Source organism: Neurospora hispaniola (assembly GCF_033458365.1).
Source record: "Neurospora hispaniola strain FGSC 10403 chromosome Unknown B0T23scaffold_2, whole genome shotgun sequence".
In the NCBI taxonomy this organism is placed as follows: domain Eukaryota; kingdom Fungi; phylum Ascomycota; class Sordariomycetes; order Sordariales; family Sordariaceae; genus Neurospora; species Neurospora hispaniola.
The window spans coordinates 3,399,986-3,640,971 of record NW_026944407.1 but is presented as its reverse complement, the minus strand read 5'-3'; the positions used below and the strand labels follow the sequence as shown (position 1 = coordinate 3,640,971).

At 50.7% G+C, this 240,986-nt stretch overlaps 63 protein-coding genes across 63 annotated transcripts; 30 read left to right on the top strand and 33 right to left on the bottom strand.

Annotated features, from left to right (window-relative positions):
• Nucleotides 1–13,744: 13,744 nt before the first annotated feature.
• Nucleotides 13,745–15,533, bottom strand: B0T23DRAFT_410962 (uncharacterized protein; the record flags this gene model as incomplete). Its single annotated transcript, XM_062839421.1, has 5 exons — nt 15,211–15,533; nt 14,770–14,854; nt 14,588–14,678; nt 13,868–14,465; nt 13,745–13,795 (listed from the first exon to the last, which is right to left on the bottom strand). Exons 1-5 carry the CDS (start codon nt 15,223–15,225, stop codon nt 13,745–13,747), a joined length of 840 nt encoding a protein of 279 aa, XP_062695886.1. The 5' UTR covers nt 15,226–15,533.
• Nucleotides 15,534–16,237: 704 nt separating this feature from the next.
• Nucleotides 16,238–18,791, top strand: B0T23DRAFT_88801 (peptidase C65 Otubain-domain-containing protein). Its single transcript, XM_062841946.1, has 4 exons — nt 16,238–17,173; nt 17,290–17,376; nt 17,439–17,502; nt 17,589–18,791. Exons 1-4 carry the CDS (start codon nt 16,421–16,423, stop codon nt 18,719–18,721), a joined length of 2,037 nt encoding a protein of 678 aa, XP_062695885.1. The 5' UTR covers nt 16,238–16,420; the 3' UTR covers nt 18,722–18,791.
• A 1,594-nt stretch (nt 18,792–20,385) lies between these two features.
• Nucleotides 20,386–21,739, bottom strand: B0T23DRAFT_438551 (uncharacterized protein; the record flags this gene model as incomplete). Its single annotated transcript, XM_062840665.1, has 1 exon — nt 20,386–21,739. The coding sequence occupies exon 1, from the start codon at nt 21,520–21,522 to the stop codon at nt 20,386–20,388; it is 1,137 nt and encodes a 378-aa protein (XP_062695884.1). The 5' UTR covers nt 21,523–21,739.
• A 1,276-nt stretch (nt 21,740–23,015) lies between these two features.
• Nucleotides 23,016–24,689, bottom strand: B0T23DRAFT_88763 (putative RNA methyltransferase). The gene is made up of 3 exons (XM_062841945.1): nt 24,534–24,689; nt 23,687–24,189; nt 23,016–23,622 (listed from the first exon to the last, which is right to left on the bottom strand). Exons 1-3 carry the CDS (start codon nt 24,561–24,563, stop codon nt 23,106–23,108), a joined length of 1,050 nt encoding a protein of 349 aa, XP_062695883.1. The 5' UTR covers nt 24,564–24,689; the 3' UTR covers nt 23,016–23,105.
• A 381-nt stretch (nt 24,690–25,070) lies between these two features.
• Nucleotides 25,071–25,815, top strand: B0T23DRAFT_311565 (thioredoxin-like protein; the record flags this gene model as incomplete). The annotated part of the gene is made up of 2 exons (XM_062834643.1): nt 25,071–25,101; nt 25,178–25,815. 2 exons carry the CDS (start codon nt 25,071–25,073, stop codon nt 25,813–25,815), a joined length of 669 nt encoding a protein of 222 aa, XP_062695882.1.
• Nucleotides 25,816–26,162: 347 nt separating this feature from the next.
• On the top strand, nt 26,163–29,253 carry B0T23DRAFT_374692 (Rsm22-domain-containing protein). Its single transcript, XM_062836860.1, has one exon. The coding sequence runs from the start codon at nt 26,239–26,241 to the stop codon at nt 28,849–28,851; it is 2,613 nt and encodes an 870-aa protein (XP_062695881.1). The 5' UTR covers nt 26,163–26,238; the 3' UTR covers nt 28,852–29,253.
• A 1,825-nt stretch (nt 29,254–31,078) lies between these two features.
• On the top strand, nt 31,079–32,598 carry B0T23DRAFT_88703 (putative rho3 protein). The gene is made up of 5 exons (XM_062841944.1): nt 31,079–31,268; nt 31,375–31,425; nt 31,491–31,540; nt 31,602–31,691; nt 31,763–32,598. Exons 1-5 carry the CDS (start codon nt 31,216–31,218, stop codon nt 32,140–32,142), a joined length of 624 nt encoding a protein of 207 aa, XP_062695880.1. The 5' UTR covers nt 31,079–31,215; the 3' UTR covers nt 32,143–32,598.
• A 1,096-nt stretch (nt 32,599–33,694) lies between these two features.
• B0T23DRAFT_374690 (tetrapyrrole methylase) lies at nt 33,695–36,178 on the top strand. The gene has a single exon (XM_062836859.1). The coding sequence runs from the start codon at nt 34,171–34,173 to the stop codon at nt 36,037–36,039; it is 1,869 nt and encodes a 622-aa protein (XP_062695879.1). The 5' UTR covers nt 33,695–34,170; the 3' UTR covers nt 36,040–36,178.
• Nucleotides 36,179–36,238: 60 nt separating this feature from the next.
• B0T23DRAFT_402720 (uncharacterized protein) lies at nt 36,239–37,336 on the bottom strand (the record flags this gene model as incomplete). Its single annotated transcript, XM_062838703.1, has 5 exons — nt 36,239–36,402; nt 36,510–36,543; nt 36,777–36,910; nt 36,944–37,012; nt 37,270–37,336. 5 exons carry the CDS (start codon nt 37,334–37,336, stop codon nt 36,239–36,241), a joined length of 468 nt encoding a protein of 155 aa, XP_062695878.1.
• Nucleotides 37,337–39,198: 1,862 nt separating this feature from the next.
• On the top strand, nt 39,199–40,255 carry B0T23DRAFT_88556 (uncharacterized protein). The gene is made up of 2 exons (XM_062841942.1): nt 39,199–39,765; nt 39,822–40,255. The coding sequence occupies exons 1-2, from the start codon at nt 39,599–39,601 to the stop codon at nt 40,093–40,095; spliced, it is 441 nt and encodes a 146-aa protein (XP_062695877.1). The 5' UTR covers nt 39,199–39,598; the 3' UTR covers nt 40,096–40,255.
• Nucleotides 40,256–40,894: 639 nt separating this feature from the next.
• B0T23DRAFT_88558 (EPT/RTPC-like protein) lies at nt 40,895–43,156 on the top strand. The gene is made up of 2 exons (XM_062841943.1): nt 40,895–41,445; nt 41,604–43,156. Exons 1-2 carry the CDS (start codon nt 41,187–41,189, stop codon nt 42,854–42,856), a joined length of 1,512 nt encoding a protein of 503 aa, XP_062695876.1. The 5' UTR covers nt 40,895–41,186; the 3' UTR covers nt 42,857–43,156.
• Nucleotides 43,157–43,724: 568 nt separating this feature from the next.
• On the bottom strand, nt 43,725–45,722 carry B0T23DRAFT_88551 (uncharacterized protein). The gene is made up of 3 exons (XM_062841941.1): nt 45,446–45,722; nt 44,486–45,359; nt 43,725–44,407 (listed from the first exon to the last, which is right to left on the bottom strand). Exons 1-3 carry the CDS (start codon nt 45,632–45,634, stop codon nt 43,938–43,940), a joined length of 1,533 nt encoding a protein of 510 aa, XP_062695875.1. The 5' UTR covers nt 45,635–45,722; the 3' UTR covers nt 43,725–43,937.
• A 751-nt stretch (nt 45,723–46,473) lies between these two features.
• On the top strand, nt 46,474–47,612 carry B0T23DRAFT_88525 (uncharacterized protein). Its single transcript, XM_062841940.1, has 2 exons — nt 46,474–46,626; nt 46,682–47,612. The coding sequence occupies exon 2, from the start codon at nt 46,707–46,709 to the stop codon at nt 47,493–47,495; it is 789 nt and encodes a 262-aa protein (XP_062695874.1). The 5' UTR covers nt 46,474–46,626; nt 46,682–46,706; the 3' UTR covers nt 47,496–47,612.
• A 176-nt stretch (nt 47,613–47,788) lies between these two features.
• Nucleotides 47,789–48,794, bottom strand: B0T23DRAFT_374681 (uncharacterized protein). The gene is made up of 2 exons (XM_062836858.1): nt 48,356–48,794; nt 47,789–48,251 (listed from the first exon to the last, which is right to left on the bottom strand). Exons 1-2 carry the CDS (start codon nt 48,515–48,517, stop codon nt 48,168–48,170), a joined length of 246 nt encoding a protein of 81 aa, XP_062695873.1. The 5' UTR covers nt 48,518–48,794; the 3' UTR covers nt 47,789–48,167.
• Nucleotides 48,795–50,311: 1,517 nt separating this feature from the next.
• On the bottom strand, nt 50,312–52,621 carry B0T23DRAFT_88499 (acetyl-CoA synthetase-like protein). Its single transcript, XM_062841939.1, has 2 exons — nt 52,350–52,621; nt 50,312–52,275 (listed from the first exon to the last, which is right to left on the bottom strand). Exons 1-2 carry the CDS (start codon nt 52,494–52,496, stop codon nt 50,386–50,388), a joined length of 2,037 nt encoding a protein of 678 aa, XP_062695872.1. The 5' UTR covers nt 52,497–52,621; the 3' UTR covers nt 50,312–50,385.
• A 1,274-nt stretch (nt 52,622–53,895) lies between these two features.
• B0T23DRAFT_88468 (nucleotide-diphospho-sugar transferase) lies at nt 53,896–55,495 on the bottom strand. Its single transcript, XM_062841938.1, has 3 exons — nt 55,347–55,495; nt 54,167–55,262; nt 53,896–54,091 (listed from the first exon to the last, which is right to left on the bottom strand). The coding sequence occupies exons 2-3, from the start codon at nt 55,236–55,238 to the stop codon at nt 54,045–54,047; spliced, it is 1,119 nt and encodes a 372-aa protein (XP_062695871.1). The 5' UTR covers nt 55,239–55,262; nt 55,347–55,495; the 3' UTR covers nt 53,896–54,044.
• A 4,286-nt stretch (nt 55,496–59,781) lies between these two features.
• Nucleotides 59,782–60,406, top strand: B0T23DRAFT_88424 (uncharacterized protein). Its single transcript, XM_062841937.1, has one exon. It carries the CDS (start codon nt 59,877–59,879, stop codon nt 60,210–60,212), a length of 336 nt encoding a protein of 111 aa, XP_062695870.1. The 5' UTR covers nt 59,782–59,876; the 3' UTR covers nt 60,213–60,406.
• A 4,252-nt stretch (nt 60,407–64,658) lies between these two features.
• Nucleotides 64,659–65,665, top strand: B0T23DRAFT_402712 (uncharacterized protein; the record flags this gene model as incomplete). The annotated part of the gene is made up of 5 exons (XM_062838702.1): nt 64,659–64,781; nt 65,174–65,194; nt 65,252–65,355; nt 65,522–65,550; nt 65,625–65,665. The coding sequence occupies 5 exons, from the start codon at nt 64,659–64,661 to the stop codon at nt 65,663–65,665; spliced, it is 318 nt and encodes a 105-aa protein (XP_062695869.1).
• A 941-nt stretch (nt 65,666–66,606) lies between these two features.
• Nucleotides 66,607–69,092, bottom strand: B0T23DRAFT_310794 (uncharacterized protein; the record flags this gene model as incomplete). The annotated part of the gene is made up of 3 exons (XM_062834608.1): nt 66,607–67,330; nt 67,393–68,695; nt 68,840–69,092. The coding sequence occupies 3 exons, from the start codon at nt 69,090–69,092 to the stop codon at nt 66,607–66,609; spliced, it is 2,280 nt and encodes a 759-aa protein (XP_062695868.1).
• A 6,033-nt stretch (nt 69,093–75,125) lies between these two features.
• B0T23DRAFT_311212 (uncharacterized protein) lies at nt 75,126–75,691 on the top strand (the record flags this gene model as incomplete). The annotated part of the gene is made up of 2 exons (XM_062834631.1): nt 75,126–75,268; nt 75,574–75,691. Coding segments are annotated over 2 exons (261 nt in total), but the record flags the coding sequence as incomplete, so codon positions are not given.
• Nucleotides 75,692–76,652: 961 nt separating this feature from the next.
• On the bottom strand, nt 76,653–79,632 carry B0T23DRAFT_393835 (DUF1620-domain-containing protein; the record flags this gene model as incomplete). Its single annotated transcript, XM_062838098.1, has 2 exons — nt 76,653–76,697; nt 76,759–79,632. 2 exons carry the CDS (start codon nt 79,630–79,632, stop codon nt 76,653–76,655), a joined length of 2,919 nt encoding a protein of 972 aa, XP_062695866.1.
• Nucleotides 79,633–80,095: 463 nt separating this feature from the next.
• Nucleotides 80,096–82,481, bottom strand: B0T23DRAFT_353749 (uncharacterized protein). The gene is made up of 2 exons (XM_062836115.1): nt 81,581–82,481; nt 80,096–81,497 (listed from the first exon to the last, which is right to left on the bottom strand). Exons 1-2 carry the CDS (start codon nt 82,105–82,107, stop codon nt 80,396–80,398), a joined length of 1,629 nt encoding a protein of 542 aa, XP_062695865.1. The 5' UTR covers nt 82,108–82,481; the 3' UTR covers nt 80,096–80,395.
• Nucleotides 82,482–83,099: 618 nt separating this feature from the next.
• Nucleotides 83,100–84,276, bottom strand: B0T23DRAFT_393833 (uncharacterized protein; the record flags this gene model as incomplete). The annotated part of the gene is made up of 2 exons (XM_062838097.1): nt 83,100–84,208; nt 84,267–84,276. The coding sequence occupies 2 exons, from the start codon at nt 84,274–84,276 to the stop codon at nt 83,100–83,102; spliced, it is 1,119 nt and encodes a 372-aa protein (XP_062695864.1).
• A 1,262-nt stretch (nt 84,277–85,538) lies between these two features.
• Nucleotides 85,539–86,362, bottom strand: B0T23DRAFT_402708 (thioredoxin-like protein; the record flags this gene model as incomplete). The annotated part of the gene is made up of 3 exons (XM_062838701.1): nt 85,539–86,177; nt 86,219–86,243; nt 86,298–86,362. The coding sequence occupies 3 exons, from the start codon at nt 86,360–86,362 to the stop codon at nt 85,539–85,541; spliced, it is 729 nt and encodes a 242-aa protein (XP_062695863.1).
• Nucleotides 86,363–87,125: 763 nt separating this feature from the next.
• B0T23DRAFT_402707 (ribosomal protein S27-domain-containing protein) lies at nt 87,126–87,670 on the top strand (the record flags this gene model as incomplete). The annotated part of the gene is made up of 2 exons (XM_062838700.1): nt 87,126–87,293; nt 87,458–87,670. 2 exons carry the CDS (start codon nt 87,126–87,128, stop codon nt 87,668–87,670), a joined length of 381 nt encoding a protein of 126 aa, XP_062695862.1.
• A 1,764-nt stretch (nt 87,671–89,434) lies between these two features.
• On the top strand, nt 89,435–90,376 carry B0T23DRAFT_426695 (ribonucleotide reductase inhibitor-domain-containing protein; the record flags this gene model as incomplete). Its single annotated transcript, XM_062840008.1, has 1 exon — nt 89,435–90,376. One exon carries the CDS (start codon nt 89,435–89,437, stop codon nt 90,374–90,376), a length of 942 nt encoding a protein of 313 aa, XP_062695861.1.
• Nucleotides 90,377–90,733: 357 nt separating this feature from the next.
• B0T23DRAFT_88064 (uncharacterized protein) lies at nt 90,734–92,847 on the bottom strand. The gene is made up of 2 exons (XM_062841935.1): nt 92,429–92,847; nt 90,734–92,303 (listed from the first exon to the last, which is right to left on the bottom strand). Exons 1-2 carry the CDS (start codon nt 92,671–92,673, stop codon nt 90,959–90,961), a joined length of 1,590 nt encoding a protein of 529 aa, XP_062695860.1. The 5' UTR covers nt 92,674–92,847; the 3' UTR covers nt 90,734–90,958.
• A 1,054-nt stretch (nt 92,848–93,901) lies between these two features.
• Nucleotides 93,902–98,665, bottom strand: B0T23DRAFT_88041 (raptor N-terminal caspase like domain-containing protein). Its single transcript, XM_062841934.1, has 3 exons — nt 97,879–98,665; nt 94,201–97,820; nt 93,902–94,129 (listed from the first exon to the last, which is right to left on the bottom strand). The coding sequence occupies exons 1-3, from the start codon at nt 98,464–98,466 to the stop codon at nt 93,916–93,918; spliced, it is 4,422 nt and encodes a 1,473-aa protein (XP_062695859.1). The 5' UTR covers nt 98,467–98,665; the 3' UTR covers nt 93,902–93,915.
• Nucleotides 98,666–103,015: 4,350 nt separating this feature from the next.
• Nucleotides 103,016–107,703, top strand: B0T23DRAFT_312446 (uncharacterized protein; the record flags this gene model as incomplete). The annotated part of the gene is made up of 4 exons (XM_062834690.1): nt 103,016–103,321; nt 103,426–103,816; nt 103,876–104,158; nt 104,214–107,703. 4 exons carry the CDS (start codon nt 103,016–103,018, stop codon nt 107,701–107,703), a joined length of 4,470 nt encoding a protein of 1,489 aa, XP_062695858.1.
• A 1,201-nt stretch (nt 107,704–108,904) lies between these two features.
• On the bottom strand, nt 108,905–110,607 carry B0T23DRAFT_87964 (uncharacterized protein). Its single transcript, XM_062841933.1, has 4 exons — nt 110,255–110,607; nt 109,810–109,966; nt 109,622–109,701; nt 108,905–109,465 (listed from the first exon to the last, which is right to left on the bottom strand). The coding sequence occupies exons 1-4, from the start codon at nt 110,326–110,328 to the stop codon at nt 108,934–108,936; spliced, it is 843 nt and encodes a 280-aa protein (XP_062695857.1). The 5' UTR covers nt 110,329–110,607; the 3' UTR covers nt 108,905–108,933.
• A 279-nt stretch (nt 110,608–110,886) lies between these two features.
• B0T23DRAFT_426690 (YIF1-domain-containing protein) lies at nt 110,887–111,980 on the bottom strand (the record flags this gene model as incomplete). The annotated part of the gene is made up of 3 exons (XM_062840007.1): nt 110,887–111,057; nt 111,121–111,648; nt 111,711–111,980. 3 exons carry the CDS (start codon nt 111,978–111,980, stop codon nt 110,887–110,889), a joined length of 969 nt encoding a protein of 322 aa, XP_062695856.1.
• A 503-nt stretch (nt 111,981–112,483) lies between these two features.
• B0T23DRAFT_451823 (signal recognition particle, alpha subunit, N-terminal-domain-containing protein) lies at nt 112,484–115,077 on the top strand. The gene is made up of 4 exons (XM_062841127.1): nt 112,484–112,961; nt 113,034–114,006; nt 114,067–114,593; nt 114,676–115,077. The coding sequence occupies exons 1-4, from the start codon at nt 112,728–112,730 to the stop codon at nt 114,919–114,921; spliced, it is 1,980 nt and encodes a 659-aa protein (XP_062695855.1). The 5' UTR covers nt 112,484–112,727; the 3' UTR covers nt 114,922–115,077.
• A 266-nt stretch (nt 115,078–115,343) lies between these two features.
• On the top strand, nt 115,344–123,753 carry B0T23DRAFT_87865 (phosphatidyl inositol 3-kinase). The gene is made up of 9 exons (XM_062841931.1): nt 115,344–116,060; nt 116,126–116,748; nt 116,805–117,079; nt 117,135–118,338; nt 118,388–118,624; nt 118,690–120,012; nt 120,062–120,533; nt 120,593–121,073; nt 121,130–123,753. Exons 1-9 carry the CDS (start codon nt 115,427–115,429, stop codon nt 123,357–123,359), a joined length of 7,479 nt encoding a protein of 2,492 aa, XP_062695854.1. The 5' UTR covers nt 115,344–115,426; the 3' UTR covers nt 123,360–123,753.
• B0T23DRAFT_87866 (uncharacterized protein) lies at nt 123,754–126,236 on the top strand. The gene is made up of 6 exons (XM_062841932.1): nt 123,754–124,163; nt 124,488–124,623; nt 124,729–124,833; nt 124,908–124,983; nt 125,063–125,146; nt 125,213–126,236. Exons 1-6 carry the CDS (start codon nt 124,148–124,150, stop codon nt 126,008–126,010), a joined length of 1,215 nt encoding a protein of 404 aa, XP_062695853.1. The 5' UTR covers nt 123,754–124,147; the 3' UTR covers nt 126,011–126,236.
• A 3,301-nt stretch (nt 126,237–129,537) lies between these two features.
• Nucleotides 129,538–130,014, bottom strand: B0T23DRAFT_402700 (uncharacterized protein; the record flags this gene model as incomplete). Its single annotated transcript, XM_062838699.1, has 3 exons — nt 129,538–129,708; nt 129,833–129,962; nt 129,995–130,014. The coding sequence occupies 3 exons, from the start codon at nt 130,012–130,014 to the stop codon at nt 129,538–129,540; spliced, it is 321 nt and encodes a 106-aa protein (XP_062695852.1).
• Nucleotides 130,015–131,537: 1,523 nt separating this feature from the next.
• On the top strand, nt 131,538–133,625 carry B0T23DRAFT_438515 (uncharacterized protein; the record flags this gene model as incomplete). Its single annotated transcript, XM_062840664.1, has 3 exons — nt 131,538–132,198; nt 132,261–133,066; nt 133,128–133,625. 3 exons carry the CDS (start codon nt 131,538–131,540, stop codon nt 133,368–133,370), a joined length of 1,710 nt encoding a protein of 569 aa, XP_062695851.1. The 3' UTR covers nt 133,371–133,625.
• Nucleotides 133,626–134,690: 1,065 nt separating this feature from the next.
• B0T23DRAFT_418524 (subunit 17 of mediator complex-domain-containing protein) lies at nt 134,691–136,952 on the bottom strand (the record flags this gene model as incomplete). The annotated part of the gene is made up of 2 exons (XM_062839683.1): nt 136,834–136,952; nt 134,691–136,673 (listed from the first exon to the last, which is right to left on the bottom strand). Exons 1-2 carry the CDS (start codon nt 136,858–136,860, stop codon nt 134,691–134,693), a joined length of 2,010 nt encoding a protein of 669 aa, XP_062695850.1. The 5' UTR covers nt 136,861–136,952.
• A 1,231-nt stretch (nt 136,953–138,183) lies between these two features.
• Nucleotides 138,184–141,091, top strand: B0T23DRAFT_87606 (phosphofructokinase-domain-containing protein). The gene is made up of 3 exons (XM_062841930.1): nt 138,184–139,171; nt 139,243–139,710; nt 139,771–141,091. The coding sequence occupies exons 1-3, from the start codon at nt 138,281–138,283 to the stop codon at nt 140,947–140,949; spliced, it is 2,538 nt and encodes an 845-aa protein (XP_062695849.1). The 5' UTR covers nt 138,184–138,280; the 3' UTR covers nt 140,950–141,091.
• Nucleotides 141,092–141,279: 188 nt separating this feature from the next.
• Nucleotides 141,280–143,835, bottom strand: B0T23DRAFT_87586 (uncharacterized protein). Its single transcript, XM_062841928.1, has 3 exons — nt 143,151–143,835; nt 142,691–143,097; nt 141,280–142,595 (listed from the first exon to the last, which is right to left on the bottom strand). Exons 1-3 carry the CDS (start codon nt 143,444–143,446, stop codon nt 141,544–141,546), a joined length of 1,755 nt encoding a protein of 584 aa, XP_062695848.1. The 5' UTR covers nt 143,447–143,835; the 3' UTR covers nt 141,280–141,543.
• Nucleotides 143,836–146,044: 2,209 nt separating this feature from the next.
• B0T23DRAFT_438507 (SNF2 family N-terminal domain-containing protein) lies at nt 146,045–149,821 on the bottom strand (the record flags this gene model as incomplete). Its single annotated transcript, XM_062840663.1, has 2 exons — nt 146,045–148,932; nt 149,013–149,821. The coding sequence occupies 2 exons, from the start codon at nt 149,819–149,821 to the stop codon at nt 146,088–146,090; spliced, it is 3,654 nt and encodes a 1,217-aa protein (XP_062695847.1). The 3' UTR covers nt 146,045–146,087.
• Nucleotides 149,822–151,957: 2,136 nt separating this feature from the next.
• B0T23DRAFT_87430 (alkaline-phosphatase-like protein) lies at nt 151,958–154,680 on the bottom strand. Its single transcript, XM_062841926.1, has 2 exons — nt 152,748–154,680; nt 151,958–152,678 (listed from the first exon to the last, which is right to left on the bottom strand). Exons 1-2 carry the CDS (start codon nt 154,582–154,584, stop codon nt 152,155–152,157), a joined length of 2,361 nt encoding a protein of 786 aa, XP_062695846.1. The 5' UTR covers nt 154,585–154,680; the 3' UTR covers nt 151,958–152,154.
• A 692-nt stretch (nt 154,681–155,372) lies between these two features.
• Nucleotides 155,373–156,800, bottom strand: B0T23DRAFT_87423 (uncharacterized protein). The gene has a single exon (XM_062841925.1). It carries the CDS (start codon nt 156,551–156,553, stop codon nt 155,438–155,440), a length of 1,116 nt encoding a protein of 371 aa, XP_062695845.1. The 5' UTR covers nt 156,554–156,800; the 3' UTR covers nt 155,373–155,437.
• Nucleotides 156,801–158,053: 1,253 nt separating this feature from the next.
• On the top strand, nt 158,054–158,936 carry B0T23DRAFT_87311 (ribosomal protein L14-domain-containing protein). Its single transcript, XM_062841923.1, has 2 exons — nt 158,054–158,358; nt 158,446–158,936. The coding sequence occupies exons 1-2, from the start codon at nt 158,245–158,247 to the stop codon at nt 158,758–158,760; spliced, it is 429 nt and encodes a 142-aa protein (XP_062695844.1). The 5' UTR covers nt 158,054–158,244; the 3' UTR covers nt 158,761–158,936.
• A 1,292-nt stretch (nt 158,937–160,228) lies between these two features.
• B0T23DRAFT_333583 (uncharacterized protein) lies at nt 160,229–162,960 on the top strand (the record flags this gene model as incomplete). The annotated part of the gene is made up of 6 exons (XM_062835767.1): nt 160,229–160,468; nt 160,617–160,675; nt 160,748–161,021; nt 162,185–162,580; nt 162,673–162,759; nt 162,825–162,960. 6 exons carry the CDS (start codon nt 160,229–160,231, stop codon nt 162,852–162,854), a joined length of 1,086 nt encoding a protein of 361 aa, XP_062695843.1. The 3' UTR covers nt 162,855–162,960.
• A 461-nt stretch (nt 162,961–163,421) lies between these two features.
• B0T23DRAFT_353694 (uncharacterized protein) lies at nt 163,422–164,410 on the bottom strand (the record flags this gene model as incomplete). Its single annotated transcript, XM_062836114.1, has 3 exons — nt 164,202–164,410; nt 163,846–163,932; nt 163,422–163,759 (listed from the first exon to the last, which is right to left on the bottom strand). The coding sequence occupies exons 1-3, from the start codon at nt 164,239–164,241 to the stop codon at nt 163,422–163,424; spliced, it is 465 nt and encodes a 154-aa protein (XP_062695842.1). The 5' UTR covers nt 164,242–164,410.
• Nucleotides 164,411–167,326: 2,916 nt separating this feature from the next.
• On the top strand, nt 167,327–167,749 carry B0T23DRAFT_374612 (uncharacterized protein). Its single transcript, XM_062836857.1, has one exon. The coding sequence runs from the start codon at nt 167,380–167,382 to the stop codon at nt 167,650–167,652; it is 273 nt and encodes a 90-aa protein (XP_062695841.1). The 5' UTR covers nt 167,327–167,379; the 3' UTR covers nt 167,653–167,749.
• On the bottom strand, nt 167,719–169,016 carry B0T23DRAFT_374611 (uncharacterized protein). Its single transcript, XM_062836856.1, has one exon. It carries the CDS (start codon nt 168,865–168,867, stop codon nt 168,130–168,132), a length of 738 nt encoding a protein of 245 aa, XP_062695840.1. The 5' UTR covers nt 168,868–169,016; the 3' UTR covers nt 167,719–168,129.
• Nucleotides 169,017–174,497: 5,481 nt separating this feature from the next.
• B0T23DRAFT_87252 (cytochrome c oxidase assembly protein cox-16, mitochondrial) lies at nt 174,498–175,262 on the bottom strand. The gene is made up of 2 exons (XM_062841922.1): nt 174,819–175,262; nt 174,498–174,735 (listed from the first exon to the last, which is right to left on the bottom strand). Exons 1-2 carry the CDS (start codon nt 175,080–175,082, stop codon nt 174,655–174,657), a joined length of 345 nt encoding a protein of 114 aa, XP_062695839.1. The 5' UTR covers nt 175,083–175,262; the 3' UTR covers nt 174,498–174,654.
• A 153-nt stretch (nt 175,263–175,415) lies between these two features.
• On the bottom strand, nt 175,416–179,154 carry B0T23DRAFT_87227 (beta-galactosidase precursor). The gene is made up of 7 exons (XM_062841921.1): nt 178,617–179,154; nt 178,465–178,561; nt 178,148–178,401; nt 177,961–178,094; nt 177,773–177,901; nt 177,040–177,721; nt 175,416–176,977 (listed from the first exon to the last, which is right to left on the bottom strand). Exons 1-7 carry the CDS (start codon nt 178,990–178,992, stop codon nt 175,644–175,646), a joined length of 3,006 nt encoding a protein of 1,001 aa, XP_062695838.1. The 5' UTR covers nt 178,993–179,154; the 3' UTR covers nt 175,416–175,643.
• Nucleotides 179,155–181,060: 1,906 nt separating this feature from the next.
• B0T23DRAFT_87065 (L-Arabinitol 4-dehydrogenase) lies at nt 181,061–182,520 on the top strand. The gene is made up of 2 exons (XM_062841919.1): nt 181,061–181,343; nt 181,436–182,520. Exons 1-2 carry the CDS (start codon nt 181,183–181,185, stop codon nt 182,364–182,366), a joined length of 1,092 nt encoding a protein of 363 aa, XP_062695837.1. The 5' UTR covers nt 181,061–181,182; the 3' UTR covers nt 182,367–182,520.
• Nucleotides 182,521–183,136: 616 nt separating this feature from the next.
• Nucleotides 183,137–183,893, top strand: B0T23DRAFT_310181 (mitochondrial ATP synthase g subunit-domain-containing protein; the record flags this gene model as incomplete). Its single annotated transcript, XM_062834570.1, has 3 exons — nt 183,137–183,401; nt 183,499–183,583; nt 183,659–183,893. 3 exons carry the CDS (start codon nt 183,137–183,139, stop codon nt 183,891–183,893), a joined length of 585 nt encoding a protein of 194 aa, XP_062695836.1.
• Nucleotides 183,894–183,935: 42 nt separating this feature from the next.
• Nucleotides 183,936–184,735, bottom strand: B0T23DRAFT_87107 (uncharacterized protein). The gene is made up of 3 exons (XM_062841920.1): nt 184,642–184,735; nt 184,339–184,588; nt 183,936–184,150 (listed from the first exon to the last, which is right to left on the bottom strand). The coding sequence occupies exons 2-3, from the start codon at nt 184,551–184,553 to the stop codon at nt 183,979–183,981; spliced, it is 387 nt and encodes a 128-aa protein (XP_062695835.1). The 5' UTR covers nt 184,554–184,588; nt 184,642–184,735; the 3' UTR covers nt 183,936–183,978.
• Nucleotides 184,736–189,072: 4,337 nt separating this feature from the next.
• B0T23DRAFT_309620 (methyltransferase LaeA) lies at nt 189,073–190,433 on the bottom strand (the record flags this gene model as incomplete). The annotated part of the gene is made up of 7 exons (XM_062834532.1): nt 189,073–189,103; nt 189,180–189,605; nt 189,661–189,804; nt 189,892–189,951; nt 190,016–190,164; nt 190,237–190,324; nt 190,411–190,433. The coding sequence occupies 7 exons, from the start codon at nt 190,431–190,433 to the stop codon at nt 189,073–189,075; spliced, it is 921 nt and encodes a 306-aa protein (XP_062695834.1).
• Nucleotides 190,434–200,904: 10,471 nt separating this feature from the next.
• Nucleotides 200,905–203,475, bottom strand: B0T23DRAFT_86891 (amino acid transporter). Its single transcript, XM_062841918.1, has 6 exons — nt 202,878–203,475; nt 202,703–202,785; nt 202,566–202,617; nt 201,968–202,492; nt 201,595–201,912; nt 200,905–201,511 (listed from the first exon to the last, which is right to left on the bottom strand). The coding sequence occupies exons 1-6, from the start codon at nt 203,107–203,109 to the stop codon at nt 200,973–200,975; spliced, it is 1,749 nt and encodes a 582-aa protein (XP_062695833.1). The 5' UTR covers nt 203,110–203,475; the 3' UTR covers nt 200,905–200,972.
• A 1,170-nt stretch (nt 203,476–204,645) lies between these two features.
• B0T23DRAFT_312039 (nicotinate phosphoribosyltransferase) lies at nt 204,646–206,141 on the bottom strand (the record flags this gene model as incomplete). Its single annotated transcript, XM_062834670.1, has 2 exons — nt 204,646–204,784; nt 204,847–206,141. 2 exons carry the CDS (start codon nt 206,139–206,141, stop codon nt 204,646–204,648), a joined length of 1,434 nt encoding a protein of 477 aa, XP_062695832.1.
• Nucleotides 206,142–206,901: 760 nt separating this feature from the next.
• On the top strand, nt 206,902–210,215 carry B0T23DRAFT_86878 (quinon protein alcohol dehydrogenase-like superfamily). Its single transcript, XM_062841917.1, has 2 exons — nt 206,902–208,287; nt 208,350–210,215. Exons 1-2 carry the CDS (start codon nt 207,270–207,272, stop codon nt 209,969–209,971), a joined length of 2,640 nt encoding a protein of 879 aa, XP_062695831.1. The 5' UTR covers nt 206,902–207,269; the 3' UTR covers nt 209,972–210,215.
• Nucleotides 210,216–212,919: 2,704 nt separating this feature from the next.
• Nucleotides 212,920–214,241, top strand: B0T23DRAFT_311949 (peptide:N-glycanase; the record flags this gene model as incomplete). The annotated part of the gene is made up of 2 exons (XM_062834663.1): nt 212,920–213,323; nt 213,407–214,241. The coding sequence occupies 2 exons, from the start codon at nt 212,920–212,922 to the stop codon at nt 214,239–214,241; spliced, it is 1,239 nt and encodes a 412-aa protein (XP_062695830.1).
• Nucleotides 214,242–215,306: 1,065 nt separating this feature from the next.
• B0T23DRAFT_86863 (uncharacterized protein) lies at nt 215,307–219,812 on the bottom strand. Its single transcript, XM_062841916.1, has 3 exons — nt 219,293–219,812; nt 216,062–219,232; nt 215,307–215,949 (listed from the first exon to the last, which is right to left on the bottom strand). Exons 1-3 carry the CDS (start codon nt 219,363–219,365, stop codon nt 215,636–215,638), a joined length of 3,558 nt encoding a protein of 1,185 aa, XP_062695829.1. The 5' UTR covers nt 219,366–219,812; the 3' UTR covers nt 215,307–215,635.
• Nucleotides 219,786–222,064, top strand: B0T23DRAFT_402677 (uncharacterized protein; the record flags this gene model as incomplete). The annotated part of the gene is made up of 4 exons (XM_062838698.1): nt 219,786–219,805; nt 220,104–220,187; nt 220,325–220,660; nt 220,738–222,064. 4 exons carry the CDS (start codon nt 219,786–219,788, stop codon nt 222,062–222,064), a joined length of 1,767 nt encoding a protein of 588 aa, XP_062695828.1.
• A 1,063-nt stretch (nt 222,065–223,127) lies between these two features.
• B0T23DRAFT_86857 (uncharacterized protein) lies at nt 223,128–224,353 on the top strand. Its single transcript, XM_062841915.1, has one exon. It carries the CDS (start codon nt 223,453–223,455, stop codon nt 224,269–224,271), a length of 819 nt encoding a protein of 272 aa, XP_062695827.1. The 5' UTR covers nt 223,128–223,452; the 3' UTR covers nt 224,272–224,353.
• A 1,882-nt stretch (nt 224,354–226,235) lies between these two features.
• On the top strand, nt 226,236–227,899 carry B0T23DRAFT_86828 (uncharacterized protein). The gene is made up of 2 exons (XM_062841912.1): nt 226,236–226,271; nt 226,386–227,899. Exon 2 carries the CDS (start codon nt 226,474–226,476, stop codon nt 227,806–227,808), a length of 1,335 nt encoding a protein of 444 aa, XP_062695826.1. The 5' UTR covers nt 226,236–226,271; nt 226,386–226,473; the 3' UTR covers nt 227,809–227,899.
• B0T23DRAFT_451800 (kinase-like domain-containing protein) lies at nt 227,887–231,017 on the bottom strand. The gene is made up of 2 exons (XM_062841126.1): nt 230,638–231,017; nt 227,887–230,580 (listed from the first exon to the last, which is right to left on the bottom strand). Exons 1-2 carry the CDS (start codon nt 230,790–230,792, stop codon nt 227,991–227,993), a joined length of 2,745 nt encoding a protein of 914 aa, XP_062695825.1. The 5' UTR covers nt 230,793–231,017; the 3' UTR covers nt 227,887–227,990.
• Nucleotides 231,018–231,198: 181 nt separating this feature from the next.
• B0T23DRAFT_333539 (Nse4 C-terminal-domain-containing protein) lies at nt 231,199–233,411 on the top strand. Its single transcript, XM_062835766.1, has 2 exons — nt 231,199–232,683; nt 232,739–233,411. Exons 1-2 carry the CDS (start codon nt 231,579–231,581, stop codon nt 232,930–232,932), a joined length of 1,299 nt encoding a protein of 432 aa, XP_062695824.1. The 5' UTR covers nt 231,199–231,578; the 3' UTR covers nt 232,933–233,411.
• Nucleotides 233,412–240,986: the final 7,575 nt, after the last annotated feature.

The following is a 240,986-nucleotide window of genomic DNA, read 5'->3' as shown; positions in this document are numbered from 1 at the left end:
TTCGTATTGAGTATAGTATTAGCGAAGGAAGTGTACGATATTGTAATTATTTTAGTAAGATTACGGTAGGATTTAATTTTATTATTAAACCTTCGGGAAATAGTAAGGGTAAAGGAAGGTTTTTATTTTCTTATATATACGAATATTCTATTCGAAATCCCCTTTTCTTTAGTATTAAAACTTATAATCCTATTCGTTATAATAGAATTAACTAAATTACCTCTAATCCCTACCCTTCCGGTAAAGGTTTTTCGAATAATATTTAATAGTATTTACCTTACTTTAATACCTTTTACGGAATTAACGCCGCTATAACCCTTAGAATTATTAAAAGGAATAGAAAATAAGTCCGCCGTCCCCGAACCGATTATTCCGCTAGAGTATAAAGAATTCCAATTAGTATTTAAAGTTTTGGCTATACCTTTACCCTAATACAACTAGTTAAAGTATTATATTAATTTGGTTAAAGGGGAGTTAGTGTTTTAAGGATTAATTTATATATTAAATATTAAAGAGTTAGAAGTATTATACGAATAATTAGTAGAAGTATTCTATAAAGAATAGATTTGTCCTTTTATTAATTTAATAGGTATTCCTATTATTTTTATTTTAAAAAAGGGTAGAAAATTAAAGTTTTATATTGATTTTAGGGCGTTAAATAAAATTATAAAGAAGAATCGGACGGTGTTACTTTTTATTTAAGAGATTTTAAATTGGTTATTGTTGGTTAAAGTTTTTATAAAATTAAATTTGAAGGATATATATTATAGAATTCGGATTCGAAAGGGAGACGAAGAGAAGACGGCGTTTCGTACGAAGTACGGGTATTATAAATTTTTAATTATATTAATAGGATTAGCGAATACGCCGGTAATATTTTAGGCGTATATTAACGATATATTAGTAGAGCTAATAAATATAATATATATTACTTATTTTAATAATATTTTAATTTATAGTAAAAATGAAAAAGATTATATTAATTACATTAAAGAAGTCTTTTAATAGTTATAAAATTGTAACCTCTATATAAACTTAAATAAGTACGAGTTTTATATAAAATAGGTATTATTCTTAAAATATATTATCTCCCCGGAAAGTATAACGATAAATTTAGAGAAGGTTATAGTAATTGCGGAATAGGAAGTTCCAGCGAACGTTTATAATATCTAAATCTTTTTAGGGTTTATAAAATTCTATTAATATTTTATAATATTATACTCTAAAATAATTATACTTCTAACGGAATTACTAAAGGGGAATAAATAGAGGCCGTTCGAATTTATAAAAAAAATAGAAGAAGTATTCGCGGAATTTAAAAAATTATTTTAAAAAATTCCTATATTATACTACTTCGACCCGGTATTACAGATTTAAATAGAAACGGACGTATTAAACTTTGTAATTAGGGTAATTTTTATATAGTTATATAGCAATAAATAGCACCCGGTAATTTTCTTTTTAAGGAAGAAATCGCTAGAGGAAATTAGGTATAGGGTTAGGGATAGAGAATTATTAGTAATTGTAGGAGTATTAAAAATATAGAGGTAATATTTATTATATATAGATAAATTATTCTTAGTAATTATAAATTATTTAAATTTATAATATTTTTAAAAGAAGGAGCGGGTTAGTATAAGGTAAAATTAGTAGATATTAGAATTAATAGTATATAATTTTAGAATTAAATATTATTTAAGAAAATTAAATTCGGTAAATAAGTTATTAAGGAAATTATAATTATAAAGAGAGGAATAGGAGGTAGGGGGCAACTATTTATTAATAAAAATTATTAAAGGGGGTAAAGAAAAAGGTCGGGCGATAAAGGAAAATTGAGTAGCGAGGGTGCTAGTAAAATAAATAATTTTAATTAGGAAGGAGGTTTGGAGGATAGCGGTAGAAGAGAGGGAATAATAATAGGATATAAACGAAATAGAAGAGGATTGGGTATTAGAGGATAAAGGGGTTAAATTGTGAGAAGAAAGGTAGAGTTTGTAGGGGGAGGGTAAATTAAATAGAGAGGAGAGGAAGTAAAAGGAAATTAAAAGCAAGAATAGAAAAGATAGGGTAGCGAAGAAGAGGGTAAAATTCGCGGGCGAGGTTATTATTAAATTAGGGAGGGAAGACGAAAGTATTATTATAGGAAATATAGGTAGGTATATAGTAGTAGTAAGGGTATAGAAGGATAAAGAATAATTACTATTATTAGGATAGTAGTTGTTGGAGGTGTAGAAGGAAGATTTATTTATTATTAAAGAAATATAGAAGAATAATAAAGGGGGGAGACGGGCGAAGAATTAAAAAATAAGGGAAGATAGAATTCTATAATATTAATACTAAATCTACGTCCTAGAACGGATATAGGCCAAATTATTCTATATTTACTATAATATAACAATAGCGGGATATTTAAGTTAAAGGAAGATATTAAAATATATTAATTAATTCTATTATTGGCTTACTATTACAATTAATATTAAATTATACGTCCGCGAATATTTAGTATATTAGAAGGCTAAACTTTATAACTACCAACTATATAGATTATTAAGATTATTATTTATCCCTATTATCCTTTAATAAGATATTTCGTACGATTTTATTACCGGAATACTAAAATTATTCAACCCTATATTTAATTGGACCTACAATATAATCTTTATTATTATTAACCATTTTACTAAATACGCTTTATATATCCCTATATAGAAGACGATCGATACCTGGCAATTTATATTCCTCTTCTAATAAAACGTTTTCTAATAATTTAATCTCCCGGATTCGATTATATTAAATAGAAGTAGCCTTTTTACAAACTAATTTTAAAAGATTTATTATAAATTCTTAGATATTTATAGACGCCTTAGTACGGCCTAGTACCCCTAAACGGACGGATAAATAGAGAGGTAAAATTAGAATTTAGAATTATACTTTCGAATCTTCTACAATATAGAATAGGTCGATTAGGCCGAAAAAATTATATTAGTATAGTAAACGTACAATAATTATTTCTATACTACTATCGGAAAATTTTCCTTAAAACTACTCTTTAAATATTATCTTTAGGGATTAATAGACTTAGAGCGAAGACAAAAGACGGTCTTTCCGATAGTAATTACTAATTAAATTAATAAATTATTTTATAGGTAATTAAAAATTGTAATAGCCTTAGAGGTTATTAATTAGGAGTATACGAAATAATATAATAAAGTTCGGAAGCTAAAGGAGTTCGATATTGGAAGTTAGGTTTTATTTAATATGAAGTATATTAAATAATATTACTTAAATATTAAGTTAGTAAATAAATTTTTAAGACCCTTCTAAATTATTAAAGTTATTAGAGAAAAGAAGATAGTATACCGATTTATACTCCTTATATATTACTAAATCTACTTAATATTCCCTATTATTCTATTAGAACCGTACTATAAGGATCCTATTATAACGGTACTACAAAGGGAAATTATAAATATTAAGAAGGATAATATTTAATATAAAATCGAAGTGATTATAAAATATCGTAGATCCGGCTATTAATATTAATTTTAAGTTAAATAGAAGGGGTATTTAGACAATAAGAATTCGTAAATTTTATAAAAGGATATAAATTACCTAAATTTTTTTAAGGAGTACGAAATTAGGGAGATGTAGTGGCGGTATATTAGTAGCGGGCCGATTATTAAATTAATAAAGGTTAATTAGGTAGTAGGAGGAGAATGGTAATTGTTTGGAAATTTAGAGTAGAGATGTAAAATATAAATATAAAATGTAAAATATAAATATAAAACATAAATATAAGACGTAAAATATAGATATAAGATATAAATGTAAAATATAAGATGTAGATATAAAATATAGATATAAGACGTAAAATATAAATATAGGATATAAACGTGAGACGTAAGATATAAATGTAAAATATAAATGTAAGACGTAAGATGTAAATATAAAATATAAATATAAGACGTAGGCGTAAGATGTAGGCGTAAAATATAAGATATAAACGTAAGACGTAAACGTAAAATATAAGACGTAGACGTAAAACATAAATGTAAAATATAAAACATAAATATAAAATATAAATATAAAATATAAATATAAGGCGTAAAGTAGGGATATAAAAATAGAAATGTAAGGTAGAGATATAAAGTAGAAATATTAGAGGGAATAAGAAATAGGAAGGGAAGGTAATTTAATTTAATATAGGATATTAATAAAGTACTAAATAGAATATAATCTATATTTTTTATTATTACCCTAAATAAAAAAATCTTTAGCGGCGTCCGCTATCGTCAATATAGGATTAGAACCTACAACCTTAAGAGGAATATTCCTACGCACTATTATATCTATTAATAATATTTATAAATACTATTTTATATTATTTATTTATAATCTTCCTTCGCGAATTTTAATAATTTATTTAATTTCCTATTTATAAATACTAGCCTCCTATTAACCGTCTAACACTAAGGACCTTAACCGCAATTAAGGGAGGGGGTAATACAAATAGGAGAATTTAATATAGAAATATTTATAGGAGAATTACTATTACTAATAATAAGACTATTAATAGGGGCTACCGGATTAATATTAATATTAGTATTACTAATATTACGGTAGCTAAATTTCAAATAGCCTTTATAATTAAAGTTCTTAGTTCGGAGTATATTAGGTAATATTATAGGGAGATTATTATTAATAAAATATATTTATATTATAATTTAAAATACCGCCGTAGACCGATATAACCGTTATAGGAGGGGGGTAGGTAGGGGGTTACTAGTATTAGTAAAGTATATAATTTCGGCCGCTATATCCTATATATTATTCTAGAGGTTATAAATACTATAGGGGACTTTGAGTATGTAGCGGCGTAGTGATAGTGAATATTGCGATCTTTCGTTGAATTTTGGAAGGGGAAGACGTTAGTAAAAAAAAAAAAAAAAAAAAAAAAAAAAAAAAAAAAAAAAAAAAAAAAAAAAATAGGGGAGATAATAAGGGGTAGATAGCGTACTTTTAATCTGGCAGGTATATATGCCAATTAGATAGAGTATTTTATATAAATTTAGGATTAGGGTATTAGTGAATGTTTAGGTTAAAGTAATATTATATTTTAAATAAGCGAAGGGGTAAATATTATTAAAAGATAGGAAAGGAGTAGCCGATTAGAAGTTAATTATAAGTATAAAGCAAAAGGAAGGAGAGGATAAAACGAAAAGGAAGAGAATAGGGAAGAAAAGTAAATATACTAATTAAGTTTATAAGAGAGATAGGGATTAGTACGTAGGTATATAATAAAGATATATACATTTATAGTAAGGGACGGTTTAAGTAAGGGGGTAGGCGAAGTAGTTACGGAATTAGAGGAGGGAATAGCGGATATAATTATAAAAGTAAAAATAGGAGGAAGAAGAAAGGAAAGGTAAAGAGGGTAGGCGGAAGGGATATTATATAAATAAGGGAGGAAGTCCTTATACGAATATAAATTAAAATAAGTAAATATAATTTAAAATAGGTGAATATAAAATAATATAGGGTAAATAGAGTATTAAATAATTATATAGGTAATAAGAAGGGATAAATAGAAGGATAGGACGAAGGTAATAATTAAAAAGGGAAGGATAGGACGAATAGATAATAATAATAGTTATAAAAAGGTAAGAGGGAAAGGCGGAAAATAAGAAGGTATATACTTCGGATTATAGTAGGGAGAGTGGGGGAAGTAATTAGGAATTATATTATTAGAAAGGAGGGAATTATACGAAGAATAAAGTAAGGGTAATAGGAAAGCGATTAAGAAGGAATAATATAAGTAAAGGAGGTTTATAGAAGAAGTAGTATATAAAGTTATAGGAGGCGGAGGATAGAAATAAAGGTCCCGAAGATAGAATTTGTAAGGGGGGGATTATATTTAAATATTATAGTAGGTTATAGTAAATATAAATAATAGAGAATAATCTACGAAAGGAGTTTTGGGTTTCGATTGTGTAGGTATTCTAAAGTAAGCGTGGATAATGGAGGGTATCCTACGAGAATATTAAACCGCGTTACGAGCGTGGATAATAGAGAGTATCCGGGGGGAGGAATTATAGGGCGTAATTATATTAGTATTTTAAGGTATTTATTAATATTTTTAAGTTTGGAGTAGTATTTTTCGTTGGGTAAAATGAGGTTTACTTTTTCGTACGTTTGTAGGATAATAGTCTTAGTAACGGTTGGGAACCCCGTTAGTATTTTAAATTTAATAACGGTTTTATATCTATATTTGGAGTTTATAAAAATAAATATTATAATATTAATATTTTAGTGGGCGGTATATTATAAGAATAAATATTATAATATTAATATTTTAGCGGGCGGTACATTATAAGAATGGATATTATAATATTAATATTCTAGTAGGCGGAATGTTAGTACTTTATATTTAATAACGGTTTTGTATTTGTATTTAGAATTTACGAGAATGGATATTACAATGCCGATGTTCTGGCGGGCGGTATATTATGAGAATAGACGTTATAATACTAATATTTTAGTAGGTAGAACATTAGACGTTTAAGCCTAATACCGGTTTTATATTTATATTTAAAGTTATAAGAATGGATATTATAATGCCAATATTCTAGTAGGTAGTATATTAGCGTTTTAAATTTAATATTAGGTTTGTACTTACGTTTAGAATCTATAAGAATAGATATTATAGCGTTAATATACCGGTAGGCGGAATGTTAATTTTTTAAATTTAATATTAGCTTTATAGTTGTATTTGGAATTTACGAAAATAGATATTATAATGCCGATATTCTAGTAGGCGGTTCGTTAGTAGCGGAGCGGCTATAATCTAGAATATAGCGTTGGCGGCTATAGTAAATAACGTCCGATAATACTACGGTATCCGGCGTTTATTATAGAGGTTTTAAGGACGGAACTTATAAGGGGGGGGTTGTATTAGGAAATTAAGAGTTCGTATATAGAGGTACTTTAGCGGTTACTATTCCCCTTCGTTAATAGAAGTATAGGATTATTTACAATAATACCTATTTTAAGTCGGACCTACAGGAAGGATAATCCGGTACTGTACCGAGGTATTAGATTAGTATGAGGCTCTATAATGTTCGTTAGCGGAGGAATAGAGTTTGTATAGGTATAAAAGAGGTTTAACAGAGTGTATTTTATTGTAGTCGGTAGTTATTAATATATCTTTGGATTGACCCCTAATTTGCCGTCCTTTATATACGGCTACGACCGTAGTTACTTCAACCTACCTTTCGCCTACGTTCCTAACAATAAAATAGTAGTATTAATATACCGGTATTTCTAACCGGGAATAGTTATTATAGTAAACGTTTATTATAGAGTATACATTCCTTATAGTAAAATTAAAATTATTAGAATATTGCTAGTAGGATTTTTAAAGTTATTATTAATTCTTTATATTCTTTGGCGGGATATTTCTATCGATTATGTAACTCCGTTCCTTAAATTAAAACGAGCGGGTAGAAGCGTTGAGTACGAGTATGTATTAGTAATAGTAAATAAATTTATAAAAATATAGTATTTTATTCTAATAGAAGGATTATTTATAGAGGAGTTGGTAGAAAAGTTCGTCGACTATATTTATACGCTCTACGGCCTTCTAGATATTATTGTATTTAATAGAGGAATTTAGTTTATATTAACCTTTTAAAAGTAATTATTATAGAGATTAGGTATTAAATTGAAGTTTTTAACCCTGTACTATAAGGAAACGAATAATTAAATTAAGAGAATTAACGCTGAAATAGAGTAATACTTATATATTTTTATTAATTAGGTATAAAATGATTGGGTCGATTGGCTACCCCTAGCCGAATTCTAAGGAAATAATTTTAAATTAATATTAATAGGCATTACTCTATTCTTTGCTAATTATAGTTTTTATCTTCGTATAGGCACGGAACCGACTATACCCTTACCCCCTAACATTATAAATACGCAACGAAAGCAGATCTTTAACGCTAACTAGTTAGTAGTATATTTTAAGGAGGTTTAGGATTTTGTTAAAATATCCTCCTTATAAGCTTAGGAGCGGTATAAAATAGTAATAAATAAAAGGCGTATAAATACACTTAAATATAAGGTTAGTAATAAAGTAATATTTAATATAAGTAATTACACTACAGGCCGGCCGTATAATAAGCTAGCACTCCGGTTTGAAGGACCCTTCTGCATTATAAAAGTTAATTCGTATATAATAGAATTAGCTTTGCCTCAGAATATAAAAGTTACTTATATTATTAATATATCCCGGGTTAAACTTTATATCGAAGGATTCCCCAGTTAAAGAGAATTGATAATAAACATTAGAGTAAATAAAAGTATAATTATTATTAGGATAAACGATTTTAAGGAAGATAGACAGTAGGAATTCGAAGAATTATTAAATTATTAAAAGATCGATAGTTTTTAAAAGTATTTAATAAAATAATTATATTACCTACTAAATTAGCAATTAGCTAAGAACTTTAATAGTTGTTAAGAATTAGTATAGGAATTTTACGATTAACACCTAGAATTCGGTCCTCTATACCCGAATTTTAGGAAGGGTTAGAAGATATAGCAAAAAATAAAGATATTTTCGGAGGACGAGATTTATAGTATTATCCCTATTATAGCAGTTCTAATAGTAAATAATAAATAAGTAAGAAGGAATATAAAATTGAATAATAAATAATATTTCTATTAATAGTATAAATAGGAGATAATTAGTATATAGGAGGAAGTATAGAATTGAATAATAGTAAAAAGAAAGGAGTTTAGTTCGATTTATTCCATATACCCTAATTAAATACTTTATAGTATACCCTTTTATAGAATAATTATTAATAGCACTGAGAAATAATACGTTTTATAGCGGTCTTACGTCTCCTATTCCCTAAATTAGCCACATACGTAGTTAATATTAAGATTTGAAGATAAGAGGAATCTAAGAATTTTTAAGGTTAGTAGTATAATAATTAAGCGTTTAAAGAAAAGATAAATTATAAGTAGGGAATTAAATACGCGAATTCTCTAAATTTATACTAATAACAGCTATAAGCGTCCTACGTAAATTACTATACTACGGGCGTCCCTATAATACCCCCGGTAGGGCTAGTAATAGTAAGAATTATTAAAGTTCTCTATATACAATAATTAGAGCGTTTTAAATTAATTTCCAGCGTGTAAATAGATTATTAGGAATAATAATAGCTCTTACAGCGGAAGGGTCGGATTTAACAATATTTTAACTAATATTCTACCTCTAAAAAGGAGCTAAAGTACCGGCGGGCATTAAGCAGCTTCCCGCTTTAGTAAAATCTTTACCGGCATTTAATTAGATATAGCTACGGGAAGGCTGGATAAGCCCCACTTTATCGATAATATATATAATATCGATTTTTCGAGTGGGAGTATTATATTGAAAGGGGGGGTAGTATTATAGGCATTACTACTATATTCCTATATATAAATAGAGGGTGCTATATTACATAGTATAGTCAGCTATGTAACTGCCTGAGTATAGTACAGCAATTACATATATACGTACGCTATAGTCCGTGTACCGGACCCACGCACGTATGCCCTATATAGTTCTTATGCGTGTATAGGATTCTCTTCCTATTCCTCGTATAATAATTAAAGTCTTACCTTAGTGCTTGCTCGCGCCCCGTAACAGTTTGATTAGCCGTTATACGAAGTTATTATAGGAGATTGGTAAACTAGTTATATTATTACAGTTACGGGGGCGCCTATAATTATTAACCTTTATTAAGGAGAAGGCTATTATTATATATATAATATTCTACTTTAGAGGAAGATTCCCCGTATTATAGTCGATAGTAATATATACTATAAATTAGTTATAGTCGATAAAGGTAAGCCCGCTATCGATTAAATTTAATAGACGTTAGTTTACGAAGTTTATTATTAACTATCTTAAGTTGCGCTTGACGATATATTGCGCCGTAGATTTTAAGCGTTACTTTTGGGAGTTGAATATTAAGTTTGTGAACGACTGGTTTGATAAATACGAAGATATCGCCGCTGTTATCCCTTTTTATAATTATTAGAATAATAATAAATGTAGCGCCTGTATCGGCTGTATATTAAATAGTTGTATAAAGGTTATTATATTGAGGAAGTTGGGGGATAAGAAGAAGGTTAGTATAAAATACCCTTTAATTAAGTAAAATCCCTTCTGATTGTATAATTTACCCTTTACTATTTACTATACTAATTATTAGGTTAGTTAGAAATATTTAATCTAGTTAATAGGGAGTTATGTACTCTAATTGCTAGAGTAAATGCTACTGGGTATTATATTCCTATCTATTTTATTTTTAAAACCGATCTAATAAAAGAGTTTATTAATAACGAGTTTTTCGGTAATGTACGTTTTATAAAGTTACTAATTAGTTTTTCGAATGTAAAGTTTACCTTCAATTAATTGAAGTACTTTAATTTATATAGCTTTAAAGTATTATTAACCTTTAAGAAGATAAAATATAATTTTATAGATTAATTCGGTTATAACTAGTATAGGTATAATATTAATAGTCGCCAACTAGAGGATTATACTATTAGTATTAGTAAAAGACAGCTCCCTAATATAGACCCTATATATCGACTGCTTATAATTAATGGGTTTAGTAGCTATTGCAATATAGTAGTTAAGTAGTATATTGAGGTATTTAATATTTAAATCCTTGCCTTACCGTTATATTCTACCTATATTATATAGCCGCTTAATGTAGGAGTCTTCTCCTTATTTAAATCCTATTACTAAAAAGCTCTTCGTAAATTCGTATAGCGAAGAGAGTATAATTTCAACCGTACAATATTCGTTAGAGAATTTAATAAGATTGTTACTAATAGTTTTATAATTTATAATATTATAAATAGATTTGAAGATATTGGTCTTTAGTTAATTAATAGACAAAGGGTATTGTTATAGATTAAAGCTAAGTAGCGCTCTTTTGAATTCAACCCTACCTATCCCTCTATAATACCGTATAAGGACCGTTTTAAAAAGGTTATTAAGGTTGTTAACTGTATTATTAACTGTTATTCTTATACGTTCAGTTCCCTAATACGAATTAATTACCCTTATATATTCTAAATTATTCGAAAGGCGATTCTTAATTATAATAAAATTTAAGAATATTACCGGTATAATTATAAGAGAGAAGCTAACTTCGACCGTCGAATAAGGAGGAGAGTATATAAGATTCTTAATAATAATTTATCTCTATTATTTTTAAAAGACGAATTCAATACTAAGATAATAGAGAAAATTCAACGAGAAATATAAAACGAAATAAAACGTTAAGAGCGAGCTATAAAAAGGATTAACAATATTATATAAAAGTAGTTTAAAGATTAATAGAAGAAGGATATAGAGGGTGGTAAATTAAAGAAGGTTATATAGATTATATAGTTTAAAAAATATAAGAAGGATAATTAATAGGAGTATATCCCCGTTTATAATAATAATATACTTAATATAGAGGAAAGTCTCCCTTATTAAATTAATAAGGAGGGTAAACCGCTAGTACACTAGCAAGCCCAATATTATATAGAGCACCCTCTACTAATTATTTTTAATAATAAGGATATTGAGATTATTATTAACCGCTAGCTAGCCGCCCAATTAGTAATATAGCCCGCCGCCCAATTAGAAACCTTCTCTTAAATTGTTAGAGATCTACGTATATAAATATAATTCGAGGAGGAGATAAATAAAACTCTCGTTAAAGATTTCTATAAGGATAATATTACTATAGCAATAAGAGAGAAAATTAATAATAAGGAAAAGGAAGATAATAACAATAGGGATAAGGAGGATAGGGAACTTCTACTTAGCGAGAGGAGGAGTAAACTAATTAATTAACTAGTTAGTTAATTAATTAAACCCCTAATTACACTAGCTCCCAAGAAGAAGTTTAAATAGCGTATACCCCCTACTATTAATATAACCTCACTACCCAGATTTAGTCCCTCTTCAATAATTACCCCTATAATTCCCTTCTTCTTACGAGAATATAGATTTGAAGATACTATATAGGGAAGTATAATAAAGCTATTAATCGAAAGCACAGTCCGACCTAGAATAAGGTATTTAAACGGGCAACAGCCGGGGCAAGCTTTATTAAAGTAGGAGGAGGAAATCTAATGTATATATAAGTAAGGAGGGAGTTTAATTAGCTATATATATAATACTATAACGCACTCAAATAAATTAAATAAATTATTAGATCTTTTATTATATATATACTCTTCCTATTTAGGTAGTTTATTGGGCTTCCTAACGATGTTGTGTTGATAAATTTCAATATATAATATGGGTGTTGAGTATGTAGATGGGTTACTTTGCTAGTAAATTTCTATGTGGAGTGTCCTATATTTAATTGCTGTCCTAAATTTTCCGCGCCCCCTCTTTAGAGGGTAAAAAGAGGGGGGAAAGGAAGCCTTGGCGCCTAGAACCCCCCAAGTAAGCTACCATATGATATACACTTTCCTGGATTGGCCTTCATCCACGACGACAGTCCCTAGCGCAGACACTCACAAGCCAGAAGAAGCACGACGTGATGCTGTCCTGCGCATGAGATCTGAGAAACATATTATCAACTTGATCCTTGTTCTTGTTCAACCCCACGTTTTCAGCTGGTCACCGCCATACATGTTGTGTTGCAAGTCAATTTGACTAGTCACTCCAGGCGGCAAACATATGGTCCGTGAGAAGATGACAACATAGCTTACGAATAAGCGACCGAGGAACCTAAAAATCTAATACCAAAAGTACGAGGGAAATACAAGGGGATAAGCGGTACATCGCTACCCGTTGATGTCTCACATTTCGTGCGTTTCGCCTTCGGCAATGGCGATTCTTCTGAACCCTTGAGGAATTCTCTGCATAGCTTTGAATCCAACGATCCCATGAGCTTGGTACCAACAACGAGCCCGAGCAGCGGATCGACCACAGCTGTTCTTCCTCATTAAACACTTTCAGCTTTTGACCACCTTAACCCTCTCCCCTGCTCGTTCACACAGCATACTGTATTCAAGCAGCCTCACCAACTTCGGTTACAATTTAGATTTATTCGTGCCACATCTCGGCCTCATTCTTTGTGTCGTCGGTCCTGGGAATAACATGGGCTGAGCTTACTTACATTTCAAGCTGACATAGCAGACACTGTCGACAGGTGGAATTCCCACCATACGAGCGTGGATTTCTCTGTAACGGCATGGGCAAAGCTACGCTACCAGAACTGGAGGCGAAAGCCAACTCCTCCCACCCATTGCATCATAGGAAGTGGCCGACCTTCTCCGTCCGGGTCAATATGATGCTCAAAAATCAAGATGACCTGGATCTCCAGACATGACCGTACTATGACCGATTTATCATCCTCTTATGCTTTTGGAATACCGGCGCTGGGTATCGAAAGGCTAACGGACTTCATTGTGCCTTTCTACGGGCTCTGGAGACTGTGCCACCTTGTGCAAAGCTACTACGCCCTGTAGGCGCATTGACCCTCTCAAGATCCCATCAACTATCACGTTGGCCGCTTTATGCGTGGTGTTGGGAGATTGGGTTTCGGCGATGTTGTGTCACTTGAGGTTCGGCTCCAAGTACCGGACCGTCTGAAACTCTCTTGTATTCATGAAATGCCTTGCCAGTCCTGTAAAATTGAGCCACCTCCTCATTCAAAGCTCTAACGAACTATTTAGTGGAAATACGTGGAAACACAAGTTTCGTGGACAAGCCGGCAGCCTGATATTCACCCAGCGGGTATTGGTCATCAAATCGGTTGATCGACTAGCAAAGGGGCAATGCACAATACACTAGGGGTACCAGGCCGATACACGTACGCTTTTCCCATCCGAAGACGCGGATGTGCGAGGCACAAACAACCCTATCAATGACCTGGCATGAAGGACTTGAAAGGTCTGGCCCTAGATGTGGTATCGTGCTACCTCTTGCAATTGTCCAGACCACAAGAGAAAAAACAACCTTAAACAAAGCAAGAATGGAGACGAAAAGACGCATCTTGACAGCACAGATCATCAAGTCGCCAGACAGATCCAATGTGAAGGGGACCGGTCGACGTGATGTGGCCCAGAACCAGGTTAAGCACACCAACACACCACCTCCAAGACTCGAGTACACTAGGCAGGCTAGGTAAGGATTCGCTACCGTGCAAAGGAGGTCGTTATACTTGCAGTAAAAGACACCAATAGTAATCACCAGGAGAGGATGATGCTCCGCATTCCCCTTTTCCAGAGCCCTTCCCGTTTTTGCAATGATAGTATCGGCAAGTAAACGTTCCGAAGGCTCCAGCCAAGCATAGTTGATTCCGGGCATTACAAGTCGATACCATTTGGAGTGTCCTAGCTGCTCTGCTGACTGAGCCCAGCCCGGCGTGCAGAGAAACAGAGACAAGCTAGAGAGGGGTGTCGATAAGAACACTTCAAGCGGCATTCAGAGACAAATGCTGTGGTCCGTGGTTACACACATCCTAGAACCCCCCAGCTTAGCCAGCCTGCCTAGCTCCCCAGATCCCACGGTGTTTCGCAGCGGCCCTCCGCATTGGCGCCTGGGATCAGGGGACAAGAACATGCGCTAGGTCGCTGTTGCTCATCAGACAAGATCAGCCCTTCCACAGGTACAGTTTACAGTTATGTAGAGGTAGTGTACTACCTCCATGTAAAACGCTTCATCATAAAGTTGACCCAGCTTCATTAGACACAACACCACCTTTCTCGTTTTTGTTTTTTTCCAATCATCACAGAACTGTAGCGACCATCCCAATGTTTGCCTGTTTTCTCTCTTCTGTTGAGCAGTTGACGGGCAATTACAGTGGCGGTTGGGAAAAGAGGCCAGAAAGACACAAGGCACACCGGCGGCCGGGCCCCGTCATGTTGCAGAAAACTACGGAGCCATGGTGCCGCCAAGACGTCGCTTCCGGGGACCAAGTGCGTTTGCTGGTCGTCTAGGGTTGGTTGACTTCCGACGCTTTGCGGGAAACTGGATGGTCCCTTTTTTTTTTTTTTTTTTTTTTTTTTTTTTTTTTTTTTTTTTTTGTTTTTTCGGTCCCCCTCACCAGTTTCGCCCTGCGTACAGCCGGGATCCATGGGTATTCCGTACGGACAACTACATAAAGTTGCGGAGCACATATTCTCCTGAACCCGAATTGTAGCCATGACCGGGCTCTCTCTCCTCCGCCACAGATGGGAGAACTACAAGAGTGGGAAGAGGAGATGTCTCGCCTGGGCAATTACGAAACCACAGATCTCGACTTGCTGCCCGCTTGGACTGATACAGCTGGCTTGGTGCTTATGGCCCGGATTGCAGGAAGCAAAAGCAACCAGCAACGACAGCGTGGAAGAGGATTGATGGCGGACGCGGACAACCAGTAGCCAGCGGCGAAACGGCCAACGGCGGATAGGGCAGCCACAGCAACAAGGAAAAGAAAGCAATAATAAACTGCACCCTATAGTCTGGGCAGTGGAATGAATACATATGTAGTCCATCCTGGATGGTATGGCACCGCACCACCTGTCCCCACCCGTGGTGATAGGTACTGTGTGGCCGTAGGGAGGTCGGCCAGCTGTTACTGTAGCGTTTGATGGGGGGTGTGTATGTTTGGTACTAATCTAACCGTTTTATAGGCATTGCTGGAACTTGCCTTCTTTTTTTTATTTCCACCAGAGCGCCGTTGCAACTTGCCCGGCCTCGTCTCGGCGAGCCCCGGATATACAATACTTACTTTTACTTCCGAGTCTCCTGTCCTCTGCCCGCTCATCGGTCCCCTTGACTTCCCTTTCTCTTCGCCTCTGCTTCTCCCTTTGCTCCGCTTCACCTCTTTTACTTACTTGGCCTGCCCTCCCACCCACTCCTCCACACAGCACTCGCATCTATCTCCGTTTGCTTGTTCGGATTTGCGGCGAGGCAGTGATTTCGATTATTGTCCGCTGCGAACTCCGACTGTCCTTCTCTGTCTTGGGTCTTTCTTGTCTTACGTTACTTGACCGACTTAACTCTCCTCTCCGTCTGTCTGGTCTGTTTTCTCCAGACCTACCTATCCACTCAAGGGTTGTCATTGTTGCTCTCCACATTGAGGTGCATTGAAGGCCAAGCATTCGAACAAGCCGCGCTGCGGTGGACTCGCTTCAAACCCCCTCGGCCCTCAGCAACTCGACATCAACAGCAACGAGGTCCACCATACATACCACCTAATAATCTTTCCTCATCTGGCAGTCCACCCGTTATACAGAACAGAACACAGGCAATTCAACGTCTTAACTCCGAACGATTATTGTCTTGTCGACATCTCCTCCCCAAGCGCAAGCGACGATACAACAGCTTCTCCGAGGTTGACGAAGATCAACAGTCGACATGTATCAGCCCGATTCTGCAGCGTACATATCTCTCTCGACGGGATATGGTAATGCACACGGACTTCCCGACTACACATTCGAACAGACATCAATAGGTGGAGGTGGTGGTAGTGGTGGTGGTCTTGGACGTGGAGGCGGCGGCAGTGGTTCAGGTGGATACACTGCCGTCGGGGGCGGCGCGGAAGCGGCCGCTACAGCAGCAGGCGCCGCCGCTGTTGGGTCAGCAATAGCTGCCCCTGGAACCACTGGGGCAATCTTCAGTCCAGGTCCAGCCGGGCCCAGGGGCAGTATCAGCGGTAACAGCGTCAGCGGCCCCGCATCCCGACCCTTGTTCACAACCCACGCGGGCAACTCGTTCCATGCCCATCACTCGTCGCCGCACTCGTTACCACCGCATCACACCAGCAGCCACGGCGGGCACAGCCAACACCATCAACACCAACAGTCGCACAGCCCGCTCTCATACGTCTCGCATTCGCTCTCTCCCAGCGTTGGCGGCAGCACAAGCCCCTCCTCGCCAGCTTCCATTTCACAACTTCCCCCACAGCAGCAGCAACATCATCATCATCATCATCATCAACAACAACAACAGCAATACCAACACTCCCGATTTGATTCTCAAGTACCGCGCTATCAAACACCGTCGTCCATCCATCAACAACGACATCACATTAAAATGGAAGCAACCGGCGACGATCATAGCGACCTGGCCGCAGCCCAAGGGTACCAGGAGTACCAGCCTGAGCTCAATGTAAGAAAATACTGCTACCTTGGTTTTCGCCTACAGCCGTCATCAACCCTATACGGCTCTCGTCCAGTTTCTCCAAGTGTGTGTCGTTACTTACATGGAATCGTACGTATGTATAGGGTCTTCCTGTTGGCGACAAATTACCAAGCACAGCCATCACGGAAGAATACGCCAAAGCCGATCCCGTCTATGTTCAGAAAACAAGGGTGAGCAAGACTATTGGAGAATCGGGGAAAAAAAGTTGCGGCATGTGTTAATTGTGTCTCAGTCCTTGCCCGCGGTATACTCCCATTACCGTCCAATGCTGGGGGATGGTAACTGCGGCTGGAGAGGTGAGTCTTAGTCGTGGTAGCTCGGGGTAGCAGCTGGGGCCGACGCCATACTGCGAGTTTGAATGCTGACGAAACGTACTCTCTAGCAATCGGATTTGGCTACTTTGAGACCCTCATCAAGCTCGGCAACAAGGCACAGGTGGATGGTGAGAGAGAGCGTCTAGAGAGCCTTAATGAGTACATCCAGCACCACGGTGGCTTTGACCCTATGGTATTCGTGGATTTTGTCGAGGAAACAGATGAGCTCCTGAAGAGAATTTCGGACAAGCTCAATGTCCCCGAGGAAGCCATGGACGAAGTTATGCACGCCTTCACTGATGCAGAAAAATCCAACGCCATCATCTACCACCTTCGCCTGCTCGCAAGTTCCTGGCTCAAAGAGAATCGCGGCAGTCACGAGGCCTTCATCACTACGGATGACAGTGTTGAAAAATTCTGTCAGCGTGTGATCGAGGTACCCAATATTGAGATCGACCAACTGGGCTTGCAGGCACTGGTCAGCATACTTCTGAAGCCCGTTGGTTTCGTCTTGAGAATCGCGTATCTGGACCGTAGCCCCGGCTCTGAGGTCAACACCTACAGCTTCCCCGAAGAGGCAATCAGCCAGCCGGCATCTCCCCTTGACCCCGTCATCTGCTTACTTTACCGGCCCGACCACTATGACATACTCTACCCCGTGGACCTAACGCCTCCGCCCGCGCCTATGAACATCCAGGTTTTCCGAGCCACCATCCCCCAGTATGAAATCACATCCGCTCCGCCATTCACAGCCGCGGGAGATTACGACCTCCTTGCAGCACTGCCAGGCTTCAGCTCCTCTCCCTCGCCACTTGGGGCACTGGGCGTTGGGCTTGGGCCATCGCTTGGCTCGCCGCTTGCGCCGTTCACCCAAGCCCCGACACCATCTTGGATGTCTGCCCCTTTCGGAACGGAATCACTCCAGCCAGTTGCCACCCCTTTACCCATCGCCGCAGCGGCTCCTCCACCGCCGCCACCTCAGCAGACACATCCGTTGAGGTTTAGCGAATACTGCCAGATGCCCGAGTATGTTGAGAACGACACGTGGCGCGAACCGACGTTCCAGACGTCGACATTTAAGAACAGTCACTTCAACGTCGCGCATTACAATAACCCCAACTTCCAACCGGAGGAATACAAACCGGAGAATGACGAGTACGATCCACCACCAAGGAGCGGGCGGAAGAGAGGGAGTGTATAGATGGCTCACTATGGTGAGGACGAGCATTACGGCTGAATCTGAGGCCGTGAAGGCATATACAAAAGGGCCTCGAAGAGGTGCTTACCCCATTCCACTTTATAACCGGAACTGGACGAAAATATTGCGCTTTCTCTGGGGTTTTAATGACGGCGGCCTGCATCGGGGGAGTTTGGGTATTCACATCGCATTTTTTTCTTCCTTTTTTTTGTTTCTTCTCTCACAAAGGTCAGAGGCAACAGGGTTATACACGGGAATTTGAGTAAGAGAAAGAGAGAGTGAGAGAGAGGCGAGACTTTCAAGAAAAAGCGACGAGCGTTCTTTTTGAGGAGCTTACCTGGCGCAATGTTACTTTTTATGACTACTGTTCCACGCTGTATGTCTAACCTCGCGATTCTTCGTTCGGTCATCGACACTTGCTTTGCCGTTCATTTAAATTTGGTGCGCAAAGAAATAAGTTGGAAGATGAGCATAAACCAGCCACCTGGTTCTCCTACAGTATGGTACGCATGGCAGCATGCCACAACCGTCATGTCTGACGATCATGTAACGCGAGTCCAGCTTCAACCAAGTACGTACCAGCTTGCCTTGCCCTTTCCCGTCTACCCTATCCACCTCGATTATCCAGTCGGTCCTTGGCAGCCTCAAGCAATAACTAACGATCTAGCTGACCGCCAATGGGTACAACCCCCCCTAATACAAAAGTCCATCTGGTATAGATGTACAAAGATTTTTCTGGAATGACATACAAGAAAGGACGACCATCAGAGGAGTGAGTGCTGCGATCAACTACCGTAAGCGCTAACGAGTCTTGTGTGTATGTATGTAACTAGTAGGCAAATCTCCAATGGGAGGAGTGACACTTCATCAAGCATGTGGTGAGCATGACAGGCAGGTTGTGTCGTGCCTGTGCCGTATTGTATGCCGTTGTGGTGTGGTGGTACTTAGATGGGATATGGGAGGACCTGGAGCTAAAGCAAGAAGGAGGGGTGGAGGGGGGGCTGTGATTACCGGGTACGTTAACCGGTCCATTTTTGTGTTTGTCAGCCAGTCGCCCAGTCCAGCTCCAAGCGTCCAGCAAGTGGGCCCTGGATGGGATTTTCATTTTCTGTTGTTATGGCGGCTCGTGAGGGCGGGGTTGAGATTATCGGGGTGGTTGTGTCAGCTAGGTATGTGTATTGTCTGCTGATGAAATGCGGTTAGGAAACAAAACGTTGATTTGGCTCCGCTGTAGCTTGGAGGAAGGTACACTATTTATTTCGAGGTCTTGGTGGAGGAAAGTTTGGAGCCTGGTGGAAGTGCTTCTACAAGCCCCAGCCAGATTCGCAAAAGAAGCAGCAGTTCACTGTCTGGAGAGACGAAAAAGAGCCCGCTCACCAATCACTCCCTAGCTGTCCTTGGATACTTTCTTTGTGTCCCGGGAGGGTAGCTAGCATCATTGGGTAACATCCTTGTCCAACATTGATTGGCACAATACCATTTATTTTGTGATAGTCACAAGCGGCTGTGAACCATGTACATATGTAGATGCAACGCTATGATTTTCTTTTCTTTTTGCCCAAATGCTTCACTCTAATTATTTGTATGCGTGAATTTGAGTTATGTACGATATTGGCCTTCATCTACGAGAAGAAAGTAGAAATTCCCCCACTTCCTACTTCCCGCCATCAGATTCCCCTCCCGCCCCCCATGTCTCCCTCCCGATCCAATTGCTCCCTAATCAGCCTCACAAACTTCCTCTCCTCCTCTCCCACCTCCTCTTGTGCGGCCTTCCCACTAACCAACTCCTCCAATAAGCTCACCACCTCATCTTCCCCCACCGTCTTCACCTTCTCAACCCCAATATTCCTCGCCAAGTTCTCCGCCCAAGCGCCCGCCACGGCAGGCGGGTTCAACATCCCCTCATACTTTTGCGTGGGCTGCGGATTACCCTTGGCCTTGTCCAACTCCCCCCTAACACTCGTCACCGTCTTCCCCTCCAAGCCACATGCCACAAACCTCGCCCACGGATTGAGTGCCTCCCTCGTGACTTCCGGGCCGGGCATGTCTACGTTGATGGCCGTACCGAGACCGGAGACGTGGCGGCGGAGATGGACGCCCAAGGCGGCGACTTTGGCTAACGGACCCTCATCTTCACCTACAGAAGACTTCTCAGTTCCAGCCAGCGCACATGCCTCCTCCCCCTTCTCCTCCTGCGTCTTCTCCCCCTCCCCGGTCTCCTCTGGCGATGGTGCCCAAGCAGCCCCACTCCTAACCCAAACCCCCGGATCGTCCGTCGTGAAGGCCTGGATACCAAACGATTTCCAAAGAGTGGAAATGGTCGTTTTCTCTAGGAGACGCGTGTAGCACCGCACTGTGTACTTGTTGTGTTGAGACGAAATCAAGTCCAAGATGGGCCAGAGGACGACCTGCCCTGGGCCGTGGTAGGTGGTTAGGCCGCCACGGGGGGAGTGAAGGATTGAGACTGGGAGCTTAACTGTTCCGTGTTCCCCATCTATTCGTTGTAATGGTGCTGACATTAATGGGGATGACCGCGAAGCTAAGGGTGAAGATGGGTAATACACGGGAGCTGATAGACGTGTTGCTTCATCACCGGTGAGTGGACTGGCTTGGCGCCGGCCTAAAGTGTAGGTGGGCAAGGGGGTGAAGGAGATAATCGTTGGCGTGTAGGGTTTCGAGCCCGGACGGTTGTCCTTGAGGTCGAGGAGGGAGCGGCGGAGGTGGTCTTGCAGGCGTGAGGCTAGGGCGTAGGGAGGGTAGAGAGACGGGGCCCGGTAGGGCAGGCGGAGATGCAGGAGATGCATGTCGGTTTGTCTTGTCTTGGCTCCGGCTGATATGGTTATGTGACGCTATGTGAAAATGCTATGGTGCATGTGATGCGATTGATGGATGATATGGGATAGTGGGTTTATGGAATCGGATGGTCAGATCTCCGTCCTCATTTTCGGATGAACCTGTACAATAGTGTACAACCAAGCCCGTGTGCGCGGTATGTACTTGGAGCAAGCATTTTACTCCTTCAAGTTGGTCAAGTACATATGTACCTAAGTACGGATCTTACGGCGGGTCAACTTCGCGAGCGATCTCCATTCCTTTCGTGGGTAAAAGTGGGGCAGTATTATTCCACTTTTACAAGAAGATGGCCTCCAAGGCCAATCAACTTATCTGTTTTCTCCTCCTGCTTATGGTCAACGTGATGCCGGTCACTGGACGGCGGTAGGTTCCGTAAAGCGGAGTATGAAAGTATGTCTCCGGACGGAAGTTGTCTTCACCTCCCCGAAACCGACCATTGCCCCGACTTCTTCCTCCGGTCTCTTTTCTTGCGCGCGGTGGATCCGTAGTTTGCTTTCTGTCGGTTTCGTTAGTGCAACGATTCTCTCTGTACGCTACTAAGTAGCTATGCCGTGCCTGCTAGCAGGGCTGCGCTACCACGATCGGCCTCCTAGGAAGGAACAAGCCAGGCACGCGCCAGTTGGGTGACACTGACGCAGGAATCCAGCAGTGCCCCCTCCTGCCTTGGGCCCCAAGGTCGACAAAACCAATGGCAACAGCGTTGATCGCGAGGGCTGTTTCTTGAAAATATACAACCGTAATAATCAGTCGAAATGGGAAGACAAAGTGCAAGAAGTGCAGTGGTCTGACTTTCCGTTGGGGCACGAAGTGAAGATTGGAAACTCCACCGTCCCGTTCCTTACACTACATTACACTCCGTACCTTGAACTCCACAGCGGGCTCGATTCGCGCTAAAGACGGGATGCAGCCTCCACTTGGCATCGTTTCTGCTTTACGTTCACGCCCTCCCTCCTCGAGGCTGACTGCACATCCACATCGCACACAGTTTCTTTACCCAACCACCTACACTACCTGCAACTTCTGATACGGCAAGTAAAGGTTCGACCACGTACGCGTCAAGTCTACAAAATCGACGGCTGACTAGCGGGAAGGGGGAGTATTGTTATGCCTCAACTGCGTCAAAGATGAAATTCTCCTGCTTCGGGTTTCTGTGTCCTGACTATATATACAACTCTTCAGTTTCACCTAACCAGACGATACGTGTGATATGTGGCCCTGGTTTGCCATCAGTATGGCCAAAGACACACTCCCTGTCTCTTATTTTTGCGGCTCGATATCTCTCGTTAGTTTTCGGTTCTTCATGCATCTTACGGCACGAGTGGCTTGCTCGCGTCCCCTTGCTAAAACTTCGGTAGCTTTCAAGAAGTGTTGATGACCGGTCGCATTACCCATCCCTCTAGCTACCGGCACGCTCTCATCGTGTATGTCGACGATACTGGATCAATATCTGGAAAATATGATCTTTCCTATCAGCTGCAATGGGTATGTCGTTATGAACGCTAAAATCTTGAAAACAAAAGCCTTAGTAGTCCGATCAGCTGTTATCCCACAATCTCCTGAGGCCGGTGAGGGCTATCAACATAGCCTCATCAGTCCTGATACCTCTGCTACCCTGGTTGGGCAAGACGTTAACCCAGTGTTCGAACAGCTCCTTCGTACGGGGACCATGAATGCCAATCTTGCTTAACTCGGGGTCATTCATGGCAGCGTATTCGAGGCCGCGCGGACCGCCGAATGCGACGAGAAGATGGGTAAAGTTGGCCTCCTTGTGCTCGGGAAAAGCTCTGTGCAGGGACTGTCCACGCTCTGATGTACCGATGCTCAAATCGTAACCTTCCTCGTAAGGACTCTGGGTGAACACATCGGAGAGTGTCGCGGCCTTGCGAACCGTGTAACCCCAGAAGTAACCGCCTTCGGTCCTGGGAACCGCGGGATGGACAGGTTCTGGTGATCCGTACTCGCCCACGGGCATCTTCAACGTAACTCGTGTCTTGGGAGGGAGCTCCTCGTCAATGGTGACTGTGTCTTCGAGGCCAATATCGACAACGGTTCTGCAATGGGGTTAGCCAACTGTCGTGTCTGCACCAGGGACACCTCAAACTAGGAGAAGCTTACCCCTTGCCACCCTTGGGTTGAGCCTCCAGTGTCAAGCCTTCGCGATACGGCATCCATTCGCCCTTGTACGGATGATGTGGCATGTCGAGGTTCGGAAGCAAACCCTGGGACCTGAGATTCGGGTGCATGGGAAACAGGAGCTTGCGCATAAAGGGCGGTGTTTCGAGGTAGTTAAGGAGATGCTCGAGGAAGTGCGCGGGGTCCACATCGCCGGTATAGCCTTCGTGATCGGTGCTTGCAGGTCGAGACTCGACCGGGCTGTCGTCGTATATGACAATCTCGTCGACAGAGAAAACCGCGCAGGCTCTCGCAATACGGCCTGCCCATGTTGTCCTTTGCTCACGAGTCACGCAATCGGTGATGACACTAGTAGGTACCGCGACTGAGATGGTCCAATCTCTCGCGGCGGTAGGCTTGAAACGTGCTGGCTTGGCAGATGCTGCGCTAAGGGAAGATGGTTGGCGTCCAGAATTAGGAGTCTCGTCGGCCTCAATGCGCCGCCTCTATGACAAAAGTTAGTTATCATGTAGGTTGGTCGTCGGTCAGGTCACTGGGGGAGAACAGATATAGTAGAAATATGGAAGAAAACAGGTGGAAGATATGAACAGGAATGAGATGCGCATGGGGGGGAAGCCATGGACGATAAAGTAAGCACAAGGCTGAATGGGGGTATGACTTTGTCTTAAGATCACCCAGAATTACAGGCCAATGTCACCAGTGCCAATGCCACTTCCTTGAATTCCATCACCACCGGGCGCTGGGGCATGATATCATTCATGACCGAGATCACAAAGTAACCGATCCTTTGCGCCGAAGCTCTTCGTCAACACAAATTCACAAAGCTTACCTTGTACGAGTGATCTTGCGGGGGTCCCATCTTGAAGTACGTGTCTGAGTGTTCACAGAACAATTGATTGGGGAAACGGGTGGATGGCTGTTCGGCGGATCTCACGTTGCAAGTAAGTACGGACGACAACACACAAGAGTTTTTGGAAGCTGATTCTTGCGGATCGGCGGCAGAATTCCAAAAGTAAAATGGAAATCTTGACCGCCTTCTTATCTGCATCGGTACCATGCTGAGCGGGATTCTAGAACATTGATCATAACCCTAACCCGTGGATTACTGTGAATAACAACCGGGGCATCCAGGTCTGGCTCTCAGTCTCATTGGCCTCCCCTTAGCAACCCCCTTGTGTAACAGCGCTTACTACACTACATCGTCGTCATCCCGGCTCCCGGATACAGACAAAGGCCAGATCACGAGAAGACATTCTATTATCGCTACCGCACCAAACATCATCGCGCGATTGCTTCTATTACTGGAAACCTTCAACTCCCCAGATCTTGAAATGAGCGCAACTGTCAAAGTCGGATCCTCAACGCAATGGCGTCAGATCTTAAGCTCGTCAGCCATCGTAGTCGCGGACTGTAGGTCGCTTCACTCCACCGTACAACAAGTGCCAAATGACAATGTCGCTGACCTTTTTCTAGTCTATGCCGACTGGTGTGGCCCTTGCAAGATGATCGCTCCAGTGTTTGAGTCGCTGTCGGCCAGATACTCCAAACCCAACAAGATCACATTCTGCAAGATTGACGTCGACAGCCAGCAGGAAGTGGCCCAGCAGTATGGCGTGCGCGCCATGCCGACCTTCCTCATTTTGCACAACGGCTCTGTGATCGAAACAATTCAGGGAGCCAACCCACCAGCTCTTACCGCCGCTGTTGATAAGGCTGTCAAGTTGGCCGGCGGTGCCGCGGGTGGTGGTGCTGTGTTCAAGACCGCCGGACACCGACTCGGCGGCAGTGGAGTAGCCGGGTCCCGCCCCGGGACATCAGTGGCCCGTCCTTTCAAGTGGGATTTCAACAGCTTGATCAAGACTATCGTAGCTTTCATTGGACTTTATGTCACCTCTCTCTTTTCGGTAAGAGATCATTACCGCCCCTCTCGAATCTGGACAAGATTTAATAACAAGGCCCTCATTCAGCTTGACCCATACAAGGCGGCAGAGAGCTCCCCGTTCAACAAGAAGAATCGTCCACCGCAAGCACAGTCATATACGGGGAGTGCTGCTAGTAAAAAGCCTGCGCCGCGTGCTACGTTCAAGACGTTGTCGGACCTGGGCAACTAAACCGAGCGGTAGTTTGAATGTGTCGTTAAGCGTACGGTAGCATACTGGAGTTCACGGCGTCGAGGGCGTTTCGGACGGGCGGCACTTGTTTTTTTGGTGTTCTCGCTCACGCATATTTTCGGGCTTCTTTTGCCCCTTTGAAAAATCATACTTCTCATTAATTACGAGAAACGTGGTACTATTCGTTGCCTTTTCTCATGTTCCCACGTAATTGCCACCGTGATAACCCCTCTTCGTGTAGTGTAAATAGGGGGCCGGTGATAGGCCACTGTCACGTGTGAACGTGTGGTCCGTGTATCCACTAAAACTTAGGATAGACAGAGGACCCTTCTCTGCGACGAAGATAATTGCAATTTTTTGTTCTTGTCCTGAAACCTTTGAATATCCACTACCAAACATATCCTTTAGTCCCGGCGATTCAAGATGCTATCGGCGGGCAGATTTAAAAACCGATGCCCTGGCTGTAGGCAGCAAGTCTTGAGCTTTTACGATGCTCTTCTGCAGCAGCGCACCAGCGTAGCTGCCCGGCCACTTTTACGCCCATCCCCCACCAGTCCCGCAGCGCGTCGCGGTTTGGTTCGACATCTATCTTCCACCAGATCAGTTTTCCAAGAAGCGACACAAAACACTGCCGGCGCTACTTCGACAGAACCCGAGTTAAGCCGCGAAGATGCCGATTACGATGCCGAAACGTTCGTACGCCAAGCACGTCAGACTTTCAAGCACACGCTTCCCTATGGCTACTTTACAGAAGAAGAATACAAGATCTATGAGCGACTATACGGCGCACCACTTCGCGAGACAGTACCAGAGGATGTCGGAATACCTCAACTTGGTGGTGTCAATGCTGGGGGGCGAAATGGGCCTCAGCGTACTTTGTTTGTGGAAACCGAGTCTGGACACTTCGAAGAGGTCGAATACACCATCGAGCAGCCTCCTGTGGAAGAAAGCGATGTAGAAGCCGTCGCAGAATTACGCCCCCTTACCGAGGCTCAGATCGATTACCTGAACGTAACGGCCAACAACAAGCGCGAGTTTGCTGCGCTGATGAGACTGCAAAGGGATTTTGAGGCGGCCAGTCTTCGCCCGCTTGAGGAGATTGTGGAGGAAGAGGAGGTTCAACAAAAGGAAGAGGTGGGGCACTATGAAGAGGAAGAGCGTATCGAAGAGGATGAAGAAGAGCGGTTCTTGCCTGAGCAATCTATCAACGACAGAGTTCATTCACATACCGCCATCGGCATCTTTAGGACCAAGCCGAGCACGCTGCTTCTTCCCAAGGCAACCTTTACCGAGCCTATCAAAGATCTTCTTAGTCGCACCAACCCGAGCCATGTCCGCGAACATGCTGAGAAAGTCTTTGGGGGTCCGGGACTTCCACATTCTCCGGCCACGCCGGCAACGAAGAAGAACCTGGGACAAAAGCCTGTGGCAATGCAAGCAGGCCATCATAGGATGAGCGCGATCGAGGCAGACACCTATATCACCACCGTACTCCCTGGTCTGTATGCCACTACCACCAGCATTCTGGTTGAGGTCCGCAAGCGCCTTGGTTCTGATTGGCTTCAGGGACTTCTAACCAACGGTACGGGCCCGCGAGTTCTCGACGTCGGCGCTGGTGGAGCGGGCCTTGCTGCGTGGCAGGAGGTTCTTCAAGCGGAGTGGGAGCTTCTTCGCGAGCAAGGCAAGGTTCTAGGTCGCGAACCCGTTGGGAAGAAGACTGTCGTCGTGGGTTCCGAAAGCCTGCGTCAACGTGTGTCCCGGTTTCTTCACAACACGACATTCCTTCCCCGACTACCCGATTATTTGCATTCGGCCGAGGGAGCTGAGCGCATGCTCGAGTCTGGAGGAGGACCCGGGCAGAAAAAGGTTTTCGATGTCATCATCGCTTCTCATCAATTAATGCCACTCGACAAGTCCTATAAACGCAAGGATTTCATCGACAACCTCTGGACCATGCTTAATCCCGAGGGTGGTGTTCTCATTGTTCTGGAAAAGGGTCATCCCCGGGGCTTCGAGGCTGTGGCTGATGTCCGCGACCGGATGCTTAGCGAGTTCATCATCCCGCCCGTTTCTGCGGAGACAGGCGAGGATATGACAGCGGTTCCTGAATCGGGACGCATCCGCGAACCCGGCCACATCATCGCCCCTTGCACGAACCATACCAAGTGCCCCATGTACCTGACCCCCGGAGAGAGCGCAGGCCGCAAGGATTTCTGCCATTTCAGTCAACGATTCATCCGCCCTTCTTTCCTTCAGAGAGTTCTTGGTGCCTCGCATCGTAACCACGAGGACATCGAGTTTAGCTACATCGCCATTCGCAGAGGCGCCCACCCAGATGGGGTAAGATCCTCGTCCACTGGATCTAACTTGACCGATTCTACATCATCGTTCTTCCAAGGTCCAGAAGCTGTGGACCGTGCCTTCAAGGGCTACGAAGATGTTGAAGCCGGCACTCCCCACGCTCTTTCTCTTCCGCGCAACGTCATGCCACCTCTCAAGAGCAAGGGGCACGTCACGCTCGACCTCTGCACCCCAGCTGGCACCATTGAGCGCTGGGTGGTTCCCAAGTCCTTTTCCAAGCAGGCGTACCATGACGCCCGCAAAGCCAAGTGGGGTGACCTGTGGGCCTTGGGAGCGAAGACTCGCACCCGCCGTGAAATCCGTCTAGGCAAGGCCGGCAAGAATGCCGAGAACCTCGCTACGGGTCTCAAGAACGCGGGCGACGGCGGCGTTCGCTCCCGTGAACTTGCTGGCCTCGGCAGCAAGAAGAAGCCTAGAGTGGTCGAGGTTACGGTCGATCCCAACACGAACAGAATCCTGGCTGCCAGTGAGAAGTATCCTAACGGCAGAGCGCCGGTCGAGAGGCGGACGAAGAACGGCAAGAAGGTTAAGATGAACGACCTCATGGACGAGCTTCAGGATGATCCTCGTCATGGGAAGTATGTCGATCCTGATGATATTGAGGATGAGGAGTTCAGGCGGGCGCCACTCCCGGAAGGATTTTTGGAGAAGGGATTGTTCGGTGACAAGAAGTAAAAAGGAAGTGAGCAAAGCCGCAGTGTGTAAGATATATGGACGCGAGATATGGAAAATAGGTGTCCTTACGATACCCTCTGGAATACAAAGGTGAATGTTCTCTGCAATAGGTCAGTGGATTTTCTTGGATTAGTTTTGCTCAACTCGAAGAAGCTACGACTTCAATCTTTGTCGCCGTGGCTTCTACGTAATGGTAAGGGGTACGCGAATCTCTCAGCCCAACCACTTGTGCCCTACGCTGCGTGGTTGGGGAACGTGACCTTGAGGCAGATCGTCGCACTTCTTGTTCAAGTGAGATTTCTGGTATAGTGCAGACATCAATCAAGCCGTCAAATGTTGTTTGACATTCTGCGTCTCTTATTCCCGGGTTGCCAAATCCGGGGTTATCGTCGAGGCTGTTGCTGTGCGTGGGGCATTGACCCAACAGCCGTGGTTAAGTATTTCCCTACGAATGCGAATGGTGACTTGATGGGCTGAACTCTAAAAGCTACCCACCTAGTCATGTACCACATGCAGTCATTGTGGCAAGACTTCTTCTATATCCAGTTCGCCAAAACAAGCAAACCGAAACCCCAGTCGTCAGGCTGTCTCGCAGAGTTGGCATAAGAGGCTTGGCCGACTTGTCGGGTCTTATCACGTCTCCAAATTGGTGCCGTCCCGTCTGCCCTTTGTTCAATAAAACAACGACCAAGCTAGTGTGAGGATGGACAACTCAACCCACTCGCCCTTGCTGCACAAGGTAGGTACCTAGGTGACCCCTTCATTCCATCCACGAGCCAATTGGCTTTAGAGGGCACATGAGACCAGATGTTCCGGGCTGTGGCAAGATGACGCACTCCTGCCTGGATTTCATATGCGCAAATGCTGCGCGTAGCCAGGAAATACACTACACGACATTGTTCGCCCGATCTGCAAGGCTGGTGTGGGTAACAACGTTGTGCTGCAAGTGAGGGCGAGTTGAGTTGAGGAAGAGGGATTGTCGATGTTTGATCAAGCCTGGTTGATCATCGTGTTTGTGCAACAGCATATTACGAAGTAGCACTGCAAACTAAAAAGGTTTCGGGTCGTGTCAGGGCGAGGTATCTAAACACAAGCGCTGGAGTATATACGTAGTCTCTGTGCCGCGATCATTCAGTCAACTAGTCTAGCCAGTGAGAATGAATTATCTAAAACTCTAAAAGGTAAGGAAGTCAAAATCAGAGAGATGGATAGATGAATTGGATTGCAAGGGACGGTTTCGACCGAAGTTCGAGATTGATCCCTGAATATCAAATAGCCTGCCAGTGTTAAGCGAATATTTGGCCCCACAGTCTTCTTCTCCTTCCCGAACGGCATGGCAACTTGGCTCCGTGCTAGGTGGAAGGTTGGGGTGGGCCAGCCTGGCCAGTTTGTCGCACAACGAGTGGCTGGAGCGCACCTGTTCGCTGCTGACGATTTGTGCTGGGCGCACAGCACAACCCCCGCTTACAGGCCCGGTTGTCTGCAGGCATGCCGCACCGGGCAGTGTGGCTGCCTGTGTGTCAAACCGACCCGTTCCAGTTGTTATGGGCTCAGCTTCAGCTCCCACTGGAACTGCAACTGCAGCGGCCGCTAGAAGGGGCCAGCGGACGCCCCTGCACCGTGCGGAGGAATAGGTCGACCGACGAGTCCTGCCTCGCTCCATTCCAATTTCGCTGACCTCATCTCCGACTTCAATTTCGTCCACAAGTTGCCTCCTTCACTTTATACGTTGTCGACCAAACTCCCTTCGCTTTTCCACTGCACTTCCTGATCCCTTTTTGCCCTTCTCTTTCCCCTTCTTTCCGTTCCCGTCCTGTTCTCTTCCCCCGCCCGCTGCCTCACTCCCGGCGACTCACACTCTCTTGCGGCGGCATACGCACAACGACACAGTTTCAAGTTTTCCAACTACTTTCCCTCGATTACGACCTGCCCAGCGTTCCCCGTTGCTGTACCCCAGAAACCCCGTATCGGCCTTCCTCTACCTTTCTGGTTTGGCTCCTTTTCGACCGACACCACTGCAACCCCCATCGAGCCTCTGCTCCGTCGCCGCCGCCGCCGCCGCCGCCGCCCCCCTCTTTCCACTTCGTCATTGTCAATCGGGTTGCGACTTCCAGCGAGATATAGTTAAACGTCTGCGGCTCGTCGGTTTATTGCCTTCCCGTCGCCTGCCATCCTTATTCTCATATTCGATCCCGGTAATCCTTTTCTTTGAAGAAAGCCAATTGGGGACATTCATTATCGAGCTCCAGACGCAACTAAAGGGGGCCCACCAATCCACTCCGTCGCCCTTCTTCGAGACTCGGAAACGGCATTACTGTAACAGCACAACTTCTCATTTCTTTTCTTCTTCACAAACCAGTCAAAATGCCTTGCGGACTCGGAGGTTCGAAAACAGTGCAGCGCAAGCTCGTCTTGCTGTGAGTTAACACACCCCAACCTCGTCCCGTATCGGATTGATTGGGGCGACATCTCAATGCGTAGATCGCTATGAGGTCAATTGCTGACCGGAACTCTTGGCAACAGCGGCGATGGTGCTTGCGGAAAAACCTCACTGCTCAACGTTTTCACAAGAGGGTATGTTTGCGATTGAACCGCCATTGCCTTGCAATCTAAGGATATGCGCTCAACCTCCCGTCCAGCTATTTCCCCACTGTATACGAGCCGACAGTCTTCGAGAACTATGTGCACGGTACGTTTACAGAGAGAAATTGACGGAAGCGTCCTGCAATGCGATACTAATGTTGACTCAGACATCTTCGTCGACAATGTCCATATTGAACTGTCATTGTGGGATACCGCCGGTCAGGAAGAATTTGACAGGCTACGAAGTCTATCATACGGTAGGTTCTTCGCATTCTCCGGTAGCCGCTAACCATGTTACGTGCGTGACGTCTGACTTGCGGTGTACTAGATGACACCGACTTAATTATGCTTTGCTACTCTGTCGACAGCAAGGACTCACTCGAAAACGTCGAAAGCAAATGGCAAGGCGAGATTGCTGAAAACTGCCCGGGCGTCAAGATTGTCTTGGTCGCGTTGAAGTGCGACCTGCGCGAGGCAACCGAGGACGAAGAGGATGGCGGAGCCAACGAGGACGGTGCTCAGCGTGAGAAGAAGCCAATGATCAGCTACGACCAGGGCCTGGAAGTGGCTCGCCGGATCAAGGCTCTCCGATATCTCGAATGCTCCGCCATGCGAAACCGGGGAGTCAATGAAGCCTTTACCGAGGCGGCGCGTGTCGCTTTGTCAGTGAAGAAGGACCGGGAGGAGTCGAAATGCGTGGTCATGTAAGACGGCTGACCGAACAACCCGGATTATGGCCCCAGCATAGGCCGTCCTCTCGAGCCTTGCCTCGATGCTAGGCAACAATGCGTTTTATACGTAAGATCGACGCAGATCAGGGCACCGCTAGCAAACACGGGCAACCACATCTATTTCCCCGACCAGCTCATTTACGCTATCGCTCAAGAAGGACGCCTTTACGACGCCGATACCGGACGTTTTTGTCTACGATGCACACGATTTCGCAACCAGCAGTGGTTCCCTTACCAACTTTTTTGTTTTCCGCCACCGGTTTTCGCTCTTGTCTTACTGCATCTTCTGGCCTCCTCTCTTCGAGTTATCAATATCCTGTCTCGGCGTGTTGTCGGGGGGTTGACTGGTGGAAAATTGGAGTTTACAACAGCAAAGTTTTTTTTTCCTATTTTTCATTTCTGCATTGTACATAATTTGGTCGTTTTTCTGGAATCTGCATATACGGACGGGCTAGTGGGGAAAGACTCTGAAGACATGTTGAGATGGACGGGGAACTCTTTCAACACACGACATGGAGGGTTGAAGTGGCATAGGGTTGCGCTGGAGGAAATTTGTTTGACAGCGGAAAATATAGCTGTGTTCAACCGCTGATCTTGAGCTGCTTAAACAGTCGCTGAGAGCTTGGGTTTTCGTGGTCGTGTTGATTTGATGTTAAGAGGTCTTTGCAACAACCGTCTTGAGCAGTATTACTAGGATGGGGTGTTGATGTTCAGTGGTCAGAGCAACAGTCTACGATATGTGCCAAATCCATGTATCGTGGTCTGCCAGCTTGGAACAAACGCTCGTGTGTATATGTACCCTTGGCTTGATATTTTTGTCGCGGAAGTCGAGCTCTCAATCGAGTTTTAGCTGCAACTGAGCATCTCCGAACTCCCCATTGCTAAAGGCTATAATACCAAGTTCCATGAGGTAGATAGCGTGTCGGGTATTTGCCAGTCTTGACTCGAGCATCTCCGGTCATGGCCCGCGGACATACCTCTATGGCGGAATCTTATCAGTCTTATCGTTTGACAGTTCCAAGCGGCGATTAAGCATCGAGGCATGTTGAGGTGCGAGATTGCAGTGCGTACAGTACTTGGCATGGAGTTCATTACCAACTGAATCGAACTGAAGGATGAATATGCACTGTATCTTTGTTTGGGGGAGCCGGTTAAAATACATGCCTGTCCTATACGGACTTGTAACCAAGTAAACAAGACTTGTATGAACCATCAAATGGCATTGGTTTAATCGTGAGCAATCTATACCTACCTTTGTATACTCTGTTGTTCGACAGCATAAACCGAAATTTCTGTTACCACCCAAGGCACTGATCAAGCATCGACCGACAGCCGACTCTTGCGGTTCATCCATTGCCGCGACTGCGGCCAAAGCGGGTCCCTCCCAAATGGCGTCAGCGGGCACTAAAAAGATTCGGTCGATTCTGCAACCAAAAGAGAGCGATCACAGAAAATTCCTGCCCTCTGAGTGGCCAAATTCGTTCTCATTGGCGAAGATTACCCCTGTTCCTTTGTAGACTTACATTCCAATTTTCAGCGGAGTTGCTGGAACGTCTGCAGCCGCCAGACGCCCCATCGTGGGGAAAGTGTGACTTTTGGAAACGACACGACATGACTACGACCGACCGGCCGGAGTCCGGAGGTAAGTTTAGTAAGTAGGAGGAAGAGTATATAAAGTCAAAGAGCCCCGTAACCTATAAACTTCTTAGCTCCCTCGATCAGAAACCCGAGTATGTATAATCTATCTGTTATTTTGGGGAATACCTACCCGTGAACAACCCATTCCATCTCTTTGATACCCCACGATTCTTCATTTACCTTGCCTTTGACAATCACCTTTCCTCGAGTATAACTTCGACATCAAGCAATCAAGCAATCAAGCTCGTTTTACACACAAAGTATACGGAACTTGGTCGGTCCCGAGTGCTTCTTCCAGAAGAGGGTTCTTTTCAGAGAAACCCCCACGTCCAAGCCTCAATACGCCATCCAAGCAGAGGTGGCAAAGATGGCATCCCCAAATTTACCTACGGCTCCTTCAGCCTACCATACTACCCTTCTTACGGCACAAGACTGTCGGGAACATGTTCACCTCATCATCGGCTCCAATCCGCTGGCGGCATCCCGAGTCTCCCAGTCACTTACCGTGGGCGCAAAACCCATCTTGATCGCTCCGGTAGAGTCGGATATGACACCAACAGCAGCGGACTCACAACAGAATGAAAAGCGGGAGCTACATCACAACCTGGCCAACTACATCTCTTCTGGAGCTCTAACGCACCTGGATCGGCCTTTTGCAGACGAGGACCTCACTACGCTCGGTCGGTCCGAGGTGGACAATGTCGTGGACGCCGTTTTTGTGACACAACACGACCAATTGCTGGCCGAGCGGGTATCAGCCCTGTGCAAGCGCAAGCGCATTCCTGTCAACGTGCTTGACAACCCGGCGCTGTGTTCTTTCAGCCTCCTTAGCGTACACGTCGACGGCCCGCTGCAGATTGGCGTGACAACCAATGGCCGTGGCTGCAAGCTGGCCAGTAGGATCAGGAGGGAGGTGGCTTCTGCGCTACCCAAGGGATTAGGAGCCGCGTGTGCTCGACTTGGAGACGTGAGGAGGAGGATCATCACCGAGGACGCAGAGGCCAGGACTGCTGCAGAGAGCGCCATCGCTGCCGCGGTAAACGAAGGCGTCGACGACTCCATCGACCAGTCGGCAACGTTTAACAAACTTGTCACCGAGCTAGACGTGCAGGCCGAGGCGGCGAAGTCGCGCCGCATGCGGTGGTTGGCACAGGTGTGCGAGTATTGGCCCCTGAAGAAGCTGGTGGAGATCACCGACGATGACGTGGAGCGCATCCTCCAGGCATATCCCGGATTCAGCAGCGACAACTCCTCGGCATCACCACCACCTGTTCTCCCGGGCGCTGTCAGTGAGGGTGGCAACAGCAGCATCACCACCACCACCAGCAGCAACAATGGCCGTTTTGGACGCATCTTCCTCGCCGGCAGCGGTCCGGGCCACCCGGATCTTCTCACGCGGGCTACATACAAGGCCATCCAATCAGCTGACCTGATTCTCGCCGACAAGCTGGTTCCCTCCGGTGTTTTGGATATGATCCCGCGCCGGACACCCGTTTCAATCGCCCGTAAATTCCCCGGCAACGCCGATCGCGCGCAGGAAGAGCTGCTCGAGCAGGCTTTGGAAGGTGTTCGTGCGGGCAAGACGGTGTTGCGGCTCAAGCAGGGCGATCCCTTCATTTACGGGCGCGGTGGCGAGGAGGTGGCCTTCTTCCGGGAGCATGGGCTCGGCGATCGTGTCGTGGTGTTGCCGGGCATCACAAGCAGCTTGAGCGCGCCGCTGTTTGCGGGTATTCCTGCCACCCAGCGTGATGTGTCAGACCAGGTGCTTATCTGCACTGGAACGGGAAAGAAGGGCAAGCCGCCCGTGCCGCCCGAGTACGTCGGCAGTCGTACGGTCGTGTTCTTGATGGCTCTGCATCGTATTGGAGGACTGGTCAAGGAGTTGACAACGCGTCTCGGGGAGGCCGATGGGGTCGCGGAGGTTCAGGAGGGTGAGAAGCAACGGGCACTGTGGCCACTTGACACACCGTGTGCGGTGATCGAAAGAGCCACTTGCCCAGATCAGCGAGTTATCCGGACAACGCTCCGCTACGTTGAGCAGGCTATCGAACAGGAGGGTAGTCGCCCACCGGGGCTTTTGGTTGTTGGCCGTGCCTGCGAGGCTCTGTACACGCCAAAGCAGGAGGGACAACCTTGGGTGGTGGAGGATGGCCAGTTTAAAGATCTTGATTTCGAGGATTCTCTGGGTCTCTCGCTTGACGCCACTTTGGGTGTTGCGCACACTGGAGCAGCATGATAAGTTTACATTATCTGAAGGCGCTCACTTGTTCAATTCTTGTCACTTAGCTTACTGAGATATCCCTTTTCTGGTTCCCGCTATTTTTTCTTGCCATTCAGCCGCCAATTTACAGTGCGTGACCGAGGCAGCCACGCCTTCAGTTCCTGCAAGATGTAAATTTTACTCAGTCTCCCAGTCTGCAATGTCTTTACTCACATTACAGCATCGAGGGCGGGCAATCACAGCGCACAGTCAATCCCTCGTTCTTTCCTCCACAGTTCAGCTGGCTGTCGATCTTTGCATCGAAACCTTGGATGTCGCGTGGGATGTTTGCAGTTGGTGGCCAGACCAGCTGTTGTGGGTGTGCTCGAGGTGACTTTGCTCAGCTGAATTTGGATCGTGGCGCATGAGGTGATGCGACAACTTAACTGACGGGAACATTACCAAACAATATTGCACTGTGCCTTCCACCTCAGTCCAGACGGTACCAGCTGAGGTGGTTGCATCGTGCGAGTTCCTTCCCTCTTTCCGTTTTAGAGGTGCAACAGGGTGTGCTACCGTAGAAGTGTGTGGTAATAGGACTGGATTGGAGATCTCTGTTCTTGTATAAAGGAGGCCTTATACACCCAGCACGCGCAACCGCATTCGACATCAAGATCAGATCATACAGTACTTCGGTGTCTTCCATCTTCTGTTCCAACACGTCCAAGTGCCACTTGCTAGATAAGGCTGATTCCGAGAAAACAAAAGCACACCTTTGGCCTCGCCACACAGCTGCCAACCTTCTTCTCAATCGAACTCGGTCCATGCCCGATAACGGGGTCACCGATGACCCTCAAAACACACATATGTCTCCTCACCTTCCTACTGGCAAAAAGAGCTGGGGAGGCTCTGTTGTCGCCGCCTCGGTATTACATTTGACCACTCGCGGATTCTTCTCCATCGTCCGGTAATGCTATTTTGAGCATAAACCCTGGCTTGAACAATGGGACTGTTTGCCTTGCCGCGCGGTGAGCCCATCGGTGGGTCAGTTGCCTTGTGGATTGCTGAATCAACGCCTCTCATCCATCCATGGCTCATGTGGCAAACGTCTCTACGTCAACCATCACCATATATCCAGCAGGGCGTTCTAAGGACAAGCATACTGACCAGTTCCAGGATGCTGAGTTCTAGTGTTTCTTGGCCTGTTCAAATCGACAGGTCACACCGACAAGAGATATCCTTCGTCTGCTTGCCACGTTAACATACTCATCGCCATTTCCGCCTCTTCAACCAAGGACTGTACGAGCTTTGTTCCTGTCTTTTTGTAATCCATTATTTCTGCACGCCGTTTCGAGGATTGCAATATTGCAGCATGCGACTCGGCGTCCGCCGACGGGGAGGCTGAGTTAGTTATCCGGCCAAAATCTTCAGATCGCCCTGCGTTCACCTCAAGTACTCATTGGTATCTCTTACTAGGCGATGCCAACAAGTCCAATAGTTCGATGCTGTGTAATTTGGACAAAAGAGACACTGTCGTTTCGGAAAGTGATTATGAATCGTGAACGTATAGCCTTCGAGTGCTGGCTAGTACCCCTTGAACCCTCACAACTTCCAATCGTCACGCCTCTCAACTCCCATAAGCTGGCATGGGTTCGGATGTAGTGATAAGACTCGGGCTGTATTGTTGATCCATCAAGACTCAACAAACAAGTTTGAATTGTGAGCGTCAGCACGAAAAAAAATGTTTTCAGGCACTTGTGGGGTTTCACGAGTCAAGAGGTCAATGAGCGAACTGAAACTTTAAGGAAGACTACGACTGTCACCTCTGATACTCGAATATGCTGTTAGGACATGCCATAAGATTGCTGTCGCATCACCCCTCTCCGTCACAGCTCTGTACATCCTGTCAAGTTGTCCCGATGGTGTCGTTCCTGCAGCCACCCAAGCGCCTTTCAGCCCGCCGTTCACTGGCAAGCCCAACAACAGATTTCGGGTGAAATCTAGGAGGTATTTCAGGCTTAACTTCAGTTGCCTCTCAGCAACCCCGCAATGTCACCAATCCTGAGATCATTGACGTGTTTCTGGGCTCGCTCTGAATCAGGCAACCCTTTCGAGTTTCAGAAAAGCGGTGAACAAACGTTGACATCAACATTACTCCCGAAATACGCCTGGTTATCGAAATGACTGCAATAGTCCGGTTATCCATCGTTGGACAAGCTAGCAAACTCGAGTGCTTCGGCATATCACCATCACAACGAGGTGAGATGCCCAGAGTTCCTCTTACATAGCATTTGTGGGATCAGGGAGCCAGTTTCACAAAGAGGCTCATCAACCCTGGCTTATTTCCATCTGTATTCATGCGGTAAACTCTGAAGGGACACTCGCATACGACGTATCATATCACCTTGTAGACAGCTTACAGTGAAGAGGCTAAGTTCAGCTATACTTCAGTACAGAGGTACGACTGTTTCTGCGTTGATAAATGTTTGTTTTTATCAACAACAGTTGAAATCTATGAGGCCGGCTACCCTAAGCTTTGAGCGATTCTGACTAGCGGTGATCTCAACGGGGATAATCGTGAGGAGTCCCGTACAATAACCACTCGCTGGAGGAGAGAGCTGCACAGCCACGCTTGCTTTCAATGATTTGGCCTTGCCCGACTGCGCAAGTGTATTACATAACTCAACATCAAGAGCAAGGATGGGAAAACAAGCAGCCAAAGGAATTGTCACACCTTGAAATCATGCCTAAGATAGCGGTGCTTCCACAGTCAACAGAGCAGGCTTTTTCTCATGTAGCTGGACACTCAGGAACTGCCAACGGGGATGCCATTTTAAACTTCCATAAATACTCCGACATTGGTACGTCTATTCATTTCTCTTCACCCTATGCTTGGACTCTATTCGTCGAGTCCATAACGCGAGCGACTGCCTCTGTGGTTGCCTTGCCAAGGTCACAATATCCCCAAGCTGTGAGGCGGTAGCAAGATGAGCACCTGTGGCCATGCTTACCCAAGGTCAGGGTCTCCTAGATGGGTTTTGTTGGGGAGTGTCCTGGCCGTTCCGCGGATGCCCCAGGAGTGGTGACCAACTTCGACCCCTTGGGTAGCACACCCTCACAGCCCTATCAAAATTCCAGAACCGGGGTCTCTGCGACCGTTCGAGAACCAGCGATTGCTTACTTTCGTCGGTCATTGATTTCGCTCCAAGTGAACTTTGACTGCCCTGTAACGACCGCCATCATCGAGACACCACACGGGCCCTCTTCCGTAGTCAAGGTACCCGTCCGTCTACGATGCCATCATTATATAAACACTAAGGGCGCCCACGTGAGTGGAAAACCTGGGAGGTGCACACTCCAATGCACATTTGAGCGCTGCTGCTCTTCTCTCCTCAGCATAGCGGAACCGATCGATCTACCTACTTCGCCCAACATTTTTCTTCCTTCGGTTCATAATCGCACACGTGTCGAACTTTACTTGCGCTCTATGGTATGCATCTGTTCCTGGCATCTCAGTTGTCTATGAACGTGGAGAGCTCCTGCTACAGACAGACATATCCAATACTTTTACGTCGGCACGATCCACATCCGGACGATGTCCAGCAGGGAAGAAAGCATGGACGGCCAGACTTCATCTAGTTATTCTGAAGATACGTCACCCTTGGGAGAAGAGGCGGCGTATGCTCCGCCGGAAGATACACAACAGGACGGATCATCCGAGACGTCTGAAGTCTCTATGGTCGTTCACAATGGATCCATCAGGTCAGTTAAACCGTTCATGGGTGATAAGTTGTATCAGTCCTAATCCAACTTGACAGCGAGGATGTCGCCCCGCCTAGAATCTTATTAAACGACGGTCCGGCACAGAACGTACCGGACTATACGATTGATAACTCGCGAGTCACTTCCTACGTTACCGAGTGTCAGGCTAACCACTCCCGCCTGTTCGAAGCCAACCACAACAACAATGTCATCGAAGACAGACAGACGGAGATGGCGACACGCCTGATTACCATGATGAGGCCGCTTGAAGGTTTCACCGGCCTATACCCTGCCACGATTCCCGAGGCGACGGAGGAATTGATCAATTAATATCTCGATTTGCTCGTCGGCTCATTGGAAAGGATCATGCTCTTTTCCTTTCGCCCATTGGAGGGCCGCATACACAGGTTGGTCGCCAAGGAGAGGTAGACATATGCTTCTAGATTGTGTGAGATTTTGGAAAGAGGCATGTAGAGGAGGATGGGGCTATAGAACTTAGTAACTCATCATCCCCGGAAGAAACCAACTGGTCTAGAGGTTCAGTAAGCACCCCCATACGGTAGATCCAATGCATCAAAACATTGTTGGATAGAAGTGTACCTATTCTTTCCGTATCACACGCTTTCCTCTTGACCTGCTGTGATCATCAAATGAGCACTAGATTTAGTTGTGTACACCAAGAATCAGCGTGCGTCGCTCACAGTCTGGTGCTGCTCGCTCGAGTCCATCGCTTCAATCGGCCACCTGCATTTGGTCATCGGTTGTTTGTACCATCCCGACTTCGTGACAACCGACTTCGAGGTCGAGTATTAGACTGGAAGAAGGACCATCGATAAAAGCCAAGGCCGCACGAATGACTCTAGGCTTTTCCCGCCCCTCCGTCATCTCGACACCTTGCCTTTGTTTGGTACTGCGCCACACAACCGTCGTGGGAACATAACGAAAGAAAAGAAGAAAAAAAAACCAAAAAACAATTAACTCCAAACCGTACCACACATCATCGCACAACACCCATGCAAACCTTTGACTCACCTCGCCGAAAACCTTTCCGTCATCACCTTCACTTCACAACCCAAGTAAGGTGTATTTCGCATCCTTCACCACTTGGTAGTGATAGCCCGGTCGCGCAAGCGCTAAAAACCTTCGTCGGATGCAACTAACGTCCTCGGATTTTTCCACCTACAAATAAATTACCACGCGCTCGTCGGTAATCTCTTTCCTCTTACCAGAAAAGGTCGCCACAGCATCTTGCGCATCGCGCAAAACTTGAACCCTGCGAGAACAAGTCACATTCACACATCCTCGCTGAACAAGCTCGCCAGGTTCTTAACATCGACTGACAACAATCACCCTCCGTCAGAACTCACATTTACTGCGAGCACAAGCCGGATCCATCCCACCTGCGACAGCGTCCAAACATCATGGCGCAACCATCTAGCAATCCCACTTGTTCTGGGACAGCAAACATCATCTTGCGGTCCAGCGAAGATGATCCGGAGCACATGTTGCCCCACCAGCGAAAAGCAGCTATGAAAAAGGCCAAGGCGCGATCGATGCTGGAGATTGATGGCAGAACAGGCGAGGGAGGTGGACAGCTGGTCCGCATAGCATGCGCGATTGCTTCCGTTATCACTCAGCCTATTCGCATCACTAACGTGAGGGGAAACCGCGAACGCGGGGGTTCGTACCTACTTTCCCTTCTCCCTTTCTCTCTCGCTCTTTCCCCGCTTCTTTTCTTTGTGAGCTGCGGTTCAGAACGAGTTCACTTGTTGGCTCAGCTTGCACTTTGATCCGCGGCAGCCACGCACCTCATCGGACAGTAGCTGACAATGTAGCAGGACTCAAAGCTCAACACGTAGCTTCCATCGAATGGCTTGCTCGCGTAACCGATGCGGAAGTTAATGGCCTTTCCGTCGGTAGCACTACACTAGAGTTCAAGCCGCGGCAAAGCCCCGCAACTTCCAAGCTCTTTACCGGTATTCATGACCGCACCGTCAAGATCGCTGCCGATTCCGCCGCGGCAAGCACGTTGCTCATCTTCCAGGCAATTTTCCCCTTCCTCCTATTTGCTGGCGGAAATACGAGCAAGAAGCAAGATCAGCCAGAACATATCGACGTGGAGATTTCCGGCGGCACCAACGTCTCTTTTTCTCTTTCTTACGAATACCTGGACCAAGTCCTCCTACCTTCCCTTGAGCAAGCATTTGGTATTGTTGTGGAGCGCAAGCTCAAGACACGCGGCTGGAACCTCGGAAAGATGCAACGCGGAACCGTGGCCCTCCGTGTTCACCCCATTCGAGTCGGCGATTCACTCCGGCTCAGAAACCCGACAGCCTGCACCATGAAGGGCAGAAATAGACAAGGCGAGGATTTCGACCTTGAAGCCATCGATGTCTCCATCGTCGCACCGACAGACATGCACGAATCTCTCTCCCAAGCGCTGGTCCAGAACCTAGGCGACCTTTTCCCGGCCGTGGAAGTCATCTTCAAGCTGCTGGAGGACAGCGGGGCCAACTCGCGAATCTACGTGCTTCTAGTCGCGCGCTCGTGGCCTTCTGATGATGAAGGAGCCAGCGCCGGCGCCGTTTTGAGGTGGGGTAGGGACATCCTTACTTCGATGCCGAAAGCAGCCAACTCGAAGAAAGGCAAGAACAAGGGCGACAATAGCTTGTCATCGCATGCAGGAACCGGTGGGCTGGCATCCATGAGCAAGAGCGTGGCGACCAAGGTCGCGAGAACGTTGTACGACGAAGTTTCTACCGGTGGCGTGGTAGACGAGTTCCTCCAGGACCAGCTGGTCATCTTCCAAGCACTAGCGAGCGGGCTTTCGGCCTTTCCTCGTGGCAATAGCGATCCGACCGACGATAAGGTCTCGGGACCGGGTATCGAAGAGGCCATGGCGGCGCTGGACCTCAGCGATGAGAATGCCACTCACGGGCTGCGGAAGGATAAGACCACGGAGCCATTTGGTGAGGGTACTCTGCATGCACAAACCGCACGTTGGATGGTCAGCCAGCTGTTGCCTAACGTCGAGTTTTACAACAAGGGCAAAGTGTGCGAGGGCGTCGGCTTCGCCGTCGAAAAACCCTAAGCCTGGGGGCCTACTCACTCACTTCATTTGCGCTGAGTATCGTGGCCTGATAGGTCGGTCACTACATCGTATTCCGTCAGAGCCGACACATCCGACTGCTTCGTTTTCGACCAGGATCGGGCAAATTCCACCTAATGACCACAGAACACAGCACAACAATAGGCATTAGTATTCAGAGGGTAGCGGGAGTTTCTACTTCATGGACAATGACAGTCTGACAACCAGACAACAAGCCACGTAGCGGAATCCAACTTGCTTGCTGAGGCATTCTGGGGCTCCCAACTCTGAAATGCCATTAAGGGCTTAGGCAAATATAGTGCATCCTTGATTTTGTTTCCTTTTCTTTCTCGTTTGTTTTCGAGGTATTTGCTTTTCTTGCTTTCAAGAAGCGCAAGTGCACTTCTGTTATCGACCTTGCTTCAATGGTTCACAGTCTGGTTCAAGTATTCCTCTAACTGAAGCTTCTCTTGGGAGTTTTTCTTCCCCTCAAGGCAGCGGCAAAGAAAGGAATCTGCATCACTTTTGTGATGGTTATCTTCAAGGAAGAATACAATACTTGGAAGCTCTGCTTCTTCAAGAATTGTCCATTTTTCAAGTACTATGTTCAAGTACACTATCCTCCTTAGCGGTGCCTTCATCGTCAGGAGGTGGTACATTGTTGCTTGTTACCAAGTCGGCCGGCATCGACAGCACAAGCACCATATCCGTGATAGGGATCTTGACATTGGCACACTGCAAGCGGCTGCCTTAGGAGCGACTAATTCTTTTCCCATTCATCTCCTTGCAAACGAATTCTTGTTCAAGTAGCTTTTCCTTGTTCTAATTGGCAGAAACCTCATTTGAGAGACAAAAGGTACTCTCCAAACAAAACATGATCTAACCGCCAATCAAGTGATGCAGCACGCACACTATTGTGTTTAAAAGACCTCTTTCAGGATGTCTTTGACTCCAGGCCGCCTTTTATTGTGAAAACATTTTTTGGATCTGTGCGATGTGACTTTTGGACGCCGGCAATGAAACCGATCAATAAATCGACCATTTGACCTTAACAGGCCATTTGAGTTTTACGAGACCAAGAGAATCATCTGTACTTCTCGTACAGCTTGATCTCCTCTTGTCTCTTCGCCACTCTCTCTATAATTTCAGCGTTGTAGAGCTCCTCGAGCGTCTTCTCGCCCAGCAACACCTCCTTCTGGTGTCTCGTCGCCTCATCCTTGGTCATGCAGACGAGCTCCGACAGTTTCAGATCTGACGACTTTTGTTCGTCCGCACCCTCACCTATCCTGATGAGGATGTCCTGGGTAGGCTTCTGCCACCTGATCAGGACTAGTTTCGTGGGGATGCCGGTGACGGCGCTCTTGGCCTTGTAGATCTCTTCGACAAGAAACGAGACCTCGCAGGGCTGGATGGGCACCTTCAACCCGATGCAGAGCTCGCGGGGACCGCCGGTCACGGCGCGGATGATCTTTTCTTCACTGGCCTGAACGAAGGCTTGGATACCGTCGTACATCTTGTCACGGCCCTTTTGGGGAATGTAGTCGAGGGGATAGCCTGGGAGAAACATACGGTAAGTCATGCGCAATTCATGTTGTGGGGAGGGTGGGAGGAATGATTGCTCAATGAACTTACCAGAGATCTTAAGAATGACATGGTTCGCAACTGTATATCCGAAAACCGCCGGCATGGTTCCCAACACAGGTAGGATACGCACGCGGAAATCGGGCAGCGCCGCCAAGTCGCCGACATCGCCCTTCTTGAACTCCTCCTCGGGCAATGGCAGAAGCGCCGCCTTGCCCTCGCCCATCTTTTCAGTCGAGTACACCACGGGAATGCCGCTGGTGACACCGAGGAGCTTCAGGCGGCGCCTGGTAGCGCGCGAGAGTCCGTCGTCCGTGCTGGTGCCAATGTCACCAACCATAATCCTCGTTGGGTCGCTCTTGGTGCCGGCGCCCATGGACGAAATAACGGGGAGATTGTTGTCGTAGCAGTACTTGAGCAGCTCGACCTTAGAATCGATGTTGTCGATGGCGTCAATGACGAAGTCAGGCATCTGCCCGTCCTTTTCCCACGCACCGAGCAATTCGGGAGCGACCGACCCGTCGAACTTTTGCAGGCGCAGGTCGAACCGCACCCACGGTGTGATGGCAATCAGCCGGCGCTGCAGGCATTGCACCTTGGGTAGACCGACGTCGGCGAGCGTGGCGACGGCGTGCCGGTTGAGCGAGCTGAGCGTGACCTGGTCGAAGTCGATGAGGCGCAGCTTGGAAACGCCGGAGCGGGCGAGCGTTGTGGCGGCGTGCGAGCCAACTCCGCCGCAACCAACGATGACGACGAAGGAGTTGCGCAGCTTGGCGAGCCCTTCGTCGCCGAGGAACACACGGTTGCGGGCTAGTTGCTCGAGAATCAGTTCGTCGTCGAAGTCGCCGTTCTGGGCTCGGTGGGCGAGGGCTTGGTTGTGTTCATCTTCTTTGTCGAGCTTAGGGACGGGACCTTGGCGGGTTACCTAGGAAGACCAGCAAGCAGGGCGCCGTTAGTATGTGCGTTCCAATGGCTAGGTAATTCGTCAGGATTATGGGGTATCTGGCATACCCTCTGTAATTCGGGCTCAGCATCGCCAGCTGGGTTGGGGATAGACTTCTTTAGGCGATTAAGGCGCTCGCCGTGACGAGATTGCTGGTATCCGTAAATCGCGCCAGCAGTAACAGCCGCAGAGGCGAGGGCAACTGTCGCAAGCTGGAGCTTCGATTGATTTGATGAGTTGGACAGAAAGGACGACATGTTGTGTTATGGGTGTCTCATCGGTCGAGACTCGGATTATCGGTATATCGTGGCATCGATCAACAGCTCTCGTGTATTGGGAATAGCTGGAAGCCGGAAAGATTGCGGCCGTCTCGTTATCGTGACCTTATCGCGCGCTAATCCGTCTCCAGAAAATTTGGAGCCCTAGATTCGGACGACGTCATCCCGCTGCCGCAACGCCAAGCGCCTAGCGCCAGTTAAAGCGGAGAATTCCATATCTGCCTGCCCCAGATAGTCAGGGGTCAGCCATCGAGGTTCCCAAATACTTGTGCCTTGGCATCTTCCGAGTCAATCCCACTCCAAACATTTCCCGTCGTCGTGGAGACTTCCGTGGACCACATTAATTGGACCTTGGGAGGTCGGGTTTCACCAATTTCAACGCACTCGGCCTCCCCACCATCCCGAATGCGAATACGGATAAGAATCCCTTATCACTTACACATGTTGAAGCTCGGTTTCGGTTTCTTCTGAGACCGTGATGAAGCGGACAACACCAGCACGAAGGGGTCCGTGGTACCCAAAATAGTGTAAACAGATGATGCTTGGTTATCCTATGGTCCAGACTCGCCTGCTCACCTCCCTTCTCAAGTAATATGGAAAGAACGGTGAAGCCCGGCCGCCGGAGCGAAACGAGTAGCATCGTAAAGAAGAGGCGGCCAAGTCGAGGGCTTTCACCAGGGCGTTGTGAACCACCACGAGAAAGTTTGCTCTAAAATTCTACACTAAAGCTATAGCACCATCATGTAAACTTGAGCGTATTCGTTTATCACTCCAAGATCCATTGTCCCACCGTCTCCAAACCCCACGGACTTGGCAGGTGAGGAATTCGGGCGGGTCTACCACGACATCGTTATGGTGCGTCCGCTCTTCAGCCTCGAGTATAAGAATGCCTTGGTGTCCTCTTCTAACTTGTCTGTCTTTCATATCATGGTTCACTTCCTTATGGCCATCACCGTTCTTATATATCACCAGTGAGTGGCCACCTGAACCGTATCTTTGATTCTCCAAGACTAACTCTCTTCATAGTTCCTAACATATCATTGCAAGCAAGATGGCATCCGCACAGGGCAAGACTGTTCTCGCTACCGGCGCCGCCGGTGGTCTCGGCAAGGTGATTGCTGAGACCTTCCTCGCTGCTGGCGCCAACGTTGTCATCTGCGATGTCAACCAGCAGCGTATTTCGGCTGTCGAGGAGGAGTGGACCAGGACCTATGCCGACCGCTTCCTTATCAAGCAAACCGACGTGTCCAATGAGGCTGCGGTCCAGGAGCTCATCGACGCTTCCGTCGCCAAGTTCGGCCGCCTCGACATCCTCGTCAACAATGCCGCCATCATGGATGACTTCTCCCCGGCTGGCGACTGCTCCAAGGAGCTTTGGGACCGCGTCATGGCCATCAACCTTACCGGTCCTTTCCTCACCACCAAGGCCGCGGTGAAGCAATTCGAGAAGCAGAAGCAAGCCGGCGGCGTCATCATCAACATTGGCTCCAACGCCAGCTACATGGGCTTCCAGTCCGGCGCCGCCTACACCGTCTCCAAGGCCGGCATCATGGCGCTAACCAAGAACACGGCCGGCTTCTACGCCGACAAAGGCATCTACACCATGGCTTTGCTGCTGGGCGGCCTGACCGGCACCAATATCGTCGATTCCTTTGCCAAAGGCATGCACATGGAGATGTATCAGAAGGTCATGGCCAACCAGTCGCCCTTTGAACCGGGCAAGAACGATACCCCTCTGGAGTCCATTGCCAAGTACTGCCTCTTCTTGTCGCAGAGCGATATTGCGCCTGTGTCGAACGGTTCTTGCGTTGTTTTCAACAAAAATTGGCCTGTTGCGTAAAATGTCTTTGGAGGTTGTTGGGGAGATGAAAGCTCATAAGGGATGGTAGAAGGAATCAAATGCGATAGTTCAAGACCACCTTGAGAAGGTGTCTTGAATACCCTGCATGACAGTCTACCCCATGCCTTTCTCCACTGGGTGCAAACATCATCGGACGAAACCTGGACCACCTGATTCCCTTGATAAGCGGCCAATCCAGGCCGAGGTGGTAGGATCTCCTCGGGCTAGGTAGCTCTACTGGTCCCATTGAGGGTCTTCTCGGTGTGCCGTACTAGCCTCTCCCCCCGCCCGGTTTACGAAGAGGTTTCGCGTTCGACTAGGTTGCACGTCGCGATTTCTTTCGAGCAAAGCTGGGGTTTCGGGTGTCGACACGCCCTTTGTATTCGTTCCCGAGAAAAATAGTAGTGTTTTACTACTGTGAATCTTGCTATGGAGAGGTGATCCACGCAGTATCATAAATTGATTATTTCCTGATCAATGATAAGGAGTGAATGAACCAAGTATTTACAGGTCCCCCCCCGTGCGCATCCATACCTAACTTCCTAAACTTCAACTCAAGTTAAAGGAGTGTCGTGAGAAATAACACCCGATTCCAACCCAACTTCGTCCTACGCGGGATACCCGCCACTCGACTCCCTTCTCTCGAGTTTCAACCTCCATTCATCCCCCGCTTTACCACTCAGCAGGAATGCAATAAGGGCTTCCGTTGGCCTCCAAGAACTGGCAGATAGTCTTCGGGGGGCAGTCACCGGCGTACTAATGTACCCATTGTCATCAGCACCATGACAATTGTCGTTCTCAACTCAGCGGGACAGGGTCTTGAAAGGAGACAAGAAAAGAAAGAGAGAAGGTGAACTTACCACCCACTTGCTGTCGACATCGCAGACCTGCCAACCCTCGGCGTGGGTGTCAGGGTTCTTGGCGCACGAGTAGGTGGCCGGCGTGCACTGAGGGGGGTTTGTGCCGGTGGGACTGGCAACGGCCACGGCAGCGAGGGTGAGGATGGCGGTGATGAACTTCATTTTGATTTTTTGTAAGGTAGCGTTTGGTTTAAGAGCTTTCAGCTGTTCTTTGCTTGTAAACTATTTACTTAGTTTGGTTTGATGACTGAGGTGGATGATGTTGTTGATGAGGGCAAAGTGGTAGGATGGGAGGAGGCAGACCATGACTTTAAATGCTCCTCAGTCAATCAGTTTCAAGTGAGCAGCTGATGCTGAGAAGGTTCAGGGTTTCTGGTCTTTGCGGCTCAGCTTCTCGTGTTGAACGTAGGTAACCGGACGTTTAGAAGGTTACGAAGAGAAAGCGAGGGCGTAACGAGAAGCACGCGGCTACAACCTAGGTATTCCTCTACGCACCCATCCTCGACACGACACAAGCTCCCGACTCCCAAAGACGTCTCACTCCCGCTCCCACTCCTACTCCCACCCTCTTCCGGCCCATTGTCACCGAAAAGTTTGAGTCTATTTTCATCTCTCGTACTCATGACGAGAAGGTGGCGTGGCGGTGAGGGGCGGACGAACAACCCTCCATGAAAGACAATATGATCAGAATCTTACGGAAGGATTGTCGGTTCTTGAAACCCAAAATGGCTTGGAGGACAATAATAGCCGATGAATAAGTCTCATGTAATGTGTCTTTTGTTTTTGCCTCTTCACATTACCTCGTGTATAACAGTACGAGGCTTGCGGCAGTAAACATTCTTACGTACGCTGGCGCAGGAAAGAGCACAGTAAGATCACTCCACTGCTGCTGAAATATCTCTTATACTTAAGTATCTCTACTAGGGTAGTAACTTCACCCATGTTGGAAGATTTCAAGACCATCAAGTATTCTAGGTAGACCTAAGGAAGCAGAACTCTCAATTCAACACACAAAAGCTAAAGTGACGGGATATCTTATATGCAGAACTGTTCCTATATGAGATGGATCTGGACCTACCATAACTTACTCATACTCTGATTCGGTCCGTGTACACGTCCGCACATTACTTCAAACTAACGATTACTTCAATCTTTCTCAAGCCACCTTATCGATCAAGAATCTACCCAGCAATCCATTTATCCATCAGCTAGCCATCCATCTACTTTACGAGACACAACCTTGCGTCACCTTGTTTTCAAATCCGGGGTACCTTAGTTGCCGCCATTGCCGTTCACGTTAAGGCTGGTGTTCATCTGCTTATGTGGCGTGGTATGCTGACCACCGGTTGACTGCTGCTCCCTTGCCTTGTCATACCTTATGAGGATTATCTCCGAACGAGAACATTGTCCACACCAACTTCCCCGCAAAATCCCCAATCCAGCTTACTTCCGGTTCAGCCGCAGCCATTCCAACTGCAGTGAACCGCAGTGCCCATAGCGAGAAGTGTGGAGTGACTGGCAACCATCAGATCCCGGGTTGGTGTCTTGGGGATGGAGCGAAGGATTACCTAAAAAATCCGCCAGTGGCTACCGATTACCGAGGGAAGTTAGCGAGAGCCGTCCCCCCTGTAAGTACCGTCAAATATTCGAATACGATCATTACGCTCTACCAACCTAGATTGGAGGTTATGAGCAGGTGATGAGTCTCGTTGCAGTTGGGAGGGCTTCAGTGAGAACACGAGGTCCTGCATCTCGTGAAATGCGTTTAGGGACGGCTGGTCAAGGGCAACGAACGTGCCATGCTCGTTATACCGATGCCAGGCTCTCGCCGACTTCAAACTCCTACCGAGAGCTCTGTAAAGTTACTGCATATTTGAATTAGCTCTCAAGCCACTCGATACAACGTTTCATCTCATTTCACATACCATTACCACTGTCGCCTACCACAAGAAACCCAATGATCAACGCCACAATGCTCCTTTGACACTCAGCCGCTAAACCACCACAACCATCACACCCATTACCAAAAATCAGCCCTTGTTCTCCGCAATCAACGTCTTTGCCAGATCCCTCAACTTGAACTTCTGTATCTTCCCACTCGCCGTCTTCGGATATTCATCCACCCAGAACACGTGCTTAGGCACCATATGCTGAGACAGATGCTTAGCAACCCACTCCCTGATCTCACGTCTCGTCAGTGTCTTCTTCCCCTCACTACGTCCCTTCGCCGTGCTCTCCAGCGAGAGCACATCCCCCTCCCCACCTTCGCCCTCGACAGGCTCGACGTCTTTGTGGACAATAATGAAGGCGCCCACGCTCTCGCCCAGCTTCTCGTCCGCCACGCCGACGACGCTGGCCTCGGCAATCAACGGGTGCTGGAACAGACAGTTCTCGATCTCGAGTGGGTGGATGTTCTCGCCGCCGCGAATGATCAGATCCTTGATGCGGCCCGTGATCTCCACGTAGCCGTCCGAGTCCATGCTGGCCTCGTCGCCTGTATACATCCATGTCGTGCTCGAGCCGCTTCCGCCGTTGTCAGGCTCGGTAATCATGACTTCTGCTGTTTGCTCTGGGTCGCCCCAGTAGCCCTTCATGACCAAGTATCCTGCCGAAGCAAGCTCGCCGCGTTCGCCAATGGGCAAGATTCGCGTCCTGTCTAGGGGGTCGACGATCTTAACTTTGGTGTGTGGCATCGCCTTGCCGACGGAAGCGGTGCGCTTCTCGAACGGGTCTGAGGGCGCTGTCATGAGGCTCACGGGGCTGGTCTCCGTCATGCCGTAGCAGATCACCAAGTCCTGCAGACCAATCTTCGCGTAGAGCCTGCGCATCAGACTCTCGGGAACGGAGCTGCCAGCCGCGATACCCTTGCGCAGGTGGTTGGGAAAGTCCTCGATGTCCTTGAGTGGTATGAGCGGGTCGGAGAGATGAGACTGCGCCCCGATGAGCTCGAGCATGGCCACAAACATGGTGGCCACGCCGTAGAGACCGGTAGCCTTGTGGTCGGCGGCCATGCGAAGAGAGGCTAGTGGATCGAAGGCTGGGCTGGGGAAGAGGATGGCGGCGCCAGTGGTTGCTGTGGCCATGTAACCTAGAATGCACCCAAAACAGTGGAAGAGCGGAGGAGGAACGACCATGCTGTCGGTGGGCTCGAGACCCATACGGTTGGCGATGAGCGCGCCGTTGTTGAGAATGCCGGTGTGAGTGAGCATGGCGGCCTTTGGATGTGAGGTCGTGCCGGAGGTGAACTGGATATTGATAGTCTCTGAAGGACAGAGTGGTGAATCGGGGGTTACCGGTGCGCCGGAGCCATCCATCAGAATCGAGAAGGGGATGAGTGACCGGCATGATGATAGCGGTGGAAATTCCGCAGCAGGGTGAGAAGGGGTGTTGTCGAGGACAACTACTGTTCGTAGTGATGGCACATGAGGGGCTTCGATCCTGCCCGACTCTAAATCAGGAACAATGTCCCGAAGAAGCGGGAGGTTGCTCCGTCCACGGCACGGTTTGTAGGCCAGATCCGTAATAGCGCCAATGATGAGAAGCTCAACGTTGAGGTGTTTCAGGGCAGCAGACACTTGCTTGGCGTTGAATCCCGGATTCAAAGGCACAAGAATGGCACCGAGCTTGAAGACGGCGTAAGTGATGGCAGCGTATTCTGCGCAGTTTCCCAAGCTAACGGCCACTCTATCGCCTTTCTTTACGCCAAGCGACCGTAGGGAATGCGCAAGACGGTTGGAGACCTGATCAAGTTCCTCATATGTATAGGCCGTCTCTAGAGCTTCGGGAAGCTGGTCGGGCGCGAGATTCGGGAAGGCATTGGGGATAGCCGTTGGCGATCGCGCTATTACTGCAGGACGGTCGCCATGTTGGGAGACGACGGAAGCGAAGTGTTGAGGAATGGTGTGTTGAAGCAATGGTGGCTACAAGACGGTTGTTAGCAATGCGTTCACCAAGTCTCCTCTTCTGCAACAATATTATGGCAGCAGTAACTTACCTCAGTTGGGCCTTGGGCAATACTCCTTACCAATCCGCTGATTGACCTCGCCGTCTGGCATCTCGGTCTACAGGTCTGTGAATTTCGCCATGCTTTGAACAAGCCTCGCCTGAAGGCCGGGCTGGTCAGCCGAGGTCGGCAGAGCATCGTGTGCGTGTGTGCTGTGGGGGTAGTGATATCCAAAAGATCTCCCTCCTTGTCTCGTGTACCCTGTATCTCGAAGTGCTCAACGTGGTCTCGTCACACCTCTCATCATAGAAGCATCACAGTATATTATCAACACGAGTATCAACGTAGGGAGAAGGAAGGAGACGCAAGCCTCGATGCGAGAGATAATCCAGCCATCTTGCACTCCCCAGTCGGCCGACCTAGACCAACTGGTTCGAAGCAAAGACCCATCACCGTTGCACGCTGCTGACCAGGCGATCTTCGGTCTGGTTTCGGGACTTCCCCCTCCCCCTTTTGCTCTGAACAGGGAAAGGCGGCCGCCGCCAGAACACGGACTGAGACGGGGTAGTGTGCTGGCGGTGGGCGGTAAGGGTAATGAGGTAGTGCGGGGTAGGTAAGGTCATGAGAGAGGTTACATTCCTTGGGGCGTGGCTCGGACGGGAGACGGGAGCTTCCCCAGATTCCTCCCCCAGATTTCTCTCCCGCATTGCTTAGCAGTTCATCTGCATCTGCCAGTGGTTTTTGCCCCTGGATATCCTACCATGGTCGCTGCTGGCGAGATGCAACATGTGCCCTGAGGTCATGTTCTCCAACGAGAGTATGTCAAGGCTGCACTGCTTCGTTTTGTTTTCTTTCGACGTGGTGGTTACCTATGTTTGCAGGAAAGCAAGGGACCAGGTACACTGCACTTTGACACTGACGGACAGGGTTATATGGAGTGCCACAACACAACCGGGTTTGCTTTCACAACTTACTGTGATATATCGAGCTATAGATCTAGACTTGGGTTGTTTAGGAATTCGTCGTCACGGCGTGCTGCGGATGATATTCAACAATTCACGTGTAAAACCGACCCTAAGCGAATTCCGCCCACGATGTCATCGAGGTCCGCTGCAGCTCCACCATGATGGACCGTAATGGCGCTGACAGCGCGGGGTGTAGCGGAGCCTTCACCGGCGGCGGGACCGGGATGTGCCCCCACTACACTACAACCAGGAAGGGAAGGATAAAGAGTTCCGGGTTCGGTGACGATTTCGGACCTTGTGCCATCCTACTTCTTTTTTTTTTTTGTGTGTGCTTTTTTTCTGCGCTATCTTTCTCTACCGGCAAGACTGTGCCAAAATTGTGGCAGGTATAACAAAGATGTGTACAATGCTGCCTTCCATTTCTTTCGCTTTCCTCCTTCTTCCCATCATGACATTGCAAGATGTCTCTAAATCGAGTTCTCATCTCCGCCCATACTTTCACACTCCAGCTTTTGCGTACACTCTCTCTTTTCTATATACCCTTCCCCGATATTGCGCCATACCTTACAGCCCATCCGTCTTTTTATAAAATGAAATCTCCCCGGCTGAGGCGTAGAATAGACGCACAAAACGCCGTGACCATGCTGATGAATTAGTTGCGTCAAGAAATTACAAGTTGTAGAGCGTCGAGGCTAGGAAATGTGCCTGGCCGTCGATATTAAACGGAAGTGAAGAACTCAAGGCCGCTGGAGTTTGGTGCCAAGCCGTACTGGCATATGTTTTACTTGTTTTCTCCAATGTGGCGTTCGCTCTCGGGTTTCCATGTGCCTGTAAGTTGCGAGTTGAGTTAGCCTTGTGTGTCCGCCTGTCAGGAAGGACGGTGTTGTTGCACGGGAGACCTACCCTCAAAATCATGCTTTACGAACGCCATGGGATCGTCATATTCCTTAGCGCCCATCTGGCCCACGCCAGGAGAGAAGCTTGTGATGGGGAGAACGACCACGTCTCCTACCCGCTTCGAGGCCTCCATGCCCGTAAAGTTCTTCCAGTCGATGGATCCAGCCGAGTGTGTCATGTCGAAATAACGCTGGTCGTTGAAATACTCAAAGATGACGTCGGTCCAGAGGGCAGGCCCGGTGAACTCGATGACATTCTTATCAACCACGCCTCTCAGTGTCCCGTTTCTCTTCATCGCCAGCGTCACATTCGTGATGCGTGAAACGACTTCCCGCAGCACAGGATGACCTGGCTTGCTCTGTATCGTCCACTGACAGAACTGGATCCTCCGGCTGTACCACTCCTTCCAATCCGGCCTATCTGGATCAGCCTCGATGCCGATCACCAAACCAATGGCGTCCTTGGGAACTGAATCGGGAATCCACTCGACGGCACTCCGAATCGCATACGTGTCGATGTCCGAGTAGATGCCGCCCCTCGCCAGCAAAATCAAATAGCGGAAGAAATCGGCCTTGAGCACCGGCAAGGGAAGCGCATTGTAGGCCTCCACTACCTCGGGGACGGATGCGTAAAGCAGACGGATAAGATGTACGGCGACCTTGTCGGTGATAACTTCGTGAATGAACCCAGGGTGTTGCTGTGTCCATGTGGCCTCCTGATCGCGGAAGTTGAATTCGCCGTGTGCTGGTGTCCACTTCCACGTCTGCCAAATGTAGGCGGGGAACTTGGATTCGACATCGTAGGGAAACTGATACGCGAGCTTTTCGTACAGTGTCATTCGTGACATGTCTTGGATCGGTCGTTGGCCCTGCGGGTTTTGTTGAGCGGCGTTGGCGCCCGAGGAGCTCTTGTCCGTCACAGCAGTGGTTGATGCATGCTTGGCTGTCTCGACATCGGCGTCGGCTTTAGGGACAGCTGGTGTCGTTGCTGATGGAGGGTTCGACGAGGATGAAGATATGAGGTAGAAGATGGTGAGGAAGAAGGCCGCTGCCACCAGGGCGCGGCGGAAAGTGAGCATGGTCGAGAAGTGTGGCCGAGGCGGCTGTCGTGCAGACAGAAAACGTCATTAGCGTCTTAACTGGCATTGGGGTACAGGGGCGAACGCATATGGCTATTATGTACTTACATACTGCAGTTCGTGACAGCGCTTCTTGTACCTTAACCAAGCGACTGGACGGACGTAACGTTTTGACCGGCCTCCAGACGCTGTGGAAACACTTGGCTGCTACCTCTAAAGTGTGGTGACGCGCATCGACGCGTTGCGTAGCAGAGGTCTGGTCCGAGCTGGTGGTGTGAAGTTCGAGGTTTGGAAGTTGAATCGAAAGCGGCCGGTGCAAGAAATGAGTGAGTGGTGTTGGTGTCAGAAATGGGGGTTCGATCAATATGCAGTGAGGGCCGATCTTGACAAGCAACCGATGACTCTTTACAGACAACACAATCTTTGAACGATGATCAGGACAAAAAGTCCTTTTGTGACGGATGTGCGTAACAGGGGCGCTGTCAGTTCTCGAGAATCGATTTTCTTGAAAGGGTTGCGCAGCAGCTGCTGGACGAAATGCCCGAGATGCGTGGGGCCGATGATCCTACTAGCAGATGCTAGCTTCTTGGCTAGGCAGTGCTCCCAGGGGTGTCCGTGGTGTAAATCTTCCCCTGGTTTAGGTTGAATGGCCGCTGCGTGGTTACCTTGACGGAACGGGGGGTAACCTATTCTGAGATACCGTGACGAAAATCATCATGTACCTTCTTTTGAAGAGATAGGTAGGTAGGTGGCTGCAACCAGGATCTTCTCCTGATGCTGCGTTAACGTTTGATACTTGGGAAAAGCTTAATCTCACGTTTCAGGTATATAGCCGCAACTGTGTCGAAGGGCAAACGCCACGCGGCAGAAAAGCCGTGGTTAACGTAATCGCTACCGCGATCTCTCGAAGCCCCAGATTCCCAACGCAACCTTAACTTAGCCGAGCAGAGGAGAGCGAGAGGGTCTGAAACCAAACAGCTTTAAGACATCCTCAACATGGCAACACCACTTCCACTTGGTTCGCTGCCACTTACGACCGCAGCAGGATCTGATCTGACAGCGGGGTTTAGACCCGCCCGCCCGCTGAACTGAACACACGCACACGACACGAGCAACGGCCCAGACCGGACGAAACCTCCAGATATGGGATGAGAACCACCACACATCGGCCTCGGGTACCTTGCCGGTTGCGCATATCATACTTCAGATGAGTTTGTGTATTGTATGGCCGACTCCTTATATGCACCAGGACGCGTAACGCTGGAACTTCCAAAAGCTTTACACAACCTTCAATGTGGAATGTACATACTCGCAACTCTGCCCGGCGCACAACCCAGAAACTAACAGCTTGAGGTTGTCATCCAATTGATCAATCCTGTTCCAGCATGAAATCGGGCTGTCTCACACCAGCACCCCCTTTTCTTTTCTCCCGTCCCTCCGTCGAGATCATTGTTTTTACTTTCCTTCCTTCCTTGCTTCCTTCCTTCAGTCCTCCACTCGTCATTTCCGCGATCAATATCGATCTTTATCTTCCCAATGATATATCTGCCATGCCCATGGTACGAAAGATCATCGACTTCCTCAAGGGTCCGTGTTCGTCGTAATTCGAGATTGAATGCTGTTCTTCGGTTGCAACAAGATAGCGCCGAGCGTGTCCAACGGCGCTGCCATTCTGGGGTTCAATTCGGGGCAATCTTACCGGCGGTGCGGCGATCTAAATAATCTACAGTATGTAATGAGGTATCATTTAGCGCACTATGATTGGTAGGTTTTGTAAAAGTGGGGACTTATTGCAAAGATGAAACGCCGGACACTGCCCTGTCGCCCGCTGGAACTGTTCTCGAGAACCGAGAACGCCATCCCGCGAGAGTCTCCACGAAAGTGCCAAGGACGACTGCCGACCCGCCAGAGTCTTGCCAAGGCTCCCGGGGCTCCCCAAAGATGGATGTGCTCTCTCTTCAGTTGCTTTGTTGAGAACTGGAAGGAGACTTTATCACCAATTTCTACATCGAATGCCGACCACGCCACCGGTTCACTTCTGAACACTAGTAGTATCTGAGCACGTGTACCTACTATCGGATCCGAACACCCACACGCCTGTATCGCTGAAGGTCACCGACAAGGGTTAGGGTTTTAGGTCAAGAGCTCCCATCCACGGTCATCTATCATGGTGAACTCTTCGATTTTTCTAGAGCCTGACCAGTTTGCACTTTCTAGTCTTGCTTTGTTGTGATCATGTTCTTTGTCTGTGATATGGATCGCCAATTTCTAGTACTTGACCCATCGTGGTTCACGACACCGGGCAGTCTTGACTTTTTCATGGTCTCTTCATAAAGCACATCAAGTCTGTAGCTCAAGAACAACGTCTACCACCCAATGTGGTATTCTTCAATCCGTTTACCGGTCTGCCCTTGGCAAATTCCTTCCGTGGCGACTTGTACTACAAGCCACTAAGAGCTTGAATATCATGGCCCGCCTTGGCACTGGGTGAGGTGGTGCATCAGATTTGGCTATATCACCAGGAAGCCCGAGTCTGGCTCATCACAGGTGCACGACTTTCCCCTTTTTGCGGCTGGGTGGTGAGCGAGCTAGCCCAATCACTGTGAAACGCTCTTGAGGGGCTTGAAGGCAAAGCATCGTGAAGATGACGACCTTCATCAGGTCTACGGGAGGGGGGGTTTCGATAACCGACATACACGAGGTCAAGCCTCGTTGCCTCTTTCCCCGCAGCCATTAGTTTTGTTTACATACTTTATCCTCTGTGTATGGGAGTTTGGGGACTGCCATATACGCCGACATCTGTGACAAGGCAACCAGCCTTTTAATACGCCCCCTCAAGGGAACTTTGTGGTGGGTGTGAAGACGGGACAGTACACGAATGTTATGCTCTGAAACTGAAACGAAAATTAGCTGACCAAAGCAAAGGCGCATCAAATCCCGCGTTTTCTAGATCTAAACAGTGTGGAGAAGGCATTCTATTAAAATGCTGTGACCACCTCCTATCCAAAGCCATGTTGTGTTGGGACGAACTCCGCGTAGAGCAAGCCCTGCGGTACCGAGAACTAGGTGCAGTAACCACTTTGACTTAACTATACGTGAGCCTATCGTGGTATTATTGTTGCTTACCGGTCTCTTTCTTTGCAGATGTCCTCACGAAGCCTGATGGAGGTTGCATATGCCTGGTTAGCATCCACTTCTGTTGGGGGTTCTTCTTTTCCTGCCGTCGAAGATCGCGAAAATCATGAAACGCTATCCCTCTTTGAGCGCCGGGCCATGTAGCATATCTGTGAATTTGTGAGCAGATATATAAGCACTTAATGATCCTCCCAACAATTGCTAGTTGGGTCCAATCGTGAGTCCGTAGCTACTGTCCCTTCCTTGTGCTCATGCAGTTAATGATTATCAGTACATTGATGGTCGAAATTGACCTCGTAAGGCTGCCCACAGGTTGGAGTTAGGAGTCGGGCAGGCTATGTTGAGCTCCATTCTGAAAAGTGATAAAAATGCTTGAGAGTAGAACCACCGGATTGTGAAGAATTGGTTCCTGTACCTAGGCTCAGCATGTTGTGCGAAACCGGCAGGAAAACAAATGATAAACAACAGTAATGCCTGGTACCTTAGGTAGAAATGGGTGTCGTGGTTTGTGGTCTCAAATTGAACTCCAGAGACCGGCGTAGAGGGAGGTTCCAATCGGGAATTTGATAGTTTCAGGCAAAGTTCTGCCTTGGCTACTCGTAATAGGCAGGCAGAGATATAACGACCCCATTTTCGTAGATGCTACTACACCTCGTATGTGGTAGGTTGGGTAGGCAAAGCTTAAAGCGGAACCAGTTGCCTTATCACAACGGCCGTGTTCCGATGTGAGTTCCCTGTATACGCCAGATCCCACAAGTCGTGGTCGCTCGTATCGGTCTAGTCGATGAATCTTCGCAGAGGCCCTCGTCGTTTGGTATTCCAAATGCTCCCTTGAAGTGTCAATATAGCGTGAGTCTTCGTAGTAGTCTTTGTCAAGTGGCCGTCGGACGGACTTTAGCCGAGGTCATACGCTTTGGTGTGTCTTGGTGTTTCCTCCAATATGTTTGAAGTCGGCCAAAGAAGCCGAGTCTTCGAGATCTGCGCCTAATCCATCTCATCTCACGGCTTGTGTGGTGCGCGGTAACACCGTGCATAATGGGAGGCATCCGGATGGCCCGTGTAGTGGGAACTACCTCTAGGTAAGCAAGTTTGAAGCCGGCGTGGGATCCCCTTCTGTACTTCGTATGAATGGTTCGCAGTTGACATCGCTTTAATTAACATTTGTGTTGCCCTACATCAGGTCCTAGTTTTGGTACCACTCTGTGTATGTTTGTCACGGGCCTTGTTCAACTATCAACAATCTCTCTCAAGGGTGGCTGCAGCTGCACCCTTCCTTGCATACAATTCTCAGTATCCGAGATGCCCGAAATGATCGAGAATTTCGCGTTCTACTATACTATACCCTCAAACAGACTTCCCGTCTTGGGCATTGAAGCTAGAGGGATGTCAACAAACAAGTTGTAGACCTATCAAAAAGTTCCGTTCATATACTGCAGATGACTTGCCTATGGAGCTAGGAGATAAGATTTCAACAAGCCGTTGATAGCAACTTGCAGGTGTGTCATGAAAGGCATCTACTGGGTAGTTTGGGTCTATCTGTGTATGTGCCATGCCGTCAGGTTACCCATATTACTGAAAATGAAAACGTACCACAAACCCGATGATGCTTGTAACAAGTACGCGCTCAAGGATCTGGCGTCGTTTGCCTCATCCATACCAAGCGTTCTGGCAAGGCTTATTTTCCCCAGCATTCCGAAGACCTGCAGTACATATACCACTCAACGTGAAGCTGGGGCCGGTAGTGAGCTCTTTTTTGAATCGAGCACTCGCTTCCTAAGGGTAACGCAGTCATTTCAGAAGTCCATCTGTCGTCTAGGCATGAACACAAGTTTCAAGTGACTGGGTCGCAAATGGCCGTCGCCCACCTGAACTTGCGATTATGCCTGATATGTAGTCAAGCGACAAGGTGGTTTCCGTTGTCGTAACCGGGGTAATTGGTGTCCGAGTAAACAGCGTCTTGTAGGCGAAATATGATCGGGCTAGAATCGTGCAGTTGCCTTCTTGAAACATGAGCCCGATGGCCCTTGACATCTGGATGCCTTATCGAGCAGCTCAGCCAATTATGACCTTGCTGGGATTGCAATTCGTTGCAATTGCGGGTAATTACATCGAATAGAAGAGCATCGACTGTCAAGGAAGTCGATATTCTCGGAATGTCGCTTTCGGAAGTCCGCGATGCTGAACTGGTACAGTTCTACTTGGTATGACTTGTTATTGTCGAGGATGGCTATGAATTCGAGATGCGCTCGACTGACCCAAACGATGTTAGCAGATGGTATGCATGGTAAAGAATAGTCGCTGCGCGAGATTGACAGGAGTGGTTATAGAAAGGCATAGGAGTCGTCAAGCTAAGCATGGACATGGTGGTGGCCGAATCATTCCAACCATGAGCTCTCATCTAACTTGAAATATAAATCCTTTGATTGAACCCCGTGTCAGAGAGCGTCTGGTGCCCGAGCGACCGTTGAGGGGTGTGCGAGGGTATTGAGATTTGCTGAGTGTAGCAAAGAAGATGAATTGAATCTTGTTCACGACCGACAGTCATCTATCTTTTCCGGCCGAGAGGGTGTGGCCCGAGGCTGACATGCCTTTGGTGCCGATGGAATGCATGTCCTTTCAACAAGTAGAATGTAGGTAGCGTGGTGTGAGGTTGGCGTGTAGAAAGATTGACTTGACCAACTGCTTGGGGGGAGGGGGGTTTGGTACTTCAGCACTTCTGGCTAGGTAGGTAGCCTTGAACGCACGTGCCTGAAATCTGGAGGGGTTCTGCGCCAGGGAGTTTCGGTGTGAGGTGTGTGGCTCTATGACGTAGCAAGAAAGAATAAAAAAGCTCGTTCGGATTACAAGTCCAAGCCAGGTGGGATGTGCATACCTTACTGTCACGTACCTACACCTCCTGTCTGCTAGGCTGAGCTCGCGTTGCATGTGAAAGCACTTTCCTTGACCTGCATGGACCTAAGCCGCTTCCGCGATTAGATAGTTAAGTTACTGTTTCGGGGTGTTATGTTTGATACACTGCTTACCTCTATTCCATGGAGGTCTCGACGTCCCAGATGAGTCTTGTTACAGACTTAGCTTGCCTGAAATCATTTACAATTTCGTGTAAATTCATACATTTGAAATATCAGATTTGTCCTGGGTAGCTCTCTGAATGATGCTCGATGACCCAAGAGGGTCGAACCCTTTTGAAGACCGAAGGGAACAAGAATGCCCTACACATCAGATGGGGAGAGGAATAAGTGAAAGCACTCCTATCTCTAGTCCGATAAGGAAATCCGAGACCTTCATCGCATACCTAGCTTGCCGGCGCCGATCTCGTATAGGATTTGATGCGAATATCAGGACACGACGGGCCGCTGCTGCATGTACGGCGGAGACTGACAGAAACTTAGCATATATCTGCACGGTAATCTGGGATTGGCATGGAGATCTATCCGAGTTCCGTCTTGTTTGTTGACGGAAAACAAGTGAACAACGCTTCATTGGACACTAGCCTGAACCTGTGTCTGACCTTGAGGCCCCACCACTGCCCCTTTGAATGACCCCTGGCATGAACCACTCGCTTAGGCGACCCGACAGCGGACTGGCCCGCTGTGGGGACCCCTTTGGCAGCGCTAAACGCCGGAAGCGACGCTTGGGAATGACGAAAAGTGATGCATTGTTCAGTCGTTTTGTTACCAATGAACCGAGGGTCAAAGGTTTCTAAAGTGGCGTTTGCGTTCACCATCAAGCTGCGAGATTCAAAAGGCATGAACAGAGACACGCGTCGTTGATTTTCGAGTTGCGATTGGCTTCTTCCGCCATGTACGGCACCTCTGCAAATTCCGCTCTTAGGTAAAACGAACGAAAGGCTTAAAAATGTTTGGTAGCAACCGCACTATCCTCATATCGTGCGGGTGGTATGTGACATGGGAATATTATTCTTAGTCGGAGACAGTCTGGTTGCCTACATTACTACCCGCAATATATGAGTGAGCGCTTCTTGACTTGTTAGTCTCCGGAACTTCAATACTCCCCAGTAGAATTCTAATACCAGAGTATCCAGAGCAGCGGGCAACGCTAGTAATTCTAGAACCGAGATGACACCAGAGATACACATTGCCTGGTAGGTTATGGTGTGAGGTTCAACATTAGGTCGCGAAGTCGGTGCCGTTTCCATCTCAGTAAAGGTCACTCCCTATTCAAGCTATCTTTGGAGCAGGCTCTCCTGGTTCTGCGTGTAGGTAATGTCCAAACGTCATTATGATACGTTTTGCAGTTGATGATTCGGTATCATGTACGATGGTCTGGCAGGTAAGTGATGTGCGGGTCTTGAGGCATTTTGTTTCCAACCAACAATCAATCTTCATTACTGCCACCGCAACTTAACAAACCCAAAACCGGTCAGCGGACGGCTTTTCTCCAGGTCGTTATCGCATCTGCCTTTGAAGAAGGCAACTTCGGTGAGGTGAGACAAGAGTCTGAAAGCCTGATGAATTCCACACATTTGTCGGAAAATAGTCATCCCTAGAGGTAGTCAATTGATGATCGGATAAAGAAAAGCGCAGCCACTACGGCTTCACGAGGCACGAAGTAGGCAACCACTTAAGCCGCTGACACCAGAATGATCATACCGAATCACTGCTATGGACGCCTAGAGGCAGCTGGTGTCATCTATTCCCCGACTTCTCCAGCCGAAACATCGAAAATGATACAAAACACCACCATGAGTCCGACTTACCCCGCACCCGCTGACCCCGCTCAGCTGAAGCTGAATATTGCAGCAATACTAGCTATAGCTGAGCTGACTTGCAGCCATGCAGCACTTTCGGTCAGGATAGGGGCTTTCGCCTGAGCTTCAGGGAGGGGGGAGGTTAATACCGATGAGGGGTAAAGTCGGTAGGGCAAGTATCTTTATCTCTCTTTTGCTGATATCTCGAGCAGTGTGGGCAAATCTCTGCAGTGAATACGCAAGAGAAACATGCATTACCAGCGTTATGTAGATGTAGCGATATGCACTGGTAAACTGCCTGAATATAGACGGGACCTTGGCATGCCCTCGGGAGGGGCGGTACGTTACCTCCGGAGCCGTAGCTACGAAGATGAAGTCCGGCCTGGTGGGACATTGGATCCGGGCGGGGCCGGGTGAGAGGGTTCAGAACGTTGGACTTCCAGAGCAGTCGGGTATCGGTTAATTGTTTCTGCCCCCGATTCACGGGAAGTAGGGGGGTAACACTGATCGGACGGAAAGCATGCATGATAAAACGTATTCGGTTAGTTCTCAGGTTGTTCGAAGAAATGTTACACACCGTTACAACAAGGCAACTACGTTGCGCTCGGTTGGACTCGCGTCGTACAGATTTTGAAGATTCTTTCGAAGCGCCAAGGCTTCCTTTGCGAAACGATTGCCATTCCAGAAAATACGGAACCGCAATACCATGGTTCTGATGATGCGTTTCGTGATATAATCCACCTATTGGTGAGTACCCAAGTAGCTTGATATCTCATTGGTGGCAGTCAGAACATGCCATCCTTCCAAGTCCTAGACAGCGATAATTTCGACAGTAGTTAGACAACGTCTTGTCCGATGCTACCTCATCAAGCGAAATGTTTTGAAGTTTGCCTGGTCTCGACCTTGACAAGGCGATGCGGCATATCCATAGTCTGATAGGTTTCAAATTTCAGACGCGCCAGCCTTATGAGTAGGCTTCCACAGGCCATCCTTGCTGAGCTTTGGAGACTCATTACCTCAGCGGCATATGATTATTAACATCTGATATATAAGGCATCCTCAGCCCGAGCCGCCTTAAAAGCTTTTTTGATGTTGTATGCTAACACAACGTACACCGGGACTACATTGCCGATTTGCCAAAACTGCTTGACCAAGAACCGGCATGAGAAAAGGAGGCCCAACCGCAAGATCCTCGGCTCAGACTTTAGTTAATCATAAGACGAAGAGGCGCGGCACACGAATCCGTGACCTTGTAATTGTCGATTCGAACGGGGGCGGGACAGGCGGGCGCTGGGCGACGGATCACACCATGTACCGTGGCACGGCAGCGGCAGCGCCGTGAAAACACAGATCCGGTAGACATTTGGGAGATTTTCTGTTTTGGGGAAACCACTCAAAAAACTAGAAGGGGTGTGACAAACCAAAATTGGCACCAGGAACGTACCTAGATGCAAATTTTTGTTGAGCCGCAAAATAGACGCAAGTTACAAGTAGTTACACGATGGGTGGCTGCACACCTCTGCTGGAACGACATTATCATGATCATATAGTCCTCGGAGACTTCATTCGAGAACATGGACCTACATGACGTCCAGTGGCCGCGGAGGACTGACAAGGCCACCAACATAGATGATGTAAGCGCGGACACAAGAACACTGGACAGTTACGAATATGTCGGTCTCAGCGCCGATGGCAAGGTCCGTGGCTGGTGAGATCAAGGTCAATGTTAGTCAAATGATTTAGGGGGTTTGAGAAGTTCTACTGTAAATGGATATATGTTTCCACCTCCGAATTTTCGGTGAGAGGACTTACATCATCACATCGTCAACGCCGCTTCGATGAAGTGTCCACTCAATCGTTCACACACTCATTCACTCAAACATTCGCGGGCGGCGTACAATCTGGAAACTCGCTTCAAATTCCCAAACGTAAACCTTACTCGTTGGTCATCATCAGCTTTGGCCGAGAACATCTGAGCCCCCGCGGACTATCTTTTTTCTTAGCGTGGTCGCCTTATTTTTCTTTTCTTTTCTTTTCCTCTTCATTCATTTGAATCGGTGTTTTCTCTTGCTTCTTTTTTTTGGACAAGGAGGGGGGTGGGGGCTGGACAGTAAGATTGTGTAAATCTGAGATAGAAACAATTAACGTGTAGAACTTGGAAGCTTAGAAGATGATCTTACACTTACTTAGCTTACGAGTCTTTACGATCCTCATGTCAGATTTGGAGGCTGTTGGCGAGCATTACCGTGACTCCGGAGTGAAGTGTCCAGGGTGAGTTGTCGAGTCTTTTCAAGAATCTGAGTCTTCAGTATCAACAGTGCCGCATGCCTGTTGCCTAGAGTGGAGTTAGATGCCTATATCTTACTAGATTGGCAGGTCCTACCCAACATAATGAAGGGAGGAACGTGGCTGCGGCGTAGCAGTGTCCATATCCAAGATTGGTGCCAGTACCGAGTTCCTGGGATAGTATGAGGCGTCCGGATCGTCATTTTTGCCCCTGCTCCCTTTAGTTGATGTTTGCCTTACCAACGATGGCACAGACCAGTCGTTCATCATGTTCAATTTCCTCATGATGTTTTGAGGTCTTTCGGCCGGCGCGGAAGCATCGGAATATCTCCCCAGTGTATCAATTTCCGCGTAGCGAGGGATAGTGCCGTAAGGCAATCGGCCGGGGTGCCTAGATGCGGAACTTGCTACCTAGAAGCCTAGTTGGATGAAAGAAAAAATTGACGTTCTTGAGCACTTGCTGGGGACCCGTTTTCAGGGGTCTGGGTTACACGTGGGGTCAAAGGCAGCACCCGGTGTCACCCTGTGGCGCTGGAGACCAGATGTAGAGTCAAGTAAACAAACCCCTGAGCTGAAGTAACTGTCCAAGGCCCGGAAGGTTGTGTACTCTGTATTGTTCTACAGATAATCAACACCAATGAAAATCAAACGTGTATTCCCGTCGTCGTTTTGGGGTTTTCTTTCGTTCTGTCATTGTCACCTTGTTCAATAACATGTGCTGCCTCGCTTATAGCCTTACGTATCGAACATTTACACTTGTTCCAATGTTCACGTTCTCTTCTCCTGATAACGCTTGTTACCTGGAAGTTCATCGACGCAGCGTAATTTGCTTACTCAAAATTTCTGCAAACCTCTTGACTAGTATTACTGATCTGTTTCACAATTACAATGCTACACATTTACACTCAAAGGCCAAGATGGCATCTTGAACACAATTATCCTCTGGACTTCACCAAGTGAAACCCAGAACTGTACACACTTGAATACCTCGATTGCTGATGTACATGTGAAAAAGAGATATCAAAAGGCAAATTACCCAGTCTATCTGTACGCTGGATTGAGAGATAACGTCTGAAGCAAATCATAAAAAAAAACAAAGAAAGAAAGAAAAAAAGGGACGAAACCCTGGCGGCTCACCTGTCACAGAATTCCTGACGGACGCAAAATGATATGTAACGTATATATGGATGATTTGGATGCACTTGATACCCGTAGTGCACCCACGCTCGCGTCTGATCAAGGGTGGGCGGCCGCATCAGGCAGTTCACCGTAGTCTTTGCCTCCTCTTTGAGACTCCAGCTCATACTGTGAGTGCACCCCGAACCGATGAGTCTTCGGGTCGTATTGAAGCCATTTGCCCTCTCCTTCCATGGCAATTCGATAACCCAAGTACAGAACCCGTGGGATTCTTTCATCGAAGAGGGAAGCCGATTCGAAATACTTCTCGTCGTCGATAATCTTGTCTTCCGAGAACCAGTCGCTGGGAAAAAACTTCTCAACCCACAGAAGGCCGCGCATGGCAAAGTCCTCGGGCAGGGGACGGGGAACCTCTTCGTTCTCCGGTCTGGGGAACTTATCGCTCTCAAATCGGTCATACGCGGAGTAATCCCGAAGCAAGGAGTTCAGCTGGTAAGACACCAGGCGCCAGGGAAACTCCGGTGCAAAGTGGACCATGGCCTCCGGCAGAGAGATCAGATGGTAGACAAAGGCAAGAGTGGCGTGGAGATATGGTACCACATTTAGGTCGTCCTGTTGTCTCAAGACGACATCATGAGTCCTGTTGGCCAATCTCAGAGCTGTTACGAGTTGTAGATCTGGTTCCGCCCCCTCGATGCCAGTCATGGTTTGGTCACGCGACTCATTATTGACGCTTGCTTTTGCTTTTATGGCTCGATAAACTGGGTTCTTTTCTTTACCCCAACCAATGATGGCACAGCAGTTTGCAATAGCAATGTGGTATCTGTTTGACGTTAGGACTAGAGACTTTGAAAGAAAGAGAAAAAGATGCACAGTCACACATACCCAGGCTCTCGCCACTGATATCCTGAAACTTGAATGTGATTACCAAGGGGTTTCAAGAAATTTTCCATATAATCCTCCAGCTTGTCCTGAGACTTGCGACTGAACATGACGCCATGGGTCTGGACGAATGCGAGATCGATATGATGCAGCCTTGAGTGACGACTCGAATCGGGACCCAAAACAGGATCGAAAAGCGTCATGATGCTGTCACGAGCCGAGTGAAATGGGATTGCAACGCAGAGAGATTTGGCGTAATAGTAGAGTTGCTGCACCGCGTTGGGCCGGGAAAGAATGGCGAGATGGTGGTAAAGACGCCCAGTAGTGGGAGACTTGTCGGAAGCTTTCGAGTACCAATCCCGGCTCACACCAGTCCATATCTCTCGGTCACGAAGGTTGCCCTCCTCAATGGCCATCCGATAACGGCTCAGATCCCCGAGACACTCAATCCATGTCTCTTCAAAAGCAGGCACAGTTTCGTACAACAATGCCATCATCGAGTATGCCAGGTAAATGAAAGTGAGCATGTGCTCGAGACTCCCCGGAAGACGGTGTCTTAGCAGTTCAAGGAAGCTGTGGATTCCGTGCCTCCACATTCGGGCCGGCATAGCATACTTGGCGGCCAATCGTCTCAATGCCGGGCTCGCAGACGGGTGTTGAGAAGCCAGGAAGAAATCGTGATGCTCGTGAAGCAAAGTGCGGTGCAGAGCGATCAATGCCTGCCATTGCTCATGGTTGATGGGCTTGTTGGCGGGATCTGTCTCGGCATTCTGGGCGTTGTCAACCTCGATGCATTTGCTCTCAACCATAACAAGGCCGGCATAGATGCCCTTGACCTCCGTGACAAGCTGTTCCTGGGAAATAGCGCGTGTCTCGGGCTGTTTGAGGAACCCAATCGACATATCTTCAGACTGAGCAGGGGCTCGACTGGGTGCGTTTTGGGACTGTTGACTCTGGCGGCGGGACTTGGCCTGCGAGGCAGCTAAAGGCAGTTTGTGGCTTGTGGCAACGTTTGACTTGTCGTATGGCTGAGTGCGAGTCCGAGTTGTATCATTTTGGGGATCCCACAGCATCCCTTTTTGAGTTGGTCCCCGGTCAAATTCCGCACGCGCATCATCCGTCAACGCACTAGCTCCCTGACGGCCAGAAGTTTTGGAGCGCTTGGGAGGGGACTGGCTACGAGAGCTCTCCCTTTTGTTGCTGGGAGAAGGACTCTTTGTTCGGAAAGCACGGTCTGGTTGCGCTTGCGCCACATTGCCCGATTCTTGGCCAGCATTTTTTGCCCAGTTTGACGGCCGGTTGGTGTCTCCGGGAGAAGCTGCCTTTCCGGATCTAGAACTAACGTCTATACCTGGGTTTCTGATGTAGTGCATGGCTACTGTGAGTACAAATCTCTGTATCGGGGAGGGAGGATCAGCAGGATATGGAAGGGAAGTGACCAACCTTTCACTTGTATTTGTAGGCTGAGATGCCTTCCACTGCGCATTCAGCCATTCCTCTTTTTCTTTGTCTGATGTTTTGCTGTTATAAAGTTGGGCGTGAACTGATTTGATGTGAGCCTCAAATTGCACATAGTCGGTGACGGCTGGGAGGTCTAAATTGCAAAGGCTACAAACTGCCGGTTTCTGTCTAGATCGTGCCTGTTTTCTTAGATAGTTGACAAAGCCTTGTCCAATGTCGACCTGGGGTTTTTGTGAGGACATGACTGGAGGTCTGCTTTGTAGGCGTGTGCCTGTGCAAGTGTGAACGTGACTCAAGCTGACCAACAGTCACAGAGGCGAGTGAATTGCGAGTGATGCGCCAGAATCCCTAGAGCGACTTAGTGCCCGTGCGTAACAGGGGTTCGGCAGTGCGATGATTCCGAGATCAATACAGGATGCTGTGAGGAGCCACGTTGTCCTACGGAGGCTCAAAAGCCGACAAAGATGGTTGCGAGCGATTTTTGTCGGAAAGTCGACCGCAAGTAGCTTGCCGGGGGTGTTGTCGTCGAGAAGAGCGGGGTGACAATGAATCGAGATAAGTGTTTCTGCAAGGCCTCATGAAGCTAAGCTGACGACGCGAACTGCCAGGAGTTTGAGCGACAGGACGGTAGACAGCAGTGGTGTAGTAACTAACAGTCTATCAGCGTCGCGCGGTACTGGCGAACATGACAAACGGACGACTTGGTACGGCAAATCCAAGTTTGAAGCCTAAATTCAAAGGGGCCTTCCTGTAAACATATTCCAAAAAAAAAAAAAAAAATGGTGTTCAATCTCTATTTCAAAGGTATGAAGTTACGTGGGGAACTTTCGAGAGCGAGGTTCAGCTTCGGTATTGTAACATTGGATTGTTTGTGGGTCGGTTGCAGTGTAGTACCTCTAGCGACGGGGAATGGTTGCCTTGTGTGAAAAATTGCGAACCATTCGGTACGTCGGTACCTCTGCCCTTGCATTACATGAGGTGGTCCGCGCACTACAGGTACGTGGGTACCTTGCGGCTCTGCGGAAAAAACGCATTTGCTCACCATCTCGCTTCTTAACTTGTCTTTGACATCACCGAACTGATGCTGCAAATCTGCAAAATGGATTAAAAGCTGGGCAGGAACCTTGTGCCGAACTCTGACGATTCCTACTACATACAATGCCCACCCCATGCCTGTGACGTTTGAACACATGATAGAATCGCCAGGTGACTACGAAACAATTGGTAGTTTCGAGCGGTACATATACCTAGGTATCCCCTCCTTTCGGGCATATGGGCAAGTATGTAGCCCCCAGCCTTCTTCCTGCGTGTAGTGTAGGTTCCAGGATAGTGGGTAAGGGTTGTTTTCGCATACCTCAAGCTCTCGATCACTCTGACTCTACGTATTCATGTTTTCCCCCATGATAGACCGAAAGCCGGGTAACATGTCGGCCTTCTTGTGTAAGTGCGTTGAATACCTAGTGCGCTAACTATGGTGTGTTACAGTCCGTCAGCGTGCCAGCTTGCGTCTCTTTGAGGTCAGCCGTGACCGAAATCTGCCTCGAGATGTGGACCAAGCTGTTCTATATCGCCCATCCTGCAGAACTCAAGATCGAAGAAGCCTGCTACTCCACACTAGATCTAAGCAATTTGGCTGTCAGGCGTTGTCGCAGAATACTAAACCATGGACTTTGAACCAGCGAGAACAAAAAGCCTTGCGCGCCATCGTCACAGACATCATCCATAAGCCAACTCAACATCAGCTCGAACAAACAACAGCCTAACACGGTATCCCATGCTGCCCTTTTCTTTTTTTGGTTTCTCTGTCAATATCACTGATCCCTGATGGAGCTGAGGTAGCCTTGAAATACAGATGGCGAGCTTTCCCTACTCAGCAAACATTCTATCTGAGGTGTTGCTGAAGCCTAGGGGAAACAAACACTCGGGCTGTGACATATACAAGAAGACAGTCCATTCGGACATCCATACTGAAGTCGCTACCCTACGGTCTCTTTCCCCGAAAATCGAGCACAAACCCGCATTACAACCTGAGGGCGACCTAATGCGACCACAGGGAAGGGGGCGAGGGAACCCCCTCGCGAGACAGCTAGTAATCCAGCCGTGCCTGACGGACCGCCGGTCTTCGGTCAAGTCAGGCAGGCTGTCGGTATTTCTCTATTCCGACCGGTTTGCGTGGCAATTCATGGCCTTGATATCGGACAAGGTCAGGGTCATGTGAAGCCGAAAAGGAAGTGCGGGTTGTGTCGCCAATTTTCGACGTTGCGTGGTTAGTTCGTATCGTCACATGTGGCCGCGCCTATCCAACAAATCCTGATGCCTGAATAATGGGCTCCGGGCCGATGAATGTGGAAGGAGGTTGTTCTCGCTCCTGAAGGGGTATTTTGATGTCAGCCTTGTTGAATCACAAGCCACAGCCTGCCAATGCTGCCTCTCAAGTGATTACCGGTAATTGATCATATATTCTCTCTTCGTGCGGCTGACAAGCCTCAAGGCTCACCGAAACTCCTAAGCGCCGCTTGCCTGGATTGGGATGTGATGAAGTAGCCGCAAATTACCTCTACCTTCATTCCAACTCAGTGATACTTCGGATCTGGGTATAAATGAGTACCTTTGTCAAAATCGGGAGTTTCACCAACAAAGAGGGCCGCCCCATCACATCATATCCCTCCTGAGATGCATGTGATAGGAACGCCGATCGGGCATGGTGTTTTAAATAGTGTCTGTCTTGCGCCAATTATCCATCATTATGACCATCACAAACATAAGGCGAGAGGGCAGAGATGATCGTTGCTTAGTTACAATAATGAGATCATCAAGAAGCCGAAGTAATGGTTCAAGCCTTATGGGGCATCAAGACGTTGGGGGCAGCCCAAAGGAGTGATGCGAGGAAGATCAAGTTCTCGTTAGGGACATCGGGATGTCCCTTCATTGCGGCAGTAGAACTAGGTAGGTATAGAAGTGAGACATATGGGTGTGCGACCAAGCAACCCCAGGTTTTGCAGGGTTGGGTGTTATATCAGCAAAAAGGGTCAGAAAGTATCATGACGCAAGACACCCGATTCGGTTTTTAACGCATTCGCAATCGAACTCTGTGAGCAAACAGCTATCCATTGTGATCAAATTCACGATACTTCATGATATCGAGGGTATGGTATATTTCTTGGCACCCTCTAAGAGAAGCGTCATTCAACAGAGCATAACGGGCCACTCCGTTGGAGAACAAATTGCGGAATAACATATCCCTATAAAAATCTTTTCATCCCTTTTGGCCCCGTTCACGCGTTTCACTGACACTGGTAATTGTCAAAGGGCACCATACACTTGTCAGGAGATTCTCACATATGTTCCTGACCGCCCATGATCTGACAGCGGCGAACCCCCGTCGAACTTGGAAGGCATCATGCACGACAAGGTCGAAAACATGTTCTATACATCAAACGCCAGAAATCGGTTGATGCGAGTGGGTCAGTCAAGTGTTGAGTGGTTTAACAAGAGGCTAACAAAGATGTTCAGGCCCTCGCTTCTCGTCGTCCAGTGTTTACCTACCAGCAGCTTTCGAGCTGAAGTAGACCACTGATAGAACAGTTGATTCCAATGGATATATATCGTGGCCAAGGCCTCGTTGGAGTCCTTCGACTCTTCATACGCGCTTTGTTGGGGTACTTCGTTGGGTTTTCAGTTTCCTTGACTGCCCGACCGAGAAATAACGAATCGCTAAAAACTTTCCGCCGAAATTTTCTACGAATCGGTTCCAGTGATTCGAACGGAATAAATGCAGTATATCTCACCATCAAAAGAAATCCACACGTCTAGTAACTAGGACTTTTCTCACCGAAGCCTTGATCAGACGAATGCTCTACATACCTGGACACGCAAGTCTCCCTTGCTCACTCGGCCGCCTCCATAACCCTCGATACGCAACTCAACGGCCGAAACCAGCATTCAACAGTGATCGATTAGAGACATTTGCCTTGCTTTGACTCTCGATATGCTTGTTTTGGTGCGTAAGGCGTCCAAGTACTGATGCACCATCCGAATTCGTCGTTCCCAGCTGAATCCAGATTCCTTGCTCATTGCATTAGCATCTGCTGCTATTTGCCCCGGGGAACAATCGGCTCGATTCCTGTGCGCTAGTTTGAAGGGTAGCAAGCAGGCAGGGAGCTGCACTCAGGATGGCGCTTGTGTCTGACTTATATACACACCGCCGTTTACGTGGCAGTTAGAACACGGTGGAAGTAACAAAAACGCCCAACTGAAACCTCGAAGCTTTAACAACCTCGCAGGCACCAAAATCAGACCGTAAGTCCTTATCCGACAAGCGGCTCTCTACCACGTTGTTTAGGACCAAGGCACAGCCAGGGTTTATCAGCTAACCAATGAGCAAATTCTACGTTGTCGGAACACTCTACATCCAGCGCCACGTCTACCTCACCCAATTTTTCTCGGATCAGGCATTAAGAACAGGAGGTCGGAAGGTATCCTTTCTCAATCGGAGAATGCCTTGTTGCCCCGAACCAAGTCATTGGCACCGAGTCGTTGGATGCTTGTTGGCATTCTAATTTGAGCTTGGGTTTTCCGGGGCAGCCCTAAGCATTTCAAAGTATGTTTTTGTCAGCTAAGCCGCCGGGATGGTACGACTTGGCAACGATGATCGACAAAACATAGGGTATTGTTGCCTGAATTTGGGGATTCTCAACACCCATATGATCCAACCACTGGCCTCTAGGAAGACACTCGCCTGTTATACCACGGAGGATGTTCAGATTACCTTGATTAGGTACCGGAAGATCTGGGGCTTCGGGTTGATTGCACGCATGGCAGGCTATACGTGTCGAGGCGTTCTTTGCCCGACGAGTGATGACACAAGCAACTTCATTGGCCGTGCATGGACAGTAAGTTGATGGCACGAGTTGCCTTCTGTCGGAGAAAGGTTCCTGGCGACGACTAATTGATGAGATGACGATGTAGGTAGCGCTAAGGACCTGCGGATCACGAGGATCTCAGTCTTGCTGCTCCAAGCCTTGCTCGACTCCGATTTTGCGCCCACGCCGGCCTCACAACGAACCTTGTGTCTTGCTTTCCTGAACTACCAGATCTAGTTGGCCGACAGGAGCCGAATAAGACCGCCAGGAGCTGAATAAGACCGCCACGAGACGGGACCTTCGAACCGCCATACCTTAGTTTCACGGTCTTGGTCGCCTTGTTGTTTCTAGTCCCGACACCGAATCGCGGCGAAACCTGTGCATCTCACACTATATAGCAGGCTGACTGGGGAAACACGGCGTCTGGTCGCACGATGGCGTTGATGTCGAAATGGAAGGCAATCTACCCGAGGCGCCATTTTCTCGGCTCAAAATGTGACTTTGAAGCTGAAGAGGGTCTCGCAACTATCAGATCATGTGCTCCTTTGCGTACAGCCTTCGAGAATATTCAGCTGGAAAAACGGTACTCCTTTACGCCTGTCATAATGGCAATCATGTATAGCACGCTGAATCCGGGGTCCTTGAACATTATTAGTTGGGATAGCAGCGCATTCAGCTGAGGAGATGCTTACTATGGCCGTATCAATGCCTCAGGTCGCCTGTGTTGAGGCTGATAGCGGGCCGAAGCATGCATGGCATCCGGTTAGTATATAAGCCAATCGGACTTACCGGAACAATTCGATTCCTGAACTATTAAACCGAAAATAAGGGCCCGGGCTCGCCGGGGAACACGATGGTTGGTACATACTATTTGCGCCATGAATACTGAATTTGCGCTTCTAAGAAGAGGCAAAAGGGGATGGCGTAGCAGCGGTGGCGTTACCTCCCGGCTGTAACATAATGCACTACATGGAGAGCACTCTGCACAGCCACCACGTGGCTAAATCATAAATACCTAGTTTATGTAACAACCTTGAAGCTGAGTAAACGGTTCAAACCGAATCTCCGGAACATGTGTAATCGCCACTCAGTGTGAACGTCCAACTTGAGAGACTGACTGTCCATTATGCTTTCAGATCAAGCACCGGTTATGACTGGAAACACGATCAGCAGCTTCTCGGTCCTTAGCAATACTGAAGGCCTAGCATCTTAGCAGCTCTTGGATGTGGCAGTGCTGCTCTTGTCCAGGCTCTTCCACCTCGTCAACGCTATCGGCCCACCATCACGATCACCTTCGCATACGCGTATGACGCGTTCTCTTACAACTACTCCGATGCTCGCCCAAGTCGAAAGTCCCAAGTGTTGAGTACTTGTGGCAACCCCACAATCGCCACGATGGCCCCGAAGTTTTAGAGAGCTCTATCCAATGGGGCGAACAAGGAGAGAAATCTTTTCAAGAACGCGTACTCGCGAGTCATCGTTTTGACAAGTGCGGTTGCCTTGTCGGGGATGGTGTCGAAAAGGAAGGTGTCGGCTTCACTTTCCAAGTTCGACTGGTCAGTTGTTCGGTGAAGAAGGGCGTGAAGGTTACCCAGAGTCTGGATTAATGACTGAGTGGCTCCGGCGAAAACCACGGGACGGCAAATTTCTAGACGATCAGTGGCATGATTAGAATGACTGGTGTTTGTGGAGCCTCGAAAGTCGAATCGGCATGGAGGACGGGTAGTATCACGTCTGGCTTCAGCTCGGCCGGGACGTCGAGCGTTCACTCAGGTCCTTGTACTGGGTCTATCCGTCACTGTATTGGACAGTAAGACGGCAGGAGGCGGGAAGACTTGACGCCTAGCTAGGGAGTGAAAAGTCAAGAGGCTGTAGAAGATGAAGGGGCTCGTCTCTCGCTGATAGATGCCATAGGGGTGAGCAAGGCGGTCCGACTGGGTAAGGAGGAAGGCCGTTCGGGCGGGCACGAGTATCCATGATGACTGGATGAGAGGCTATCAAGCCGCGTCGAGTTGTTTCGGATGATACATGGGTGATCATGGTGCGGTGTGACAGATGAACCAGGTGATGTCAAATCAAGCGCCGTGGTGCTACTTACGTTTCGCGCTCTTCGTCGGCAGAGAAGCAACGGGCAGAATGACAACAATCCAGACTACACAAGCGACTACCGTCACCGAGTTTTTCGCCCGAGCAAAATCTTGTCATTCACAGAACTTGAAAATTCTAGAAAATAGCGGACTGGCATGGCCGGGTTGTGAAGATTGCATGATGGAGCCAGGGGCAAGCTTCACGAAGATATCCAACGAATGATCATAATCGTTGGGCAAATGCTGAGCATTATGGGAAGAGGCGGCGGTCAATGTTGGGTTGTGACAAAAAAAAAGGTTACCTCTGAAGAGTTAACGAAGGTATTCAAGGAAGCTTAAGTGGTATTGGACGCCGCCGGTGAAAGACCTTCCAGTTCTCTGTTCGTAGTGTTGGAACCTGACAGGGCTTCGATCCCTATGATAATGGAGGATTGTTGTGTGGGGAGGAGCGGCCAAAGATGAAGAACGTGGTAAGGAAGGAGTGAACTGGCATGGCCAGGTTCCATATGATGGGTGCGGTGATAGAGCATGAACAATGAAAGTTGTCGCGAAAGATAACTGTAAGAATTTGAGGAGAGATGCGCAAAGAGCAAAGAATCATTGAAAAGGATTGATGTGATAAATGTTTACACACACTGGCCCACACTGGACCGAAGAGCGTCGCATAGCTCTACTGAATGGCCATTGAGGGATCGAAACTTACGAACCCAGTTATTTGAGTCCCGAAACAGGTATGCACTGCTAATTCCATGTCATTAAAACGTTTCTGTTCCATCTTTATGTGTAATCCTTCCATATAATCATAGCGCCGTCACATCCATTGGGAGCCATACACCAACTTCAAAACCTACTTTTACATTGGAGCACCCCAAAGTGCGTTGATTTGCTTTTTCCGAACCTGAAAAGACAACCTGTTAGTTGATGTTTGCTTCCACTTATCACACAAGGTTTTTGCTTACCATCGGGCTCAAAATCATCACACCAGCCGTAATCGCCAATACAGTTCCAATAAGAGTGACCTTGTTGAAGCCCTTGCCGAGAATATCAAATAGGAAGCTCGGCGCTACCCTCGACCCAAACACATCGATGCCATAAGCGAACACCAAGCTGGTACTCTCCACAACTGCCGGCGCGGCAATGATCTTCTGCACGCCAATTACGTCCCTCTCGTGGGTGTGAACGCTCTTGGGGTCAATCTCAATGGCGGGGTGGTACTTGATCAAGCCTTCCTCGACCTCGGCGGCGGTAGGGTCACGGCCAACAGGGCGGCGGGGCTCGAGGACCATGCGCGGGATACCGACGATACCGTGATTCTCCGGGAGATACGCCAGTACCTGGCGAGAAGTGATACCCTGTCTGGTCTGCGTGACCTCCAGCGCGGAAATGGGAGCGCTGAGAATGAAAGTTTGAGAGACGACCGAAGGCAGAGGGACGTCACCCGGAGCATCGATGGGCCCAAGAGAAGAGAAGTTCTCGGCGTCACCAAGGACACCTCTATCGTTGGGCTTGTCTGTCTCATAAAGATCGGAGACGACGATCTGGTATCCCTTGAGAGATTGGGCGCCGTCTCTGAGGCGGTACTGGCCAAAGTAGGTGCAAGTAAACCAGTTCTCCGCCATGGCACACTCAATGTGCTTGTTGGGGTCAACGCCCTCGTGTTTGGAGGAGGCCAAGATCTGTCCGGAGACCGTGTCAAGCAGATAGATAACGAGAGAAGGAATCTTGGTACTCTCTTCGACTGCGGCAACAACAAGGGTGTTGGGGTTAAGGTACTTGTATTTCACAGTTCGGTCACCGAGGACGCGACCAATGGAGGCAACGGCGTCATGACAAGGTCTGGCAGCAATGTCGACAATTCTCTGAGACTTGGGCAACACGAAAGTCCAAGAGACGGTTTGCTTTCCGTTAGTAATCGCCACGCCCTTCAACTCTCTATCGGAGCCGCGGACCACAGCAACCTGGTTAGGGAGTATGTCGGAGGTCAGGCCTTGAAGTTCACCATCCAAACCAACGGGGAAGAGGCGAGGTCCAGAAACGGTGTTGAGAAGAGCAGCGCTCTGGGTCGCAGGAGAACCCCCCGGCCCCTTGCTCAACACCTCTATATTGAACGAGGCACCCGGGAGAATCTTAACAGTTGTCTCATCGTTGTTCGTTCCAAGGATAGTGACAATGCCCGTAGAGTCATCCGCCTTGATTCCAGCAACAGCCCACTTCTGGCCCTTGGGCAGGTCGAAGACCCTCTTAGTAGCCAGGATCTTTCCGTGGTCACCGGCGTCAAGGACGTAGATCATACCGCGCCTTGTAGCCAAAACAACGAGCTTGTGGAAACCAAAGCTGTCCCGGGCAAGCTTAACATGGTGGGAAGAGACCTCAGTGCCAAGTATACTGCTCATCAAGCGGGTAGGGATGTTGTTAAGGTACGTGGGCAAGTACTGGAGATCTTCAAGATGACGCTTGACGCGATGGATGTAAGCCTCGAGAGGGTTGCTGTGAGCCTCCTGTTCCAAAGTCTTGGCGAGGTTTTCACTCTCAGGAATCTCCACGAAAGTGGCCGCAACAGCTCCGGTCAAGCCTTCAGGACGAGACCAGACGACGTCTCCGTTGCGGATAAGAATCCATTCGTCAGTATCTGTAACAGCAGCCGACCTGACGGCATAGCTATCGGTGCCGGCCTTCTTCACAACCTCGGAGACTCCATGAAGGGCAACCAGCCTGGATTCGGTCGTCTTCAGGGGCCACCGCCCGAGCACGGTGTCCAAGGTAGACGAGAAAATGACCAGCTCCTCGTTAGTAATACGAGTGAAGTAGACATTCGCACCGTTAGAGCTGGTGGAGAAAGCGCCGGGTCCAGAAGTAAAAGGGAGCTGATAAGCCTTGGTGATGACGTTTGTCCTAAGATCAACGTGGTACACCTCAGCAATATGGCCGGTAGAGGTTTTGCTGTGCACCAGGAAATGCGGCTGAGACTGGACAAGATGGGGAGCATGGATTTCGACGGAGATAGTGTCGGCGGGCAGGGCGAATTCCTGCCGAGTCTTTTGCCCCAGAACACTGACACGTAGCTGTTGACGAGTGTCGTCGGTCCAAGCAATAATAGGAGCCGCAGAGTTGGCACCGACGAGAATGACATCGTCCTTATCGTGAACATCCGCCTTGGTTCCAAGCACCAGCTCATCCTCGCGCTTCCCGCTGAGGGCATCGAGGATGGTGACTTTGATGTTGTAGGCGCCGGCAGATCCGCGAAGACTAATGACAAAGGCCTTCTCAACATTGGTGCTGATCTGAAGGGGCACGTCACCGGAGGTCTCCTTATATTCCCACACAACCCTTCCGTTGTTGCCACTCAGCCTCCTGAGCACAGTCGACTCGTTCTCGTCGAATAAAGCCAGGATATCCTTCCTGTTATTTTCAGTCATCTCCATGACCTCCAGGTCCTTGACCTCCCCCGCAAAATCCATCCAGAACTTATTTCTCCCGTTTACGGCATCCCACGCGTGTACCGACTGGCCGTAGGCGCTGGCCAGCCAGTTTTGGCCTTCGCCCGCGCGCAAGAAGCCACCGCCGTCCGTGATGGTGCCATTGAGCAGTTGTCGCCAAAGGACGGCCCCGCTGCTGGGATTGACGGCGCCGAGCACGCCAACGTCGCTTAGGGTATAGAGCAGGCTCGCCTTGTCGTCTCGCCTCGGCTTGTGGAAGAAGGTGGTTTCGCGTTGGGGGAGGCCCAGGAGCTCGTAATGGTAGTCGATGTGGCCGACCTCATCCTGGAAGACGGCACGCACCGCAGATGGCAGCGCGACCAGGAGGAGCGCCGATAGCTGGGTCGGGAGGTGCATATCGGTTTGGCTCCGCGGCCAGGAATGTTGGGAATTGATAAGTTGGAGAAGTGCAGTTACGGAAACGCGATCGCCATTAGCATTTGAGTGGCTTGGAAAGTGTCGTGGCAAAAGCAATCGATTTTGTTGACGATGCTTGATAGAAGCTCGAATTGGGCAGCAGAAAAACACCGACCCAGTGTAAAGAGACAAATGACGCGAGAGGACAATTGGATGGAGCTGCCCGGCTCCTCTCAATGTTGGGAAGACGGATTGTGACGTTGAAACAACCTTAGCTCTCCCCTGTAGGAGGGGAGTCGTAGCACCTGAAAGCGTCAATTAAAGCGGGGGTCCCCGAACTCCAAAGGGCGCTCCCCTGTCCAGAGCTCCCCGCTGCTATACTGGTGGAGCGCCATCCAGATCCTTCCCTTGGCATGGATCTCCATAAACATTCACATTGGATCCAGAAAGGGAAGCTTCAGTTCAAGGAGGTGACACCGCGATATCTACGGTTTCTACCTAGTAACGTATTTGAGTTCGCTGCTGACGCGATGCAATAAATTTACCCTCCTGGAAGTCTGATATGCACCGTCCGAGATCAGCACATTTAATGATCCCAAACCACAGACAACTTGGTTGCTAGCCACTGCCTAAACTGAGTTAGTTCGTAAAAGTTCGCCATACGCCTAGCACTGCCGACCCAAACCACAGATACAATAAATCAAGAACCTAACCCCAATGACCGATAGCATTGACCGCTCGTTCAGAAAATCAACTAGACACCTTACAGCATTGTATGATGTGTTACATCCGAAGAATCTAGAACGTTGGGTGTACAAGCCCAAGAACATCCTCTTCGAAGGAAAGGCACCCATGCTTCGTCTTCACGCCCGCTGATATTCCTGTGTCGAATGCGCGCTTCTGTTGTACCTTCAGCACTTGTTATTTTTTCAACGGTCGTGCTCCGAACCTCGCGAAACTCGATCCACTCAGTTACCGGACAGAGTGTCTCCCGCTTGCAAACCGTGCAATGCTGGCCACCCATTTTATCCATGACAATGGCACGCTCCAGCGGATCAGCAAGATGTGACGGGCATCCGTCGCTCCTTAGAAAATTGGGTAGTGACTCTGCGTCCTTGGACCGTGCGGCAACTCGCATTGCTGTTGCGAGGAGCGATGATGGGCCTTTGGGTTGAAAAGACCGCTTCGAACCCCCCAACGATTCAAGATGTTGCTTTACTGTTTGCGGTATGGCCAACGATCCAAAGTCTTCTGTTTCAAGCTGCTTCGAACTATCCGTGAGACGCTGAGTTTTCTCGGGGAAAATGAACTTGCTGAGAACGTGGCCGGCACTGTTGGAGAATTGGACCGGTGTGCGGGCTCGTAGCGCCGTAGTGAAGAGTGTGAAGTTTTCGCCCCGGTCCCGGTCTACCAAGAATCCATGAATCACACTCCCTCTTGTGCGATATTCGTACTCGTGTTGCATCAAGTCATCGGCCAAGAAGTATCGCCGGTCTTTTGGTTGGAAAAAAGGATTAGGGTGGATATTCAGAGTGTGAAACCCAATGGCACTCTCCATTAGGTCTATTAGCTCTCCTGGTAAATGGCGTAACCGATTGTTGGCGATGTTGAGGGTTGTCAGGTTCTTCAGCTTTGCAATGGCGGGCGGCAGTTCGGCCAGCTTGTTGTTTCGAAGGCTGAGTACGGTTAAGTGCTGGAGGTCGAGGAGAGCGCTAGGAAACCTCGACAGCTGATTGTTTCCCAAGAATAGTTTAAGGCTCGGATCTCTGGGTACGAATGGAACATCTTTTTCCACGACAGGGATCGGGGTCAGGCCCGCAAGTGGTTCGAGAACGGAGTCGGCGATCGAGGCCAAACCCATCTGGCTACCAAAAGTTAGCTTGTCCTCTTCCACAATGACGGTTCGCGAAAGGGGTAGTGCCGCAGTGCCTTGACCTCGCTGGCTCACCTCAGGTCGACGTCTTCCCGACCATCGTCTACACATGCCAAGACAACATTTTGTGCGCGTTGCTCTTCTGAACTTAATCTCGGTGTACGCTTGGCGACTGGGAGAGGGAGAGGAAGTCGTGCAGCAAGTGGCGGCAGATCGATATCACCATCGGTATCGGTTGCCGCGTCTTGGCCGACCCAGACGCCGCTGTCGGGTTGTCGCTTCAAGTGACGCTTGTGCCGAGGATTTGACGATGGACCGGGATCTGCATCGTCACCCATGACAGAGTCGGAGGATGCCGGTACTTGGTCGAACCACGAGCCTACATATCTCCTCTTCCGCCGCCCTTGCAAGTAATTGTCCAAAGCGGGATCATCGTCGCTCGAAAAGTATGCAGGGTCACTAGAGCTGCTCATACCAGGCGAAGGAGGAGGAGGGGCATAGTAGCCACGGGACCGCTTGCGTACCCCTGGGATATTTGTGGTAAAGGCGGGCAGTTCGTCTGGAACTGGCAAAGACGGCAACGTGGGCTCGTCCACCTCCATGACGGAAACCCTGCCGGTGTGATTATCGTGATGATATTGATAAAACGGATTGGCCGAGGAATGTGAATCGGGTTACCCAACAGATACCAGTATGTGGTACAAGCACAAGGTGGGGGAGGGGGCAGCCGGTATCAAGTGCCCGTTACCATACGCAAGCTGATATATGGTGTGAGACAAGGGTGAGGAAGAGCATACAAGATTGGACAAGATGTGGTTGACAACTGCAGTGTCTCAGACAATTGACAGCGGAAGTAAAAAAAAGTGTCGGCAACACCAAGAAGAAAACGGACACTGGAAAAGATTGTTTCAAGCTGTGATTCCGTGCTTTCGGGTCGCTACGCTGATTTGAATAAAGCAGCTGCAGATGTTGATACTTGACGAAAGAAGAAAGGAAGAAAAGAAACGGTGAGTGATTGTTCCCTGGCCTCTGAGCTATATGTAATTACCAGTAAAAAACAGGCACAAAGTCCATGCATGATACCCGATCGAGGCAAGACTGATCTGGCAACGTCCTTCCAGAACTGACGCGTTTCTGCGCATTTAACTGCATTCCCCTTGGATGCCTTCAACGCGCTTCCAACGATAAACATGGAAACGCGTTTGCAGAGATCCGAGCTTCCTTACAAGTTCTGCCCCACATGTACCCCACATATCGATAGACGTAGAGCCCCACTGATGGTGTTAGACAAACGTTCAGGGCAATACAGAAATGTAGTGCTTTCGTGATTTCAGGCTTGAGTCCTCAACATGGTGCTGGGTGCCGTCGCCTCCCTCCGCTATCATTATTTTGGTTTCGGTTACCCCGATCGTGCTCATTTGTGCTCCGCGTGCGTCGGGCACCTTTCCGGCGCCACGGTGCTTGTTCCCGTCGGCTGTTCCCGCGTACGCACCTCCATTGTTGCAATCCCCTTGACCACTTTTAACTGAAAACCCTGTAAAGGTGATAAAGGGCTGCATAACTTGGATGCTTCAGTAGAGACTGTGGGCTGATCTCAGTCGTCCCTCTCAATCTTCGCTATAGGGCTGCTAGGAGATTCTGGCTTTACTCCTACTTGCGGCGATGGTTTTCGGGCAGAAGTGTAAATGTAATCGGTCAAGCGAGCAAGCTCTTCATCATCGGAGGAGTCGAACTCGTCCTCATAAGCATCCTGTTGTTTGCCAGATGCCTGGTTTTGAGGCTTTGCAAGTACTTCCACCTCCTTTGGCGAGCCTTCCCCCGGTCCTGCCATGTCAGATACCTGCGACGACATATCCGAGACCAGATCGACGACAGTTGGGGAAGAAATAATATCTGCGGCCGTCTCGACGAATCTTGACTTTGTGTCCTCCTCAGGGCCAGGGGCAGAGTCGATGGAATCGGCGGCCGCGGCGTCGCTGACAGTTGGAGCGACAGGTACAGGAGAGAGTGATCTTCCGGGCGTGAATTGACCATCTTCAGTAAGGTCTATGGCCATTTCTGCAGCTCGAACTGGTCCAGCCTCGGGTTCTGGACCCCCTGTTCCTGGCCTTGCTATATTCGCTGGGTGCCGTTCAGGCGCTTTCCCTTTGTCCAGCTTCTTCCCATCGTGATCATGGTCGGAGGGGCGTCCCGTGGGTTGTGTTCCGGGTAGCGCTCCCGTGTTCTGAAGTGCTTTGTCGTGCACGTCTTCACGGTAATCGCATGGCCGTTCCGCTGCGTCTTTTCTGTCGCACTCCATCCACTGTTCCTTGAAGTTAAAGGGATTCAAGCACTTCTTGACGAGTCGACCCATTGTACACTGCGGGCAGATGGCCTTTTTGGAGGGTGGCGGTGGAGCTGTAAGCATGGGGTCTGTGTTCCAGATCTTGTAATACGTGCAACCCTTTCTCTCTTTGTCGCTGCAGCTGAGTCGATACTTCCCGGCAATGTTCTGGTTGGGATGGTCCAGGCTGATTTGCTTCCTCACGAGATGGCCGAAGCGGCATTCCGGGCAAAAACCATATTTCCATTTGGGAGTTTTCCCAGATCTCCCGGTGCCTGTGCTGCCAGTATTGCTACTCTGTGATGGCTTTGGCTTTCCTGGAGTTGACGGCACTGACTTGGTCACCCGGCCGCTGATAACCCCGGACTGCGATGGGCCTCCTGCCAGACAATCAGCTTTTGTCATGATTACGCCAAAAGTTACAGGGAGCATACTGACCGGGCGCCATGGTCAGAAATCTCCACACGCGTTAGTTAAAGTTCAGAAAAAGTTCAGAGGGTTGGGCGGTGTGGTATTGAGATTGATCTGAGGAAGTTTCAGGTCTGCGAGGAGTAACGAGCTGAAAGTTTATAACGAACAACCTTTCTGCCTCGCCTTCCTTGTGTGCCTGATGGCGCACCTTGAGCCCAGCCTCAACTACCGACAGGCCAATCCAAAGCTCTAAAGATTGAGCGCATAGCGAATAGCTTGATCCCACGCATGAAGGCGCTTAACCGACCCAATATCGCTATTGCAACCCATACCTGATATGTCTCGAAGAACAAAATCTGATTACCGGTTGCTCGGTGAACGGACATGCTATGCACAAAGAGTATGGGAGCGGGGGGAAACAATGGCTCTCTGTCTTGGCGTTACAAAGGGTTCCATCAAGAGTCCCACCACCCACAGTTATTGGTGAGGTAGCTAGTGTAGTACACTAGATAGACTTCCTGGGTTGGGGTAGAGGAAGATAAGCAGTGCCCGTTGAGGCTTACTCCGCTTTTGAACTTCAAACGACGAGATGGTTAAAAACTCCATGGCAGAAAGGCACAACAGCGGGGATCCTGGAGATGGATAAGATTCCAAAGGATATAGACACCTAGGGTATGTGCCTCTCTCAAAGGCTTCCCGAAAAGGCACGGGACAGGGTTAGGGTGGCAGACCTCAGCCAAGAGGGAATACAAGATGAGCCGGAAACTGAAAGCGCCCGTCTGTCATCTTCGGACCGTGCGCTTGGTGGACACTTTTCTTAATCAAGGTGTACCATTACACCATTGACACGTTTTGATATCCCTATACATATGTCAGCTCCACACCTTTGATGAACCTGCCTATGAATAGAGAGAAGGGCCAATGTGAGAGAAGTCAAAATCAGCTGTCGAGCCTCCTCGGGTTAGTGCCTCGAATTAAGTTTGATGAACTCCTGCTACAGGGTTAAAGTCAGAGTATAAGGTCTGGCAACGACCATCTCGAATTATTTGCAACCTTGGGGACTTTGGCATTGGAGCATCTGCTCCGATTAAAACGTCTAGTGATTATTATGTCCAGTGAATCGTAACTGGTACGCGGCGTCGTGTGGCACCGGCGTACATTTGGAGGCCCCTAATTCTTTTCGTGTGGCTTTTCTCCCGGGTCGGGCACGCTGAGTTCAACCTCGAAATGGTATCGTATCTCCTCGCTCGGACGGCCGTGATGATACAAGGAGATGTGGCGTATTATGTCGCGCCCGGCTTAGTCCCAGTCATCGTCGTCCTCTTCCTTGTGGTCAGAGGTGCTTCTGATGTTCTTGCTAAAGAGCTTCTCCTCCTCCGCATCCTGAACCTCCCTCCTTCTCTTGGCAACCCGCATGTCATTGTCAGGGATCGCCCCAACATCGACGAGTAGCTTATCGATGTCCAACATGCTGGTCTTGACACCGTGCATTGTCATGAGCGTCACAACCTGTTTGACAATATCCCCCTTGTTATAGACCAAAATCGTAGGACAGTTGCGCTCAGGGTAGTTTTCGATAGCTTGCGACGCTCTCATTTCGCAGAACTTGATGTCGCCGTACTCCCTTGCTGCCTGGCGCCACAGCTCTGACAGAACTCTCGACTCGACGTTGGTGCCCAAGGAGGAGGTAAGGAGGACAAACACTGGTCCGTTCTGTGACGCATCGGTGACTTCGCGGGAGTATTCGGGCTTGGATAAGGGGTAGACGCTACCGTGTACCGACTTCTTTTGCAGTGCGCTGAGCTCCTTCATCCTCTGCTGGCGGTAAATCTCCAGGAACTCTTCGTCCTCCTCGTCTTCAAGTTCGTCAAGCTCGTCCAGGTCCTTGCCTTCAAGCCTGTTCTCGTGTGCAAGTCGGCGCGCCTCCTCGATAGCTTCCTGGATCATAGGCGTTGGGCTAGGGGGCTTCTCGGGATAACACCATGCTTGCGAAGGATATCGTTCCTACAGAACTGTAAGCGCGCCTTGACCGCGAGGGTGTGCCTCTCTGTCTCTCACCATTCTGTGTCGGCGTTGGGGTCGTCGATAGGAACAGCTATGCGCTGGTCTCCCGGGGCGGCCATCTCGGACGTGCGTGGCGGTCGAGGGGTATTGTCGACTTGAAGGAGGGGCGAATTTGCGGAGTGTTTGGGAAAATGCCGATGATGCTCACAGAGCCGGAGCTTGTCAAAAGGGAATGGGCCTCAAATCTAAGGGGTATCCGGCACGCAGCTGTGAACTGGTGTCGCGACCTTGGTGGTGTAAAGGTACTTGTAAGAAGAAGGGTTGCTTGGGACGGAGGAGATGTCGCTTTGCGATTCGAAAAGTGACCCCTTTGGAGCTGTCTGGCCTCGCTGGCATGTCCACTACCTTACGCGGGCGGTCTGCTCCTCTGTTGACATCCCCATCTCATCACTGCCCCGCCTTGTCCGCCAGCCCACCCCAGTCCAGTGGGCCGTCCCCCGGGAATCCATGCAGCGTCACAGCGAGAGCCTTGCACCCCCCACTGAACGAGCCTTTGAATCGCCCAGCGAAGGTGGCAATTCTGGGCCCCACTTTGACAGCCAAGGTCTGTGCAGCAGGGCTTCTAATTGGTTTAAAAACCGAGCCCTAACTGTCGCCTGCCAAGCCTAGCCACTTTTGCGTGTGCTCCTCACAGACCGAAAATTTGCCTGAACTTTTGTGTCTTGCTAGGTTCGACCTCCCCTCTTTTTCAACCACCAACGAGCACAAATCTGCCGCCAATCCCACCAGATTTCATCATTCAACCGAAAGCTCGTTGTCTCGACATCGAATAATCAGTCAAGATGGTAAGACCCTGCCATTTTCGATTTTGCAGTTTTGGCGATGGAAACGCATTCTTGGGATTTTTGGCCATTTTTCTACGACGAGAAATGTGCATCGACACGGACGGAGAAACGAGTGGAACAGCGGTGGAAATCGAAAATAACGACTATGGCGGACATCTGGGCGAAAATGGACGCCGAGGAAAGCGCTGGATTTGATGGAAATAGGGTTGTTTCGATGTTTAAACATAGGCTGTGATGCTGACAGTTTGATTTCTCAAGGTTCTCGCCGTTGATCTCCTCAACCCCAGCCCGGCTTCCGAGGCCCGCAAGCACAAGCTCAAGGTATGCCGCATCGATCCCCGACGATTTGAATACATCACGGCCTCCTAGCCGCGACATGATACTGACAACGCGTCACAGACCCTTGTGCCTGCCCCCCGCTCCTTCTTCATGGACGTCAAGTGCCCCGGCTGCTTCACCATCACCACTGTCTTCTCCCACGCCCAGACCGTCGTCATCTGCCAGGGCTGCACCACTGTCCTCTGCCAGCCCACCGGTGGTAAGGCTCGCCTCACCGAGGGCTGCTCTTTCCGCCGCAAGTAGACGGATCGAGGGTCGGTTCTTTTCTTCAGCATAACGGCGTGGTAATGGGGACATCTTGGTATCTGCAAGGCTTCTGCCAGTCGGGCGCATAGAAATATCATACTCGATCGTCAATCAATCTCGTTGCGGACAGAAGATGGATTCGCCAGAAGATGTACCTCGCGCGCACAACAAAATTGGGAGGGCGTTTAGGGGTCCGGATATCTTGCATCATCCTCGTCTTTCTCGATCTTTGCGCGCGTTTTCTGCTGGTGTCTTGACGTGCAGGCCGGTTAGCCTGCTTGGGTGGATAGTCGGAAAAGGCACATGTTTTATGATTGCCCCGACTTACGTGCCATGGGCGGATGGCATTTGACAAGCCGCGATGCGGATTGCTTTGGTTGTTTCCATACCTAGCGCAGTGGACAGGCTATGGGGAGGACACTGCCCGGGTACGAATCTACGAGAATCCACGACACGTGTCCTACCATATTCTGTTGTGATGTATTGTGATATCTTTGTTCTGAGCCGGTGTATGTCCCGTTTATGCCTCCCGTGTTATCTTTGACGAAATAATGCGTAGTTGTATAGGGTCAAATAGCGGTCTGGAAAGTAGGTTGGGGACGTATTTACATTGATGTCTCTACTAGGGTTGTGAATTACGATAACACTCGCAGCTCTGCTATACAGTCGAAATCGACGGTAAATCTTATTCAGTCCCATGAGCCAGCCCGTCACAAGTGTCCATTACGCTGCTGGTTCCCGTACCGCAATGTATCTGGCATTGTAAACTTCAGTCATTGCTTCGCCAACATGGTTTTAAAGCACAACTATCAACGGCTCAAGCTACACTAAGAGTCAAGGCGCAAATGGCCACCTGCAGCGCGTCTTGCAGTTCATCGATGAAAGAGAGTTATCAACCACCAGACGCACGTATGATCACATGAATGAAGGATCCTGATAAAAGATGCAACCTGTCCAATCAGCACCTTTGTGACAAGATCAAGTTTAGGTGTAACCAGCCGAGAGAATGCCAACCCAGGCGAGAACATCATCCAGCAGTGACGTTCGGAGACAGTTGTCCGGCCCTGCTCGCTGTGCCTGTTTGGGAATGGCATGTGGGTTTAGGGAAGACCTGCTTCTTATCGTCGATTTCGGCCACCACTAGTCTAGCACCTCACGATAGTACAAACTATGGCAATGGCCTTTAATCAGAGGTTTCGAACATAAAAAACAAACCAGACTGGGCCTTACATTCTCACCATCGTCATATCCCCTTGCCGTTGGCGTTGAAGCCCTGCGGTGCCAGGCTCCCGGTTCTGGCCAATAAGGGCGGAGCTGGTCTCGTCTACGGCGGTCGGCAAAGGCAACTTGGTCGTGAGTGCTCGTCAAGGTCCTCAACGTCAAATGCAAGAGGCCTGGCCAGACCCACATGAACACACCGTGACCCTCCTCATGCGACTGGATCGCTTCCGGCAACCCGACTCGTGAGTGGTGAACCCCAAGCCCCAACGACCCAACGGTTGGCTGACTGGCTTGAGTGCTTGCATCTTCAGGGCTCCCCCATATCCTTGTCACACCCCCTTCGAATCACTTCCCACGTCATCTTCCTGCTCTTCCCACCAAAAGGAAACTCTCCCGACACCACCAAACAAACCCTCTTCAATCCCATACACAGCCTTCAGTCTGATTACGAGTTCAAACCCTAATCACCTTCCGAGATCCAACCCCAAATCATCCTCCGAACGGCGTCAGATCCACCACCCGACAATCCAACCAATTCCAATGTCCAACTCCCGAACCAAACGCCAGTTCGCCGGCGCAGCGAGCGACCCGGCCCAACGGTCAATTACCTCATTCTTCAAAACCACACAGACCAGCGATGACTCGCAATTCGACTCTACCAGCGGTGCATCGCCCACTACGGCCGCTGCTCCGTTAAATGGTCCAGTCCTCTCGCCCACTATCCGATCAAGTCTTCTGAACGTTGGCATGCGCGTGCGCAAGTCCGTTCCGGAGGGCTACAAGACCGGCAAGATTGCCTCAGGGTTTCCCTCCTGGATGGATGACAGTAACAACACCAACAACAGAAATCATATTGCGGGCTCTGGCGCAAGTGCATTGGCGGGAAACAACGGCCACAACCGTCCAGTATCGGCCGCGCCTCCTGCACCCCCCGCCGCCGCCGCCAGTGCCAATCGGGAACTCACCCCCTTTTGCGGGATCCACAAAATCGGCGGGTACGCCGTCCAAGACAACGACAGCGCTGCTTTGAGCAGTCAAAATTCGAACTCCAGCAGCACCATTAGCAATCCTTCTTCAATCCGCTTCGCGATGACGCAGGTCCAGGATGCTGCCAATCGCAAGCGCATCCATGAAGACGGAAGCAGCGAAGAAGGCGGTGCAGGACTCTTTGGCGAGGACATGGATTGGCGTCGTCGCGAGGAGTTTTACGATGACCAAGATGAGGAGAGAGCCCCGCGCAGCTTGGAGCCTATGGCTTGGTGTGGAGGGGGGAACAAGACGAATACTATTGCCAATGACCGCAGGGTAATGGCAGTGCCCAAGAGACGGGGATCTCAGTTCACCCAGACTACCATCAACTTTGGGGGGTATGTCCCCCAGTCTCCTGGTGTCGCCCCGGTAGATGATTTCGAGGAGGCGCCTTTCTTGGATTATGGGCTGAGTCATTATGGGGGAAGAAGTGGGCATATGGATATGGATTAAGTAAAGCCAGGATCCGGCGGTTCCTTGCTTGTGTTTGTTTGATTTCGTGGTGGTGGCATTCTTCTTTTTGCACGCTTATCCTCCTTTATCTCGACCTGGCTTTTACGCCTCGGTGCATTGTTCGCGGTGCGGCGTTTATGGAGTTTGTTACGAGGGGCTGATGCTGGTAAGCATTCGTTTATATGGGAGCAGGAGTATACGCCCCAGTGGCCTTCTCTTTTTTTCTGTCAGCCTTTCGGCCGCGTACGGTTCAGTTCATCGATCATTGCCAACAGGAAGACGTCCTCTGTATCATCTGTTTTGTATCTATATCGAACCCTCGACAGGACGTGAAGCGCTAGACGAGTCTTGCATACCTATAATCTAGACTAGACCTCAATCAAGGCCAATCAAAGAATGTTCGATCCACTCCTATAACGTGTGGTCCAAGACAAGCATATATGAGTTCCTGGTAAATAGACGGCCAACGTGAAATGCATTTCGTCTCTCATGGATCTTAATTCATCTCCAGAGCCGTCCACATACTCAAGCCGTCCGACTCTGCAAAGAACCGGCGATAAACCCGCGCACGTTCTCCTACCTCTATAGAGCGGGGAAAGGATCCCGGAACTCGAGTAGATCTCTCTGGCCATAAAACTCACCGGCGACAGTCAGAATCATGTTCAGTGTCGCTCTCATGTTCAGTCGTTGTCTCGTCAACTCATCTTCCCGTTGTTGAGCTTCAGCGTCAGCAGCAGCAGTATCCTCATCAAGCTGAGCAAGCAATCGTGCCTTCGCAGCCGCGATATTAGCCTCAGCATCGTCTTTTGACGATGCAGCAGGAAGGTTGGGGCCTCCCTCCTCATCATCGAGTACTTCTCCATCATCGATCTCCATGTCGATCTCTCCCCCCTCTGCCTCTTCTTGCTCCTGGCGTTGCTCGACCTTAGCCGAGTTGCCCTCGTTCCCAGCAACAACGTTTGCAGCTTTCGAAGAGTCCTCCTCGGTGGCCGATTCAACCACGTCCTTTTCGACTGTTTGGCCCTCCGTCTCCACTCTCCCGACAACCTCATTACTCGTGTCCGGCTCCAACTCGACCAAAACCTCCTCCTCCTCCTCCTCTTCCTGCTCCTGCTCCTCTTCGCCATCATCATCTCCAATCAGCAGCTCCTGCCCCTCCAAATCACCCTCCACCTCTTCCTTCAACGCCGCCATCTGCGCAATGCTCACCATCATTAACACTGCCCTCTTCCCCAGCTCTCTCACCCACCCGATGTCCGTATGATCCATCTCTCCTCTATCCGGCAGTCTTGCCAACAACGCCCATATCCACCGACTCGTGCGCTCTCGCAGTTCACAACCCCGACGAATGAATTTCCCGCCCAGGATGACACGCAGAAGCTTGAGCGCGCCGAACCGGTCCATGGCGGCCACCTGCGCGGGAACCGGGTCCGTGTAGCGGATCCGGTTCGTCCAGACTCGGAAGGTCCGCGACTTGGGACCAAAGGAGCCGACTTGGTAGCCGTGGTCTTTGTCGAGCGCGGCAAGGAGGGAGGACGGGGGGGTTTGGTGGAGCATGGAGCGGAGCGCGGAGAATTGGGATATGAGGGAGGCGAAGTAGGCTTCGCGGGCGAGGTGGCGGTTGGTGGTCAAGAGGGCGTGGGTGCGGGAGGTGTTGGTTGACGAGTCGCTGGACGAGTCTTTATCATAGTTGGCGCCGCCGTAGCCGTAGTTATCGTAGTTATCGTCATCTTCGGGGACGGGCTCGACGAGATTGTCAGGTGTGGCTGTGTAGGCGCCGTCTTGGTAGTAGCCACGGGAATCGCCGAGGCCGTCGTGGTAGATGCTTCTGTCCACGTTGTTTGATGAATCATTCGAGAGGTACGGCGGGAGCTGCGGCCCAGCTTTGGGAGCTACGAGGAGGTGAGGTATGCCGTTCGCCTCTTGCCTGTGTTACTTACCATTGTCAGTCATCATGGTCTGCAGCAATTGGGAGAAATTGACATTGTTTAGCCTAACGGATGTTTCTGCAGAGGGAGGGGAGGTATGAGTATCCAGGGAGGGAAAGCTTACCGAACAGAACGGAGATAGGCGAGGGCATCGTCTTGGTCCTCGAATTCCAGGTCTTCGTCGCTGAGCGTAGCAGGTTCGTCGAGGCCAGGGAAGGCGGCGCGTTGGCCGTATGTAGAGTCGGTCTTTGGCTCCGTTGATTTGGATTTGGCAGAGGAATGCTCTTTCCGCCGCTTGGCTACGGGTTGCGGTGCTGGCTCATCGTTATCAGAGTATGTGAGGGCATCGTGGTGTCGCTTGGGGCCCATGACTCGTTGTCGAGATGGCTGCTCTGCGCGCCAGATTCAGCTATGACTTGGTTAAGGTGAGACAGTGTCGCCGAGTATGATTCGTGCTGCACTGATCAAGTAGTTCGGATGTGGTTATTGTGCCAATGGAAGGCTGGGATGGAAGTTGCTGGAGGTTGCAAGTGGAAGTCGGGGTACTTTGTTGTTACGACGCGTCTGGTATAACGAACAGTGACGAGACGAGCGCTGCTGAACTCGCCAGGGGATCCACTTTGCATTGTCCATGTATGATGATTGGTTGCACTGGCTTAGTTAGCATCTGAGAGGAGCGAACTCGGTGATCCCCCCCTCCCCCCCCCCCCCAAAAAAAAAAAAAAAAAAAAGGGGAAAAGTTCTCGAGGGAGGTGACATACATAGAGGGTAAAATTAATACACTTGGACGCGAATCGGAAGGTAAACAATGAATACAACTGGTCAAGCGGTGGTTGTATACGAAGATTATCAGGAGGTATGCTTGTTCTATTCCCCAGATCTTTTGTATCTATTATCTATAGTCTTACAAAAGGACGTTATCGCTGATCAGAGTACCAGGCAATCCTTGATTTCAAACAGTTATAGTTCTACATACCGGGAAGGGAAGTCACAATACCTGCCAATGCTGAGAGAACCGTGACCATTCGCACCATGAATTACAACAAGACCGCTAAGTAAAGACTACTGCAAATCCTTATTCACCCTCCTTCCCTCCACGCACTCTCTACCGGTGCGCAGGATCAAATGTAGCGTATCAGACAGAGGCTTCAATCCTTCCGGTCGCCTTTTGGTCTCTGGCTCCCGTTATGAGCTTTGATTCGCTTCTACTTGACCTCCGTGAAAACATTCCTTCGTTCTGTCTTCATATACGCATTATTCTTGAACGTGCGACATACATAAACATAAACATAAAAACAAACACAACAGAACCAGATTGCCATGCAGTGAAGAGAAAGCAACAACCAGAGGAAGACGCATCACTATGTGAACAGGGCAAGCTTAAAAAGGAAATTCCTCTGATGGATGATGGTTGGGAAGCGCGAAATGAACCAAGACGTGACAGACCCGAGAAGCGTATCATAAGAGATGATAAATGCAAACAATCACAGATCATGAGAAAATCAACGGGTAGATGTAGCTTGCCAGAGGCCATAGGCCGTTCTACAGACCCGAGGATGCCACCCCTCTTATGCCTCTCGTAACTCGGAGGATGCCACCCCTCTCGTAATTTTAGAAGGGGCCAACCTTCTCGTTCCCACAAGCGAACAGGTTGACGTGATAGTCCCCGCGAGCAGCGCAACCCAAAACCATCCGATGAGGATGGAATGCAGTAGCAGAGATAGGCGTGCCCTTGTGGCCCTGGAGAAAGCTAGAGTAGGGCTCGATCCGGGTCAGCTCATGGCCATCAAAGTCAAAGACCTTGACGAGATGCGCCGAAGTACCACTATATAGCGTCATGCAAGTTAGTTATTGTAATCAGTTCCGCGTAGGATGATCAAGGGTGGGGAAACCTACACAGCAAAAACAGGCAAGTGTTCATGGGTGCTTGCCGTCCTGAGTACGTCCTTAGTGGTCTGGAACGATTTGAGCGGCTGGTCCATACGGATATCCCACAACCGGATCTTGCCGTTGCGGCTGGCCGACAACAGTTCTCTCTGTCCACCGCGTTGCATGTGCACCGATCGTACCCACTGCCTCTTCTCGTCCTTCCATTTCCGAACCATGCTCTCCTGCGGCTTCATGCGAGTATCAAAGACTCTGATCGCCCCGTCGCCAAATCCGGCGACAAAGATGTTGCCTGTCATCTGATCTGACGTGAGCGAAGTAACGCAGGAGCCGGATCGTGCTGGAATTTCATGGGTACACATTTCATGACCGGCATTCCAGATGCGAATGACCCTCTCATCCCCGGCCACGAGCACCTGACCCTTGACCTGTTGCCAGTCGAACACCATGCCCGAGTTGACGTTGGACGGAACCATGTGCGTCAGAGCGCGCCAAGCTGATGCCAGCTCGATGTTCTCATTGCTGTCGTAATTCCGGTAAACGCGGATTACACCGTCTGATGACCCCGTCATCAACAGCGCTTGATCGTCTTCGTTGATGAACTTCATGTCTGAGATCTTGGAGCCTTCTGGGTTGCCGTTGGAGAAACGACTCTTCCGGGTACCCTGTTTCCAATCCCACACGTTCACTGTATTCCCGTCATCTGCGACGGCAACGTAATTCTCAAACTGATGGAAGCTGAGTTTGGCCGGTTGCGAACCATTGTTGATGACGCCAATTTGGTCATTCCACTTGTGGGTTCGCGCATGCGTCTTCTGGGGCTGAGTCTCTCTCAAAACGGCCTCGTTGCGTGAACGGCGCCAGAGGCGTTCGTTGTACTCGTGGCTGCCAGGCTCTTCGGCCTCCGATGCTTTCATCTGCGGCTCGCGGAAATACTCTATGGACCAGTCCAAGAACGTGCTTACCAATGGTAGGCTAGGCAGGTCTTTCATGCTGCGCTCTTTATAACCAGCACATGACGGTTCGTTGGCAACGTGGTAATTTGCTGGTGAAGTAGCCTGATCATTTTGCTCAGGCGGCGCAGAATCCAGGCCCGGACCTTTTCGGCTGCTTCGAGATCCACTTCTTTGAAGCCCAGGGGACAGTGGCGGAATCGAGGTTGAAGAAGGGTCCAGGGTCCCCATGAGGGGGCCAAACAGGTAACTTGCAGTCCTCTTGAGAAGGCCTGGCGAAGGCAATGGCTGTGCGACTGCAGCGTGAGTGCCGGCAGCGGCGCTTCTCTGGCTCATATCACCCCTCGACACTTTTCTAGAGCGCCGGAGGATCTCGTCCATGAGATTTTGCGTTTGCGTTGTAAGTGGTGATTGGAGAAGTGCATTGTGAACATAATCCACGATGATGGTGGCATCTCTTTGGGTTTCGGGATGTGGATCCACGCTCAAGATGTTGATGTGTTTCCAGCAGGCAGCGAAAATCGAATCATGCGCTACACCAAATGCTGATGGTTTGATACTGCCATCTCTCTCCCGGTTTTCTCGGCGAGTATAGTGTAACCCCATTCTGTGATCTTGGCCATCCTCTGGCGGAGGCGAAGCAAGATAATCCTTCTCCTCGGATAGTTGCTCGAAGGCGGCAACCAGGAACTTGCTCTCATAACGCAGAACGAAATGAGAGAAGAAGACTAGAAGCTCCTTTCGGACAATCGGGCTGCCGTCTGTAGCCAGTTCAAGCATGGTCCAGGCAACGCTTTCCTCGATCCTCGCAACTTCGTCCGTGAGATCCGGGATTCCTAGGAACGTGGTCATAGCATGCGCCATAGCTGCCCGTACTTCAGGGTTGGGGTCCCTACTAAGGTGGGAGAGCTTCGAAGTGGCGTTCTCCCGAATGCCCCTCCATTTACCTTCAGGAAGGTCCTTCCAGAGCTGGCTGATGCAGAGGCATGACCATTGCTTCAGGAGGGGGCCTTCTGGGCGTGCAATATGGTACAGGCAATAGGTCATGATGTCGGTTGAGTTACACACAAGCTGTCCAGGTTTATAGTCTTTGCACAGCATAGCCAAGATGAAAGCACACATCGCCTTGTGCTCATCCAAGAACCCGACGCTAACCATGGAGAGGGTATCTTGCGGCTTCATTATGGCCGCGAAGTAATTGTACCCACTATCCTTGATAAGGTCTTGCTGGCATGAGATATCGACCGCAAGAACGCGAGTCCAGATGAACACCATGACTGGCTTTAGGTCTTGTGCCGCCGACTGGAGGAGCTTCAAGACGTACGGGAAGATGCCAATGCTGAGCGCCAGTTGCACTGCCCAAGGGCCAAGGTCCAAGAACCTTGCCAGTAGGACCAGAGCTCGTACTCGATGCTGCTGACTTAGCAACACCTGCAGAACCACTGGAAGCTGGTCCGGTGGCTTCTGGGACAAAGCATCCCCTCGAGTCAAGTAGATCTCGAATGCTGTGAGCTGCTCCGCGAAGAATGACGAGTTGATGTACTCATACTCTATCCCTTCACTCTCCTTTCTCTCGAGGGCCGGCAACTGGGCAAGAGCCAGATCGACGGCCAAGTCCCAGCTCTCCCAAAGAGGATGCTGACGTGTATCTGGCAGCTCGGGATACGACTGGGGATGGCAGTTGTACACAGGCATGATACGCTGTGCGAGGAGAAAGTTTCGGAAAAGAGCGGCAACCATCAAATCTTGCCTAAAGAATTTGCGGAAGAGATGGCGTGGTAGCGTGGTCCATGCAATGGTATCTGTGATGGCAGTGAAAATCCAGTTGAGCTCTCCGAGAGGCGTCCGGCGCTCCTGAAGCCGCCCTGGCAGCTTCTTGGCTCGCTCAGGAGATATTTTGGTTTTTAGCGGATTTTGCAGACAGAAGAACCAGAGTGCCATCTCTATAGGGGTAGTCAAGCAACAAGTGAAGAGATCAGCAGGCAGGTCGGGGTTGGTTGGCAGATTTTCCTTGACATTGCAGGCTGCCAGATGGATGTAGGGACGGAAGTTGATCTTTTCGTGATTTGGGTCCCGTTGTGCCGCCTCCTCTTCTTCTTGCTCGTGCTTCTCAACAAAACGGTGGTAATTGGTGAGGATATTGCCTGCCTCGGAGCAATCCCACACATATATCGTGGGCGCTTGCAACCATTGCTGAAGGTCATAGAGAGAGACGGGGATATACTGCGTGTAGTTCTTGTTGAAGACCCAGATTTCTCCCGAGGCTGTTGGCTTGGGCACTCCATGCCCATTGTAATGGAAGAGCACACGCTCGTCCTTGGCACTTCTTCGGAGGGAGACACTGAACCGCTTGGTTTCTTCGATGGACGGGTCTAAATACTGCTTGTAGCGCGTCCGAATAGCAAGGGTCTCATATTGAGATTGCAAGGCTTTGCCGATATTCTCCAGTGCCTTGGAAACAGGAGGCACCGTCGGATCTTGCCAAGCTTCAAGCCGGGCACCCGGGGTGGTGCGAAGTTGATCTGGCGGTTCCACTCCTATGTTCAAGCATACTGCTATCGCAGCAGAAACTGTTTTTAGGCGATCGCGCATACGCCAGTCTTGGATCTCGAAAGCGGGTGTCTTTGGCTTCCCTGTTGTCTCATGTCGCTTATCGGTAAAGTACATGTACCAGCTCTGCTCAGCGCACGGTTAGTGACACCCCAGCCAAAGGCAGAGACACAAATCAACGTACATTTGCAAGCTGAGAAATGACTTCTTCGGACTGATAATGGTCCTCGAACCCATGCCTGGCACCCCAATCATGGTACTCTTCGTCAACTTGTTCGATGGGGCTTTCCCTCTCCAACCGCAGTCCGTATTCGCTCTTGGACCGCAGTAATGGCGCCTTGGCCGGCCGGGCGACAGGCATATGGTCGTCATCATCTGATTGCCCGCCATGCAACGTGGTCCCAGGAGATGTCTGGTTATTGTCGTCGGGGGCGCTTGAGGGGCGTCGAAACATGGGCGCTGGTGAGGAATCGGACATGCGTCTCTGTATGTTGGATCGAAGTGGCAGCTGGTTATGAGCAGCAGGATGAGAGGTCCCGTTTGTCGCGACGCGCTCGTTGCCATCTTCTGGCCTCTGAGGATGGACTTGTGACATTGTGACTGAACTTTGACGAGCTGGGTTGTTCATTGTGTGGCGGGATGGTGATGTAGCAGTTGATGACGGAAAGCCGGGCCTCGCGTAACGGCCAGAAGCGGGAGTGGGAGCAGAGGGCTGTCTCTGGCCAAATTCTGCAGAGCCGGGGTGGGAGGCGTGAAGAGAAACAGCAGTCATGGTACGCGACTAGACGAGAGCGAAGGTCATGGTCCTCGGAGGGTAGAGTCGGGTTTTCAAGGCCGCGACGAGGCCGGGTAGGCGATGAGTCGAGAACAGAGCGGCGGTGTAACAAGTCTGTAAGTCTGTAAAAGAGCGAGCGTACGGTGATATGGAGGTGATGTCGGCGGCCCAGGTAGATGCGCTATATCAGGCGGCACAACCAGAGCTGTATTTCCTGCAGAGGAGGGGACCGATCTGAAGGCTAGGGAAACGCAGAGGTTCGGATGCGCGTGGGGTAGGCGTGCGATTGACTGTCGGCTGTAACGAAGATGCGAATCTGACCAAGGTAGCCTGGTGGTAGTAGTAGTCGGTGGCAGTAGTGGTGCCGTCGTGACTCTCGTTGGATGATGCCGGTCTTTACGCTGTAGGTTTGAGAGATGGGATTGGGTCAGTCAGTCTAGCTAGACTTTTATCAGAGGCAGCTGCGTGCGGTAGATTCCCACTGCAGTGGGTGAAGTGCGCTTCCGCTTGTGTAACCAGAGCCTACCAAATGTCACTGCCAGCAAATTGCCTGTGTCTCCTCTAGTATACCGAGAATATTGCAATAGAAGTTGGTGAGACTTGGGTGATACGAAACGACACGCAACTCCTACTGCTTTGAACTGGCAATGCCGGCCGTGATGATGTCGGCAGAGGGAACCGCTTCCTTGTGTGTTGTCGTGGTGGGTGCGGGTGGTGGTGGTGGGTTGATGCGGGCCGTGGAGCACAGACGTGTGGATGTGGATGCGCTGCCCATCAGCCATACGCTACTTCCATGGGGGTTTCTGGGTGCCAAGGCTTCCTTTCCAGAGGGGAGGACTGCGGGGGGGAGTGCCCGTTTCTCGGATACTACCTCTACCTCTACTGTGTAGTCGTCGTACCCTAGGTACCTATCCAAGGTAGAGTGAAGACAGTGAATGGTGACCTGTACGGTACGTCGGTCGGTACCTACCTACTACAGGTAGTGTACTAGGCAGGCTGAAGGCCTTCTTGGCATCTCCTACAAACAAGACCAGCGGAGGTAGAGGTATTGTGTCACCACAGAAGGAGGCACTGAACGCACATGATGATGCAGTGCACATGGTGGTCCATGCTTTCAGCCTCACCCCCCTCGTTGGTACAGTACGCTAAGCTGCATTGCACCGCAACGTTGCTATTCTCCGTGGGACTTTTCATTCATTATCGATATGTATTGCCCGAGTTAAGAAACGGTTCGTTGACTTGACTCGAGGCCTGCTTCGAGGATCTCACAAATCCATGCGCCGCCTCGGTCTGGATCCGATTCCCGTCGTTAGCCAATCACCTCTTCATATGTATACTGACTGCGCAGGACGGATTATCATCAGTTTGTCAAGCTTTGCGAACATGGAAATCTCCTCTCGGTTGGCACGTTCTCAACGATCGAGCCGTATGCATTAGTAGTTGTCCTATGAGTCCTCTCAACACAAAATCGGCGAAGCTCACTCGACCGCAAGCCACGCTGCCGGCAGACGCCGTTGTTCCTGCTCACCTGCTTGTGTCTTGATGTTGACCACTTCGTTCCGTATCCTAGGATGGTCTAACAAGATGGGATGGGCCGCAGTGGCATTCACACCTGAATATTCAACATAATCTACCTTGGATTTATTGGCTGTGGGAAAAAGGTTCAAGTTGCATTGATCGTGCTTTTGCATGAACTCCAATTTCAAAAAATATCGGGTGGAGCCCCGGCCATTGGGGATCGCTGAGCAAAGGGTCTGTGCGCTTCGGCCCTTTGCCGCGGAGCGGGAGCTTCACGTGAAAACGTCCGGAACGGGAGCCGGCCACCCCGAGGACACCTGCTCCGAAGAAGTCCAAACGAGTTTCTGCATTTTGTCACGACATCCAACCAACCCATTCACATCAATACGGACACGGGAAGTCACCTTCTTGGAGATATCTCTTTGCATCCGTACGTATCGGGTCCGGTGGCATGTCGATTGGTTCTCCGCATCGGCATCAACTCTTCCGGCCCCTAAGCTTGATGGAAGATGCTTGCAGGAAGCGAGTGCGGGATGGTCTGTGCGTGGAAATAAGAAACATGAAACAACCAACGTTGGGTCCACGCTATCCTGTTGGACCCGAGATATGACCCCAGAGGAATGACACGCTTGAGGCTCAATACATATTCGTTGCGGAGAACTTGAATCTCTCCTTGTGCTTTTGGTGTTGGTTACAACCTACTATCCATCTTCACCGTGTTTGTATTTCCAGGACAAAAAAGTACCGTAGAAACGGTAAAACTGACAAGTACAATGTGCAGGAAACGAAGGGTTAAAGGTCTTGTCAGCTGCGTTTGGCGGCCCTCAATGAGTATGTGCGTGGCGGTCGAACACCTTCTACCCTGCATTGTATATCGACATCTTGTCGAGTTTTTACTGTACTTCCTTGTACTCACGGACCAGAGAGAGAAGATAGCAGTAATGTTTGGCCGCATAGTTGTCGGAATTCGATCTCATCTCAACTAGTTAGGTGTGCGATATAGCTTTGCATTATTTCGACGGCCTAACACCATCTACCAAGTTGGACGCGTAAAATCACCACTTGTGTTGAATCATGATGTGCCTGACAAAAGATCAGACCGTTAACTTTTGACAGTCGGGTCACAGGATGGCGTGGTATTATCCCAAACACCTCGAAAGTCACAACACTATCGGACTTGGAAACAGTGTCGTACCATTGCAGGACGGAAGTGTGGTCTTTTATTGGAGACCGTTTCGCTCCAAACAAAATAAGACCCGGTTGAAGGGTGGTGAGAAAGTGCGGTATGTGCTTCAACTGGACTGGAATGAACTGGACTGGAACGTGATTTGGAGGTCGCAACGTAAGTAACCCCGCGCATCTTTTTCCCACGGAAGAGTAAAACTGAAGTATGGGGACAAGATGCGGTACGGAATGAAAGCACTACTGCTGCCTTCATCTGACTATGCATGTCTTGGGGCAGGTATCAGTATAAAAGTTAGTACTTATACTTTTGCAATGTCAAGCTGTTACTGGCCGAAGAATGTTGGACATGAATATGAGAGTCGCAGGTGAATACATGACCAGGTAATTACACGTTTAGGTTGCTACCTTGGCAGAAGACCGAAATTGTTTAAGGATTGTAGAGTGGAAGTGAAGTGCTTGCATCAGTGGAACTCCAACAATGGAAGCGTCCGGGAACCCCCTTCCCCTGGAGCCCCTTTGTTCTCTTTCTTCCACAAAGTCTCCGCTTCTTCGCTGGAGGCTGCTGTTCCTAAGCTTTCCATTGGAAGGTTTTGGTGGCCGCTTTGGAAGGTTGCCAGGGTTATGGTCAGATTCCCCATCTCAGCAGCATTCGCGGCGATGTGGTCCTGACGGAATGGACGGCCATTCACACGGACGGCTGCAGCCTGCATCTTCCACTTGCTGCCGGGCTGCGCTAACATCTTGTCCGTCAGGTACGGATTACCTAGGTTAAGTTAGTATGTATAGCAGCTGCAGGTGCAGCAGATGCCCCTTTGCCTGGGTTGCTGGTTCCATTTCATCAGGTTGTGTTAGTTTGTGCATCACACTTGGGCAACCGTAGAGTAAAAGTAAAAATAAAAATAAAAATAAAGGATTGTTCTCCTCTCCTCTTGTTGGTTACTACCTATCCGTCCACATCCTGTTGGCGCTTTCTTGGCGGTCCCTCCAATTATCAACAAGTATATGCCGTGGTTCATATCATCATCTCAATCAATAACAGACGCCCTTCTTTTTTCGGGCGGCGCGTGCCAGCCCGCTGAGTGCTTATGTACAGGGACCCCCCTCCCGGCCCCCCTAAAAGGAGAACCGACCTGGATGAGGATGGAAGAGTGGAAGTGACCTGAACGCCAAACAAGCTTTTGGGACCCGACAAAAAAAGCAAGAGTACGTTATTTTCGCTGCGTTACAGCACGCCGTGGTGCCATCTTTTTGCCATTTACGAGCATTTGCTAATTGCCAACATCCCCGTCATTTCAATTCAGCAGAAATTCGATCGCTTGTTTACCCCCCGGCTCCACCTCCATTTACAGACGACAGGCCGGCCGACCGATGCTTGCCCCCAGCCATCTCCAAAATCGACGAGCCTTCAACTCCCTCCTCCGTCAGCGTCAGTGAACTTGTCGCGGTCCACGGTTCACGGTCACGGCTTACGGTCACGGTCCAGTGTCTTCGGTGTTCCTGGTGTGCTTTCATTCAGATTCTCCCAGCACGAGCCTCCTGTTTGATTGTAAGCGTCTGCTGCTACTACGCGCGCGCTCGACCCCCCCGCTGTTCGCTGGTACGGTACGGTCACGGTCACGCCATAGATTACCACGACCTCCCTCCCGAACCCCAGAGTCGCCCAATTGCCCGTGCGGCTGCTGTGGGACGCCCTGAGCTCCCAAGTCACGACGAGACGAGCGAGTAAAGACGAACACCGACCTCGACGCTCTCCCTTCGGCCTATTTTTTCCCCGACAACCTGAAGGCCACGGCGAAACCAACTTGTCGCCGCTGCCCCCAAAGGGCGGCCCCAGAGACTAGACATGGCCTTTCTTTTCAAGTCCAAGAAGAATCACGACAGAGGGCCAGGTAGCCGAGATGGTATTCCGGGGTCGGCTTCGTCAACCCAGAGCGCGACTGCGCGCGTCAGGGACGAGAAGGGCTCCCGATCAACACCTACCGGTAGCTTGAACTCCCTCGACAATGACGGTAGCGTAGGCAGCCCGGAGCAGCAAAACTATGGCCGCCCTCGAGGCCAGACCCTCGAAGGGCAGCATCAACATCAACAACAAGGGCCCTCACAGATGCAATCCCGGGAACCCCCGCAACAGCCGCCCAACGATCTTCCTGTAAGCCATGTTTGCCATCTTCACATGTTGAATCCTCGTCATGTGCTTTGCGCCAGGGTATTGGTCGATATGGGATGAATTTTCCTAACACTTTCAATCAATAGTTTCGCAATGGCGCGAACCCCAACCCAATGCCAATGGCAAACCCCAACGCTTCGCTTTACCCATGGTCGCAAAGGAGGTTAACGTATACGACATCTCAACCGAGCCCCTTTCCCCGATATGGCGCCGCTGTCAATTCGGTATCGTCTAAAGAGGGCGATATCTATGTGATGGGCGGCTTGATCAACAGCTCGATGGTCAGAGGCGACCTATGGATGATTGAGGCTGGTGGGAGTATGGCCTGCTACCCTCTTGCGACGACGGCAGAGGGTCCTGGCCCAAGGGTTGGACACGCCAGTTTGCTGGTTGGGAACGCGTTTATTGTGTTTGGCGGAGACACCAAGATTGATGAGTCCGATGTCCTTGATGAGACGCTATACCTCCTGAATACTTGTAGGACACCTATCGGCGGCTTTTTCCTCTTCAACAAGGTTTTTGCTAACCACTTTTAGCTACGCGACAATGGTCAAGAGCTCTGCCCGCCGGTCCACGACCTGCGGGTAGGTATGGCCATACTCTTAATATTTTAGGATCCAAGATCTACGTCTTTGGTGGCCAGGTAGAAGGATACTTCATGAATGACTTGGCAGCTTTCGACTTGAATCAGTTACAAATGCCCAGCAACCGCTGGGAAATGCTGATAGCTACTACAGAGCCCGGAACTACCCCTCAAGGCAACGTTCCTCCTGCTAGGACAAACCATTCCATGGTAACCTTCAATGACAAGATGTACCTGTAAGTCCAGCCCATTCGCCATATCACTGGTGGTATAGACACTGAATAGAACTAGGTTCGGAGGCACGAACGGTTTCCAATGGTTCAACGACGTTTGGTGCTACGACCCAACGACCAATGCCTGGACTATGCTCGAATGTATTGGATATATTCCTGTCCCGCGCGAAGGTCATGCGGCCGCCATTGTTGACGATGTCATGTATATTTTTGGAGGGCGTACCGAGGAAGGAGCGGATCTTGGTGACTTGGCGGCTTTTCGGATCACCTCTCGCCGCTGGTATACCTTCCAGAATATGGGCCCTTCGCCCTCACCTCGATCCGGTCATAGCATGACGGCAGTTGGCAAGACCGTTGTGGTTGTAGGTGGAGAGCCAAGCTCTGCTACGGCAGCTGTTAATGATCTCGCCTTGGTTTACTGTTTAGACACGACAAAGATCCGATACCCACCTGATTCCGCAGGCAATCCTGGTGCCCCAAGAAACGCGGTAAGGCGGCCAAGCAACGCGACTCCTCCATCTTCGAACCAAAACTTCCCGCCCCGAGACGGTTCGTCGGGCCCTCCTGATCAGAGACGGTTGGTCGGGCCACCCGGGGATGCCGGCAACACTACCCCTCAGAACGGATTCAGAGGCCCCCCGAATCCAAACGACCAGATTGGCCCTAGAGGCCCCCCTAATGGGCCTCCCAAACCTATGAGACCTGGTCCGCCAATGGGTCCAGCCGGCCCTCCCCCTCAAGGCCAACCTCCAAGGCCGGGTGTGAATCCAGCAGTCGCCCGAGCAAGGAACGCCTCTTCAGACAGCAGGGCGGACTCTTATCAAGGCTCCCCTACACAGTCTCCGGTCGTCCAACAAGGTCCGGTTTTCACCCAAAACGAGAGTTCCGGGTCTGTGGGAAGACATACCCCAACTCAGAACGCACCACGCTCTGCATCGTCTGCGTCACGGCAGACGGAACCGCCTGCTGCTGAAACACCCAAGTCCAAGCCTCTGAAGCAAGCCCGCACGCAAGGATCGGTCGACAGCTCAACGGATGCAAGCCTGAAGCAAGCAGCCAATCGTTCTGCTTCTCCGCCGGCGCCTACTGCGAGGCTGAACAGCAATTCTATCAACCGAAGGTCATCGCAGCGGAATTCTCAAACAGTTGTACTTCTGAAGGAGCTAGACGCAGCAAGGAATCGCAATGCCTGGTATGCTTCGGAGTTGGAGTTGGCTCGTAAAGCCGGTTATGTGCCCACCGCCTCGATGAGCCCAGCGCTGGACCAACGAGCGGCCGAGACGTTTGACGACGAGGACAGGCCTTTAATCGAAGCTTTACTTGCCATGCGCACTGAGCTTGCCAATGTACAAAATTCAGTAGACAAACAGGCAGTTCTCGCTGCGAAGCAAATTGCCGAAGCCGAACGACAACGGGATGCTGCTATTCAGGAAGCGATTTATGCCAAGGCCAAGCTGGCAGCGCAGGGAGGAAGTGCCAGGAGCACACCCCAACTCGATATAGATAAAGATGGCAACGATCGTGTGGGTGAGATGAGCAAAAAGCTTGCCCAAGCCTTGAGTATCCAGAAAGATCTACAGGACCAAGTGGAACGCCTAAAAATCGACCTCGACGCCGAGAAGAAGGCCAGGAAACTGGCGGATGATACGGCCAGTGCTGCGCAGAAAAGGATGGCGGACCTGGAGCATTATAAGCAAAAGAATTCCGGCGAGGTAGAGCAACTCAAAGCTGAAATGCATATGCTACAACGGCAGGCAAGAGAGGCTGAAGTCGCAGCGTCGGAATTCGAATCTACGGCACAAATGCTCCGTCTTGAGAAAGATGAACTGGAAAACAAGTACAATGAGGCCGTCGGTAACTCTAAGCAAAGCGTCGAGACATTCCAGTCACTGCGGGAAGCGGTAGCTGCAACAACCGAAATGAGAGAGACGCTGGAAAGGAAACTCGATGAAGAGCGCGCACTCCGGGAGGAGATTGAGGCCACGTTGAACAAGCTCAAGGCTGAGCGTGAGGTTCAGGCTGCTGAATTAGCTACAATCACTCAGCGCCTGAGAGATGCTGAAGAGCGGGCCGAACGCCATGCCAACGAGGCACGTGTCCACCGTCAAGCCGTGCTTGCCGGTTTGGATAAGGTGCCGACAATGGAGAACCGTAGCTTAGGCAACGGCGACATTGACCGCACATCTGCCCTTCAAGGCCAGCTAAGCGCCGCTAATGCGCTGGTGAGGAAGTACCAGCAGGAGGCAGATTCTGCCTCAGACAAACTACGCAGTGCAGAGGAACGCATCGCTGGACTTGAGGCCTATCAAGAACAAGCCAGTCGTGAAGGCGTCTCGATCCGCAGGCAGTTGCAGAGTGCCCTGAGAGAAACCCAGTTCCTTCAGGCCGCCAACTCGGATCTCAAGCAGCAATTAGCCAAGCAACAACTAGAAACCAACGCCGTCCTGGTCCAACACAACACGCTCAAAGATATTCTCACTGAACGTGGTATTTCACCTACCAGTGTAAACCGGCATAGTCGACTCGGCAGCCCGCGTGAGGGTTCCCCGGAGGCGATGCGCTTGCGCGAACTTGAACAGCAACTTGCCGCGGCGCAAGCTGCGCACGAGGAGACAAAGGCGTCAGCGGCAAAACAAGCGCAGGAAGCGGAGACGACGTATCGTGACAAGCTTGCCCAGCTCGATAATGACTACCAGTCAGCTGTGCACTATGTCAAGGGCACCGAGAAGATGCTTAAACAGCTTAAGGAGCAGCTGACACGCTATAAGACGGAGAACTCTCGCCTCAAGGAACAGATTGTTGAGCTTGAAGACAAGGTCGGGGGCGAGACTGGCGGCAGCGGCGCACCTGCGGATTGGGAGACTGAGCGCGAATCGCTGCAAGGGCAAGTCAGCGAGCTTCAAGCTGAGCTACAGAGGACGGCATCTCAACTCGATCAACAGCTAAAGTCCCTGCGCGAAGAGCTTGAAGATGTCCGCCAGGAACGCGATTCGGCGGCTCACGCCAGCGACGACGCCAGCCGACGTCTTGAAGCGACCAAGAAAGACCTAGAGGAGCTACAGCACGAGAATGCCCTTCTGGAGCGCCGCGCTCGGGATGCGGAGCAGAAGGTCAGCACACTGCTTGATCAAGTAGAAATGAGCGTCGACAACTACCGCAGACGCAGCCGGCAAGTCCCGAACGAAGCGATCGGGGCTGCGGTGGCCCCAGTGGGTCCTTCAAATGAAATAGGACATGTCAGGCATGAGTCCAGCGAAGCCGAGAGTTTGTACGGGCCAGGACCCGATGCTAGAGATAGCGTCGCGCTGGATCACCTGACAAGCGAGCTCGAGACGTTGCGGAGCCGTTGGGAAACCAATAGTAAGAACTACCGTCACAGCAACGCGTTTGATTTTGAGGGCCTCGGAACTCCTACCGCATCTCTTCCCAATCAGAAGAGTGACGGTACCCTCGGTCTGAGCGAAAGTATGGCGGATTGGAGGAAGAAGAATTTCGACGATAGTCACCTTGATGATGATGAGCATCCACCGGCCGGATCTGCCAGATGAAAGAAAGGAATGCAAGGAAAGAAGCTTAGCCATATAGGAAAAGCTAAGCGTGTAATTTGATGGCGGCGGCAATTGCACCCATCACACCAGCAACCAAGCAGTCTATCAGCGAAATCTTTTTTTTTTTTTTTTTTTTTTTTTTTTGGGGGGGGGGGGGGGGGGGGGGGGAACACTATGCCATGAACGAAGACGTCTTAATGTTTGATGGCTATTTTTGGTAGAGATGTGCTTAATTTTCATACGTTTCTTACTTTTTCGATAATTTGATGGTGATGGGGAATGGAAGGAAATGTCATTTTGCTTGAAATACCCGAACTGTCTCTATACAGCTACTTGTTCTCGTGCTTTGGCTGCTCTGTGCTGCTGTGACATTCATTCTTGCCTACCTTATTGTTGTTGTCTTATTCGAGACATTAATCTGTTTGTAATCTTGATGGGGATTTTAATTCCGTCGATGTTCTATGGAGTTAAATGGCAAATATCCAGGCTGTTCGGGTAGTGATCTTGCTTAGAGTCTAATGGTTTATCTTGGGTGACAGGATGTTAGGAAAAGAAATTCAAAAGAATAATCTTACGTTCACGATGAAGACTCAATCCTTTATAGACAATTCGAGTCTGACGTTTCAATGTTTCCAAAACGAAATACAGTTGACACTTCCAAGTCGTTAACGAACCTGGAAACTGCGTTTGATAACAGAGTTTGTGACTGACTACATGTAGGCCCATAACTTACCACATGTCCAGGAGTGTACAAGTAAACTCATAGTCAAAAAATACTGTCCCCCCTTTACCATACTGGATATGTGCGGAAGGGGGACAGTATTTTTTTGACTAGGTATGATTGTAGCTTAGCTAAGACCCCGGAAGATATCTCTATTCTTAAAATTTTGTGTTCATTGAACAGCGAAAAGCATGGCCACAACTACAACCCCATTTTACCCGGCTGTAGTTGCTGCCAACAATTTCTCCTTTATCTCATCCCCACTGTTCTTCTCTTTCCTCCTCCGTCGAGTCATCTCGCTATACCCACCCATCAAGAGCGTTGGGGGACGACAGTCAATGACCCTACCCGGCACACCGTATCAAGGTGAGAGGCGTGGCTCTGAAGGCATACCATTGCTCATTAACAGCAGTAACCGTCATCAAATCCCCATCATCATATCCCCCTCATAACATAACCTCATCACACCATAACAACAACCCAGTCTCCTCCCCGCCCTCTTTATCTTCCTACTGCGCAGCAAACAAACTCATATAGACTCCCCACGCAATGCCGGCCAAATTTCCTGCCAGACTCCTCGCCGCCACCGTCTTCAACACTGCAAAGTTGACAATACTCACAAACGGCCAAAACTTCCAGCTCGCCACCAATAACCCCCAAAACTCGCGCTTCGACTCCTCCCAAACCCAGTTCCAATTAACGCTATGATACTGGATCGCGTTTCCCCTTTTGAAGCTGTCGATCAAAAACCACAGACTTTGATCGGGTGAGGCGCCGAACGAAGAGGTGGCCCGGTGCTGCATCGCGGCTTGCGTGCCGTGCATGAACATGCTGAAAAGCAACGTGTTGACGGCTGCCCCCACGGTTTGGTCGAGCAGCCATTTAATGAAGGTGTTGCCTTTGTTGAGACGCGGTTCGACGAGCGTGCCGAGAGAGGCTTCGCGGTCGAGAGCCTTTTCGTCAGAGGCGGAGGCAGAGGCGATGGCTTCGCGCGTGGGGGAGACGTGGTGGGATGGGAAGGTGGTTTCAAGGAGTTCTTGCCTTTAAGGGGGAGTGTTAGGTAAGGTCACTCATGGGTTGATGGCGCCGAGGAGAGGGAGGTTTCTCTCGTTCGGTGTTAGGTGAGGACGGAGGATATGACTGAATGATGGAATTCCCCCTTGTGGCCGTCCACACCGACAAAGGGCCAAGACTTACCACAAAAAATTGGGAGGCGTAGAGATCATACCAAAGAGGAAGAACTGGAACACTGGCACCCAGTCAATCACCAGAGGTGTCTAATCAGCAGAGTTACCAGTTGTCAGCATCAAGATCTCCAACTATGTGCATGTTGCATTACGTCATCGCTTCCACGATGAACGTGAGCCAGAATGAGTTTCACATACACCGTCTTTGTAGGCACTGATGGCCTGGGCGAGAATGTTTGATATTCCCGCAATGACTGCCGCTTGTAGCGTGGCTTTGATGATAGGCGATGGCTCGTTATCATCTTTCTTTGCGGGAGCTGCTGGCTTGGGCATTTTGCGATGAAAGAGGTTCCTGCTGTTTGATGAGTTCAGTAGGCGGATCGCTTTGAAGCTAATCGTAGGTGAATTGGAGGAGAGCGAAACGGAGTATGAGAAAACGATGAGGAGCGTGGAGGAGTGCTTGTAAAATGAGTGTATTGGCTTTTTGGAGGGGAAGGAAACGAATAGACTAAAGTGTAGCCAAGGTGACGGCGGTACAGTATAGACGGACGACTACCTGGTAGCAGCATAGCGCCAGATGCCCCACCGGTTGGGCAACACAACAGAAAACCGGATGAGATAAAAAGGCAACAAACGAACTTACCCAACCGACCACGAGAAAGAACGCAGCTCGGCCAATGATTTCCAACATGAGGGATATGATATTAAGAAACGCATCAAGATACTGAATCATGTTGGCGAGGAAAGTATGGCATCAACTCTGAAGTGAATACAGGTGTCCACGACTACAGCTCAACCCATCCTGTCGACGAGATGTCGGGGGATAGCACGCCTATTAGTATGCGAGCCAATAGCTGACGTACTCGGAGACGTATTTATCAAACGGAATCCTGTGCTCGACGATAGCGATGCCCATTTAGGTAGGTAGGCCCAGGTATTTGGTTCAATGTCACCCGCGTGAGATCTTCGGGGTTGTCTTATCTATTTCCCCCTTTCCATTACATGAATGTAGTGACACCCCGGTTATATCCGGCGTAGTACCTAACCTCGTTGGTAAGTGACCGAAACCTCTTTTGGACTATTCTACCGGTTCTCATTAGACATTTGCATACGCCCGCACCAGTCACTCATTAGCATACTAGCTGTGAATGGCCGAAGCTGTGGTGACCATATATGCCATACATCACCCGTTATACCGAGGCTTCTTCTTGTCTCTCGGCAATCATGTTTTTGTTGTTTTGTTTATACCCTCGCTAGGCTGCCCAACGTCAAACTTCATGGCCGGCTCAGAATCCACATGAAAAAGAGCTGCACGATGTAGGCGTAGAAGAAGAGGAACTGTAGCCTCTGCGATCTCTTTGCCCTACCCTCGGTGGGCATGGTTTGCATAGGACCCTGGGCGTTGTTGTTGTTCTCGGGAAGAAGAACGTATTTCAGGGAGCGCATCTGAGAAACGCAGGTTAGTCAACGATCCAATTCGGAGAAGGGAACAGCAGCAGGGCATCATACCAAGAAGAGAGCGTTCGCAAAGAAAGTGTAACCAAAGACAGTCCAGCCGATCACACCACCAGTTCCCTTGCCGCCATTCACAATCTCGGCAATAGAGATGGTGACAATAACGCCAACAAACTTGTACCCAGAGTAAGCGACGAGGTCCAAGAGCTGCGACTCGTTGGAGATGCTCAAGAGGTAGCATCCAAGCTTCAGACCCAGGATTTCAACGATAACCACCACTAGCGCGGTTGTCGCAATGTATCCGAACAGTTCCGGCTGGAACTGGCCACGTAGACCCGCGATGAGAGTTTGGAGAAAGATGTAGGTGACCAGTGACATGACCGGAATGTACATGTCGGGGCTGTTGATGTCGTCCCTGGGAGGCAGGTACCACCCTTCCTGGCCGCCCGGGCCTACTGTCTGCTTGCGGGACCAGGGCTTATGCCTCCAGGGAAACAGGACAAGATAGAGCTTGTTTATTACGTAGGAGTTGGTGACGTTAAAGTAATGCTTGAGTGCCGAGACACTGACGAAGCGGTTGACCTGTAGCGCCTCGCGTTAGCATGCGTCTCCCTCCGCGACAGGTAAGCCGTCAGCATCCTCACATTCTGCTCGAGGTATTCCTGTCCCTGCTTGAAAGCTGTCTGTCCGAACTGCGAGGCCAGCTGCGCTGCCGGGTCGTTTATAAAGTTGCCGTACTGGCCAAACATGTTTCCTGACGGTGCCCGCCCTTGCTGTTGGTAAGGGCTTCCATCATAGCCGGAGTGAGGTTGCGACGTGGGCGGCGGTGGCGATCGTAGCTGAGGAACGGTTGAGACGTGCTGCGGGACAGGGTGGTGTAAAGGGGGCGATTGCCCGTAGCCGGATCGCTGCATCTTGTCGGTTGGTGAGGCTGTATAAAGTGAAAGGGAGAGTTTGGATGTTAGTCACGGTCTTGGGACTCTTTTCGCGGGTCGATCGGTATGGAATTCGTGTTGCTAGTAAGTATCAGGTTGGTGTTGCGTGCTCGTGTTGACCGCGTTGCGTGGCTTTGCCGGGCAGGCAGCTCTGTCGGGGAGATGCGATGTGTTTCGTTGAATCTGGAGATGCTGTCATTGACCACATGCAGCAACTTGAAGTGAACACCCTCAGGGCTCAGGTAGCTTAGGTAGACCCCCATAGACCCCCGTAGACCCCCCCTTCCCCTTCCACTCCCCAGGCCGACACCAGCGCAGCCCCTGGCCGGCCGCCTTGGCACCCGACCTCACTGCACTCGATCGCCTGCCCGCCGTGCCAAGAAATAGCCTGATGACATCTTATCGGCGCTCTATCAACCAACAAAAGTCCCGATGGCCCCACCTTCCACTTGCTAGCTCCAGCGTGTTCCAGAAGCGCGGCGCCCGGCTAACCACGCCGATGCAGTGGTGGCGGCCAATATGACAGTTTGGCTTCCATTGAGTCTGAGTGGTCTTGGACTCGAAGCACTTCCGCCCCTTTTCCTGGAATATTTACTCTTCCACTTCTCCCCTCGTACTCTCTTCCTCTTTGACACAATCCGCACTCCTCCAAACGCCAATTGTCATTAGGGAGTGCTCGTTATATACCAGCTTACCACTTCGAAACGGGGCACCATCTGACGAGCCATGTTGGACACTTTCGAGATCCTGACGACGTCAGGGGTGGTGCTGTGGTCCAGGACATACGCCGCCGTCAGTCCTGCTGTAGTCAACAACTTCATATCCGACGTCTTCATCGAGGAGAAGAGCGCTGTTGCTGGTACCAAGGATGGCGCTTCTGCGTCGGCCAATCCGCCCTACAAACATGACCAACATACACTGCGTTGGTCGTTCGAGAAGGAATTGGGTATTATCTTTGTTGTATGCGCATCTCTTCTTGCCTTGTGCCCATCTCCGCCCTTCACGGCCGCTGGCTGACATCATGACTCGCAGGCGGTTTACAGATCACTCCTACATCTCTCATGGATCGACAAGCTCGTTGACAACATCCGGACCATCTTTGTGAACCTCTATGGCGACCAGCTTAAGAAGCCGAACGTCACGCTTATTCAGTGCGCCAAGTTTGATGACTATTTCGACCAGCAACTGCAAGAGCTCGAGAAAACAGGCAGTAAATCGGATTCGAAAGACGTTCGCGCATTCCAAGATGAAGCTTTGTCAGACGACCTGAGCGATATGCCTCCGCCGCTACCTGGCCTTGTCCGTGGCGGCCGTGCACCGAGCAACACCAATACAAGCAAGCAGGGCGATTCGGACTTCGATACGTCACCAAACGCATCGCGGCCCACGACTCCGGCTGTAGCAAGTCACCTTTTGGTGGCAAAGCCAGGTCCGGGAGGCAAGATGTCGAGAAGAGCGAGAAAGCTCCAGAATACCAACTCTGCGCCCGCTTCTTCAGGCGACGAAGCGTCTGTCAAACGAACCAAGGCCAAGCTTGCCAAGAAAGGCAGAAAGTGGGATGCGGACGGCCTTGCTGACGAGGAGGACGATGTTCAACTTGACTTCTCCGCCTCCAAAGCAACAAGCGATAGTGAAACCGAAGCAGGAAGGCGGCCGGCCGTTGAAGAAGTGGATGCCTCAACATGGGGTTCGACTACAAAGGGCAAGTTTGTGCTCAGGGACCTGGGCGATGAGGTCCACTCGATTCTTGCGTCTGCGGAGGCCAAGAATTCCGTATCCAGGACCGATGCCCCAACTGGTCTGGTGGGAACAGGCCTGAGTGCTATTGGAGGTCTTTTTAGGAACGTGGTGGGTGGAAAGGTCTTGACTAAGGAGGATTTGGACAAGGCCATGAAGGGCATGGAAGAGCATTTGTTGAAGAAGAACGTCGCGCGCGAGGCTGCCGTGCGCCTCTGTGAAGGGGTTGAGAAGGAGCTTCTTGGTGTCAAGACAGGAAGCTTCGAGAGTAAGTCCGGTTGTCATGCGCTTCAATATGCAATGACAGAGAGCTGACAACCTTGCACAGGTATCAATACCAAGATACAAAAAGCCATGGAAGTCTCCTTGACCAAGATGCTTACGCCCACATCCTCGCTGGACCTTCTTCGCGAGATTGACTCCATCACATCACCACCAGCCACGTCTCTGCGAAAGGCGCGGCCCTATGTCATGTCGATTGTGGGTGTCAACGGTGTCGGAAAATCGACCAACTTGTCAAAGATCTGCTTCTTCCTCCTGCAAAACAAGTACAAGGTGCTGATTGCGGCAGGTGACACCTTCCGCTCGGGTGCCGTTGAGCAGTTGGCGGTGCATGTTCGCAACCTCAAGGAACTCACCCAAAGAGAAGGCGGCAAGGTTGAATTGTACCAAAAGGGATACGGCAAGGATGCCGCTGCAGTGGCCAAGGATGCCGTCGCATTTGCTGCCCAGGAGGGCTTCGATGTGGTCTTGATCGACACAGCCGGTCGTAGGCATAACGACCAGCGGCTGATGTCTTCGCTAGAGAAGTTTGCCAAGTTTGCGCAACCTGACAAGATCTTGATGGTTGGCGAGGTAAGAAGCATTTCCATTCTGCACACTGAGTTGCTTCTGCACGTTCTGCTTCTCTGATACTGACCACGTGGCTTCGTAACAGGCACTTGTCGGTACCGACTCCGTGGCTCAGGCCAAAAACTTCAACGCCTCGTTCGGGGCTGGTCGATCTTTGGACGGGTTCATCATCTCCAAGTGCGATACAGTCGGAGACATGGTGGGCACAATTGTCAGCATTGTTCACGCCACGAACGTTCCTGTTTTATTTGTGGGAGTCGGGCAGCATTATTCGGACCTCAGGAACTTTTCTGTCAAGTGGGCAGTAGAGAAGTTGTTGAGCAGTGCATAAACTGCGTAGCCAGCCATTCTGGGGACTTGAACCAATTTGTATAGCAGATTAATTTTTGTTCCGTGTTTCTTGGAATACCTATAATGGATGACTGGTCAACCAGCCGGCAGGCAGTACTCATCGACACAGTTCATCGTAATTACCATCCCAACTTGCTCTTCGAACTTCTGTCGTTGAGAGCTACTGTGGAGAACGGTTGGCTATTGAGTGTTTGTCAAACGCCCCTGAACCCCCCCCCCCCCCCCCTTTTCAGGAGAGGCTTGGCACAAACAACTGCTGCCTTTCTCAGAAAGAAATGCTGCTTGCACGTGATCACCCGTTTAGCCCCGCCTCGCGTTGGTCCGAGTCGCGTTTTCACTTTACTACACTAGGCTGCGTCCAGGTTACATGCTGCTGCACTTACTGCCGACCCCCCCCCCCCCCCTTCATCGAGTATTCGATTCTACCTCGGTCCTACTCCTAGGTTGTTGCCGCCATCGATTTCCCCCAAAGATGTCGATTGAAGATGGCGTCCGGAGTCCATGGCAAAACAGTCAAGGGAGGCGCCCTTGAGGAGAGCTTCACTGAGGACGCCCAAATCCAGCCCGGCTCAGCACCGCCTCAGTCCACTCTAGCCGCGGAGCTTGTCGAAGGCCTCCCGAACGAATCTCGACGCACGAAACCTGACGAGGTCACCGAGATCAAGCGATTGTGTACTATTATCGAGCAGGAAAAAGACAAGGCCGGTTCGGATCTGGAAAAGACACACGAAGAACGACTTGCGTACAATCACATCCTCTTCTATGTCTGCGCCGGACCTGTTCTTGATGTCGTCAAAACCAATGACCCGTTCGCGGATTTCGCCAGCTTGCAGCTTAAGGCTCAGAACACCCTTAGTCTTCTCAAGCTTGCCGTCCAAGAGACCCCGGATGTGCTGAAGCAGACGACCGATGGGAAAGAGTTCTTGTTACGCGGCCCAGAACCTTTGTGGCTATGGTTCCAGCCTAGGTTGCTTGCTCTTCTGGGCCGTTCTAAGCTGCTTGGTATCACGTCTGCCATTGAGGACTTCTTCCACTTTACTCTGCAAACCGTTGCTGAACGTGTTTCCCTCTGGGACCTTGGCCCAGGCTTGCTTCAGTATTTTCAAGCAAGCTTGCACGGTAAGCATTAGCGACAAGCCGCAACTGGTCATGTAGTAATCGCTAATGTTAATGTAAATCGCCAGCCATACTCGAGCATTTCCAATCGAGCCCGCTCGCCGACATGAATGCACGGAACTCTACCCTCGACATCCAGCTTCCGCCGGACACGTTTCTTCGAGCCCTGGACCTCGATGACCCAGATACACCATCCAAGTTCTTCTACAAGATCCGGGATTCCGAGCATGCTATCCGCCACGCCATCAGCCTTTTTCACATTCTAAAGTACACCATTCTACCCGTGGGGGCTGCTGAACCCCCACTGCTGTACCGCGAAAACATTGCTTGGTTGATGGATGAGTTTCAGCCGCTTTTCTCTGTTTTGGTTCACTGGTCGCCACAATTAAAGATAAGTCTAGCGCCCTATGTTCAGACAGCTATTGACCTAGCAGAAGCCGCAGACGACACACTGCGCCCAAAGGCGATATCCGCGCTTGCGTTGATATGCGGCGAGGTATTTGACAGATCCGAGCAATATCTTGGCGAAGACGAGTTTGGGCTGGCTACGAGAAAGGCACTCTCCTTGGCTTTGCTCCATCTTGTCAAGGAAGCAGATAGTCACAGGTCTTTGATGCAGTTGTTCGAATCCCGAGTCGTCATCCCCGCCGTCAATTCCGCTACAGCTAGCCTTCCCAACTCGGATCTATGGGTTGGTACATCAGAAATGTCACCTTTTGGTTTGATTGGTGCTGACATCCAATTTAGAGATCAGCCATTCTCCTCCAGCAGGTAGTGTCTGCTGAGACTTCTTTTTCCCAAGTTCCTGAAGAGCTCAGTTCCAGTAAATTCGTTGACGTCACCCTTCGTCAGCAAGTCGGACTGTTGGGCCTCGATCCTGTTGTCGAGGACGGGGAACCGGCCCCTAAACGAAGGAAACTGGTGGAGCACCAAACATTATCAGCCGACATTGTCGAAGAAATATGCCGTGTTGCTAACCTGCCAATCTCTGAAGACATCTGCTCTTTAGAAGATAGCCTAATGTGAGTTGGCCGAGTAGAAGGCAGGCCGTACTTCTTTTTATACTAACAATAATAGTGATGCCTTTCCGAAGCTGACAATACTTCGACAATGCCGAGTCATTGAGCTCATTTCCTTTGTCCCGTGCGCTACGGATAATACACTGGGACTCGAAGAAGGCCGTTTGGGGTCTTTGGTTCTTTCATCGACATCTTTAGAATGTTCCCATTGCTCCATATTCGGATATTCGGCTTTTACGCAGGCATGTGATGATGCCCTTACAAAGACCACTGCCTACAAGATCCTGGAGAAGCTTGTTAAGAGCCCGGGTTTCCGTGACTCTAGACGCCCTCGTGTGTACGCGATGGTGCGTTTACAACGCATGTTACGGCATACCATCCTTACTGAGTTCCGCGATCTGGAGCAGTCGATACTTGGACAGTGGTGTGTGCAGTCGCTACGCAGCTCTATTCGAGAGCTTCGTATTGGTGCTGGTCGCGCACTTGCCGTCCTGTTAGACCCAGATGTTCCCGATTTTGTCCGTCCTATCGCCAGAGGGAACCAAAATATTGTCCTCGACATTCTCAAGTTAATCACCGATGAGGATGCTCTTCATTTGCACGAAACATGCATACTAGCTTGGGGTCAAGCAGGAAGAGTTGTATCTGTCGACCACCTAAACCTAATTTTGATCAAGCTCGTTGAGTACCTGGGATACAACAATTCGGTTGTATCTGCTATGGCAGTTAACGAAATTCTCAACATCGCAACGTATCGCGGAATGACGCCCTTGCAGCTATTTGCGCCATACTGGGAGAACATGGCGGTTCTCGTGGTCAAGGACTTGGTTTCGGCACCGCAGACCACGAGGTTGGTTGCGGAGACTTTGCAGCTCAGCATCGAAGAACTCCTTTGTCTTTTACAAAAACACGCTCTTCCATGGTTGGTATTGGCGAAGAACCTAGGTGTCATCGAGAAAATTGCCGAAGCCCGGGGTGAGAAGTCAACATCGCAACCATGCATTGACAGCGCCAACTTCCCCTCGATCATTGCTCTTCTCTTGATCCAGGATGTCCCGGACGTTGAAGAGCATGCAATGGAATTGCTCTGCGCAATCTCCCCCAAATTCAAGGAACCAAACCCCGGTGAGCTTAATTCCGATGAGAAAAGACCGGTATCTGTACGCGATCGACTCGCCGAGATCCTGAGAGTCGAACCATTGGGGGTATTATTCGAGCTTTTCAAGGCCAGTGGCGGGGCTGACGAGAGAAAAAAGGCACTGGTACGTTACGTTCACTGACATATAGAAACCAGAGGCTGACAATACGCAGATACGCAAAGGTATCAGTATCTTGGCAACTCGGAGTTCACCTATAACAGAAAAGGGAGCCGAGCCACCTCATATCATCGAGCGCTTCTTAGAAAAATATACACTCGGGTTGGTATCGCGACTCAGTGAACGAATAACAGATATCGATGTTCCTATCCCAGATAGACGACGATGCCTTAGAGCAATGGAAGAAATGATCAGAGTTTGTCGATCATCTGTGACAACTGCTCGTTCACAGGTATGCTGCTCTGGATCAGTGACCCCGGCCTGGAAACACCTATACTCACCGCACTCTTCTCACAGATATCGGCATGTTTACTGTCTGCACTAGGATGCGGCGAGCTGCGTTCTGATGCCTTTTCATGTTGGTCGGTCATGATCATGAACATGGACGAGATGGATGTGCCAAATTTGCTTGACACCACGCTCTGGGTGATCACACATCATTGGACATGCTTTGACGACAGTACCAAGCAACAGGCTCAAGAAGTCCTCGACGCCCTTTCCAAGACGAATGGTCATGATCTTGTCAAGGCAACGGCCTCGATGACGACTTTTAATCATCTCCCTGATCTGGCTGAACACCGCAAGCGTCTGGGTCTTCTGTCGCAGTCGGGATTAACTCGTCAAGATCTTTTTCGCGCATTTTGCCGACGACTGAAACACGACCATCCGGGCGTCATTGAACAAGCTTTGACCGAACTCCTTGAGTTATTGCGGCAACATCAAGACTATATCCAGGCATCCGCTCTTTCTGAACAACCCAAATCGTTCATTCCAGGACTTACACGCTCCGTTCTTGATTGCGCAGCCAAGTACAATGGTTGGCAGCCTGGGATCATGCGCCTCTGTGCCGAGTGCATGGGTATCATTGGGTGCCTTGACTCGAACCGCATGGAGAGCAATCGAGAACAGAAACGGTTTGTCGTCAGTCAAAATTTCATGGATTTCAGAGAAACAGCGGACTTCGTGTGTTTCATGTTGGAGAATGTCCTCGTCAAGGCTTTCCTTTCAACTACAGACACGAAGTTCCTGAGCTTCCTTTCGTATGCGATGCAGGAGCTCCTGGCCAAAACGGGCATCAAGCTCGCTTACCAAAGTCAGGGACAGGGCCAACATGAGACATTATACAAGAGATGGCGGAGCTTCAACGACATAACCAAAGAGATTTTAACGCCATTTTTGACATCCGAATTCATCGTTTCGTCTGGTATGATTGGGTTGGACACCAGTTACCCTATTTTCCACCCCCAGAAATCATACGAGACTTGGCTGAAAACGTTTGTTCTCGATCTTCTTCGCAATCCACAGAACCCTAACAGCGCGATTCTCTTTCCACCTCTCTGTCGACTTATCAAGGTCCATGATCCTTGTGTGAGCGAGTTTCTGTTACCCTACGTGGTGCTACACGCCGTTATCGGGAGCGAGGGCCCGTCCCAGACACCAAATGAGAGCCAAATGCTCGTGGGGGAAGAGGGGTCGACCAGGGCCGAGGCCCACGAAAAGAAGGCAAACGGTTCAGAATGGAGGAAGAAGGTAATGTCTGAGCTTAAGACTATTTTGGAGTATCAACCGCCGGAATCCGCCACGCATTCCGAGAAAGAGGAAGTCAAGCTTTGCTACGAGGTATGTACATGTTCTCATGACTGTATTTTACTGTTACTGACCAAAGTAGGCCGTGTTCCGCATTCTTGACTACTTTAAAAACTGGTTACACATCAAAAAGTCCCAGTCAGCATCCAAAGAAAAAGATGCGAGGTGGTGTCCATTGGTTGAAGAGGTGCTTTCTTCCCTCGATCCTGAACTAGTTGCTCGACGAGCGATCGACTGTGGGCAATATGCTCGCGGTCTTTTGTTCCTAGAGCCTCACATTGAAAGTCGCAGAGACCAGGCTATAGGTGACGAAGCAACTCGTCTCATGCGATCGGTACATGATATATACACGCAGATCGACGATCCCGATGGGCTAGATGGCATATCCGCGTGCATGAAAGATCTCGGGTTTAAGGAGCAGGCTCTCAGTCATCGCAAAGCGGGTCGATGGACTGCTGCGCAGACCTGGTATGAGATACAGCTGGCTGAATCGCCGGACGATGTCAATCTTCAGCTCGACCTCTTAACCTGCCTCGAGGAATCAGGCCAGTACGGTGAGTGACATCTGCTATCTTTAGGTTGATGGTACATACGGAGCTGACATTGCGTCCAGACAATCTTCTGAGTTTTGCTGAAGGAATTGACAAAACACCAAGCAGTCTGAGCAAAGTGATGCCTTTCGTTCTCGAAGCGTCGTGGGCAACGGGCAGGTGGCAAATAATGGAGAAGTATCTACGATCGTACACCGAGGGCGACGTAACCGATATCTTCAACATCGGTATCGCTGATGCACTGCTCTGTCTCAAGGAAGGAGATGGAGAACGGTTTCAAGAACTTTTGCAGGCAATGCGGGACAAGGTGGCTAGCTCCATGACACTTTCAGCGACATCATCGTTCAGAACCTGTCATGACGTGATGCTGAAGTGTCACGTTCTGGAGGATCTTGAGATGATTGCCAATGCGGAGCCAGTCGAGGGTGAAGGCCATGCGCCTCTTGTGAAGGCTCTAGAACGTCGCTTGGAGGTACTCGGGGCATATGTCAGCGACAAGCAGTACGTGCTTGGAGTCAGGAGAGCAGCAATGGAACTGATGAGGTATGTATCTTGTTTGATCCCTGAACTTATTGAGCTCGTTTCTGATAATTCACTAGGACGAAATTCGGAGACGAAGAGATATCTTCATCATGGCTTGCCACCGCTCGCTTGGCCAGGAAATCTGGTTCGACTCATCAGTCTTTCAACGCAGTGCTACGTGCGCAGCAGCTTGGTGATTGTTCTGCAGTCATAGAGTACGCAAAGTTGTTCTACAAGGACGGCCAGCATCGCAAGGCGATTCAGCTATTGCAACGCGCCATCGACGACGACCTTTTCAACGATGGTATGATGGCGATAGATACCCCAACATCTAGTAAGAATCAGCAGTCTCATCGCAATCTACTGAAAGCCAGAGCCCACTTGCTTCTTGCTAAGTGGCTCGATTCAACCGGTCAAACCCACGCCGGCGCTCTACGCTCCAAATTTCAAGAGGCGGCCAAAACCCACCCGCAATGGGAGAAGGGGCACTACTACCTTGGGCGTCACTACAAGAAGGTTTTGGAGTCCGAAAAGGCGCTCAGCCCAGATGATCAAAGTGACGCCTATTTGACCGGAGAGACCGCCAAGTTGGTTATAGAAAATTATCTGCGCTCACTCAACTTTGGGACCAAGTATGTTCACCAGACCTTGCCACGAATTCTCGACCTATGGCTCGAACTCGGGACTCAAGTCGACGCTCCGTCACTGGGCATGGTGACCTTGTCCGCAGAGCTACAATCACGTCGGAGGACCATTCTCCATGAGCTTTATAAGCATTTCAACAGGCATCTACCCAAAATGCCAGCTTACATCTTTTACACGGCTTTGCCGCAAATTGTGGCTAGAATAGCTCATCCGAACCAAGATGTATTCAGGGTCCTGGAGCAAATGATTATCAAGGTGGTGGAAGCACACCCCCGACAGGCTATCTGGAGTCTCTTCTCCTTCATGACCGGGCGCACGAACGGTGCTCGACGACACAGAGGGCAAAAGGTTTTGGACGACCTCAGAGCCATCGCGAAAAGAGTCGATGAGACAGGCTACGACCTGAAGCAGTTGCTCAAAATGGGCGAGAAGCTTGCCGAGCAGCTCCTTCTGGCATGCAACAAAGGTGACTTCCAGAGCAACAGGACAGTAAAAGCAAGTATTACGAGGGACTTGAACTTCAACCACAAATGCACGCCGTGTCCGCTGGTGGTGCCGATAGAAACGTGCCTCACCGCGACATTGCCGACGTTGACGGACAACACCAGGAAGCACAAGGCGTTTTCTGGGGACGTCATTACCATCGATAGATTCCTTGATGATGTACTGGTGCTGGGATCTCTGGCGAAGCCGCGCAAACTGACGGCACGAGGATCCAATGGACAGCTTTACGGTCTCTTGATCAAACCGAAGGACGATCTCCGCACCGACCAACGTCTCATGGAGTTCAACGGATTGATCAACCGGTCGTTAAAGCGCGATACCGAATCTAGCAAACGGCAGCTGTACATCAGGACATACGCCGTCACGCCATTGAATGAGGAGTGCGGCATCATCGAATGGGTTGATGGTCTGAAAACCCTCCGCGATATCCTTCTGGGCATCTACAAGACGCGAAACATCACACCCAACTACGGGCAAATCGCAGAACTGATGAAGCAGGCGTGCACGTCCGACGACAATCTCCATCTCTGGTCCAGGTCCGTGCTCGGCATGTTCCCCGACGTGCTACCAGAATGGTTCATCTCGCAGTTCCCCGACCCATCAGCCTGGTTCGCCGCCCGACTGCGGTACACGCGCTCCTGCGCCGTCATGTCCATGGTCGGCACTATCCTCGGCCTCGGCGACCGGCACGGCGAGAACGTGCTGCTGGAGGAAGGAAACGGCGGCGTCTTCCACGTCGACTTCAACTGCTTGTTCGACAAGGGCTTGACTTTTGCCCAGCCGGAAAAGGTGCCCTTCCGACTAACGCACAATATGATTGCGGCCATGGGCATCTACCGTTACGAGGGCCCTTTCCGAAACTGCAGCGAGCTGACGCTCAAGGTGCTGAGGCAACAGGAGGAAACGCTGATGACGATTTTGGAGGCGTTCATCCATGACCCGACGCTGGATCTACAGAGGACCAAGAAGCGGACTCATGATGTGGTCAAGCTGAATCCGACAAGCGTGGTGGAGAGTATCAAGCGAAAAGTCAGGGGGTTGTTGCCGCATGAGAAGATCCCGTTGGGCGTGGAGGGTCAGGTGGAAGAGCTCATTAAGCAGGCTACGGATCCGAAAAACTTGGCTGCTATGTATATTGGATGGTGCCCGTTCTTGTAGTGTGATCAGCGTATAGAGAAAACAGCCCGACGGGGTAGTTGGAATGTTTGCGAATGGAAGTGTGGGAAAGGGGAGGACGGAAGTTGTTGTTGTTGACATCAGAAGCTCTTTGGCTGATACCTAGCGCTACAGTGGGGTGCTACAGTGCTACAGCGCTGGAAGGGCAAATAGAACAGATGGCAAGTGCAAAGGGGTGCCAACTCACCCTGCTCCTTCCTTGTGTTTCTGATTGCCCACGCCTTGTGCCCTAATACCAGAACTGATTGTCTAAAATGATTGACGACAACAATTCTTTACCGTGGGCAAGTTCTCCCCGCAACCCATTTTGTACGGGTTTCGACGAGCATCATTCAGTTTGTTGTTGGCGACGGTGAATTTGTTGGCATTTCCAGGTATCTTCTCTAGCAACCAAGTTATCCACCAAGTAGCCGAGAGGCAATCTGAACAGCAGACAGCTACCGCCCTGTACGCGGTAAACCCCATTCACCTCTCCGCGCCCGAACATCCACCCATCATTCTCTGGCCGTCTGTCTCGACAAGTCTTTCTCGCGTCCATTCCAACACAAACGCGTTTTTGATCCGTCGCAAACGCATCCAGGATTTCAAGTTTACACTTCACATCGGCTACACCTCCATTGGGTTTGAACTCTTTGTCAATCAAAACCTTTACGTTAGGTCTCTTTCTTCGGCTCGCCGAAAACCAGGCCATTTCACCTTGTCTGTGCGCCCACCTGTCATCTTGCCCTCTCATCCAACTTGCCGAACAGACGACAACATAGGCCTTTAACATGCCTTACCGTATTGGTGAGTTCTCACTGCCTGACATGATGTCACATTATCTCGCCCTTTTAGAGCTTGAAACCTTGGAGAGTGGCTTTTTTGACCTTCAAACTTCTTCTGTGATGCTCCTCCGGTTTTGAATGTCAAAATCCTTGACAATATGACATCAACACCGTCCACCCCATCGAATTGTCAAGCACATACACGGCCAACCCGACAAGAGACAGGAAACACCACCTCTTTCCATCATCGAACCTGCCCGTAGTTGTCTCTTGTCTTCTCAAACGCGCAGCCTCAATGCATAACCATCTTACTTGGTCATTCACAACCGCTAACCCACTCTCCCAGAGGTTTCCAAAAACAACCGTGCCGGTTGCAAGGACTCGGTCTGCAAGAAGGAAGCAGTCAAGATCACCAAGGGCGAGCTCCGTCTCGGAACATGGGTTGAGATCAACGAGCATGGCGGCTGGCAGTGGCGTCATTGGTAAGAAGAGAACTGGACCTAAACCTCGGTGACCGGTCGGCTTGGCCTTTGATCACCTTTCCCTGGACTTTGAGATGGACTAATATGTGCTGTTTGAATCTTTAGGGGCTGTGTCTCGGGAGAGCAGATCCTGAATATGCGCAACATGCTCGATAAGGACGGCACTGGCGACTATCAGTGGGATATGCTTGACGGGTGGGAGGAGCTTGAGTGAGTTCTGCTTTCTGTTGAAATTTCGTTCTGCTTTCGTTAGCTGCCGATCAACTGACAATATGCGCGTCAAGAGAGTTCCCCGTGCTGAGGGAGAAGGTTCAGCGGGTCATCACTCAGGGACACATCGACCCCGAGGACTTCAAAGGCGTGAGTATATTCAGCGACCGTTCCTTAGTTCCAGCTGAGGTAGAATGCCCCTTTGCTGACATTACCTTTCTTTATCAAGGACCCCGAAATGAACATACTCGGTCAGAGAGGCATCCACTCCAAAAAGAAGAAGGCTAAGGCATCCGAGGACGACGAGGAGGAGGTATGCTTATTCATCAATGCTCTGATCTTTTTCTTCCCGCTGACACGTAATGCTTGCTCCCCACAGGACACCAAGCCTGCTGCCAAAAAGCCCGCCGCTAAGCGTGGCCGCAAGAAGGCCGATGCCGATGAGGACGATGAGGAGAAGCCCCCTGCTAAGAAGGCCAAGAAGGCCGGAGGCAAGACTGCTACCGTCAAGAAGGAGGAAAGTGATGTCGAGGAGCAGGAGGCCGAAGAGGAGAAGCATATTACCAAGGTCAAGGGCAGGGGTAAGAAGGCTGCTGCCGCCGTCAAGAAGGAGGAAAGCGATGCCGAGGATGTCAAAGAGGAGAAGCTTGCTACCAAGGCCAAGCCTAGAACAAAGAAGGCCGCCGCCCCGGCAGTGAAGAAGGAGGAGAGCGACGTTGAAGACGTCACGGCTGTTGATGAGATCCCTGCCAATGAAGAGAAGCGGGCGAAGCCCGAACCTCCTGCCAAGAAGAAGGCCACCAGGGCTAGACCGCCGCGCGCAGCTCGCAAGGCTGCCATCAAGGAGGAGAGCAGCGACAAAGAGGATGAAGACGAAGAAGAGGAGGAGGAGAAAGAGAAGGAAGTCCCGAAGAAGAAGGGCAAGGCTGCCGCTGCCGCCAAGGGCAAGGGCAAGAAGGCGAAGAAGGCTCCTTCACCTGAACCCGAGTCTGAACACGAGTATGCTCAGCAAAGCGAGGAGGACAACGATGATGACAACGATGTCAACGGGGAGTCTGATGCGGCGGAGGTGGAGGAAGAAGAGAAGGAAGAGAAGCCTGGTCCAAAGGCGAAGAGAGGGGGCCGCAAGGCAGCTGCCGAAAAGCCGGCTGTTAAGAAGCGTGGCAAAAAGGCGTGAGAGGGTTGAAGCTGTTGATGTTATCTTTTTCGGTGTTGAGCAGCAGCAGCAGCGAGCAGACCTGCCTATGCAGTGCTTGTTTCATGCGATGCCATGTGGTTCAGAGAGTGCGGCGGCGCAAGATGCCAGTAAATGTTGGCATGGGTTTTGTTATTTCGGTCAGACATCTCGAGACGTTCTCTCTTTCAGTCAAAGGGCTGGCTGGATCTAGATTACTGTGTCAAAATTCAGCGAGTGTATTGAAAGGACCAATTAAATGTAGGTAATCTCTACTGTAAAGCTCCCATCTTGGTATGTAATCAGCCATGTGGTCCATCAGATTGATAAAAAGATGAGAGTTACTTCAAATTCCGAATTGAATTTTTACATGGACCATTTTCTCTTTACATCTCTTTGTTACCATATCCGGTTCCTTATGTCAGCGACACATCAAAACATGAGCTAAATAGGACTCAAAAGACTATAGTTGCATGACCGCGGCGAAGCACTCGACTTGACTTGACCAACACCTGAAACAGCAGCTGGTGGTTGGTGTTGATAATGATGGTGTGGGCTGGTTGGTACAATGTGGTGTGGTAGTCTTTCTTTTGTTTGCGCTTGGTAGGTAGACTTTCGGGACTGTGAAGTATTTGAAGGTTCTTGCGTGGTCTAACTCGAGAGACAGGAAAGACATAACGAACGGGCTTGATGTGCGCAGTTGCGCGATTCATTTCGTCTTTCTTTTTTTATGGTGTTCTGTCTGTTGTTGACCGGTTGGAAAATTGAACGTAGTGGTTGTCTTGTGATGGTGCCTATGTCTTTCTGTCTTGTGATGGTGATCCGGCACGTGTGGAATTATCAGGGATTGGTTAGCTAGATAAGTAGTGTTTCCATTTATACACGACTAGGTCCGTACATATGTCCATGATCCGAAGGGCGAAGTCTCTTGATCTTTCGGATACAAAGTGCCCACATGGATCATGTTTCACTCGAGATGCTACCCATGGCAGATTAGCTCTCTGGAGCAGATGTGATTAATAGATACATTGTACAGCCCAAGAAGAGAAAGATGCTTGAGAGATATACGCAGTTGTTCCTGTTTTGGATCAGCATCGAGGATTCATTCATTCCGTCACTGCGCAGGTGCGCATGTGAAGAATTAGGTATTATGTATGTATACGTAGCGAAACGTGTAGAACATGGATATAGTCGGCTATCACCTTCTATAATAGTTCCACCGTATTTGACTGGCGCCCAACGAGCTTTCTACAATGTGCGTGGAAGGAGAAGAAGAAGAAGAAGCGAAGCAAGTCGAGGAGGTTGGTTATTTGCCTCTCTGGTCAGATCGGAAACGACCCGTTCTTATGCAAAACCTGATATCTCGAAAGTCCTGGTCGGTCAAGATATCCGAATTGGGTTGTTACCAAGAGTAATACATGTCGGATTATGTACAATGAATTCCATCCGCGCGCAAGGGTATGAGAACAACGAGCGCCGAACAATACTGAGATACACGATTGGGTCAATGACACGAATGGTAACCATTCACACTACACTACATACTATGGTACTTGCAGGACATGCCTATCGGTTAACGTTTTTGCCACCTCAAAGGGGTGTTGCGTCTAAAAATGGCAAGACGAGCGGCCAAGACACGAGGTATGGCATGTGTCGGTTATGCTCATCATGTCTGTCATTAATATGCCGGCAGGCTTCATAATAGAAATCGTAGATCGGTTCGAGTTTGAATCGAGTTCCTGATCATCTTTGCTACCGGCCTGTTTATGAAGAGTCTCGCACCCCTGAACATCAACTGGTACGACATCATGGAAACCTTACCGTACTGTACACGTACGGGTAATTTTTCATTGATGCCCAATCCAGCCAAAGCGATGATCCAGCGGCTCCAGGAAAGCAGGCGGCTGGTCGGAAGGTGGTGCTTGGAAGTTTGAAACCATCGAGACCCTGATGGACCAGGGGTGCAATCGGCCATCCTTATCGATAGTGAGTACGAGGAGGCTCTGAAAGGCGGGCATGCATTGGAGATTCTGTCGTGTGCTACAGCGTTGATTGCCTAAAATCATATTGTATGAGGCTCTGGGAAGCAGTCATTGAAGGCTCATTTTCTGTGTTTGTGTAGTAGCTGGTAGAAACTTGGGCTCGACCGGCGGGTTTGTGGTTCCTACGCACCACCTTTTTCATATGATGTTGTGTTTATGACTGGGAGATATTCCATGGGAAAGTGTAGTGTAACTGGCTCCGTATTCCCCAGGAGTCATCCTCGCACCATGCTGGCGATCAAGCAAGACAGACGTTGATTCTCTTGTAAGGAAGAACGACCGAGATGGTGATACCAGCAGGTGTAGATATGATACTTCGAACATTCGGCTTTCCTTCGGATGACTGCAGAATTCTGGCTCTGGTTCTGGCCAGCCCTATAACACAGTACCGTATACCCACTTGGACAACATGTGTAAATGCACATATGGCTTCCTTAACCGAACACCACTCGATCGATGGAATAGATGAGGCCAAAGTTCTTGTCCCGAAAAGCAGGTCGGGGGATTTTCCTGTGGTTTCTCGATGTCTCACTGGCCAGAGTATGTTATGGTTCGAAGCTTCAAGCTGCATGATTGCGTCACAGAGTCACCCTCAAACCCCGCTGGCACCGCTGAGTGCTGGCGACGCTGCCGCCGGCTGTTTACACTGCACGACCATAGATTTCCCACTTCTCGATTCCGTCTGGACCCCATTTCGGATGTGCTCAACACAACAACGGGGCCGCCGATGGCACGAAAAAATTTCCTCTTCTTTTCTTTTTGTTGGTTTCGCTTCCACATCCCGAAGATTCGGTTGTGAACACGGGATCAATGCGCAAGGAGATGCGACGAGTTCATCCAAACATTTCCACCGAGATTTTGGTCCGATGTTGTGGAAAAATCCCGATGAAATGGAGAAGTATCGGATGACTGGTAGATCATGGTTCGTGTGACTGGGGAGTCAAGGGAAGGCCCGTGTAAACATGTCGACGAATTACGAGGTAGTGAGCGGATGCGATGACGAAGATCACAAGCAAAGATTTTGACCTGTTTCATTCTTACGATTGTGAGTGGAAAGCAATGGAGATGGTGGGGCAGGCTAAAACACACACCTCGGGAACGACAAGGGAGGGGAAGCGGAGGGGAGCATGCCGCCGTAGGAACAAGCGGAGGGGCCGAGACAGAAATTGAAAATCCGCTTGTCTCATGAGCTTCAGCCCGGCCAGTAGGATAGACATTGATGGCTTGAAGCCCAGCGCGACTACACAGCTTTGCTGACTGGATGTCTGAAATCCCGCGCTCTGCCCCGTTGACGGATTCTAGGTCATTCGGAAAACAGACTCGAGACGTTCAAAGTTGTTCGGCTTCTGGTTGGCGTGCTGTCCATCCTCATTGTCCCTGGTTCTGACGGGAATGCTATCACCGTGTGACCTTATGTTCGCTGCCTCAAGGGTTTCCAACACAAAAACAGAAGCAGCCTCATCAGTAACCCCGATAGAGAAGCTATCACTACCTCTCCGTACGCCGTAGAGTCGGTTGTCGACGGCCGCGGCCTGCCTGCCCGCCCGCCCGTAACGCCGTGGGTCCAAACCTTTTCAAAGCCTGTCGCGGCGCAGCACAGCCCTCCTGCAGGACGACGTAAAGACGGAACTCGTGCTGTTGGGCGTTGCGGCTGGGCACCTCATGCAGTTGAGGTTATGCACTAAGCAGCAGCTAGTCAGTGGCTGGTTCCATGTTATAGTTCAAGTCTACCCGCTGGCAGTGGAAACAATCAGTTGTCAACTTTCTACTTCTCGAGCTTGACACAGCCAAAGCCACTGTAAGGCGACGGCATCGCCAGCTCCGGGTCATTAGCCTTGCACGCTTCCTGTTTCCAAAGCTGAGTGTTCGGGAAATGATGGTGACTGCCGGGTGGCTTTGCTGATGGGAAGATTCTAGACTTTGAGGTTGACGGGAGGAACCAAACTGCGCAAACCCATCGGCCATCGTGAGGTCCTGAGTAACGTAACCCGAGTGTAATCAAGCACAATGTAAGGTACCTCAAACCCGTCAACTCAATCGACGGACTCCAGTCTCACACTGCGTAGTTCAATTGGTCTTCACTTTACTAACAACAAGCCTAGATAAACATACGACACACACCGTATCGGTTTTTTCATTCACATGCGTGGTTGAGTTGAAATCGTGTCGCAATGAAACTTGATATTGTCCCTGCTGCTGTTTCTAGGGGACCAGCCCCTCCAGACCCTCCAGGTCTCACACAGCCCGGTACGTACCGTAATGACGCCCCGTTACACCAAGTCGGGCCAGGGGTTTGGTAAGTTTGGATGGAACTTCCACTTGGGAGGGCGCCTCACAGCAAGCGCTGACCGGACGACACTATGTAGTGCGCAAGGATGCAGCTTGTATGAGCAGGCTCCAAGAAATGGAAGGTATTGGGACGGTGGGATGATGACGTTGGTTTCGAGCCCAATTACATTCCCAGGCAATTGGCTGGACGTCCAATGTCACTGACAGAAGCGAATGTCATGGGCGGTTCCTCCCAACCTCAACAAGCTCAATCAGGGCATTCACGGAGAGAAAAAGCACTTCGACATGGCCAGAAACTGGTCACGAAGCGGGCCGGACCTTGAATCTTCATCAGACCCAGCTCAACTTTGCTTCGGTAATGCACCTAGTATCACATATCATGCTACGCCCCGGTGTCTGTTCCACTGGAGGAGGAAACGAGTTGGAGTGTGTGCCAGTCAGGGCAGTTACCTACAGTCACTCCTCCCCGGTGCCCGTTGCTGCGCAGTTAGGTTCCAGAAGTGAGTGGGTTTCGGGAGCCTTCTTCTCCATGCCCCTCCCCGTCACTGCCTCCTTCCCGAAATGCGTTTGTCTGTTTCTCCTCCTCCGTATCTCGTCGTCTCCAGAGTTTTTGTCCTTCAGACTCCAAGTTCATATCTGTAGTCCTCTCAGCTGGTCATCAGAGTCTTCTCGTAGGTTCCTGGCAAAGAACATAGGTGCCCAGATCGGTCCTAACCGCAGCCCAACCACACGAATTCCAGGGCCGACAGTCATCCATCACATCATCAGCAGGCCCCCGGTTAAGAGCTGAGGAAGGAACTTGGTAGCTTGCCAAGATCACGGTCACACGCCCACTCTCTTCCACTCGCCCACCCTGTCTGTCCACTTCCTAGTCTCAAACCAACCCCGCCCTTCCTACTCCCACCCTCTCTGTCCACGAGTTCCTTCTCCCGGCTTCCCCTCTTACTTAAACGTCAGGCTCTGCCACATCCCGCAGCCTGGAAGAAGGCTGGCTTGAGAAATTTTCATAACCCAGTCATCACCCCGCTGCCCTGAGAACCCAAACTTCACTTGGTCATCCATCCATCCATCCTCTCTCGGTCCTTGACTAGCTAGCTGTTCATACCACCACCCAACAACAACAACAATCACAGAACAACCACCACCACCACAACAACAACAACAACAACAACAACACATATCATACATCACTAGCGACTATGGCCAGCAGAAGCCGGGTCGAGTTCGACGACTACTACAGGGAGTCCCCCCGCCGCGCTCCTAGCCGCGGTCCCAGCCGTGCTCCTAGCCGTGGCCCTCCTGTCCGCTACGCGGATGAGGACATCGATATTCACGTCCATGACCGTACTCCCGCCTTCCTGCGTGAGGACAGGCGCTCCGATGCAGGTCAGCTGGTGCTGAGGCAGAGGGAGGTTGAGACTGTTGAGCGTCCCAGGCGAAGGTCACCCAGCCCTGTGCACATGCACGAGCGCATCGTCCACAGAGCTAGGAGCGTCAGCCCTGAACCCCGGAGACGCACAGAGGAGTCGGACATTCATATCCATTCCATCGACCGTGTCCGCGAGTCTAGCCGCCCTCCTGCTGACAGGATTCGCGCAAGCACCCGCATTATCGAACGTCAGAGGAGCCCGTCTCCTCCCCGCATGGACAGGCTTGAGATTCGGGAAACTCAGCGGGAACGCCAGCGACCCCGCTCCCCTTCGCCTGACCGGAACATCCGTGAGCACATTCGCATTGTTGAGAGGGAGAGGGAGAAGGAGCGTGAACCCAGCCCGCCACCTCAGCCTCAGCAGCCTCAGGTCATCAAGGGACCTGTCATTGAAAGAGAAGTCATCACTCACTACCGCGATATCGACCATGGTATGTCACTTGTCCAACCCATACGCCAAAATTTGCGTTTGCTGGATGCTAACACATTCAAGGCATGATCTCCGTCCGCCCACCATCTCGGCCTGCCTCCCCAGTTCGCCGCAAGCAGCCGCAGCTTTCCGAGACCGAAATTGACATCTACACCTCTCGCAAGGACACCGAAATTGACATCCACAGGCACGCCTCTCGGAGCCGTGGCCGCTCTCAGGAGCGCCGCTCGCCAAGGAACGCTTATGATGACGATCTACTGATCCATGCCGATACCGGTCGCCTCCATGTCGACGTTGAGCGTCGCCGCAGCGTCTCCCGCAGCGGCCGTCGTGCCCATTCCGAGGCTCCTCCCCACATTGACTTTGACGATGAAGCTAGATACATCACGTCCAAGATTGACTCGAGGGGCCAGATGGGTGAGGCGTACAACGGTATCACCAAGGACTGGACCATCATCGATGTTCCTCCCGGAACCGAGCGCGTACGATTGGATGGTGCCGGTGGTGCCTCTGCCGAGGTCACATGGCAGAAGTACAGTGGAGTTAGGCGCTCCCAGTTCATCCCTGAGCGTGATGAGAGGAGTGTAGTTTCTGCGTCCTCTGCTTCTGACCGTGACCATGACCGTGAGCGCGAGCGTGAGCGTGACCGTGACGCCCGCGATAGCAGACTCAGCATTCAGATCTACAACGAGCGGGGCGGTGATGAGCGGGAGAAGCGCATCAGCATCCACGGCTCGCAGAACCCCCGTCGTAGCGAGATGTGGACCGAGATCACCAAGGATCTCGTCACTCGTGAGGCCATTGAGGAGCTTGGTTATGACTACGAGGAAACCGAGTACTTCTTCTACATCATGCAGTACCTGCGCTATGTAAGTTGCCTTCCCTGTCGAACTCATACTTTCTGGGCTAGTCACTAATGTTGGTAAACAGGAGGATGTTCTTCGCTGTGTTCAGCTTTCCGACAAGATTCGCCAGGCTCGCAAGGACCGCATTCGCGAGATCCAGTGGGAGCGCGAGTACAATCGCGATGATTACGAATTCCGTGATCATTATCACAACCCTCACAGCCACAGCCGTCATCGCTCGCGCGATGATCGCTGGGACGACGAGCGCGAGCGTATCGTCGAGCACGAGGTCATCTATGACAGCAGGGCCGGGAGCAGGTACCGCTAAACGCTCACACGACTATAGACTTGGCACGCTATGTACGGGAAGGTAATACCAAGCGCGTTGGGTGAAAGGGTTCTGCTTTTCATTCTATTGTCATCTTCTGCCTATACAATATTTTTTTTTCCTCCTTTGGGTTGTTTTGGAAGGTTCATTTTGGTTAATCATGTTACCCCTCACGTCATGTCAAGATGTATGTTGTGTTTGGTTGTTATTTTGGATGGTTGATATTATGACTTATGATGAAACAGAAAACATTATGAAGATGATGAACAATTCATGTATGCGATGAATGTCAATGAGCCCCGCATTCAGGATGCTGGTTATATGTACGTTTCATGGCTGGAGGAGCTGGAGAGGGGCGGTGTAGTGATGATATTCTTAGACCAAGAAAGCATATACCCAAAAGGTACCGTAGACGACTCTTTACGTCGTTTTGTGACCAATCTGTGCCCCATGACTTTGTTTACTGTTAACGATTTCCACTATACTTAGTATTCCAATATTCCATTTTATACGCAGTGTTTGTTTCAGGCAGCTCAGGTTTGTACGAGCAGTCACCCAGAACCTCGGACGTAAGTGATGATTTGTGACCTTGTCGTCGTTTGTACTACAGTTGGACAAAGTGTACCATGAGCAGATCAAGCAAACAAAGGGAAAAGGGGGTGGCGAACCATTTTCTCAAACCAGCTATACCGCCCTGGGAGTGTCAGTTTGCTGTACACTAGAACTCCTGGTTGAAATGACTGCGCGGTATTCGCTGTTTCATGAGCACGCTGCTGGAACTCAAAGTTCAGCGTTGAACACACCAAATGGTTCGAACCCATATAATGTTAACTTTTCTCTTTTCCCGCTATAAGAGGTAACAGAACCTTGCCAAGCAGGCCGACTAGTACCAATGTGGAATGCGTCTATACCGTAAGATAGAATTGAGTTTCCTATACGTGCATCCGGGTCTCAACCACCAGCCGAATGACTCTTTGTGAAGATATACCAGGGGTAGAGTATGTTTGTGGGTATGTTTTTGTAACGATAAGTCGTTGACCGATCCAGCTGGACAAAGGTACATTGTCTTTGGAGACCTAGCCCTCTTGTACTTCAATCCTGAGTCTCATCCAGTGACAGTTTCGAGAAACGATACGCCTCGTTTACGTCCAACATCCGTATCCACTTCCGCTCCCGCCTTTGGTGCTTGACATTCAATCGTCAAAGCCAACGGGCGATCCCCCTCACCCAACCAGTTTTGCTAATCAACCGCTGTATCACCTATGTATCCAAGTCCATGTCCCCAAGTCCCAGAAAGAGTTATGTCTCATCTTGAGCTTCTTAAGCAGACAGCACCGATGACGACGGTCCATTTGCCAAGAGGTGCTTGACGATTTCATCTAGACTACCGCCGCCCTGCGTGTCAGCGGGGCCCGAGGCAGTCCACTTCCACTCATGCTGAACACGCTTGCCGTCTTCCATATAGTCTCCGGTGACGCGTAGCTCTGGCTCTTTTGCTGCATCGCCAACCTCATCACCGCGAGTGTAGTTCGAGGTAAAAGCAAACCGGACGCCAAACGTCTCGGTGTCGTCGTCTACTAGACCCAGGTCATCTGGGTGGATGATCCAGGTTGTAGTATTACGAGCAGGAGGAATTGGGGTATCGCCGTTGTTGCCCTTGTTCCCGCTGTTCCGCATCTCCTGGACAAGCGGGTAATAGTACATGGTCAGAGCGCGGGGCACCGCGTTGCTAAGGTAGCGAACCAGCTCCTTGATATTCTCGTAGACCGAGTCGGTCTGGTTAGGCGGGAACGAGCTGGTGAGGTGGTTAGACTGCGGGTGGAGGAGGTAGATGGAGAACCGGGTACCGAAGACAGGGGTAGGCTTGGCGAGGATGCGCACGCGCGAGGCGGGCGTGATGGTCAGGTCGAATTGGACTTCTGAAGGGTGGAGGAGGGTCTTCATGAGTGCCTCGGAGGGCGGAGCGGTGGGGGAGCCCTTGTTGATGCTTTCGGTCATGCTGAAGGAGGATTGGATTCCCGCGGAGCGGAGAGCGCCACAGAACGCGGCCAGGAAGGTGGTGCAGTCCTCCAATGTTTTCTCGTGTCTGTAGTAGGTGATGATGGGGAGAAGAAGGTTGTAGGGGGGTGGTGGGCCCCTCATGGCATTGGCTGCAGTCCGCTCAGAGCGCTTGAGCTGGTTCTGCCTGTGAGCGTTGCTCAGAAGGAGATGGAGAGTGATTGAAGCCGTTTCGGCGTCGAGATCGCCGGGTAGAGGTGCCCTGGAGTGATCTTGGTCATCCAAGCCTACCAGCTCGAAGGAAATGGTCCGATTGGGATCAAGGGCGCAAGTTACAGCTGACTGCTCTAAACGGACATGGTGACCGTGCAGTGTGCGACCTTCCCGGTTGATTTCGTGCCATAGCTCTTGCGCAAATATGGTATTCCGTGCTTCTTTGACGCGATCGTCCAACGGAGCATCGTCGGGTAGGGGTCGAGGAAGAGAAGATCTTCCGACAACCTCCCCGTTGTGCAGAAGGGTGGCCTGGAGACGTTCGGATTTGGAACCCATTCGGCCGTATTCCAGACGGACTGAACCATCCTCGGCCCTTTTCAATGGCGCAACGCTATTGTTCTTGAACATGGGGGCAGCATTAGAGAAGCCAAACTTGACGCCCATGTCGTGTGGCTCTTGGGGCAGGCGGGCGGTCGACCAGCCCTTTTGGCTGACGGTCAAGACTTCCTGCCAGTACTTTGTCTCGAAATTGATCTCTTGGCGAAGCCTGTTGGCAGCAGCAAGGGCAGTGTCGGCTGCCTCGTTGAGCGCGACCAGTCGCTTGCCGATGGTGATCAGCTTGTTGTCGGCCACTCTACTCTGGGTCAGAGGAGTCGGCGCGTCGAGCTGGGTGGCGCCGATGGATCCAATCGGAACTTGACTTCGTAGCCATGGCGAAATAGAGACGGCAGCTTGCGTGGGGATTTCTTTGGAGAGAAGGAGCGAGATGAAGTCGAGGAAATTCGAGGAGATCTGGATCGCCTGGCCGAGGCTCATGATGATGTTGTGGCGAGCGGCAATGATGTCGGGTTTCTTGGAGTCGTCATCGGCCTCCTGGTCGGTAACCATTTCGACATCCTCGTGATGAAGCCCATTGCGCTCGGCAATGACGTTCCTGCGCACGTCCTCTTCGTTGAGAGCTCGAAAACCACCGGGCTCTGCGTTGACGCGTCGGATGAAGTCGGCGATTGTTTGGGGCCCTCTGCTGTTTGGCGGCCGTGGCCGTAGGTTGAGGGGAGAGTCCATGGTCCGTATAATGACCTCCAAATACTGAAAATGTAAAGTACTAGTATCGTTGTTGGTTGTGCCGTAAGAAGCCAGGGGCATGCGATACAGTTTCGAAGGTCAAGGCGACAGACTGGGGCGTCCATTACGGAAGTGCCAGTGGAAGCTACCTGCCGAATGCCGTGCGCGGCAGGGACGCACAGACCACTGCATCCGTGCCGTTCCCGTCCATTGCGGGCCGCCGGGCGACAGTCCAGTCGCACTGCAGTGAATGAAAGAGATGGAAACTATGGAACCTTGCGCGCCGCGTGGGTCTGTTCCGTCTTTCTCGGACAGGCACACACACAGAGAGACATGTACCGGCCGGACGGCGGCAAGGTGCGCCGAAATGGTTCAGCAGGGATGGCACAGGGATGTCATTACGTGCGGTAGTGCTCAGACACTGCACTGTGTTACCTTTGTGTTATCGATAGGCCCTTCTTTTTGTTTTTTTTCCCCAAAAGTTGGCCGAGCGGGCAAAGTTGTTCCAGTCAACGGAGTGAGGCTGTTCCCACTCTTTCACCACCTGAGAGGCAAATCACATGTTCTTCAGCAACACGGCTTACACCGCTCTGCAACATGTGAGAGATGATGGGCAGTTTCACACGAGTAATAACTTGATTTTGTGAAGACGGTGGACAGATTTTATACAGCTCGGCCCTATCCTATCCGGACCCCTTGGCATTCCCATTCCAATGCGGCTGGGAAGAGAAGTGGTACTAATAAGGTTTTGCCCTGATGAGCCCTGGCAATGGATCGTCTCTGCCGTGGGTCGCGGCGGGCACGGCGGGCTCCATACTATTGACGTTGTTAATGGCCATTCCACCCCGCCGGTTATGTCATCGAATGACCCAATTGCTCTTGCTGGGGCTGCAAAAACCCCTCACCACCAAGACTACCCCAATCCGCCGAGCACTCAAGAGACCGGCACCACCACCACGCTTCACCACGTCTTCATTTGACATGTCAGAATTCCTCCGAGATACTTGGAGGCCCTGCGGATGAGAGCGAGGTGTTTGCTGTGCTGTTACGACTCGGACGATTTGCCCGGGCACTGCATGTTAAAGTCGAGGTTCCTGTCCAGTGAGGCCGCTGGAGAGGTGACAATGACCCCGCCATTGCCCGCCGCACACGATAAGATAAGAGCTCTTTTCTTAGCACCACCTCATGCTGCTTAGCGCCGATGGCCAGGGCACCCCGTCACCTATCCATGTCACTGCAGTAGCCGATCAGCAGAGCACACTTCCACTCCGAGCTTCCACTTAAGTTGTCGGCGTAACTACCCAGCAGCTGCATAGGTTCACTACAAGGAGCTGCTTGTTGCGGGCACTTGGGCCGCTGCCCGGCCAAGACTGAAAAGAATTCATCATCCGATTTCCAAGTGGAAAGCTGACGTTGCCCTCTTTTTGTCTCTTCATCTCGCCTCCGTCTTTCTCTTGACGTTTTCCTGAACCTCCTACCTACCTACCTACCTATCTATCCATAACACGAATCTTCTGCTTGTTGCGATCCAAGACGGGCCGTCATTCGTTCTGCCAACATCGCCAGGACAGTGACTACACCTGCACAAGGCTCCTTGAATCTCTCGGTGCTTCCAGGTTGGAGCCTGGAGCATGCCCATTTTTGACCGAGCCATCTTCTCTCGGCCATTGTCTATCCTCAATAACCCGTTTCCGGCGCTCTTTGCCCTCGTCCTCCTTTCGGCCTCCTCGCTAGGCATTCGACTCCTGCTGAGCTCGACTACCCATCACAAAGTACCACCAACAAAGATGGCGCCAGCACCCATCAAGATGGCGCCCAGAAAGAAGATCGCCATCATGACCTCGGGCGGCGATTCCCCCGGCATGAACGCTGTGGTACGCTCGTGCGTCCGCATGGCCATCCACATGGGCTGCGACGCCTACTGCGTCTACGAAGGCTACGAGGGTCTGGTTAGAGGTGGTGATTTCATAAAGCAGATGGACTGGTTTGATGTGCGCGGCTGGCTCTCGGAAGGCGGCACCTTGATCGGTACCGCTCGCTGCATGGCTTTCTACGAGCGCGCTGGTCGCCTTACTGCCGCCAAGAACATGATTCTCAACGGCATCGATGCCCTCATTATCTGCGGAGGAGACGGCTCTCTTACCGGTGCCGACAGGTTCCGTGCCGAGTGGCCTTCGCTGTTGGAAGAGCTGGTCTCTACTGGCGAGCTAGCGGCCGAGCAAATTCAGGCTTACAAGCACCTCAACATCGTCGGTATCGTTGGTTCTATCGACAACGATCTGTCCGGTACAGACGCCACCGTTGGCTGCTATTCGGCTTTGGCAAGAATTTGCTTGTGTGTCGATCTGATCGAGGCTACCGCCTCTTCCCATTCCCGTGCCTTCGTCGTTGAAGTCATGGGCAGACACTGCGGTTGGCTAGCTTTGATGGCAGCTGTTGCGACCGGCGCAGATTTCCTCTTTATTCCCGAGAAACCTAGGGAGGACAACTGGAGAGAGGAAATGCGTAGCGTTATCCAGCAGGTACGTTTTCCATGTTCGGCCTGGGCTACAGTGCCACCGAATAAGCAATGGCTAACAAACGGAAACAACAGCACCGCAAGCTTGGAAAGCGCAAGACCATCGTCCTTATCGCTGAGGGTGCTCTCGACAAGTTTGGTAACAAGATCAGCCCCGAAGAAGTAAGAGATCTTCTCGCCGACAAGAATGGCCTCGCCCTCGATACCCGCATCACTACCCTCGGCCACGTTCAGCGCGGTGGTACTGCCGTCGCATATGACAGAATGCTCGCGACCCTTCAGGGTGTTGAGGCCGTCAAGGCTGTCTTGGAAGCCACTCCCGAGACCAAGACTTGCTTCATTGCCATTACCGAAAACAAGATTGTCAGGAAGCCCCTGATGGAGGCGGTACTGGATACCAAGCAAGTCGCCAAGGCGATCGAAAGCCAGGATTTTGACGGAGCCATGGCTCTTCGTGATGCCGAGTTTTCGGAGCAGTACAAGTCGTTCATGATGACAACTGCAGGCCAGATCGATCACGAGACATTGCTGCCTGAAAAGGAGGTGAGTGATGATCATGCTATTTGCGTTTCATCTGGTTGAGTTGAGCTAACCTCTGCTCAGCGCATGAAAATCGGCTTTATCAACGTCGGTGCCCCCGCTGGAGGTATGAATGCCGCCGTCCGCGCTGGTGTGTCGTACTGCTTGTCTCGTGGTCACGAACCCATTGCGATCCACAACGGCTTTGCAGGCTTTGCGCGCCATCATGCCGATTCGCCGGGCTCAGTGCGGCCCTTTGACTGGCTTGAGGTTGATGGCTGGGCTAGCAAGGGCGGTTCCGAAATCGGCACCAACCGTGAGCTCCCGAGCGAGTCTGGCATGGAGACCATCGCCAACCTCATCGAGCAGTACCAGTTTGACGCCCTGTTCCTCATCGGTGGCTTCGAGGCTTTCCACGCCGTCTCGCAGTTGCGCAAGGCCAGAGAGCAGTACCCCTCTCTGTGCATCCCCATGACGCTGCTCCCAGCGACCATCTCCAACAACGTTCCCGGCACCGAGTACTCTCTCGGTTCCGATACTTGCCTTAACGAGCTTGTCGACTATTGCGACAAGATCAAGCAGTCCGCTTCTGCCACTCGCAGGCGTGTCTTTGTCATTGAGACACAGGGTGGCCGTTCCGGTTACATCGCGACTCTCGCCGGTCTCGGTGTTGGTGCCTCGGCCGTTTACCTTCCTGAAGAAGGTCTTAGCTTGGAAATGCTTAGCGAAGACGTCCGTCATCTGAAGGAGGTGTTCGCTCAGGACAAGGGACAGAGCAGAGCCGGTCGCTTGATCCTAATCAATGAGAAGGCCTCCAAGGTCTACAATGCCAAGCTCATCGCCGACATTCTCCGCGACGAGGCCCACGGTCGTTTCGAAAGTCGTGAGGGTATTCCCGGTCACATGCAACAGGGTGGTGTTCCCTCGGGCATGGACCGTTGCCGTGCTGTCCGTTTGGCCATCAAGTGCATTCAGCAGCTTGAGAAGTATGGACGCAACGTGCACAACCGCGTCAAGATGGATCCCATGAGCGCTAGCGTCATCGGTATCAAGGGAGCGAGTGTTATCTTTACGCCGGTCCAGAAGTTGGAGGAGGAGGAGACCGACTGGCCCAACAGACGCCCCAAGGCTGCCTTCTGGCTTAGTATGAAGGAGATTGTTGACATCCTTGGAGGTCGCCCTCGGCACACCTTGCCTGAGCCCGACCTTACGGGCGTCAAGGCCAAGGACGTGAAGCGTGGACTGGAGCCGGTCGCCAATTAAGCCTTCCCTACATTACAATTTCATGCCTTACGATTAAAATGTTTATGCTCTGGGAGTTTTAGCAGTGGTGAATGTGATTTTGCACCAAATTGGCATGGATAAGGAGTCTTGTACCTAGATCGGGGGGACAATGCAAAAGGACGGTATCGTTATGGTTGTATGAGAAAATTAGGTATGAAAAGAAATGAGATGACTCTTGAAACCGAACGAAACCTGGGACAAAGTGAACTCAACTCATTTTTTGGGTTGTCCGCGCGATGCTTGAGGACGAATGAACCACATGTATGAAATTATTATATTGTTACCAACAACAAAAGTGGAAAAAAATAATAATAACAATAATAATAATAATAAAAAATAAAAAAAATACACATGTGACAGATAATCTGACAACATCGGGCCAGCATTGTACGCCATATCCTCAACATGTTCCTTTCTTCGTCATCGCTACAGTCAACACGAACGTGAGGAGATCAAAGAAGCTCGTCCGCCTGTTGATCGTCAACTCGTCAAGGCCAATTCACATCAAAACATACCATTTCCTTCACTTCATCACCTAACATGTCCATCATCTCGATATTCTAGAATCGGTGACTACACCCTCCTCTGCCCCACATGCTCCTGACCCCCAGGATGACCATGATGCCCTGGCCCCTCTGCCCTTATCGCCGTGTGATCCGCCATTAACTCATGACGATAAGCCTGGTCCGGCAACTCAAACACCGCCCTAGGCGCGTCCAACTCCATCGGCCGTTCCGTCTTGTCCAACTGCTGCACGTTTGTATATCCTGCACCCCCAGGATGCATCTTCTGGTCCCATTCCCCTGCTCCTGCTCCCAATCCGTATCCAGTGGCGAGCGTACCATAAGGCGGAATGGGCGAGGTAGTGGCGCTCGGGGCTTCGGATCCCACAACCGTCGTACCGTCTTCGGGGCTGTGGAGATTGGTAGAGTTTTTGTTATTGTTCCGCCGGAAGAGGAAAAAGGCAGCCATGATGACGCCTAGCGCGACGACGCCCAGGCCGACGCCGACGCCGACGCCAATCTTGGCGCCAGAGGAGAAACCACCGGAGGCAGATTCGGCGGTGGCTGTTCCCGTATCGGGGCCTGTAGCCGAACCGGAACCGGAACCGGAACCGGACGGAGTTGATGGAGAAGTGGTCGTGGTGGTGTCGCCGTCGCCAGAAGTAGAGGTAGTCGGCTGCTTCGCGCCATCATTGGGATCCCACTCCGGCACCGCCCGCCACGGCTTCCAAGCGTTATCGTTGCCGTTCAGCGCCACCTCGGCCAGCTTGCCGCCCACTATATAATAAATGCGCACTTTGGCGTTCTTCGTTTCCTGGATGATGGCGCTCACGACGGTAAGTTCGGCGTTGGCTTCGTCGGCTTGCGGCCAGTAGGCTGTGGACTGGTTCTCCGCGAGGCCCCAGACGTAGTTTTGCGTAGTGAGGCGGTACAGGGACTTGTCGCTGCCGATGTAGTAGACGTTGCGCTTAGCGGCTGTGTAGAAGCTGATGCCGATGGATTTGGGCTGGCCCGTCCAGAAGGGGAGGGAGTAGTTGGAGGGGGCTGAGTAGTCGATTTTGAATGAAGACGAGGGGGTGGAGCTGGTGCTGAAGTTGCCCTTGAGTGGATGGGGAGTGGTGGCTGGACGGATGGATGGGGGAGGTTAGTATGATGATGTTTTGGAGTAGGGTGTCGGTGTAGCTTCCGGATGGCAACTGGCAGATGATGTAACTTACAGATGTACCAATTCTTGTCCAGGCCCCATTGCGTGATTTGAATGTTTTTGTCGTCTCGAGGTGTGAAGACGGTGAAGTTGCCTTGATCTCTCCCGTCAATTGCGGCGATGGCATTGCTTCCTGGAACGTCATGGTTGATGATTCCCTCCCAGTTCCAGGTAGTAGTATCTGGGTCATAGCTGAGCTCATTGAGATGCATGTCTTCGTCGTGGTAATAGAGCCGATAACCACGGTTTTGGTCGCGGAGAAAGGCGGCTATGCCCGAGTTAGTGTGAGGTGCCGGCGCTCCCCCAGCCACAACGGGGTAGAATCCTGACTCTGCGTCCATGTAAAGACCGGTCGACGGATTACACTTGAAGATGGCATTTCTAAGGCTATTGGATTCATCGAAGTAAAATAATGATGCCCTGGGGTGAAGTTAGCAACGTCGTCGCCAGGAATAAGACAGAGAAGGACTGACCAGGTATTTGTTTGGTCGTACCAGCCCGTCCCGGCCAAAGGACTGCCGGCTTTGGGCGGGCTTTGGGTGAAATTCAGATAGTTGCCGCCCGTGGTTGAATAGTAGATAGTATCCATTCCCATGGTATTGCATCTGGTGTATCTGTATTGGCCAGTGGTCTCGTTCAAGACGACAACCTGACTAGCGACCGAGTTCCACCATGATGCCATGGAAGCCTCAGAGGGTGTGACTGAAGCCGCCACGAGCAGAAGCGTCAACAGCGGCTTAGGTATTGACATGGCGCCAAAAAGAGCCATTGCGAATGAGAGGAGAACCAGAGCACGGGGTTCTCTTGAAGGGATCAAAGATGGAGGTTACGAAAAGTAGCGGAACCGGAGGAAGAGGTGAGAGTTTACAAGGTGAGAAAGGGGGACGGCGTGGTCTTGGATACAAGTAATACCAATAGACTGCAGCGCGCTTGGCAGCAGCCGCAATGCCTAGCAACGAAAGCGACGTCGTTGCAAACGAGCGGAATCCTTCCGCTTGATACATGGAGAGGTTACAACAGAGCCTGGAATAAGAAAAGAACGTGGGGTCGGAGCGGAAGAAAGTGTAATTTCAACCCCAGACAACTGGAACGTCCGATTGGAGGTTGCCTGGGTCTAGAAATCTCATACGAGTGAATCGTCTTCCAGTTCACGTTCAAGTCTTAATTCCAGTCCAGAAAGAGCAATCCAACTCTGAAATAATGATGGGCCGGCTGTTCTTTTTTTCTTTTCTCTTTACTCATCCACTCACTCAGCGTGACTTCCCTCCTCTTCTTCATGATCCTCATTTCTTGTGGCTTTTTTCCATCCGCCATGCATCAACTTCCAGACTCCGAGTCCTTTCGAGACGCGGACACATCCTGAGGACCAGCCTTATCACCACCTCCATGCTTGTTCGGAGTTCTGACCCTGCTGCGCCTCCAGATTCGACGGTTTGATGACCCCCTAGTTTGACAGTCCCATCCCAGGAACAGGCAATCCCCATTGTTTCGGGACACAGAAGGCCGCGGTTGCCCACCTAGAGCGGTAGACATACCACTTGTGTACGCCTCTGCATGAATATAAAACGTTAGCTTGGTACGACTAACAGGGAGCAGACAGATGACAGGATAGCTATCTCCTGTACAAATACTAAGGTTCCTTGCCACTCGGAAAGACTGAGCTAGCATTTTAGAGCCATGCAGAGGTGTAACATTGCGTGCGAGTGAGCGGCGGCGAGCGAGTGATGGCCAGAGAGTCGAGCGGCTGCAGTGCAATCAATGATCGAGGTCTGAATCCTGTCAGATGCCAAGCCATGATGGAATTGGGAACGTCAATGCAGGGCAGCCAACAGCATATAGGGGGTTCTCTTTTTGAGGGTGGTGTCGCTCACTGCTGACAAGGGGCGATTCCGTACCGCTGACCAGTCATTGCTCGTCATTTGGATGCCGTTCTTCCATCAGACTGCTCTTTTGATATATCACCATCCTTCATCCGCACTGTTTGATTTTGGATCGGAGTTTTGTCCCAACAAGGAAACAGCCTACCCCAGATCTGTCCAGCCATCATCGCCCTTTGCAGGGAAAGAACTCCTTCCATCTCTGTTTATCAAATAATCGCACAGTCATGTACTGTATGGGTGAGCTGACATTCACGTCTCCACGCTGTCCGCCATGGAATTGCGTCCTTGGACCCGTCGCCGATATCTTCATGGTGCGCCTCATGCGAGACTGTGAGAGAATATATTCTGTTCGGGGGGAGAGATGGGAAGTGGTAACTCGTAAAGCCATGGGCGCTGACTGAGTGACTTGCAGGAGATGGGCGACGATCGGTCGTCCCAAACGCCTTCCTCTCTCGCGCTGCCGTTTGGAGCGGATTCGGCCGTTCTTCTGCGCACTTTAGATTTCAGACCTGCGTCTTCTTGCACGTGTCTTTTAGCCACAACAACTTGGCTAGAATGTACTGGGGTAAGACCACCATTGGCGACTAGCCCGGTACAAGTAGTAGCATACAAAAAGTATACTAGTGTATGTATATGGTGTGCCTGCTTGGCATTCCGGAGTGAACTTCCCCGGTCGTGGGGCGGGCTTCCCTATATGTAGGTATCAGGACTACCTAACCGCTTTGGGAGCGACTTCTACATAGGAACTTGACTTATCTCCACAGTCCTTAACACTTCACCTCAGTACCAGGTTCAAATTTCGATAGCCCTTCCGTTGCGCGATCTTATTTGTACTATAGGAAAAAGTTGGTAAGTCCTACCCGAAACGGTTGAGTAGTCTAGATTTAGGGGAGGGGGGTGGTCTGCCGCTAACCAGCCTCCCTGTTGATGCTCGTAATAGCATCACAAAGGCAGCGAAAGAAGAAGCCTCATCTCCTGGAACTCTCTGTTTCCTGCTTACAACAGTGCCATGTTTTCCTACGCAAGGTAGATCAAGGTAGGCAGCGCGTCCCCTGTGTCGAGAGAAACCAGCACATACAATATCGGAACCGACAAGCTTCGATCAATTTCAGATAAAATTCCGCTGCTGATTTCCTCCTCATCAGCCAACAATTTATATATACATATTAATAGCAACACCCGCTGTCTAGTAACAAGCTGCCTGTTCAGCTTTATCGAGGCAGAAATGGTAATCCACCACAGCGGCATACTCCTCGATTCAACATGCCGAAAAGACAGAACTGTTCGTGAAACCCCCTGAATGCTCCAATACTGCATCGCGCAGATAGCAAATTCATACACAAGAGCGATGTTAACTCCGGGATTTGGTGATCACAAGGCGTTCCAAGCTATGCGTTTACATCGGCATCTCTTGGACCTGAAATACGCTCCCGCATCCACGTAATGTTTCTCTCCTCAACACTCGCAGCCAAAAAAACGATGGTGACGGGTAGGGTAGCGACGTGCTCCTCCTCCTCTTCCTCCTCCTCTTTACTGTTGTCGTGCACCGCCACGGCGACCAGTGAAAAGGTAGTTGAGGTCGTCGATGGAAAGCCTTGCGAGCTGCTTACCCTCGGTCTCATCAAGCGCCGTCTCGACAATGTTTCGCTTCAGGTTCTGCAACTCTATGATGCGATCCTCAATCGTTTCTTGAACCAAAATCTTGTAAACGTGAACCTCCCGTTGTTGGCCGATTCGATAGGCTCTGTCGACGGCCTGGTCCTCAATGAACGGATTCCAAAAGGGATCACAAACAATGACGCGCGAAGCAACAGTCAAATTGAGGCCCGCATTTCCGGCTTTGAGAGAGACCAGTAATACCTTGACGTCAGGATCTTCGACAAACGCCTGGATGGCATTATCGCGTTGGGATCTGGACATATTACCTGTATAGCGACGGTACTTGATGTTGAGCTTGAACTTGAGAGAGCACTCAATGAGATCGAGATGAGACGTCCACTGCGAAAAGATGATGGTCTTCTCGTTGAACTGCTGAAACTGATAAACCAGTTCGGTCACTCGACTTACTTTGGCCGAGTCTTGCCAATGGTCCCAAGTGTACTGGAGTAGGCGATCTCGTGCGTCCTGGTTTCTGCTGGCGTTTGCTTCTTTGCGCAATTGGTCAAAAACGGTCGGCTTCCAGTCCTCCTTCTCTTCCGGCTTAACCTTTGTAGGACGTTTCCCTTCGCTCTTTGCTTTACGCTTCTTCTCCCCACTGAGACTGCCCAGCGACCCATCCGACGTGTCTGATCCATCGCCGGAGCCACTGTCGTCATCACCGACAAGAGAATCTGCATCATCGTTGTCCAACTTCTCCAGGGCTTCAGGCATATGAGCAGCCTGGAAAGACGTGTAATTGGTCACCCTTGTATGGTCAGCGGGGCCACGGCAAACCGGACATTTGGCGACATTCGCTCCGTCCTGTCCGTTTCGGATTCCGTTCATAGCGGATTGGTCAGTCAACGAGGAAAAGCAGTCCGCGCAAATATCATGACCGCAGGGAAGTAGGATGGTAGGGTCTATGACCGCATCATAGCATATAGGGCATTCGAATGCCTTGATTTGCTTGATCCTGTCAATGACGACAGGCTCCAGGGTCTTCGCCAGCTCAATCATTGTAGCTTCGGCCAGATGATTCTTGGGGTTAGCCTCAAAGTCGGTGAGATGCGGGTGACAGCAGGCTTGTCTGAGTCGCAAGAGAAGGACGAGAATGTTTGAGTAATTCTTGCCCACTGTGTTATTTCTCACATATCTGCCGTAGATGACCTGAGACTTCTCTTGTAGATTCTTGTAGAATTCAAGCTCGCCTTCGGAGAACTCAACGTGCTCAGTGTACAGGGACTTCCGAGGCAGGTTCAGAATGGGATTGCCGTCTATCACCGTAGTCTTCATGCGCCTCAGCATTATGGCTTTCAACAAAGCCTGTAACTGTTTCATGGCCGTGCTCTTTTCAACGTCGCGTCCGTTGTACTTGTGGTCCAAAGATGCGAAGGCTTCTTTGAATTTCTTCTCGTCACAGAAAGGTTTGATTTGCAGGAAACGCAGCAGAGAGGAAAGCTCCGAAACACTGTTCATCATGGGCGTTCCAGTCAGACACCATCGGTAACTCGCTCGAACCTGGCGGACAGCTCGAGACTGCATTGTATTGGCGTTCTTGACACATTGGGCTTCGTCTAAAATGACGCGGAAAAACTTGGTGCTAGGATGAAGCATCGGGCACTCAAGCCGATATCGCTTCTCAGCTTGCTCATCCAACCCATTCAGGCTCTCGGCATTTTTCTCGAGATAATGATGGTGTTTCTTGAATTGAGCAGTCAGGGTACCGTACGTGGTTAGCACAACGTCGTACTTCTGGAGTTCCATCCAAGGCTTCTTTTTTGACCCGCCGTGATAGAGATAGACATTCATGCGGCGGTCCTCTTTCATCTTGTTCTGGATCTCAAGTTCCCATTGCTTGATCAAAGCCACGGGGCCAACGATTAAGTTGGTTGCCACTTCACCCTCCGGAGCTCTGCGGCTAGCCATGAGTGCCAACGTCGAAATCGTTTTCCCCAGGCCCATATCATCGGCAAGAATTCCACCCCGGTTGTGGCCCCCTTCCATATCAGTCATCCACTTGAGTGCCAACTGCTGGTGTGGATAGAGGGGGTACTTCAAATCTGGTGGTGTGTCTCCGCGTTCCTCCGGTGGTATATCCTCATCTGGCCGAATGTTGGATAGCAGCTTACTGATCTCGTCCTCTCTCTTCAAGGGATCATCCAGACCAAACGTCGTCAGCCTCTCGTCTAATGGATTCCCCCATACATCAGTCATGGAGCTGAAATCGTAGGTAGCAGTCCGACTGATTACGTCGGTCAGCGATGGTATGTGTACTCTGCTAGAGCCCGAGTTATTCGGCGCATAGTAGTCCCCATTGATTAATGTGCCCGGCCGCGAGCTATCGACGGCCACCAGGCCACCGGGTAAACTAGGAAAGGCCAGAGATCTGTTATCCGAAGAGAAGATACTATTGGAAGAGCTTGAGAGCTGAGGCCGAGCTGGTCGAGACGAGCGTGACGTACCCGATCTGCTAGAGACAGCAGGGTTGTGGAAAGGACCATTCCAGATATCATTTATGTCAGGCATCAAGTCCGGCGTGTTGTAGAGCTGAGGAGCAGGAGCAGGAAGTTGAGAGGCCGGCAAGCTCGTGCTGTGCGGTATGCCAGCTTGAGGGCCATGGTACGATACCTGATTACTCTGGTAAGGAGCAAACGGCGAGGTTGGAGTCAAGGTCGCTGAAGATGTTGAAGTAGCTTGCGCGAACTGTTGCCCAAGCAGGGCGTCCACATCGACATCACTGATAGATAGCGACAGTTAGTAGTGTCACAGTATAAATCGAAACCCTAGGACAAAGATCACAATAGAGGTTCTACGTACTCGGTGAGGTCGATCAATGGGCCAGAGTCGAAGCCGTTGCCAAAGCCGAAGTTGTCGTCGAAGGGGTCAATGCCGTTGCATGCGAAGGTGCTGGCATTGAAGGGATCCGAGAATGCCGAATGAGAGGAAGTACCGCTTCCAGAAGCCGTACGCTTTGAACTACGTCTGGTATCATTGAGAGCATCATTGCCTAAGCTGGTACCGATCGAGCGCTTCCGCTCCCGAGGAACAAACCCGCTGAAAGAGTTTTGGGCGTCTTCGGAACCGTCGAGTCGGGACTCATGTTGCTGGGGGGGTTGTTGGAGGTTTTCTTGTTCTTGCTGGTATAAACCTTGTAGAGGCCGTTGTTGCCCTTGTTGCTGATGCTGTTGCTGCTGTTGCCGTTGAGGTGGGTGCTGTTGGGGGTTTAGCCCCCTCTGTGTCTGTTGTTGACGAACTTGGTTGCCCTGTTGACGTGCTCGTTGTTGTGCTGTAGCAGTGCCAGCTGGAGATCGCCCCCCATCCACCGTGCCCCAAAAGCCCGCGTACATCGGGGAACCACGAGAAGCTCTAATCCTGTCCATGTCCCTAACAATGTCGCAGATCTTGTCATTGGTCTCGATGAGAATAGCCTTGCTCTCGTCAGTCTCTGGCTCTTCTTGGAGCTGAGCCCGCAGTTCCAGCTGGATAGTCAAGTTTATTTCCAAGTCGGCAAGGTCTTTAGCTTCAGCAGTGGGTTGAGGCTGGGGGTTCGGGGAGGGTGATCCAGTTCGTGTCTGCCGCAAAGAGGCGCGCGTCGAAAACGCTGTTGCTCGGCTGGGGGTTGTCATGATTTAAGTGATAAGTAGGGCGACTCAACTGGCCACATGACAACGCAGCAGCGAAAGAGGCTCAGGGCTCGGTGAGTACGAGGGAAGGCGCGACCGGGGAACCTCGGCTGCAGGTAAAACAGGCAGGAGTCCGCCGCGATGTTCAAGTTTTGATGGATGCAAGGCAAGTGAGATTCGGTCGCGTTGGATGCTGTGATCAAGAGTAGAGGTGGGAAGTAGCAGCCAAAGTATTTGGAAATTTCCGGACGGTGTCAGAGAAAAATGCAGTCATATTGCGTAGGTGAAGGTACTGGAGAGAGGACAGCTTGGAGTCTGTAGGCATCGGAACCTACTACGTATGCTCTTCAACTTGGCCTGCACTGGAGTGTCCTCTCCAAGGCCCGATAACAAGATCAAGAACCTGCACAGTTTCTCCAAGACCGCACAGCCCGCTTCGAAGGTCTCAAGAGACCGTGTATTTCCCTGAAAGCCTCGGACCTGGAATAGTTTTGCTCTTCAGTGTGAAACGTAGGAGGCTCCTATTTGCCCCGGCGGTTGCCAGTCTACAGGTCGAGGTAGCTCGCGGCCTGGTGGACACCTGCAAATCGGATGACGGTGGGCGATCTTGGCTGAAGAAACGATACGTGGGGTGGTAACGCAAGCCCCAAGGGGTAGAGGTATCGAAGACGGGAGCAGGCTGAAGAGCCTCAAGTGGATTGTTTGAGTGACCGTGGCTGCCTGTTGTAATCAGGATGTCTAGACCGCGTGGCCATCCAGATGCCGTCGACCCAAAGCAGGCTGCATGCGCACCACCAGGTTCCTCTGGAGCTGGGTGTGGCCTCCAACTGACTTGAACCACGTAACAAAGAGGAAGGTCCGTTTAACAAGATCGCGGTCTTGAGCACACCTTTGTATTTGTGTGGGTGATGCAGGTATTGGACGAGTCCAGCTTCAAGCGAAACTGCAGCTTCAAGCTGACATATGAAAGCCAAAGCGAGCCGCGTTGCGGAAAGGAAAGGTGAGATGAGAAACAGAGGGCAAGAAACTTGTGTAATCCTCGTGTACGACGCTGACTCGGAAAGTTGCGCCGATTGTGAGGAGTCAAATTCAGACTCAGGTGGAAGGAGGCTGTGTTATTCGGAGGAAAAGCGTTTGCTTTGAATTGGTTGGCGGTTACCAGTTTGAAGCCACCAAAAAAGGAGCGGAAACGTCGTTGGCAGATTGTTTCCCTTGAGAAAAAGCAATCACAAACGCCAACACGAGTGCCGACTTCTTCGTTGCCGCAATCGATTCGGTTCAGACCACCAAACTAAACCTCGCGCGTTGCGTCTTTTTGATTGTTGACTTCTTTTACGCGCCACTTTTACGTAGTGAAATCGATCAACGCGTTTTGGTGTTTCCCTGTTCATCCGAATTCAAAACGCCGTTTATGCCTCCACAATGCATCCCTTCAGTTTTCCCCACACTGTTCCAGAGGCAGCACCCACAGTTCCTAGCTTCATCGGACTCTTTGCTCCAGTCAGCTCCAGCTCGTTGTATTTATTATCAAACATGCTCGTCAGGTCTCGGAGCGTCTGCTTCCCTCCTGTGTCCAGGTACAGAATGAGGAAACAATGGATTCACGAATTACTGCTGTTTGTGGGACAAGGTACACATTGTCAGCGAGCGCTTTCCTGCACGCATGGATACCTTAGGTAGGTATATCATCTCACAAGCTCTCAAATTACGTGACCTTGCATCAAACCTTGGACATCCGCAATTATCATGATAGGGAAGGAACTCGGGAGCAAAACAGACTCCCTGCGCAGTTCGGTGCAGAAAGCCTGAGTGGTTGTTTGGTAATGCAAGTGCAGACATGGACCTTGGTTATCGGTATCGGCTCGCTATCCGGCCTGGATAATGAGGGCACATCCACAAGTATATCTAGAAGGCTTGATCACATCCGCCAGATATGTGTTTGACACGTTCATGATTCTAATTCTTAGATCTGTCGCTGGTCGGTTTTAACGCCAAATTCCATAATAGAGACGCGCTGGCCCAGAAAGGCTTTGCTGTCATATCGTACAATCCAATGCTTGAACTGGGGAAAATGTGACAATATATCATACGCCACTCGAGAGCTCCGTCCAGAAATTGGATTAGTATGTGCTGCCTGAAGGGCAGTAAAGTAAAGATCCACTCTTAAAGTTCATTATGACAGGTCGCGAAGCCAAAAGAAACCGACCATGGGAGGGAGGACGAAGAAGTTTGAAAACCCATGAATCATAAACAGTGGTATTTGAGCATCTCGCGTGTCCCCAACAACGCCGTGAATGCATGCCGCAAAGACTCTCAAGAGAATACAATCAACCGAATCAGGTCGCTGATGAGCTGTTGCCGTCCGACTTGTCATTCTTGCCCGAATTCGATACCTTCTCCCACCACTTACTCACTTCCCCGCTGAACCAGTCCCAGAAATTTGGTGTCTTTGAATCGGAATTGCCATCAGACGGTTTGTCACCGTCTGCCCCATTGTCACCTTCGGGCGGGTGGTCGGTAGGGTGCGGGTTGGGCTGGTTGGTGCTAAGGGTATCTGGTTTGGATGTGGTTGAGGAGGTCTTGGCCGATGTAATGGCCGAGGTAACAGGAGAAGCAGGAGCCGACTGTGCCGGATCAGTGGTAGACACCGTGGTAGGAGTGGTGATAGATGAGGTGGCAAGAAGGGCAGCGGATGAGGTTAGTGTGTAAGATGTCACGGGGTCTACCGGGCTCTCGATCCCGGCTCCCGGTTCGTCATTATGGAGCCCTACCGGCTTCAACGGAAGACGAATTGTGCCGTTATTAGGCGCCGGGGAGATGCCGACAGAGTCGCAGAGAATGTTATAAACTTCAATGTTTTCTAGAGCACCGTCAGTGGGCTTGGTCACACAGTGATATTCCGCAATAGACCAGAAGCAAATGGACTTACGGAAAACTTCAAGCCGGCTGTTCGCCTCATGAGGGAAAGCCGGACCGCGGGCAATGAATATTGCCCTCATCAAGGGGTGCTCATGATCATAACCGTGAAGACCGCGAGGGTGGTACACGGCTCCTTGCGCCTGCGCCTCCTTCAGGTTCATCTCTTTCATATTGACCAAAGCCCAGCCTGCTTTAGGTACGATCCAAAGAGGAGCAATCCGTTCATTCTTTGAGAAATGATATCTCTCCGGCATGTTGACATCACGCAGATAGACCTCGAGGTTCGGGTTCGTTTTCGTTTTCTCAATCAGGTCGCGGTAAATATCCTCAAGCTCATCGGGGTTCTTGGGTCTCAGCCCCACCAGCGGCCAGCCGTCTGTGTGCTCGATCTTACTGAGGTCGACCAAGTCCTCAAGTTGTACAAGTCGGGATATATCAGTGGTCGCCATGCCGTGGTCCGAGACCACAATGACATTGACAATGTCGGTCAAATGCCGCTCCTCCAGTCCCTTAAAGATCTTGTCCATCATCATGTCGACCTTTTCAATAGTAGATCGAATCTCAGTACTGTTCGGGCCATATTTGTGACCGTCAGAGTCAACATTTGGTACATATGCCGCGATAACTTGTGGCCGTTCATCATCTGGCATGTCCAAAAAGCCTAGAATTCGATCAACTTTGTTTCCGAGCTTCTCTTTTCCGTTATACCTATCCATATAGGTAGGTTCAATGTCCAAAACGTGGGCCTCGCTCCCTGGCCACATGTGGATGGCCGTTTTGAGTCCCTGTTTCTGAGCCGAAACCCAGAAGGGCTCTCCGTGCCACCACTTTGGATCCAAACTCCGCGCTGGGTCAGTGTAGTAGAACTCCTCTCGGAGCGTGGGATCCCAGAAGGTGTTACCAACAACACCATGAGCTTCGGGATACAGGCCTGTTGCAAGCGTATAGTGGTTAGGAAATGTGACGCTAGGGAAGGATGGCAGCATGTACAATGGCGACACGCCCTCCTTGATGAACGAACTGAGTCTTGGTGTTAGTCCTCGATTGAGAAAATCGGCCCTGAAGCCATCCAGACTGAAGATGATGGTAGTAGGCGCAAACATGGCAGTGCCATTGCTCACTAGCGGTCGCCTCGAAGTGGCATTCCCCCGCTGTGTTAGTGACAACTTCCACGCCGTCAAAAACAGGATGGCGAAGGCGACGATGATCAAGCTGTATACGAGTATCCATCGGCACCAGTCTCGCTTGCGTCTAGCCTTGGCATCCGCGAAATGCAGCAGGCCTCTTCGGTCGACATCGTCGCTGTCTTCGCGGTCGCTGCTGTCGCCCGTAGAACTTCCGTCTTTCATGGCCCCTTCCTCCATCTCGTACATCAATTCGCCGTCCTCCCCGTGCTGTGCCTCAGCCAGCAGTCTGTCTCTCTTGGCCTGTCTCCTTGCTCGCCGCTTATTCCGCTTGTCGGCCACCAGATTGTCCGTTGACGCTCCCGGCGCGCTAGAGGAACTTCTAGATCGTGACGGCGAAACATCGCTCATGCGGCGCGCAAGCATTCGTAAAGGATTGGGGATTGGCAGGTTAGAGACTGTGCGTTCTAGCTCTTGCTTCCGCCGGGTCTCGGTCACCATTTGTTCCAGCTCTTCCTCCTCCATCAAGACGAGGCGGTCATGGGCAAGAAGCTCGCGGCTGTTGCGCGCACGGAGCTGGCGTTCGTCATCTTCGCTGTCGGTGTCCTGTTCGCTCCGAATTGAAATCGCATCGGCATCATAATCGGAGGGGGAGAGCAGCGATTGCGAGCGGTCTCGGCTAGCCGCAGGGCCTGTTGTCGTGTTCAGCGATCGGAGGGACATGTTCGCATCTCGACGCGGGTTCGCTGGTTCGAGGTTCAAGGAGAGGTTTCGGGATTAAATCTCTTATCAGAGATGGGATTGGGGTAGCATTGTCTAAAGTAGTTGGCTGTTAGACTGCGGATGAAATGATGCATCGAAGTTGTGCTAACATGATCGTGGTCTTTTTTTCTCCTCGTTGGAGAGATGCAGTACCTAGGTAGGTTGGGGGCAGAGGGGGGTTTTCCGTTCCAAAAGGGACCTATGGAACTGGACCCTTGTCAGCAAAAGCCCGGCGTCAGTCGAAATGCCCCTGAAGGTTCTCGGATGAACCCACGCTAAAGGAGTGCCCGTCTTGCCCTGGTCCCGTTCCATTTGACCGCTCGGAACCTTGCCGCTCCATCAGCCCAGGCCCCATGTAACTCGGTCCCACAGCGCGCAACGGGTTCCACGAGGGTACCTCAACAGCCACACGGAACTGTCCAAAAGTCCAGATCAAAGTCTCAACATCCATCTCATTTCGCCTTTCAGTTCAGGAAAAACCAAACCAATTCGCGCCCTTGAGATTCTCTCAACTTTCAGTCGCGTCAACGAGAACAGGTAATTACGTGGCCGAAGCCTCATTTCGGTGTAAGCTGCGACAGACTTGCACCAAGCTTTAAAGCTCAGCTCACCTCAGAGGACTCATGTCTGCTACCAGTATCACCACGTATATTCTCTATTGGACCGGCTGGTCTAAACCTCTAACCTCATCTGACCATCTAAGTTATGCCGGAACCGTACTATCCAAGGTCTTCCATGTCTAACTCATAGCTGCATGACCAAAGCGGAAAAAAGAACGCAGGAGGAACTCCAAGGCGAGGCAAGCCAGCCGACTTCAGCACCAGCAATAGTAATAGTTGTCTTCCCAGACCGTATTCTTGTGCTTGCCGCCAGCCCATCTTAAAGACGAGATACTGTGATCGACATTCTCGTCGATCACGACATCAATATCATGGGGATGCACATCACCCACGGCCTTGCAGCCCATCGCTGTCTCCTCATCCGGGTTCCACAGCAACACGGTCCCCAGACCCCACGTGGTTGCCTCAACCAGTGCGGCTTCCACAAGGACCCTGATGTCATAAATGCGCTGTTGCTGTGTTGATTCTAGCACAGTGACGACCTTCAGAATCTTGAGCTTCTTCCGCTTCCAGTCGTGACTCCAGTATATCCAAGCTCGCCCGTTACTAGTAATGGCCCCCACATTCTCTGGGGCCTTTCCGTCTAACAGCTTTCCTGCGACGAACTCGGCCCGCGCGACCTGCCACGATATCTGAGCAAAGCTGGGCAAGAATGCGACATGCCTTGCCCCGTCGGCTGGGATTCGATCGAAGCGAGCGCTGAGATGAAGCTCGTCCACCTCACAAAGAGTGCGCAGGTCCTCGAGACGCAGGTACCGTATACTGCCGGGTTGGCTGTGTTGGAGGGTAGGTGTCTCGTTGTCACTAGTCGAGGCGGGCGGAATGTAGGTGAGAGTGAGCTCATCTCTGGGGACAACATGCCAGCCCAGGTTCGAATAGTACTGCCGGCCAATGTCGCTGTACAAGACGCTAAGATCGCTGTCCCGATCCATTGCTTCCTGCACACGGCGGAGCAAGGTTGCGGCCATGCCCTGGCGGCGGTAGTCTGGGTTGGTGTACACACTGGCAATACCGTAGCCGTAGCCCTCTCGCGAAACGCCGTTTTCTGAAATCAAGACCTTCTTCCTGGTAGTTTCGCAACTCGCGATAACCTGCCGAGGATATCCCGTCAGGTGCAGTACCCAGTACTTGCAACGCCCGTCCTTGGTAAGCTCCTGTTCCGAAAGGTGAAATTCCTGCGCAACGTAGGTTTCAATGGACATGGGTCGCGCCCAAGCAGCGCCGTTGAGCTTCCATGCTAGCTCTCGCTGCTCCGGTGTGGCCTCGCAAAACTCGGTATCGGCTGCCGTAATGGCTAGCGGTTGTGCCATGATGACTGCGCTGGCTGTGCAGCAATTTGCAAATGACGGTTGGTTGTCAGTGGCAGAGGAAGAGCGTCAATGCGAGTTGAGATTAAGTTAATTGATGGAGGAAGAGACTCGAATGAGGACAGCAACCACAGTTGAAGGACGGAAAGATGTAGTCTGAGGTCCGGAGATTCAAGGTATATAGAAGCAAGGCTGCTCAGCCCGACAGTTGCTTGAAACACCCATCTCGTACGTTCCCCACGTCGGTTGTTCGGCCCGACAGCTGCTCGAAACAAACGTCTCGTACATTTTCCACGTCGTGTTTTCAAGGGCTGTCAGAGTCGCAGAACAGGCTTGTGTCCAAGCTGCTTCACCAATCACTGCACCTCTCTCTTCGTTCTGGGCAACGTCTTAGCGGGCGTCCCGGCATGAGTCACCCAAAACCTAAGAACAAATTGGGTAACGGGGAAACTCATATGAGAATACGATGGCTATGATGCTACCATGACTTTTGATAAATGTTGCACATGATTTTGAGGAATCACCGGCCGCGAAAACGGACCATTGTGCCTGTTAGTGCAGTGGATCCATCAAAAAGCTTAATTGCCGACCTAACCAGCCACAATCCGACCTTCGGTCATCATACGCGGAGCTATCATGCGATGATGTTCGACTTCACCTGCTTCTTTAAGCATCTGCCAAAGGCATCCCGCCCCCCAGCTTCCATACACCTTTGAGTCCTGGAAAACCAAAGCGAAGGGCGTAAAGGTGGACTGACAGCTTGGAATGTTGAACAAGATTGAGCATGAAGGATGAGGTTCTTGTGGATCAGCCTGGTCCAGCAAGGGACAAACTCAACAGCTGCTTTATCGAAAAGGCGGGAAGCATTTGCGGAAACGTGGCGTGCAGTCGTAAGAGTTGCGAGGTAACCAGCTTGCAACGACGGAAGAAGGGGAAAGAAAGAAAGATTTTAGTCTTCACCCGGTAATCCATCATTTTCGATGCCGACCTCGCGTGCCCGCATCAAAAGGCCTTTACCACGGCGGGACCATGTCGATAAACGCTCCGTACTATGTAACCCACTTACCATGTCAAGAAGCGAATCTGGACAAGAGGGATCAAGAAGAGCAGGTAATTGATAATCGTCAGGGCTTGTGTAAGTAGGCGGGTCTCATGAGGAATGTTGCCAGTGAGTGGTGTCGCAGCGCACTTCGTTTGCTTTGCTTGTTGAACAGCAGGTTATGTCGAGACTCGAGACCTTCGATTTAACGATGTTGGTGACGAGAGGTGAGGTGAATGGTCAAGGCCATGATAAGTTCCACTGCAATTGCTGGTGGTTATCGATAAGGCCCACTTACAATGGAGCCTGTACCGGGATAACCCCGCGCTAGCTGTGGCAGACACCCTTGCGTCAGGAACCTTGCGAGCCAAGCCACGGAGGCGGAATAATTTGTGTCCGTAACTTTTCGCCTAGCCCTGCCAATTACTGGAGCGCACACAAAAATTGGTCTGGATATCGATGCAAGGTGGATGACTTGGACTCTTTGACGGCCTCGTAACCAGCATCAAAGGTACGCATATCGAACCCCCCCAAGCCTCTAGCTTATCACACGGCGTTTTTGGCTTCTCTCCTGAACTTTGCGACAATCCGCACTTTTCCCCTGATTCCCGACTTGTCGCTGACCCAGCAAATCCAACTCAGACCGACAAGAAAAATGGCGGATATCCAGATCGGTTCCAGCGCCTGGCGCCTCGTTGAGGTTGGCCGTGTCCTCAAGCTCGAGGGCGGCAGCCTCGCGACCATCGTCGAGATTGTCGACCACAAGCGCGTATGTTTGAACCGAGCATGGAAACCACCGATTTGAATTCAAGACGCGAGGACAGGAAACTAAACGATCATTTTTCGCGATACACAGGTCCTTGTCGATGGCCCCTCGTCCGACCCCAAGCTCGCTGCCCCCCGCGGCGTCGTTTCCCTCGCCAAGACCCTTCTCACCCCCCTCGTCGTCGAGAAGCTTCCCCGTGGTGCCCGCACTGGTGCCGTCAAGAAGGCCTGGGAGGCCGCTGGCATCGATGCCAAGTGGAAGGAGAGCAACTGGGCCAAGAAGCAGCTCCAGCAGGAGCGCCGCAAGGCCCTCACCGACTTCGACCGCTTCAAGGTTATGCGCCTCAAGAAGCAGCGCCGCTTCGAGGAGCGCAAGGCTCTCGCCAAGATCAAGGCCTCTGCTTAATTGATTTGGGATGATTAGATTTGGGAGCGTTTGGTCGGCATGGTTCTTGGGTGGAGGGTTTTTCGAAACGGTCTGCATGAACAACTTCAGCATCAGGGTTGCTGGGATACCTCTCTGCGTCGCATTCGGAAGACCTCTATTGTCACATCATCAGGGTGGCTCGCGGCGTCATAGGGAAAATGCGAATTAAGCCAAAAATGACCCCAAGGTCTATACCCCTAAAAACCACCATTTCTTGGGTTTATCTGAGGAGCTGGAATCAATCAAAGCAAGCTGTGATGAACATATCCGAGCTCCAGACAGGGAAGACCAGATTGTGACCATTGCGCTCCGGTGACTTCGGATCTGGTGTGAAGTGATGGTATGGTTTGACTACGCGTCCGGCGCGGTTGGGACGGGCGACTCGTGGCAGCAGAGGTGGATGGAATGGACAGACAAGGGATACAACGACTTCTTGGTCACGGTTGGTTCCTGTTCGGCTGGCTGTGGGTTGTGGCACACTATCCGCACGTGAAGCTGTATGTTGACGTTCTGACATCCACATAAAGAGATGGGACTTGACATGATAGCACTCCATCCCATGTCACGTTTGCTAAAGGGTAATCATGGCATGCCATTGTCAACAACAGACGTTTCGAATTACTTTATGAACTTTTTACCATTTGGAAACTTCAGTGAAACTGCTGGTGAAGATTGTTCGGCATCGTGAGCAGTTCGGACTTATACAACACACGACGCTATGAGTACATCTTGAAGATGACCTCACTGGTGATGGCCCCCCTGCCAAGACAAATCAAGAGGGCGAGTTACGCTCGGTAGATCCAGAGCAGGAATCTCCAACATCGGCCATTGTGTAGCATACGAAGCGCAACCTTGGAAAACATATCAATGCTTAAGCAAAAGTCAGTTCCAATCCGCAATCATCAACCAACCAGAACCTCTACCGTCTACGTGAACAACTTGGACTACATTGTCGTTGAGGGTAAATGTGGACCGTGTTCATCAAGACCCTCTATATACGCATATAGGGCTCCACAGTCTGGTCAGGTCGAAATTGAACTAGCATGATGATTAGGGTTACCGAGGGGTATCGGACAAAGGAGGTTCTTGGGCAAGCTGGGCAGTGGCTGCTGTGCCCGGTTGAGCGATCACACACCGGGGCCGGGGGGCGTGCACGCACTTTTGGTGAATTTTGGATCCCGAACTTTTTCTCTCCCACCACGCCTTGCGACCCCTTCACAACCCCGCATATCAAACCTTAGCGGTATTTTCTCAACAATGTGAGTGCGACGAGGAGATGCACACTCGTGGTACCCGTCCTTTGCTTGGGGCCGTCGCCCAGGCACGATATTGCCATTTTTGCAGCTCAGAATGAGTGCAAAACAGGACGCATTTGAGCGGTGGTGTGTGTGTGCGATTGTGTGCGGGGCTAGAGAGCTGACCAGTCAATCTGCAACTAGCTATCAAAATGGCCGATCCCAGAGTTGAGGAGCTCCCCGAGGAGGAGGTTAAGAAGACCCAGGTCGAGGATCTCGACAACTCCAGCGATGACGAGTCCGATATCGAGGCTGGCGACTCCAGCCTTCCCGCTGGCTCCCAGGCCGTAATCCACTCCCGCAACGAGAAGAAGGCTCGCAAGGCCATTGAGAAGCTGCATCTCCAGCGCGTGCCCGGCATCACCCGCGTCACCCTCCGCCGCCCCAAGAACGTGAGTTGGGAACATTGGAAGAGCGACTGCTTCCACAGCACTCCTGCCGTCGTGGACAGCCCCGCGATTGGACAGCTTTGTGTTTCAAGGCGGAAGCTTGGAGCCCCCTTTTTGGTGGGGAACTACCATAGCTAACAGAGACGACCAGATTCTCTTCGTCATTAACAACCCCGAGGTCTACAAGTCTCCCAACAGCAACACCTACATGTAAGCTTGCCCGTTCGTTCATCGCGGAGCTTCTCCGGTTACCTCGCCGTTCAGATACTAACTCTAGGACAGCGTCTTCGGTGAGGCTAAGATTGAGGACCTCAACGCCTCCGCCCAGGCCGCCGCTGCCCAGCAGCTCGCCAGCCAGTCCGCTGAGCACGACCACGCCGGCCACACCCACGAGCACGAGGAGGCTGGCAAGGCCAAGGAGGAGGAAGAGGAGGACGAGGGTGAGGAGGTCGATGCCGAGGGTATTGAGGACAAGGACATCGAGCTTGTCATGACCCAGGCCAACGTCTCCCGCAAGAAGGCCATCAAGGCTCTCAAAGAGAACGACAACGATATCGTCAACTCCATCATGGCGTTGAGCATCTGAGTTGTCGTTAGGAGCCGTTGATTGACGTTAAAATATACCTCTTGGCCCACCAACCCCGCCGCCATCCGGCTTCCATTCTGTCTTTTTGCCATTGACGGCCAAGATTCTCATCCTTGACGGCTTAGCGAATTGTTGAGTTCGACATGTATTCATATCATTAGGCCACCTTCTGTCCCTACCTCCTTGACAGCGGTGGATGTAAAAGGTATCATGGTCCATTAGGTCGTAGTTTAAGCTCCACGGGAAATTGGAAGAGCTTCATCTTCGTATGTTCAGATTTGACCTCCTGATGAGACTTCACGGATTCTGTTGTAAGGAGTTTGCAACGTGGTGTGCGTTGACTTGGTTCGTCCGAGACAAAATAGATGAGACCAACCAACAGGTTAGGTAAACTAGTCCATTACCGTTCGCTAAGATCATGAAAATAGGCCGTTGCAAGACAGTGATAGGGATCACAACAACTTGAAAAGACATCGGCTGGAGTCCCATTGATGTTTCTATGCAGGAATTGCCTAGAACTCAAGACCAGAGGTGTAATAAAGACGCCTGGATGCGTACTAAGAGTATACCCACGGTATGATATAAAGGTCTCAACTATTTTGTCTAGGACGAGCTTGGGCATTCCGGTACCTCCCGTAAGGATGAACACACTGAAATGCGCACAGAAACGTCGACTGCAGGGCGCCAGTGCCGTTTGTTAAGTGTGAAATTCAGTTGGGCCACCGGACAAACTGTTATAGCTTCCATTCACTTGACAAATGCTCAATTTGCTGCCTTGGCGCAAAAGTTGTAAAGAGCATCTTCGCCGTGAGTCGCGACCCGATCATCCCACTGGGGTAGAGTCACGTGACGGCTTCGCGATCGCCCGCATAGGCCTGCTTCAACTCTTTGCCGAGTGCAAGCAACGATACTGGCAGCGATTGACCTCCACTCCCTGACCACCTCAGAACCACCGCAAAAATGGCCGCAGTAAGTGCAATCCGTTAGTGGGGAGACTCTGGCCTTGCGACCGTTTGCCATTCACGGGTGGCTCAATTTCGTGGCTGTCAATTGCGCCGTCGAAGCCCCGTCGCCTCGGGTCATCATGATGCCGCAAAGAAGCTGAGCTAATTTTGCCTGTCGTCGAAAAACAGCGGAACGCAGCTCTCAAGGTCGACTGGGCCAAGATCACCACCTCCCTCGGCCTTCGTGGTCAGACCGCGGCCAGCCTCCAGGCTTTCAAGAAGCGCAACGACGACGCCCGCCGCAAGCTCCAGCAGCTCTCGGAGCTCCCCACCACCGTCGACTTCGCCGCCTACCGCAGCACCCTCAAGAACCAAGCCATCGTCAACGAGATCGAGAAGCGCTTCACCTCTTTCAAGCCCGCCACCTATGACGTGAACCGCCAGCTCAAGGCTATCGAGGCCTTCGAGGTTGAGGCCATCAAGAACGCCGAGGCCACCAAGACCAAGGTCGACCTTGAGCTCAAGGATCTCGAGAAGACTCTCACGAACATCGAGACTGCCCGTCCCTTCGACGAGCTTACTGTGGTATGTTCTGGACGTCTGGACGACGGACGAGGACAAGGGCGCATGGAGTGCTGGGATTGGGCCATGATGCTGATCATCGAGTTTGCGAACAGGACGAGGTTGCCGCTGCCGAGCCTTCCATCGACGAGAAGACCTCCAAGCTTGTCTCCAAGGGCCGCTGGTCCGTTCCTGGCTACAAGGTATGTTCATGTTCCAGAACTGGGACTTGGGTGGTGGATGATGCACATACTGACCACGACAACAGGAGCGTTTCGGCGATCTCTCCGTACTATAAATGGCGATCCCTCAGTCAACGGTTCCATTTGTTTATGTACTCTAGCATTGTAGATAGCAGGAATGCGCCAAGGAACTACGGATCAATCGCATCCTCTATCTCCCACTATGATTTCTGACAACCGTTACAATACCTTACGAACCTTCTTTTTGTCACTCACATCCGTTAACGCAGCTAGCTCACTCACTTATCTCCCGGCCGGCTCCGAGGACACTCACCTCACTTTCCTCCCCTTGTTACCTCTCTCATCCAAGCAACCGCCCAAGCCCTCTAGTCATATCTTTATCCGCCTCCAACGTCCTCTCGAACAGCTGCGCCTTCAGCCAGGACGTATGTGGCCACCCGCCCTCACCACATCGATCATAACCCCGACCCCAACCTCCTCCAACGCCTTGACATAATACAGCCCATCCGAGTACAGACTGTTGTTCGAGCACAGCTGGATCCACGTCCTCAGCAGCCTTTTCCGTATTTCATTATTTAGCCTCAAGGCGGCATCCTCTCCAGCCCGTTCCGCGGCCCTGCCCACTTCATTCGCCTGAGCGGCGAGTTCCACAAGGAAGAATGTTAGGCGATGGTGTGCAGTAACCGAAAGTGCAGCGGCATGTAAGGATCCAGGCCGCTGAAGGCGTCGTTAATGACGGGAGACAGCGGAGGAAAACGCCGTAGATGGTTGGTGCCGCAGGCAATGGCGTGCTGAAAGACAAGGGCGGCGAGTTGGCTGTCGGAGGACATTCCTGCTAGGATGGTTTTCTGTGGCTGTGTGTTGTTATCGCTATGCCGATGTTGGTGTTGGTTGAGGTTGAAGGTGAGGACGGAGAGGCAGTCGAATAGGCTGTGATTTGCAGAGCAGGTCGGCATGAGACGGTAGGCAAGTGAGTAGACGTCTCTGATCGTGGGGAAAACTGGTGATATTGACGTTTTGGGTTGTGGTGAGTGATGTCGCTTCCAGAATTCAAAGGCAGGAGAGCTTCCTCTCTGTCGGCTTCACCTACATACAGTCCGTCACCATGGGTGTGATGGACCATGAGATCTGGGTGCCCCTGAGCTTGGGAAGACGCTGCAGGGCTGTCTCGTGCTTGGGGAAGCGGTAAAATGCTCATAGTTTATCACTGGGATCTGGTGACGGTTTTCTTCATCCGCGGACAGCGAGGCGAATGTCAATGGGACGGTGAACTCGGTCTTGGTCGCGTTAAGGAGAGATGGCGATCCCGAGCTCCAGGGGCTAGTATGTTGAGCGATGAGTGAACAGCATTCTGCTGCGAAGGCGGTCTTGGTGTTCGGCTGTGGGGAGCTCTCGGCGTGATTTTTTTTAAGACTGGATTTCTCATCGGAGGCGAGCCATACCGAGTATGGGGACGCCCGGAAGAAGGGGAGTGGGGGGCATTCTGGAGGAAGATGGAGTTCAATTTGGTCTTCTTGTTTGTGAACGTTCAAGGAGGTAAAAGTGTTGTCGGCTATCCGATCGAACGGCGTGACGGTGTCTCACAGAAATGCGGGGAAAGATGAGTGAAGTTGGCTGTTCAGCTGGTAAGGCAGACACTACCTATTCTGATGTGCTCACATGGTAGGTTATCCAGGGAGTATCTCTCAACTGGAGACCATGTTATTCGCCTTAATCGGAAGCTAGTCCTATTGGAAACCAATCGTTTGTTGCGAATGCAAGTTCTCTTTATGTAGTATGCGAGCTCACGTCGACCCGTTCTTGAATGAAGCTGACAACACTCGCAGTATACCCTTGGGTTAATTACTCTAATACATCAAAAGACCATGCCATGGCTTCTTGGTTCTCGCCAGGCTTTGGTGATAAGGACAGACGTCGTCTTGTCATCTGCGAGTGTCTCCTCCTGCGGTTCATATGTCCCCGATGAGACTTTTACGTGAAGTTGCCTTTCGCTTATCATTTCGAGATTCCTCCATACCGAGGATGGCGCATCATACCTGACACCTCCTCTGGTTTATCATCCTCAGGCACATGTTCCATGTATCATGGCATTATGTTTCACGATTCCTATCCATCAACCTACCGTACGAATCCTGTTCATAGAGCGCTGTGGATCCAATACTTAAGACTCCATAAACAAACAGGGAAACCGTCATAATTTACATCCAGACGGCCGTCATAGGTTATTCTTCAAGTCCTGGGTTATAAGTGATCACAATCTTCCATGCGTCTGGAGTCTCCTTGAGGTAGGTAGGTAGGTAAAGAACTCCAGCAGTAGGAGTTCATCTAATATATGCCATCGTAATCGCCGCCTGAGGAAATTCAATTTTGCTCGTAGATCAACAAGTCAGACCTATCCTCTTCCCACCAGAGGATTCGCTTCTATCTGGTTCTCTAGTGGTAACGCAAGTATCACCAATGTTGAAGGTTGATCTCTAAACAACATGTATTAATCTAGAGTTGCAAAGGACTGACAAGTCCATTACAGGCTGCGTACGACTTAACATAACTATCCGCCTGCCGCAATTTCTGCCATTGTTCCTTCCATCGTTCTTTCCACCATTTCTGCCGCCGATCTTGCCGTCTGCGCGGCACGCCCTTCGGTCAGAGGTACCTAGTTCCCCCATGACAGACATCGGATGACGGATGAGACCTTCCCGCCGTCCCGCGTACCTTCCATGTCTACTGGAATACCTAGACCTGACCCAGGTACTAGTGGCAGACATTATATAAGATTTGTTATCTAGTAGCCTCTCTACCATAGCGGGGAGCCCTGTGGTTACATTCTATGGCGCAGTGGTTACAGTTGATGAATAACTTAACGCGCCGGTTTTCATAGGTCTGACAGCTGGGGCATTGTCGTTCGTTCTACAAGCCTACCTGGGCGACTTGGCTTTTTTTATTCCGTTATTAGATGGAGGGACAGTTGGGAATGTTGAAAATAATGGCATTTGCATTTCTCTTTGCCATTTTGGGGTTTCGGACAGGGTTGTTTGTTTGTCGATAAGGAGGAGGTTGGAGATGGATGGCACTTGGGAGGTGTGGAATGGGTGATGTGATGTTATGTTTATCGGCATCGACGAACTGTGATCTCGCTTTCTTTGCAGTGTACATCCAATCCAGTCTCTTGGTAGGTACCTTCGAGACCTCAAGATTGCTTAACGAATCGTGAAGTGCACATGTGTACCCTACCGCCGCCAACGAGTTCAGAGCCCGCAAAGGCTGCAATCAGAAGCGAAGGCACCATCATAACTCTAATGAGCTGTTCCCACCTTCGATGGCACACTCCGTAGATGTTCCTCGCTGCGGTTGATGGTCCCCATCATTGAAACACTACCTACTATAGACCTCGGCAATTATTGCTCTCCAAGTCCAATGCTCTCTAATACTTTCAATGCTTCCAAGGCTTTCTGTTGCTCTCAAATATTCTCGATACTCCCTGGTAATATATAGTGAGAGGAATGTTTCGATTATTGATGGAAGAAAAGCTGCCTTACAGGTGATTTTTTTGTTTCCTGAATCCTCGATTTGTAATGCTCGTGTGGTGTTTATCGATCGGTAGCTATCTCATAACCTGTGAACATCTGAGGTTAAGTAGGTAAATGTAGACAGCCGCGAAGTAGTAACATTATGTTACCGCTTAACAGAGTCATTCACACACCTGTCGCCTTTACCAAGCTTTTAACCGTCTTGATACATGTACCACTACATGCAACAACACGAATTGATTATCTGCGGACTAACGAGCCGGTTCGTTCCCGTTCGATGTAACCTTACCAACGTCTACGACAGTCGCCTCTCAAACTTCATCTGCAATTTGCCTTGGAACGACGGGCAACCTTCAAGTAATCTTCCTTGTTTTTCGGCCAGGAGCGCCGTCCTTGTTGATGGGTAGTGACAAACCGGATGTTTCGTTCCATTCGGCGTGGAATTTTCATGATGGTTTACATCAATTGAACAAAGATAAAGACTTGTGACTTGTGAAGAGGCTTGGTAGATAGGTCTTGAAAGCTTTCTGTAGCTATGCCATGTCGTCACGGACTGGGCAAGAGGCCTCTATATAATCCAATGGTTTTATGCTGGTTGGGATGTGAAACGAATCTCGCACACAAATAATAATAATACCTAGCCTTATTCCCTGGCCATAATCTTAGCACAGCGCCATAATGGCATGGGGCCCCTCTTCAGGTTTTTAGTAGGCAAAACCTTGCGACACTCGCACATAAAGCTGTGATATACTTCAGTTATATGGTTCGTTTCTTGACCTCTTCTGTCATGATTGTATGGTCTATTATAGTTCGAGCTCCGACTTCTTGACTGGGCTACCTTTATGCTTTCACAGCTGAGCTGGACAAGAACGAGATCAAAGAAAATATGTCCCGTCCGGAACTTACCACCGGGCTATCTGCTCACGGACTTGCAGACAGGGGTTCTGCAGTTTTCATTAGCTGTTGGGTTGGCGAGATTAACATGTGAGACAACAGTTGAGTGATATCACAATGGAGGACAACTGGGCATAGAATGAATGTTGAGACGTGGTTGACACAATGATGGCTCTATTCCTAATCACTACGCCATGCCATGCCTCATCATACGATGTATGATGTGTATGGACTCCCATTTCCGCCCATTCCTGTGTGGGTATTTCCCAGTTCCAGGTTCCCATTTCCGGACCTTCCCTTCCGAGAACTTGACCAGCGTACCGGAGAGAACTCGGCGGATGGAGAAAGAAGAGATATTTGCAAACAGATCCCTAACCCAACGCCAATGCCACTTCCAACTTGTGAAGATGAGTGGCTGAAATGCCTGCTACCCTTTGATCGATGCAGAATGGGGTTGTTAAGACACTTTTGAAGAAAACGGTATCAAGGGGGAGACAAAATCATGAAAGCAAACAGAAAAAGGAAAAAACAAAAGACAAAAGAAAAAAAAAAGAAAAAAAAGAAAAAAACCAAGGCGCCATACCCATGGATCCCCAACCCCATTCCCAAAAATGCAGTGACCGACCGAACCCCGGACCCGACCTGCGACCCGGTTCCAAAAGTTGATGCTTGATGTGACAAAGGAAATGAGTGAGTTTGTGTTACAGACGCAAGTGTTGTTGCTTGTTGTCGGGAATAAGAAATGGTACAGAATCAAGTGAGAATGACAAATGGGTTGTGTGTAGGTAATACAATCCATCCCTAAGCAGATAGTAAAGGGATCGGATGAGAAGAGAGGTATGAAGTGAAGAACAACACGAGCACGGCACAAGAGAGAGGAAAGTGGTTGGAAGACGGACGGATGGAGGGCGAGAGTAAAGAGAGAGAGAGATCTTGAGATCCCAAAACTTCAATCCATATCAAGATCAAAGCACTCTTCCTCATCAGCCATTGGCGCGTCCAACTCAAAGATGACGCCTCTCCTCTTCCAACCGCCTCTCTTGATGAAATCGTCAGCGGCATCCAGACCTCGTGGGCGTGCCATGGCTGCCGAGACCTCCTTTTGGGGACCCTGACGAGGCTTTGGTGCCACCGTTAGGCCGACACAATAGTTCGAATCCATCGAGTCGCTGCTGAAGCTGCTGCTGAAGCTGTCGGTGCTCGGAGTGGGAGAAGAAGGCGATGCCACGCCTGCTGAACCATGTGCTGAAGCTGATGTACCTGGCGCCGACTTGTTGGGGTGAAAGCCAAAGTCGAAGCCGTCGTAAATGACCGTTGTTGGCGTGGTAGGCTGGTGAGAGTGGTGATGTACACGTGGCATCGTCGTATAGTGATGCTGAGCGTGATGTGGCTCGGGCAGACTGCGCGAGGGCCGGCGTGGTCCATCCTCACTGATGTTCAGAGATGGCCGATGAGTGACGGTTAGGTCGGGAGGATGGCATCTCAGGGGATCGAAGGCCATCCTCCCGTTGCTGCTGGTGGTAGAGGAGCGGGAATCCATGGATGAAGCATCGCTTGGGTATCTGGCGTGCTCGACCTTGCTGAACGAGTGGCCGGACCTCATGGATTTATGGCTCCGGAAACTTCGGAGCATCTTGTGATTTTGCGTATGGTGATGATGGCTGGTGGTTATAGGGATGCAGAGCATAGCCTGATGCGGACTCGAACAAATGGCGAGAGACAAGTTCTTCGTGATTTGCAATGTCGGTAGTGGTGAAGCGACTGAGCTAACCCCAGCTACTGGGCGAGCCGGTTGGAGAACATCGAAAGGAGGAGGGGGGCAAGGGAGCTTTATTTAGGTGGCAGCGTGGTGTACTTGTAAGCCAGCAAGCGGGGGAATCCACCGGAGCTTTGGACTAGTAAAGACGTGGACGCAGCAAAACCGAGCCAGATAAATCAACTGTGCGTTATGCTAAAGAGAAACAGGCCGGGTGGAGCCTGTCTAACCAATGGGGTACTATGAGCACCTTGGCGTCTCTAGCGTGCACTATGATATTTCTTACGATGCGCCAAGAATATGGTAGAAGAGTTAGAGAACGTAAGAGAACGTGAATAGGGCGTGGATGGGAGGAACCACGAAGCGTCTATTCGAAAGTTGAAGTCTAGGAGCTGAAGACCTCGCTTAAAGGAGGAACTTTCAGATGGAGAGCTATCGGGAGCTTTGGATCCAGAGAACCGCCGCCATTATGCACGCCTACATAATACAGCTATTCCTCCAATCATCCACCACAGCCTTGGCTTCTTAGCTTAAGCCTGGCTGTCAGCTTACATGACTCCACACCGCTGGTTTATCAGGATACACAGTTGATTTATCTGGCTCGCAACAAACCTCGTGAATGCTTTGCTAGTGTAGCTAGCGTACCTCTAGGTAGTGTGATGTAGTGTACACTAGACAGATTGCCTTGCCAGGTCGACTAGGAACAGGGTATTGGGATTTCCCATGGGAGTGAGGGGTGCCACCGTGCCTCTGTAGATCGCGCGCCCCCCTGACATGGCAAAACAAAATGCTGTCTGTACCTTGCATCTCCGCATGTGGGTTCCATTCAGCTGTCTTGCCCTGGAACGTATTCGTGAGCGCCGGACTTCACCACACATCCTACAAAATTCACCTACAATTTTCTGATATCACAAGTAGGAAGTCGGGATAAACTAGTGTATTTTTCAAGCTTCATACATTACTTCCTACGTCCTTGATTCTAAAATGGTTGTGTGGTTATTTTTCTGTGTTGATTTGCAGACCTCAACTGCAAGAACCACGCTAACAAACGTTCCGGGTTGAAGTGGTGTAATAGTAAGGGTACCGCGTTGACATGTGCGAAACAAGTCACCACCATGTTTTCTTCCTATCAAAAAGTCCCAATCAAGCAATGAACCCCGTGCTACGTTACTCTGTGGATACCTTGCTGGCAGCCTTCCACTCCCAAGCTCCCTATCAGGAAGAGTAAAAAAAAGGAAAAAAAAAAGAAAAAAAAGAAAAAGAGCATGTGTTGACAGGGTACGTCATGATCGGGCATTGCACGAATGCCATCATCGATGCAGTCATAGGGCCTCCTGATCACTGCAATTGTGCCCCCCCTGCTCGTTTCAAAAATTCACCGTTTCTGACGCAAAAGATCAACTGCAGCGCTTGCGGGCCGCTCAGTGGACGGATGACAGGACTACCAGGAAGAACGATGATCTGGGGAGAAATGCTACCTGGAAGGGACTCTCAGTCTGTGATAATCGAGAGAGTGTTCGCATCTGATGCCTCTGAGGGAGTGATATCTGTGCATGTCTGTGCTCTTCCCTTCGGCGAACGATGAGACCTCCAAAAGGAAAGAAAGCACTTGCACCGGGCATGCTAGGTTGGTTCACGTTTACAAACTTCCGTACTGTGTATATCGGCGAGGTCGGATCTCGCGCTCGGCATGGCCTGACAACCATCGGTGACTGCAAAGATTTTTTTTCATCCTCCGCAGTTCCCTCTGCTCGCTCCCTTCCAAGCCTTTCTCTCTTCATCATAAGCCCATCATGACAAATATCCCACCAGCTCATATCCACACAGACACGGCCCAAGACGTCCAAAAGAACATAACTCCGGCTTACACGGGCAGGGAGTGGCAACTGGCATCCTCCAAAGCTCCACAACACAGCTCGTTTTCAACCGTTTGAAGCCAGGCAGCCAGTCTCCAAGCCCGAACGCATCGCCTCATCGGCATGTAATTCCCAGGTGTTCGTTCGCCGCTGGGCGATCCGGTAACCGAGCAGCAGGACAGCAGCAGGCATTTACGGCACCCCAGTTGGGACCAGGAATGCTTGGCTCTGCATGGCATTGCAAAAAGCGTGGAAAGCATGCGAAAACAAAAACTCGAATCTGTTGGCAAGGTCATGCTGCACCCTCTGATTGGTTTGACAGCAAATTAGAAAGATCCAAGCCAAGCCTTTTGCCAAGGACAGGCAAGACACTCAGGCACACACAGCCTGCAAGGCTGTGATTCCTGAAATTCCGAGCAGCGCTGTTGGAGTGGGTGTTTGCAACGCCATCATCCACATTGGTGGGCTGTGATCACTGGCGTTGTGTGTGATGACTTGATGAACCTGATGACTGTGAAAGGGTGTGCAGACTTGTGAGTGCCTAGCGTGTGTTTTTAGCGTTGCGTGGAGAACTTCTGTGAAGCTGTGTGAGGATTATTGATCGGCTTTGTCGTCCGCACCATTTCCTATCTCGGACTATAAGTCGCCGAACCCTCAAGATGCCGTGCCGAATGTGCATGGGTTCGGGGGATTCCATGTGCGCGTTAGACAGTAAATTGGTCGTGATCGCCGGGAAAGAAAAAAGAAATAAAAGAAGGATACAAACAAAAAGTTGCAAATCGAATAAACAAACACCCCTATACTTCCCGATCCCGAAAACATGGTCAACATGGGTTGTTTTCTAATGCCAAGAACCTCCGCCGGCCAGAGGTTTTTTTTTTTTTTTTCTTTTTTTTTTTTTTTTTTTCCAAGGTCCAGTGTCTTGCAGGACGTACCATAGGACCGCAGGATATGTAACCACCTCTTGCTAAACAATTATTTGATCGGATTATAGCACGATTTCGCTCATAGGACCCACGAGTTCAGCAATCGCGGAGACATGCAGTAGTATCGATCTCAATTCGGAGTCAGCTTGCTTACCAGGCATCAGCTTAACCCCCCTGCCTCTCACGATCCAAAAATCTCATTCTTACACTGTAGTCACTACTGACTACACTACACGACTATGTACATACGGCGAGTCTGGCGAGGTCCAGAAAAGTGGGGGAAGTACACTACTAAATTTCAGCTTGACCTCATCTACGGCTCTAGCGTACCGAGCTTGCAATTTCTCCCAACACACAAAAGTGCGTGCTGTAGAGTGCGCGTGCCTGAAAATCACCCCTTTATTGCGTTAAGCTGCAAAAAACCTAATCACACAGATCGAGCTATTCCAGACTGGACGAAGCTTATCGTGATCCCCGGCGAACATCGTAAAGTGTCGTGAGTTGTGATTTGGCCTTTTTTTTTTTCTCCGAAAAGCGACGGTGTGATGCGATGCTCAACTTGCAGAGTGCAGTTTCGCTTCCCCCGTCCTCCCCTCCCCTCGATCCCAACTGGAGTTTGTCTGTTAAGCTGAAGGGATCTTCAGTCGGGGACCTGAATGGAGCTTTATTTTGCTTTTGCAAACCTTTGTGTCCAAGTGTTGATCTCCGAAAGCTATTGTAATTGGTATTTCGAACTCCCAACAGAGTACATTTCCTACCGACATAGTGTACATAGCATACACTACACTACGCAGTACATACTAGGTGTGATGGCGTCATAGCTGAGGTGTGGAGAGAACACCTCCACTCCACTGTATGTGGATGTGTACCTGCGTAAACCTCGTTTCACTGCAGCTGTGTGTCTTGGAGGTTTGCTTTGTCTCCGTCGTCAACAACACCACCTTGCGCATCGCCCGAGGTGATGGGCAAGAATAATCAGTGCATGTCTAAGCTCCCTCGAAGAGAGTCTGTCAGTGCCGCGAATCGAGTTTGTGACACGTTGCACAAATCGAGCACATAAAAGCGTCTCGCTTTGTGCGGCGGGCTGCCATATACAATGTTCGCTGTGCAGACACTCTTTGAACGGGACCTCTGCGTAAGCGTTCAGTATGACCTATCAAAACCCTCTACGATGATTGTGAAAAAAAAAAAAAAAATAAATAATAATAATAATAATTGGGCCGTCGATTTTTAACATGCTCTTACGGCTTCAATTCAATCAAATGTCCCTTCTCAGCTGCTAACCCCGGAGTGCTACGCAAAGAATTTCTACAAGGCTCCATGGTGTCGGCTTCTCGGCTAAGAAGGGATAACGCCTTCCAGGACGCCGGGACGCCGGGGGGCGCAGGGCGCAACGGACATCGTTGATGATAACGGACAGACTTACCTCTTCGGGGATTTCTTGTCGTCAAACAGCGTCTCAGATTTTCCATCGGTTCATTTTCCGTATCTTCCAGAATTGAAAGATACGTCCTGCTGGTTGTCCACAAAGTCATCTGTAATGTAGTGTACGCACCGGGTCGAAAGGCGTCGAGGTACTTACGTCAAAGATAAGCCTCGGCCGGCGGATCGGCAACCAATAAGGCTTATCAAATCCGCATCCTTCCTTTTCTGCTTTTCAATACAGGCAAATCGACCAAGTTTATAAAGACCGTTCCCAGCTTTAGGTATTGATGATCATCACGCCTATGACGATATGGCCAGTATTGCAGTGTACAGCTATGCAGGAGATGATGTTATGTATGGCCCGCGCACGTCAGACATGTGTCAAGTCTCGCTTTATTTTTGGACCTCTTTCCGGTAAGATCTTCTTCTGAAACGAGACCGAATGCGACAGTGAGGAAAATGATGTTGTGCATTTCCCAGTCGGTCATGTCCTTTTGCAGGATTGCCATCTTGCAGCGGAAAAGCAACATTCTGACGTTCTTTTTCCAAAGAAGCAATGCAATGACCGTGACGCACAAGGGAGCTTTTCTGGAAGTGCAATGTCTGTCCTAGGTATTCGCCATGAAGGCAGCTTAGCAAACCTCAAACAAGAGTTGTAGTAGGTCTAGATTTTTGTCCTTTCCCTCCAGCTGGGAGAGTTCTCCCTCCCATTGTTCCCCCTTTTGGACACATGTCCAAGCCCAATTGCACAGATATCTGCTGCAGGTGCACCAGCAGCATTAGCCATCTTGGTTCCTGAGTCACCCGTCGTCGGTGGCTTCGACCGGGCTAAGGTAATAATGTGTGTGTGTGTGCACCGGCATCATGTCACGCGGCTGACAAGAACGGCGCAATATCCGCTGCTAGTTCAGGTACCCGTCACGGCAACTGACCAGTCACATTTCCCGTTCCACAAATCCGTGCTATCGGTAGTCAACCTGATGACCTCTCTCAAGCCTCCCTTGACCGTGCTGCCGTTTGATGCTCTGGCGTACCTGCTCTCCAAAGTGGCGTAGAAACCGGACTGAGTGTGCTACCTCGGCCTTAGTGAGAGTTGCGCCCAAAACATAAGACAGTTCGCCGCCTTCTCCTGCTGAGACCTTTTTGTACTCCCCCAAAGGGCATCTTGCTGCGCAAGGAGGGTCAGAAGCCGAACCCGTATAAGAACTAACATGCCTCTCAGTCATCTTTCTCCCTCCAAAAAGATATACGGCTCAGCCTCGACGCCTTATCGCACTTGAGCCAATCACAAGAGCCCCGGGCCCCTTGGGAGCGCTCCAGCCCATTGGATGAATAGCCCTTGATCGTTGCCGAGTACGGAAGTTCAAAGATGTTCGTTTTCCTTCTCCCTGCTGATCATAAAGTGCCTTTTTATTGCCTTAAATCGACATGACATTCGGGTCGCAACCAGGGTTGTTGTGGTATTGTCTGATGTGTGTGTGTGTGTGTGTGTGTGTGTGCGCATAACGTCTTCAAAGCAGACCATCGGACTCTCCCTTCAGGCGTTCGACACGCTTTTGTTCCCAGTTGTCGAGATCCTTCGCCGCCAGTCTCTGTAACCAGGATGTTAGCAAACTTGATTTTAGATATAGGAAAGCGCCTCCTAGGCCATCAGAAGCTCAGTGTCGAGACTTACGTAGTACTCCTCACGAATGTCCACCCTGCGCTTCCTCTGACCCAGACCCAACTCCTCTTCACGCGACACCTGTCGGACCTTCCGGTCGTACTTCTCGTAACGAATCGCGGCGGCAGGGGTAAGGATGAAGGAGCCGGCAACAATGACCGACATGAAGGGAAGACCAAAGAGAAGGAAGGGGTGCTTCTTCATCATTGCACGGTATTTGGCGGCGAAGGTGTTGGTGTTCGCCGTCGAGGGAAACTTTTTGCTTTGGAACGTCATTTTGCCGAAGAAGCCTTGCGCAAGCCGATGATCATAGGTTGAAAGTATTCGATATATGATGATTGTCGCCTACAGTTGGAGGTTAGGTCGACATCCGAAGTGAGCAAAAACGTCACGGTTCAGCAAGCATTCGATGTCAAAGTCGAAGAAGCATTGACGGAATGATGGATGTGACGACGGGGCCGGAGTATGCAAAAGCTCAGGTTCAGGTGGGGCCCGTATGCACCGAAACCCGACGTGGTTGCGGATGGGTCATTGTGGAGGGTTAGGGTTCCACTACTGACACCTACGACGACAAAACTCACAAGAGAACTTGGACAGAACTTCACCTGCGATTGTCTCCCAACAAATCTTAAAAAATACATGAATTGCAGTAGATATGTGTTGAGAGAATGTAGAGCTCACTGAATTTTCTATACACAAGATTCATTGTGCTGGTATACGTAAACCAATCGACGTCTCGACAACGAGGACCAAACACCTCGCCCATCGCCAAATGGGGATACTAAAAGCCGACAGATAATAATCATCACACGTAACCTTAACAGATACCTCACCACCTCAGTAAGCACCTGTCCTCTTTTTCCACTCTCCCGCCTTCACAACCTCCACCTCCCTTCTCCCCGTCCTAACCGGCGTCCCCGCCTCCACCCTCAACCCCGGCACCTTTGCGTCCTTCTTCCCCGTAGCCCAAACCGCCACGCCCACCCAATTCTCTCCTTGATAATTCAATATCCCCTCAGGAACGGGGAAGCTACTCTGTGGACCGATGTGGCTTACGTACCGTCCGTACTGGAAACCATTGACATAGAGCCAGGCTCTATACTCCTGTCCCGACTCCAAAGAGGTGGAGTTGTCAAAAACGAAGCGGAGGGGAATATCATACTGAGAAGAAGGGATGGAGAGGAGGAAAGAGGTGGTGTAGAAGGCTACGCCTGGTGAGGAGAGGCCTGTGAAGGGGGTCGAGGCATTGGAAGAGGAGAAGGAGGAACTAGGAGGGGAGGGCAGGTGGTAACCTTGTCGTTCGATGAAAAGACCGCCTTCGTTCAGAGGACCGCGGGCTTTATCGCGGTATTGCTCGCCGCCTAAGTTGCCGGTGAGTTTCCAGGTTATGTTGGATGTGGGCAAAGTGGTGTTGGTATTAGAATTAAGGGAGTAGTCCAGAATGCCCCGCGGAAGCTTCATGGTGTCATCGCCAACTGTCCAGTCCTCGTCGAGACCCATATTGTCGACCAGCACAGTGAAAACGTAGTGTTGTCCTGCGACGAGCGGGGAGGGAAGGTCGTACGTGTCGTTGTGCACCGAGGCCGCGCCGCTACCGGGCCAGCTGCCCACAAAAGAAGAGTTGAGCCAGACGGAGGAGCCAAAGGCGCTGCCGCCTATCGTGGAGATGAACAGCTTGGTTTCAGCGCCCGTGGCAGTGAAGTGGCCGCGAAAGAGCAGGGCGCCGGTGTGGAAGCCATAATCGGAGGCGTAGAGGGAGACGGGGGTCTTGAGCGGCCCGACGTAGGTGTTGTTGGTGGATTTGAGGTTGGCCGAGGGCCAGGCTGAGTCGTCATAGTCGGGTTGGATCTCGGGGAGGGAGTCGATGTAGTACCATTTGGCCGTGGAAAGGTCGGGCAAAGAAAAGAATGGGGCCTCGTAGTCAATTTCAACGATGTAGTTGCCCTCTGAGTTTACTCGGTACTCGGTGGTCTCCCCGTTAATTTGGAGCTCGGAAGCACCAAGGGGCACGCCGATCACTTCGAGTGTGGTTGTGGTGTTGAAGTCGGCTTGGAGTGACAAAGAAGTGCCATTGATGGAAGCAGATCTGATGAGGTATCCACCATGTACAATCAAAGAGGACAATGAATTGGTGATCTGGGGTGCCCAGTAGTTGTATGCAGTGTTGCGATCTAGTTCGTCAATTCGTTAGCAATGAGACACTCCGAAATATGGGAGATCAAACTGAACCGACCCAGAATGTAGATATGCAGATTTCCTGCCTTAAAGATCCTCCTTTCGGAGTTCGCCTTCCACTGTACAACAGTGAACGATTTCTTGTCATCCTTCTTGACCGTTTTCACCTGCACCGGTGGGCCTGTTGATGTCCACTTGACTTCATCGGCAATTGCAAGCTCGTGCGTTTCTCCTTCACCACCATACACCACTAACACCGTTCTATTGCTGAACTTCTTCCAAGTAAAGATCTCAGCTGTCGAGTAGATCAATTTGTGGTCATCGACAGAATAATCCGCGACGTGTATTTTGCTGTCTCGTCTGCTCAAAGTGAGGGAACCGCCCAGAATGGGGATACTCAAATTTCCAGCCGAGGTTGGCAGCGAGAGGGTGTAAGGGGTTGAAGCAAGCGTCTGATAGTCGGTGTGGCGAACAACGTAAAACGAGCCTCCCTCCGGGGTATAGTTGACTAGAGCAGTTACAGTGATGTCCGTGTTCGGGCTGTAGATGCCCGTTCTATTGCTAGTGTCAGGTGTAGCTGTGAGGTATCCAGGTGAAACCTTTAGGAAGTTGGCTTCCAGTTTCAACTCCGAATACTTCTCGCGAGAAACGGTACGATCCTCGGCTATGGCAGCAGCATAGTCGTATGAGGTGTAGCCTCCCGGATGCCCCAGGTTACCCCAGTTGGTGCCTCCGAAAATCTGCTCTGGTTAGGCCTGAAGTTGTGAGGCGCGTCTTGGGGAGTAGCATACCATATATAGGTTAAAGATGGTAACGCCAGAAGCAAACATGTTCTTGTAGAAGACACGGACTTGCTCATGGTTAATGAGTTGCTCGCACTGGTCAAAGCCATATCCACCCCATGGGTCAAAACTGCCTCCCTGTTCGAACAGTCAGCCTAAGTTCGGTGGACTTTGAAACTTGGTATTAAAATACGTACCTGAAACTCTGGTACGGTGTATGGAGTAGAAGGGCTAAATTTCAGGTGCTGGGCACGGTACTGCGTAATCAAGTTACCCAAAGGCCATGTTGTGGGATTTTTGCAGTCGAAACCCAAGGGATAGCCATCGTGCCCTATGCACATTGTCAGTCAAGCGTATCCTCAGTCCTTAGAAGATCTCACGTACCGTAGATATCAACCTCTCCTTTTCCTGAGCCAGGTAGATTGTGACCCCCAGTCCATGAAGCATCGTTGCTCATCATAGGGAGCACAATACCGGCGTTTCGCGCCTGATCAATTACATATTGCATGTAGTCAGGATCCGGAAATTTAACGCCTGAAGCGGCACCGGTATACTCGTTCTCGGGTTGGTACAAGATGATGGGGCCACCGTTGGTTATCTGGTACTTGGCTATGAGCTTGTCGACGTTCGCGACGTAGCTTTTGGCTTTGTCAGTCCAGTTTTTATATGGAAAGGTTTGATTGTCGAGGCTCTTCACTTACTTGTCAGTAGCAGCGAGGTACTCTGGGTCTGCAGTCCTCAAGTGTCCTTTGATTCTTTGGAGCCAGCCTGGAAAGCCGCCTCCAGACGCCTCGGCATCTGTAGGGTTGTAAGCAAGCTGCACTCGACGTGTTTTCATATGGGGGAGTCTCACTGATGTAAGGTCCAGGTCTCGCGATTAGGTACATGCCCGCCTCCTTGGCCGCCTCGAAAAATGCCGAATAGTCAAAGATACCTTCACCACGGAAGATTCCCGGTTCTCCCTCGAGTAATGCCCAGTCGAGATAGAAGGAGACGGTATTGAGGCCGAGAGCCTTGACCTTCTGGAAAATATCCAGCCATAATGACGGAACAGGCAAGCGAAAAGGATGGACCTCGCCGCTGAAGATCATCAACCGCTCACCTTTGATGAAAAGTGAAGAGTTATCGAACGTGACGATATCCTGCAGAAGTGTCTGCGGCTTCAAAGTCTCGGCGTGTCCCAAACCTGCCGCTGCAGACACGGCCAACAGGACGGAGAGCGGCCTCATGATGCGATCCTTTGCCGCGAATTCACAAAGGAGAGTTGACAAATCGCAGATGCAGCCACGATGGAAGGAAGACGCAAGAACCAGGCATTTGGAAACCCCTTATATCTGTAGTTTGTTTCCACTCAGTCTATGGTGTCATACGTACCTCAGATATTTTCCAATGGACGGCTACCTGCTAAGAATAGCTTGACTATACCAATTGGCGTAGCTACGCCGCATCCAGCCTCCCTTAGCCCTCCCCCCGTCTGCTTTTGAGGGTATACCGCATACAATAACCAGGACTCACCTCATACAAGCCGGATTTATCTGAACACAGAACTAAGCTCAACATAGCCTAGTACATGAGATGACGATGGGGCACAACAGACCTGCCAGCTGTTCTGAATGGTTTGCAGGCCCAGATCTGCTAGACCGCAAGGGGAATGAGATAAATCCGGTTTGGTAGAAAAGATGCGGTAGTCCCTTGGTAACGCCGTAGCCGAACGATACCCAACCGCTGTGTTGTTGAGCATTGCGACCCAGCGCCATGTTGTGCGCATCGGATGCCGGCTCGACTGTGGTGGATTTTGTCATTAAGCCGAGGCGGGAGATGCACGGTAGGCGCAGGAACGAGATAAGATCAGCGGCATTTCAAGTTCGCATGCTGAAGTTTACAGGTTGGACCGACCTAAAAGGGCCGGAAGCTGGTGCGTGATTCGTGGGGTATTTGGCCGTGTATCGGTGCATCTCGAATTCGCTGCAGATGAAGTCATGTGAGAAGACGTCGGTTGTTGACCAGGAAGAAAAGGCGGCCAATGCTACTGGAAGTTTGGCGCTGGACGGAAGAAGGCTACATCGACCCACTTTATGTTCTGTGCAAGGCAAGGGAACGGGAAGAAACTCAACTTCAGTTGTGAGGGGAAGGTTGAGAGGGGTTTTCGAGGATGACGGAACAAGCCGATGATGACTACTGTTTATGGCAGGAGCGTGGGAGGTTCTTTCGTGTTGATTAGGTTCTCCCTTTCTTTGAAATTTTTGTGGACCCATCGATGCATCTCCATTTTCCAGACGACGTGGAAAACTTGAGGCATTGCCCAAGACGATTGGCTGCACGCAAGTCAGTGAACATAATGTCATACGATATCGGCAGGTTTTGGCATTGTATATCCTGAGGGCCTTCAACCCATTCCGATCTAAGTCCAGGACTTGCCGTGATTTTCACCAACAGCCCTCACTTGACCATCACACGGGAGCGTCTTCATGAAGAGAAGGTGCAGTGACGGATGATGAGTATCAAATTGAAGAAACGTGGTGGAGACTACCCCACGGGGTCAAAAGTTCACTTCAACCCGCAACAGCCAAGTATGTTCTCATTGGTGCGCATCAAAGTATGTGGGGTTCTGCTCGGTCTGCTCTTTCCCGGTTCCATCCCAGCTCCTTCAACTGTCCGAGGCGGGAATAGTACCCCACATCCCGCTCTGACATGGCAACCTTCACAAAAAAAACATTGCTCAAGTCCAGTTATTCGAGGCTTCGGGCACGAGTCTTTCCTTGCGAAGTTTGGAGACATGACTGAGGAAGAAGACACAGGAATCTTGGCCAGTTAGACTTCAAAGGTTCTCCAACCTCAAGTTCTGCCGGCTGAAGGTCTTGGCAGTCCTACTTGCGTACGTAGGGGAAATACACTTAGTCCCGGACTGGCCTGTCTTAAAGGAAGTGGAGACATCGCGGCGGGCAGTCAGGAACTTAAAACTCAATGCGGGGTCCAAGTGGATGTCTCGAGACTCCATCGCGACATTGAAGAGCGACATCATTTGGGCGTTTATAACCGTCACCAACCGCCACGGCTGTATCAAAGCCTGGACTGGGCTGGAACGATTTTGGTTCCAGGCGCTCAATTTCTTATCTTCATCCACATGATCTTCATCAGATAAACGAAGCCTCGAATCGGCGTTCAGGATAGCCATTCCTCCACCGCACTATGCTAACGCGGGATGAAGGCAGGCCGGAGAGCGGAGAGCGGGCAGGAGGCGTGCAGCAGCTCCCGTCCCAGTGCCTGGTGTGCGTATAAAAAGAGAGAGTCGGGCCTCTCACCCAGTGCTATCCCACAATCTCTTCTCCTCTCTCGAGCTTTAGTTCAGTCGTGACAGTTCTCGACCGACACTTTCCAACAGCTTCAGACACAGTCCCCCCGGGCTTATTCTGATTACAATGGCTTCTAGCGCTTCCAAGACCAACATTGGCGTTTTCACCAACCCTCAGCATGATCTGTGGATCAGCGAGGCCTCTCCCTCTCTCGAGAGCGTTCAAAAGGGCGAGGAGCTGAAGGAAGGCGAGGTCACTGTTGCCGTCCGAAGCACAGGCATTTGCGGGTAAAGACCCGTCCCCGCCCTGCCAGTGAATTGATTACGTTGTGGAGAAAAGGAGACGACAGCAGCTAACCACTCGTGTCTCTTCACCGTAGATCCGACGTCCACTTCTGGAAGCATGGTTGCATCGGCCCCATGATCGTCGAATGCGATCATGTCCTCGGCCACGAGTCGGCAGGCGAGGTCATTGCTGTCCATCCCAGCGTCAAGAGCATCAAGGTCGGCGACAGGGTTGCCATTGAGCCCCAAGTCATCTGCAATGCCTGCGAGCCCTGCCTGACTGGCCGTTACAACGGATGCGAGCGCGTTGACTTCCTCTCTACGCCCCCTGTGCCCGGCCTTCTCCGCCGCTACGTTAACCACCCTGCTGTGTGGTGCCACAAGATCGGTAACATGTCCTACGAAAACGGTGCCATGCTCGAGCCCCTTTCCGTGGCGCTGGCCGGTCTTCAAAGAGCCGGTGTTCGTCTGGGCGACCCTGTCCTCATCTGTGGTGCCGGTCCCATTGGTCTGATCACCATGCTCTGCGCCAAGGCCGCTGGTGCCTGCCCTCTTGTCATTACCGACATTGACGAAGGTCGCTTGAGGTTCGCCAAGGAGATCTGCCCCGAGGTCGTCACCCACAAGGTCGAGCGCCTGTCGGCTGAGGAGTCGGCCAAGAAGATCGTCGAGAGCTTTGGTGGAATCGAGCCCGCGGTGGCTCTCGAGTGTACTGGTGTCGAGAGCAGTATCGCGGCTGCTATCTGGGCCGTCAAGTTCGGCGGCAAGGTGTTCGTCATCGGCGTGGGCAAGAACGAGATCCAGATTCCTTTCATGCGCGCCAGTGTGCGCGAGGTCGACCTGCAGTTCCAGTACCGTTACTGCAACACTTGGCCCAGGGCCATTCGCCTGGTCGAGAATGGCCTCGTTGACCTCACCAGGCTGGTGACGCACCGTTTCCCGCTGGAGGATGCGCTCAAGGCGTTCGAGACGGCATCAGACCCCAAGACGGGTGCCATCAAGGTGCAGATCCACAGTCTGGAGTAATTGGTTTGAGGTCGTTCATTATGTGTATAGAGGAAAAGGGTTCATGGGTTTGGCGTTTAGCGTTATTGCCGAATTGACTTTTGGATTGTAGTTGAGTCTACGTGGTGCATCGCGTGAATGGTGATTTGAATGAGAGATGTCAAAGTGAACCGGAACGTTTTGATTCCCCTTTCTGCAATGCAGGTCTTCAGTTGACGGCAAGTTGAGATGGCATACCTACCTACTACTAGTACCTCTACCGTAGGTAGTGTAGAAGACTGTATGCGGATACTGCAGTTCCTGTTATCGATAAGAAAAAAAAGACGAGATGAAATCAATCCTCCAGGGCATGAAGTCATGGCGCCTAGGGCTCCCCTGTTTGTGCAACACCGCCCCTGACGAGCTTTCTTGGCATAACCCTTACCCTAACCCGACGAGTTGGGCGCATCTTGGCCTCTGGCTTACCGAAACTTGCCTTGGCAGATCTTCCGAGCTTCATCCAATTTTTCCCGACCCGCAATTCCCGCTCGCCCTTGGCTCTGTGTGCAGGTGCGCAATATCCCTCTACAACAAGCAGCACACGGAACCAAGCCGGAACCCCGACCACACTCCGTGCGCCTCACTCTCTCCACTCCCCTGCACAGGCAAAGGCTTCACTTTCTCCTCCGACATCACCACATCCTTTCTCCGGCCCCTTCCTCCCCCGCACCGCCAGCGACCCCGACCGCCCGGCCCCCCTTCTAGAAACCGACCAATTCGTCAGTCGTCTTCTCCATCCGCGATCCGCAAACATGTCATTCGCCCTTGTTTCCCGGCGCTCGGCCCTCACCTTCGGCCGCCGCGCGGTCCGCTTCGAGTCTACCACCTCCGAGAAGGCTACCGAGGCCGCTAAGAAGACTGCTGCTAAGGCCTCCGAGCTCTCGACCAAGGCTTCCGAGGGTCTCTCCCGCGTCAGCTCCGCCGCCGGCCCTGCCCTTGCCAAATATGCCAAGACCCTCTCCAGCACCCTCGGCCGCGTCGGTGGCCGCACCGGCAAGCTGATTGCCTTCGCCGAGCGTACGGTTTCCTCCCGCGTCCCTTCCCGCGTCACCCCGTCCGGGTTACACCGTCCAATGGCACTTCAATGGCTGACCTCCTTATCCCCTATCAACAGGCCAGACCCCCTTCGTCATCTACTACAGCAAGGTCGCTGCTGAGCTTGGCCGCATTGTTTTCAGGGGCCAGAGCATGACTCCTCCGTATGTCCCTTCCAGTGCTCCCCGCCTACCCATGCTTGAATATCTTTGGGTTGTTGACATGCCTCTTCATCACAGCTCCGTCTCTACCTTCAAGGCCTACTTCCAGAACTTTATCAAGTCCGTCCAGTCCGGCTCTTTCTTTTCCAACGCCGGTGCTTCCCTCCAGAACGTCCGCAACATCTCCAGGACACAGGTCGCCGCTGCTGGTGTTCTCCTCGCTGAGTGCCTTGGCTTTTTCACCATCGGCGAGATGATCGGCCGGATGAAGCTCATCGGCTACCACGGCGAGACCCACGCCGCCGCCCACTAAACGGACTCCCATCTTCCTCGATCATTAACTACCACCGCTTAATGAACGTCAACCAAAGAGACTAGAGTGTTGGGCCGAACCTCAGTCACCAATGGCCCGCGCGCGAGCAATGGGAAAGAGGCCTTACTTGATATCCGACAGCAAGGGGTTGTGTGTGCAGGTGTGGGCGCGTGTGCGCAACGTGTGCGTGTGTGTCAGAAGAGTGGTGGGAAAACAGGGAATCCAGTTTTGGGAGGGAACGGACGGGACAGAATACCGCGCGAAGAGAGAGAGAGACGAGAACGGGAAATGATTTCATGGAATAGAATCATAAGGCGTAACGGGGATCACTTGTTTTTTTCTTGCTCGTTTAGATTTTTGGCCCGACTTCTTTCTCTGCCGTTCCTATCCCTCTCCGCCTCCTCCCCCTTTCTTCCCTGGTCCGGCGCTCTCTCTCTCACCAAACTCACGCAAGTGACCGCGCAGCAGCCAAACGTTGGGTGTGAGAGCTGTGGATAACCGGAGATCGCCTATGGAAACTGACCCCGGCAATACAACGGATATCCTACTCAAGTAGCGCAGAAGTTGCATCTTTGAGCCCCCGGGATTTGGGTTTGTTTGGAGAGTTCGTTCGCAAAGGAAGAGGGAGAGAGAGAAGCAGGAAAGCAACAAGACCATCATGCCAGAATTCCCAGGGAGATTCCGGTTCGGCTCATCTCGTCTCTTTGTCAGCCCATCTCCCTCCAGCTGGGAACCCTTTATCACTTACCAATTCTATTTCTCCCATTGTATATTTGTCCCAGGAGCTTGGTTCGGTCCCTCACTGTTTCACTTTTCTTTTTACCTTCTGTCGATTGTATAACATATGCTTCATAGACATTTAGCCGCTATTATGCGCAAAAAGAGAGTAGAGACGGAGAGGTCACAAAAGGAGGTTGAATTGAGAAAGATGAGATAAAACCGAACCCGATTTTTCAACCTACGCATGTGGTCATGTTGTATCTTTCTTATGGCTCAATCAATCGTTCATTCACCAGAGTCACTTGGATTGATTCCAGTTCAAATCGGGCCAAAAGCTCCGATCGGTCGACCCGGGTCGGTCGATGTGGCCGGCCTTGGGTTTCCCCATGTTCTCCCAGAATAGACCATGGTGACCATGGTCTCCGACCCTACCTACCCCTGACCGCCTCTTTTTTTTGACTCTGTTGGCCTTAATTGTCGACCTCATCACATCACCGTCGCGACTCTGCCATGCAAGTGTTTTTCATCACGCCCGCTGCCCAACACAACACCCTCGCACCCAAAGCTTCTTGCTTTCCACTTCCTTGGCCTTTTTCGAAACGAGACCGTCGACGTGGCTAGGTGGCTGCTTGGTTGCCTCACACGCACCCCTGGTGATTGTATGATGGAAAGCCGGTCGGTTTCGTGCGGCCCTTGGTAGTCACTGGGTGGGTGACAAACTCTTTTTTTCATGTTCCATGTCCCCGCAGTGTTTGCACCAGCCCTTTACAGACTTGCTGTTTTCCAGAAACTCTCGTGTCCGTCGACGTGGCTCGCTTGTTCCCACCTCACTCCCTTTTTTTTGGTGGGTTGATGAGACGACAAACAGACAGGCTGGAGCTGGACCGGGCGAGGCCGGGCTGCCTCTGACCCGTTCTGTCGACCGTTCCCGCTGCGAGTAATTTGATGTGTTGTCCTCGTCCTACTACTATTCCTTGTCCTGGTTTTGGTTTCGGTTCTAATCCCCAATACTTCCCTGTCTCTTTTTTGTGTCTCACGTCACTGAGGAGGAGGAGGAGAAGGCCAAGCCGGGCTGTCCATGTCGTCGGTTGAGGTGAACCGGTCCCGGTTCGGTTCAAGTTCCGCCCCCCCCCTTTGAATATGTGATGATCGTCTCTCCAGCTCCCATACCATACTTCGTGACGTGTCACAGCTCCTATGGATTAGGCCGCGACCAGTTAGCTAAGCTGTTTTAAAGAGGTGAAGAGAGGTGAGGTGCTTGCATTTGTTTGCGTATATGCGCGAGGAATCACATCGACGTGTTCACAGAGCTAATGGTTCTAAGAAAGGTCACGAAGTGGCTGATGTAGAGCAGTGGAAGAGAGAGTGGCGAGGCGAGATGACGAGCATGTTGTGCCCAAAGATGGTAATGAATACCTGTTTATCTAGGGTAGTCTTGAAGTTCAGATGGGAGTTGGAACTTGCTACCTCAAATGAGAATATTCATTTTCAGTAGCATCGGGACAGATGGATCCGGCTGAGCCGCGGGGGGTCATAGATACCTACTACCTACGGGCCGACCGACACTCGGCCGGCGGCCGGGAACAAACAACCTTCGTCGATGTTTCAGACTTTCTCTTGCCCACCATGGCACTACATATTACTTGCTTGATTACATCCCGGGGTTGCTTGCCGTGGGTACCCATTACGGTCGCTCTTTCCCCTGTCGGGTTCAAAGCCAAAAAGAACGGAACTTCGAAACCGCATCTGGACTCCTTGCAGTAGTCTACATGTAGGCAAGTTTCAAGATGGTGAGGTGACGGATGTGACCACCACTGAATGTTCAGTTATGTACCAACTTCCGGGCTACAAGTGGACAAGTCCAAGCAGGCATACCCTAGCTACCTAGGTATGAAGACAAGTACGTGTACGCCGAACGGTCACCATACCGTGCACATCCAATACTTACAAGCAAAGTACTGCTACCTTTCTTTCTTTCTTTTATTTTGAATTTTTATTTTTTGATTTTGTTTTCTTGTCAGGCAGGTAGTGCCAATCCTTGCAGAACAGTTAATTACACTACAAACATCAACTGTATCAACAGCAAGCCAGCAAAGCAAAAGTTGAGTTTTGCAACACCACCATTTTCAAGCATTCACATTGTGAAGTGTGGGAAGCAAGCGACGGCAGTCAAGCCGTAAAGTTTCTCGATCGGTGTGTATCTTCTGAGATTGGTGTGGTTGGCTAACGCTTCGTGGCAAGCAAGCCCCCCCCCAAGAGCCGCCCGCCACAAGTCCAAAACCTCGACACGACGACACACGTGTCTGTAGATACTTTCTAGTTCGACACCTTGCAAAGTTTCAGTTCGTTTAGCTTCCATGTAATCTCTCTCCAGAAGAATCCAAGCTCGGCGATGCCGAAGTCTCAAGAAGGATAGCCACGTTTCTGACAAGGTTTTCAGCTCCGAGTTCACAATTTCTTTCCTTGTTCAAGGCTCCCGTTAGCTGTTGGTCAAGGCTCTGTTACGTAGCTGATGTTCAAGGCTTTACAATGCTACCTACGTAGTGTACATGCGAACTATTGGCTTGGGAAAAAAAAGGCACAGTAGGGCAGACGTGCTCCTTCATGTGGCTTCCATCTGATCGTCCACCTCGCCGGGTTGCGGGAGTGGCTAGTACTTCTAGAAGAGTGAAACTCACTTAACTAGTGCCCGCCGGGGGGTAGGGGGGGCCTGGTAGGGAACGTGGCTCGAGCCTGGCAACTTAACTAGTTGACCTACGCCCAATAGAAGACTTACAAGCTCAAAGTCCGATATTACTATCCCCCTGGTGCCATGACTCTCGGTCGTAAGTAGTCCGAAGTCAGATGAGACTAGTAGTGTAGAGTTAAGGTACTTAACCCTTGTCCGTAACCTCGACACTTCTTAGGCTTGGATGCTTGGGGCGTTTCAAAGAAAGTTAGCCTTACCGTCGAGACACAGGGAAGCAACATTCCGTCCGAATCCTGCAGATCTATCTTCGTCTTGGAGGAGGAAGCTGCGTGTTAATGGGAGCTTGTCTGGTTTAAAGAGTGATAGCGAGTGAAGTTACGGACATAGATGGATCGTCCTGAATAGTGTGAAATGACAGGAACATAGGAGCACCGGTACAAGCACAGCCCAGAAGCATTCCTGTTACGGTCAACTTTTGGTTCAGCCCACAGTAGGCATACGACGTACATGCTGGCTAAGTACCATGATCGCTAGATTCAGGCGTATAAAAGAGACGCGGAAGCAGTTGAACAGCGTAAGGTCTTAATTTCGTGTAGTACAGACGGAAATCCCGGTCATTCGGCAGCGCCGGTACAGGGTGCCGGTCCCGGGCTATGTTGTATTGCGTCGTCGTATTCTGCCCAGGCCGGCTGCCGGTTGGATGATTCCGGGTGGCCGGGTGGTCGGTGGGCGGCTGGGCTGCTCAACAGCTAAGTATGTGTCCATTCAATTCCATAAACTGATCCGGAAGGTTAGTTCATGCCGGTCTCACTGGGGCAGTCACGGTGAAAAAAGAAGCTTGAAGTATCCGAAGTTATTGATCTGATTGGAATCAGGGTCAACCGTATGCGGTCGTGGTTCTGTGACTCAACCACTGTCCAAATCGAAGCGCATGGCCGCGGCGGTCTCTGTCTCCATTCACCTCCCATCGAATGTTCTTTTTTCTTTTCCCTTGTTTCATTTACATACGTAAAGCAGAGGAAGAAGTAGAAGTAGGGATGTATTTCATGATCTCCAGTGCTCCTCTCCAAGACACGCTCTTCGAATGATATTCACCTGTGAGGATCCAACAACCGATAATAATAGACGGTGCAACTCCAACTTCGATATATCTTTCTATCATGCAACTGGACTCAAAGTGTAAGTCATACACTCACAGAACAATTGAAGAAAGATGAAACTGCCCTGCAAGAAAAATCATAGCCCGTTGAGATGTTGTGAAACCCTACACATGTTACTCCGGTGCATCGTTCCGGAACTGTAAGCGTTGCTTGAGTGACCCGTTGATCACTCTGCTGGGACAGATGGAAAATCCCATCCCGTATTAAAGGCAAACAAGCTGCAACCACGAAAAAAAAAAACCCGATGGAGAATGAGGGTTGTTAATCTTTATGAGACTATTGAAAGCAATAGGCAGCGGGTCAACGACAAGGCGGTCATAGGGGTCAGGGAGAAGGACAGTTTGAAATGAGTTGAAGAGACTTATGATGATGAGGAATGAGAACCCGTGTATACAATTTCGACTTCAGTTTTGATAGTGTTAAAGGGATATCTGACAAGTGTATGGGGTGAGGAAGGGACAGTGGCCAGTACCAAAAAAGGAGAAACCCAACAATGACCTCCCTTAACGCCGTCGACACGAACTCCGCTGCTGTGGAAACCATTGTATGTACCATTGCATAAAGCGCAAAAAGATAATAGTGTATCGGACCGAACCCCACCAAAGTGGCTTCATGCTGGCCTTCTCGCCGTGAAAATGTGCCTATTTGAGTTAGCCAATGTGAACAACGGAGTTGTGCCTTGTGCTAACGGCCGCTTGCAGGCTCGTTGGTACTCACAGTGTGCAATACGCGCGTATTTTCCGCGACCGAATCTCCTCCTTCACGTGGCTGATGAGGTGCCTCGCAGCGTCTGGGGTATAACCGAGAATCCGGGTGAAGGGCGCCAAGGTTAGAGCTTCTAGACCTTGAGTGAGACCAAGATTGAACCATCGCCCAATCTCGCGTTCATGAGCATCCTCTGGCCATCCATTGATAGGAACCTTGATAACCTGCTCGTGAAGATCCACCAGGCCAGCCTGTCTCATTTGCTGCTGGACGCGATGGCTGTCCAGTCTCATTGGACGCCCAGCTCTATCCATTGCCTCCACCAGCGCTTCGGCCCATCGTAAGAAATGAGAATCCGGTGGCAGACTCCTATCATCACTGCGTGGGACCCAATCGATTTCCACCTGCTCGACAAATCCGCAATGGGGCTTCAGGTGTCTGTAAAATGGTCAGAAGAGTAACTCCAGCTGTAGAAGATGCTTTTGAAACTTACCTGTATATCTGGTCATACACAAATGGCCAGTCGGAGATGCTACCATTCAGTGTACGTAGGTGAATGAGGTCATAAGCACATCCGCTCAGTTCCAGCCACGGCTCTTCAATATCCATAGGCTTGAATACGAGGTTGCGCGGGATACTAAATAAGGGGAAATTAGCTTTTCTTTTTCTGTCATTCTCCTCTTTTCCTTTTTCTTTTCAACAAGCAAAGTCCGTTGTTACCTACAATTCTGGCTGGATAAGAGCAAGATCCGCACCAGTGACTTGACCAAGCACTGGATATTTACTGTGAGACGCTACAAGTTAGAATATCCATAGTCAATGTAGTCTCATTATAGTCATTTACTTACTCTTGCATGTCAATTGCCCATATTCCGGTTCCACATCCCAGGTCGAGGATCCGCGGACTTTCCTGATTCGGGAACGGTGCTGAGAAGAGTTGCTGGTTGCGAGCGAGCAAAAAGAAATGATGAAACATGTCGAGTCTATCTTTCTCCAGCTGCATAATGTGTCAGTATGGTGTCAACACCATTTATATTGACGTACCAGCGGTTGAATACGGAAAACACACCTCATCGATAGGGAACATGTATTGCCCTTTCTTATACTCCCCATAGAACCGTCCGTTTTCCATATACCCAGGGACTAGATTGGGTCCCCTATGTGTGACGGAACAATGTTAGCTTTTCTGTGAAACAGGTATAGCTGTAGTCAGGCTGAAAGTAAGAAGAAATAAAGATCCTACCCGGGCCCATGATGACCTTCCATTGCTCTGTAAGACGGATAACTGTCCTGGTTTGAAGATCCCAAGGTATGAGAGGCAGGCATGTATGGCAAGCCAAAGTGTACTCTCTCTCTCTCTCTCTTCTATGTAACAGGGCACGACGACCCGTCAGGAAGTGTTGTTCCTTTGGAGGTGAGAGATGGTGAGGAGATGTGGTGTTTGTATATCTGCTGATGAGTGGTTAGACAACGAATACAACTAATTCGACCTTGAGAGGGAACACGGACAGGTAGGACACGAAAGGGTAGAGAAGGACAAGAAAGGAGCCTCGCAACAAACAAGGCTTTGACCGGGACTTATAAGAAGTAACCCGGAAAGTGAAGAGGGTAGCGCAACCAGAGGAGCGAGCGGGTCTGATGACAGGGCTGAGAGGGAACCGGGGTCTATGTCAAGTTGACCTGTTCCGATGGAATTATGAATGGCTGGACAACAACAGATGGAAGTCGAAAGCTGAGCAGTTAAGTACTGCACCTGCTTTGTACCCTGCCAACCAATGGGCGGTATGTGACGGTAGGGTCGACAAGGTAGGTCCCGAGTGGATGAAGGCAGGCTGGCCGCCGAGAACCATGGTCCAAACATACGGATCCTTGGGAAGCCTTCAACCCTGGGTAGGTAACATAGTCGCAAAAGAGCCACTTGGGCCATCCTCAGGCTAGCGCTGCTGTGTTATGTATGGCAGGGGCAAAGCAGGGAAAGGTAGGGTCGGGGATCCCAGGCCCCAGACCCGGGTAGGTGGACAGAGGGGGGAGGGCCTGCAGTGGTCTCGGATAAAGACGAGAAAAAATGGGTCAGGGGTTACAAAAACAAAACAATGGAGAGATTGGGAGGGCAGGAGGGGACGGACACGTGCGAGGGCCAAGGAGACGACACAAAGTGACTGGTTGGGGAACGACAGATGGGGAAAAGCACACTTACTTGTCCTGGGGTGCTGATTACTGGGATGAGAAGAGAGATGAAGCCGCCGGAAGTGTCGAGAAGAGGGAGAGCAAAAAGAAGAAAAAAAAGAAGAGAAGGGGGAACGTGCTAGATAGCGGTCGGCGACAGAGCAAAGATGACGGCCGAGGTACGTATGATGAGGTAGAGGTAGTTCAATGATGCAGGTGAGCCAACGGACTGGCAGAGTTTGAATGGGCAATTTGAGATCTCCAGGTCGGATCGAAGTAATACTGTAGTGGTGATTTGATTGTGTCGCTTGATGGGCTGCTGCCCTGCGTTTTGCGTTGGGTGCAGAATTGGCGGTTGAGGTGTACTTAATGCATGCATGCAATGTGTATGTAGAGGTACCGACGTGGGCCACACACAGTACATGCGCGGTACCGTGACAGACCGTACGCGACCGAACCGTAACTGACTGTAACATATGTACACGCTCAGCACCTCAAACACGCCGTTAGGGCCCAGGGCGTCTCCTGGGTCTTTAGGGTTTGCTAAAGTAGGGAGCCAACGGCTCTGGGACCAAGAAAAAGAAATGAGCAAAATGCAGACAGGGGAAAAGAGGCGCTTGCTGGGACCGTTGTTGGCCGCGTCGTCGACTTCGATGTCGCAACGATCCTATGCAGGTCTGACAGGGGGCTCTCGTTTTTCTAGCTTTCTTTCTAGCGCAAGCAGCAGCGGCAGCGTAGCGTTGACGGGCGTCAGAGTTTGTATCGTGTCGTGGTACGTAGCCACGGTAGGGTGGCTCGAAATCCGAAACCGAGCGGAACTCCCGCGGAGGCGTGGACCTCTGCGCTTTTTGAAGTGTTGGCCTAGAAGTATGGTTCGCAGCGTTGGCGGACCCTATGATGATCACCTCTTCTCTAAAGTCAAGCTTCACACCGGCAACCACGCCATGCCAAGGCCTCTTAGGTTGGTGTATGATGATGTAGCCAGCAGCGAAGAAGGGCCCCCCTAGGTTGAACAACGGACAGCAAAATGAAACAGCCAACAGCGCAATGGTGTTCGGGTAGCTTTGCCGCTGCTCGCCTATCTTCCAACCCGGCGCGCCGCGAAGCAAAGCTTGAGAAGAACAAGAGTCTTTGTTTGCCCAGAATCTATCCAAAGCACTCATTGACCTTGTGGCAAGTGTACATCCGGCACTGGTGTACATACAGTAGCTGAAGCGGATGGTCGGTTGGGGCCGATGCGCTGGCACGCTCTCGGAGCTTTCTCCAGACGACTATACGGGCATCTCATAGGCCAATGGGCGGGGGAGCGAAGTAATCAAGGGAGTTCCTGGGGGACGGGGCTTGTCCGGGGCGTCGTTGGTCGGTGGCCTGGCGCCGGCGGGCTACTTGGGATAACTGAAATGGCCCAGCGAGTGCGTGCCTGTGGTAAGTTGGCGATGTGGAACGGGAGATGGAAACGGGCTTCCGAAATGGGGGGCCACGGTGTTGAGGACGCTTGGGACGACGCTTGGGACGCTGCGAGACACCGACCCGGCTTGATACATACACTACTTAGCTCTACGTACTTTCCAGGAAGGCAAGAAACAATAGTGTGGGGTTGTGGGTTCCTCCGTTAAATGTAAAAAATCCTCGTCCTAGCACGTCCCCATCGCACCCTTAGCCCTTCTTCCACGAGAGCCACGATACGACGGTAATTGGATGTTATAAGATCGATATGTTCTTTATTAAGGACGGATGCTACTAGGTAATGCAAATTCGCCCACTGCAGGAGCGTGCAGCAGATACTGACTGACTGGTGCCCTGAGCTGTGCATCAGAGTGCAGAACAAGAAACTGGTCATGCCGGGCCAAGAAGCACGACTAGGTATACATCTCGTACACTGCTACTACTGGTTCGGCAGTAACAGTTCCCATGGGGCGACAACCCAACATTGACCTCGGGGGGCTTGTACACTATGTGGGAGGTGGCATCCATTGGAGTGTTGGACAGTGCGTTAGGAAATTACCTCGGTAGGTCCTCTTGGTTGCTCTCCCTTCCAAGGTACCTACCTAGTAAGGTCCAGTCGTTTCCACCTGCTCGCCGAAAAAGGAATACGACAGAAGCTGGTTGTTTGAACAGGTTCAGTTGGAGATGGTCCCGGCACTCTGGGTTGAGCGCCCTCATTTCCCGTCCGTGATTAGCTGTCGTGGTGTGATGCCCGCTCGCTGATCATATCTACACTACTAGCTATACATGGCATGTCGTGTACGAGTGATGCACTGTACTATGTAATAACGGGGTGTCTATGGGATCTTGTAGCAGCAGGACTCGGGTAAGGTAACGTAGCGTATCAACGATACGTGTTTTGTTACCCACCCTATTCGTTAGCTCCCGCTCGACTCCTTGCCCCTGCTCCCGTCCACCCTCTCGTCAGGGCCGGTATGTAACAAAAGGGGGGGAGGACGGGGGGTGCCTGCCCAGTGAGATGCCAGTGCCATTGCCAGATTCATTGTCGCTCCGTCTCCAAAGGCAGGAGAGCACAGGCCATAAACATATTCGAGCAGCATTCATGGATGCCGAAAATAGTGCCCTGTTTATTTCCTGGTCTATCGCTCCATGTCGCGTCAAAGGCAGTTGCCCAGGGGAAGGAGTCATGGGTCTGTCTTTACCTACCTTACAGCCAGGCAGGCAATGACCGACGGGAACTCGCGGCGACCGTCAGGTGGAGAAAACGACGGATGCACTCCAATTTGGGTACCTCTAGATACCCGCTTCTTTCCATTTTCCTAGGTATGTACCTACCTACTTTCCCCCTCGCGTCACCCCGTCATCTTTGAACAACGGTGCCGCTAGAGGTGATGGCTACGGTACTACATATCAGTCATTTCCTCGGCTGTGGAAATTACACAGCGTAGCAGAGGAAACCACGCTTTCATTTCCATCAACCAACGGCGTCCAATTCCCGCAACTATAGCGTCCAGCTCGTTCCACAAAATCTCGCGCCCACACCAAATTCCGCGAGCGACTCTCAACCTGACTGGCCTCTTATCCGCGTGTCGCGTGTCGCTGTGGATTATCGGGATCGCCAAGAATCATTGGCGCCCTCCTATCCTATCCCGTCTCGACAAGTGACCGTTCAGCCGGGTATCCGTAGCCCTTCGGTGTTCGCATTCTCCCACCTTCACAGCGCTGTGCTGTCTGGATTTCCGACTCATCGCATCACTGGCATGGATCCACCCGCCGCCTTGCTGACTATGTATGCCGCATGTCGCAACTCCTTCGAGTCCTTCGAGCCTTTCGAGCACCGCAAGCTCCGAAAACCGCCGATTCCGAAAGACCTCTGCTTAGGACACAGGCTTCTTGCGTTTCCAGTGGCTGGGGAAATCTAACATGAGTGATCCAACTTTCCAGTCACCATGGCCAGCAGCTCCATTCTACAGCAAAATATGCTGTGTCTCCCACATCAGCAACCCATCATCATTTATCATCGTCATCATCATCATCATCAGAATTCACCTATCTGGTTTGGCAAGCCAACGAACATTGACAAGCGCTAACAAAAGACACAAAGAAATACGTACGGGACGCCCTTGTGCCCCTAAAACCGCCTGGAGCTACACCACGGTGCAGCGAACATTGAGCGAAATCACCCTGGGTGATGGGTAATTGTGCCGCTTGTGGTGGCGTTAACCTACAGATTCAGTGCATGGGCCCTTGCAAGGAGTCAACTCCGTTCCAGACTGTCGGGTCAGGTCCGAGTATCACACACACACGCCCCTCAGATTGAGCTGAACCTATTCGGAGAAGCACGGACAAGACGCCATAACCGTACTATGAAGAGCATACACATACCAGCCTCGGCTATTATAAGAACTATGAAGCGGATTTCTTGTCTAAATAGGAAGGGGACAGCCGCCAACGTGCAGCGTTGCATCCTTTTTGCCTCGTTTCCCTGAGGACTTTGAGCCAGCTCACGCGCCTTAACCCCGTCCCGGGGACTCTTCGACTCGTGGATCCATACTTAAACCCTACAGACCAAATTCGACCAGGCAGGCGGGTGAAGACGGAGTGGTCGTCTTGCACCGTCAAGTCCCATGATCAGCCAGTGACTTGTGCCCTTGCACAACAACGAAGCCACAGTCTCAGTGGTGCTTCCCTGCCTTCCGCGCATTGGGGTTACTACTGGATGGGAATTACCTCCCTCGCGCGTAGCGGAGTTTCATCACTTTCGCTTCTGTCCGTTTGCCCTCGGTTACTCCAAGCATGTTGAGACCTGCAAAGACATTCACACAGAGGCGGGCGACCACAGTCCTGGGATTGACATGTTTATCATCATCCGAACCCAAGCGAGCACAAAGGCAAGACAGCGGACTTTGACAAAGGGTACGTCCGAATGCTGACGGATTCCAGCCCATGCTGTTGGACATGATGGCTTGGGATCCCCGCATGCAAGGTCTTTCTCAGCAGCACACCTCTCTCTCCCAGGGGCATGCCAGACTCTCATCTCACTTGGGCCATGAAAGGTACGGGTACAGATGGGCAGGGGACATGGAAGCGAGACAGAAGAAGGGCAAGTACCAGCTACTTTGTGACCTGTTCTTTTGTTAGTGCTCACCCACGGCTCAAACCGAATACGATTGGCCCCAGACCGTCCTTTGGGACCCACATGAACCACACGCAAGCGCAGCACCCCTGAGAGGTCTCACCTTGTGTGATTCGCTTCCAGTCTGTCGGGTCACTCCACTGGTGACCGGAGTGGTCGTCCCATTGGAATTGGTTCCAAAGTGGAAGTTGGCAGTCGACTGGAGCGACTAGGGCGCAGAATGGGCCCCGACAAGGCCAACAAAGATTCAAGACATCCTTGATGGTGGTTTCAGAAACAGGCATCGCGATCCTTGGGGGTCCCCTTGTCCCGATGAGGCCGTTGTCGTGTCCGTCTGTGCGGAGACCTACGATGATAACCATGAAGAGGTAGGTACACACACTACTGTAGCTCCTGGGTTCCGTCCAGGTACAGGGTTGAAATGGCTCTATACACTGCAGGCATGTTCCATCTGCCGGTGAGTTGCAAATTCTGCACAAATTGTTCGTTTCGTCGACCGGTTTCGGCGAAGTGGAAGTCTGAACACCGATCTCGTCGGTCACAGATATCGCCAGCCTTGCTGATACCTCATCTCAACACTTCCTAGCATCGTGGTGGAGGATCTTGGGAACCGACAAGCTTCCAAGCGTACGGATACGGGCACAACCCGCTTAACTATCGCGTCACCAGATTCAGCCTCGCTCACAGAAACGTCTCCACCCCCAGACATCAGTGTTGGGATGGGAACATACGGCAGCTAGTTGGGGTTGACCGCTTTTTCCCCAGACCATAGTTCCAGCTCCGGATGCGGCAACTTGGTTTCAGAGGCCCCTTTTCGCGGATCCCACCAACCGCTGACTCGCAAGAGATCTTCAAGCCTTCTTTGAGTGCAGCGCGTTCGGCGCCTCGACATGAGTGTTCCAAACCACTTGGCTCTTTGCCTTTCGGGCGTGGGCAGGACCTTTCCGAGAAGTGATGAATCACTTTACTGCTTTGGTCAATGCCAAGGAGGCGCCGCTAGACAGCTCTGGATGTGTCAGAGTCCCTCGCAGGACCCGGAGGTCGGATCCACTTACCCTCTCTTAACTTCATGATCACCAGTCGTTTGGGACCAAATTACAGCAATTTAACCTAGCTTGGTTCTTGCAGAGATGCCCGATTTGGACAGCTCGCGCTGTCTGGTTGGTCCAAGCTAGCCAGTACACCATCTGACAGGCTGACAGCGGGTGGGTAAATTCCAGGACCAATGCTAGGTACCAGCTTGGAGAGATGGTTGATTTCCGCGTTTCTATTTCTCGGTCAACACCTTTCAGGGCAATCTGTCATGACATTTATGTACTGCCGAGAAACAGGCAGTTTGTAATCAGTACCGCTGCGTTCACATGAAAACTGGGCAACGCCCAGGCGACCAACTCAGCGAGCGTTATGGCTCGGTTCAGAATTGGGCGGTATACGACATCAGGAGATTCCCTCCTGACTGATGAGCTGTATTGAACGCTCAGACGTGGCTTTGCTAAGTTTCTTGTCTGCTTCATCATGACTGACCCGTGCTTGACGCTATGGGGTTGATGCTGATGTATGGGTCCCGACGTTGTGGGAAAATTGCAGGCTTGGGGCACGTTGCTGTTCAGTCGATGGCGAGTGTTGGGACACTGAGCCTTTTTAGGAACGGAGTACGGGCTGCAGCAGCGTACTATCCGGCCAGGCTCACTTCCCAGTGTTTTGTGGGAGACAAGTACCAACCACCATGCGCAGTCCAGTAAGTGGCAAGCGAGACACAGGGGCGAAGGGGATAGGCTACCAGACTGTTGGGACGGACAACTCAGGCCCTGCAGAATGGCTCCGGCAAGGTGGGCTGCGACAGCGAGGAGGTAGAGGTACCTCCAGTTACCTCGGCCCTGTGTGGTACAGATGAGTTGTCTGTAAATTTCAAGACGCCACTTTGACCTTGAACGTTTCCTCCCGCTCGTTTCAGAATACCACCCACGAACCCCCCTTATACTGAGAAGCAAGGCTTGGCTATTACACAAAGGGATACTCGTCTTTACAATGGACGTGTTCAGTGTCCACTTATGTGATTAAGCTTTTGACTCCTTGGTCACCATGGCCGTTCAGTGTCCGAGATGCCTTGCAAGCATGCTTTAGCATTGGTAATACGTGTCGGGCGAGGTTGCTCTCCAAGAAAGAATAACCATGCCATCCGGCTGGAGAGGTTATGTGCTGTTTTGTTGTTGTTTCAATGGCTGTCCAGAATCTGACCTATCACTTACATTTCCTTACCTTACCTCGAAAATTTCGTGCCACACACACGTTAACCTGTACCGAAATAGACGAAACCCAATCTTCTATGCTTACAAGGCCCGTTGCAGCATCAGAAATTCGGACAATCAAGCGCTCAACACACCAAAAACGCATGCTTCAACCACAAAGGGAAAAAGGAGGCTTCAGTCCTCAGATTGCGGGCGGAGCAGTGATTGTAGTGAAGAATCACTAAGTTGTCATGAATCCAATTTTTGCTGCACATGAGAACAGAGGGGGATGTTCAATACTGACACTGACGACCCGTCGGAATAGCCAGATGGAAGAACAAACGAACCTCGAGGGTCCTACGAGTAAAAGCACAAAGGGATCGATTCGGCCAATTAATTGCATCTTCCCTGCCCTGGTCTAGCTAGAAAACTGGTCACTCAACCGTTGAACACCGCCAACCGTCCACTTTTCGAAACCAAACACTGTTTCCCTACATGCAAGATACGTTTGCATTGCTTTCCAACTATAGAGTCTTCTTTTCCTGCCTTTCCTGAATGTCGAAGTCTTTCTTGAAATCTTCGTTTCGAGTATTCCGTCTTTCTTTTCCCCTGTTTCCCGGTCTGACCAACCCAAGCCGCGGCGCATGCAATGGGAGGTGGCGGTAAATTCCAACTTCCACTTTCTTTGATCACGATTTCGGCAATGTAACTACACATTCCCACTGGGGATAGTACTTTCCTTAAAATGTAGCTTGAATGGATGCATGATATTAGTTGTGCGAAAAGTATAGAGGTTGTAACCCGTCTATTATCCAAGTGACGCGAAGAAACAAATAAGTGGTCATCACAGTGAGACGTACTACTTAGCTACCTCAAGCGTCACTACTACAGAGTAACCACATAAAAAACACCTGTCGGTTCAATGTCGCCAGTACCTGCCTGCCTGCCTGCCTGCCGTTCTTTCCTTCCTTCCTTCCTTCCTTCCTTCCTTCCTTCTTTAACCTTCCATTCAAAGGAGACTATTCCGCAAAAGGGGGGGGGGGGGCTGGCGGCGCTAAGTACATACTACCTCTAATGTATGTACACCGTGACTAGGTACACTACCATGGAGACGGCGCGAGGATATGTTGTGTAACCCGAGAACTGAACTGAACTGACTGACTGATTGGAGCCTAGGGGTCGGGTCGGGTCCGTGCCTAACTGCTATAGTCTAGTGTAGGTGCCCTTGGCTGAGTATGTAACCCTTGAGGTTCAATCGCTGCGAGACCGGTGACAAGTCTAGACCCGACGAACAATCAAAGAAAGCTCGGTTCCGGACTGTCGGGAGCCGGGGGGGAGGGGGCTCGAGCCGGGGTGCGATCTAACCGTGATAGTGATCATCCATCGGGAGCTTGAAAGGGGTTTGTCAGCAAGAATTGGTAAATGTGAGCTAGGGCACTGAATATTGAAGAGCTGATGTTTTTTTTTTTTTTTTTTTTTTTTTTTTTTTTGTGCCGGCTGTGCAATGATGATGGTAACGATTCCCTCGATGGATGTGATCAGTCAGCCATATAGACTAAGAGAAAGAAGGGTAGGTACATGTAGTGTGTATGTACCTACTAGTCAGATAGTCAGATAGTCAAGACCCGGCCTGCCCCGACATTACAAATACATCTATCTCAAGGTAACAAACAGACGATAATATGCAAAATCTGTACGTACTGCTGATTCCAGAAATGGATATATCAGGTAATAAAAGGTGGTAAGGTTACTACAAGATCTTGTATGTAGTAGCATCATTCAGGTACCCGGTTCGTTTGCGTCGGACAACATCCACACAGATTCCGCCGATCATCACCATTCGATTCGGCTGCTGGTCACATGTAGATACATTACACATTGTATAGGTAGGTCTTGATGTAGTAGGATAGTCACATTGACCATTCGGTAGGTTACATATGCCAAGTACAGTAGGTTCACGTACATAGGTAGGTTACAGATGGGGGGGATCTCCGTCTTACCTCCGATCGATCTCCAGGATTCAAGGATAAAGAAAAAGAAGGGTAGCGGCGTAGTCTGTTTTGGATTATGCGAGATTGGGCGCATAGAAAAGTATGTACTATGCATGTGCCTAGGCGTAGATGACGGGGAGGAGTGTTTGCTATTTCAAGGGGAGTTTGTTAGTGTATTCGGAGCACAGCGGCGTTTAGTGATGGTTGGGGAGGTTATTGTCGTGGCAAGTGTTCCTTCTTGATTGCCTACCTACGTAATGCGGTATCTTGGTAATACATACGAGGCATGTCAGTTGCGCAACAACAGCAATGTTTTTGAAGGAGATTGCACAGAATTCAAGTTGAAAAAGCTGGGGCCGGGCCAGGCGATATAGAGAAATAACGAGTTAGTTCAGCTTTTACTACCTAGATGGCACCTACACCCATGAAAACCAGGCTCAAATCTACAACTTCACCACAATATAAGACGAGAACAAATACATGATGAAATTCGCCATCCTTCAGTCTCCTGCTCAGAGTGTCAACGCTCATCCTTATCCTACTATCGCTGCGAGTCATCAAAATTGATGGGTCACAAATGGACATGAGGGTAGAAGGGCAGGTTGTATAGGGACGGAGGGGGAAAGAGGTCGAATGAGAGATGCGCTCAATACGACTGGCTCCCCTCGTAGTTTTCATTTGAAAAAAGTGTTCGAAGCATGATCAGTTGCAAGTGGTCTTCTAACATGACTTCATCTAACAAGCTATCTTCCGTTCAAATTAGCAGCAGCAGTTCCAAAGCCAGGACTGACGCCGTTTCAAACGATAGCCCCCCAATGAAAATCCTCCAAATACTGTTCTACGGAAGTTTCCCACCATCACTACCCTTCTTCTTCTCCTGAGGCTCCTCTCTCAACACTCCCACGCCTCCATATCCCTCCTGCTCCAAACCACTACCAGGTACCTCAACCCCTTCACTCACCTGTACCTTCTCTCCAGTGATATCACCACCATGGATATATAGCGCCATCACTCTTGGCCCTGGATACTTCCTCCTCGCATGCACCACCCACCACAACGCCGTCAGTGCCACCACTCCAACCAAAATGACACTATTATAGTTCATCGATTCCGTCGTGGTTGGATAATCATAGGGGAAGCAAAAGAGGGTGTTGAACAACACGATGAAGAGAACCGCTAGAATGTTGATGGGTGTTCCGAACTTGCCTAGCCGAAAAGAGCCGGGGACGGAGGGCAGGTATTGGCGCCGGGTCAAAATGTTGGCGGCGAACGGGATGGCGTAGGAGGTGGTGGTGAGGATAATGAAGGAACCGGTTAGGTTGAGGAAGGCGGTAGGCGAGCCGAGGGGGATGGCGCCTAGGGCTGATGCGATTGTTGCTTTTTTTTTACGGAAGGGGGACTTTGTCAGTTTTCTGTTCTCAGTTGAAGAAAGGAGAGAAGCGTAGAGGTAGAAGACTCACCGACGAAAAGAGTGGCAGGGATAGGACAGCTAAGTCTTTCATTGACGCGGGTAAAGAGAGGGGACAACGGAACGGCGTTGTCTCGGGCCAAAGCCCAGTAGATGCGTGAGTTGGCAAGAACCGTACCGACACAGCAGAGGAGTGAGGAGCACAAGATAATGAACAAGAGACCGAAGGTGGCGCCGTGGTTTGTGGTCCCGTCGGCGTGGGCGGTCGCTTGAGCGTAGATGTTGGCGAGCGGGTAAGTGTTGAAGCCGCCTTGGAGGGCGTCGAGATCGGTGATGGCGTAGCAGAGGGCGATGGCGAAGCAGAATGCGTCTAACGAAGGAGTTAGTGTAAGCTCATCAAGTGCAAAAGGGGCTCGTGAACGTACAGAGAAAGCCCAAGCCGATTTGTAGCCCAATTGCCTTTGGCAAGTCCTTCTTCGGATGTGGCAGCTCCTCAGCCATATGCGTGATAGCATCTGGCGTTCCCACGGTGAACGCCCCGTTCAAAACCCCCAACAAAAACGCTAAACCACCCGGCCAGCCTGTGAGGTTATTCTCAGTGAAAGATTTCCAGACAAAGTAATCACTAGCGTGACGCTTGGGCATGGCTGAGATGACAATAATGGTGATAATACCGCCGACGATGACGAAGAACATGCCAATTTTTTGGGTATGCGGAATCACTCGGTTGGCAAAGATGACAACTGCCGTGGAAAGCCAAAGAACAAGCAGGTAGGTGATGTATACCTGCCATGGCTCGTAGGTGTAAGTGGTCTGGTGGTAAACAGAGTACATGCTGATGCAGATGTTGGCCGTGATCTGCATCAGGGCGGCTAGGTCGAACATCCATCCGTAGAAGTTGATCCAGCCGGTGAAGAAACCAAGAATCCGGCCATATTTGGGCCCGCCGGCTGGCAATGATGTTAATCTTGCCTTCTAGCATCTAAGCAGAAGGTGCGGGAATGTAAACGGGGGGAAGCTTACCGATAGTGGCCCAATGGTAAACACCACCAGCAGTTGGAATAGCTGATGCAAGCTACAATATGAAAATTCATTGTCAGACATCCCATTCTAACGCCCCTATTCACGCAGTCCAACACCTGATGATTCCTTGTACTCACCTCAGCCAGTCCCGCCCCGATGAAGCTGTAATAGAAAACCGCGACGATAAGACCAAAAATAAGACCAGGCGGACCACCATTAACTTCCAAACATCACCGATGTTAGTGACCACTCATTGGTGTTTTAAGAAGAACAAGCGCCAGCAAGACGGGGCCCGCTTGAGGCTGTACGTACGAATGGACACCGAGATAGACGACCCAAGAGCTATCCAGGCGTTGTCAATGGTAATTGCAATGCCAGCCAAGCCCAACAGACTGTATTGTCGGTTGAGCTGGTCTCGATAACCTGAAGCATTGACCACGACTCCATTCTCGATCGCGGCGACGATCTCATCTCGGTCTTCAGGACGTCCTCCGGCCCGCACACTTCGTTTTTCGTCGACCGATGCTTGATGTGAACTGTCCATGTTGTTGGAAGGATGTGAAAGAGCCGATGTTTGGCCAGGTGGTAGCTACCTACCAGTTGCTGAAACTTTTGCAGTTTTAAACCGTCCATTCCCTTGGGAAGCCACGAAGATAATAATGGCAGCTGAACTGAAATTGACAGTGTATTGTTCATCGCGCCTTCCTACCCAAAAGGGTAAAACAGTCCCTGGACGTCCAGCACTACAACGACCACATCCGGTCATTCGCCGGCATCATAGCACCTGTGTCTGGACTCGTGATGCGGTATGTATAGCACGACCTTGATATCGAATAATGCCAATGACACGCAGAGATCCCCCATCTCTAGATGTTATCTCTCCGAGCCAAGTCGTTCGAAGACGTAAGACCAACTCGAGAGCACTTTGACCCGATGTTATACATCATCTGGACAAAACATGGTTAGTTCAATTCCCGGAGGTTCTTATCCTTATCTGGATGCTGCTGCTGCTGCCCACGACCTGAAGATCTATCTGCTACAGGCGTAACGGCTCATCCGACGAATAAGGTCCGCGAAGCATTGCCGTTACGCTACTCTGTCCCGTTCAATACCCGTGGATCTGCATCCCGGGGAGAAACATGGCTGAAGAGCAGGGGGTTCTTGGGACGAGTACATTTCGGCATGGCACATCTGATAAGTGGAAGTGTCCGTCGTTGGACGCCTCAGGTTGTAGCAGATGTTGGTATCATGTTGTTTGATAGGATGGATTAGGCAGATTACAACCCGGGCGTGGTGGCAGCCGGACTTGATAACGTGGGGGTGGGCGACGATGAAACCCTACAGTAACGGCTTCGGAGCCCCCGCTTCTCGGCGAATCGCTCTAGCGCCTGATTGCGTGTAGTGGAAGAGGAAATTGGTATTTTCGCATAAATGAAAAATGGAATGGGATGAGGAGAACGCGGGGACTGCAAGTTGCTGCACCTGAAAGGCGTCTGATGTAGCATTGTGGTGGAGGCTGATATGTCCCAGTCCGATATCAAAGGTTTGAGATTCTCCGGCGTTTGGCTTGTATGTAGATAAGGTATGCGGATGCGGTAACAGTCGCCCACATGAGTGATACATTGCACTGTCGTCTGGACAAGTGCTTTGCATCTGACTTCAGTGAGAATAAAACCCGATATCGACCCCCAGGGTGCCCAGCGTGGGTTTCTAATGATCATTGTCATTCTCCCGGATTTTATTTGATAACCAACAACCCGGGGTGAACGAGACTGCCCCAGAGTTTGGAAGTGTTATCCCGTGACAAGTCTTTTGTCGTTCATCAGAAACAGAATCAGCTCGCTGGTTTCTCCACAACCTAGCCTTTGAGCTGCGTTGGTCGCAAAGTCAACTGAACATCCGTGGATCATCACCACTAGGACTTGGACTCATAATCTTGAGCTTATACCCAAGGGTAGCCGCATCCAATGCATTGCGTGGCCCGGTAAGATATTTGCCGTCGAAACCGCCAGGAGAATGAGCAGAAAAGCAGTCGCATGCATGTATAACCTCCCAAAACCTGAAGACCAAAACTCAAGACTCATGCCGTGGCAGCATCACCATCGTGACCCCATCTTGCCGACTCATCACCCTCGCTCCAATCCTTTTCGACGTATCCGAGCTCTCGCTTGACCTTCTCGACCGTCGCCTTATCGCCTGTGTTCTTTCCCACGTTGTCACTAGGAGGCAATTGTTAGTCGCATATTGCGGTAGGAGCAGTGGCTCCAAGACAGATTCTTACCTGATCTTGATTGCTGGATTTCCGGCAGCCGAGCTTAGCTTGATGACAATGTTCAGAGGCGTGGATTTCTTGCCAGTAGCCTTGTGGACAAAGTCATTGGTAAAGTAGGTACCGACACCAAAAGTTGGCTGGAAGCCGGCCGCTTCAGCAACCTCCTTGTACTCCAAGCACCTGTCAATATCCAGCGAGTCGGAAAAGACAATAACCTTTTTGTCCTTGATGCCCTGTTCATCATAGAACTTGCGCATGAGCTTGACAAACTCCTTGGGGTCTCCCGAATCCTGGCGGACACCCGTGAAAACTTGGGCATAGGTCTTGTCGGGATGGAGGTCCTTGATGACATCTTTCGCTGCCGAGATAAAGGCATCGGCCGTGCTGATCTTGCGATCCCTTGGCTGCGGTACGGGCTCTCCAGATGCCGATATTGGCTTGCTGAACGCCCTGAGGAATTCAGGGGTTCCAAAGGTATCTGTGAGCGCAATGCCGAGGACGCCAGCTCCGTAGCATCCAACCCAGTGGGAAAGGGCTTCCTCTGTAGCGGACTTGTAATCTCCAAGGATGGCGGCGTTACCCATAAACCACTCGTGCGCAACGGTGCCAACGGGTGGGATGTTGAAGCGCATGGCAAGGTGAACATTGCTAGTGCCGGAGAGCTTGCCGGTCAGGCCTCTCTTCTCGGCTTCCTTGGCCGCCTTGGTCAGACCCCTAAACACCAAAGCTTGCGTGTGGTAGTCGCGGCGCCGGCGGGTTCCGAATTCGGAGAACACGCAACCAGCCTCGAGCAGGCGCATGCCTTTCTCAAAGGCCTTGTCTTCCTGGCCATCATAATCCCAGTCCGTGTCCATGAACTTGAAGTAGGCTTCCGAAGTGAGTGCGAGAAGCGGAATTTCGTAGAGAATAGTCTCGGCCCAATTGCCCTTGATATCATAGTGGATATCACCGAGATTTGAGTCACCATCAGGGCGGAAGGATACGGCGACCTGCTCTCGCGGCCGAAGGCGGAACTCGGAAAGGTAATCAAGATACTCTTCGGTTAGGTAAGGGCAGTGAGTCTTGAGGAACTGGAGCTCCTCGGGGGATAGGCTGATATTCCCGAGTTTCATAACCTGTTCTTCGAGCCAGACGAAGGCTTCGCGCGACAACTTCTTCTCGGGAGTGCGGTTTGTGAACGAGTAGGTGACGGGGACGTCTTTGAAGTATTTGAGAACGGCGCATTGCATCGTCAACTTGTACAGATCGGTGTCGAGGAACGAGATGACACCCGCTGGGTGAGGCAAAGAGCTGTTGAAGTCCATGGCTGTGCGGTAGAGCTCTGGAAGGGATGAGCGTGTAGGATCGGACGAGTCCGTCGTAATGTCGTTTTTGTTTGAAGGGGATATACGATAACCTTCTTCTACCCAAATGACGACTAGAGAAACTAAGAGAGGAAGGAAAAAGTTCAAGACACAACAAGAGCGTGAGATGGTCGAGTTGCTTTAGGAGGGCTGACGAATCGAAGTTCAGTAATGCCGTTAATAGTGGGTAAGAGTGGAGACATCAGCCGTTCTCTTTTTGTTAGTGCGGGCTTCTTCCTTTGCCAATCCAACGAACCTTTCGCACTTTCGACTTCAGTTGTAATCCTAAGCATTCTCTGGTTCGCCCTTCACGTGTAAGGAATGCCAGAGTTGTTGGTTAATAAATCACTACTCAGTGGTTGTTTTCCTTGTCATAAATTGGACCATTCGAAGTGAGTCTCTTGTCGATTTGTTTTCCCGTCCAAGAATATGTACGCGGGGCGTCTGTATGGGAACTTGAAGGTGTTGGAGATCATCAGCCTCTGAAGTCCTGTGATATCTACTCCAAGACACCTCCACATGAAACCCTGGAGCAATTCATAGTAGTCACTGGCGTCTATTTCAAGCCGAGAACAGGAGAATGTCCAACAATGCCTGGCATCCACATCGATGTTCGTTGTTGCTTCAGAGAGAGACGTCGTTCCTGCCTGCGATGATGACACAATCAAGAGGAATTGGTGGGGCAGTCTCGGCGGGGTGATGTTTGGTGTTTTCTTGGGCAGGCACCTTCACTGCACGCCCTCGTTGACAGCGAGCAGCAATGATCCGGGGCCAAGGGGGGTCACAAAGTGCACGGACCACACCTTAATGGTTCACCGACTTGCTTGGCGCAAAAGTTACAAACCGGCAGAAAAAAAAAGTTCACTTCGAGTTCAGATAACAGAAGATCCGAGTCGCAGAGCGTGCAGGACCCCGCCGACAACATACCAAGACGAAAGAAGAGCCCAAACACCCAGCAGAGACCGGCTTCTTTTGGACGATACTGAGGTTGGCCGCTCTGAGGCTCGACGCCCACCCATACCCGCACCCGCACCCGGGCCCCCCTCCTTCTCTTCCACCTAGTAGGACCCAACAACAACGTCAGCCATCATGGATATTCACAGGTGTCGCTTCGTTCCCTATCCCGCTTCCGCCATCAACGCCGTCGCCTTTTCCCACTCCGCCCTCCCACCCGTCCCGGCCGGCAAGAAGAACCTCCAGAAGAACATCCAGGTGCGCCTTGCTGTTGGCCGCGCCAATGGCGACATCGAGATCTGGAACCCCCTCAATGGCTCTTGGCACCAGGAGCTGTTGATCCCGGGCGGCAATGACCGGAGTATCGACGGCCTGGTCTGGGTCACCGACCCCGACGAGGAAATGGCCGACGGCAAGATCATCCACGGCAAGTCCCGTCTGTTCAGTGTCGGCTACACCAACACAATCACCGAATGGGACCTCGAAAAGGCCCGCGCAAAGAAGCACGCGAGCGGCCAGCACGGCGAGATCTGGTGCCTCGGCGTTCAGCCCCCTTCCTCCGACCTCCACGCCCCAAGAAAGCTCGTCGCCGGCACTGTCGACGGCAATCTCGTCATGTACTCGATCGAAGATGGTGACCTCAAGTTCCAGAAGAGCTTGATCAGGGCCCCTTCCAAGAAGGTCAAGATGGTCAGCATCTGCTTTCAGTCCAGAAATGTTGTCATTGTCGGCTGCTCCAACAGCACCATTTGCGCCTACGACATCCGAAACGGCTCGCTTCTCCAACAAATGACCCTCGGTTCCGACCACTCCTCGGCCTCCAAGAACATTATTGTCTGGTCCGTCAAGTGCCTACCGAACGGCGACATCGTCTCTGGTGACTCGACTGGCCAGGTGTGCATTTGGGACGGCAAGACCTATACCCAAGCCCAAAGGATACAAAGCCATACCCAGGACGTCTTGTGCCTGGCTGTCAGTGCTGATGGCAGGAGGATTGTGTCGGGTGGCATGGACAGACGGACGGCCCTGTACGAGCCGGTTGCTGGACAACCCGGTCGCTGGTCCAAGGCCTTCCACAGAAGGTATCATGGCCATGACGTCAAGACCATGGCCTCTTTCGAGGGCAAGGGCATGAGTGTCGTAGTTTCTGGAGGTTAGTCACATTGCTGGCATTGTTCCCCTCTTCGTTTCATACTAACACGTCTGCTATTACAGGCCCTGATGCCAGCCCCGTTGTCATGCCCCTCCGTGCGGCAGGCAAGGAATTCCACCGTACTCTCCCCCATCTTCCGCAGACCGTCAATGTCAAGAGCGCATCCAAGGCACGGTTCGTTGTCAGCTGGTGGGACAACGAGGTTCGCATCTGGCATCTCTCCAGCCCGTCGCGCGATCTCTTGAACGGTGCTGTCGCCACCACCGACCTGCGCAAGACACGGAAACTTATTGCCCAGATCTACGTCAAGGGCGATCACAACATTACCTCGGCCGCCATCAGCGAGGATGGTACCTTCCTTGTCGCATCTACTGCTACCGATATCAAGGCGTTCCAGCTCGATATCAGCGATTCGCAACAACTCAAGATTAAGAAGGTCGAGGTTGCGAGCGCTGGTCACGGAGCTATGAAGGTGGAGATCTCTCCCGACAGGCGTTGGCTTTCCTGGGTCGAGAGCGGCAGCAATGTAATGGCGGCGGAAATCACCGTGAACGAGGACGGATACGCCGTTTCTGCTCCCTCCAAGCTGCGCCGCCTCCACCGGCAAATCCCGAAAAACATCCTCCTTGGTGGTCTTGGTACCTACGACCGAAACGTTACACAAATGGTCTTCTCCCCTGACAGCAAGATGCTCAGTGTCGCTGATATCGCCGGATGGATCGATACCTGGGTATTACGCGTGCCAGGAGAGGAGACAAATGGCACAAAGGGCGAGGCTGACGACGCTTCCTCGAGCGACTCGTCAGATGACGAGGAAGATGATCAGAAGGATGCTACGAGTGAGCGCTGGGTGCGCAACCCCAACGCAGCCCTCATCCCCAAGCTGGATTCGGCTCCTGTTGTTCTGTCCTTCTCCAAGACTCCCCGCCAGGAGGGCGAAGACTACACCCTCTTGGCCATCACGACATTAAAACAAGTTCTTATTTTCAACCCTCTCCGCGGCTCTCTAGCAGACTGGTCTCGCCGGAACACCTATGCCAAGCTCCCGGAGCAACTCCGTGTCACGAGAGATTTGGTCAAGGGTGTTGTATGGCAAGGCCCACGAGTCTGGATCTACGGTATTTCCTTTCTCTTCATGTTGGATCTTTCTCAAGATCTGGATAGCCAAGATGCCAGTGCTCTTTCCAAGCAAAAATCCAGCCTAAAGCGGAAGAGGGATGGTAAAGAGAATGGCGCAGGCGGCAAGATGGACCACCAGAACGCACTTGCCCCCCATAAGATTAGGGCGGCTGTTGCCGGACAGGACGGCGCCACCGAGTGGGTGGATGTCGAGATGGCGGATGCCGATGATCAGAAGGGTGCCGCCAGCAGCGGGGTCGAGGATGAGGACGACGACTATGACGAGGATATGGAGGGCGGCGAGCTCCAGCGCCTACGCGACGGCGAAGCGGGCAGAGAGGAGCAAAAGAAGGATTCAGTGAAGCAGAAGGCCAAGTGGTGGCATACGTATCAGTACCGACCCATTCTAGGCATCGTACCTCTTGACGGCGAAACGGTGGAGGAATCCAACGGAGCGTCGGAGGGCATTCCGATCCCGCCGCTCGAGGTTGCCCTTGTCGAGAGGCCGAGCTGGGATTGTGAAGTACCCCCGAGATACTTTTCAAATGGTGAGCGGGAGAGGTAATTGTAGGAAGCATGCATATGGCATGAAGTGTCACATATGAAGGGGCCTTGGTCGGCGAATAAGGCCGTAGAGGTTAGCATATACCGCAAAATCGGAGTTACGCGTATGTAATCGCAACTGAGCATGTCATTTTGCCTGGGTAGATCAAGAGTTGAGTTTCCAAGATATCATCACACTGAGGCTTACACATGAGCCCTATTCCTGTGTCTTGATACACCATGCTACCTTCGGCCGGTGGGCATCAAGAAGACACCGAGCACTGGGACCGACGGTGAAGCACCAGGTTTTATTGGTGCCGACATTCGGAGGTTATCCATGCTCCTAGGGTCGCACGGTTGTTATAAATTTCACATGTGCATGCAAAGACCACCAAGATCTTACCCAAACATTCATCCTATCCTGTCTTACGCCATGCACTAAACCGGCCTCACCACTCGCTTTGGGATGCATGCGCGATGTAAGTGGCGGGCACCCGTACGAAAATTCCGATGAGGTCTGAACAACCATTAGCAAATTATTCCAATTACGAACCATTCGCTGCGTATGCTCCCGTTAGCTCTATCTGTAAAGTCTTTTCAACAGTCAACAATCACGTTGTCGTTGAAAGTGGAGTTAGTGGTGTAGACTCGAGAGGGGACACTGGGGCGCCGCGTAAGCCCTACTCATTGGGGACGCGCCGTGCTCATGCCTGTACAGGCCTGGGTACATAACGCACTCTACACCAAGTTCTTTACTCACACTCAAGAGAGCAGCAAAAAAAGAAAGGATGACTAGTTCAAAGGTATCATCCGAACACAAGGACGACCGCTGTGAGTAGTTTGGGGGTATGTGACATTTCAACCCAATTCGCAATGAATGCGTCTGGATTCGGGAAAAGGGAAGTTCACCAGCTGCGGCGAGCGAGAGGTAACGTTGTGACAGAAAAAGAGATGGGACGGACTGAGGCGATAAAAAGGTGGCAGTGGGGATCCCCCTTGGGGCGGGCGCAATTGGGTACATGAGGCTGAGCGGGCGAGAGCGTAAGCAAAAAGGGACTGTGACTGCCTGGTCAAATTGAATTGTACACAGCATTATTACTACCTAGGTATGATCACCGCCCACGTCGTCGTCTCTCTTTTTTGCCTGATGTCTGAGACTGGACTGACCATCTTTGGGATCGATCATTCAACGTGTTTGCAGAAAAAAAAGAGAAAAAAAAGAAAGCGAGAAAAAAAACAATTGAAGCACATGACTATGTTTTGCGAACCATCCAACGCACGTATACGTTCCCAAGAGAGACAGATATCGTCCGCCGTCGGGTCGTGATCACCAAACTTTGACGGTTTAGCGGTGTTGAGCTTCGTCATCCTTCCCTGCATGGCTAGCGCGACTCTAGGCCGGTCCAGAGACCATTGGTCGCCCAGGTTGTTCTTGTTAGGGAGGTACGTCGACACAGCCAAGAAAGTTCCCCTTGAATCAAAGTTACTTCAGCCTGAGACTATGTGCGAGTACCTGTAGCCTGCCCTGCGAGGAGCGAGGTCCAGTTTGTCGCCTGCTGGGGGTCGTCGCGGATGGTTTTCGGAAGGGCCCCACTTACGGGAGGGCACCGACCAGCAAATGTACGGCTCTGATTGGCCAATACGTCAGTATACGCGCGTTCTGACCTGGCTCGCCTGGCTAGGTACCCCCCGAACCTCTCATTCTTCCCTCTCTGGCTCTTTTGAGTTTGTAGGTAGTTGCCGTCTCATATAGAACGGGCGACGAGTTCTGCAGTGTAAAAAGGGCAGAGACACGTAAGACAGCTGAGGGGACCGTGAGTGCGACCATGGAGAAGTAGCGAACGACACCAGGGACTTTTCTTACTACCATCCATACCTTACCTACTCCTGCCCATATCCTCTTCTTCTTGCTTTACTTCTTCCGTTCCGTTGCATCAAGATTCGGGCGGCATGCACTACTGCTGCTGAAAAGTAGGAGGTATAGCTGAGCTCAGCCACACCTAGAGGCGCGACGGAATTGCAGCGAGGTGTGTGTGTGTTTTCTGCGAAGAGGAAGTTGTTGTTACAACCTTCCATTCTTTCGCCTCGGTGCAAGTCTGTACACTCAATCAGTAATCGTTCCGTAGAGGTGAGCAAGCCCAAACCCCCAAACCACTCCTGCTGCACTTCGGTCCGGTTCATACCCGACATCATCTCCTGTTATCTGTCATGCGTCTTTCAATCTGCGCCTTCTCCATCGGGTACTTGGTGATCGCTGCATTTTCTTCCAAGCTGACAGTTGCAGCAACATCAGGCCTACCTACCGACAGCAGTACCTACGAGGTGGATGCGCCAAGGTAGACGTCCGAAGCTTGTGAGTCCCAACTGAACTACTATATCTTCTCGACGGCAGCCAGCCCATTCCGACCATTCCCCCTCGACCGATTCTTCCCTTGCTTTCGCCTATCCATCAACAACCACATCGCTTCGCCCCTCGCTGGCCGACATGGCGCTAATACGATGCCTCCCTCTCTTAGCAAACATTCTCGCCATCACTTGCTTACAACGCCGACCATTCGACTCTTCAAGCACCTAGCGACGAGGCGCGACACCATTCCAAGTCTTCAAATTACGCGAAACCCTTCATTGGGACCTTCAACAAGATCGTCTCTACTAGTTTGATCGCCGACATCACGTCAGCGGATTTCAGCAGGGGGTAAACCACAGGGCAACCGTCCGCGCTGGTCCACCGATAGCTGTATGTCAATTCGCCTCATAGTCAGCCTCGAGCGCCGAGACGCGACGAAGCGAATGCTGACCATCCCGACAAGCGCTTACTCCCTAGAGTATTGAATCACCCTCGACTGGCGTTTGCAACGACAATTCAAAACTGGCAGCGAGATAGACGACCAGCAACACCGGCCGAAGAGCTCCCAAATCAAACAGGCGACACAGGCTAGCGGAAGCCGCGACCGAACATTATCAGTGACCATGGCAGGAAACAATTCAGGGGGTGGGAGTTACCCATTAGACGACCATGTGAAAAGCGTGGCACGCGATCTACAGCACAGGTTTGCGCAGATGTCAAACCGGGATCAGAAATTCGACCTACATGTCATACCCGATCTTCTCTCACAACCAGTAGTCCCCGAGCCGCCCGCGCAAGACGACAAGGAGGCCCAGAATTTCGAAAAATACCTAATAGCAATGTCTCATATACCCCTAAACTACGAGAATCCCGGCCTGCTCGACGAGGCGTTACAGCAAATCCCACTCGATAGGTTATCGCAGGAGGCAGAAGAGGAGGTGGAGCTTTTCCAAGCGAAAGCCGCAAGCCTGGGAAGATCAAGACCGGAATGGAGTCATCAAGAGTGTATGGTCAGGGCCTTGCTTAGGTGCGTTTCTGTCTCTAGTCTGGCTTCCATGTCATGATGGATGTTTGTCTGTTTCTTGCGCCAGCTAACTCGTGACTACACAGGTGGTTTCGCCGATCATTCTTCACCTTTGTGAATAATCCTCCATGTTCCGAATGCTTGTCGCCCACCAACAAAATCCGTAACGTTGCGCCTACACCAGAGGAAAGAGCCCATAGCGCGACATGGGTCGAGCTGTACGCGTGCGTCACCTGTGGGGCATATGAACGATTCCCACGATATACGGAGGCATGGCAATTACTACGAGTAAAGCGTGGAAGGGCTGGCGACTTCGCCAATGTCTTCACCATGCTTTGCCGAGCTCTTGACATCCGAGCTCGCTGGGTGTGGTGCCAGGAAGACTACCTGTGGACCGAAATTTACTCTGAGCATCAACAACGATGGGTTCACGTCGACAGTTGCGAAGAGGCTTGGGATATGCCCCACATGTACTATAAGAACTGGGGGAAAAAGATGTCCTACGTTATTGCCTTTTCGCGCGAGGGCGCGGTCGACGTTACCAGGCGGTACGTAGGGTCACCGGACGCCCTGCTCCCACGGACACGCTGCTCCGAAGGCGTCCTCAAGTTCATCATGGAGGAAATCACCAACCTGCATCGGCCAAAGTACGCCCCGGACGGAGAGACCCGCCTGCGGCTCTATCGGGAAGATGTAGCCGAAGACGTGCAGCTTCGTTCGTTGTGGTCGGCTACCCTGGAACAGAGTCGGAGGTTGAAGGCGGCCGCTGCGGCTGCTGCTCGGGGTGGCCGCAGTAGCCCCGACAACAAGAGCGGCGCCAACATGATGGGCTCGCCAGCGACGGGCGACATCAAACGACCCATCCCCGAGGATGCACCTGTTCCTGATGTCCCTTCACTCTGGCCGACGTATGGACCTTGACGGCATGGTATTTGTTCGGACACACCTTGAATAGATAGCAGTCATCATTTTCACGTCGTTTAATACCCCCTCCCCCGTTTTATCAGAAGGAAAGGAGGCATGCAAGGTCATCAATCTTTTGTTTGTTATATATTATACATATACCCTGTGTCATGTCATGTTCAAGAAAGATTTATGTGGATTTATTCGGAGGGAGGCATTTCGACTACTTGGTAGTGATGGGTTGGAAAAGTTGCGCCCTTGGGGCTTTTGGGCTGGAGTAGGGAGTTTCTCGAGACTTGTGGGAATTTCTAGGCACATATGATGAGTGAGGGCCTAATCAAATTTTTGAACTACCAGCCTCTGTGTATCATGCTGTTCAAAATTTCACGATTGCTCGCGTATGACTTGGCAGACAGCATGATCGTGCCCATTTCATAGCCCGTGTTGTTGATTTAGGCTGCGCCAAAGTCCAGACCTTTGCTTGCTATGCATTACGAAACTACCTACGAACTGCACTTCCCGGATCCGGGTCCCACAAGAAAAGTCCAAACATACTGATCTGAACAAAGCCGCTCCAAACAAACACTGCAAGGACAAGCGGCGGGAATGGTTGGTCTTTGTTCCGCCAGCTTCTTCCAGAGATCGAACAAACAAAAGACGACGACGGAAGCTGACGCACAAAGAGACTGGAGCCGCTGGGACATGGGGGAACTTACATGATTTCGTGCGTGAAGGGACAAGGGATGGGTACTATGGGCTTGACGATGATGTAGTTTCGGAGAGGAATGGAGGACAGGTGGAAAAACAAGCTACGTAGGTAACTACGGGGTTTGTTTCGTAGCGGGAGTGATTGCAGTCTAGCCACTTGAGAGAGGATTTAGGTATGGAGTTGGTCCGCACCTGGTGAGTATCTGTCTCGTGGCTTTCCAATTTATTTAATTTTTTTTTTTCTTTTTAAATTTTTTTTGGTTTTGTTTTGGTTGGTTGAATGTCTAGTCCAAGCAGTGGCACTTCTCAACACCAAGATGAGTTTATGTTTCCCAGTTCGATGTATTTTGGTGGTGACTTGGAGGAGTGTCACTGGGCTGTTCCATGATTGAGTATTTCTAGGGGGTTCAACTCTCCAATATCCACAACTGGAACTTGACGGAAACGATGTCTTAAAAGATAAATCTCGGATATTCAAGGAAACATCAGAAGCAGGCTATATCAAAGTACACATAAACCCAGTGCGAACCTACTTAGTGACAGGTAACATTAGCAGAACCTTCAAGCCTGGAAACGCCGCATCGCCTGCCCCGTGCCAGCTCTCCCCTTACACCATCCAACAGGAACCCACCCTCATACACTCCGAGTCCATGTATGTACCATGTATCCAAAAAGAAAACCTCCCATCCCAAAGAACACATAAACTAAACATCCTGCTCAACCTCCTCCATCCTCGATTTCTCCACTTCCTTCATCAGCTCCTTCACATCCACCATCTCCAACGCGTACCCTTGTTCATGCGCATCTCGTCTTAGTTGATCCGGATTCCAACTGCTAACCACCACGCCCTTGGCGAGATCATCCAGCTTCGGCCGGACTCTCCTTTCATCCACCGGCACGTCGGCGGCAGGAACATCGCCATCCTTGTCGTTGGAAAAGGGGTTAAGCAGTGTGCCGATAGCTTGGGACCAGGTGCGTTTACGTCTGTTCTCGGCGGAGGGCGGTGATAGGCCGAGGGCTGTTGGTGTTCTTTGTTAGTTATGCGACATATAAACAACCAAAAGAAAAGGAGAGGGGGGGAGGAAGAACACAAGAGAGAGAAAGAAAAAAAGAAAGATTACAAGACATACCCCTATAAGCAGTCTCCGTCATGCTGTCCTCCACCCTCCACGCCTGCCTCACCGTATCCCCCACCGGATATATCGCCGGCCCTCTCTTCGTCTTGACTTTTTCATCTTCACCAAACCTTCTCAGCTTCGGCCTCCTATACCTTTCGGAAATCGGATCTTCTGCCACGGGATCATACACCATCTTGGGATCCACATCATTGCCCTCTTTAATTTTTCTTTCTGTCTCTTCCGAAGTGTACCCGACCCCCAAAGGCCAGCGGTCTAGACGCCAGTATTGGAATGACTTTTTACTCTTGGCTGCTCCTTCTCCTCCCCCTTCTCCTCCTTGTTGTTGTAAACGAGCAGAAGCAAATTCCCACGACACATCCCTCTTCCTCACCGTCATATGCCTGACCTCCCCCGTCTCCGGATCAGGTCCGTAATAAACCACTTCTCTTCCAGGGACAAGCATGGACAGGTTACAGATGGACTCTTCCAGTAATTTGCGCTTGACCACGGCAAAAGCCTCGGCCTCGGTCATTCCTTCCCCGGTGTAATCTCTGGGAGACAAGCGTTGGATAAGTTGCTGCAACGAAATCAGACCCTCGTCCTTGCCGAAAGCGTGTTGAATCTCGGTCTTGCACTCCGCTTCGAAAGTAGTCAGGCTTTCGGTCAGGTACTCGGCCGGGACCGGTTGCGGTTTCAAGCGGCCCTGTTCGGCGCGTTCCTGGTTGAGCATGTAGATGGTGTAACCCAGCCTAAACCCGAGAGACATGAAGAAATTCCAGACAGGGGATTGCGGGTCGGTAAGCTCTTGCGAGCGGTCAATTCCGGGACAAAGGATCTGCTGCCAGGTCGAGATATACCCCAAGTTGTAGCCCGGTTTCTCGCGGTGCGCGGTGGGGCCGGGCCAGATGACTCGGTTCTCGGGAAAGTATTTGTCCAAAGGCCGCATGACGACGCCGTAGCAGCTAGGGTCGAGCTGGAACCGGACGTGCCCCGTGTCGGCGAGTCGGTCGAGCCAGGCCATGGCGTCGTACGGGTGGAAGACGACTTTATCGACGGGGGCGCCCTCGCGGCCGGCGTTGACTTTTGCGAGGAGCTCCTCGACCGTCACTTGGGCGTCCGCGTCGGCAAAGAGCGAGTCCGGGTCCCGGTCGTCGAGAATCTTTTGTACGCGCCGCGCAAAGATGTGGAAGATCTTGTATTTCTCCTTCGGCTCGTTGGGATAGAAGTTGTTGGGCTCCCAGTTGCCGTCGTTGACGGCCTCGGATGCGAGGAACTTGAGCCATGGGATGTCCTCCTCTAGGTCGACGTAGCGGGGGGCTTTGCGAGGATGGGTCGTGCCGACGATCTCGAGCTCGTCACCGTGCAGGCGCACTTCGGCGGGCACGTCGTGGTTGTGGAACTCGCCCGAGAGGCCACGGTCGATCATGGCTTTGACTTCATCCAACAGGAGACGTGGTGCGCGCCGCTGGGCGGCTGAGAGAAGCTGGTAGGTGATGTTGCACTGGTCTAGGATGTCCTGCTTTAGCTGGACGTCTGGGTCGACCATGCGCCAGACGAACGGGCCGCCCGTGACGACGTTTTGGGGTAGTGTTACCCAACGACGATCTTGTCGGCGAAGAGCTTCGACCCGCTTCAAGGCCTTTTGGCGCAGATGCCTCAGGGACTCGAGATATTTGGGGATCTGGACAGTGAATGGCATGGTATCCGCCTGGGCTTGGATCTTCTCGTCTGGAATGCGGTGTGGTACAAACTGTACACCATCGGTGTCTCGAGTGATCTTCTGCAAAACCGCGGCGTCTATAGGAAGCTGAAGCGTGCGTAGAGGGCTGGCCATGTGTTCCTTCACACTGGTCTGATAAGCCCGCAACATCTGCTGCAGACCAGCACGACGGGCTCCTCGCTCTCTAGCAAAGCTCCTCGGGTCGTTGGGAATGATGATGGTATCATCAGCCAGAGCCTTTGTGTTCGTGGTTGGATCGTTTCGAACCCAGCCGGCGTATTTGGATCCTGAGAACTTGACGAACGCCTCACTCTCCACCAGGGCGAGATTATTGTCTCCTTCGTCGTCATGCCATACCTCTCGCTGGTCGTGTTTGAAGTCCTCAAAAAGTTCATAGTTGCCGGGTTCGTCGATGAGCATTGTATTGACAGGCTCAACGGGTCGAGGATATGTCGGTCGAGGCATCAGATCCCTTTTATCAGGAACAGGATTTGTCGATGGGATGGGCCAGTTATGGACATCACCAAGCCAGTTGAGGCGAGTTGACTTGAGGCTCCCCTTTGGCAGAGGGTTGATGATCAACGGTGTCGGCTGAGCATTGTAATAGTCAAAGATCTCATGCACCCTGACCTTTTGGAGAGCATCAGCGTGCATCTTTTGGGTTTGTTGACTGGCATTCGCGAGCTGCCCCTTAGGATCCTCATCAGAAAGCCATTGGAGGTATCGAACCGTCTCAGCAAATTTCGGGGCCCAGTTGAGATCACGATACATGTCTTCCTCGCAAAGCAGGTTGTTGACGTGTTCGAGCCGGACAGCCAGCGGAGGCTGTCTAAACCCTTCGTACTCGGAGTCGACCGTCCAGTCCGGGCCAGTGCGGTCCACAATCGGCTCGATCAGCTGTCCTCCTTCTACCGCGGTGGCACTGGGACCATAAGCAGCAGGCAATTGAAGCTTTTCCAGCTCTTTTATCTGCCCAAGGATGTCTCCAAACATATCATCTTCTCCGCCGTCTGGACTTAGAACAGTGGGTAGTGAGCGAAACGGCCCGGGCGGCACAATACTCATCGTCGCTCCGTTTTTCTGGTCGTCCAGGCGAATGTCATGCACCCCTGCTGACAATGCGCGCCCCGGATCGTCGATGATGTACGCGGCCTCCATTGTCTTTTCTGTCTCCTTGGGCCATGGCTTGTAGTTGTCCGGGATAGGATGAAAAGGGAGCACGACCGACCCTTCGGCGCCCTGAAACCAATAATCCCAAATGGTGTAATGAGAAGCCTCCCCCATAAACTCGATTCCGAGACCGTAGTCCAGGATTTCGGGATTACAGAGGAACAGCTGCAACTGATCGATCTTGTCGGCCTCCTTGCAGGCGGGGAAAACATGGCGCTCCAAGTACTTCTTGAAAGAAGGGGGGCACTCGGCGTAGTAGCTTGCATATCCGCGTAAGAAGCGAAGAAAACTTTCTAGCGACAGTGTGCTACGTTAGCCTGGAACAGTTTGTGAGGTTGAATACGAAATCATACCATCCATGGCCTTTTTCATTTCACTAGCACCTCGGAGCTTGGGGCGACCCCCCTCCATGCCGGGCCCAGACATCTTGACGAGTGCAATTCGTGTTTCTCTTTTCGCTATCTCTTATCCAGCTCTGGATAATCCACATCTGCTTGAACGTCGCGCGAAGTCTAGTAGTATCCTTGCCTTGCGACTCGCGCAACGCGTTGAAATTGTGTATTAGTATACGGTGAACAGAGAAAGTTGAAAAGATAGCGGTTGGGTTGTGATAAGCGCTGACAAGAGTTGCGTGTAAGAGGAAGAAAGGTGATTGTCCGGGTGTGATTGATGTTTTGAGTCTATCAGACGGGACTGGGTTGCTCTCGAAGGGCGGCACTTGTGCTTCAAGGGACCAGTTAGCAACAATCAGGGACACTTGCCGTTTGCATACAAAGCTTCCGCATTGGGGAGTGACAATAAAGAACAAAGCGGACTGTTTCTGTTGTCTCCCTGAATTAAGCAAAGATGATCCTGCTCGAGGATTTGTGCGTCTTTGTTTCTCACCGGGAGACAAAGAACAATCTCATAACCAGCAATTGGGCACAACAGCGGAAATAGGAGGTATCACGCAGAATCTCAATGGACAACTGGCTAGTTCTCAAAGGAAGGAATGAAAAGGTTCTTCCTGATTAACGTTGTTGCTCCAACTTAAGCTTGGGTAATGGTGTCCTTTTCAAAAGGGAAACCGTTACTTTACGAGCTTGTTGGTGATTATCGCGATTGTTGATGACTGCCACGTTACCCTCAGCTTAGCCAACATCATACGATATGGACTCTTCAGAGGATAAACGGCAACAAGCCTTCAGAGAAGATGAACAACGCCTGCTTGAGGGGCATCCGATTTACCGGCCGAGGCCAGACGGAACTGTGAGCGTGCTTCGGCGTAGGTATGGACTCTAGTATCTCGACTCTTTTCAAGCATACATCCAGGCTAACTGTCTCAGGCCTGGAAGACGCATACATCGACCTCAGCCAGCTCCTCCTTCGGCAGGTCAGCCTTATAGCCTTGGAGTTCAAACCCGTAGCATGAGCAGGATGCAAACCCAGAATGATGCGGGCTTCCAAGGCAACGCTCATGTGGCCCGTCCAAACGTTCCTGCGGCATCGGCTTCCCCGTTTGGTGAATGGACGCCCGATATCGCCTACGGAAGTGAACTCTGGGTAGAAGGTGAGGACTTGAGTCGCATTGAGATTGCCGAGAGAGGGATTGCGCGTGCTCGCTTGCGGGTCGAGCATTATAGAAACGCTCCCAACCCAGCCATTTTCCAGCAACAGCTGGATGAGGAGATCAGGAAGCGGGAGGAGCTCGATGATCATGACGAGGAGAACACCAAACCAATGTGAGTAGTGGCAAGTGATTCGCCACGAAGGCATGAGTTCAAGCAATCATGCAAACTGACAAGACTCAATTCCACAGATCTACCCTTGCTTCAACCCATCGAGAAGCCATCAACAGGCGTCTTGAACTTTTGCATGAGATTCTCGAGCAGACAGAGTCTGAAGCGCAAAGGGTCAATATCGAAGTCGCCATTGCCGGATACGAATCCGGGGCCATTCCGTATTCAAGATCGTATACGCTCATTTGGGCCGGCCGTATCGTCGACACTTGTCCCGGTTACGGCTCGTTCACAACGGACCGTGATTCTCGGCTTGACACGTATCTTGACGAGCATGGGCCTGGATGGCTTTGGCATGAGCCACCCCTCGCAGCGCAAGGCAAACTACGTGCCAAAAAAGGCACGAGTCTTGAGAACCCGCTCATGGGGCGCCTGGATACATATGGACAAGGTCATTACAACATTAAGATGTATTTCCGCGCGCGTAAGGAGAGAGTCATGCGCAAGGGGGCCAAGCGTGCGAAGAAGGCAAAGGAGAAGTTGCCGGAGTTCAACGCGCAGCCTGACGAAAAAGCTCAAGTGGTTGAGTTGTCTTTGCTCCTCGACTCGGGCGCCACTTTGCCATGTATCACACCCCAAGACCTTGCCCTTCTCGGCATCGACCCCAAGACATACGCGGCGCAAACGGCCTCGGAACTCCAGCTCGGTGAGGGGACGGTGAAGAGGGCCATTTATGAGCTGGATGTGGGGTTCAGGTTCGGCGAGGAAGACTGGGCATTCCATACGGTGCCAGTCATTGTCTTGGAGGGCGAGAGTCGACTGAGCGGCATGCTTCCCTTCAACGTATGCTATATATCCAGCGCGCCAGGCACATATAGAATGTGGCTTGGCCAGAAGCGACGCGACGTGCTTGGGGCTGGTCGGTTACCGGGGCGTATGAAGGCCGGGGAAGTGCACGAGGGGGAGGGCCGCAATCCGTTTTATGGAGCTGTTGGAACGCCGGCAAACAGCTTTTGGGCCACGGGAGGTATCAACTTGAGAGACCGAGACTCTTCATCGAAGTTTCTCAAGGACCGCACGGATGAGCACGATGCGGTGTTGGAGGAGCCGTCTAAGATGTTCAGGTTCGAGCATGACCTGGGGAATGGTGAAACTTGGGTGGATATCGGGTCCTCATCTGGTGAGGATGAAGAGGAGGCTGCTGTCAAGGCGAGTCCTCCGACGAAAGGGAAACAAGCAGCGGAATCAAAGTCCCTGAACCCTCCGAGTTGGCCCACTGAGGCTGAACTTCAGGCAAGCATAAAGCGCATTCAACGGTTGAAAAGGGAAATCCTGGGTGCAACTGGTCAGTCTGTGCCAGCGACGGGCAAGAGAAAGGCGAGAAGCTCCGCATTACTGAGCCAATGAGATTAGGCCAAGATTCGGGAATATTGGTGTAATATGACTGGGTGTACCGCAGTACATGAATGGAGTATATCTGATTCAATATAGGGTGGCGATGATGATGATGATGATGATGATGAGGTATTAGTGAGACATGTATCGTGATCCAATGTTTGGTGTTTTGGGTGAATTGGTGAAATGGTTGGGCTCCACTCGCTTCATTGAGGTGCTCCCCCACACTTTTCCTGTTCAGGGGTCCCGCGCCGGCGGCGCCAGGTCGTCTCCACCCTCAGCTCACAGTCTCCACTCTGGAAGGTAGGTCACTGGCGCGGGCCTCAGGGCAGTGGTGCTCTCTTTCAAGCAGCCCGGCCCAATTACTCTCCAAGTCAGGTTGACGCCGAAATTGCCATTGGGGCCTTGGGTCCTCTTCTTTCCCAATCTGCCCAGCGGGAGATCCCAAGTTCCCATGAGGTTATCTAGAGGTGATCTGAGGTTATCCTGACTTCAGTCGACGGAAAAAGGCTTCCACTTGTAGGGAACAGTCAGAACAAAAGACACACGAGAGCAAAGAGCCTCCGATTTGGCCACTTGGACGCTGGTAACGCGGATCTTGTGTTTCCCGCGCTTTCACTTTCCTTCTGGCTTTGGCTTCCCAACGGAATACCGCCTTCAGGTCCCGCAGCCCAATAAATACCTACCTTTCTCCCAGAGGTAGCCAACCAAGAGCCGGAACCAGTCCACTTGTCTTGCCCAGAAGCCATGTGCCCGCCCCCGGGGCCCAGGATCACCAGGCTAACTGAACCCACTGGACCACCATGACACCTTACTTATGTACGCACTACCGACTGCAGCAGCAGTGCAGCGCACTACAGGGGTCGGTCTCGTTTGGGCCCGTTTTCCATCTCTTGCTCTGCTCACTGCAGGCCGGGACCCGACACGGCATTCCTTCCGCTTTCCATCTCTTCCTCTCTCTCTTACTTCATGTTGAAACTTCTCCCTCCATTTGTTTGTCTTGATTACTCCCGTCCTTACCATCCACTCGCTCATTACGACAATCACCGGGTCGACGGCGTAGACAGCCAACTTGAAGGAAGTGGAAGACGGAAAGAAAGGACAGGAGCTTGGACCGCGTCGCTCTCTCTCTCTCCTCTCTCCTCTCTCTTCTCTCCTCTTCAGAGCCAGATAGTACTCCAATTGGACGTCATTTCCCATTCCTTCGGGGGTAGCTCCTTTTACTGGCGCTCCTTCTCCCTCGTCTTCTCTATCGACACTGCTGCATCACTTGTTGTTGTTGTACTTAGAATCACCCCTTTCTCTCTTGACTTCTACTTTGCATTCGCATTGTCCGTTACCACGCCGATACATCAAGCATCTGCTCGACACCATTATCAAATCGTCTGATTATCCTCACCATGTCGTCCAAGCCAGACCCGAGCGGAACAGGCCACTCTGCCTCCTCTAAACGCTTTCAGCTGCCCGCCCTTGACTTCAGCTTTGCGCCTTTGACCGAAGGTACCGATATCCCACCTCCCGAACCGTCGCCGAGGATCAGGGACGAGGCGACGAGAACATCAGACGGGGAGGATCTCGAGGAAAAAAACACAAATGGAAGTGGAAACGGGTCCCTGGCTCCACCCAATGGAAAATCCAGCAGACCACATGTATCCTTGCTGACGTCGCCCATGTCGTCCACGTCCGGAACCACCAAGTCGTCAGGTGAAGACCACCTCACATCACCCACGACGTCGTCGAGTCGCAATGGAACCATCCGCCGTATGCTCAGTCGCCACAAGCTGAGAAGCCCCCACGTCAACGGCGACGAGACAATTGCCGAAAATGGAGCAGCAGTGTCGCCGACCCAGGAACAGCAGCAGCAGCAGCAGCAGCAGACGATGAATCCTCGGCCGCCGTCTAGCAACCGACCGCCGAGTAGCAACAACAATTATGAAGTCAAAAAGTCGAGACGGGTCAGTGGGTGGTTTGGCAAGATTTTGGGGGGAGGCGACAAGAGCTCGACCACCAGGAACAGGCGCGCCAGTATGATGGCTCCCTTTCTTACCTCGCCATCTTCCCCTGAACCGGCACCGGCACCGGTACGACCCCTTACGGAAAACAAGCCCAAAGGCCCGCCACCCCCAAAGATCCCCGAGCTCAGCCAGCTCAAGTCCAAGCTAGACACGAAAGACGATGGGGGCCTTCTTGGGGATGATTTGTTCAGGGACATAAAATAAGCGGTTCACAACCACCACAAAAAAGAGGCAAAGTGAACAAGAGGCACATCATATTCGCGACAGGCGGGAGTCATAAATCTGTGGAGGCTGGAAGCAATGCTCAGGTCAGACTTCCTATGAAGAAGCGACGAGTGAGAGATCATAAGACACACTTGTTGAGGGGATGTACGCGGTGGTAACGTGGGGGGAGAGTGATCACCAAGATGGATTGAGACGGTGGATGTGGCGGAGGTTCCAGAGATACCCAACTCTTTTGTTTTGTCTGTTTGTTTCCTTTTTCACTTCTTTCAACCGGGTCATTGTTCGGGATTTCCCATCTTCACATGCATGATGAAACATTTTCTTTTGTTTTGTTTTCTTTTCAAAAAAATCTGTTTCTTGAGTACAGGGCAGAGGGGCTGCTCCAACATGTACAAATCATATCGCCGAAGAGAAGACCAAAGGGGTCTTCCTTTTACATCTACAAGCAGTTGTTATTTTCAATAACACCAATTTGAGACGTCACGGGGTTGCATTGAAGTTGACGATAGATATTGGGGAAGGTATTCGAACACAAAACGTGATGGTGGTAAGAGAGAATACCTCGAGCGAAGTCACATATAGCTAAGTATTCAAATGATATTACAGAGTGTGATCGAACTGTCAATGCTTTGCATATTACCGTTACGTTTGCCGATATACCAGGCCATTTCTCTTCATCACTAACATAACAATAAATTGTACAGTCTACATTGGTAGATTCGGAGCCCTGTTCGTGCGAGGTAGCATCACTCACACGCTTGGACCCCTTCCAAACCGTGTATACTTGCAGCACATTAAACATCGTGTCACCGACAACAATACTCCAGTCCTTGAACTCGGCTGGCGCGGATAATTTCCTCTGTCAGTTGAAAAGTCTTTCACCAGCTCTGGAATCTTCTGTTCAGCTTGATTCACTTTCCACGGTCTCAAGTCCAGGGTATATGACCAGGGAAGTCGAGGCTGAAAGCTGAAGTGAACCACCAGTTCACTCCAGACACTTGGCAACGCCATATACTTACACAGTAGCCCCAAGGCCATATTCCGCATCCCCGCCCATTCCGGAAGGTGTCCTATCCAATACGATACACATACTGCGTAAGCTGCCGTCCAAATTCCACTCATATTTCGAAACGGTTTCCTTGCAGCAAAAGAGGCGCTTTTTGGGGGCTTGATTTGCTTCGGACCCTTCGCAGATTCGCAAGCAGTTGGAGGGTTAGGGATACCCTTGCGACTTTCAAGATTGGCCTGGCCTTGGCCAAACGAGTGGAGAAGAACATAAGACGTGATGATGGTCAAAGCTCCTTGCTATGTATCTTGAAGGGTACCTCTGGTGTAGTGTACGTACCTTTTTCAATGCCAAGACTAGACGTCATCGCCAATTCCACAAGAATCGGGGTTCCATCAGACCGAGTGGAACTTTGTAATCGATAAGAGCTCCGCGACGGGACGGGACCTGACCTGACCTGGATGGAGCTGCACTGGAGGCCCGGCGGGTGAGGTCGGGTCAGATGGATGGAAGCACGGCTGTTGTTGCTTGATATCATGTGATTGATGACTGCCGAAGCTAAACGGGATGGAAGATGGATGGAATTGAGAGATAGGTACGGTAGATGTCGGTTGAGGAGAGATTGTGAAGAGCTGGTGACAATTACTTGCAAGACGAAATACAAATTTGGCCTTTGTGATCTCAAAGCTACCTTCCGTCTTGATGTAGTAGTCTATCTGTCCTTGCCAGCTCCATGGTGTGCTTGTGACGGGAAGCGCAAGCTGTGGACGTGGTCCGTCTCCATTTTCTCCATCATTGCGGCCGTCGATCATCTCACTACGTCCGTCCCCGCACCTTTTCTCAATTTCCACGTTGCGTCGTCCCCTCAGTTCCTCTCGGTTCTCCTACAACAACAACAACTGAACAACCCAAACGCCCTTCGCATTGACTACCTAGACTAGACTGGGTCGGTGCCAGCTCTGAAGCCAGGTCGGTAAGCGATTTGCAATCTCCATTCCCCCAATCCCCCATTCCCAATTCTAAAATTCCGAACCACCACAAAAGCCAAGAGAACCCAAACACTAATCTCGCCAAAACCTCGAAACAGACGCGAGACTAGTGTACACACAGACTACCAACTTCAACCTAGCTCCACGAAACAAAAGTAACGACAAAGTCACAGTCCAAAAAGCGAAATGAAGACCACCCTCACCCCTGTCGCCAGGGCCGCCGCCGCCACCGGCCGATTCTCCGGTTACGGCCACGGCCTTCGCACCACCACCACCACCACCCCCTTCGTCCTCCGCACCGCTGCCGCCGCAGCCGCCGCCCCGACCGCCGCCTCCGGGCTCATCTTCCGCCGCCACAAATCCGGTCCCTACGGGTACACCCAAGCCAAAGCACTCGTCTTCTCGCGCTTCGGCGAGCCCGCCGACGTTTTGTCGGTCCACCAACACTCCATCTCCCCTTCTCTCCCCGACGGCTCCGTGCTCATCCGGGCGCTCGCCTGCCCCGTCAACCCCGCCGACGTGAACACCATCCAGGGAACCTATGGCGTCAAACCCAAATTCTCTCCGCTGCTGGGGACCTCGGAGCCGTCGGTGATTCCGGGGAACGAGGGGTGTTTTGAGGTTGTGAGCGTAGGAAACGGGGTGCGGGGGCTGAAGAAGGGCGACTGGGTGATCCCGGCGACGACCGGGTTCGGCACGCTGAGGACGCACGCGCTGGTGGAGGATGCGGACAAGAAGCTGATGAAGGTGGGAGGGGACAAGGGCAAGGAAGGGTTGACGCCCTTGCAAGTGGCGACGGTGAGCGTCAACCCGTGCTCGGCGTATCGGATGTTGAAGGATTATGTGGACTTGATCCAGTTGAGCGTGGATGGGTTTGCCAAGGGGACGGCGAGTGGGGGAGCGTGGTTCTTGCAGAATGGAGCCAACAGCGGAGTGGGCCGGTCGGCGATTCAATTTGGTAAGCTTTGGGGGCTGAGGAGTATCAATGTGGTGAGGGAAAGAAACACGCCCGAGGAGACGGAGGAGTTGAAGAAGGAATTGAAGGAGTTGGGCGCTACGGTGGTGGTGACCGAGAATGAGTTTTTGGATCGCAGCTTCACGCAGAGGCTGAAGGACGAGTGGACGAATGGCGGAAAGGATCCGTTGATGTTGGGGTTGAACTGTGTCGGCGGAAAGAATGCGGCGCAGATTGTCAGGAGTCTGAGTCCCAAGGGTGTGATGGTTACATATGGTGGCATGAGCAGGCAGAGTTTCCCGTTCCCTACGGGGCCGCAGATCTTCAAGAGGTTGAGGTTTGAAGGATTCTGGTTGAGTGCGTGGGCCGAGGAGAACCCGGAGGAAAAGAAGAGGATGATTAATGAGATTTTGGAGCTGATGCGCGAGGGCAAGTTTAAGGCTGCGCCGGCGCAGGAGGTTACCTGGTCTTGGGATACGGAGGAGAAGGTGTTGAAGGATGCGGTGCAGGGTACCCTTGAAGGATTCAGGAGTGGTAAGGGTGTCTTTGTCTTTGGTGAGACATGAGTAGTGATGACGATTGAGGGGGAGTGTGTGTGTGCATAATCACGGTATGTAGAGGTAGATCTATGGGTGGACATCATGATGTGAATGCTTCATGTTACCTCATAACGCTGACTCCAGTCTATGACTATGTGCAAAACAAAACACATCGCTAACCAATCCTCCACACAAATATCCTCCTCCCACTACGTCCGGAAAGCCTGCATGACTCCATGCAACCGATCAATCATAACCGGCACCAGCGCATTCAAACTATCCTCCATAATCTTCTCCAAATTCCTAATCGCCTCCTCCTCGCTCAGCTCCAAGTGAAACCTGTCCCTAACCTTGAACACTGCCTTATCCGGCTCCAGCTTGATATCCGGAATGTTGGCATCCACCATCAGACTAAAGAGATTCAGAATCAAATTGCTGTTTTTTCGGAGGGCACTATACGCCAAGAAGCAGTACTGCTTGAACTGGCGATAGTGCTCCGAGTTGACCCCGCCCATGCAGTCCACCATCTCTTTCGATAGCTTCATCACGGGGGCAAACGGCTTCGGGTCGCGGCCGAGGATGTACCCGAAATCGGCATGGAAGAAGTGCCCGTCGGGGGCCAAGAGGAGGTTGTCCAAGTGGCGGTCGCCGACGCCCAGAATGTACGTGATGACGCAGTAGCCGGCGCACGACCTGACAAAGGTGTCGAGCGTTTCCTTGCGCAGGCCCAGCGGGCCGTTGCTGTCGGGATTATTTTGCTTGAGGTAGGCGAGCGCGGCGTTGTTGCCGTATTTGTTGAGGATGCCCTGGAAGGACATGGACGGGACGAACTGCGAGAGGCCGGCGCTGGTGCTGGTAGCGAGAATCTTGTAGGGCGAGAGCTTGAGGTCGAGGTTCTCCTTTTGTAGGAGGTCGTCCATGAGCATGATGATTTGGATGACGAGCTGGTCTTGGCGGAGATCGTCGCCTGTTTTGAAAATGAGGGGGTACTTGGTTCCAGAGGTGGTTTTGAAGGCCACCTTGATGGGATGGAGGGAGGATTTGAAGACGATGGTCTCCTCCGGGATTGCGCCCGTGATCATGACCGAAGGGTCCAGTGGGAGTGGGAGCGGCGGGTCGAGGGTGACCAGCTCGTTCTTGGAATCGGCCAAGAAGTGCTTGACCCGGTCGGTTCTTCTGGCGATAGACTCGTTGGCCTCCTTGACTTCTCCTGAGACTTGAGAAAGGATACGGATCCACTCGGCCTGTCGTTTGTATGTTCTTCTCTTCTCCTGGCCCCCCGGCTGCTTGTCAAGCTCGGCCATGAAATCGTATGCAACCTTGGTGTAGATTTCCCTGGCATCTTGTCCTTGCTCGGAGCTCCTGTCGTCGATTTCGACCATAACATACCAGTAGAAATAGTTGCCGAGCGTCAGACTTGACACGGCCCTCGTTATCAAGAAACTGGCCAGGGAACTATCCTGGGAGACGTCTTGACGGGACTGTGGCAATATGTGCTCGTACTTGAGCGCCTGAACCAGCTGCAAAAGATACAGCAGCAGCTCGTTATCGTCTGCTTTCCGTAAACGTTTCACTGCGAAGGCTCTTACGGCCGAGTTGCTGAACGTCGGGCCCAGCAACTCCAGCGCATCGTCCACGTCGATATCAGTCCACTTTTCGAGAACTACCACAGCCGACCTTGCTTCTGACGCGTCGAGCCAGTTGACTGACTTGACAAACTTGGTGAGAGCCTTTTTGTATCTAGTTAAGTGGTATCGGAATTTCCAGATGAGGTCCTTCTCTTCAGGCGACAGACTGTGGGTTGGCGGGTAGGACATGATCTGGTTGAGTTCATCTCTGACTTTAGCGTTTGGTTTCAGGTCTTTATCCAGAATACCGTTGCGATGCTGACTGCGGACAAGTCTTCGGTGCTTGCTCTCGGCTGGGTTGTCCCTTGCGCCTACCTCCGGATCGTAAACTCGGATCAAGCGGCCTGCGGAGGTTTCATCGTCGGCATCTATGCGGCTGATTCCCGGCCCAAGCTGAATATCTGGTGTGGGCTTCACCATGAGACCCGACTGTGAAGACGATAGATGCTGGAGCGACGAGATGGGTGGAGGTGGATACTCGTGATCTGCAAAGACAACGGGGAAGTCAAATCTGGGCAGCTCGACAGTCAACAGAAAGTCGGACGGCACTGGGATTGGTTTGGAGGCATCGGGGTTGGCACTGGCGAGAGCTTCCTGTTGACGCTGAATAGCCTTGAGCCTGAGGGAAGATTTGGCCGAACCATATCCGCGCTTTTCGATTACCCTGAAGGCCAGTTGGTCGAGCCAGTCGACACGGGGTATCTCTCCCATCTCGTGTTTCTTGAGAAGGTCCATCAAGCGGTCGTACTCTTCGGCATCGTTGTCCACAATGGATGAGGGAGTTCCCTTTTTGCTGGAGCCCACACCGGACCTTCTGGGTATGAAAGCAGGAGTTCCGGTATCATCATTGCCATCTGCTTGTTTGTGTCGGTACACAAAACACTGTTGACGGCCCTTGTACAGTTGGTTGTCTTTATCGAACAAGGGCAGTGTGGTGCCACCAAAGGGAATGGCATGACCATGAGCGCCTTCGCCTCCGGTTGGAGAGAGGTCCCAGAGGGTGATGGCCAGACGGGCATTTTCGGGGAGAGTAGAGTAGTCGATGGGCAGGGTTAACCACTCGGACCATTTGCGCTCATTCCGGAACCACTTGTAGGGTGTTTGGACGGGAACAGTCAGAGGCTTGGATCCGGCCCAGACCTGGACGGTGACATAGAGGTCCGAGTGGGGACTATGAGAGTTGATTCAGTGGCCATCTTCTCGGACAACAAGAAAGAGGTGGGTGTACCTTTGGTTAGAGCCAACATGTCGCAGGTCTGGCCTCTCAAGGAGAGTGCTGAACGGGATGGGCGTCTCTTCTCCCTCAAGACTCATGATGCGAATCGAGACGGGATAGTTGAGCTGGTCGGAGCTCGCAAACGAAAAGGGCTCCATGATGGGCATGGTTGCAGATACTTCGGGGAGTGACCGTCCCCGGAACCGAAGATGAAGCACGTTATGGGATGTGTAGGTAGAGAGGTGTAAAGAAATGGAATGAGGAGTCAGGCTGAAGTCTTTGAGAAGATGAATGTGATATGTTGTACGACGGGATGAGTGTACCTCTAGTCTATCTACCTGGTGTACAGGTCATTTCACCCACTACCTATGACCCCGCCGCCTATAGGGCTGGCAGGTGTCACATGGAACGTAGGTATCATAGTAGGAACCGCAGTTACAGCGGCTAACAAGGTTCCCCGGGCCCTGGCAGCTCCACCCCGCGAATCGGCCAGAAGGGGATCCACCTTTTTCTTTCGGCGGGGTCCACTCCGGCTTTGCTCCCACTCACTGTAAATCGCGTCTTTCTCTTTGGAGGACGCGTCTCCTCTTCCATCCTTCTTTGCTTGCTTCCACTCTCTATTTTCCACGCTTTCACTGTCTTTTACCTCTACCTAGTGCTCGGGTTTCCGTTCAAGTCGGGAAGAATTCAGTTGTGTTTGTGTACCCGATCTTCCGTCTTCAACCACAGTCGAGGCCCCGACAACGAAATCCTGGGCTTGCTGTCTACTACCATCATCTCTTTTCGCCCGACGACAACCATTCCTCACACGACCGAGGTCTGTTGATATTCATTTTGACATTGGATAGGCCCAAGGACCTATCGACCGAGGATCATTGGTGCTTTGTCGGCTTATCTGTACACTTTGTACCTACCAAAACACACCGGTCACCCCGTATCCCGCAAACACACCCATGTCCGACGAGGATATTTACGATGCCTCCCCTCCGCGAGCCAGAAACCTGGAGGTGAGGAACAAGGGCAAACGGGTCTCAGACAGCCATGAAGGCCCCTCGGCAACAAGGCGGCGTATCAGGGACCCATCGCCGCCCAACCCGGATGCAAACGGCGACCTGGACGAGTATGATCCTGCCCAGTCCATGCAGGAGCGGCGGCAGATCCAGAGGAAGCTGCGAGATATGCAGAGGGAAATGAGAGAGAACCCCGACCAGTTCATGCAGGACAAGTCCTCGGACGCCTTGATCAACTATTTCGACCAGTCAGACACTATTATGCGCGATGTGAAGCAGACCAACGAGGCCACCATTGATTCTCGCGGTCTAGTCTTCGCTGCCGACTTGTCCGCTCGCAGGGTCCAACGGCTAACATCGGGCAACATTGGCAATGGCATTGATGTCGACGAATTTGTCTCAAAATGCATCACCTATATGCGTCATGGCCGCGGCTTCGAGGACGACGACGCCCCGGAACTTACCAGCACACAACGTCACAGGAGACGACGGCCTGGCCGTGCTGCTGCCGATACTGAAGATGAGGAGGATATGGGGGACGAAGGCGATATGTTGAACTGGCCACACCTGGGCCGTTATGCTGCCGTTCCCAGCGTACGCAGACCAGCTCTGCCTGGCTTCCTCTCGGGCCCTCTGTCCATCGAAAAGAAAGTCCGAAGAATGACGCAGCGCAACGCTCCCTTCAAGATCAACAGCCTTATCGAGGTGAGACCGCAGGAGTTGAGGGCCGAGGACTTGAAAAAGTCCGATAAGAACGACCTTCCATCCATTTGTAAGAACATTCTGGAGCAACTGGAGAACAAACAGAATGCTGCGCAAGATGCCGTGGAATCCCTCCTCAATAACGGTGAGGTGGACGATCCCGAGCAAGAATTCCTCATCATGGAGAAATACGCGCTGCATTCCTCAGGAGGCATTGACCTTCTACGCTTCGTCATTAATCCCCGCTCATTCGGTCAAACCGTTGAAAACATGTTCTACGTGAGCTTTCTGCTACGAGAAGGGGGCCTCAAACTGGAGTTTGACTCATATGGTCGTCCATCTCTATGTATGTTTCTCTTGATTGTTTCCTGCGCCGCCTCCACTAACCCACGTGAAAATAGCCGCCCATGTCCACGCAGACGAGCACGAAAAGGCTCAAGGAAGACACGGCACTACTAGACATCAGGCTATCATGTCGATCGATATGGATATCTGGAAAGACATCATAGACGCTTACAACATCAAAGAACCCATGATTGATCACCGAGAGGAGGAAAGCCAGCAAGGCCCAGGGGCGCAAGGATGGTATAGCTAAAAGAGACTATTGGCTATGTTGGATTTGTGGAGGTGAGGAAGGAGTGTCCCAACACCTCCTGCGGTATGTTGTTCACCCAAAGCCATCGTCCCTAAGCCGTGTCTTTGTCTACCTGTACCCAATAATGGCGATTGATCGAGATATTCACGAGGATTGTAAGTAAGTTACGGAGTGTACCGCGCCGTGCGGACCTCAGCCATGTTTGGCAACCTTATCACAGCAGGGGCAGAACTAGAAGCAGCAGCGAGCTGCACAGTGTGTCTGCTGTTAAGGATGAGAAGCTTCAGATTCGCGGACAAAGGTCTGGGATCATTCAGTAACAGCCCACTTCGAAAATGTAGCAATACGGGAAGGCCTCGAGGCTTGAATGGATTCATCTAGGCTGTGACACCAAAGAGAATTGAGCCCCAAATGGCCGCCTAAATCAACGACGGGCGTGCCGTTTCTTTGTCAGTGCTCTCGCCCACGTTCGATTCTTCAAAGCCGACTAAGCGGCAACTGACCCGTCGAGTCTTTGTCAATGCCAGTTTTTCGAGTGTGATTGATATGCTTAACTTACCCGCTTCCGGCCAGGTTGAATGGCTTCCTTTGAGCATGCGCATGCCACCATAACCGGCTATCAGGAACAGGTGGCAGCAAGACTTCTTTATGCCAGCAGTCCTTTTGGGCCGACGAAAACTCCCAGTCGGTGTCGGTACCATCAATATTGCTCATCTCAACACATTTGCAGCACCAAACATCGAGCAAAATAGCAACACCAAGATACTCAAGGTTCGTATTGCAAGACGTCCGCTAACAGTCAGGAGTGAATTTGCAAGATGTCCTACCCTTCGGATGGGACTGGCCCCGGAGGTGGGTCACCTAACACCCCGGGCCAGTTTCTTAACGATCCGGCCCGTTCTTCAACGCCGAAGCTCCGGAAGAGCAAAGCACGACAGTCCCTACGTATGGATATGAGCGAACCGGAAAGCCCTATGACATCTCCAGTATCTGGACCGGCTGTGACCCGTCTTCCAGCTCCGGCTCTGGCTCCGGCTCCGGCTTCGGCTCCAGTATCTGGACCGGCTGCGACCCGGCTTCCAGCTCCGGCGGTGACCCGGCCTCCAGCTCCGGCGGCGACCCGGCTTCCGGCCCCGGCTCCAGCTGCTGGTCGGCGTATAGTTCCACCTTCGGCCTCAACTACCGTTCCGACTACGGTTTCATATACGGCCCCAGCCTTAGCTCCTACTGCGGCCCCGACTTCACAGACGCCTGCAGCTTCAGCTGGTGGTTCAAAGCCGAAAGAGAAGCAAATGCCAGAGGAGGAGGATACCGGGGCCTATATTTTCCGAAGGATGCAAGAGGCAAAGGAGGCTTCTCGCATCGCAGCCCAGGGCAAAACTAAATACAATCCCCCTGCGCAAAGATCTTACTTCCAGTCGGGCTCTGGTTGGGATGACGTTGTGGAAGATGAGAGCAATGGGGGTGACACGGGTGTGAGAGTGAAAGCCGGGGATAGTGCAGATGTTAAGGTCAGCGAGGACGTGACATCGCTGGAAGATGACTACGTGAGTGACTGGGAAAGTGAGAAGGACGCGGAAAAAGAGAAGCCCAAGTTGCTCCACGAACGGTATGTTGGTGACGGTACCGGCGCTAGGAGAGTCATTAGGGAGATCAAGAAGGCATACGAGTCAGACGAGGAAAAAGAAGATATCGCAAACACTTCAGACATCGACGAGTCTGGCCAGCCTGTTCGTGTCAAAAATAAACACGAAGTGGGGCGCTACCGAGACATGAACAACCCTTTTACATTCAGCCCCTTCACAAGTCAAGAGGGACATAGGGCGGATAATGAAGCCGCTATCGAGGAGTACGACCGGTTGCGGGACGACAATGAAGGGAAAACGGACCCCACCAAACCACTGAAATACAAACCATACGACGAGGGAACGTTGCGTGATACACGGTTCATGGTCGCCCAGTTATCGCAGTACAAGGACCACGCCATAGCCGTGCTGGATGATAAGGTCGATAGGCACAGTATGTTGAGGACGTACATCGAAAAAGCAGGAGACCCTGCGATCCGCAAGGCTTTCAATACCCTGCTGGAGTATTACGACCAGGCAAGCAAAACAAAGATGCGGCTACTCCGGGAATTCCGTGCCCTGCAGATCAAGGTGGATGATGACAAGCTGGCCAAGGAAGAGGTGGAAACATATCTCGCCCAGGCCGAAAAGAGGCTGCAGGATCAAGAGAAATCAGAGTTTGATACGTATCAACATTTGATGGAGGAGAAGAAGTTGAGATCTATGGACCAACATGAGCTGCAGAAACTCCGAGAATTCAAGCAAGACGCGGACAGGCAACGCCTTGCAGCGGTAGCCTTGGCCACACACACGTCCGAGGCCAAGATCAAAGGCCTGGAGGAGAGAATCAACGAACTCCAATTTGCAGAGCAACAAAGGGAGGACGACATCGAACATTGGCGGCAAGTGCAAACCGATCTCAAAAAGAAGGAGGATTCTCTATCTCGCTTGCAGGAAGAAGCTACTCGCAAAACCGAGCAGGCCGAACAGATGTCGGAATCCTTAAACCGAACGCTGAACGATATCATGGATACCGCGGCAGCGCTTGGCGTTCCTATCAAAGGCGGCGCCGACCCTAATGACATAGGCGCAACAATCCTTGATGTCTTCGATAACATATTGAACCTGTACGAAGACACCGAGCAACGACTTGTTCAAACCGAAGAAGCCAAGGACAAGGCAGAAGCAGCGGCCAAGGAATCCGCCACACGATCCCGCAGTGAAACAATCCAGAAGCTCACGACTGAAAACAACAAGCTTAAAGAACAGAGAGATGAGCAAAAAAGAAAGGCCGACACGTTTTACCAGAAACTCAAGAAAAAGGGATGGCTTGAGCCGACCGAGGATCCATCGGCGTCACTTGCCCTCGACCAGAAGTCGTTGAAAGACCAACAAGACCGCTGGGAGTCTGAAAAGAATGCCCTGAACCAGCAAATCACTAATCTCAACAAATCGATCGAAGAAGCCAATGTGGCGCTCAAGGACATGAAGCTTATGCAGGTGGAGAGGGATTCTCTGGTCGATCTACAACAACGTCAGGAAGGGGATATCAAAAGCTTGAACCAACAGGTTCTGGACCTCAAGCAAAAATTGGCGGGTAAGGCCAGCGCCGGCGCCGATCTGAAGGATATTCAGTCTTTGCGATTGGAGAACAAGTCTTTGGAAGACCAGCGACAGCGTGTGCAAGCCGAAAAGGAGGTCTTGCAGCAGCAGCTTTCTCAGACGAAGGCAAGGCTTGAAAAGGTGGAGGCGACCCTCAAGAATACGGCGTCGCAAAAGATGGATTTGGAGACTCAAAGAAATGAGTGGTCCAAGACGAAAAGAGTCCTGGAGGAAGAGATCAGCAGCCTCAAGAAGGAGCTTGACTTGGCCAGGAAGAATTCCGCTGCACCAACAATCGTCGAGATCAAACCGGAACCCAACATTGCTGAAAGCATCACTCGCGTCGAACAACTCATGAAGGAGCAAAAACCTCAACTACCGCTGACTGCACGCGACTTCGTCCAAGGACTGGTTGCCAAGTTGAAGGATGCGCAGGGACACAAGGACTTGGATGCCAGTGAGGATGTCATTCGTGAATGCATCGGCCTTCTCAATCGTGTCTTGAAGGAGCCTGTCTTTGATGAGAAGGACAAGGAGATGCTTCAGACTTTGCATAATGAGTTGAATGAGGCTCTGAGAAAGGGCAATGAGGACCGCGAAAAAAACGCGCGGTTGCAGAGCATCATTGACAAATACGAAGGCGAAAAGGAAAGCCTTGAGAAGGAGGTCAAGGTTCATAAAGACGAGATCAAGAGGTTGAAGCAGGAGATCACTGAGAAGAAAACCTCATTGGCAAACAAGCAGCAAGAAAGAGAAATGCTCAAGGAAAGCTACGAAGAGCAAATCAAAAATCTCAATGCTGGCCACAAAAAAGCTGCTGCAGAGCTGAAAGTCAAACACCAAAACGAGCTGACGCAGCTCAGAAAGGACGGCGACTTGAAAGAAACCAACCTCCTGCAGAAGTTAGACACACTCAGGCAGCAGAATGAAAGTGAGAGGAACAGGCTTCAAGCCGATTACGCCGCTGAGAAGGCGAAGCTCACGAAGGATATTGAAGCTCAGAAGAAATTGATGGCGCAGAAGGAGAAAGATCTTGCGGAGCTCAAGTCCAAGAAAGAGAAGGAGATCAAGGAGCTCACACAGAAGAAAGACGTTGAGATCGCTACCCTCAAGTCCACCAAGCAAGTCGACATGGATCAGCTTAAGAACCGCCACCTCCAAGAGACTGAGAGCCTTCGCAAACAGCACCAATCTCGAGTGGGAGAGTTGGAAAGTGAAATCGCAACGATCAAAGAGAAGTATAAGAAGGACCTGGACGAACTCTCCCGCAACAATACCAGCCAGGACGCTATCAAGCTAAAGCAACACGAAAACGAACTCGCCAACTTCAAAGCGAAGTATGAACAGGAAAAGCAGCAGCTCGCGGTCCAGCACAAAACCGAGATGGAAAGCCTTACAGATCGGTACAACGAAAAAGAGAAGCTTGCAACCCAATACCAGGAACGTGTTCAGGCCCTGTCGGCGGAGCTCGCAGACAAGAAGACTGCGCTAGCAGAGTACAAAGAGCAGCTATCGGCAAGCAAAGCTCAGCTTGACAAGCTCAAAGCGGATCACGGGGTCAAGGTTGATGAGTTGCAAGCAAAACTCAAATTGGAAGTCGCCAAGGTCACAGCTGATTATGAGGGCAATCTTTCGGAGCTCAGGACCAAACATCAAGGCGAAGTCAACGACCTTAAAGTTCACCATCAAGACGAAATCAAGAAGTTGACGGCGGGACACAACGAAAAGATCAGGAACCTTGAACACCGTATCAATGACTTGAAGGCTGAACTCAAGCAAGATAGGGCAGAATTCGATAAAAAGAAAGCTCTCCTCGAGGGTGAGGTTGCAACTCTCCAGGGGAAGGTCGATGACAAGTCCTCCAAGTTGAGCTCCAAGGAGGCCGAATTCAATGAGCTCAAAAAGCTGAACGAAGCCCAGATTGCCGAGTTGAGAAAAGATGTCGCCGACAAGTCCAATTCCTTGCAGGACAAGCTTGAAGAGCTCAGTGACCTTAAAGGACAGCAAAAGACTAGGATCGAAGACTTCAACGTACAAATCAACGAAAAGATGGCCCAGTTGTTGAAAGCCCAAAATGAGCTCAAGGCGTCACAGGCAAGCCTCAACACCACCACTACAGAGTACGACGCCAAGATCGCCCAACTAGAGAAAAGCCTCAAGGAAAAGAAGGATGAGCTGAAGAGAAAAGAGGGCGCCGCAACCAGCTCGACGGAACAAAACACGCTCCAGCTCAACAAGCTCAATGACGATGTCAAGGATAAGCAGAAGAAGTTGGATGAGCAACAGGCTGAACTCAACAATCTCAAGACAAAGCATCAGGCAGAAACCACAGATCTCAACCAGACCATCAAAGACACAAAGGCCAAACTGAAACAGAAGGAGACTGAGCTCATCGATCTGAAAAAGAAGCACAAGGAACGGCTTGATACGCTGGAAAAGAGTATCGCTGAGAAACAGACCACGTTGGCTCAAAAGGAAACCGAACTGGAAAATCTGAAGGCTCAGAACCGAACGAACATGATGAATACCAACCGGGAAATTGGCGATAAGACCGCCGAACTTCTGAAGAAAGAAGGCGAGCTCAGGGACCTCAGACAGAAGTACGACGATGCCCAAAAATCGGCCGATGGAAGTAAGGAGAAAGACCTCGCAATTGCACAATACAAACAAATCATTGCGACGAAGACGAGCGAACTAGAGCAAGCGAAGAAGGACGTCGCAGTCCTTACCAAGGACGTTAACGATCAGAAAGCCCGACTTAAGGACCTTGAGAGCAGTGTTTCCATCAAGAGAGCCGACTTGAAGAAGAAGGAAACTGAAATTGCCGATTTCAAACGACAGTACGAAGAGAATATCAAAAGGCTCAACAATGACCTCAGTAGCCAGAAGGCTACGTTGACGGCCAAAGAAAATGAGATTGCTGCTCTAAAATCCGGAAACGCATCCCGCCTCAATCGCGACATCCAAGAGAAGACAAGTGAGCTGGCGCAGAAGAACCAACTGGTTGCGAATCTAAAGGTACAGCTCGATGGCCTGCAGAAGAAGCAAAACGACCTACTTCAAAAAGGAAGCGATGCCGCCAAGCTTCAAGCCGACATCGACTCGCTCAACAAGAAGATCAGCGAGAAGAGACAGAAAGTCACTGAGCTTGAGGGCAAGGTCAACAAGCTTAATAGCGAGCTCGCGGAAGAGAAGGCGAGAGTGTCCAGGCGCGACAGGGAGATTACTGACCTGAAGAAGGTCGTGTCCGACGAGAAGGCCAGAACCACCAAGCGCGACAACGAGATCGTTGGGCTTCAGAGTAAGCTGGATGCCAAGCAAGCCTCGAAAGAGATGCTTGAGCAAGATATCAAGGATCTCAAGGCGAAGCAGGAGAAGGAGGTTGCCAGTCTGACCAGTCAGATTGTGGCCAAGAATAAGGAGATTGTGGGTTACGAGCGCGATCTCAGTTCCCTCAAAGCGGACTACCAGAAAGAGACCACCAAGTTGAAGAATGAGATCAGCCAGAAGGAGAAGGAACTGGCCGAGATCCAGAAAACCAACAAGAAGCTTAATGCCGATATCAAGGAGAAGGAAGCCACGCTGACGACCTCCCAGACGAAAGTCAAGGATCTCAAGCAGGAAGTCCAACAGAAGAAAGACCAGATCAAGGACTTCGAGGCTCAAAACGCTAAGCTCCAGACTGACATTGAGAACAAGAAAGCCGAGATCGAAAAGATCAAAGAGGAGAGGAGGACGCTTAACACCGAGGCGGACAAGAGCATCGCCAGGATTGAAGGTCTTGAACGCAAGATCAAAGAGCTCACCGGCAGCTCCGCAGAGAAAGAAGCCCAAATGAAGCAATATCAGGCCGACCTCGCTGCAAAGGCGGAGACCGAAGCCCGCATCAAGCAGCTTGAGCGTGATCTCGCCACCAAATCGGATTCGCTGGCGGAGTTCGAGAAGAAGTACAAGCGGGCCAACATGGATGCCAACAACTACCGCAGCTCGTTGGCGCACACCCAAGGCGAGGTTGCCAAGCTGGAAGAGGAAATCAAAACGACCAAGGGCGATGTGCAGTATTGGGAGGATCAGATGATCATGAATCAAGAGGAAACTCAGAAGATCCAGGACCAAGTCGACAAGTTGAATATGGATGTCAAGGACAAGAACAAGATCCTGGAGGATCACGAGAAGGAAATCAAGACGCTGAGGGATACTGCCAAGCGGCTTTCTCAGGATCTCGTGAATAAGAAGTCCGAATTGGAGGGATCTAACTCTGAGCTTCAGCGTGTCAAGAACCAAGTTGCTCAACTCACGCAGGACAATAAGGACCAACGGGTTGTGGTCGACACGAAAGATGGCGAAATTAGGAAGTTGCAGAGGGAGGTTGATGATCTGAACACCCATGTGATGGACAAGGGAGACCAGCTGATGAAAAGGGGCGAAGACATCAAGAAGCTCCGGGATGAAATCAAGAACTTCAAAAAGGACATCAGTGACCACGAGACTACTCTAGAAGAGACGATGGCCGAAATCGAAAAGCTGTCGGCTGACAACAAGCAGCTCACCGATGCAATCAGTAGCTGCAAAGACAAATTGAAGCGATCTCAAGCCGAGGTTGATGCTCTCAACAACGACATCAAAGACATGAAATCCACCAAAGAGAAGCTTAGCCAGGATGCTGAAGCCAAAGAGACCGTCCTAGCTGAGAAAACGAAGGAGATCCAAGCCCTCAAAGACAGCATCGATAGGTTGAACCAGGACATCAGCACCAAGAACGCCACCCTGGATGACAAGAGGGAGATAATTGATCAGCTCAAGGACGATATCAAAACAGCCAACAGCACCATCGACACGTTGAGGAAGGAGGTCAACGAGAAGGATGCCAGCCTCGCTCACAAGACG

Coding starts and splice junctions, on each gene's coding strand:
- B0T23DRAFT_87866 (XM_062841932.1), top strand. Junction 124,834..124,907: donor GACGGGTGGGAGGAGCTTGA/GTGAGTTCTGCT, acceptor ATGCGCGTCAAG/AGAGTTCCCCGTGCTGAGGG. Junction 124,984..125,062: donor ACCCCGAGGACTTCAAAGGC/GTGAGTATATTC, acceptor TTCTTTATCAAG/GACCCCGAAATGAACATACT.
- B0T23DRAFT_87606 (XM_062841930.1), top strand. CDS start 138,281: ATGCCCATTTTTGACCGAGCCATCTTCTCTCGGCCATTGTCTATCCTC. Junction 139,172..139,242: donor TGCGTAGCGTTATCCAGCAG/GTACGTTTTCCA, acceptor CGGAAACAACAG/CACCGCAAGCTTGGAAAGCG. Junction 139,711..139,770: donor CATTGCTGCCTGAAAAGGAG/GTGAGTGATGAT, acceptor ACCTCTGCTCAG/CGCATGAAAATCGGCTTTAT.
- B0T23DRAFT_87311 (XM_062841923.1), top strand. CDS start 158,245: ATGGCGGATATCCAGATCGGTTCCAGCGCCTGGCGCCTCGTTGAGGTT. Junction 158,359..158,445: donor AGATTGTCGACCACAAGCGC/GTATGTTTGAAC, acceptor CGCGATACACAG/GTCCTTGTCGATGGCCCCTC.
- B0T23DRAFT_333539 (XM_062835766.1), top strand. CDS start 231,579: ATGTCCGACGAGGATATTTACGATGCCTCCCCTCCGCGAGCCAGAAAC. Junction 232,684..232,738: donor ATATGGTCGTCCATCTCTAT/GTATGTTTCTCT, acceptor ACGTGAAAATAG/CCGCCCATGTCCACGCAGAC.
- B0T23DRAFT_86891 (XM_062841918.1), bottom strand. CDS start 203,109: ATGGACAGTTCACATCAAGCATCGGTCGACGAAAAACGAAGTGTGCGG. Junction 202,618..202,702: donor TCGGGGCGGGACTGGCTGAG/GTGAGTACAAGG, acceptor TTCATATTGTAG/CTTGCATCAGCTATTCCAAC. Junction 202,493..202,565: donor TTACCATTGGGCCACTATCG/GTAAGCTTCCCC, acceptor CATCATTGCCAG/CCGGCGGGCCCAAATATGGC.
- B0T23DRAFT_374690 (XM_062836859.1), top strand. CDS start 34,171: ATGGCATCCCCAAATTTACCTACGGCTCCTTCAGCCTACCATACTACC.
- B0T23DRAFT_374692 (XM_062836860.1), top strand. CDS start 26,239: ATGCTATCGGCGGGCAGATTTAAAAACCGATGCCCTGGCTGTAGGCAG.
- B0T23DRAFT_374611 (XM_062836856.1), bottom strand. CDS start 168,867: ATGCTCTGCATCCCTATAACCACCAGCCATCATCACCATACGCAAAAT.
- B0T23DRAFT_88801 (XM_062841946.1), top strand. CDS start 16,421: ATGTATCAGCCCGATTCTGCAGCGTACATATCTCTCTCGACGGGATAT. Junction 17,174..17,289: donor AGTACCAGCCTGAGCTCAAT/GTAAGAAAATAC, acceptor ACGTATGTATAG/GGTCTTCCTGTTGGCGACAA. Junction 17,503..17,588: donor TGGTAACTGCGGCTGGAGAG/GTGAGTCTTAGT, acceptor CGTACTCTCTAG/CAATCGGATTTGGCTACTTT.
- B0T23DRAFT_87065 (XM_062841919.1), top strand. CDS start 181,183: ATGGCTTCTAGCGCTTCCAAGACCAACATTGGCGTTTTCACCAACCCT. Junction 181,344..181,435: donor CGAAGCACAGGCATTTGCGG/GTAAAGACCCGT, acceptor TCTTCACCGTAG/ATCCGACGTCCACTTCTGGA.
- B0T23DRAFT_374681 (XM_062836858.1), bottom strand. CDS start 48,517: ATGAAGTTCATCACCGCCATCCTCACCCTCGCTGCCGTGGCCGTTGCC. Junction 48,252..48,355: donor ATGTCGACAGCAAGTGGGTG/GTAAGTTCACCT, acceptor TGGGTACATTAG/TACGCCGGTGACTGCCCCCC.
- B0T23DRAFT_87430 (XM_062841926.1), bottom strand. CDS start 154,584: ATGTCCCTCCGATCGCTGAACACGACAACAGGCCCTGCGGCTAGCCGA. Junction 152,679..152,747: donor CAGCCGGCTTGAAGTTTTCC/GTAAGTCCATTT, acceptor ACGGTGCTCTAG/AAAACATTGAAGTTTATAAC.
- B0T23DRAFT_87227 (XM_062841921.1), bottom strand. CDS start 178,992: ATGAGGCCGCTCTCCGTCCTGTTGGCCGTGTCTGCAGCGGCAGGTTTG. Junction 178,402..178,464: donor TACCTCGCTGCTACTGACAA/GTAAGTGAAGAG, acceptor CAAAGCCAAAAG/CTACGTCGCGAACGTCGACA. Junction 177,722..177,772: donor CCATCTTTAACCTATATATG/GTATGCTACTCC, acceptor TAACCAGAGCAG/ATTTTCGGAGGCACCAACTG.
- B0T23DRAFT_88064 (XM_062841935.1), bottom strand. CDS start 92,673: ATGGGCCCCAAGCGACACCACGATGCCCTCACATACTCTGATAACGAT. Junction 92,304..92,428: donor GCCTATCTCCGTTCTGTTCG/GTAAGCTTTCCC, acceptor TAAGTAACACAG/GCAAGAGGCGAACGGCATAC.
- B0T23DRAFT_88041 (XM_062841934.1), bottom strand. CDS start 98,466: ATGACTGCTGTTTCTCTTCACGCCTCCCACCCCGGCTCTGCAGAATTT. Junction 97,821..97,878: donor TCATTTCTCAGCTTGCAAAT/GTACGTTGATTT, acceptor TGCGCTGAGCAG/AGCTGGTACATGTACTTTAC. Junction 94,130..94,200: donor CACTTGCCTGTTTTTGCTGT/GTAGGTTTCCCC, acceptor GACGCTATATAG/TGGTACTTCGGCGCATCTCG.
- B0T23DRAFT_87865 (XM_062841931.1), top strand. CDS start 115,427: ATGGCGTCCGGAGTCCATGGCAAAACAGTCAAGGGAGGCGCCCTTGAG. Junction 116,749..116,804: donor TTCCCAACTCGGATCTATGG/GTTGGTACATCA, acceptor CATCCAATTTAG/AGATCAGCCATTCTCCTCCA. Junction 121,074..121,129: donor GCAGCAATGGAACTGATGAG/GTATGTATCTTG, acceptor ATAATTCACTAG/GACGAAATTCGGAGACGAAG.
- B0T23DRAFT_353749 (XM_062836115.1), bottom strand. CDS start 82,107: ATGGAGGTGGACGAGCCCACGTTGCCGTCTTTGCCAGTTCCAGACGAA. Junction 81,498..81,580: donor CGGGAAGACGTCGACCTGAG/GTGAGCCAGCGA, acceptor AACTTTTGGTAG/CCAGATGGGTTTGGCCTCGA.
- B0T23DRAFT_88556 (XM_062841942.1), top strand. CDS start 39,599: ATGTCCAGCAGGGAAGAAAGCATGGACGGCCAGACTTCATCTAGTTAT. Junction 39,766..39,821: donor GTTCACAATGGATCCATCAG/GTCAGTTAAACC, acceptor CCAACTTGACAG/CGAGGATGTCGCCCCGCCTA.
- B0T23DRAFT_87107 (XM_062841920.1), bottom strand. CDS start 184,553: ATGATGGTCTTGTTGCTTTCCTGCTTCTCTCTCTCCCTCTTCCTTTGC. Junction 184,151..184,338: donor CTGCGCGGTCACTTGCGTGA/GTTTGGTGAGAG, acceptor CTCTCTTCGCGC/GGTATTCTGTCCCGTCCGTT.
- B0T23DRAFT_374612 (XM_062836857.1), top strand. CDS start 167,380: ATGCCTCATCATACGATGTATGATGTGTATGGACTCCCATTTCCGCCC.
- B0T23DRAFT_88763 (XM_062841945.1), bottom strand. CDS start 24,563: ATGGGACCCCCGCAAGATCACTCGTACAAG. Junction 24,190..24,533: donor CGCAAGATCACTCGTACAAG/GTAAGCTTTGTG, acceptor CTTTTGTCATAG/AGGCGGCGCATTGAGGCCGA. Junction 23,623..23,686: donor CAACCCAAGGGTGGCAAGGG/GTAAGCTTCTCC, acceptor ACCCCATTGCAG/AACCGTTGTCGATATTGGCC.
- B0T23DRAFT_86857 (XM_062841915.1), top strand. CDS start 223,453: ATGTCGTCCAAGCCAGACCCGAGCGGAACAGGCCACTCTGCCTCCTCT.
- B0T23DRAFT_86828 (XM_062841912.1), top strand. CDS start 226,474: ATGAAGACCACCCTCACCCCTGTCGCCAGGGCCGCCGCCGCCACCGGC.
- B0T23DRAFT_86863 (XM_062841916.1), bottom strand. CDS start 219,365: ATGTCTGGGCCCGGCATGGAGGGGGGTCGCCCCAAGCTCCGAGGTGCT. Junction 219,233..219,292: donor AATGAAAAAGGCCATGGATG/GTATGATTTCGT, acceptor CACTGTCGCTAG/AAAGTTTTCTTCGCTTCTTA. Junction 215,950..216,061: donor GACGGAGACTGCTTATAGGG/GTATGTCTTGTA, acceptor GAACACCAACAG/CCCTCGGCCTATCACCGCCC.
- B0T23DRAFT_88703 (XM_062841944.1), top strand. CDS start 31,216: ATGCCTTGCGGACTCGGAGGTTCGAAAACAGTGCAGCGCAAGCTCGTC. Junction 31,426..31,490: donor CTCAACGTTTTCACAAGAGG/GTATGTTTGCGA, acceptor CCTCCCGTCCAG/CTATTTCCCCACTGTATACG. Junction 31,541..31,601: donor CTTCGAGAACTATGTGCACG/GTACGTTTACAG, acceptor ATGTTGACTCAG/ACATCTTCGTCGACAATGTC.
- B0T23DRAFT_87586 (XM_062841928.1), bottom strand. CDS start 143,446: ATGGCTCTTTTTGGCGCCATGTCAATACCTAAGCCGCTGTTGACGCTT. Junction 143,098..143,150: donor TACGACCAAACAAATACCTG/GTCAGTCCTTCT, acceptor ACTTCACCCCAG/GGCATCATTATTTTACTTCG. Junction 142,596..142,690: donor GGACAAGAATTGGTACATCT/GTAAGTTACATC, acceptor CCATCCGTCCAG/CCACCACTCCCCATCCACTC.
- B0T23DRAFT_451800 (XM_062841126.1), bottom strand. CDS start 230,792: ATGCCCATCATGGAGCCCTTTTCGTTTGCGAGCTCCGACCAGCTCAAC. Junction 230,581..230,637: donor CATGTTGGCTCTAACCAAAG/GTACACCCACCT, acceptor CAACTCTCATAG/TCCCCACTCGGACCTCTATG.
- B0T23DRAFT_87423 (XM_062841925.1), bottom strand. CDS start 156,553: ATGGCACAACCGCTAGCCATTACGGCAGCCGATACCGAGTTTTGCGAG.
- B0T23DRAFT_88499 (XM_062841939.1), bottom strand. CDS start 52,496: ATGCTCTGCCGACCTCGGCTGACCAGCCCGGCCTTCAGGCGAGGCTTG. Junction 52,276..52,349: donor TTGCCCAAGGCCCAACTGAG/GTAAGTTACTGC, acceptor ACCGTCTTGTAG/CCACCATTGCTTCAACACAC.
- B0T23DRAFT_451823 (XM_062841127.1), top strand. CDS start 112,728: ATGTTGGACACTTTCGAGATCCTGACGACGTCAGGGGTGGTGCTGTGG. Junction 114,007..114,066: donor CAAGACAGGAAGCTTCGAGA/GTAAGTCCGGTT, acceptor AACCTTGCACAG/GTATCAATACCAAGATACAA. Junction 114,594..114,675: donor AGATCTTGATGGTTGGCGAG/GTAAGAAGCATT, acceptor GCTTCGTAACAG/GCACTTGTCGGTACCGACTC.
- B0T23DRAFT_87252 (XM_062841922.1), bottom strand. CDS start 175,082: ATGACGTTCCAAAGCAAAAAGTTTCCCTCGACGGCGAACACCAACACC. Junction 174,736..174,818: donor ACATTCGTGAGGAGTACTAC/GTAAGTCTCGAC, acceptor TCCTGGTTACAG/AGACTGGCGGCGAAGGATCT.
- B0T23DRAFT_88551 (XM_062841941.1), bottom strand. CDS start 45,634: ATGTCGTCCTTTCTGTCCAACTCATCAAATCAATCGAAGCTCCAGCTT. Junction 45,360..45,445: donor CTGAGCCCGAATTACAGAGG/GTATGCCAGATA, acceptor TGGTCTTCCTAG/GTAACCCGCCAAGGTCCCGT. Junction 44,408..44,485: donor TGTCATTCTTAAGATCTCTG/GTAAGTTCATTG, acceptor TGTTTCTCCCAG/GCTATCCCCTCGACTACATT.
- B0T23DRAFT_88424 (XM_062841937.1), top strand. CDS start 59,877: ATGAAAGGCATCTACTGGGTAGTTTGGGTCTATCTGTGTATGTGCCAT.
- B0T23DRAFT_88525 (XM_062841940.1), top strand. CDS start 46,707: ATGGCATCCGCACAGGGCAAGACTGTTCTCGCTACCGGCGCCGCCGGT.
- B0T23DRAFT_88558 (XM_062841943.1), top strand. CDS start 41,187: ATGGCGCAACCATCTAGCAATCCCACTTGTTCTGGGACAGCAAACATC. Junction 41,446..41,603: donor GGGAAACCGCGAACGCGGGG/GTTCGTACCTAC, acceptor ACAATGTAGCAG/GACTCAAAGCTCAACACGTA.
- B0T23DRAFT_88468 (XM_062841938.1), bottom strand. CDS start 55,238: ATGCTCACTTTCCGCCGCGCCCTGGTGGCAGCGGCCTTCTTCCTCACC. Junction 54,092..54,166: donor CGTAAAGCATGATTTTGAGG/GTAGGTCTCCCG, acceptor CGCAACTTACAG/GCACATGGAAACCCGAGAGC.
- B0T23DRAFT_86878 (XM_062841917.1), top strand. CDS start 207,270: ATGGATATTCACAGGTGTCGCTTCGTTCCCTATCCCGCTTCCGCCATC. Junction 208,288..208,349: donor GAGTGTCGTAGTTTCTGGAG/GTTAGTCACATT, acceptor CTGCTATTACAG/GCCCTGATGCCAGCCCCGTT.
- B0T23DRAFT_87964 (XM_062841933.1), bottom strand. CDS start 110,328: ATGCGTTTCTTAATATCATATCCCTCATGTTGGAAATCATTGGCCGAG. Junction 109,967..110,254: donor TCTTTCTCGTGGTCGGTTGG/GTAAGTTCGTTT, acceptor CTCATCAAACAG/CAGGAACCTCTTTCATCGCA. Junction 109,466..109,621: donor ACGCCTCCCAATTTTTTGTG/GTAAGTCTTGGC, acceptor TCCCCCTTAAAG/GCAAGAACTCCTTGAAACCA.